The following is a 266,802-nucleotide window of genomic DNA, read 5'->3' on the forward strand; positions in this document are numbered from 1 at the left end:
TCCAGTTGCTCTTTCCTGTATTGGAACATCTTCCTGTGTAGGTACAACTTAGGAATTAGCCAGTAATATAAAGAGAATTTATAATACAAATTTGAGATCTTTCTCTGTGGTTCCCTCATCACTTGAATTTTGACCATCAAATTCTATGCACTTTGGTAGCCCCAAACTCTGACCAGTGTCTCCTTAATGCAGTACAACTGCCTCTTTCCACATGAGGTCCATTCCACAATGGTGCAATACAGAACACACCTTTGGGAGAAAAGCACCTTCGAATGTGCAAACTCATATCATGTGCTTCCCTTCTTTCAAGGATTGTAGTTTGTCAAGGCTTGCCTGGGTTGACAGCTCATCAGTGCCTTCAAACAGTTGCTTTAAGTTGGGCGTGGTGGCCCACACCTGCAATCCCAGTACTTTGGGAGGCCGAGGCGGGTGGATCACGAGGTCAGGAGTTCAAGACCAGCCTGGCCAACATGGTGAAACCCTGTCTCTACTCAAAAGATGCGCCTGTAATCCCAGCCACTCGGGAGGCTGAGCCTCCCAACTTGAACCTGGTAGGCGGAGGTTGTGGTGAGCCAAGATTGCGCCATTGCTTTCTAGCCTGGGCAACAGCAGCCTGGGTGACAGAGCAAGACTCTGTCTCAAAGAAAAAAAAAAAAACCAGAAACAAACAAAAAAACTAGTTGCTTTATAGATCTCATCAACAATGAATAATTTTTCTTCTAGATTAAAAAAGAAGTAATAGATTAAAAAGGCAGTAACAGAGACAAATGAGATTCAATGTTAGGTGAAAAGGATAGGGCATCAATCACTCTACTGTGCAACAGTGTTAATAAAAAAAAAGAATCTATTGGCTGAAAGTGCTGCACAATGATATTAACTTTTAAATTTGATGGCCAAAATTTCGTGACAAAATGTTAATAATTATTGTTCTTTTTTTTTTTTTTTTTTTTTTTTTGAGACAGAGTCTCGCTCTGTCACCTAGGCTGGAGTGCAATGCTGCGATCTTGGCTCACTGCAACCTCCGCCTCCCGGGTTCAAGTGATTCTCCTGCCTCAGCTTCCGAGTAGCTGGGATTACAGGTGCCTACCACCACGCCCAGTTAATTTTTGTATTTTTAGTAGAGACGGAGTTTCACCAGGTTGGCCAGGCTGGTCTCGAACTCCTGACCTCAGGTGATCCACCTGCCTCAGCCTCCCAAAGTGCTTGGATTACAGGCATGAGCCACTGCGCCCGGCCAATAATTATTTTTAAAACAAAATCAGATATACTGTTATATGCTGGAAGAGTATTCCTTCATTAAAGAAGCAATGCTGTTGGCTTTGACTATGGCTCACGAAAATATTGCTTTTCATATTCATCCATTCACCACTGGTCGAGGGTATATACTGGGTACACTTCTAATTCCTACCTTATTATAAGGGAGCTTAATACCTTTCCATCTTATATTGTTCTTGCTGTTTTGAATTTTAGTACTGTTTGTTTTCATATTCCAAAATGTAATAATTACGAAACAATGTCGTTTTAGGCATTCACTCTTTATTTAGCTTTTGTCACATGTTATGAATTTCCTTTTTCACTTATAACATTTTGAATCCCACTCCTTCATCAGTTCTAAATTCCTATTCATTAATATAGTCATCACTCTGTCATATGTATTGTTCAAAATTGTATATTTGACCTTTTAAATCTTAATTAGTATATTTTAATTTATAGTTTTGTTAGGTTTTTCTCCTTTTAACTTTCCATTCTGAAATTATTTTAGACTGACAGACACAGTACATGAATGACACAGAGGATTCCTGAGCACCCTTCACCCCAATCCCCTCAATGTTAGCACATTAAGCATATTCCTATATTTTATTTTCCTTCTCTCTCACATATATATACAAACATGTATATTTCTGAACTATTTGACAGTCAGTTTGAAGACACATACCTCCCCTTACCCTTAAATATGTATTTTGTAAATAGGTATGAATTTTCTTAAAACAAAGACATTTGTTCTATAACCATAGAACAATTAATACAATCAGGAATTAACATTCATAAAATAATATCATAAAATCTATTGACTTTATTCAGATTTCACAAGTTATTTCAATAATGTCCTTTAATAGCAAGAAAAAAATTCCAGATCATATATTGCTATTATATCTTTAAGATCTTCTATAATGTGGACTATTTAGTCAGCCTTTCTTTGTGTTCAGTAAGTTTATTTTATTTATTTATTTATTTATTTATTTTTCCTCCCTGCTTGCCTGTTACTAGGTTGATGTAAAAGTAATTGCAGTTTTTGAGGCGTACAAGTCAGTTATTTTGTGAAAATCTCCCTCAATCTGGGTTTGTCTGATGTTTTCTGATTCAGATTACATATTTTTGACAATACCACCACAAAAGTGATGTTGTGCTCTAATGAGCACATCCTATAAAGGAGGTACATAATGTAGATTCGTCCCAATACTGATTTAATCACTCGGTTAAGATGGTATCCACCCGGTTTCTCCACTGTGGTGGAGATTACAGTGGAGAGTGGAGATTTTCTTGCTATTACAGAACTTCATGACTTCTACAGCTTACGGTTTTTGCGATCAGTATTTCGTTGGTTTGAAGGAACTCTGATAAAGACAGAGGGAACCCAACACTTACCCAGAAGACTAGAGACTGTGTTTACCAGAAGTGTCCAAAAGTGTGCTTTTGTAAAAACTGAAGCCTCCTCCCCGTCGGGGAATCGAACCCCGGTCTCCCGCGTGACAGGCGGGGATACTTACCACTATACTAACGAGGAACTGACGTGAAAAACGTTCTTAGGAAATCCATGTGAAGTTACTCACTATTCTCTCTTATTTCTTTGCTCTGTAGTCACACGTTCCCCCTACCAAGTATACGCAAGGCACTTCAGCGAACATGTCTGCGCCCAACCGCCAGTTCTCTCCAGTTCCTCCTTCATTCCTCGGACGCTTTGTGAGGCCCTTTTTAAAAAGAACTCTCGCTAGCCTCCTTTGTGGCGCACTGGTTTCCGTCTATGTTCAACCATGGTTTGAGCCCTAGCGAACACAGGAGTTGCAAATTCTGAAAGGTGCGTCCGTTGGTTTCAAAGACAGGAAAAGCGGAGGTGGGACCAATACCTGCGCTCCGCTGAGGTAAAATAGATTAAGAATCTGCAGATGTATTTTTAAAGTTCAGGATGCGTTAAGTGGCACGCAGAAGCTTTATCACGAGTTCCCTCGCCCAGACTCAAAGCAAATATGACATCGTATTTCCTCACTGAGCCGCTCTGAGTAAAACATCCCATAGTCGGCAAAAGTTCAGGCGGCCTTAAGAGGAACGCAGAAGCTTTACCATGAGTTCCCTCACTCCCAAACTGAAAGCAAACGTAAGATCTTATTTCTTCGCTGCACTGTTCTCAGTAAAACATCCGTAGTCGGCAGGATTCGAACCTGCGCGGGGAGACCCCAATGGATTTCTAGTCCATCGCCTTAACCACTCGGCCACGACTACACGAATGGAGAACGTTCCCTCCAAGTCTTTAAACAGAAATTACATCAGCTAACTAACAAGAAAGGGCCAAAAGAACAAAATACGGTAAAAATGGTTTCCGGCGCAAGAAACTAGAGTCTGCGAGTACATTAGAAACTCTGAGGTGACGTGCAAGTTGGATAAGGCAAGCCAGCCGCAGGGAGTCCTTGCCCTATCAGCAGTACCGTTTCCAGAAAACTAGAGACCACTGTACCTCTCTCACCTAGACCCAAACCGACCCTGCAAGGAAGTGGAATCAGACCCTCACCCTAAATCTAGGCCTGACACATTTAGTTTTTGTTTGAAACTTCCTCGCATTGAGGCTCCTTGATGAATGCTAATGCCTTTCAAGAAGGGACTAACTTCTGATTTGTGTCTGAACTGGAGGGCCAGAAAATGATGCAGAAAACCCTACTTGCACTTTCTTGCTCTGATGAGGTCCCTAAGTCTCTAGGCTCACACCAACCCAAGGAAGTATCTACCCAGTCGCGTTTGCACGGCATTTTGCATTTCACAATGCGCTTCCGCGCTCCAGTTGGGTTAAGAAAGAAATTTATAGACGATTCATGAGTTCCCATGGAACCGGGTTACCTATCAAAAAGGAAGATCCTACTTTGATTTTTGGCCAAGGCAGACGCTCCTTCTCTCAAAATCTAACCCACGCAGTATATTTTCTTTTTCTCTTGTGCTTCGGTATTGAAGTCTAAAGCAGCCGGTCCTGGAGTTTTCCTGAGCCCTTCGGGTGCACAGATTACTGTAACTGGCTTTCGTCTACTTCTTGGAACCATATACTAATCTAAGAAAAGAGGGAAACAATCGCAAGCTAAGAAACCATGTCGACTAAGTAGATAAATGAGGAAGAGGGACAAGGAGGAAGAGGGAGAGAAGAAAGTGACCAGAAGGGAGAAGAAAGGAAGGAGGGACAGGAGGTAGAAATAAGAGGACGAAGGAGAAAGAAGAGGAGAAAGAGGAAGAGAAGAAAGGAAGAGCGGGATGGAAAAGACAGAGATTTTCTGAGGAGCCTTGTTAGCGCTCAGAAAACGATACCCCAAAGTATGGCTCTTGGAAGTGCTGAGTACTTTGAACAACCTAAGAACCTCAGAACCAAAGTCTCTCTGACCTTCCGCAGCCCCACTGCCTCCTGATCCTCTTTCATTCCGGAATGGCAGGGAGGGGCTTTCACTGAAGTTTCCCTTATTTGACTCAGGGAAGTTCCTCCAGAAGGAAAGAGATTGTCATGAACCCTCTCCTGGAATCTGTACTAAACCAGAGAAGATTAACTCAGATCCCAGGAGAGAAAACTAAAGGTCTCCACGCCTGGGACATCTCGCCAAGCCAGACTTCAATTCTTTTCTTCACCACCTTTCTGAGGGCTGCTACTTGAGAGACTTTATCTGTGTAATAAGACAAGCTTTTTTACCAGAGTAGTTCCTGCCCTAACCCTCACATTACTTCTCGCCACCACCTTCCAGGAGCCTTCAAGCCCCTATTTCTTTATGTAGCTCCAAGACCTATTTAAGCTTCAACCATCTGCCCCTTCTTTGAGTCTCACTTACACTTTCTGGGACCCCTGTGCATATGTGCATAATAAATGTGTATGCCTTTGCTTCTGTTAATCTGTCTACTGGCAACTTTATTTCTCAGACTCAGATAACCAAACTCCAGAGCGGAGAAAAAAGATTCTCTCACCCCTACAGGGTCAAAAGAAGACTAAAAGAAATTCACTAGATTTATATGGAAGACTATAATTTGAGGGGATAGACATGAAGCAGTTTGATGGGTTAGCGAGGTGTCCATACAGATATAAATTGTGTTATAGATTGTTGTTCATAGTTCATGCATATCACATCCTTTTTATTTGGTGGACATATTTTTGTTAAGCATTTCTTTATATATATTTTTTTGCTGAAATCATTTGCAACTCCAGCTTTGAATACAGTTAGATACCACAGAAATATCAAAAATCTGTTTTAAAAAATAAAAAAAAATTAGAATCAGGGTCTTACTCTGTCACACAGACTGGAGTGCAGTGGCACCATCATAGCTGACTGTAACCTGAACTCTTGGGCACAAGCCATCCTTCTGCCTCAGCCTCCAGAGTAGCTAGGAATAGAAGCATGCACCACCATGCCTAGCTAATTTTTTTTTCTTTGTAGAAAATAATTTATTTTCTTTGGTATTCCTTGTATTTGAAGAAAAATTGACAATTTGCCTTTTTAAGTATAGAAGGACATTTGATTTGTTTCCAATTTAGGGCTAAAGTAGAAACTGGACTAGTTTTTGTTTCCTGCAACTAAGTCCTGACTCTCTACCTTTACTGAGATCCATTCTACCATGTTTTTGTTTTCAGCCCAGTAAAACAAATAAGATTGCAGCTGTGGCCAGTCCCTAGTCATGGTTACAGTAAAACAAACAAGCCAACAGTTGATTAGTAATTTTAGTTCAAATATATCACTAGTTGCTTTGTATTTTGCTGAGGTGTTTTTTTAAGCACAAAAGGTTTCTGAGGGCTGGGTTCAGTGGCTTATGGATTGTAACCCCATCATTTAGGGAGGCCGAGGTGGGAGGATTGCTTGAGGTCAGGAGTTGGAGGCCACTTTGAGCAACATAGAGATAGAGAAGTTGCTGAAGACAGAAATTATATCGTTCTGTGTCCTCAATATGTATTGAAAGTCTCATTTGTATAAGGTATGGCTAAAAGTTTTCCAAATCATGAGTGCTGGTTCCTTTTGCTGAATAGTTCCTCCCTCAGTTTATTTCTTTCCTCATGCATTTCACCATAAGCAGCAATAACTAACCAGGTTGCACATTCCACATTTTACTTGGAAGTATTCTCAGCTAAATATTCAAGTTCATCATGTACAAATTCTGTTTTCCACCCAACTGTAGAATACAATTCAGCCAAGTCTCTCCCTCTTTATAACAAGATCACCATTCCTTCAGTTTCTAACTGCATGTCATTAATTTCCTTCTGAGACCTTACCATAAGCATATTTAACATTCTTATATTTTAAATGTAATAGAAAACTTTTGGAACAGTTTTAGGTTTATAGAAAAATTGAGTGGAAAGTAGAGTTTCAGTATACTCCTTCCTTCCCCCTTTCTCTCCCAGTCTCTTTATTATTAACATCTTGCATTAGTGTGGTATATTTATTACAATTGATGAGCCAATGTTCATAAATTATTATTAACTAAAGACCATAGTTTATATTACGGGTCACTTTTGTGCTGTATAGTCTATGGGTTTTAACAAATGTATAACAACATGTATCCACCATTACTATATCATACAGAATAGTTTCGCTGCCTTAAAAATCCACTGAACGTCACTTATTCTTCCCTCTTAAAATCCACTGAACATCACTTATTCTTCCCTTTTTCCCTCCCCCTAAGCCCCTGGCAACCACTAATCTTTGCTGTTTCCATAGATTAGCATTTTCAGGGATGTTATATAGATGGAATTATACAGTATGTAGCCTTTTCCAGATTGACTTCTTTCACTTACCAATATGCACTTAATGGTCTTCTGTTCTTCTTCCTTTTTGGTAGCTTGATAGCTCATTTATTTTCCTTACTGAATATTTCATTGTCCGAATGTACCATAGTTTATGTATTCATTCATGTACTGAAGGACATCTTGGCTGCTTCCAAGTTTTGCCTATCATGAACAACGCTGCTATAAACATTCTTAGGCACGTTTTGTGTGGACATACATTTTCAACTCCTTTGCATAAATACCAAGGAACACAATTACTAGATCGTATGGTAAGAGCATGTTTAGTTTTGTAAGAAATTGTCAAACTGTCCTCCAGCATGGCTCTAACGTTTTGCATTCCCACCAGCAATGAATTAAAGTTCCTGTTGCTCCACATCCTTGTCAGCATTTGGTATTGTCAGGGTCCTGGATTTTGGCCATTTTGATAGGTGTATAGTGGCACCCCATTGTTTTAATTTGCATTTCCCTGAGGACATATGATGTGCAGCATCTTTTCATATGCTTATTTGCCATCTGTATATCTTCTTTGGTGACATCTGTTAGGGTCTTTGGCCTGTTTTTTTAATCGGTTTGTTTCCTTATTGTTGAGTTTTAAGAGTTCTTATATATTTTGGATATCAGTCCTTTATCAGATATGTATTTTGCAAATATTTTCTCCCAGTCTGTGCCTTGTCTTTTCATTCTCTTAAACATTTGTTTTATTTTTTTAAACCAATGTTCTCTTCATGACAATATATGCATTCTCTAAGATGATCGAAGCTTTCTCTATCATGTTCCCTTGACTGTAATTGTTTTTCATATACTCAGTGTTAGGATTTCCAGGTTTAATGTTTGTCAGCCAACAGTCTGAGAGACTTGACCTCGGCCCCTTATCCAAATGCTGGGAATGCACACCAGCACAGTAAAATGCAAGTGCCACGTCTTAAATATAAAAATCTACCGATTTGTTGGATTCTTTTTTTCTGCCAAGGACACAGTGACGGACAGACTGGCCTTGGGCTATATGCAGCTATGTGCTGGCTGACACAGGCATATAAGATGCTTTACTGAGGGGCAAAACATGCTAATATCATCTCCGGGTTTCCTTAAGCATTAGAAAAACATGTTGGGGCCGGGCGCAGTGGCTCACGCCCGCAATCCCAGCACTTTGGGAGGCCGAGGCGGGCGGATCATTTGAAGTCAGGAGTTTGAGACCAGCCTGGCCAATATGGTGAAACCCCGTCTCTACTGAAAATACAAAAATTAGCCGGGGATGGTGGTGCATGCCTGTAATCCCAGCTACTCGGGAGGCTCAGGCAGGAGAATCGCTTGAACCCGAGAGGTGGAGGTTGCACTGAGCCGAGATCGTGCCATTGCACTCCAGCCTGAGCAACAGAGCTAGACTCCGTCTCAAAATAAATAAATAAATAAAGTTGGTCGCCACTCAATTGAGAGTCGTGAAAACAATTTTAATGGGTAACTACCAGTATTTTCAAAATGACAAAGGAGTAGAACAGAAAATATAAGGTAGAACATGTAATAAAGGTAACGATTGTTTGCGTTTTAAAACTGTGTGCAGACGTGTATTTCTTTTTTTTTTTTCTTTTCTTTTTTGTTTCTTTGAGACGGAGTCTCGCTGTGCCGCCCAGGCTGGAGTGCAGTGGCGCGATCTCGACTGACTGCAACCTCTGCCTCCCGGATTCACGCGGTTCTCCTGCTTCAGCCTCCCGAGTAGCTGGGACTACAGGCGCGCGCCACCACCATAATTCTGGTATTTTTAGTAGAGACGGGGGTGTCACCATATTGGCCAGGCTGAGTCTCGAACTCCTGACCTAGTGATCCACCCAGCTCGGCCTCCCAAAGTGCTGAGATAACAGACGTGAGCCACTGCGCCCGGTCAGTAGACGTGTATTTCTTAAAATCAGTTCAGTCAGACAAGTTTACAATGCACACGCATACCTGAAACAGGAACAAATGACTGGCGGCGAAAATGTGCGGCACTGCGCAGGGCGAACGCGAAACGTTAGCTAAAGCCTCTGGGAAATGAAGTTCAGCAACCTCGTCGCGGAGTGTTCTGGGAACGCTGGTCCAGTGTGCCCGCCCGGCGCCGGCGTGCGGGGCGGAGCGGGGCTCTCTCGTAAGGACCGGAAGTGACCGTTGAAGCCGGTTGTAGGCGTGGAAAGAGGTTGGCGCTCTGGAAGTCCAGCTGCTTCGGCTCCCTGCGTTAGGTCTGGTGGCGGTCAGTGCGCTTCCGGACCCGGGATCAGAGTGTGTGGATCGCTATAAAGGGAGGGGAGCTCAGGTATCACCATGGCAACAGCCAGCCCTCCGGACCCGTGACGTCACCCTTCTGGTTTCGCGCTTAGAGGCCTCTGCGGGAGAAAGCTGGGGAGTCCTCAAAGGGGGCGCACCTCGCCTCCGTCTGTGCGGGGCGGTCCCGCCCTGATCCCTTGGAGGGCTTTGTTCTTTTGTTCTAGCCTAAGGGGAAGTCGGGTGCCGGGCCCCGCCCTGCTTATCCACCTTCCAGCTTTAACGCTCTGCAACAGGTGTGTCTTCGTGTTATCCGACCTCGCAGGGGTGTGAGTCACAAATGTGCACAGAGGGAAGAGACCAGGTCTGTGGATGCCCCGGCCAGATTCTAGGGTGGGCACCAAGGGTTTTTTGGATCTGAGGCAGAACCCGCTTACCCGATCTCCACTCTGTTTTTGTTCATCGGAGTGCCACACGCCTCTCTAGTGCTCTCTTAGGGCACTTCTCTCGTGTAAGACCTCTTGGTCACTTTGCAAGACTCTGATGTGTGATTGTGTGACGTATGCTGCTGACGCCATCCTGTGTTTTTTAGGATAGACAACCTCAGCGTGTTGCAGACTCGCTGCAAGGGGAGCTAGACATCTGAGTCCCAGACTGAGGTATCAGCTGAAGGAACGCTGCCTGGCGAACCCTGGTATTCAAGTTCCAGAGGAACGGGATGAGCTTCTGAGATGGAAGGTAGTGGGGTCGACTTGGGGGAGAGTGGGTTGATGGAGGCTTGAGAACAGTCATGACTGGAGGATCAAATACTTGAGATCAGAGCAGGAGAGCTGGAAGGAAGGAACGGTATGCTTAGGGATTAGCAAAGAAACCGAATTACATTGTAGGGAGAGATTCTTTTTTATAGAGAGATACTTGGGGGAGGAGTTTATTTTTTCTTTCATTCCATTGGGGAATGAAAAGACAATCATTCAGAGTATATGTGATCCCCACATGACTTCTGAATATTAAATATTAAAATTATAATGTTGAAGTCAGAAGGCATCTTGGTAATCATCCCTTCAATGAAAGAGTTAGTTTTGAAATCTCCTTGGCAGATGGCAGTCTGTCAACCCTAGGCCAGAACTAGTGTGGCATTAAACTCGCCATTTTGGGTGCAGACTATTCCCTTGTTGGCTTTCTTTTTTAGTTTGTTATATTAAACAGATGTACTTGTTCCTGTAACTTTTGTGTTGATCTTATTTCTGAGTCCTCCAGAGAAAAAGAAACTGTTCTTAATTTCACACTGCTGCCCTTAAGATACGTGAATTCAGCTGTTACAACTCCGCCTCATAAATTCTAAGCAATATAGCCTCACTTCTTTTAATTGGTCTGTGTGATGTTATCTAGACCTCTTCTCTGAAAACTCTCCTGCTTGTCAGCATTTTTCGTAAAATGCAGTGCCTAATGGTAAACATAGTTCTTTGGATGTGCTTTGAAAAGTACCTGAAAGAATAATGTACTACTTCGTTTGACTGGGATTATACTTCTGCTGTTTGGCATCAGATCACATTTGCTTTAAAAACTATCAGTGATGTACTGTAAACTTTAGATTTTTTTTACATAAACTGCAGTGATCTAGATTTATACCATTTTTGTGTAATGGAATTATTATTATCCTTAATGTCAGGACTTACAGTTATGATTGTCCAATTTTTTGGTCACATGTTTTAGGCTTTCAGAATGATTATGAATCCTAATTTAGTTATTCAGTGTCTTAACTGTCCTTTCCAACTTAATGCCACTAGCAGATTTAATGAATATTCCTTCTATTTCTTCCTACATGTCATTGAACAGGTCAGGGTAAGGACAGAGGCTTATGACGTGTCCCTATAGACTTCCCTCTGCATTGGTGTTGTCTTTACATTCTTTAGGTATGGCTGTGCAATCAAGTTTGGTTTAACCTAACTATTATCATGCAGTCCTTTTTTTGCATTTGTTAAAAATAATATTATTAGAAATCTTAACATTATTCATATTATTCATGTGAATAATGTAGGTTTGGTCCATACTACTCTTCAATTTTTTGTCCTTCAAGTCTTTTTTACAGTAGATTTTTAAAATATATATTTTAAGTTTATCAGAATTAAATCAGTCAAAGTAGTTTCATTAAAAGCCTTTGTTTTTTCTTTATTTTGGGGATTTCTCACAATTTTATCATTAGGATTAACTTTACTGAGCCTCTGTTCCTTGTAATAATTTTTGCAGCACATACTGAGCATTTACTATGCGCCAGGCACACAGTTGGTTTCTGTAACTGTTGCTGTTTTTGGTTCCGTTGGTTGCTGTTACTTGGAATAAAAAGCATCTTACCTGAGACATTTCTCTTGATTCTGTTTTCCTAAAGTCTTAGGTACCTGTCTGTGCATGTAGAACATTTTCTTTCACTGTTAAGAACTTCCAAGATAACATCTTCATTTTTTTTCTTAAGACTTCTGTTACAAAACAGTTTTTCTTTACTGGGCAAAATCAAGTTGAGCATAATAGTTCCCTTTATTGCTTCCTCTGCTTTCTGAGGCATGACAGCATTAAGAATTTCTTGATTAATACATTTTTTACAAAATGAAACTTAACATAGCCAAACAGTTGAAACTGCTTTTCTCCATATTATTCATCACCCCTACTTGCCTAAGCTGTCTATGTCATACTCTTGCCAGCATGGTGCTGCTTTTGTTTTTTTTTCTTTCTTTTGGTTTATCTACAGTTTCCATCAGGTTTCACACTCACGATTATTGCATCACATACAATAATCCATCTCTTAGTCTGTCTCTTTATATCAGATCATTTTGCGTAAATTTTACCCAGCTCTCTTTTAAACAAGGATTGGTCATGAAACCCACACTAGGCCAGTTGGCTCTCTCTGGAATTTGAATCTTGGAACTAAAATCCGATGACACTGACCTATCCTAATGGTTGTATCCCAAAGAGATTGTCCTTGCACCTTAGTGGTACAATTTAGATTCCCTGAAATTACTTGGGTTCTCTCCATTTGATTGTTTAGCTTTTCTTTTTATTCTTCATGTTCCCCACTGTCTTTATATTTAGTCCCTTAGTTGATTTTTTTTTCTTTTAAGTTATATAGTTTTAAGGTCTTATGTCTTCCAGCCCAGCAAGCCTTGGTTAATGCCTAAAATATTGGGTTTCCCTTCTTTTTTTCAGGTGCAAATTCACTTGGCTTATTGCCACTATCTCATGCATCTGTGTGTAGTCATAAATATCCATCTTGACCCTTACCTGTTTTGATTGTTTTTTCTTAGTTTTTACCAAGCATCTCTTACAGCATTGCTAGTCTTTCTACTTCATACCTCATGTCTCATTCAAAGTTTTTTTTTTTTTTGAGACTGAGTCTCACTCTTATCGCCCAGGCTGGAGTGCAGTGGCGTAATTTCAGCTCACTGCAACCTCTGCCTCCCGGGTTCAAGCAGTTCTCCTGCCTCAGGCTCCTGAGTAGCTGGGATTACAGGTGCGTGCCACCATGCCCAGTTAATTTTTGTATTTTTAATAGAGACGGGGTTTCACCATGTTGGTCAGACTGGTCTCAAACTCCTGACCTCAGGTGATCCGCCCACTTCGGCCTCCCAAAGTGCTGGGATTACAGGCGTAGCCACTGTGCCCAGCCAATCTCATTCAAATTTTTATATCCAGAGACATCTTCCCTCGCTAGTATTTCTGCATACATTAAATTTCTAAGAGGAGAAAATTTTTCTTGTTTTACTTCTTTGTGGAAACAGGTGTACCTAGTTTGGTTTTCCTCACCACTATCTCCTCTTCAAGAGGATTTTGAAAGGTATGTTTGTCAGACATTTGCCTCTAGTCTTTTAAAGATGAGAAAATTGAAGCCTAAAGAAGACAAGGGACTTGCATAATTTTACATAATTAATTACCAGGCGAGTCATTTTGAGAATCAGGCTTTCCTGTCAACCAGTACTCTGAATGGATTCCCCCAAGAGCAAAGTTTTTTTTTGTTTTGTTTTGTTTATTAAGGTATAAGTTATATACAGTAAAGCACACAAATACTGTACAGTATATCCCTTTTCAAATTTTTATGTATGTGTAAACTAGTATAACCAAGATATGGAATGTTTCTAATGCCCCAGAAGTATCTTGTGCCTCTGCCCAGTCAGTTATCCCTCCAGAAGTACTATTCTAACTTTCATTACTATAGATCAATTTGGTTGGTTTCTAAACTTAATATAAATATAGTCATACAGTATGCATTATTTTCTGTCTGGCTTATTTTGCTCAACATTATGTTTATGAGATGCATCCATGTTGTTAATTATGTTAGTAGCTCTTTCTTATATTTTGGAGTAATCCATTGTATGAAAATACCATGGTTGTTTATGCTGTGTTCTGTTGAAAGGCATTTGGGTTGTTTCCAGTTCTGAGATATTATGAATAAATCTGCAGTGAAGATCCTTGTACAAGTCTTTGATGGACATAAGCATTTTTATGGATGTAAGGACAGGAGTGGAATTGCTGAGTCATAGGATAGTCATATGTTTAGCTTAGTATAAACTACCAGTTTTCATAAGTGGTTGATACATTTATTCCATATGCCAATCTAAAAAGTTCTAATTGCTTTAAATTCTTGCCAGCAATTAGTATTGACCATGTCTATTTAATTTAAGACATTCTGTTGGGTGGGTAGAGTAAGTAGCATATGTCATTGTGATATTTAATTTGCCTTAATAGCAAAGTTTTCAAAGGGCCTATAAAGACTTTTGGAAAGTAATCGGATTATTTCTTCATATTTTATATGTAGCAGAGAAAAGGCAGCAGAAATAGTTTGCCTCACTTAATAAGGAACATAGATGAGTCATATAATACATATGACTTCTAAGTGTCTAGGTACAAAACTAAATCATAAAGCAATGGTTTACCTCCTGAGCCTACTGAGGAGGGTACCAGGGCCCCAGTTACCTTGTAACTTTTTTTTGCATTCTAAAATGTAAAGGAAATGGCATAGTTTCTGTTATTTTCAAATAGAAGAATAAACGGAATTTATGGATTGCTGGGGATAGCTATATTGAACAGAAGTCATATGGCTCCTGCTTCTTTCCCTAGATCTGTCCTCTCCAGACTCCACCCTTCACCAAGGGGGACATAATCTACTCTCATCAGCCAGTTTTCAGGTAAGATGTGGTTTCTTGAAATGCCATTTTATTCTTTAGAGGGTGATTGTGGTTTTTTTGTTTTGTTTTTTTCTGTTTATCCAAAAATCAATGTTGGCCGTTCATTCTGGGCTCTTATCTGTCTAGTAACCGCATTCCTAACTCTGCCTCTCCAGCTTTAACTAATACATTCACCACTTACCTCTTGCTTAGTATCTTGCTATGCTCCAGGGATGGGAGAGCAAAATAAGTACAAAACTTGATCCTTTTTTTTTTTTTTTTTTTTTGAGTTGGAGTCTCCCTCTGTCACCCAGGCTGGAGTGCAATGGTGGTGATCTCCGCTCACTGCAACTTCCACCTGCCGGGTTCAAGCAATTCTCCTGCCTCAGCCTCCCGAGTAGCTGGGATTACAGGCCTGTACCACCACACCTAGCTAATTTTTTGTATTTTTAGTATAGACAGGGTTTCATCATGCTGGCCATGCTGAGTCTCGAACTCCTGACCTCATGATCCACCCACCTTGGCCTCCCAAAGTGCTGGGATTGCAGGTGTGAGCCACCACGCCCAGCCCCAAAACTTGTTCCTTTAATAGGCCAAAATGACTACTAGAAAATAAAACAGGTAAATATAAGAAAGGTGAAATGAGTAATGTGGATATTAGAGAATGGAAAAATGTATGTGCTCTGGAAGGATTAGGAGAGTTTCATGGAGAATGGCTGATTTGTGATGCCTCTAAAACAATAGGTGACATTTGGATATTTGAACAAGTAAGGTGGTAGGGATGGAGGTATGGATTCTAGGTAGAGAGAAGATTATAAGCACAAGTTCGTAAGTAAGAATTAACAGATGTTACACAGGATTCAGAAAAATATGGAAGAGATGGTTTATGGCAAGTGGTACACAAATGATTGAATGAAGTCAGAATACGAAAGCCTTGAATACCTGGATGAGAAGTTGAAGGCTTTATCGTGTAAGCCATTTATGAACCATTAATGATTTTTAATGGAAGAAAAGTGACCTGGACTGATGGAGAACTTAGACAAAAAAGGTAACAATTGCTCACCAGCCATAATCAACCTCAAGCCCTCCTCCTTCTTAAAATTTTCCCCCTGCTTAATTCCTGTCCCATAACTGAATTTTCTTAACAAAGAAATGGTACCAGTTCTTCCTACTTTCAGCCCAAGTACTTTTGGTATTTTCTATTTAATTGGGGAGTATATTGTGACAGTAAAGTGCACATATTTAAAAATGTATAATTTGATAAGTTTTGACATATATACATTCATGAAACCATTACCACAATCAAGACAGTGAAAATATCCGTAATCAGAGAACATACCTTGTATGACTTGAATCCTTTCAAATTTATGGAGACTTGGTTTTTTGTCCAGAGTGTGGTACATCTTGGTAAACTATCAGTGAGCGCTTGAAAAGAATGTATATTGTGCTATTGTTTTATAGAATGTTCTATAGATGTATTCATTTTCTATTGCTGCTATAATTAATTGCCATAAGCTTAGATGGCATTAAAATAACATTTACTCACAGTTTTAGAAGTCAAAAGTCCAAAATAGATTGTCAGGACAGCATTCTTCTGAAGGTTCTAGGGGAAGAATCTATTCCTTGCCTTTTCCAGCTTCTAGAGGCTGCTGTGTTCTTTGGATTGTGTCTACTTATTGTATCTTCAAAACTAGCACTGTGGCATCTTCAAATTTATCTCTCTGTCTGTCTCTCTCTGACTCTGACTTGTCTTCTATCTTTGTATCTCCTACTCTGATCCGCTTACCTCCCTCTTATAAAGACCCTTGTGATTACCCTAAGCTCACCCATGTAATACAGAATAATTTCCCCACTCAAGGTCCTTAACCTGATCACATTTGTAAAGTCTCTTTTGCCATGTTAGGTAACAAATTCACAGGTTTCAGGGGTTAGGACATGGACATTTTTGGGAGGGCCTTGTTCTGTATACCACAGATATCAGTTTGGTCAACTTGGTTGATAGTGTTGTTCAAGTCTTTTATATCCTCACTGATTTCCCTTCTGCTTGTTTTATCAGTTATTGTGAAAGGGGTATTGAAATCTCAGACTGTTGTAGGTTGATCTGTTTCTCCTTGCTGTTTTACCAATTTTCGCACCATATATTTTGAAGCTCTGTTATTAGGTGCATAAACGTTTAGGATTGTTATGTTCTCTTAATCAGTTGACTCCTTTATTGTTGAGAAATGGTGTTTTTAATGCCTGGTAATATCTTTTGCCTTGAAATTTACTTTGACATATGGTATATATTTTTATATATTTTTGCTTTTAACTTATTCGTATCTTTATATTTAAAGTGAGTTACTTACAAGCAACATGTAGTTGGGTTTTGCCTTTTTTTTTTTGTCTTTGAGATGGAGTCTCGCTTTGTTGCCTAGCCTGGAGTGCAGTGGCGTGATCTCGGCTTACTGCAAACTCCACCTCCCTGATTCACGCCATTCTCCTGTCTCAGCCTCCCCAGTAGCTGGGACTACAGGCGCCCACCACCGTGCCTGGCTAGTTTTTTGTATTTTTAGTAGAGACGGGGTTTCACCATGTTAGCCAGGATGGTTTTGATCTCCTGACCTCATGATCCACCTGCCTTGGCCTCCCAAAGTGCTGGGATTACAGGCGTGAGCCACCCCACCCGGGTTGTGCTTTTTTTTTTTAATCAGATCTGGAAATCTCTGCTTCTTGGGGTGTTTAGACCATTTGTATTCAATATTATCTTACATGTAATGTGTTACATTTAAATATAATGTGACTTTTGATATGGATAAGTCTTTTACCTTGCTGTTTGTTTTCTATTTGTATTGTCTTTTTTCTTTTTTTCCTTCTATTCTTACCTTCTTTTGGATTGAATATGCTTATGATTCTATTTTATCTCCTTCATTAGCTTATTAGCCATAACTCTTTGCTATTTTACTTGTTGCTTTAGGGATTCATATTTGTTTTAATCATCATTTACTTTCAAGTGATAGTCCATTTTACTTAGAATAGTGTATTTACATTCCCCCCCCACCACAATTTTAATGCTATTGTTGCCATATATTTTACTTGTTACATATATTATAAATCCCATAATACTTTGTTATTTCCTTTAAGCAGCCAATTATCTTTGAAAGGTATTTAAATAATAAGAAAATAATTGTGTATAATTATTACAATGCTCATTGTGTAATGACCATTTTTGGTATTCTTTTTTCGTTTTTATAAATCAGTGGTTCACAATTGTGAGTGATTTTGCTCCCCAAGGAGCAATATTTGGGAGTGTTAGGGGACTTTTTTGATTGTCAAGACTTGGTAGGGAGTGCTATTAGCATCCAGTGGGGTAAGGCCAGTGATGTCTCCATACACAGGACAGGCCCCTACACTTATCTAAGAGAATCATCTGGTCCAAAATATCAATAGCGCCAAGGTTGAAAAACCTTGGTGTCGAACCATATTTTCATCTGGTATCTTTTTTTTTTTTCCTGGTTGAAGGACTTCCTTTAACATTTCTTATAGTGTAAGTCTACATGAATAATACTTTCAGGTTTCTATGTCTAAAGAAGTCTTTATTTTGCCTTTGTCTATTAATTCTAGTGTGACAGATTTCTTCTTTTCAGTATTTGATGTTGCTCCAGTGTCTATTATTTCTAACAAAAAAGTTACTGTTGTTTTTATCTTTGTTTTTTATATTTGTGTATCTTTTTTCCTCAGATTACTTGTAAGATTTTTTTCTATCACTGAGTTTGAGCTATTTGATTATGACATATTTTGGTGCAATTTTTTTGTGTGTTATCATCAAGTTTGGAAAATAATCAGCTATTATTTCCTCAAAAATGTTTTTTGGTCCCCTTTCATCTTTCCCCTGCCCCCGACCTGGTACTCCAATTACACATAAAGCAGGCCACTTAAAAGTTCTCCTAGAGCTCCCCAAGACTCTTTTTTTTAAACTTTTTAAAATTTTATTTTGAATAGCTTTGATTTCTGTGTCTTTGAAGTTACTAATCTCTCTCTTCAAAGCTTACTCTTCTGTTAACACTACCTGGTGAATTTTTTTAAATCTCAAAACATTCTCATTTTCAGCTCTAGAAGTTCCATTTAGGTTTTTTTTTTTTTTTTTTTAATGTCTTTCATATCTCTTCCTGATGTTTTGAACATATGGAATACAGTCATAAAAACTTTTGATGTTCTTATCTGTTAACTCTAACATCTCTTCTGGGTTGGTTTCAATTGATTGACTTTTCTCCTTATTATGCATTGTATTTTCCTGCTTCTCTGCATTGCCTGATAATTTTTTGTTTGTTTGTTTGTTTTTGAGACAGAGTCTCACTCTGTCACCCAGGCTGGAGTGCAGTGGCACAATCTCAGCTCACTGCAACCTTTGCCTCCTAGGTTCAAGCAATTCTCCTGCCTCAGCCTCCTGAGTAGCTGGGATTACAGGTGTGTACCACCACGCCTGGCTAATTTTTTTGTATTTTTAGTAGAGATGGCGTTTCGCCATGTTGGTCAGGCTGGCCTCAAACTCCTGACCTTGTGATCCACCCACCTCGGCCTCCCAAAGTGCTGGGATTACAGGTGTGAGCCACCGTGCCCAGCCGCCTGATAATCTTTGATTGGATGCCACACACTGAATTTTACCTTATGGGTTCTGAATTTTTTACATTCATATAAAATATTCTTGGCCGGGCACGGTGGCTCACGCCTGTAATCCCAGCACTTTGGGAGGCCGAGGTGGGCGGATCACGAGGTCAGGAGATCGAGACCATCCTGGCTAACACAGTGAAACCCCGTCTCTACTAAAAATGCAAAAAAATTAGCCGGGTGTGGTGGTGGGTGCCTGTGGTCCCAGCTACTCGGGAGGCTGAGACAGGAAAATGGCGTGAACCCAGCAGGCGGAGCTTGCAGTGAGCCGAGATCATGCCACTGCACTCTAGCCTGGGCAACAGAGGGAAACTCCATCTCAAAAAAAAAAAAAAAAAAAATTTATTGAACCTTATTCTGGGATGCAGTTAAGTTACTGGAAACAGTGTGTTCCTTTCGAGCCTTTTAAGATTTGTTAGGTGGGCTCGGAACAGCATTTAGTCTCAGGCTATTTATTCCCGACTATAGAGGCAGGACCATTCTGAGTATTCTACCCAATGCCTCATGAATTATGAAGTTTTCCATTTTGGCTGAAGTATTTCCAGTCCTTTTTGAGCACTGGTACTGGTCCCATGACTCCTTTTAGATGATTCTTTCACTGGCCTCAGATAGTTTCATCACACCCATGCACAGATTGGTACTTTTCTGAATACTCAAGAGGGAACCTCTGCAGTTTTCCTTGCTTCTCTCTTTGTGTAGCTCTCTCCTCTCCAGTACTGTGTCCTGTGAACTCTAGTCATCTTGATTTTCCAAACTCTCAGCTCTATCTCTTCAGTTCCAGAAATCTGCTGGGCTACTCCTAGGTTCCACCTCCCTACACCAGTGTTTAGAAACTCTCAAGGCAGTAAACTAGAGCTATTATAGGGCTCACATCATTTGTTTCCTGATTCTCAGGGATCACTTTTCTTTGTTACCTGAGGTTCAGTGTGTTGGAAACTTTTGTTTCATTTTGTCTGGAATGTATTATTTCATGTAGGAGAGTAAATCCAATTATTGTTAATTCCATCTTGGCCACAGCTTGATCCTGTTGACATCTGTATTTTGAACTGTAAGCAATGTTAGGGCTGATCTAGTGTAGCATTACTCTAGGGCTGTGTTTCAGGGACCCATGACCATGCTTTAGTTCAGTGATTTGTTGGAATGATTCATATGACTCAGTAGCATAAATCATGGCTAAAGAATATTACAGCAAAGCATACAAAAGAGGATCAGAAGGAAAAGGGTATTCATAAGCAGAGTCCAGAGAAATCAGGTACAGGCTTCCGAGCCCTCCCTCTGTGATGATCATACAGATGCACTTTCTCTGTTATTGTGAGCCACAGAAACAAGAAAAATGTCTACCCAGAGAATCCTGCTTGAGTCTTAGAGTCCAAATTCATAAAGGTTGCTGATCACGTTGGCCTTTACCTGCCATATGACCAGCTATAGTATAGACCCCACACTCGGCACCTGGTACACGTCATAAATTTCCATGTTTCTTTAAACGATGTTGACAGTTTGGTACAACTTGTCCCAGTGCACTGGGCACACAGAATAACATCATTAATCAGTGACTAGGCACACAGAATTATGTCAGTAATTAGTGACCATGGAAGTGTTCAAAGGTTTAGTTTTCGGAGCTTGTTCAAGGGTCAGAACCAAGGATCTAGGCGTCCCTGGAATTTAGCAAGGAATGAGCCAACCAGACCTGCTGCTTATGCCCTTTCCTCACAGTCTGGACTTGTCCTGCTCCTAAAGTGTCCTGGAACTGTTTGTGGGAGCCGGCTGTGCACATAACTTCTCAGTTATGTCATGTTGGTAACTTTGCATTGCCCATGGAGATTGTATTTACACCAGATTTGTGATATTCCTTTTCTCTGTAGCTCCCTCCTCTCCAGTATCTATCCTGCAGATTCCCTGCTTCAGTAGTTCTGAACTTTCAACTTGGTCTCCTCAGCTCAGTAAGACCACTGCTTTGGTAGAGCTCTGCCTCTCTGCTCTGCAGTCTGGAGAGTTCCTCAGGCAAAAAGTTAAGGGGATTTTGGGACTCATGTTAGTGTTTCCCTTCTCTCCGTATCACTTCTGTCCTGCCTGCTGTTCAACATATGAAAACACTTGTTTCAGATATATTGTTCAGTTTTATTTATATTGGAAGAACTAGTCCAGTTGCTTTGTCATGGTTAGAGGGAAAAGTCCTAATGATTTAATATATTTATATGTTTTAAACAAAGTTAATGCTCTCTCACTTAGTTTTAAATACATAGCAATAAAAAAAAGCAGGAAGTTCCCTGCATTGCCTGTAGGTCCCACTACCCAGTCCCACCAATAGTATTTGGTTGAGTATTCTTTCAGATTTTTTTCTGTTCATTTACATATAAACTTTCTTCCTATTCATAAAAAGAAAAGTAGGATCATACCCTAGAGTGCAGTGGTATGATCATAGGTCACTGCAACCTCGAACTTCTGGGCAGAAGCAATCCTCCCACCTCAGCTTCCTGAGAAGCCGAGACTACAGGTGCGTGCCACCACACCCAGCTTATTTCTATTTTTATCTTTAGTGCCAATGAGGTCTCACTATGTTGCGCAGGCTGGTCTTGAACTCTTGGGCTCAAGCAGTCCTCCCAGCTCGGCCTCCCAAAGTGTGGAGATTGCAGGTGTGAGCCACAATGCCTGTCCTCCTGTGTACATATTTTCTAATGAGTACATATTATACCTCATTTGATAACTATCTATATAAAGTGTCTTAGTATGGGTGTACCATATATTTTTTAACCACTATCCTATTAATGGACATGTAAGTTTGATTTTTTTTTCCTTCCACACAAATGATGTTGAAATGGCAATTGTACATATGTCTTTGTACCTAGAAGAGTTTTCTGAAGAATAAATTCCTAGAAGTAGGATGACTGGATCGAATGGTATATCCGTTAAAGTTTTGATAGATCTTGTCAGATTGCCCCCTAGATAGATTGCATTTGGGTTCTCTTTCCACTATAGTATACATGAGCACTTCAGCAGTGTTACCCAGTCTGATATTTTACTGTTTAACTGTATTTTTAGGGGAGGGGAGCATCTTTTCATGGTTTCACATTTTCCACGGTGACTTGCTTATTTGGGTTGTTGGCCTTTATTGTTGCTATTTTTGTGGGTAGTTGATCCCTTCTTTTCCCCTTTTCCCCTTTAATTTTTAGTTGACATGTAATAATTGTACATATCCATGGGATACAGAGTGATATTTTGGTATGTGAATACAATGTGTAATGATAAAATCAGGATAATTAACATATCCACCACCTTGAACATTTATCACTTCTTTGTGTTGTGAATATTCCAAATCCTTACTTCTATTTTCTTGTAATTATACACAAAATTATTGTTAACCATATTCACCCTATAGTGCTATAGACACTGGAACTTATTCCTTCCATCTACCTGTAACTTTGTAACTGTTAGCCAGTCTTTCCCTAACCTTCCCTCCTCACTACCCTTCCCAGCCTCTAGTAAGCACAGTTCTACTCTCTATGAACTCATTTTGTTTTTGTTCCTACATGTGAATGATAACATGCAATATTTATCTTTCTATGTCTGGCTTATTTCACTTAACATAATGTCCTGCAGGTTCATCCATGTTACCACTAATGACAAGATTTTATTCTTTTTTTTAATGGCTGAATGGTATTCCATTGTGTATATACACCACATTTTCTGTATCCATTCATCTGTTGATGGACATTTAGGTTGATTCTATATCTTAGCTTTTGTCAATAAAGCCGTAGCAAACATGGGGATGCATGTGTCTCTTTGGTATACTGATTTCCTTTACTTCGGATAAATACCCATTAGTAGGATTGCTGGGTCATATGGTAGTTCCATATTTAGTTTTTTTGAGACAGTGCCAAACTGTTTTCCATAATGGTTGTACTAATTTACCTTCCTACCAGTGGTGTATCCTTGCCAGCATTTGTTATTTTTTTTTTTTTTTTTTTGTCTTTTTGACTAACTGGGGTGAGATATCTCATTATGATTTTGATTTGCCTTTAGTGATGTTGAGCATTTTTTCATATATTTGGGCGTTTATATGTCTTCTTTTGAGAAATGCTTATTCAGATACTTCATCCACTTTTTAATGGTACTATTTATTTATTTGCTGTTGATTTGAGTATATTCTGGATATTAGTCCCTTGTGAGATGAATAGTTTGCAAATATTTTTGCCCCTTCTACAGGTTGTCTTGAACTCTGTAGGTTTTTTTTTTATTGTGCAGAAGGTTTTTTTAGTTAAATTGCCTTTTGTTTATGATGTCTGATAGATGTTTTACATTGTTATGTGGTTGTATCTATCAGTCTGTCTCTCCATCATGTAAATTTTGCTTTCCAGATTTCAAGCTTATACAAATATTTTCCTGCTTTTTATTCTATATTATTTTGACTTTTTCTTTAAAATTTCATCTTTAGGTTGGCAGGAATTTTTGTGTGTGTTGTGAAGTAAGGATCTCACCTTAATCTTTTTTTCATAGACAGTTGTTTGTTATGGCATGATTTAGTGGCTAATCCATCTTAACTAATTTAACTTTTAGCTTTTAACTTACTTTTAAATTAAATAATTAACTTTTAACCAATTTGAAAACAGCTTAATGCCTTTCAACTCTTATAAATATGAGTCTATTTCTGGATTTTCTATTTTATTTCATTTTGTTTTATTCCAAACTAGGCCATTTTTTAATTACTTTATCTTTTGAAATGTATTAGGGCAAGTCTTTCCACCTCTCTTTTTCAAAAAACCTTTGGGTGCTCTTGCACATTGTAGGTAGTAAAAAATATTATTGATGATAATAGTTAAACCATTAATACTTAACATATGTTGGAACACAGGGATGATGATGGTAATGATGATGATGAAGGACAACAATGGCCATATTGACTGAGCACTTATTATATGCCAGATGTTAAATTAAGCATTTCACCTGGAATGTTTTATTTAATTCTTACAATAACCCAATGGATGAGGCACTGTTTTTACATTTATTTTATAAAGGAGAAAATGTCAAGATTATTTTGCAGACATCCTATAGACTGCCTAACTTCTGTCAGTATTGCTAACTTTACCCCTTTCCTAAGTAAAGGCTTATGGCTAAGCAGAAATATGTTTGGTATTTCAGGAATCAGTGACTTTTAAGGATGTGATAGTGGACTTTACCCAGGAAGAATGGAAACAGCTGGACCCTGGCCAGAGAGATTTGTTCAGAGATGTGACATTGGAAAATTATACACACCTGGTCTCTATAGGTAAGGATAACTTCTCCGAGTTAATATCAAGGGGTGTTCAGGAGGAGGGCTCTCTCGTGCTCAGGGGAGTTTGCCTTTAAGTTTAGTAACCAACAATTTCTAAATTTCTAAAGTTTTTGAAAAGGTTTCTAGCATCCTAGCAAGCAGAGGACAAAATAATAATTTTCCTGAACCCAGATCAGTTCCCAAATTATACTCCCACCATGTCTGGGAACTGGTAACATAACACTGAAGGTTGATATGTTATCCACTTCTATCAGGTTTTTACTACATGTCATTTCTTCTAAAGACAAAGCGGTGATTGAATTCTGATATGTTACTTTTCCCTTACTGCAGGTTTCTTTCTTTTTTTCCCTAATGAACAGGACTCCAAGATTCTAAACCTGATGTGATTTCCCAGTTAGAGCAAGGGACAGAGCCATGGATCATGGAGCCAAGCATTCCAGTAGGTACCTGTGCAGGTAAGTCATGGATGCCAGCAGATGAATATCATTAACTCTGACTGTCAGCCTGATAAGAGAGGATTTTATGTCTGAAGTGTAGATGTATTTTCTTCCCTTTAAAGTATTTCCTATGGAGAAATGGGAAAGCATCTGTTTTCTGGACTTTCTTATGCTTTGTTATGTCACTAATTGTTGCAATATATATTCTATGTTATAGAACATAGATTCTATGTTATAAATGTCCCTTTTTGAGATGTCCTTCCTACCGTTTTACGAAATCCACCTCTCATACTGGACTCTGCATTACATCTCTTTCTACTTCCTTTAGGACCATGATCTCATAATTATCACCATACTTTTCAGTCCTTACAATTTTTTATTTTGGGTCTACAGGCTCCATTCCTAGTACTTTTACCTAGAAATACCTAACCTGTATTTCCAAATACATTTACTCCACAATATGAATCTTTATGGTCACTGTTCAGTTTCTCTTTTCTTTCCCAACCAAACTCAACAAAAATGAATTGCATACCTGCAGGCTTTATTTCTTTATCACCTAATTCTTTCCTAGTAACATGTATAGCTTCTGATTTTTTTTTTCTTTTTTTGAGACAAAGCCTTACTCTGTTGCCCGGGTTGTAGTGCAATGGCGTAATCTTGGCTCACTACAGCTTCTGCCTCCCAGGCTCAAGCCATCCTCCCACCTCAGCTTCCCGAGTAGCTGGAACTACAGGTGCATGCCACCATGCCTGGCTAATTTTTGTATTTTTAGTGGAGACAGGGTTTCACCTTGTTGCCCAGGCTGGTCTTGAACTCCTGGGCTCAAGTGATCTACTCCCCTCAGCCTCCCTAAGTGCTGCAATTACAGGTGGGAGCCACTGCACCTAGCTAGCTTCTGATTTTATCACTTTATCATACAGTTTTTGAAATTATGAATAACTTTCTTCTAAATCATCAGTTTTCAAACTGCGTGAAGTAACCTAAGGATCTGACCCTAGAAAAATAAACAAACCTAGTCATTCTAGGTAAGGGATACATCTCTAGAGTTAATGGGATGTAGGTGAGGTTCTTCTTTATGGGGGAAAATTGTGTGCCATGTTCAAACTTTAGCAAGTTTCTAACTGGAGTACCACTCAGAGATTTTTTTTTTTAAATAGGCAGTTAGGTGTTATGAATGTTCAACAGGATTACATAGAATGTAACATCTCCCCAACCCCCACCCTGCCTCCAACCATGAATACTTTTTATTCATATCACATCTGTAAAATCTTTCTCTTAGAATGGTTTCATGGGACATACTTTAAAAAGCTTAATTTTTTAAAAAAGAAGAACTTTAATAACTGGGGCTTATGGTTAGTTAACTTTTGGAAAAAGCAAGTTGTCAAGTTTTATCACAAACTAAAAATGAAGTTTTACTTGACCAGATAGAAAACCGTTTTAAACCATTTAAATGTGTATTGAAAAACTTATGCTTTTCAAAAAATACTTTTTACCAAAAAGATTTATTTAGGCAAAAATAATAACCCCCACACCCCATGTTGCATAGATAATTTATATAGTTCCAGTTACCTGGTCAGTGAACAGAAGGCAAGCACTTGAGATACTTAGCTCCATTCTATTGGTTACTTTTTATTGCTGGAATTTGACCTGATGATGATTGTCTTGGTAAATCAGCCCTCAATCCTATCTTTATCAGCATCTAGAATAGATTTATTCTTAGCTGGTGAGTTGGCTACTTTTGTCTTTATAAAAATGATGTATACTTTTGTAGACATCTCTACAGGTAGTGATATTGTGACAGTACCTACATTGAGGTGGCCACTAACCCTGGGCCTAGTCTACATAATTTCCCTTATCCTCTTTATTGCCATCTTCTCGGAGCTGTCTTGATGATCTTCACCCTCAGAATCATGATCTATAACCCTGATATGTATCTGTCTCACTGGTCTACCTTGTTTTCTTGTCCCCTGGTTGTCAACACCCTCGATTACTTTTCCACACATGGGATGTCAGAATACTATGGTCAATGTCTGTAGACTTTGCATGTAGTAAAGGGAGAATTGCTTTCTGCAATAGGGATGGTATTTTTCAATCTGATCTTTGGGAACTTTCTCCATCCCTTCATTTTTTGCCCTGCCCCTTGTATTCTAGTACTTCTGTTGGTTATTGAGTAGAGGAGATGATGACATAGATAATATTGGCCATGGTCTGTTTCATGTTGCCTTTGAGTGGAACTCCAACCAGGGTTGGAGATCTGCCACTTCCATGCACTCTTCTTTAGCAGCATCAGACTCCATGGTCTCCATATCTTTCATTGTGAAGTACTTCCAGAGGTGTTCTTTATGGCTACCTGCTGTGCAAACATACCTTCCTTGGTGTCATTTCTGTTGATGAAAACATATTTATTTCTTGAACAATCGGCTGTTTCCAAAGCCTGTATTGTTTTGATCTTGTCCCTCCTGTAGAAATTCTACTGCTGTGAGGCTGCCTACACTAATACATGCTTTGCTATTACCCGTAGTGCCAGGTGTGGAGGGGATGCTAGGCAGCTCTGGGGTCTGCCCCACTGCTCATGCTTGCAGTGATAGTAGTAGTGGTAGTAATAGTGACTGGGCTTGCAATATGGGAAAGATTCAGGATCCTCTGGGGTCTGCTGTAAACTTCTGATACCACTGAAACTGAAGAAATGCTGTTTTAAACGCAGCCTTTGTTCTTTAAGGATATTGCCAGCATTGACTACCCTGCTGCTTTTAGTTGTCATCTCTCTTGTTTTGGGCAACATTTTACTTCCTGATTATGTACTGTCCTGGTTGCATTTCTTCTGTTGTTTTGTGTGTTTGCTGATAAACTGCTTTCTTTCATTAGTATTTTTGTTAATTCTGTTACCCTGACTATTCTCAAGGATCTTCCCTCTGCCTCTGCTCTTTGTCACATATTTTTCTAAGGCTTTAGCTATTGTTGTCCTTCCTTTTTTGAGCTGATACTTTCCATCCTACATTTGAACATCCTTGTTATTCTGATGTTGGCATCTTTCACTTCTACAAACACTACTATAGTCCAGCTCTCCATTACTTTTCTTAATTCTCAAAATGCCTAGACTTGAACTTGTTAGTTTCTCCCTGCTGAAGTATTTCCTCTACTATTTACAATTCTTCCCATATCTAGCAATGATGTGATTATTTCTTCAGTGTTCCAGGCTAAAACACATGGGGTCTTAGCTAATAAATCTTTCCTGTTTGTTCTGTCTTTAAATCATGGTTCTTGGATTTTTTGTTTTGTTGTTTATTAGCAAGGAATCCCAATTCAAACTGCCCCCTTCAGATTCAGTTCATCTCTGTCTACTCTTAGCCATCTCTGTTGTCACCTTTTTAATCAACTATTATCTTAAATGTATTTCCTAACTGGTTCTTAGAGATTATCTACGAAATTGAATTAGACATTCTTTTGCCACTTTCGTATTTTATTTATAATTCTCCTTAGCTCTTTCCAACTTTCTCCCCAAATAATATGGCTATATATTTGAAAACCATTAGAATTTTCAAGGGATTTATTTTTTAGTATCATTATATTAATTCCCACAATAGCAGTTTATTTTTTCTCTATTCAGAGAACACTGGAATTTTCTTTTTCTTTTAGACTGGGAGACAAGACTTGAAAATAGTGTGTCAGCCCCAGAGCCTGACATTTCTGAAGAAGAGCTATCTCCAGAGGTAATAGTGGAAAAACACAAAAGAGATGATTCTTGGAGTTCCAACTTGCTAGAAAGTTGGGAATGTGAAGGCAGTTTAGAGAGGCAGCAAGCAAACCAACAGACACTGCCAAAGGAAATAAAGGTAACTGAAAAGACAATACCCAGTTGGGAAAAAGGCCTTGTAAATAATGAATTTGGGAAAAGTGTCAATGTGAGTTCAAACCTTGTAATACAAGAACCATCTCCAGAAGAGACCTCTACGAAAAGAAGCATCAAACAGAATTCAAACCCAGTTAAAAAAGAGAAATCTTGTAAGTGCAATGAATGTGGGAAAGCTTTTAGTTATTGTTCAGCTCTTATTCGCCATCAGAGAACACATACTGGAGAAAAACCCTACAAATGTAATGAATGTGAAAAAGCTTTCAGCCGGAGTGAAAACCTTATAAACCATCAAAGAATTCATACTGGAGATAAACCATATAAATGTGATCAGTGTGGAAAAGGCTTCATTGAGGGTCCATCTCTTACTCAACATCAAAGAATTCATACTGGAGAAAAACCATATAAATGTGATGAATGTGGGAAAGCCTTTAGTCAGAGGACCCATCTTGTTCAGCATCAGAGAATTCATACTGGCGAGAAGCCATATACTTGTAATGAGTGTGGAAAAGCCTTTAGCCAGAGAGGCCATTTTATGGAACATCAGAAAATTCATACAGGAGAAAAACCTTTTAAATGTGATGAATGTGATAAAACCTTCACCAGGAGCACACACCTTACTCAACATCAAAAAATTCATACCGGAGAAAAAACCTATAAATGTAATGAATGTGGAAAGGCCTTCAATGGGCCCTCAACTTTTATCCGTCATCATATGATTCATACTGGTGAAAAACCGTACGAATGCAATGAATGTGGGAAAGCCTTCAGCCAGCACTCAAACCTCACTCAGCATCAAAAAACACATACTGGGGAGAAACCCTATGATTGTGCAGAATGTGGAAAATCTTTTAGTTACTGGTCATCCCTTGCTCAACACCTGAAAATTCATACTGGAGAAAAACCTTACAAATGCAATGAATGTGGAAAGGCCTTCAGTTACTGCTCATCCCTTACTCAACATCGGAGAATTCACACGAGAGAAAAGCCCTTTGAATGCAGTGAATGTGGAAAGGCTTTCAGTTATCTCTCAAACCTTAATCAGCATCAGAAAACTCATACTCAAGAGAAAGCTTATGAATGTAAAGAATGTGGGAAAGCTTTTATTCGGAGTTCATCTCTTGCTAAGCATGAAAGAATTCATACTGGAGAGAAACCCTATCAATGTCATGAATGTGGGAAAACCTTCAGTTATGGTTCATCCCTTATTCAGCATAGGAAAATCCATACTGGAGAACGACCTTACAAGTGTAATGAGTGTGGGAGAGCATTCAACCAGAACATACACCTTACACAACATAAGAGAATTCATACAGGAGCCAAGCCTTATGAGTGTGCTGAGTGTGGTAAAGCCTTTCGACATTGTTCATCTCTTGCTCAACATCAAAAAACTCACACAGAAGAAAAACCCTACCAGTGTAATAAATGTGAAAAGACCTTTAGCCAGAGCTCCCATCTAACTCAGCATCAACGAATTCACACTGGGGAGAAGCCCTATAAGTGCAATGAATGTGACAAAGCCTTTAGCCGGAGTACTCATCTGACTGAACATCAGAATACTCATACTGGAGAGAAACCTTATAACTGTAATGAATGCAGAAAGACTTTTAGCCAGAGCACATATCTCATTCAGCACCAGAGAATTCATTCAGGAGAGAAGCCTTTTGGATGTAATGATTGTGGAAAATCCTTCAGATATCGCTCTGCTCTCAACAAACATCAGAGACTGCATCCTGGCATATGACAATTCCAGGAACATCATAAATTTAGGGGATATATTTAGTTTGTCCTTTTGTTAAGTACTGAAGAATCAGAGTGGATTTAGAAACTGCTTGAAATCTTTTAAATTTTCACTATCATGTTATGGAATGGAAAGTACATTGGGCTGAACTAATCCAATTGTTATTAAGCCACTTTGTGGCATTAGAAAACTCTACTGTTTTAAGCTTTAGTTTCCTTTATGGAATGAAGGATTTGGAGTAGATTATTTCAAAAGTAGTTTGGAGTTTTATAATCAGTTTTGAATATTTGCAATATTTTCTTGAATGGGTTTACTATACATCAGCATTTTGCTGTGTTGCATCTAGAATGTGTACGTTTATGCATGTTTTGCCAATAGAATTTGTGCTTCAGTAACTAGATTGGAGATCTAGTATGCTCCTGCTCTAATGCGTTTACATTGTTTAGGTAACTGGTTCCTAATAAAAAATTGTAAAATACCCTCAAATTAACAATTCAGTTGCATATAATAGCCTAACTCAGTAAGAATATTAAAACTTACTATTCTTCTTCTTCTAGTCTGTTTTTAATATTTTAGGAGTTTACCACAACAGAGGTCCGCTTCTACAACTTAAACTGGTGTTATTTTACCCTGGTTGCATATTGGAGTCCCCTGGTGTCTTAATTTGTGCTGTTGTGTTAAATTACAATAGACTAGGTATCTTAAACAATAGAAATTTGTTTAAAGCTGGAAGAGGCTAGGAAGTCCAAGATCAAGGTCCTAGCAGATCCAGTGTCAGACAAAGGCCCATTTCCGTTTGCAAACACCTGTCTTCTTCTTGTGTTCCTCCATGGTGCTAAGCAGAGACAGAGCAACCTCTCATATCTCTTTATAAGACTACTAATCCCATTGGTGAGGGCTCTACCCTTATGACCTAATCACCTCCCAAGGCCCCCCTCCTAATACCATCACATTGCCAATTAGGCTTTCAACATAGAAATTTGGAGAGAACCTATTAAGTCCATAACACCTGGAGAACTCTACAAAATTATCTTGCCAACGCCCTACAACTCCAGAGACTAATTTAATTGCCTTAGGAGATAGGACCCAGGCATCAGTATTTTTTCGTAAATTTCTAATGTATATACTAGAAAGAAAAATTGGCTTGTATTTGTATTGACAGTCAGTGAGATTACAGAAGTTCACATGATCCTGGTTTTTGTATCTCCTTTTTGTGTTTCTCAAAAACATCTCTGCTAGCTATTCCAGACCACATTCCTGTTTTCCCAAAGCAGATGGATTTACAGTTGCTCCTTTTGCTTAGACATGTTTATCTAACTACACTTTGGTGAACTAAATCACATATTTACCATTTTTTTTCTCCTTACCTCTATTTTAAGAGCAGAGGGAGGAAGTTATTTTAAACTATTTCTTAATCTTTTTTTCTTGATTGTTATATACACATCATATATGCCATAAACATCTAGTATAATACCAACATTAGCTTCTTAATATTTACCATACTGAGAGAGTAGAGCAAAGTTAAAATCTTTTTTTTTTTTTTTAATTTAAGAGACAGAGTCTTTCTCTGTCACCCAGGCTGGAGTGCAGTAGCATAATTATAGCTTACTGCAGCCTCAAACTGGGCTTAAAGCATGCTCCTGCCTCAGCCTCCCAAGCAGCTGGAACCGTAGGTGCATGTCACCATGCCTAATATTTTAAAATTTCTGTAGATATGGGGTCTGGCTCTGTTGCCCAGGCTAGTCTCCAACTCCTGGCCTCAATCCTCCTGCCTTGACCTCCCAAAGTGTTGGTATTACAGGTGTAGCCGCCACCCTTAGCCCCAAATTAAAATAAAAAAGGGAGAATTGGCAGAAGTTATAACTTTTTCCTTGAAGTTGTAATTAATTCAGAAAAATAACAGAGGGATTCCATTTACCTTACAGATTTAACATTTGCTAACAAACTGCCCAGAAATAAAAAGACATCGGAAGTTACCAGTAAAGCCAGCCACTTCTTTATGAGGCAAGGAATTGTCTACTAGTAACAAAAAGTTCTAATACCTTCATGTGTAATTTATTTGGATGTTTCAGTGTCCAAGATTGGGCATATTAGAGACTAAGCATTTTCTTTTAGGTCCTAGATTGGCACTTTCCATGTCTGCCAGATTATAGATATTAAACCACTTGAGTAGTTTTTGCTAAATGACTGTGAGGGAAGCAGAAAAGAGAGAAAATGTCACATAACTTAGTCACTCATCCTTAAACATTTGAGTTTTCATTAAAAATCATTCAACCACAGCCAGTGCTTATGAGGTGGCTGAATGTATTATAGTTGCAGGGGTTCAGAAATAGACAAAGCAAAATATTCTGTTGTAGAGCTCACATCCTATTATAAAGAAAGTTGTAAAATGCCAAGGGTGATAAACAGAAAATAAAGCAGGGTGAAGGGCTTGGGCAAGACTTCCATCATGGGTTGTGGTGGTGCTATTGTAGATAGAATGGTTAGGAAATGCCTTTCTTGGGTTCATATGCTTGATGGGGGGGGGGGGGGGGAAAGGAAATTTATTTCTAATGACTTGTCATTGGAGCACACACTTGGAGGTAGTGAAGGAATAAACTAGGTAGATATCTGAGAGGATAACATTCCAGGCAGAGGGACTAGGAGCCACAAGTGTCCTGAGATAGGAGCATTTGGCAGTTTCAGAAACACTGGCTGGATTGTAATGAGTGAGGGTAGGAGATAAGGTCACAGAGAGAGCTGGGGTTGCAGTTCCTCGGGACTTTCTTGGCTATGGTAAGGATTTAGTATTTTATTCAGAATGAGATGGCAAGTCATGGGAGAGTGTTGGGCACAGATTTGAATTGTTTAAAAAGGGTCACTTGCTATAATGTAGGGAATAAATTATAAAGGGTTAAGAGTACAGGCAGGGAATTTAGTTGGAATGCTAGTAGTCCAGGTAAGATCTAATGGTGGCTTAAACAAAGATATTGTTGACAAAACGATGGGAAGTAGTTGGACTGAGGCTCTCTTTTGAATATATAGCAGATAAAGTTTGCCTATGGTTTAGCTATAAAGGTGAGAGAGAAGTTAGGGTGGCTTAAAGGACTTCGGCCTGAGCAACTTGAAAGGATTTGCCATGTACTGAGATAGAGAATACCAAGTACACAGTAGGTTCACAGAGGGGATGAGGAATCAGAATTCAGTTTGGCAACTTTTTAACTCAATAAAAGAAACAAAATAACACAAAATATAATTGTGCAAAGTGAATATATCTTGAAAATTATCATCTAGGTCAAGAAATGGAGCACTACTGGCATTCCAGTAGTGCTATTTCACCCCTCAAATCACAGCCTTTTTCTTCTTCCCCAAAGGTAACAATTATCCTGAGTATTAATTCCAACAATTAGATATGGTGAGGGCCTTTGTGCTACGTTATCTGATGGCAGAAGGCATCACATGATGAGAAAGGGTAAAAGTGTGTGAGACAGAAAAACGGGCCAGACACCCATGATAACTAAGTCACTCCTGTGATAATGGTATTAATCCCTTCATGAGGGCAAAGCCCTTATGACCTAATCAGCTTTTGTTTGCTTGTTTTTTTGAGACAGGGTTTCACTCTTGTCACCCACGCTGGAGTGCAATGGCATGATCTTGGCTCACTGCAGCCTCTGCTTCCTGGGTTCAAGCGATTCTCCTGCCTCAGCCTCCCGAGTAGCTGGGATTACAGGCGCCTGCTGCCATGCCCAGCTAATTTTTGTATTTATAGTAGAGAAGGGGTTTCACCATGTTGGCCAGGCTGGTCTTGAACTCCTGACCTCAGGTGATCCACCCCCTCAGTCTCCCGAAGTGCTGGGATTACAGGCGTGAGCCACCGCGCCCGGCCGACCTAATCACCTTTTAAAGGTCCAACCTCTTAAAACCATCACAATGGCAATTAAATTTCAACGTGAATTTTGGAGGAGACACTCAAACCATAGCATTTTGCCCCTGACCCTCAAAACTCATGTTCTTCTCACATAGAAAATACATTCATTCTATCCCAGTAGTCCCCAAATTCTTAACTCATTCCAGCACCAACTCAAAAGTCCAGAGTCTCATCTGAATCAGATGTGGGTTGTACTCAAGGCATGATTTATCCTGAGGTAAATTCTCTCCATTCATGAGCCTGTGAAATCAAACAAGTTACCTATTTTCCAAAACCCAATGGGGAAAACATTAAGCCTTTTTTATTTATTTATTTATTTATTTATTTATTTTTGAGATGGAGTCTCACTCTATCACTTAAGAGGGAGTGCAGTGGCGTAATCTCCTGCCTCAGCCTCCTGAGTAGCTGGGATTACAGGCACTTGCCACCACGCCCAGCTAATTTTTGTGTTTTTAGTAGAGACAGGTTTCACCATGTTGGCCAGGCTGGTCTCAAACTCCTGACCTCAAATAATGCACCTGCCTCGGCCTCCCAAAATGCTGGGATTACAGGCATGAGCCACTGTGCCTGGCCAACATTAAGTCCTAAAGTGGGAGAATAATCTCCTTTGACTCTTTGTCCTACATCTAGGGGTTGGGGTTGGGCAGCCAAGCCCTCAGGCAGTCCTGCTCCAATGGTTCAGTCCATGCAGTAACTGTCATGGGTCGGAGTCTCATATATGTAGTTCTCCCAGGTTGGTGTTGCATGCTGTTACCTCCACAGTTCTGGAGTCCTGAGAGTGGCCCTACTTCCATGCTCTACTAGGCAGCCCTAGTGGAGACTCTGTGTCAACTCTGACCCCACATTTCCATTTGTCGTTGTCCTAGTAGGGGCTCTCTGCAGTGGCTGTGTCCCTGCACAATTCTCTGCCTGGGCCCCCAGACTGTCAGCAACATCCTTTGAAATCTAGGTGGAGGAAGCCAGGTCTTCACAGCTATTGCACTGTGCATGCCTGCTGCATCAGCACCACATGGACACTGCCAAGCTCTACAGCTTGCAGTTTCCGGATCAAGCCATACCTGGGCCTACCTGAGCCATGGCTAGGGTGGCCACAGAGTGCTGCTCTGGACCCTGGGAGCAGACCTGAGGCAGCTCTGAGCTGAGTCCATAGAGGGTGCCTTGGGCCTTTCCCCTGTAATCATTTTACCCTTTTAGAGTTCTGGGCCTGTGATTGTAAGGGCAGACTTGAAGATATTTGAAATGCTTTATGGTCTGTCTCCCATTGTCTTAATGAATAGCACCTTCCTTTTATCCATGCTTATCTCCTTAGTAAAAAGTCACTTAGCCACACACTTAGTATTCTCTCCTGAACATACTTTTCTATTTTTATATGGCCAGGCTATACATTTTCCAAATATTTTTGCCCTGATTCTCTTTCAATTATAAATTCCATCTTTATTTCTTTCCTCTCACATCTCATTGTAGGTAATTAAAAACAGCCACACAGCAGTCTGAATGCTTTGCTGCTTAGATATTTCTTCCACCAGATATCCCAGTTCATCACTCTTAAGTCCTGCAGTTTATAAGTCCCTAGAACACAGACACAATTCCCCCAAGTTCTTTGCAACTGTATACAAGGATTTCCATCTAGGACCTCATTAAAATAGCCTTTACCAATTTTCTGCTTTAGTCTGTTTTTTGTTGCTATAACAGAATACCACAGACTACGTAATTTATAAAGAAGTTTATTTGGCTCATTGTCCTGGAGGCTGAGAAGTCAATGCATGGCACCAACATATGGTGAGGGCCTCCATGCTGCATCATCCCCTGGCAGAAGGCATCATGTGGCAAGGGAGGGCAAGAGCACTTGAGACGGAAAAAGTGGGTAGAACTCCAGTGCTAACTAACCCACTTTCTCAATAATGGCATTAATCCATTCATGAGGGCAGATCCCTAATAACCTAATCACCCTGTAAAGGTCCCATGTCTTATTACTGTCACAATGGCAATTACATTTTAACATGAGTTTTGGAGGAGACATTCAAACCACAACAATCATACCCTATACATTTGTGTCTAGCATTTTTTACCTACTGTTTGTGAGATTTATTCACATTATTGCAAATAGCTGTGGTTCATTTATTTTTGTGGGTGTTGTAATATTCCATTATATGAATGTTTCACTATTTACCCATTTTATTGCAGACAGGCATTTGGATTGTTTCCAGTTGGAGACAATTATGAATAATGCCATTGAGAACATTCTTATACATGTCTTTTGATGTAATGTGTACTCATTTCTGTTGGGTATAAACCTAGGAGTAAAATTGTTGTGTCACCGGGGTATACATATGTTCAGCTTTAGTTGACATTGACAAATATTTTGCCAAAGAATCGCACCAATTTACACTCCCACCACCCATGTTCGAGAGTTTCCATTGCTCCAGATCTTTGCCAACGTTTTCATTATGATTTAGCTATCTAAGCAAAGTGTTTTATATGTCTATTAGACCTTCAAGCTGAGATATCAAGACTGTGGGATATGCAAGCCTGGAGTATGAGGGAGAGGTCTAAAAAAAAGAAAAAAAAAAGAAATCAGAAAGATGAGGATTCATATGTGAGGTAGGCAGCATGTGAGGTAGTAAGATAATCAGCAGAATGTAGTACCCCAGAAGCTGAATGAAAAAAGTGATTCAGGTAAAACACTTCTGAGAGGTTGAATAAGATGAAGACAGAATTGACACTGGATTTGGCAGTGAAAAGGTCAATGGTGATCTTAAGAGCAGTTGTGGTAGAGTGGTGGAACTAAAACTGATGGGAGGGCTTAATATGAGAATAGGAAATAAGACACTGGAGAACACAAATTTGAACACTTGAGTTTTCCATAAAGGGAAAAGAAAATTGGGGTAGTTGCTAGAAGGGGACATGGAGTTGAGGATTTTTAAAATATTCAATGTTATAGTATGTTTGAATGTTGGAATCTTATTGGGATTGAATGAATAGAAAAAAAACTGATAATTCAGAAAGGAGAGAGGATAAACAGGTTGGAGTTTCTGAAGAAGCAAGATAAGATGACCTTCAGGCCACAAGCGGAAGGGTTGAAAATAGGAGCATAAATGATATGGTGGTTAAAATAGGAGGAAACAAAGAGTATTTGGCTATGGTTGCAATGGGTTGGTGGAGGATGGATGTGGAAGTTCTGTCCTGATTGCTTCTATTTTTTTTCCATAGAAATTAGATCATAAGCTGAGAATGAGAAGTAGGTATAAATAGATGTTAGAAGTTTAAGAAGAGGGGATCAGGTCACCTCCTGTAGAATGAGAAAGTGAATTGACTAAAGAAATGTAGGATTGGAGGGTAGTACCAAATTATTTCAAAGGGTATCTCCTTTCAGATAATTGGGTCATGAGTTCAAAATGAGACAAATCATCATCACTGAGTTTTTTTTTATTATTATTATACTTTAAGTTCTAGGGTACATGTGCATAATGTGCACGTTTGTTACATATGTATACTTGTGCCATGTTGCTGTGCTGCACCCATCTTTAGCTATGTTCAGGTGTAGGAGAGCAGGAGTGGAATAAGCTGAAAATTGGATTTAGCCAGAATTTTTCCAGAAGAGTGTGACCCAAGAGAGAGGGGTAAGAGAGCAAGGGTGCTTATGAGAAATAAATTATAGCGATGTCCTGTGGAATTCAAAGTAAGAAGAAGTGAAAGTAAGGGCTAAAGTGGGGGTGCAGGGAGGTGGGAAAGGAGTTAGAAAAGCAAAAATAAATCCATAATTTTATTATTTTAGGTTTTGTTGGGCTGAAAAAATTATAGTTGAAGTATTAAAGGGAGGGGAGTAAGTTGAAAAGATAGGGCCTGGTAGTTTGGAAGTGGAATGCTTTGAGGAGTGTGCTTATTGGTAATGCCACGAGGTCTAGGTTGTGCTATTGGTGTGGATGTCTGAAGTGGAAGGAAAAAGAAGATAATTGGAAGAGAGGAAGGCAAAGGCCTGAGAGCCTAAGATATTGAATGGATTGGCTTGACATACATACCGAAATCACCAAGTATAATGGTCTGAGCAGTCATGGGAAGTGTGAGGAAGGTGTTGTCATCTCCCACAAATGAAGAAGTGACCAGGTATTAGTAGATTACTTCAGCAAGGGGTAGTAAGTGGTTTAGTTTTACAGCAGGTATCATAGAGGAGCTAGGGGACTCTAGAGAGAGAAACAATGGCCTGAATGTGGCAATGAGGAGCAAAAAGGGCACCTACCTCACCCTCCAGGCCCAGTTAAGTCAGGTGTGGAATACAAAGCAGCCACTGCTTACATAAGAGAGATGCAAGAGAAGAAGAACCCGAAGGTGAAGGAAATGTTCCAGAAGAGGTGCCAAAATTATTTGTAGAATTGTTTTCAGAGTCTGTAATATATTTTCTTGTGAATTCCATCATTGTGACAAATGCAAATGAGAAAGTGGCTTTGATAAATTGGGAACATTTTGAATCAAAAATAGTGAGCACAGAGTCTGGGCTCTCAAATGTTACAGTAAAAAGGCAGAAGAAAGGCAGTGGAAGAGGGCCAAGCCCCTGGAACCCACTACCTCATATGATGGGCTCTTTCTTTCTTTCCTTTCTTTCCTTCCTTTCCTTCCTTTCCTTCCTTTCCTTCTTTTCCTTCCTTCCTTTCCTTTCTTCCTTTTCTTCCTTCCTTTCTCTCTCTCTCTTTCTCTCTCTCTCTCTTTCTTTCTCTCTCTCTCTTGCTTGCTTTCTTTCTTGCTTGCTTGCTTACTTGCTTACTTGCTTTCTTGCTTTCAACAGGGTCTTGCTCTGTTGCCCAGGCTGGAGTGTAGCCTCGAACTCTGGGCTCAAGCAATCCTTTCACCTCAGCCTCCTGAGTAGCAGGGACTACAGGTGTGTGCCACCATGCCTGGCTAATTTTTTTTTATTTTTTGTAGAGACAGGGTCTCCTTTTGTTTCCCAGGCTGGTCTCAAACTCTTGGCTTCAAGTAATCCTCCCGCCGTGGCCTCCCAAAATACTGGGATTACAGGCATGAATTACCATGCTTGGCTGACACCCATTATTATTTAAAAGTGCATAACTGGTTGAAAGGTAAGTAGGGCAAATACATTATTGGGGGAAACGACTTCAATTTTCATCATGATGATCCTGTTGTTTTAGGAGAAAGTAATCACGGCCCATGTCCCTAGGTAATATACAGAATCCAGGCTGTAGAGAATAGGAAATGAAACCAAGAAGAGGCTGAGAAAATAGAAGGGCACAGGGCCCGTGAAGGAACAGTGCCTAGATTAATTAGGAGGCTTAAAAAATTAGAACACATATGACAATGTTAGTATGATCTCTATCAGGTTATTTTAGCATGATCAAAATAATTTGAATCACACATCTAACTTCCCTTGCACGAATTTCACATTTTTCTAGGCTGATTTTCTCCTATACACCCTTCTTTTCTGATAACAAGTTGGTTTACCCTATAGGTATGACTACAAAAAGAGAATGCAGTGTTTGTGTTCACTAAGTATTTCAGTCTTCATCATAGTTGCAGTTCTCATTGTTAATTAATAAATAAGCATTCTGTTTTATACATCAGTTTCAAATGAGTTTGGTTAATGTGAATCAGCCTATCAATTATTTTCTGACAACATCTAGTTTCAAATATTTAGGACCAGGCCCTGGATTATAATTATAGCAATAATAATTACCATTTATTAAATAACAGCATGTCAGTGCACTTAACATGCTTTATCTCATTTTAAAAATAAGAATCCTAGGAGATTTGTATTGCCATACCTATTCTTGTAAGTGACAAAGTTGAAATTAAAATGGTAAGTAACTTTCTTAAGGTCAATCATGTAGAAAGTGGTAGAGTCAGCATTCAGATTCTGTTCTGGCCAGGTACAGTAGCTCATATCTATTATCCCTGCACTTTGGGAGGCCAAGGCAGACGGATTGCTTGGGCCCAGGAGTTCCAGACCAGCCTGGGCAACATAATGAAACCCCGTTTCTAGAAAAATTACAGATAATTAGCCAGGCGTGGTGATGTAGGGCTGTAGTCCCAGATACTCGTGAGGCAGAGGCGGGCGGATTGCTTGAACCTGAGAGGTGAAGGTTGCAGCCAACGGAGATTGTGTCATTCACTCCAGCTCCAGAGCAAGATCCTGTCTGAAAAGAAAAACAAACAAACAAACGAAAAACCCACATTCTGTTCTGACTTGCTTCAGAGTTCATGCTTTTCCACCTCATCACAATGCCTATCAGTAAATCACCAAAGGTAATGCTACATCCTGAGTGGTCAGCCAACTGGGTTTCTTTTAGTAACAAGGATACATAGCAAAGTGCCTCTTTTAAACTGCATGATAGTTTGCACCTTCTCTTTTTCTATTTATTTATTTATTTATTTATTTATTTATTTATTTATTTGGAGATGGAGTCTCCCTCTGTTGCCCAGGCTGGAGTGCAGTGGCAGCGATCTCGGCTCACTGCAAGCTCTACCTCCCGGGTTCACGCCATTCTCCTGCCTCAGCCTCCTGAGTAGCTGGGACTACAGGTGCCCGCCACTATGCCCGGCTAATTTTTCTGTATTTTTAAATTAGAGACGGGGTTTCACCGTGTTTGCCAGGATGGTCTCAATCTCCTGACCTCGTGATCCGCCCGCCTTGGCCTCCCGAGGTGTTGGGATTACAGGCGTGAGCCACGGTGCCTGGCCTGCACCTTCTCTTTTATACACCCAGTGTTCTATCCTCACGGAACTTCCCTCGTTACAAAGTTCCCCCAAACCCAATGTAAGTCGTTTTCTTAAGAAAATAATAACTTTGGTGAAGTTCCTTGTCAACACTTTTACAAATCTAAACAGATCACATTATCATGATCAAGGTAAAATTTCTTCATTGTGTCAGTGTACCAGAGGATTGCCAGTGTACCCTCAATTAATTTAAAAAAGCAAATGATCACTGCTTATTTAATGAGTGTCTGTAATGTAGTGATCATGGTGAAATGAACAGAGTAGCATTGCCGTTTACATCCAGGATCAAATCTCAGGACTACCACTTACCATAAGTGAAACTTTAGGTTTTTAACTTCTCTATACATCAGAGAGCTACAGAATTATAAAATGAATATTGTTAGACTCTCCAAAACTGACTTTCTTGGGTGCTTGAGCAACTTTACACTACCTCTCAATAGAGCTTCGCTTTTGTGGAATCAGTAAAATCCATAAATCAATTAGACAAAAATCAATGAATGAACAATTAGCTAAAAATCAGTTCATCCACTTTATCAGTTTACCAAAAACATGTTTCTTTAACTGCAAAGTATGGACAAAAGGAGAAAATAGTCCATGATAAGAGTGAAAATATTAGATACACGAGTTTTGATAGTTTTAAACATTTCTTTAAAATTTCAGCTGCCCAATTTTTTTTAGCATATAAAGAAATGTTCAATTTCGAGAAAGTTAAGGATAACAAGGCAGTTTCATCTCCTAATATATTATGCAAAAAGTAAAATTCATACTCAGTAACAAAAAATTTTTCATACAAGATTAGTATTACAGTGGTCCCCTCTTATTCACAGAGGATACATTCCAAGACCCTCAGTGGATGCCTAAAACTGTGGATTATACTGAACCCTATACATACTGTACTGCTTTTCCCTACACATATATACCTATGATAAAGTCTAATTGTTATAAACTAGGCACAGAAGGAGATTAACAATAATAATAAAACAACTATAATGATATACTGTAGTAAAAGTTATGTGAGTGTGGTCTCTCAAAATATCTTGTATGTGCTCATACTTCTTGTGATGATGTGAGATGATAAGATACCTATGTGATGAGATGAACTGAGGTGAATGATGTAGGTATTGTGACACAGTGCTAGGCTACTCTTGACCTTCTGACAATACCTCAGGAGTTTCATCTGCTTCAGGTGATTCTGGATCATGAAGCCATGGCAATGTCCATGTTTGGATGTCAGGAGCAGACAATGTCGTGGATGTGCTGGACCAAGACATGATTCATGTCCCAGGTAGGATAAAACAGGATGGCATGAGATTTTGTCATACTACTCATAATGAAGCATAATTTTAAATTTACAAATTGTTTATTTCTGGAATTTTTCTTTTAATATTTTTGAACAGTAGTTGACATCAGGTAACTGAAACTTTGGAAAGGGAAACTACAGATATTGCAGGGGCTACTGTACAAATCTGGTATACATGGACCATAAATTTGCTAAGAAACATTCTAGCAATTTTGCTTCTCAAAATTTAAAGTGCTTTTGAATCATTCAGGATCTTGTTTAGAAGGTCTGAAAAGAGGTCTAGGAGTCAGCATTTCTAAAAGGCCCTTAGTGATGCTGCTGATCTGCATACTACACTCAAATACTAGTTACTACAGTGACTTCTTCAATATGAAATAACGAAGTTTTGGCTATGAATTTTGAGAAATAAAAAATTAAAGTGAATGTGCCATTTAGGACATTGATAAAATAATGGTGAAGCTTTTAGAGATTGGCAAAATGAAAAATAACATTGTAAAAAAACTCAAAAGTGGACAGAGAAATCCCATCACACATAGAATGTTAAAATTTATAATTTTGGCTGCTAGAAATACAAAATTTGAGGAATTGAGAAGTACTAAAAATGACTAACATTATATTTAAAAGGTGATATTTAAAAGCATCTAAAACAGAAAAGAAATGGCCCCCAAATTCTTAATTATAAAGCTCTATAATTTTCATTTTAATTTGCTAATATTGGGATATTTCAAGTTACTTGGTTTGCAGAAAGATCTGACATGGAAGAATAAAATTACTGAAAGCAGTGTAAACAAAGTCATGATGCCTAGAAGAGATTACTTTAAAGAACAATATGATCTGTACTGCTTCATTTGTGAGCTGCCATCCTGTACTCCTAGCTGCCTACTAGACATTTCTACTCAGATGGCATGTCCAATTAAAAAAAGCATGTCCAATGCTCCACTGGCATGTCCAATTAAGTACTCCTGTACTGGAATTTATCACTTCCTCCTCTCCTCAGAGAACAAATCCAGTATTTCTTTTTCCTGTAGTTTTTCTTATTTATTTAACAAATGTTTATTGAGCATTCATATTTCTTAGGAATTATAGATACAAATATAATACAATTAGTTCTCAAGAGTTCACAATCTATTCATGCATATAGATGGAACAATTAAAATTATATAATGAAATGTCACATGTACTAAAGATGTAAACAAAGTGATGTACTTGGCCAAGAAACGGCAAGCCATTTTACTCCATGGTAAACTTCCCAGTAAAGGTGACATTTTAATATGGGCCCTGATGAAACTATCCAAGCAAAGAAAGGAAGAAAGAAGTGCATTCTGGGAATAGAAATCAACATGATAGAAAGTTTGAAAGTTTATGAATTCCCAAAGAGTTTATAGTCTTATAATTGCTATTGTGTGGGATACATGATATAGAGTGATATAAGATGAAGTTGTGTAAGTAGATTTGACCTAAATGACCTAGGAATAAAATGGACATTGATACCAGCAGATAATTATTCCTACAGAGAATAAAAATTACCCTTTTGATCTCCTTGTTCAAAATGTCCAGGATAAGTAGAAGCCCAAGGCCACTGCAAGACACAGCCTCTGATTCTGATTTCTCTCAACTTTGAAGATTGCTTCATATTTTTTAAGAGGTTAAAGAGGCTGATTTAGTTGCAAAGACACCAAAGCTGGAAATAATGTAAGTCAAGACAGTTCAGGTGACAGCTGTATTAGCTTTCTATTGCTGTGTAACAAATTCCTACAAACTTTGTGGCTTAAAACAATACATATTTACAGTTCACAGTTCTGTAGGTCAGAAGTCTGGGTAGGTCCAATTGGTTTCTCTTTGTGGGCTCTTACAAGGCTTAAATCAAGGTGTTGATCAAGTTGCATTCTCATCTAAAGGATCTGTAGAAGAATCTACTTCCAAGCTCATTCAGATCATCGACAGGATACACTTCCTTGTAATTGAAGGACTGAGATCCCCATTTTCTTGCTGGTTATTGACTAGAGATTGGTCTCAGCTCCTAAAGGCCCCTTTCAGGTCCTTTCCATGGAGTCCTCCTCATCTTCAAAGCTACGAACCACAGTCAAATCCTTCTCATGCTACCAGCTGGAGAAAGCTCTCTGCTTTTAAAAGGCTCATGTGACCAGGTTAGGCCCAGCAGGATAATCTATTTTAAAGTCAACTGATGAGTAACCTTAACTACATCTACAAAATTTATTTTGCCACGTAACCTAGCATAATTATGTAAGTAATACTAGAAACGGAAGGGTCCATGGAATCATCTTACAATTCTTCCTACCATAATAGTTGACTATGAGTATTGACATATACTTGTATAATGTATTTTATCAGGCCACAAAAACCTGAAGGTTAACACAGAATGTTTATATAGTTCTGTCTCTACCTACTTTGTGAAAACTATGATCTTCTCAAATTCCTCCTACCTCTGAGATTCCTTAGGGAGAATTTTATTTGTGCCTCCAAAAGTACCCTTAAGTGCCTTTTCCTTGCCTTTCTTTTTCAGATGTTTCATTGCCAAATTGCCATTTCTTGGCAGTCAAGAAAAATGTACTGAGCTGGGCATGATCCTAGTTGTAATAAACAAAGCAGCGTTCCTTTTCTGCAAGGAGCTTACATTCTCAAGTGACACATACATATATATAAGATAATGCAAATACTGATAAAAATTATGAAGATCAACAAGATACTAAATTAGCAAACCAAATTCAGCAACATATTAAAAGAATTATACACCATGAATGAGCGAAATTTATTCCTGGAATATGAATGGTTTAACAACTGAAAGTTAATTAATGCGATACACCCCATTAATAGAATGCAGGGACAAAATTACATGATCACTTTAATACAGGAAAAAGCAGTTGACAAAATTCAATATACTTTCATAATAAAAATCACTCATAAGGCCGGGCACAGTGGCTCATGCCTGTAATCCCAGGACTTTGGGAGGCCCAGGCAGGCAGATCACCTGAGATCAGGAGTTCGAGACCAGCCTGGCCAATATGGTGAAACCCCTTCTCTACTAAAAATACAAAAATTAGGTGGGAGTGGTGGCATGTGCCTGTAGTCCCAGCTACTCAGGAGGCTGAAGCACAAGAATTGCTTGAACCTGGGAGGCGGAGGTTGCAGTGAGCCAAGATAGCGCCACCTCGGTGACAGAGTGAGACTCAGTCTCAAAAAAAAAAAAAAAAAACCCCTCATACACTAGGAATGGATGAAAACTCCCTTAACATGATAAAAACCATATATAAAAAACCCACAGTTAATGTCATACTCAGTGGTGAAAGACCAAAACCCTTTCCCTTAAGGACAGGAACAAGGTAAGAATGCTTACTTGGGCCCACTATCTATTTAACATATTCTTTAATTTGGGATCATTAAGCTGGAGAGCACCCCTTCAATAATCAAGAGAGACACAAGATGGAAATAAAGATTTTACCTCTTGCAGGTCGTGACAGGTACATGGTATGACTGAAGGCCATACATATGAAGGTCAGAGAATGCAGGTAGCGGGAGAGGAAGAGGGACCCTTGGGCTAATACCTTTACTGGGTCTAGAGCATTATCCAAACAGATTTCTCTCAGGGAGTTTTAATTGATGGGTTTAAAACAAGCAGGTAAGAGTTCCGAGGTCATGCAACATAAAATCATCAGAATTTACAACATAGTATTGGAAGTTCTAGCCAGAGTAATTAGTTAAGAAAAAGAAAGATACGTTATACAAATTGAAAAGGTTTGAAGATGGCATGATTTGAAGATGGCATGATTTTATGTGTAGAAAACTCTGAAGATTCCACAAAAATACCCAGAGCTAATAAAGGAATTCAGGAAAGTTGCAGAATATAAAATCAATACACAAAAATTAGTTGCATTGCTATACACTAACAATGAACAATCCAAAAGGGAAATTAAGAAAACAATTGTACTTAATAATTGCATAAAAATAAAATACTTAAGAATAAATTTAACCAAGGAAGTGAACGATTTGTACACTGAAAACTACAAAACACTACCAAAAGAAATTAAGATATAAATGAATGGTAAGACATTGCATTGGATTGGAAGACTTAATACTGCTAACAGAATAATGTCATCCAAAGTGATCAACAGCTTCAATGTAATCCCTATAAAAATCCTAATAGTGTTTTTTCTAGATAATAAGAAAAACTCATCCTAAAATTCACGTGGTATCTCAAAGGATCCCAAATAGCAAATAAATAAATAAATAAATAAATAAATAAATAGACCAAAGTTGTAATACTTTCTGATTTTAAAAGTTACTACAAGTCTACAGTAATCAAAAGAATGTTATACTGACATAAAAACAGATATATAGACCAATGGAAGAGAATAGACAGCAAAGAAATAATATGACCAATTGATATTCAACAAGAGCAAGCACCAAGACCATTCACTGGGCAAAGGACAGTCTTTTCAACAAATGGCTCTGGGAAAACTGCATGTCCATATGCAAAAGAATGAAGATGAACCCTTACCTACACCACACTAAAAAATTCACTCAAAATGGATCAAAGACCTAAACGCAAAAGCTAAAAATATACAATCATTAGAAGAAAACATAACACCTACAAGAAAATCTTCATGACATTGCATTTGGCAGTGATTTCTTGGATATGATACTGAAAGCATAGGAAACAAAAAAATAGATAAATTGGACTTCATCAAAGTTCCTAACTTTTGTGCATCAAAGGACACTATTAAGAAAGTGAAAAGACAACCCACAGAAAGGGAGAAAATATTTGCAAATCATATATCTGATAAGGGATTAATATTCAGAATATATAAAGAACACCTACAACTCAACAACAAAAACCCAATTCAAAAATGGGCAAAGTATTTGAATAGAAAATTTTCCAAAGAAGATGTACTGTATAAACACATAATAAAATGCTCAATATAAGTAGCCATTAGGGAAATGCAAATAAAAACCACAATGTGGTACCACTTTACACCCATTAGGATAGTTATTATTAAAGCAAAGGAAAATAGCAAGTGTTAGCTAGTATGCAGGCAAATTGCAACCCATGCTTTGTTGGTGGGAATGTAAAATGGTGCAGATTATGTGGAAAACTGTTCGGTAGTTCCTCAAAAAGTTAAACATAGGATTACCACATGATCCAGCAACTTTATGTCTTGGTATATACCCAAAAGAATTGACAGCAAATGTAGTCCTAGCTACTCAGGAGGCTGAGGTGGGAGGATCACTTAAGCCCAGGAGACTGAGGCTGCAGTGAGCTACGGTTGCACCACTGCACTGCAGCCTGGGTGACAAAGCAAGACCCTGTCTCAAAAAAAGGTGAAAGAAAGAAAAGAGAGGGAGAAAGAAAGAAAAGAGAGGAAGAAAGGAAGAAAAAGAAAGAAAGAAAGAAAGAAAGAAAGAAAGAAAGAAAGAAAGAAAGAAAGAAAGAGAAAGAAAGAAAGAGAGAAAGAAAGAGAGAAAGAAAGAAAGAAAGAGAAAGAAAGAAAGAAAGAAAGAAAGAAAGAAAGAAAGAAAGAAAGAAAGAGAAAGAAAGAAAGAAAGAAAGAAGGGAGGGAGGGAGGGAGGGAGGGAGGGAGGCAGGGAGGGAGGGAGGGAGGGAGGGAGGGAGGGAGGGAAGGAAGGAAGGAAGGAAGGAAGGAAGGAAGGAAGGAAGGAAGGAAGGAAGGAAGGAAGGAAGGAAAAAAAATGGAAAGCAAGATCTTGAAGAGATATTTGTGCATCCATGTTCATAACAGCATTATTTACAATAGCCAAAAGGTGGAAGCAACCCAATTGTCCATTAATAATTGAATGGGTAACAAAATGTGGTATACACATACCATAGAATATTATTCAAGCTGAAAAAGGAAGGAAATTCTGATACATGTTACAACATGAATGAACCTTGAAAACATTATGCTAAGTGAAATAAGCCAGACACAAAAGGGCAAATATGGTATGATTCCACTTAGGTGAGGTATCTAGAATAAGCAAACTTACAGATACATAAAGTAGATTACAGGTTCCAGCAGTTGGGAGGAGAGGGGAATGGGGAATTATTTAATGGACACAATTTCTGTTTGGAATGATGAACAGTGGTGATTGTTCAATATTGTGAATATACTTAATGCCACTGAATTGTACACTTGAGAATGGTTAAAATGGGAAAGTTTATGTTATGTATATTTTACCACAGTAAAAAATATAAAGAAAATGAAATAGGGTAATGTGATGGAGAATGATTGGTGCATGTGATTTTGGTGAGCAATGTCAAGAAAGGCTCTGAGGTGACATCTTAACTGAGTTTCACTTATTACAGCTCTATAACAAATTATCCCAAAACATAGTGGCATAAAATAATCAGTTTTTGTGGTCATGGATTTGTGGGTCAGGAATTTGGACAGGGCACAGAGGGCATAGTTGTCTATGATGTCTGCCTGGTGCTCAGTTGGAAGGCTTGAAGGCTGGGGTTGAAGTCACCTATAGGCTCACTCAATTACAGATCTGGCAGTTGACCCTGGCTATCTGCTGAGTCCCTAGTTTTGCTATAGGCCAAAACATCCACAGGTTGTCTCCCCAGATGGCCTGGGCTTTCTCACGGTATGGTGGCTGGGTTCCAAAGGTGAGCATCCTGAGAGAGAGTCAGGTATCAAGTGACATCCCACTTCTTATAACCTAGCCATTGAAGTCACTCACTGGCACTCTGTCAAATACTATTCATGGATGCAGTAAAAATGTCCCAACCAGATTGGGAGGTCGAATGGGAGAATAGCCTTCACCTCCTACCAGAGACTAGCAAGGTTCTGGAAGAACATTTGGGACTGGAAATATTGCTGTGGCCATTTTTGGAAAATAGAATCTCCCACAGTTCTGAAGGATGAGAAGAGGCAACCATAGAAAGATCTGGGAGAAAGAGCATTCCAAGAAGAAGCCACAAAAAAGACCCCTCTCCTGCAGCCTCTCCTGTCTCAGAAAAGGCCTGTCATCAACTCTTGAGATCTTTTGTTACTTGTGTTACAAAGCAGGGATGTTCCCTTTGCCTTAAAGGACTGATAGAGATTTTTTTAAAGAAACAGCTCTTTGAGAAATTTTCCTCGGTCTTTATTACTGTTCCTTCTTTCTGTAGTTCAGGCAGCTGAGAAAGAGGATTGTATAAATATCAAACAGGATGTGGATATTCAAAATCATGCTTTACTTCAGCTATTGGCCCTCTGCCCTTCACATTTGCTACAAATCCACTTTCACGTCTTTTCTACAAGTTATTGACCCGTCATGCAGAAACCACCCATAACTGCCTGTTTCCTTTTTTGATAGTTGACTGCTGACAGCTTTCAAGCCACCCCTACTTCCTTTCTATACTACATCTGGACAGCTGATAAGAAAACTTGGATGCTCTCTCCCTTGGTGTCCTAGCAAGGTGGGGGTGGGAGTTGTTCAAACTATATAACCTCTACCTTGCATGGGAAACCCTTATCCCAGTTCAGTCCCCTAACCACCATAAAACTCTAAGCTAGAAACCCCTCCCTGCTTTCTCTCAATACATTTTCGGACTAGTTTGGGAACCTGCCATACTTTACCTATGAGTCTCATTGTGTGAATAATAAACCTTCTTACTCTTTTGGTGTGTGTGGAGTCATCAGTCTTGACATCTAAACCCAATTTTGGGTGATTGTGGGGCATCCATCCTGCCTTTGTGAGGTGCCATCCCACCACCCCAATGTGAGTCCTTGATTAAGCACAGCTCATGATTTCAACCGGAAATCTTCACACACAGATGTTAGGAATCAAATTGTTTCCTTATAGAAATTCTGGCTCTACTACGAAAGCACAGTGTAAAATTAAAACCATGCCTACTTGCTGGATTGGAACAAGACATACTGTTAAACCATGCATAATTACTTTGCTTCCTGTTCTTTTATTCTGTGGTCTATCAGTACTAGAAAGTGTTGGCAGTTGCTAAAGGTTTAAGAAATATGGCAGAATAAGTTAATGCTGAGAAAAAAAATAAATCCACTAACATTTCCTCCTGTCAACTATAATTATTAAATTTTTATTTCTGTCCAGCTGATGGTAGAGAGTTGTTCCCAGGAAAAATAGTTTGATACAACAAGAGAAAGGTCAGAGACATGTATCTATCTCTGGATTTATTGCTGTGAAGATAATGTGGTGAGGGGATGGAATGGGGGACCAACATGAAAGACCTCACAGTGGGATGGGACCTATATCTATATCCTGTCTTGAACACATCCTGTGCCTCAGATAGGCCCCTCCAGGCCATGGATGAACCCACCCCTGAATAGAGGTGAGGGGATTCATCTTGATTGTGGCCTCTGAGAAATGTAGTTCTGAGGAGAATAAACAGGGCCAAGGGAAATCTGGAACGACAGTTCTGAGGAGCTGATGGCCCCAGCACTGCCCAAGAAGACTGAAAATTAAAGGATGGGTCTATTGGTGAAATAAGGTATTTTCAGGGACCTCTTGTTGTTTGTGTCATTATTTTCTTCACTGCGTCTCTTGGCAGAGTCCCAGCAAGAGAGTGGTACTATATTAATTGAAGAAAGTATAAACAAAGGTCAGTGGGACGTGAGCATTTAGCAATTATAGAAAAACATGAATACTCCTGACCCTGAAAGAGCAAGGGCAAAAGAAAAGTATATTTGTTTCCTATGAACACCGCAGTAAATTGCCACAAATATGGTTGGTTAAAACAACAGAGATTTATTCTCATTAGTTTAATGCAGAAGTCTGAATTCAGTTTCACTGGGCCAAAATCAAGGTGTTGGCAAGTTCCAGGGAAGACACTATTCCTTGCCTCTTCCAGCTTGTGGTAGTTGCCAGCTTTCCTTGGCTTGTGGCTGCATCACTCCAATCTCTGCCTCCATTGTACCCTCCTCTTCTGTGTCTATCAGCAAATCTCTCTCTGCCTTCCCTCTTACAAGAATACATGTGCTTGCTTTTAGAGTCCACCCTGCTAACCAGGATAACCTCCTTATCTCAAGATCCTTAATCATACCTGCAAAGTCCTTTTTTTGACAAATAATATTCACAGTTTCCAGGGGTTAGTGTAACCAGACCCGGGGGGACGGGGAATAATACTGTGACTTGTCTCTTGTCCCACCCTATGCAGTTAAAAGGGTTCAAAACATGCCATCCCAAAATATGCTACTCTGGGATATTGACTATTTTGAATTAAAGGCACTTGAAATACAGCAGGTGTAAGAAGATCACTCTGACCTTAAATGCAGAAGATAAAATCCCCATGTGAAAGATGTCCTCCCTATACAAGAAGGAAAATTTAATTCTTGTCATCAAGAATGAGAAGTTGAGGCTGAGGGAAATCTATACAAACCCTGTTAAATTAATCATTATCTTCCTAGTCACTTCTCCACCCAATTAACTTCTCTAGCCCAACCCCCTTTGCCTTGTCACATTTTCACAAGTTACTACTCTTTGTCCAATTCAGTATATAAGTGTTCAACTTTAACTGTTTCCTTTGGTCTTTATTTCCTTATGAAGGCTCTGTGCCACAAAAAAACTTGTATTAAATAAACGTGCATGTTTTTCTCCATTGATCTGACTTATGTCAATTTAATTCTTAGGCCCAGCCAAACAAACAAACAAACAAGTACCCTAAGAGGATAGAGGTAAAGTTTGCCCCCCTGCCCACAGAGTCCATAGAGATCAGCCTTTTGCTGGGGCTCAGAGGAGAGTAAAGAATGCACGTGGAGGGGCAAAAAGAAAGAACAGTGCAAAGCTGTAACTAGGTGTGTAAGGAAATGAGGCACAATGGGAGTGTCACTGAGGCAATCTATCATCCATCAACCATTCACTCATTTACTTAACAATATTTATTAGCCGGGCGCGGTGGCTCAAGCCTGTAATCCCAGCACTTTGGGAGGCCGAGGCGGGTGGATCACGAGGTCAGGAGATCGAGACTATCCTGGCTAACATGGTGAAACCCCGTCTCTACTAAAAATACAAAAAACTAGCCGGGCGTGGTGGCGCGCGCCTGTAGTTCCAGCTACTTGGGAGGCTGAGGCGGGAGAATGGCGTGAACCCGGGAGGCGGAGCTTGCAGTGAGCCGAGATCAGGCCACTGCACTCCAGCCTAGGAGACACAGCGAGACTACGTCTCAAAAAAAAAAAAAAAAAAAAAAAAAAAAACACAAAAAACAATATTTATTAAACCTTCGAGTTGGGGGCACCAGGCACCAGAGCACTACTGACTGATGAGAGCTCAGCCCACAAGAAGCTAACAACACAATCTGAAAAAGATAAGCACAAACACAGGGCACCCAAAGATAGAGGATAGTAAGCATCCAGAGAGGAACTTAGGTTAATGTTGCTGAGTGCAGAAAAGAGGGGAAGAACTTGCAGTGAAGCTGAGAAAGACTGCTTTAACCAGGCTGCTTCTCTAATGACTGCCAGGCTCTGCCAATATAATGAATACAGGAAAGTAGAAGCAAGTTTGTTGCAAAAGGAAGAGAGGCAAAGAATGCGATCTCTAATATGTAATTGTGGAGACAGAGGTCCTAACCCTATTACGTCTGTAGGTTCATGTACATATGTGTGTGCATTCATGTACATATGTGTGTGCATTCATAACCACAATAATCAATGGATGGGGTATTCTGTGTAAGTGACCCAAGAAAGAAAGCAAGGAGGAAACCACAACACCTTTTATGACTTAGTTTCTGAGGTCACACACTGCCACATCCACTTTTTTCTATTCATTAGAAAGGGATCACTAAGTCCAGGCTACACTCCAGAGAAGGGAAGTTAAGCTCCACCCTTTGAAGAAAGTATCAGAGAATTTGTAAACATCTTCCAAACCACTACTGTACCTACCTGTTGCGAGGATTAGATAAGACAAAACTTAGAACAGTGCTGGGTCCACGGTAAGTACTACCTGTATAAGCTAATTTAGCTAATATTATTCTCCCAGTGTCCAGTCCAGGCTTTCCTGACAAGTTCTCCCTTCTGTGCAGAAGTTCCTGAAATTTGAGAAGAGACCCTTTGTGTCTGCTGCTGAGGTGGGAAGGAGTACACAGCCTGCTCACTCACCAACATTTAGCCAGATTTCATGATTTAAATGAAAGTTGGGGGAGTATTTGCCTTATCAGTATATCATAACTTTATTCATTTTCTAATATTCCCACAGGAAGACTTGGAGTATTATCTCCAATTCTGGAGATGAGAAAAACCGAGGCTCAGGTCTTATTATGTAATATCATATAACTAGTTATAACTGGCTAGTAGTACCACAGAAACTAGAAACATGGTTTTCCTGAGCCCGCGGCCTTTTCCCAGACCATGCCACTTGGTGAAACTAATATTTTAGTTTCACATACCTAATCAGTAAGTTACTTAGCATTTCGTTTCCTCAAATGTCTCTTGAGGCAGGGAGGTTTCAGGAAAGAGTTTCTTCCATTTACCAATGGAGTTTAGGTCAGATGGGAATAGATACAGAGATTCAGCAGACACGTCTTGTGTCCCAGACTTGACCTTTATTCACTGACACTAGATGCTATGTCCTTGGTCCATCTTTAAGTCCCAGAAGGAGGTGAACCTTGATCTTTGTAGGGAAGGAAGGGAGATTCCAATAAACAGGTGGATGGTCATTTTTAACATGGGAATCCTAGGAGTACCGGAGTAGGACCAGTTATTTCTTAGGACTTCATCCTTTTCCAAAAGAGAGTAAAGAGGCAATGGAAATAACTGCTTTGCCCACACAGATTAGAAGTGGAGAAAAAGATGAAAAAACTGGGCTTTCACGCTAGAGCTTGGGTTATATTGTTTATTGAAGGGGGTCATGATCAGATGTTTTGGGGCAAGAGAACTCTGACAGCAATGTGAAAGTAGGAAAAGGAAGATTCAAGGCAGAGGCCAGTTTAGAAAGTTTTGGCAAAGTTGTGGCTGAGAGCTCATATTTGAATTAAGTCAGTGACAGGAGCAAAGGGGAGGAGATATTTCAGAGACGAATCTATAGGACTTGGTGACCAACTACATGTGTGGGTAAGAAAAAGAGAAGAGTTGTAAATAACACCAGATTTTGAGCCAAAAGGTTGGTATAGATGGTGAGGTAATTACCCTATTGGCATTTGGGACAGTTCCTGCCGTGCCAGACTGTACCAGACCTTTTAGGATGTTTATCATCATTGACTTCTGCTCACTAAATTTGAGTAGCACTCCCCAGCTATTGTGACCACCAAAATGCCCTCTTTTGGCTAGGTGACACCACCAAACATGGTAGCCAATAGAAACAGCTGGATTGAAGATGATTAGCTCCTTTTTGGACACATTAGTTTGTAGTGCCAACAGAATGTTGATATGGATCTGGAGATAACTAGGAAGTAGCTGAAAATGTGGGTCTTGAGCTCAGGAGAAAGGCCCTGTGCAGAGATGTAGGCCTAGTACACAGAAGTAATGGTTTAAGTTGCAGCAGAAAGAGACTAGAGAGAGACAGAGAAAAGATGCTAAAGACAGAACTTTGGAAAATGTCTGTACTCAAGAAACACAAAGAAGAGTCAAATAATGAGAAGTAAGTAAGGTAAGTCAGAGAACTAGGAGGGTAAAGCCCTCAAAAGCTAGATGAGAAAATTCCAAGGAAGGATTGGTGAGTGGTATACCATGCTACTGAGTTAGAATTTGTACCAGGAAGAATAACTTTACCAATTAGGGGTTAGTGGAGTCCTCAGAAAAGTTAAGTTTTGGAATAAATATGAACAGTCATGTGGTTCAAAAATCCTAAAGTATAAAAATGAAAAACTTGTCACTCCTACCCCTGTTCTCCATCTGTCTAAGAACCCCAAGTAACCACTTTAATTATTTTGTTCATCCTTCCAGAGCTTTGGTAAAGACATAAGCAAATATAAATACACATTCTTGTTTTAATTCTGTTTTTGTTTTTTTTTTTTTTTAACATAGAGTGCTATATACCTGCTCTTTTTCACTCAATAACATGTTCTAGAAATCTTTTCATATAGAGAGTTCCTTCATTCTTTTTCATTAGCTGTTTGTCATTTAGGGTTCTCTAGAGAAATTTGTAAGTTTGCCAGATATTCATGGAGTTACTACCCCTACCATTAACATATGAAATTGATTCTTTCTCCACAGTCTTGACAAAGACTATGTTGTCATATTTAGGAATTTTTGCCTATCTGATTGCTGAAATGTTATCAGTGTAGTTTTAATTTTCCTTTCCCTAAGATAGGATATAATTAAGTTTCAGAGAGATAGGTCAAATTTAAGAGGCTATGGAATAAGTGGATGGCAAGGAAGAGAATGAAGGAAATAGTAATAGTCCAAAGAAACTGAAATCTGACTGTATTAAAAGGAATTAGCTTGCTGGCTAAGGTAGCATGTAGGTTTAATGAAGATGTTTTTAAATAGTAGAGACTTATCTAGACCTGTTTAAAATGATAATGAAATAAGTCACTAGAAAAGGAGAGACTGAAAATTGTAGAGTTTGAGGGCAAAGTCACACAGGAGGCAGAAAGAAATGGTATCTCTGGCAGTTGGGATGGATAGGAGCTAAGTTGTGGGTGTGAACACTGTGAAGGACAGAAGGTTGTGGGTGGGGAGCAGATGGCAGGCACCTTCTAAAGGCAGAGGAGGAGGAGGACTTTTGGAACAAGAATTAAAAAGAGAAGGATTAGATTCACCAGTGGGAGGAGAAAAGCACAGGCTGCAGATGCTACATCACTCACAGGCGTGGGGATTCCTGCCTGTCAGATCCCAGGGATGCAGATAAAAAGCGAATGTTTGCTGGATGATTCATACACGTGGATATTGATTGATTCAATAAATATTTACTGGGCATCTACTCTTTCAGGCACATTGATGTCACTCAGGATTAACTGAGACATGAGATAGAGTGGAAGGCTACAAGCCAGATAACAGATGTATGCCAGATGTATGTATGAGAGATTAGGAGTTGTATAGGTGATGGTGACAAAGGGTAATAAGGGGTACAAGAGCCAGAGAGTTTGCTCCTTATTGTGCCTTGTACCTCAAGGGAGATGTGGTTTTAGAAACCTGTAGTAGAAATACACCAGTGTGCTTGAAATTGGTGGAGGCAATCTATGGGATACTACCACAGTCTTTGGACTCAGGAGAATAAGAACTCTGACCTTGATAAGGAAGCAGTATCTGAAGAGAGTGAGATCTGGGAGACAGCCTGAAGACAGAAAGGGTGTTCTGGGAAGAGATGAGATTTATTTAGTTTCAGAGGTACTGTGGAAACACTAGGAAGAGGACGGGTCCCAGGGAAAAGAATCACTGAGCAGTAGGATGATAACAGCGGAGGTGAAAATTCTTCATTTGAGCAGTGACCAAAAATGACCTGAACGTGAGGCAGGAAAGAATTAGCTGGTTTCATTTGTTCTAAGAGGAATGCTGGTATACTTTTTAAAAAAAGTTTATTGCAGAAAATTTCAAATAGACACAAAATAGAACAGTATGGTGAACTCTTGTGTATCCTTCACTAACATTCATTCAAAAATGATCAATACTTTGCCAATCTTGTTCAGCAATCCCTGCCCCTACTTCCCACTTTTATTTATTCCTGAAGTATTTTAAAGTTCCAGACATTTTACTATTTGACTTGTTTGCATGTAAGAACTTTTTCTTCCTTTAAACATAACCATGATGTCATTGTCACAACTAATAAAATAATTATATATATATTTTATAATATTGTTTCAATAATAGCAGACTCAAGCATTTGCTAGAGATTCCAGATAAACAGGAAACCTGCAAAGAAATGCAGATACATGGTACAAGATTAGTTAGTTCTTAGATAATAGCATTAAAAATTGTATTGTAAAAGAATATTAATATAGGAAAAATTTTAAGATCAATATGTAAACATTTTGTTAAATACAAATTATAACATTTTTGTTAAGCATAAACATAATACACATAACCTTTCTCTGTATATATCATATATAGATATAAACATATAAATATCTACATTGTAAAAGGGCTGAAAGAGCATATACTAACATGACCAGCGATGATCTGAGCGGTGTTTATTTTTTGCTTTTCATCCCTTTATGCTTTTCAGGGTGTGTATTTGTGCGTATTGCTAAGGACAGAGAAGGGGAGGGGTTAGCAGGGAAAATGTTGGGGGAAGGATCGAGCCTTCTTTGATGAGCTGAATTATTATGATAGTGACAACCTTTATCCAGTGGCTCATCTTTCTTCAATAGTAGCAGGACAAGCTGCACACAAAACCTCTCAGACACCGAGCTGTAGAAGGAAGGGCTTTATTCAGCTGGGAGCATTGGCAAGCTACTGCCTTAAAATCCGAGTTCTCCGAGTGCACAATTTCTGTCCCTTTTAAGGGCTCACAACACTAAAGATTTCACATGAAAGGGTCGTGATTGATTTGAGCAAGCAGGGGGTACGTGACAGGGGCTGCATGCACCGGTGGTCAGAGTGAAACAGAACAGGGCAGGGAGTTTCACAATGTTCTTCTATACAATGTCTGGAATCTAGGAATAACATCGGTTTCTAAGTTATGAGTTGATTTTTAACTACTGGGTTTAGGCCAGGCAGGCCCAGGGCTGGTTTCAGGTCTGGCGCCAGGCCGCCTGTCTTTGGTTTTACTTTCTTGTTTTTTCTTAAAACAGGTACTGAGTACAAAACAATATAAAACAATATGAGAGGGTCTCTGTCCTCACAGTCCCACAGCCCACAAATCAGAAATCTAGACGAATGTAATAGGCTTGGAAAATACATGTTAAGTGAATAAAATCTAACAAAAAAAGGACAAAGGCTGCATTCTTAATTATCACTTTGTTAGAAAAAGAAGTGAAAAGAAGCCATTCCTGTTGGACAATCCCCGCAAAACGAGACCCACTACACAGACAGCACTTTACCCACCCAGCTAGCCTTTAGATTCTTAGGGCGAAAGCCCATGACCGCTCACGGGGTTTCTGAAGCGCGTGGAAATCCTCCCTAAGACTTCTGGGAAATGGAGTCTAAGGCACTGTGACGATAAGCGCCTCGGATATTTCTGGGAATTGTAGTTCGCAGACTGAGGCTGCGAGCCCGACTAGCATCCAAGAGGCATGGCAAAGAGGAGGGCGTGGTTGCTGGGCCTCCTTCCGAGGCCACTTCCGAGGTTCAGCCTCCCTTCAAGGCCATTTCTGCTTTGGGAGAAGGGACCTGAGTCTCTGCGCACCCATGCCTGCTAATAAAGGGGATGAGGGACCTAGGATCTCGATTATGAACCTCATAACGGCAGAGACTGAATCCAGGAAGAGGGAGAAAGCTGTGTAAAACCGGGTGCTGTATATGAAAGAAATTCCTGGTATACGAAGGTTCCTGTGTGTCAGACTCAGAAACTAGGTTTGGATCCCTTGTTTGACAATGGGGAAAAGTGCAGCCCAGTGTATCAGGTTTGGGCGATACTGCAGGGAACAGATAGTAACTGTATGGCGTTAATAGTACTGGTTTGCCTCTGGGAAACAGGAATCTTTTCCAGCAAAAACAGACCTGACCCAGGGCTTTTCCGGCTTGAGATTTTGGGAAACAGGAAAATCACATGAGGAACATATCCAAAAACTGCTGGTATTGAAGCCATTTCTGATTGCTTTACTAGGGAAGATTAGGATTAAGGTAAAACAGCAAAATCCTCCATAATTATCAAAGAGGTGGTGAGTGGTAGATTTTTTTATTTTTTATTTATTTATTTTTTTGTCATTTTGTTTCCAAGGCTCACAGAAGGATGTGGATTACAGAAAGATAAGGTTAAAGGGGAGAAGAAAGCGAAAAACAGACATCTCAGAACCCTTAAAAAGAGCATCGAAAAGGAACATCTCCTCTTGCTTCAGGCTGGGGTTTAGTGGAATGTGTGGAATCTATACAGTCACCCCCAACATCAGGTCATCCAGACCACTTGTCGTTAGACTCCGCTGTACATGCCAGAGTGGTCTCTGAATTTCTTTTTTTTCCTTTTTTTTTTTTTTTTTTTTGAGGCAGGGCCTCGTCTTGTTGCCCAGGCTGGGGTGTAGCCATGGCTCACTGCAGCCTCAACCTCCTAGGCTCAAGCGATCCTCCCACCTCAACTTTCCCAGTAGCTGGGACCACAGGCATGTGCCACCAAGCTCCTGGGCTCAAGCGATCCTCCCACCTCAGCTTCCTGAGTAGCTGGGACCACAGGCATGTGCCACCAAGCCTGGCTAAGTTTATAAATATTTTGTAGAGACAGGTTCTCCCTGTGTTGCCCATGCTGGTCTCAAATTCTTGGGCTCAAGCGATCCTCCCACCTCATCTTCCTGAGTAGCTGGGACCACAGGCATGTGTCACCAAGCCTGGCTAAGTTTATAAATATTTTGTAGAGACAGGTTCTCCCTGTGTTGCCCATGCTGGTCTCAAATTCCTGGGCTCAAGCGATCCCTTCCCTGCTAAGCCTTCCAAAGTGCCAAGATTTACAGGCGTGAGCCACCACGTCAGGCCTGCTCTCTGAATTTCTAGAGAAAATGCATAGTTGCCTCGGATGGTTCAAGGGGACTACACAATCACCAAACTCCATCTTTCAGTTTTTTGTTGAATTAGCTGGGTTGTCATATAGAGTTTCCCATAGTTGTACTGTACTTTGTTAGTTATATTCCTCCAGTGTCATTTAACATATATCTTTTGTTCATGTTTCCTATAAATCAATAAATTCAAGGAGTTCGATTAGCATCATATATATGTACATGGACAGATACTTCATAGGTTGTGTCATATACTAATATTGGGAGGTATGTAATGGTTATGCTATCAGCCCTTGATGATCATTGCCTTGATTAATTAATTCATCTCCTATTTATTTTTGGTCCTAGGATTGGATAAATATAGACTTTATTTTTTTATAGCAGTTTTAGGTTCATGACAAAACTGTGGAAGGTATAGATATTTGCCATATACCATGCTCCCACAAAGGCATAGCCTCTCCCATTTTCAACATTCTTCAATGGTACTTTTGTTACAATTCATGAACTTATATTGACACATATTACTACTCACAGTCCACAGTTGAGATTAGGATTTATTTTTGATGTACATTCTGTAGATTTGAACAAATGTATAGTGACATGTATCCACCATTAGAGTATGGACAGAGTAGTTTCACTGACTTAAAAATCCTCTGTGCTTCACCAGTTCCCTCCCTCCTCATTAACTCCTAGTAACCACTGATCTTTTTCTGTCTATTTTTGCCTTTTCTAGAATGTCATATAGTTAGAGCTGTATAGTATGCAGTCTTTTCAGATTAGCTTCTTTCACATATTAATATGCATTTAAGTTTTCTCCATGTTTTTTCATTGTTTGATAGCTCATTTCTTTTTAGCACTGAATAATCTTCCATTGTCTGGATGTACTGCTGTTTATACATTCACCTACTGAAGGAAATACTGGTTACTTCCATGTTTTTGTAATTGTGAATAAAGCTGCTCCTTTGTATTGATGCCAGTGAGTGCGATTGCTGAATTGTACAGTAAGAGTATGTTTAGTTTTGTAAGAAACCACCGAACTGTCTTCCAAAGTGGCTGTACCATGTTGCATCTCTACCGGCAATGAATGACAGCTCCCATTCGTCCACATCCTTCATCAGCATTTGGTGATGTCAGTGTTCAGGATTTAGGCCATTCTCATAGATGTATAATGGTATCTCATTATTATTTTAATTTATATTCCCCTGAGGACATGTGGTGTAGTGGGACATTCTTCACAAACACCAGCAACTATTAATGATGTGCCTTTCAACCAGAGTAGCTAACATTGGGCATGGAGAGATAGTAGGCAGAGGAGGGATTAAGAAGCAGGGATTGGTTCTCACAGATTGCACAGTTGTGGCCAGAGAAGACTGTCATGGTGAGAGTAAGGGGGAGCTGAAAGAAACTGACTCTTAGCCATCTAGCATGGAGGAATAGACAGTTTTGGGAGAAAACTAATGAATTTTGAACAGGATGAATGTGAAATGCCTGAGGGATAAAAGGAAGTATTTAGTAGGCTGTTCCTTCATTCATTAAACAGATGTTTGTTGGGTACCTGGGAATATTACAATCCATAGAAACATTTATTGGATACTTAGTAATTTAGAGGGCAATGAATGCTATAGAAAATATGTAGAGTATCAAGATTGGTTGTGGAGAGTAACCAGGGTTGTAACTGGAGTGTAGGTTTCATGAGAAAATGCTATTTGAGCAGACTGACAGGCAATAAAGCATTTGGCCATGCAGATGTGAAAGGGAAAAGGATTCTAGACAAAGGGAATAGTGGCTTCAGGACCCAAGGAGTGAGCATAGCCAAGTGAGATGTGGAGCCAGTGCAGGCTTTGGGACAAAGAAGTGACAGAATCAGACTGTTTTAGCAGGATTTTTGTGGCTGCTAGCTGAGATGAGACTGTGGAGGGGCATGAGGGGAAGTGAGAAGACTGGGAGAAATGCAATGCAGGAATCCAGGTGAGAGATAACAGTGGCCCAGACAGGGGTAGTCACAGTTGAAGTGGTGAGAAGTGGTCAGATTTTACATATATTTTAGTGGATTTGCTGTAAGATTGTTGTGGAGCATGAGAAGAGATGAATCACTGATAAATCAAGGATTTTGGTTTTAGCTGTTGAAGGTATGGAAATATTGACCTGGGCTTAAGAAAGCTTTAGACATCATCTATCTATCTATCTATCTATCTATCTATCTATCTATCTATCTATCTATCTATCTATCTACCTACCTACCTACCTATCTATCAATCATCTATCTATTTGAATATTGAAATCAGATATGTACCCCGCAGGGAAAGTGTACAGAATCACAAAACAAAGTCTGAGTTAGGATCTTCAAATCTTTGGAAGATAACGAACATCTCTAAAAAAGTGGTAGGCGACTGGGTGTGGTGGCTCATGCCTGTAATCCCAGCACTTTGGGAGTCCAAGGATCACTTAAGGTCAGGAGTTTGAGACCAGCCTGGCCAATATGGCGAAACCCTGTCTCTACTAAAAAAATAAAAAGAAATTCGCCAAGGTGATGATGCAGGCCTGTAATCCCAGGTACTTGGGAGGCTGAGACAGGAGAATAGCTTGAACCTCTGGGAGGCAGAGGTTGCAGTGAGCCGAGATTGTGCCAGTGCACTACAGCCTGGGCAACAGAGCAGAGTGAGACTGTCTCAAAATAAATAATAAATAAATACTAAAATTAAAATTTAAAAAGTGCTTGGAAAAATTAGCTATGAATATAGAAAAACACAATTAGTTTATCACCTTACTCAATTAACAAGATTAATATCAGATGGATTAAAGATTCTAAGTGTGAAGCAACAAACTTAAAATATATTTTAAAATATAGGACACTAGATTTACATTTTTGGGGTAGGGAAGACACCATGAGACAAAAAAATAAAAATAAAAATACTCATGAATTAAAAATTGAAAACACTCATGACTACATTAAAATTTAGCACCTTTGTATTTAAAATGACAGAAGCCAAATTAAAGCATATGTTACAGACTGGGAAGAGAATGTGGAACAAATAAAGGCATAATACCTAGAATATATAAGTAATGTTTATAAATCAATTTTTAAAAGACACATAACCAAATAGCAGAAAGAATACAAAATATAAATTAAAATTCAGAAAGAAAAAAATCTGCAGTGAATTTATACCATGATGTGCAACTGCCTAGGGTCAGAAAAATGCAAGTTAAAATTACAATGAAATACCATTTTTCCTGTTAGGCAGAAAAAATTAAAATTATTGTCAAAATCAAACGTGAACAAGTATGGAGGAAAACAGGCACAAATATATACTGTAAGTAGAATACAAATTTACCTAATCAATGAATTGAAATAAAAATGAAAAGCTGAATGTGCCAATCTCAGGACAAAATATATTAACCAAATGGAGATGGTCATCATAGAGCCAAAAACCCTGGAACTCAAGGACTGAGGTCTGCCAGGTCCTATCCAGGGCTGGAGAGATGTAGAGTCCACCCAGGAGCATATTAGTCACTAGCAACATGTACTCTGTCATGGCATGAGGACACATAAACATACCCCTGTGGCCTGAATAGGCTCTCCCTCATGACTACCTTTTCTGTTGCCTCTGACTCAAGGATCAACAAGCAGTCTTCTCTCTGACACCTTAAAACATGGAACCCATGAATTATTTCACTGGAAATATACAGCCTCCATTAGCATTCAGTAAAATATATTTAGGAACTGTCTTTTGTGAGGTTTGCTATTGTGAGTTGTCCCCAAGAGACTCTGTAACATCAGTGCCCTGAAAAATACCCAGTTTCTGGACCTATGGGGCTGAGGTTCACAGCCCACGAAACTTGGTCTAGCTGGTCAGTCCCTGTCCATATGACACTTGTGAGGCATCTCCTATAGTGTCAAATGAAGCAAAATGAAAAAGTTGTAGACTGTGGAGTGCTCAGTACATATAAGTTAAATTAGTAAATTATTTTGTTTTACATAGCTGAAATTATACTACATACGTAGTTTAGTATTCAGGTTTTCTATTTAACAATATTCTTATGAGCATTTTCTCACTTCATCATTAAAGCCCTGCTTGTCTGGAGGAAGTTGTCCTGCATAGAGTCTCAGAACCAGAATCGGCCTCAAGCAATGAAGTTCATCCAATCTCTTTATTTACACATGGGCAAATTGAGGACCAGAAAATAAAGGATGTGTGCATGATTATATAGAGTTTGGCAAGCAGAGGCTGTCCTGGACTCTTCTCCAGGATTTCTCAAAGTTCTGAGCCAAGGTCAGAAAAAGAACTGGAAAGCCAGTCTCCCTCCTCTGTCTAACACCAGTTTGGGAGGCAGTCTCATGGAACATGGGAATTCAGAAAATGGGGGATAAAAGTCCAACATCCCTAGAAGTCTGAAAGGATTGAGGGGAAAAAAAACAGAATTGTCTAGAGAGAAAGAGAACAGGCAAGAAAATGAAAAATTAGGCTGGAATAGGGATTTGATAAAGAGTTTAGGAAGGAGATAGGAAAAATGGGGATCAAAATCAGAAAGAGGAGTGAAAATATATATTTTTTGACATTTTTGCTTTGCAATGTGCAGTAATTTCCTCTTAGAGCCACTTTGAAACTAGAAAATACTTATTTTTCAAAGCATTTTGGAAGTTTTTTTTTTCATACTGTCTTGAGTCTCTCATGACCCCCAGAATTGAGATAGGCATGGACTAAATGCCTGGGGGATTGGTTTTCCCATTCCAACAAGGGGATGTTCCACTAGTTCAGTTTAGGCAAATGAGAAGACAAAGTATCCCTCAGACACAGCAGGACAATGCAAAAAGCACTGTACTCAAGAGTCAAGGGACTAGATTTTGATAATTTGGGATTTTTCTATCTGTGTCATCTTGTTCAACTAAATCATCTTTCTAAACCTCAATATTATTATAAAATGGAATGATAATAACCCTACTGCAATAGGATATTGTAAGACTTAAATAAGACAAATTCATAACAAAATTACTTTGAAAATTCCAAAGTGCTATGTAAACATGAATAATGAAACTCTTATAGCAGGGGTCAGTGAGATCGAGATAAGAGAAAGAGTTGTCTAGGGTCACACACCCTGGGAATGACTGGCAAGGCCTGACACTCAGCTCTCCTAAAATACCACATGATATTTGAAGGACCTGATGCCTTTTGAACATTGTCCCATGATTGGGAAAAATAAGGGGAGGAGGGATTCAAACAGAGACATATACAAACTAAAGGCAAGTCCTTCTCAGTTGTTAGGGTATTGTCATGATACCAGAGAAATGGGTGGTAGGCTTGTTCCACAGAAGATAGGGAGAAAGGACTAGGAAGCATGATGAGCCAAATCTGCCCTGGTAACAGATATCCGTGGTAGATGATCTGCCTTTCAATTCCAGTTTATTCATTTTCTCAAGTCTACATAAGTAAATCTTACCCTCTATCCTTTTGGGTAATTGTTATAGACTAGAAATTATTCTAAACATATGCCATCTCTTAACTCAAAATTCCCTTACAATAGTCCTATCAGGTAGCTAATCACCATTCTCCTTTTATAGAAAAGGAAACTAAGACACTGTTATAGGTTTAATTGTGTCTTCCCCAAAAGATGGTGAAAATAGACTTTGCAGATAATCAGGTTAAGATAAGGTCATTAGGATGGGCCCTAATCCAGTATGACTCATCCTTAAAAACAGAAAATTTGGACACAGAGAGAGACAAGTAAAGAAGCAAGATAATGTGAAGATACAGGGAGAATGCCATCTACAAGCAAAATAATGACTGACACTACCAGAAACTAGGAGAGAGGTCTGGAACAGATTCTTCCTCAGAACCATCAGCAGGAAGCATCCCTAATGGCACCTTCATTAGGGACTTCTAGTCTCCAGAACTGTGAGACAACACATTTTTGTTGTTTAAGCCACTCAGTTTGTGGTACTTTGTTATGGCAGCCCTAGCAAACTAGTACAGACACAGAAAGATTAAATAACTTGCCTGAGGTCACACTGCCAATATATGACAGAACCAGGATTCAAACTTAAGAGCCCACTTTTTCAACCACTATAATGTCTTGACTCATTTTACATGATAAAAGAGGCCTGGAACAGCTTTTTAGTCCTTATGTTTAAAAGGAAGTAATGGGATTTTTGAGGTTAGAAATGTTCCAAAACATAAAGTATATGGTAGACCTTGGCAACCTGAGACTAACTCCATGTTACAGTCAGTCTCTTTAATTCCTTATTGCATCCAAGAAAAACTTCCTCTCCTCATATACCAAACTCTTATACCAATAATTCTCAAACTCATGTCCTTAGAACACTGAAGTTCCTAAAGTTAGAGAAAAGCATTTTTTCTTGAAAATTCTAACACTGTCAGTCTTTTCCAGTAACAGAAATATAATTACAGAGGGTTTTCTACATTAAAATTTTTCTTTGATAATTTTTTTTTTTTACTAAAATGTGGCTAGCTGAAAATCAAGATAGAGAAAAATAGAGTATCGTATAACCTTTCTAAGCAACCATTACTCATTAGAAGCATAAAGCTGATGTCTGACTCAGGACTTATATAAGAGGCCTTTTCTCTGTGGGCTTCTCGAACCAACTGTAGAGTAGTTCAGCCCGCCAACAGACCTACTGAGTTACAGCCAGCTCATCAATAGCCTGAGATTACAACCAGCCCATTGTATACTCATTGCAGATGGTTACTGCTCATTACAGACTTTTCTTGTCATTTCATATTCCTCTCAAAATATCCCTGTAAGGTAGGAAGGGAAGATACTTTTAATAACATTTTACATTTTAGGAAACAGCCTCAAAGAGATTAAATGATTTGCCCAGGGTCACATACTGTCATGAGGTATGAGCCCATGGGTATTTTAGGTAATTTTCCTGTACCCTACTCACTTCCAAAGGGTAAAGGCCAGGAGAGATCGCTTAAAGTTGCATTTAGATAACAGCATTGTTTGCTAACCTCCCTTCCTGCTTATGGGGAACTCTCACTTGTGTCTCACTAAAGGGGGAGATAATAATATTTTTTAAAAGTATAGAGTATATACTATGAAGAAAAATAAAGCAAGATAGGATACAAAATACCGATGGGATATGTATCATAATTTTAAATAGGGTAACAAGAAACAGCTTATTAAATAGGTGTCATAGAAGGTGAGAGAAAGAAAGAGCCGGCCGGGCGCAGTGGCTCAAGCCTGTAATCCCAGCATTTTGGGAGGCCGAGACGGGCGGATCACAAGGTCAGGAGATCGAGACCATCCTGGTTAACCCGGTGAAACCCCGTCTCTACTAAAAAATACAAAAAACTAGCCGGGAGAGGTGGCGGGCACCTGTAGTCCCAGCTACTCGGGAGGCTGAGGCAGGAGAATGGCATGAACTCAAAAGGTGGAGCTTGCAGTGAGCTGAGATCCGGCCACTGCACTCCAGTTTGGGCGACAGAGCGAGACTCCGTCTCAAAAAAAAAAAAAAAAAAAGAAAGAAAGAAAGGAAGAGCCACATCTGGATATCTGAGCAAAAGCCTGCAAGCAGAAGGAATAGCAAATGTGAAAGTTCTGTGGCAAGAGTGGCCTGGTATGTTTAAGAATAACGAAGAGGCCAGCGTGGCTACAGTAAAGTGAAAGAGAATAGAGCAATAGGAGATTAGACTCAAGAGGTCATGAAGGACCACACTATGTCGGGCCTTGTAGGTCACTGTAAGGACTTTGACTTTTACTATGAGTGAGATGAAAAGCTACTGGAAGATTCTGAGTAGGAGCAGTTTTAATTTTAAACAATTAAAAAGGATTCTTCTGGCTAATGTGTTGAAAATAGGTTGTATGAGCGATGGGGGTGGTTGAGAGGGACAAGGATGAAAACAAAGAGATAAGTTAGGCAATAGTCTAGCAGAGATATGGTGGCAGCTTGGTTCAGGGTGAAAATGGTGGCAAATGGTTTGATTCTAGAACAATTTTGAAGTAAAGCCAACAGGATTTGCTGATGGTTTAGATATTTTTAATTTTGGTTTCCATATGTTCATTGTTCAATGAGTAATTTTAGACTATGAAGTTGTAAGGAAATGATCAATGATGGGACCAGGCTTATCAGAAAAGATGGATAGTGAACAAGAATATTAGAAAGTAGTTCTTGAGATCTCAAATCTCCAGCTCCCCAGCAGGAAGCCAATGCTCTGAAGGATCCATTGTGTTCAGCTAATGCAGTTCTACTCCAGGATCTAAATAGAAAAGGTGAGAGTCACATGGAAGAAAGATCCAGTTTCAACCCCTAAATTTAGCATGGATCCACATCCAGACCCAGGGCTACCTTTTTTTCTTCCAAATTTCCCAAACAGAAGATGTAAGTCAAGTTATGTTTTATTTACAAAATGAAGGGTATACCAGGAATTACTGTTAACTTTATTAAGTATGATAGTAGCATTTGCTTAGGTAAGAAATTGTCCATGGTTTTTAGAAATGTGTAATGAAATATGTAGGAAGGAAACTACATGATGTCTCAGTTTTATTTAAAATATCAAAATAATAAAATGAAGAAAAAAGGAACAAATAAAGCAAATGTGGCAAAATGTTGATAGTTGTTAAACCTGAACAATGAGCATAGAGGAGTCCATTTTACTAGTCTCTCTAATTTTGTATATGTTTTAAATTTGTCATAATTAAAAATGAGCGAACATTATGTTTTATCAAGTTAAATACTTCTGAGAGAATATTAAAATGAATTTAACTGGTTTTATGATCTGAGATAAAAATTAAAACTCTTCCCCAAACCATAAAAGGTATGGATTTAAGTGTCTTGACTTCCCTCAAACTCATTTTCTTAAATCTTTTTTTTTTCTTTCTTTCTTTGAGATGGAGTTTCACTCTTGTTGCCCAGGCTGGAGTGCAATGGCACAATTTCCTGCTCATTGCAACCTCTGCCTCCCAGGTTCAAGTGATTCTCCTGCCTAAGCCTCCCGAGTAGCTGGGATTACAGGCATGTGCCACCACACCTGGCTAATTTTGTATTTTTAGTAGAGATGGGGTTTCTCCATGTTGGTCAGGGTGGTCTCGAACTCCCAACCTCAGGTGATCCGCCCACCTCCGCCTCCCAAAGTGCTGGGATTACAGGCATGAGCCACCATGCCTGGCCTCTTAAATCTTATTATCCTATGATTATCCTATCTCCTTCATATCCTTTGCCATACAATTTTTATTTATTTACTTTTAGAGACAGGGTCTTGCTCTGTCACTCAGACTGGAGTACAGTGGCATAATCATAGCTCACTGAAGCCTCAAACTTGTGGGCTCAAGTGAGCCTCTCACCACATATGACCTGGAAGCCCCTGCCTTTCCCAACCAAACCAATGTACATCTTTCATGTATTGATTGATGTCTTATGTCTTTCTAAAATGTATAAAGCCAAGCTACAGGCACATGTTCTTAGGATGTCCTGGGGCTGTGTCACAGGCCATGGTCACATATTTGGCTTAGGATAAATCTCTTCAAATATTTCAGAGTTTGACTCTTTTCGTCAATATTTACAATATTGACCGAGTTGTGGAGTGGCTTATGCCTGTGTGCCCACAGCTCTGCCTACAGAGTAAAAGGGAAGTACTAAGGAGAATTGCCTCCTTGGGAACTGCATGTAGCTCATGGCTTTTGTGACTGGAATAGCATTAGTAAAAGCCTGACATTGTGGAAAGACACACATGCGTGGACCTGGTTGTTTCTAACCCTACACTGCTCCTGACAGTAGGGAAGGCGTGCTGACCCAACAGGCCCAGCTCTCTGCTTTGAGCACTTGCTTTACCTCGCTGATGGTAGCCTGGGGCAACTCCTACCTACTGTGGAACCATGTGGCCCTGAGCATGCAACCCCGCAGAGTATGTTTCCTAGGAGACGCTGGCCCGTTCTAGGACACCAAGCTCTTCTTGCTCTTGGTTGATCTTGTTTTAAATACCGCCCCACCCAACCCCCACGGCTCCACCCAAAAGCAGTCAAATGGAGTTTGTGGCAGTTGCCTGCCCTTATCTTCTAGGAGTGCCCACTGCCACCATGTTGTGGTGGTCCCAGCCAGCCTACTGGGGGCGTGACGGGACAGGAGCATGTCCAGAGAGTAGCGCCCAGAGGCTCCTCATCCACACCGCAGTATTAGCTCTCATGCCCCTCCTCACATACTGCAATTCCCACCGAGGGATGGGCTAGGGGACCTGGGCAAGTGAGGAGGGAGGGCGACTGGCCTCCACAGGGGCCTTTCTCTCCCTCCACCTGCTGGCTGACAGAAAAGTAAGGGCCCATGCCAAGCACCTAGATATAGGCTCCTTGTAAAATAGGAGATTATTTTGAAGATGTTCTACTTAAATGTGAGAGCCAAGTCACAGTAATTCGGGTCACGTCAGAAGACCCTTAATTTCTTCTTAAAATAGGTCTGCCTTCTCTGGATCACTCTTACCCTCAGGCCTTCTATCTGAACCTCCTCACTGCAAACCCCAAAGTTTCTGGTTCTACTTATTGACTTCATAATAAAAAAGATATAGGCTATTTTCATCAGACATTCAACCTACATTGTGCTTTGTATTCATGACTGCTGAGTATATGTCAGAAATCCCCCTCTGCACACCCTAGTAGCTTACATGTAAGTTAAGTAACAATACCACTTTAAGGAATGTAGCCACTGGTCCCTTGCTTCCTTGCCCATATCTAGTCACCAATTTCACTGGATCTTTCCTTTTCTGTTTGCTTTCAGAATGTCCCCAAAATTCAAATATTGAAACTTAATCCCCATTGTGGTGGTAAAGGAGGTGGGGTCTTTTGGGAAGTGATTAAATCATGAGAACTCATTCCTCTTGAATGGATTAGTGCCTCATAAAAGGCCTGGAGTTTTAAGCTTCTTTTGCCCTTCCGTCACTTCCGCTATGTGAAGCCATATAGCATTTGTCCCCCCTGGAGGTTGTGCAACAAGGCACCATCTTGAAAGCACACAGAAGCCCTCACCAAATACCAAATGGGTAGTGCCTTGACATTGGACTTCTAGCCCCCAGAACTGTGAGAAAAAAAAAATTCTTTATAAATTACCCCACCACAAGTTTTTGTTGTAGTAGCACAAAGACACCAGTTTCTTCATCTGTCCACTGCTGTTTCCCAATACTGTTATTTTAAGAACCCCAGCTTCCCACCTAGTTTCTGTCTACCATCTCTCATTTCTAAACCATCCAGTCTCTTCCACCAGATTAATCTTCACCCTCAAGCCAAACTTTACCATGATCAAAAACCTCCCATAGCTGGGCGCAGTGGCTCATCCCTGCAATCCCGACAATTTGGGAGGCCAAGGCAGGTGGATCACCCGAGGTCAGGAGTTTGAGACCAGCCTGGCCAACATGGTGAAACCCCATCTCTACTAAAAATACAAAAATTAGCCGGGCATGGTGGTGCGTGCCTGTGGTCCCAGCTACTCAGGAAGCTGAGGTGGGAGAGTTGCTTGAACCTGGGAAGTGGAGGTTGCAGTGAGCTGAGATCACACCACTGCACTCCAGCCTGGGTGACAGAGCAAGGCTCTGTCTAAAAAAAAGAACCTCCCATAATTCCTTTATTGCTTAAAAGATGAAATCCAAATGCAACCTGATACTAAAGGCTGCCATCATGTAGCTATGAAATTCCAAATCACCAATTTCTTTTCAACTTCTTTGAACCCCCTGCCATAAGCAAGTGAGTTCAACTACTTAAACAAACTGAGAACATTTTCCCACCTCTGACTTTCCTTACACAGATCTTAGGAAAGATCTGCTAGGATCCAGCTTAAGAGATCCAGTACTGAAGTTGGCAGAACTGGAGTAAAATACTGGCCCTTGTGTAAGTTATTCAACATCTGTATATTTTAATTTCATCTTCCCATAATGTAGTGAATTAAATTACAGTCATGTCACTTAAGGATAGCAGTATGTTCTGAAAAGTGCATCATTAGGTAATTTTGTCCTTGTAACATCATAGAGTATACTTTCACAAACCTACATAGTATAGCCAACTACACACCTAGACTATATGGCATAGTCTATTTCTTCTAGGCTATAAACCTGTACATCATGTTACTGTACTGAATACTAGAGGCAATTGTAATACAATGGTAAATATTTATGTATCAAAATATATCTAAACATAGAAAAGGTATAGTAAAAATACAGTGTAAAACATTTTAAAATGTCACACATATATGGGGCACTTGCTGTGACTACAGCTTACAGGACTGGAAGTTGCTCTAGGTATCAGTGAGTGAGTAGTGAGTGAATATGAAGGTCTAGGACATTATAGTTCATCTAATGAAGACTATGCTACTGTAGACTTTATAAACACTGTACATTAGGCTGTACTAAATTTATTTTTAAAATATTTTTTCTTCTATAATAAACTAACCTTAACTTACTATAACTTTTTTGTTTGTTTCATCATTTTTATTGGTCATATATCTAGAATTCATTACATAATCTTTCAAAATAATGAGATATTACAAGAATAGTTTACAAGTCAGCTCTGACTGCACAAATATTTGACACAGGAGATCATTTTTACAAATACGTATGCTTTTTTGTTTGTTTGTTTTTTGTGGTTTTTTGTTTGTTTGTTTTGGGGTTTTTTTGAAACGGAGTATCGCTTTCTCCCCCAGTCTGGAGTGCAGTGGCAGGATCTCATCTCACTGCAAGGTCCGCCTCCCAGGTTCACGCCATTCTCCTACCTCAGCCTCCCAAGTAGCTGGGTCTACAGGCACCTGCTACCACACCCAGCTAATTTCTTGTATTTTTAGTGAGATGGGGTTTCACCATGTTAGCCAGGATGGTCTCCATCTCCTGACCTTGTGATCCACCCACCTCGGCCTCCCAAAGTGCTGGGATTACAGACCTGAGCCACAGTGCCTGGCCATGTTTTCTTATAAGAATACTTTAAGAAAGAAAATAAGTCTCTATCTATCTTACAGCAAATTTTATACAGTCTCTTTTTCTCATTCAATCATCCTTTCAGCATGTCCATCACATCCAATAAACCAAATTAAAATCTGTTACTTCTCATTTTCAAATACTATTAAGATTCACACTGTTAAGGGATTTTTAGGGTTCCTTTTCTAATCTTTCCTGATTTGAAAAGAATCCATGTATTCAGGCTAAAAGAGGTAATTTAAACAATATTCCTCCTGAATAGAACTTCTATCAGGTTAATCATTGTTTGGTGAATTATCTTTTCACTTCCTACTTAGGCTAGGCTAGTTGGTAGTTTTACCCCTGCTGATAAAGTCCTGACATTCCTAATAGTTCCTAAACTGCAAAAAAAAAAAAAAAAAAAAAGAAATCCTAGAAACAAGAGTGAAATAGAAATATTAAGAAAGCTAAAACACTATTGATTAGAAAACATTTAAATTCAAGGTCTCCCCCAGGTTGAAGAAGACAGAAAAGTAATAAAGTATAAGGATGTGGCAGTAAGTTGTATAAAATGCTGAAAATCTGAAAAAGATTAATCACTCAAGCCAGTGGTGTACCATTTCCAAAATGCTAGAGGGCTAGAGGATACAGAATCTTAGATTCTGTGGCTAGGCTGAACTCAATATTTGATATTCTTCTTATGCTGTGGCTTTGAAATAGTCTAATAAATATCCACTTGCCCAGAGCAAGTAGTCTTTCAGGCCAGGGGAACTTTAGAGAATATTGACCAGGTTTACCTGAAGAGATAGGAACCACCAGGGCAAACATTTGGCATTCACTCCACTCCTTCACTGTTACTGAAAAACGTCCACTTGTCAAAGTCTGTTGTTTTACTTTTCAGGTAACATGAATTAAAATTAAGAAACTAGCAGTTTTCTACTACAGTGAAGCTCCTGAGTACTCAGCTCCAATTATTCAATATTCTTGAAAAGATGCTTTAAAAAGCAAGCCCTTGTCCAATAAGGTATTTAATAGCGCTTAGGGACTATTAGATGTCCCATTTCTCTTCTCTTTCATTTCTCTTGATCTCTTCTCACCCCAGTGTAACAAATTGCTATAGGTTTTTACCAAAACGCTGCAGCAGTAGTTGGAAATGAGTTATTTTGCATTATCAAAGTGTTCAATCACATCATCACAGATCACATTTGCATATAACCAAGAGATGGACAAATAACATCTACTGCAGTGATTTTGCAAATTCAGCATAGTCAATGTATCCATCATTGTTCTTGTCATCATCTCTCAAAACACCATCTCTTATGTTAATCAGTTCATCTTCACTCATTAGTGGTGCCTGTTCACTCCCTTTCTCCTTATGGACATGAGTAATGGCTATGGAGAGTTCTAAGCCATCAAGCAAATCATTGCCATCATAATCGTGCATTTTGAAGTAATGGAGCTGCAGTTCTTGTGGTGACATCTCCACCTCTGGTTTGTTGATGACACCTTCTGTAAGGTACATGGATGTGTTTTGGTCAAGGAATAGGCCAAGGTGGACATCCAGGCCTGAATGACTCAGCGAGTTTGGTGTGCAGGCACACACTTCCACTTGTTATATAACCTGTTCGTGAAAGTTCATACTTGGCTCTGAGCCACTATTGTCTGTAAAAGGTATAATTGTCCTGCTGACACTGTGCGCAGGGCTAAGCTCAGCATGGCTCTTGTGCAGGTGCTGCTGCCCAGACAGAGAGTGAAGCTACTGCCCCTGTAAGGGAGAATGACCAACTAGCAGATGGGCAGGGGGAGCCAGGAACCAGCTCGTGCCCACAGAGAGAAAGAGTTAAGCTGCTGACCCTGAAGGCAAGGGAGAGCCAGCCCTTCAGCTGTGTGTGGGAACCGCTGGCTCAAGCAGTCGAGACAGGGTGGACAGTGTGAGAGACTTGGTGTAAGTGAGCTAATGTAAGTAAGCTGCTGATGAGAGCTTTTGCTGAATAAAATCATCTTTCACCTGCCTACTTCCCCTGCCAAGTGTTCTGTTAGCTATTTGCCCAGGGACCCACTCCCTTGGACCTCAGCATGGGCTGGACCCGAATCCTAAACCTAACAATTGGTAATGAGGATGGGATGAGGTGAGTAGGTCTTCAGTCCCTGAGGGCTCCTGGGTTGGCTATGTGGCTACAGCACGGGCTGTGGTACCAGGTGGCAACGTGCTGCGAGGATGGGCTTCAGTGGAAACATGGGAGGCAATGGATGGGTCCCCCCCAAGTGTGGAGAAGGCGCTGAAGCACCTGGAAGTGCACAGCACTGAGATGCAGCATGCTTTTTCCGCCAGAGTCAGATGGATGTTTGTGACTTTGCTGCAGGAAGTCCCTGCCCAGTCCTTGTGGGACACACACAGGGAGGAAGAACTTCTGTTACAGGTTCGCCCAACGGACTGCCAGAAAATAGAGCAGGAGCAGCTGTTGGGCCCCAAGGGTGGGCCAGAGACCCTCTACTGTGGTGGAGCACACTTCCTATGGTGTCTGTGCCCCAACTAAGTTGCAGGAGTTAAGCAAGTGATGTTGGTAGTCGTGTACATACTTGGTGCAAGTCATTCGGGAGAAGGATGTTGCTACACAACCTGGTCCTGCCTGAGTGTTCCAGTTCAAAGAGTACCTGCTGCAGTTGGTGGAAGTGTAAAGCCTTTTCTGTTTGATAAGAGAACTGGCCAAGGTGCCCGGCTTGGTAGGGGACACCAGACAACCAAAGGCCATATATGGACTTGGCAATCCACTGGTCCCTGGGCCCGGATAAGTTTCCAGACAAGGCTGCATAGACAGCTATGAAAGCTGGTCAGTGAAAGTGAAACCTGTGTCTTTGCACCTTGGCATCAGCTGCTTGACTCTCCACTTACGCACAGCATATATCTCTTGCATGCCTGAGGACATTCTTGGGGGTGGATGTTTTGCATGATATGGCAGCTGTGCCACCTGTCATGGACTTGATGGACCGTTTGACAACTGAACTAGGATGGTGCCATTGTGTGGTGGACTTGACCAATGCATTCCTCTCAATCAACATTGCTCCAGAGAGCCAGGAACGGTTTGCCTTCATGGGAGGGCAACAATGGACTTTCATAGTGTTGCTGCAGGGCTGTATGTATAACCCCATTGTATATCATTTTCTTATTAATGATGTTATGTTAACCTCTAGTTTTCTTGCAGGTTTGGAAGTGGCAACACCCCTCTTGCCTGGGATTGGGATGAGGCTGAAACAGCCCTTCTGATGACATAAGCCCTGTAGGTAGTTAACCAGGGGTGCCCATTTAAACTAGATGTCCATGTAACCACAAATAGTGTTGGCTAGGGCCTATAGCAGTATATGGAGTGCTTGGAAGTACCAGTAAGCTTTTAGTCCCAACTATGGAAGGCAGCTGAGCCCCAGTGTTCATTAATAAAGCAGTTAGTAACCATATATGCTGCCCTTCAGGCTCACAAGAGTGTGGCTGGACGGGTTACAGTCATGCGGAGGGCTTACCCAATAGCAGGATGGGTGTGTTCATGAGTAACGACCCCCCCAGACTGGGACAGCACAGACATCCACTTTAGCGAAGCAGGGCACCTACTTAGAGCAGTGGAGTACACTAAGTACAAATCCCTTAGCAGCAGAGTTGCAAGAGGTCTTGGGACCTATAGTCCTAATGCAAGATAAGGCCATGAGGCCTGAGGCACCCCTAGACCCTGAGCCTTCACTGTTAAAAAGGGTGTTCTCCTATTCCTCATAGGACATGGTACACAGCTATGTCTAGCTGGGGTGCCAGTGCTGCCTGGACTGCTGGTGCAGTCCAGCCTAGCACTGACACCATATGGTTTGAAAACAGGTGTAGATAGAGGAGCAGAGTCAGGCTTATCAATATCACTGTTTTACAGCTCCACATCTTAGCTGACTGGAAAGTCTTCCAGGAGCAGTAATATGCATGGAGCTGTCATCTCCTATGATAACAATGCCTTCTTCTGGAATACCTTCTGTAGGACCTGCCTGAGGCTGTTTCACAGTTAACTTTTTTTTTAGTAAGTAGAAGTACACGCTAAAATATTAAATTGGTGCAAAAGTAATTGCGGGTTTTGCCATTGCAATTACTTTTGCACCAACCTACTAATAATAAAAAGTATGGTAAATACACAAACCAGTGACATAGTGCTTTCCTATCAAGTATTATGTAGTGCTTTTTTTTTTTTGGTGACTGAGTCTCGCTCTGTTGCCCAGGATGCCGTGTGGTGGCATGATCTCAGCTCACGGCAACCTCTGCCTCCCAGATTCAAGCGATTCTCGTGCCTCAGCCTCCCAAGTAGCTGTGACTATAAGCGAGAGCCACCACACCCAGCTAATTTTTGTATTTTTAGTATAGACGGGGTTTCACCATGTTGGCCAGGCTGGTCTTGAACTCCTGACCTCAGGTGATCCACCTGCCTTGGCCTCCCAAAGTGCTGGGATTACAAGCATGAGCCACCACACTAGGCCTTTAGTGCTATACTTTTATATGATGGCAGTGCAGTAAGTTTGTTTACACCAGTATCACCACAGACATATAATTGTGCTATGATGTCACTAGGTAATAGGCATTTTCCAGCTCCATGATAATCTTACGTGATCACTGTCATATCTGCAGTCCATCATTGACCAAAATGTCCTTGTGTGGTGCATAACTGTACTCAAATATGTACAAAGAGCATTTCTTCTGGTACCCAGCAAATATTTCATTACTTAATATACACTATACACTACCCCCTGCTCCTGAGAACCTCACTCCATCCCAAGAACAATCTTCACATCTGCCTTTCTGGACCTTCTACTATGAACTAAATATTTATTCACCAGAGAACCTATTGTATACTAGGTGTTATGAAATATAAATTTTTTTATATCAAAGACATTGTATAATTACATGAAGACCAATGGAGGAATTCATCTTAATTCTACGTATTAGAAAAGCTTTGTTTTCCTTGACGAATAGACATATTTTTTTCCTTCTAAAACAATGTAAGCAAATGACCTTCTCATTTTGGTTGCCAGAATGCTCAGTTTGTATCCCTAACTGAATACCTGTGTAGGTTATCATAACTTGTCCTGATCTCCTAGTGCTCATTTGTATGTGTTTTTTGTTTTCTATTTTATTGTATCTTGTTTGCCATCTTGAGTCATTTTTTACACACAATGGAGTGTGTAAAATAGCTATGGCCTATTATGATAAAAGAAATACCTTCTAGCTTATTTGATTGTGATCCTAGTTTTCCATTTCTAGTAATGAAGTTAAAGGCTCTGCAGGGAATAAAATAAAAAGCTACAGGAAGATGTGAATCAGTAGAATCATAACAATTAGAATTTATTGAGTATTTACTATATGTCAGGCACTGTTTTACTACTTTACATAAATGAACTCACTTATTCTTTACAATAGTCTCATGAACTGGAAAGCCAAGAGGTCAGCATCCCAGGAGATCTAAAGGAGTCAGTCTAAATAGTCAGTTATATATGTAAATTCAAGGAAAAACAAAGTGGGCCAAAACACCTATGAGGTTACCTCATCATTCAAAAGACTAAAAACATTATGCTGGTAAATTAAACCCTATGCATTTAGATTAAAACTAGAGTCCAGGCTGGCATTGTACTATGTATTATATGAGGCTTATAAAAGATTTAGGATGATTTACAACTTCAAAACAGCTTATGTAAAAAAGTACTTGTGAAAGAACCAGAAAACTAAAGAAGGTGTCTAACACAGGAGAATAATGCAAATCATCACTACAAAGGATTTCTAAGAAGGTAGGGGACTGAAAGTATCACAGAGTCAGGATATGAGTGTGGCATTTAGAAAAGGGTAGAAAGGGTTTCTGGAATACAAAGAAGAAAGCAGGACATGTAAAAGTGCCAAGGAATGGTTTGAAAAGAAGCAAAGTGTGAGAAGAGGGTATAGTAGGGACAAAAAACAGACCTGCCCGCATGCATTACCTTTGAGAAGAGAAAGGAAGTAAATTAAGTAGATCAAACTATGAAAGGTCTTTAGGTTAAAGAAGTTTCCATTTGGGGCAGAGGTCACTGGGAAACTGTAGACTATTTTTTAACAAAATAGTAGTTTAGTAAGGAGCTAGATAATGGTAGTGAGTCAACAGTGATCAATTTAGTAATCTAGGCACAAGGTACCAAGAATTTGGAAGCAGCAGTAGAAAGAAAGAAATCAATTATTAATCTATATCAAATAAAGTCAAGTTGATTGATTACAGAGGATAAAGAGGAATCAGTGAGCAATAATTACAGGGCATTCAGTGTCTACTCAACACTTTGTGATGTTTTATATCAATCAATAACAAGATTTCTGGCAGGTGTGGTGGCTCATACCTGTAATGTCAGTGTTTTGGGAAGCCGAGGTGGGAGAATTGTTGGAGTTCAGGAGATGGAGGCCAGCCTTGCCAACATAGTGAGATCCTGTCTCCACAAACAAATTTTAAAATTTTGGGTGTGGTGGTACACACCTGCAGCCCTAGCTACTCAGGAAGCTGTGGCAGGAGCCCAGGAGTTCAAGGCTACGGTGAGCTATGATTGTGCCATTGCACTCCAGCCTGGGCAACAGAGTAAGACCTTCTCTCAAAAATAAAACAACAAACAAACCAAGATTTCTGTCTTCAAGAAGTGTGTAATCTAGTTGCACTACCTCAAGTTTTATAACTTGATGAAATGAGATTATTCTGGCCTAACCCTGGTCCTAAATCACAGAGCTGATCATTGACAATCAAAGAAATGCTGGGAGGTAGGAAAAGTGTAGATCAGCACAGAATCATAGATCCTGAAAGAAGCTCAAGCTTTAAGGTATAACAGTGGCCAAAAGTGCCAGTTCTGCAAATGTCAAGTAGAAAAAGGACTGAGAAATAGGCACTGGGTTTGTCCTTGAGAGATCAATCTTCCAAGATTGGTGAGGGTCAAAGCCACAGAATATAAGTTTCATGAAGTCTGTAAATGAAAGAAAATTTAAAAAACAAAACAAAAAACAGCACAGCATTTGGCAACTTTTTTTCCCGAGATCATGGAGGAACGTCTCCAAGGTTTTTGGAACATTCTTGGTAAAAATGTGATAAAATAACACTAGGATTAGTTAGGCACTAGTAAAAAAATGAGTTATACTTTGAGGAAAAATGCTACTACAAAAAAGGTAAGAGAAGGAGGAAGATGAGAAAAATCTGTCTTTGCAAGTCAAGAGAATGAATTTGCCTCAACACTATTATCCCCAGATGGTAAGAAGTTTTTGGTCCTGCTCTGAAGCCAGATCCCTCTCTTCCGGTACTAGAGCCAGCAAGTATGAAGACACACACACAGGATTTTCTCTTCATGTGAAGGGGCGGATGTGGCTAGAAAACAGAGGATTACCTCGTGGTTCAGGGACCCACGCTTGATGGACTAGATTAGCAGAGAAACTACAAGGTGTCAGGTAGCTTTATACTCTAAAGTTGGAGCCCTTCAGAATATTAGATTGCATATGTTAGGTTTTTTGAGTCATCCTTTTGTTTTATTGCAAACTTATTTGAGATGGATGAAAAGAATGAATGAAAGCTTAAAACGGGTATAGGTATCTAATCAGAACAAGTATATATATACTTGAAATTTATATATTTCAGTGGTGGGAGGTTAGGTATATATGTTCTTGTGCTAACATTAATAAAAGCTCAGATATTACTCTTTAGTATGAAGGTGCTGATGTCTGATGAGAGTTGAACTCTGACTGAAGGCTTTTCCACAGTCATTACATTTGTACGGCTTCTCCCCGGTATGAATTCTCTGATGAATAATAAGGGATGAGCTTCGACTGAAGCCCTTTCCACACACTCTACACTCGTGGGGCTTTTCTCCAGTGTGGATTCTCTGATGTTCTGTAAGAGATGAGCTTCGACTGAACATTTTCCCACAGTCATCGCACTCATAGGGGTTCTCCCCAGTGTGTGTTCTCTGATGTTCAATAAGCGATGAGATCCAACTGAAAGCTTTTCCACATTTACTGCATTCATAGGGATTCTCTCCAGTGTGTATTCGTTGATGCTGAATTATGGTTGAACGGTCACCGAAGGCTTTCCCACATTCATTACATTTGTAAGGCCTTTCTTGAGTATGAGTTCGCTGATGTTGACTAAGGTTAGTGCTTCGGCTAAATGCTTTTCCACATTCACTACATTCATATGGTTTTTCTCCAGTATGGATTCTCTGATGTAGACTAAGATGTGTGCTCCGGCTAAAAGCTTTTCCACATTCATTGCATTCATAAGGTTTCTCTCCAGTGTGAGTTCTTTGATGTTCAGTAAGATGTGTACTTCGGCTGAAAGATTTCCCACATTTGTTGCATTCAAAAGGCTTTCCTCCACTATGAATTCTACTGTGTACAAGAAGGTCTGATTGGTAACTAAAGGCTTTTTCACATTTATTGCATTTACAAGGTTTTCTTTGTGAGAAAAGTCTTTGGTGTTTAATTAAATCTGAATTATCTTTGGAGTTTTTCCTAGATATTGGGGATCCATCTCCCTTTGGAATTTTCTGTTGTGTGTCAAGGTTTGGGCTTAGACTAAATTCACTGGATTCAGGGCCTCCCTCCCCCATGAAAATTTCTTCAAGTGTCACTGACACTTTTCTGACCACTATGTTCTCAAAAGAGGATTTCTTCTGTGCAGGACATTTTGTCTGCCTTGATAATTGGCCTTCATTTTTAGAGGCTTCTTCATTTGTAGGAACCTGAGCAGTATTCCCTCTGAGGCTTTCCATTGCTGACCCTGAAAACTCTAGTTTTTTGGAAAAAGTCTGATTGGTGTTGATGCTTTGGTTCAGTTCAAATCCCTCTATCTGAAAGACATTTAAAGTGTAAATGTCACCTGTGTCTACTGTGGAGAGCAAAGAAAATAAACCAGCAGAGAAAAGACAACTAATTTGAATTCATGCATACTAGCAACTTTATGTGAGGAGAAAACAAAAAAGGGTAGTGGAGGAGAACAAAGCCAGAAGAGATAAGAGGCAGAATTTTTGCAGTGGGCATGGTGAACACAGAGACATCAAGAAATATCGAAAGAGTTATTGGGTAATATGCTAACCCAAACAAATGGAAATGAGCAGGTGTACCAGCTGATGACAGAGAGTTGGGGATTAAAAGGTAGCTTTTATGGTAGCTGATTAGTCATGGAAAATGAGAGCAAGGAGAAGGATGAGAAGAATCGAGACTCTCAAACGTAGAAAAAAGAAATGGAAAAAAGAAAGATGACTTGATCAAGCCTGAATGCAATCATTTTCCTGGGATTGAAAGAGAATAAAAATTTCAGAAATAATAACTACCACACTGCTCTTCCCATTTGCCTCTCAACCCTTCTTCCAATTATTATACTTCAGGTATTCTTCTAAAGAAGTCTACAGTCCTAGACTATCAGAGATTTAGCAGAACTTAGACATCATCTAGGCCAACCCACTCATCTGACAGATAGAAAACAGATTGAGTCACTTGCCTACATGACCCAACAAATTGCAAGGGCTTGGACTAGAACTCATCTTCTCAACATCAAATTGGTGGTCTTCTTATGACACTACTTACCTAGACAGTAGAGGCACTGCCCTCTTCAGCTTTCCTGAAGATCCAACATCTACTGTTATTCTTCCTCCAACTGGGTGATAAAGTCCAATTCACATGCTGGGGTTCCTGCAAATTAGAAATGATTTAACACAAGGCTGCTGGTGCTGAAGACACAGAGCTATCCAGAGCTCAATCTCAGTGTTTTTATCTATAGAAAAGGTAGAGTGAGCTTTCACAGGGTCTATGGCAGGAGGGGCTGGAGAAAATGAGTCTCTGAAAGGGACTAAAATTAGATGCCAAAAGACGGGTTACATACACACACACGGGTTACATACACAAACACATACACATCAGAATTACTTATGACACTTGTTACTCCAGATATCTGAACCTTGCTTTGGATCTAGCAAGTCTGATGGGACCCAGGCATTTGTATTTTAATAAGTTCACGTGACTTGACAAGTTGAATGTCCTTAGAAATACAGTCTAGGTTGCTTGAACAAAGTGCTAACTTGGACTATCATCTGCCCCCTAACATTCTTCTCACAGCAGGCGGGTATAAAACAGAAACTCAGCTTCCCATAGGACAGGAGGCCCCTTCTCTCTACAAAGGGGTTGAAACTTCCCAAAGATCTCAAGTTTCCCAGGTACTAGACAGTTAGCTTTCCCAGATAACTCTTGTTTAAAAAGCAAACACCTCACATTCATATTGCCTGGCACCAAGTAGTATGTTCATCTGAACACTGACAATGTTGTTTTCCACTTGTATTATAAGAAGTGAGAGCAACAGGGCAGCAAGGACCTCTCCTGGAACACCAACCTATCAGAGTGTCCAGCAGAATATCCTGGCTCCAGCAGCCTTTGTCAGGAAAATAAGAAGATCTGGGAACCTGTGCTTTTTCTTCTTGCCCATCCCTGGACTCTAAATTTCCTCATTAAAGCTTGTTTAACCCCTTCTCTTAATTAACTTGGAGCCCTTGTGTATTAAAGGAGGCAATGAACTGTATAACAGTTCCCCCAAATATTTCTGCTCACAGCATAATTTGAGATCCATGAGATTAGAGAGTTAATCTGGCTTCATAAAAATCTTTCCTTTCTCATAGACTGGGACCTCTCAGATGTGGAGGTTAGCCTTGGAGGATATGTGCCAAGAAGCCATGCATGGAGAACCTCAAGTAACATGATGATGCCGTCTGTGTTCAGCTTTGCCAAGAACATGCCTTTCAACTGAAAACAGGGAAGATAAAAAGCACTACTACTGGGTTGATGCAGAAGTCAGAATTTCTTATTATAGAATCTAACATTAAGATCCAATTGCTGTGGGGCGCAGTGGCTCATGCCTGTAATCTCAACTCTCTGGGATGCCGAGGCGGACAGATCACTTGAGGTCAGGAGTTCGAGACCAGCCTAGCCAACATGATGAAACCCCGTCTCTACAAAAATTAGTTGGGTATGGTGGTGCATGCCTGTAATCCCAGCTACTCGGGAGGCTGAGGCTGGAGAATTGCTTGAACCTGGGAGGCAGAGGTTGCAGTGAGCTGAGATCGCAGCACTGCACTCCAGCCAGGGTGACAGAGTGAGACTCTGTCTCACACACACACAAAAAAGATCCAATTGCATACTTTATGATGCCAACATTCCTAAATAGGAATTTGCCTTACTGCTACCTTGGCTAACTTCCATTCTTGCAGCTCAGATCCTTAAGCTCCTCCATTGTTATCTGATATGGTTTAGATGTTTGTTCCCTCCAAATCTCATGCTGAAATGTGATTCCTCCCCACCCTCCCCTGAAAAAAAGAAAAAAATGTGATTCCCAATGTTGGAAGTGGGGCCTGGTGGGAGATGATGGGATCATGGAGGCAGATTCCTCCTGACTGGTTTAGCAGCATCCCCTTGGTGATAAGCGAGTTCTTGCTCAGTTAGTTCATGTGAGATTTAGTTGCTTAAAAGTTTGGGACCTCCCCACCCTTGCAGTCTCTTGCCCCTGCTCTTACCATGTGACATGCTTGCTCCTCTTTTACCTTTCACCATAATTGGAAACTTCCTGAGGCCCTCTCCAGAAGCAGATGCTGGAGCAATGCTTGCACAGCCTGCAGAACTGTGAGCCAATTAAATCTCTTTTCTGTATAAATTACCCAACCTCAGGTATTTCATTTCCATAGCAATGCAAGAATGGCCTAACACATTATTTTATTGTCAGTTCACTACTACCTTTCTCTTTTATTATAGTGATCCTCAAGATGGCATCCTAGGGAGACTTTGGGGGAATTTGTGAGGGTGTTTTGGGTTGTCACGATTGGATAGTACTATTAGAATTTAATGGGGGCCAGGGATGATAGACATTCCTGCAGAACAAAGAACTGTCATTTATCCTACCTGACTTTCAAAAAAGTTGTTAATAGTTACCTGAAACTAAAACCTAATAACGCTTTATGCATACATACACTATTTTGCATAGCTTTAATATGTATTGGAAAATCAAGGAAATATACATTTTTTTTCTTTCTTTTTTTGAGACAGGGTCTCACTCTATCACCCAGGTTGGAGTGCCGTGGTACAATTACAATTCACTGCAGCCTTGACCTCCCCAGGTTCAGGTGATCCTCTGACTTCAGCCTCCTAAGTAGCGAGACTACAGGCACACACCACCATGTATGGCGAATTTTTATCTTATTTTGTAGAGATGGGGTTTCACCATGTTGCCCAGGCTGGCATCAAACTCCTGGGCTCAAGTGATCTGTCCACCTCAGCCTCCCAAAATACTGGGATTACAGGCATGAGCCACCGAGTCCAGCCAAAATATACATTTTTAGTTTCAATGTTATTAGGAATTTTTCACCATTTCAGGGAAGTAAAGCCACTTATAGTATTAGATTAACAAATATAATTCATAAATCAGGCTGCATTTGTAGTTGAATTCACAGTGGTTCTAATAGGTGTAAGCATCTATTTCATCCAGTCATTTACCTGCTGAAATGCATATTATTTGATTATAAATAATTTTCCTTTTCCTTCTCCTTCATATTCTAGTTAAGGTAACATATTGATACTTTTGAAATTATTTCATAGGTAGGTAGTATAATCTATGAATTTTATTTCAGAATAGTAAAGGGAATGGTAGGTCTGAAGGGTAGAGAAATAATTCTCTAGTGCAATGGAACTAAAATATTGACAATTACATGATAGATGAATACTGCATCTCCCAGTAGGTAAATTACAAAGCCTCTAAAGCTACTAAAGCAAAAGTTCTTGTCCCCAACAGAAGTCTCTGAAGATTTGAGAACACCCATACTGCCATAAGGTAATATGAGAACTAATGGGAATGTTGTACTTAGTGGAATATTACTACATTATTAAATATCATATCCCATTCTGGAGAAGAGAGATTGTTAGGAAATATTTAATTTTTGGAGGCAATATGAAAGCAGGGAGATCCAAAATTTGAAGATTTTTGCAAACTGTCTCACTAGAAGAACTCTGAAATATAGGATATCTAAAAGTAGGCCGAATATCCTGACAAGAGAAAGAACTATGACAGAGTTCTTGGATATGGCCAAGTTGAAGTTCACTCTCATGCTTATTAATATTTTAATTACTGTCAAACTGTGCCAATTTGATATGAGACTATCTATAATCAACTAATGTATATATACTATGTATTAGGCTGTTCTTGCATTGCTGTAAAGAAATACCTGAGGCAGGCCGGGCGCGGTGGCTCAAGCCTGTAATCCCAGCACTTTGGGAGGCCGAGACGGGCGGATCACGAGGTCAGGAGATCGAGACCATCCTGGCGAACACGGTGAAACCCCGTGTCTACTAAAGAAATACAAAAAACTAGGCGGGCGAGGTGGCGGGCGCCTGTAGTCCCAGCTACTCTGGAGGCTGAGGCCGGAGAATGGCGTGAACCCGGGAGGCGGAGCTTGCAGTGAGCTGAGATCCGGCCACTGCACTCCAGCCTGGGCTACAGAACGAGACTCCGTCTCAAAAAAAAAAAAAAAAAAAAAAAAAGAAATACCTGAGGCTGGGTAATTTATAAAGGAAAGAGGTTTAATTGGCTCATGGTTCTGCAGGCTGTAAAAGCATGGTGTTGGCATCTTCTCAGCTTCTGGTGAGCCTTCAGGGAGCTTTTACTCATGACATAAGGTGAAAGGGGAGCAGGTATATCACATGGTGAAAGCAGGAGCAAGGCAGGAGGGAGGGGCCACAGACTTTTACACACCAGATCTCACAAGAACTCACTCATTATTGCAAGGACAGCACCAAGCCATGAGGGATCTACCTCCATGATCCAATCACCTCCCATAAGGCTTCACCTCCAACACTGGGGATTACAATTCAACATGAGATTTGATGGGGACATATATTCAAACCATATCATTCTGCTTTTGGCCCCCAAGTCTCATGTCCTCACATTGCAAAATATAATCAGTATTTTTAGGGGACTGCTCAACAGTACCCTAAAGTCTTAAGTCACTCTGGCATTAACTCAAAAGTCCCAAGTCCAAGTCCAAAGTCTCATCTGGAGATGAATTTCTTCCACCTATGAACCTGTACATTACAATTTATTTACTTCCAAGATACAATGGAGGTGCAGGCACTGGGTAAACACTCCCATTGTAAAAGGGAGAAATCAGCCAAAAGAAAGGGCTACAAGCTCCATTCAAGCTCGAAATGCAGCAAGGCAGTCATTAAATCTTAAAGCTCCAAAATAATCTCCTATATGTCCTACATGTAGGGCACAATGGTGGAAGGGGTGGGTTCCCAAAGTCTTGGACAGTTCCACTTCTGTGGTTTTGCAGAATTCAGCCCCACATTGCTCTCCCAGGTTGTTGAGTGCCTGTGGCTTTTCCAAGCACAGGGTCTAAGCACAGGATCTACCATTCTGGGGTCTGGATGGTGGCTCCCTTCCCACAGCTCCACTAGGCAGTGCAGTGGGGACCCTGTGTGGGGCCTCCAACCTCACATTTCCCCTCTGGACTGCCCTAGTAGAGGTTCTCTAAAGGGGCTCTGCCCCTTACAGCAGGCTTCTGCCTGGACACCCAGGCCTTTTCATACATCCACTTAAATCTAGGCAGAGGCTGCCAAGCCTTCTTTACTCTTGCACTGTGCATATCCACAGGCTTAACACCACATGGAAGCCACCAAGGCTTACAGTTTCTACCCTCCAGAGCAGCAGCCTGAGCTGTACCTGGGCCCATTGGAACCATGGCTGGAGCCCAAGCAACCAGGATTTAGGAGCAGCCTCCTGGAGTGGTGCAGGGCAGTGGGACCCAGGATCTGGCCCTGAAATCCTTAAGTCCTCCTGGGTCTCTGAGCCTGTGAAGGGAGGCATCGCCTCTTAGATCTCTGAAATGCCTTTCAGGCCTTTTTCCTGTTTTCTTGACTATTAGCACTTGGCTCCTTTTTAGTTTGCAAATCTCTCTAGTAAGTGGTTGCTCCATGGCCTGCTTGAATTTCTCTCCTGAAAAAGCTTTTTTTTTTTTTCTTTTTCTCTGCAAATTTTCCAAACTTTTATGCTCTGCTTTCCCTTTAAATATAACTTCAAACTTTAAGTCACTTCTTTCCTCCTACATCTGTGGACAGACAGACTGTTAGAAAGAGCCAGGCTACATCTTCCTAAGGCATAACACATATGACCTTTGCTTTAGTTCCCAATAAGTTCTTCATTGCCATCTGAGACCTTGTCAGCCTGGACTTCACTTCCATATCACTATCAGCATTTTTGTCACAAACATTTAACCAGTCTCTAAGAAATTCCAAACTTTCCCTCATCTTCCCATCTTCTGAGCCCTCCAAACTCTTCCATCCTCTGCCTGTTACCCACTTCCAAAGTTCCTTTCACATTTTTAAGTAACTTTATAGCCAAGCATGCTCCTCAGTACCAATTTGCTGTATTAGGCCATTCCTGCATTGCTATAAAGAAATACTTGAGGCTGGGTAATTTATAAAGAAAATAGGTTTAATTGGCTCACAGTTCTTCAGGCTGTACAACCATGGTGCTGGCATCTGCTCAGCTTCTGGGGAGACCTCAGGGAGCTTTTACTCATGGTGGAAGGCAAAGGGGCATCAGGCACATCACACGGCAAAAGCAGGAGAAAAGAGAGGTGGAGAGGTACCACACACTTTTACACAACCAGATCTCATGAGAACTTATGCATTATCGCAAGGACTGCACCAAGCCCTGAGGTATCGACCTGTAAGATCCAATCACCTCCTGTCAGGTCCCATCTCCAACATTTGGGATTACAATTCAACTTGAGATTTGGTGGAGACACGTATCTAAGCCATATCATACTGTACAGTGCAAGCGTCTCAAAGAGTAGTTATTTTTTTCATTTCAAATAAGCTCATTATATATACAACTGTATTATGCATTAGATGTGTTAGTGTATGTGACACATATGATAGATAGATACAAACTCCACTAGAGAAACTTTCTACCTAGAAAAAATAAAAAAAGAACTTGTGAAAGGAATCTAACTTGGAAGTAGTCTCCAGAAACGGCCTTTCTTTGGGCCTGTCTATTCTAAGAATTTTATGAATATTGACTCATTTTAACTCTGTGAGAGGGGAATTATTATTATTCCCGCAATACAAATAAACAGTGTAAGTACAGAGAAGTTAAGTAATTTGGCACAAGGCCAAGTAATAAATCCTAGATTCAAACTCATTATACCATACAGTATGTGTTGCTTCTCAACAGACAGGGAAAGAATGCCTGAGTCACACTTTCTGTTTAGGGGCCTGTAAATGGCCAAGAAACTAAACTCCACTGATGTCAGAAGGATATCAGCATGACCTTGACTTCAGAGTGGCGTAGGGGTGTAGAGAGTGATGACCTCCCAGAGCCAGTCCCTGAAACGCTGCAGTAAATCTCAGCCACACTAACAGCCCTATCTGTGTAACCTATGGAGTAAAGTCTCTGGCCTTGGCCGGGCATGGTGGCTTATGCCTGTAATCCCAGCATTTTGGGAGGCCGTGGTGGGCAGATCACCTGAGGTCAGGAGTTTGAGACCAGCCCAACATGGTGAAACCCAGTACTACTACAAATATAAAAATTAGCCAGTCGTGGTGGCACGCACCTGTAGTGCCAGCTACTCAGGAGGCTGAGGCAGGAGAATCACTTGAACCCAGGAGGTAGAGGCTGCAGTGAGCCAAGACTGTACCACTGCACTCCAGCCTGGGTGACAGAGTAAGACTCCATCATCTAAAAAAAAAAAAAAAAAAAAAAAAAGTCTCTGGCCTCCACTGAAGTGCAAGTGGCATCCTTAGCACAATTCAGGGAAACATCAGATAGAGGCCCAGAGCTACAGGCACTGACTAGGTAAGCTGGATTTTGGTTATAGCTCCATTGGTAGCTATATAGAAATCAGGGGAAAATAAACAATCTGGTTTTGTGTCTCCTCACCTGAAAAATGAAGATGCTGGACTTGATTTGTCCAAAGCTATCTGATACCCAGTAGTTTAACTTTAGATCCCAAATTTTGAGGCACATAGCCATCTGCCTAGACTAAGGGGAGAGAACTACAATGAATCTACTCTTTTTCAAATCCTCACAGACATGTAAGATCTCAAGGTCCATGTTTCAGATAAAACCATTCAAGAAATAGGCCAAAAAAAGCCTGTGTTCATTAATTAATCTAATGACAAATTAGAGTGAGGGAGTGTTGAAGATATTAAGAACAGTCAACAGCCAAATAAAGAATAGTCCCCTTGGCGAAATTTGGCAGACTCATCTAAGAAGGGACAAATGTGTCTCTGCTTGCCAAGATGGAACACACTTTCAGAAAAGAGAGAAGAATACTTAATTCATGTGGAATATGGATCTTATGGAGAGGTAGACAGTTGCCTTTCCATCATCTGCCTCCACTTGGTTTTATTTTTAATGAAAGGCAGAAATGGGCAAAGGTCATAGTCTAAGGCATCCAGAACCTCTGTCTAGTAATGTCCACATCCAGCCCTGTTGAATGCAACCCTAAGGATTAAGAAGTAAAACGATTGGGAGGCCGAGGCAGGTGATCACCTGAGGTCAGGAGTTCAAGACCAGCCTGGCCAATATGGTGAAACCCCATCTCAACTAAAAATACAAAAAAATTAGCTGGGCGTGGTGGCGGGCCCTGTAATCACAGCTACTTTGGGAGGCTGAGGCAGGAAAATCGCTTGAACCCAGGAGGTGGAGGTTGCAGTGAGCCGAGATAGTACCACGGCACTCCAGCCTAAGCCACAAGAGTGAAACTCTGTCTCAAAAAAAAAAAAAAAAGTAAAATGAATGCCCAAAGTAATCCCATCTCCTCTCAGATATAAAGAAAATGACAATGGACACTTATGTCTGGGTTTCAAGTTCATCTTTTATGATAAAAGACAGATCTGAGCCAAATCCAAACTTTCTCTAAATTCTTTAAGTGATCCAACCTCTTTGACATTCTCTTCATATGGTGTATGAGTTCAAAGACACTATGGCACTAGTCCCCTTACTTCTTCCTGAGGGTCAAAATAGAATACAGATGACACTGCTTACAGCTGTGCTTCCTTGGTCAAGTCACCTTTCTGAAAAATCTTGTCCCACATTATAAAACACTATTACTAGCATGGGCTTGTCTTTTCTCACAAAGCTTTCATGAATACTGCAAGTTAAACTATGGCAAAACATTTACAATAAAGAATGATATATAGTATAAGGGAGATGATGCTATTGCTGTGCTCATCTCACATCAATGAATTTGAAAACTGTGATGGTATATGTTTAAGGAAAGATGCTGTCAGAGGATTTATGAGGCTCCCTTCAGCAGCTGCTGCTCTAGAGCATGGAGAGATGCATTCTTTTTCCCGGCTTTGGAGGATGTATATAAGATGGGAAAGGGAAGACTAGCGGATGTGACAAAAGTTTCAGTGATAGCCCCCAAACATATTTCAGAGAGGCCAGGAGGTTAAGGCCTGTCTCCACAATGTTAGGCCCATACCTTTTTCCAGAGTCCATCCAAGGGATTCCTCTACCTTGATGTGGAAAGTTGCCGCTCCTTTTATCCTTTCTTCCTCATCCTTTCATTATTTGAGTCACCTTACTGCTCTGTGGATACTGTATTCCCACAAAATCATTATTCTCTTAAGTGGTCACAACATGCTGCTGCCCTAGCCAACCTGGTGGTTTGCCATTCCTTTATATGACTAACTTTCTAGCACTAACAGCGCTGGCCACCACTGTTACCCTAATTATCTAAAATTCTTTTGACATTGCCAGTCTCTCCTATAATCAATTCTTGATCCAGGGATAATTCTCCTTTATTTTCCACCCCCTTCAGAAGGAAGAAGGTTTTGAAGAGTCTGGAATAGGGTTTCTCCGGGTGCTTTGTTTTGTGGCACTAGGTTGATTGCTTCCTGGAGTCTTTGCCAATCCACAAAGCAATCAGCAGAAGTGCCTAGGCAGCCTCAGTTTAACCACAGAATAGAGAAAATCTTGTCCTACCAAAGGTGATCTTCAGGTAACAATGTTCACAGAAATTGGCTCAAAGCACAAACTCACACATAAAGCACAAACACACACACAAAGATCCACAGTAACTGTCAATACACCTACAACAAATAATTAACAACTACTTTATTCAAGTACCAATCTTCATCACCAGAACCAAAACCTAAGGACTGGCACTCACTAGCCTCTACAACTTAAGCAAGTAATTCTTTTTTTTTTTTTTTTTTTTTTTTTTTGGTGCAGGGGAATGGAGTTTCACTCTTGTTGCCCAGGCTGGAGTGCAATGGCGTGGTCTCGGCTCACTCCAACTTCCGCCTCCTGGGTACAAGTGATTCCCCTGCCTCAGCCTCCCGAGTAGCAGGGATTACAGGCGCGCACCACCACTCCCACCCAATTTTTGTATTTTTAGTAGAGAAGGGGTTTCACCATATTGCCCAGGCTGGTCTTGAACTGCTGACCTCAGATAATTCGCCCGCCTTGGCCTCCCAAAGTGCTGGGATTACAGGCGTGAGCCACTGACCCCGGCCGAGCAAATACTTCATCTCTGTGTGCCTCAATTTCCTTATCTGTAACATGGGGATAATAATAGTACACTATTTCATAGGGTTGATGCGAGGATTAAATGAATTAATGCAGGTAAAAACTCTTGGAGCAGTGCCTGCACTCAGTAAGCACCAGGGAAACACCCCAGTACCGAAGCCCTCCCTCGCCCAGCTAGAGGGGAAGCATCTTTCTCATCTCCCAGGGACACACCCGGGGAAAACCACTGGCTGTCACTGCCGCAGAGGAACTAGGCTGGCCCGCCCGTGAGACGAGTGCTGGGGGCCCTCTCGACCCCTCGCCACTCAGCTTCCCAACCGTGGAGGTACCTCCTGACCCGACCTGCAGCCAAACCACCCGCGACCCTTTCGCCCGCTTCCTTCGAAGAAACCGTGTTTCCACTTTCCAGAACCTCCAAGAGCACCCACCTCGGTCCCGGGGCCCTGTAAGCCCCACACACCGGCCGCCTCCGGCCGAGTACCCCCAACACACCCCGGGCAGGTCCCGCACTTGGAGCGGAACCTGAGTGCGCGGGGCTTGGGGAAGTCGGAAGGATTAAAGAGAAACCCACGCGTCGAATCGCTGCTCCAGCGCCCATCAGGTTTCCTAGGATCACAGGCACTCTTCCACTTAGGCTGCTGCTGATCATGCTCTGCTCGGTATGCGGGGCCAGGCATTGTCTGAGCAGTCGCTTGGACCTCAGTCTCCTGACGCCGACGACCAGTTGCAAAACAGAGACCACAGAGAGTGGGCAACATATCAGCGGCGGTCGCAGCTCTGCGCCTGCGCCCGAGAGCCAGCGAGAGCAGGGCTGTGCTGGGATTCACTTTCCTGAAAGTTTTTGCAAAGCCCCTCCCCTGGTATGTGAGAGGCTGAGAGGTTGGTGCTAGAGGCAAGAGGAAGGGGGTCTGCGAGAGGTACCGAAGACCACCTTAATGCACTACAAAGTATAGCCTACACCGGTGGTTCATAGAGTTTTAAATAGCGTACATAAATAAATCACCAAGCGAGCTTGTTAAAATACAGCTTCACAAGATTTACACTCCGAGATTGAGTCATTGGCCTGGGACATTGCATTTTCAACGGGCATCCCAGATAATTTTGATGCAGGTGGTCTCTCCAAACTGGCTCCGTTGCACAATCTAGATGCTTAAATACGGTTAAATGCAAGACACGTCTCAAATTTCACCAAAAGAAAAAGATAAATAAAATCAGGACACTACCATAATCTAGTAGATTTTTTTAAATTCCAGATAATTTTAATATAAGGTAATGAAGTTGCATAATGTGCCCTGGGAGTTCAGAGTAGGGGAAACTTATGGAACGAGGGACATTGGAGTGGTTTAAGCAATGGAAGATTTAACGGAAAACATAGAGGAGGGCAACCTTACAAATGGTTGAGGAACTAGAAGAGTGGAACGCATGTGCAAAACTGCAGATCTGATATATGACAGCTGTGCACAAGTACCATAGAAACATCAAGTAAGTATAAAGCATGAGCCTTGACGTACAAAGGAGCAAGATCCAAATTATAAAGCTGGAAAGAATTAGATAAAATCTAATTTTATCATTTTCTATTTTTAAAAATTAAAAATACTTTCAAACTGTGGTAAACTACGCATAACATTAAAGTTACCATTTTAAAGTCATACAATAAAGTTTTTAGTGTATTCACAACAGCACCATCACTATCTAATTCTAGAACATTTTCATCATCCCTAAAGATGCCCATTGAGCATTCTCTATTCCCTGCTCCCCACAGTCCCTGGTAACCTTTATTTTATATTATGTTTCTATGAATTTGCCTGTTCTAGATATGCTGTATAAGTAAAATAATACAATATTTGTCCATTTATTTCTGGATTATTTTAATTAGCATAATATTTTCAAGGTTCATTAATATTGCAGCATGTATCCTTCATGCCTTTTAATAGCTAAATAATATTCCATTGTGTATATGTGTGTGTTTATACATAAACAGTGTATAAATATACATACATAATATTTTGTTTATCCATTCATCTCTTGTTGAACACTTGGGTGGTTCCCGCCTTTTGGCCATTGTGAATAATGCTGCTATGAACATTGGTGTACAAGTATCTGAGTCACTGTTCTCAATTCTTTGGGTATACACCTAGGCATTGAATTGCTAAATCATGTGGTAATTCTGTGAACAGCTTTTTTGAGGAACCATCAAACTGTTTTCCCTAACAGCTGCATCGTTTTACATTCCCATCGGCAGTGCAGGAGGGTTCTAGTTTCTCCACATCTTTGCCAACATTTGTTAACTTCTGTTTTGTTGTAGTTGTTGTATTATAGCCATCCTAATGGGTATGAAGCTTTATCTCATTGTGGCTTTGATTTGCATTTCCCTAATGGCTAGTGATGTTGAGCATCTTGTCATGTGCTTATTTGTATGTCTTCTTTGGAGAAATGTCTGTTCAAATCCTTTGCCTATTTTGAAGTAGGTTTTGTTGTGTTGCATAAGTTTTTATATATTCCACATATTAATTCTTCTTCAGATATATGATTTGCAAATATTTTCTCCCGTTCTGTGAAGTTTTTCTCTCTTTTGATAGTGTCCTTTGATGCATAAAACTTTTTGATTTTGATCAAGCTCAATTTATTTTTATCACCTGTGCCATACTTGAAAATTACATTCTCTAATAAAGATTTTTATGTTTTCTGCTAAGAGTTTTATAGTTTTACTTCTTAAATTTAAGTCCTTGATCCATTTTGGGTTAATTTTTATAGATGGTGTAAATACTACAACTTTATTATTTTGCATTTGGATATCCAGTTTTTCCAGCACCATTTGTTGAAAATACTGTCCATTTCCGATTGAATGGTCTTGGCACTTGTTGAAAATCAATCAACCATATATGTGAGGTTTATTTCTGGGCTCTCTTATCTGTTTTATGGGTCTATATACCTATTCTCCAGCACCACACTCTTTACGTTACTGTAGGCTTGTGTAAAGTTTTGAAATTATGAAGTGTGTGTCTTTAAACTTTATTCTTTTCTTCAAGGGTTTCATTGGTTATGTAATGTGATTTTCCATATGAATTTTAGGGTGGGATTTTCTATTTCTGCAAACAAAGGTTGAAATTTTTATAAGGAATACATTGAATCTGTATATCAAATAGTATTATCATCTTATCAATAGTTAGCCTTCCAACCCATGAACATGGGATGTCTTTCCAATTATTTAGGTCTTCTTTAATTTCTTTAAGCAATGTCTTGCAGTATTCAGTGTACAGATCTTTCACTTCCTTGGTTAAATTTATTCCTAGGTATTTTTATGCTATTTCTAGTATGTATATATTCATTGCCATAAATTCCCCCTAAGCACTGCTTTCACAGCATTCCATAAATTTTGCTAAGTTGTGTTTTCATTTTCATGTAGTTCAAAGTATCTTTTAATTGCTCTTGGCATTTTTTCTTTGACCCATGTATTATTTGGAAGTGTATTGCTTAATCTCCAAGTATTTGGGAGATTTTCCAATGAGCTTTCTGTTATTGATTTCTAGTTAAATCTATTGTCATCTGAGATAAGTCACTGTATAATTTCTATTCTTTTAAATTTATTAAGGTATGTTTTACAGCCCAGAACATGGTCTATATTGATTAATGTTCCATGTGAGTTTGAGAAGAAGGAGTATTCTGCTGTTCTTGGATGAAGTCTAAGATGGCTATTATATCCAGTTGATTGATGATGTTGTTGATTTCAACTATATCCTTACTGATTTTCTGCTTCCCGGATCTGCACATTTCTGATAAAGAATATTTAGGATTTCTGTGACAGTAGATTCATCTCTTCCTTCTTGTAGTTCTATCAGTTTCTGCCTCATGTATTTTGAAAGTCTGTTTTTAGGTGCATACACATTAAGGATTATACCTTCTTAGAGAATTAACCCCTTTCTCATTACATAATTCCCCTTTTTATTCCTGATAGCTCTCCTTGCTTTGAAGTCTGCTCTGTCTGAAATTAATATAGCTACTTCTGCTCTCTTTTGATTAGTGTTAGTATGGTATAACTTTATTGATTTACTTTTAATCTATATGTGTCTTTATCTTTAAAGTGAGTTTCCTGTAGATAGCATATATTATTTCTTCACAATCTCTGCCTTAAAATGGTGCATTTAGACCACTGATGTTGAAAGTATTATTGATATAGTTGGATTAATATCTACTATGCTTGTTAACTGTTTTCTATTTGTTGCCTTTGTTCTTGTTATTTTTGTCTACTGCTTTTTTCTGACTTTTTTGTTTTAATTAAACCCTTTATATGATTTTATTTTTCTTCTTTATTAGCATATTAGTTATACTTCTTTTTTCTAAGTGGTTAATCTAGAATTTGCCATGTATATTTATAACTAATCTGAGTCCACTGTCAAATAACACTATAAAGCTTCATGGGTAGTATGGCAAGTACCTTATAATAAAAAAAAATTCTTTTTTTTTTTTTTTGAAATGGAGTCTTACTCTTGTTGCCCAACCTGGAGTGCAGTGACACGATCTTGGCTCACTGCAACCTCCACCTCCCATGTTCAGGCTTCTCCTGCCTCAGCCCCCTAAGTAGCTGGGATTGCAGGTGCCCGCCACCATGCCCAGCTGTTGTGGGAAGTCAGGGACCCCAAACAGAGGGACTGGCTGAAGCCATGGCAGAAGCCATGGCAGAAGAATATAAATTGTGAAGATTTCATGGACATTTATTAGTTCCCCAAATTCATACTTTTATAATTTCTTACGCCCATCTTTACTGCAATCTCTGGACATAAATTGTAAAGATTTCATGGACACTTATCACTTCTCCAATCAATACCCTTGTGATTTCCTATGCCTGTCCTTAATCTCTTAATCCTGTTATCTTCATAAGCTGAGGAAGATGTATGTCGCCTCAGCATGCTGTGATGATTGCATTAACTGCACAAATTGTTTGTAGAGCATGTGTGTTTGAACAATATGAAATCTGGGCACCTTGAAAAAAGAACAAGATGCCAGCAATGTTCAGGGAACAAGGGAGATAACTTTAAACTCTGACTGCCAGTGAGCCGGGTGGAACAGAGCCATATTTCTCTTCTTTCAAAAGCAAATAGGAGAACTATTACTGAATTCTTTTTCTCAGCAAGGAACATCCCTGAGAAAGAGAATGTGTCCCTGAGGGGAGGCCTCTAAAATGGCCACTTTGGGAACAGCTGTCTTTTACGGTCGTAGACAAAGGGATGAAATAAGCCCCGGTCTCCTGTAGCGCTCCCAGGCTTATGAGGACGAGGAAATTCCCGCCTAATAAATTTTGGTCATACCGGTTGTCTGCTCTCAAACCCTGTCTCCTGATAAGATGTTATCAATGACAATGCGTGCCTGAAACTTCATTAGCAATTTTAATTTTGCCCTATCCTGTGGTCCTGTGATCTCACCCTGCCTCCATTTGCTTTGTGATATTTTATTACCTTGTGAAGCATGTGATCGCTGTGACCCACACCCTATTCGTATACTCCCTCCCCTTTTGAAAATTGCTAATAAAAACTTGCTGGTTTTAAGGCTCAGGGAGCATCACGGAACCTGCCGAAATGTGATGTCTCCCCCGGACACCCAGCTTTATAATTTTTCTCTTTTGTACTCTTTCCCTTTATTTTTCAGACCAGCCGACACTTAGGGAAAATAGAAAAGGACCCGCGTTGAATATCGGAGGTGGGGTTCCCCTGATACCCAGCTAATTTTTGTACTTTTAGTAGAGATGGGGTTTCGCCATGTTGGCCAGGCTGGTCTCGAACTCCTGACCTCAGGTGATCTGCCTGCCTTGGCCTCCCAAAGTGCTGGGATTACAGGCGTGAGCCACAGCGCCTGGCCAATAACAAAATAATTCTAATTTCTTCTTTCTGTTCCTTGGTTCATTGCTGTCACTCATTTTGCATATACAGAAGTATACATAAGAGTGTGTGTATATTTAATTGAATATACACAATATATCATTGAATAAATACATTGTTGTTATTATTTTGAACAAACTTTTAGGTCAATTAAAAATTGGCTGTATTACATCAACTAAGAATAAGAAAAATGTTTTTATTTTACCTTTACTTATTCATTATCTTTTTTTTTTTTTTTTTTTGAGATAGAGTCTCACTCTGTCACCCAGGCTTGAGTGCAGTGGTGTGATCTTGGCTTACTGCAACCTTCGCTTCCCAGGTTCAAGCAATTCTTGTGCCTCAGCCTCCTGAGTAACTGGGATAACAGGCATGCACCAACAAACCAGGCTAATTTTTGTATTTTTAGTAGAGACAGGGTTTCACCATGTTGGCCAGGCTGGTCTCGAACTCATGCAAGACAGGTCTACTGACAACAAATCCTTTAACTTTTGTTTCTCTGAGAAAGTCTTTATTTTTCCTCAACTTTTGAAGGATAATTTTTTCAGAGTACAGAATAGGTGGTTTTTAATCTCTAAACACTTAAATATTTCACTCCACTCTCTTCTTCCTTGCATGGTTTCTGAGAAGTCAAATGTAAATCTTATCTTTACTCCTCTATATATAAGTTGTTTTTTCCCCTCTATGGCTTCTTCGAGGATTTTTCTTTAATTTTGATTTTCTGTAGCTTAAAAATATTATCCCTAGGTGTTCTAGACTAAATGTTTGTGTTTCCCCAAAATTTATAAGTTGAAACCCTACCCCTCAATGTGGTATTATTAAGAGATGGGGCCTTTAAGAAGTAACTAGGATTAGATGAGGCCGTGTGGGTGGGGCCCTCATTAATAGGATTAGTGCCCTTATAAGAGTCATGAAAGAGCTTATTTCCTTTCTCTGCTCTCCACCATGTGAAGATACAAGAGCTTAGCAGTCTGCAACCCAGAAAAGGGCCCTCACCCAAATCCAATTATGTTGTCACCCTGATCTCAGATTTTCAGAACCCAGAGGTGTAAGAAATAAATTTCTTTTGTTAATAAGGCACCTTGTCTACGATAATTTGTTATAGTGACTCAAACTGACCAAGCTACTAGGTGTAGTTTTTTTAGGCATTTATTTTGCTCAGTGTTCTCTAAGCCAATTTGATCTGTGGTTTGATATCTGACATTAATTTGGGAGAATTCTCAGTCATTATTGTTTCAAATATTTTTTCTCTTTCTTTATTCCTTCCTTCCCCACCCCCTGTCTTTGTGTCTCTCTCTCTCGGTGTCTTTCTTCTTTTTTTGGTATTCCTATTATACCTATGTTATACCCTTTTGTAGTTGTCCCGGTCCTTAAATATTCTGTTTTTTTCAGAATTTGTTCTCTTTGCTTTTCAGTTTTGTGTTTGGTTTTTTATGAGACAGGGTCTGACTCTGTTGCCCAGGCTGGAGTACAGTGGCACAGTCTCAGCTCACTGCAACCTCTGCTTCCTGTGTTCAAGCCATTCTCCAGTCTCAGCCTCCTGAGTAGCTGGGACTACAGGCATGCGCCACCACTCCCAGCTAATGTTTGTATTTTTGGTAGAGATGGGGTTTTACTATGTTGGCCAGGCTGGTCTTAACCTCCTGACCCCAAGTGATCTGCCCACCTTGGCCTCCCAAAGTGCTGGGATTACAAGTGTGAGCCACTGTGCTCAGCCTGCTTTTCAATTTTGATGCTTTCTATTAGGATAAACATCAAAATCAGAGATTCTTTTTTTCTGCTATGTCTGGTCTACCAATAAGGCCATCAAAATCATTTTCATTTCTGTTACAGTGCTTTTAATCTCTAGCATTTCTTTCTGGTTCTTAGAATTTATATCTCTATGCTTATATTACCTATCTATTCTTGTATGGTGTCTACTTTACCCATCAGAGACTTTAGCATCTTAATCTTCTTAATCATGGTTGTTTCAAATTTCTGGTATGAGAATTCTAACATCCCTACCATATGTGAGTCTGGATCTGATGCTTGCTCTTCCTCTTCAAACTGTCTGTATTTGTTTTTGTTTTGTTTTATTTTTTGCCTTTTTCACACGCCTTGTATTTTCTTGATATCTGCAAATGCTGTGCTGAGTAAAAGAACTGCTGCAAATAGGCCAATTTTTTTTGCTTTTTTTTTTTTTTTGGTTTTTTTTTTTTTTTTTTTTGAGACAGAATTTCCCTCTTGTTGCCCAGGCTGGAGTGCCATGGCGCAGTCTCAGCTCACTGCAACCTCTGCCTCCCGGGTTCAAATGATTCTCCCGTCTGAGCCTCCTATAATGATAAATCAGTCTCCTGAGTAGCTGGGATTACTGGCGTCTATCACTATGCCTGGCTAATTTTTGGTATTTTTAGTAGAGATGGGGTTTCATCATGTTGGCCAGGCTGCTTTTGAACTCCTGATCTCAGGTGATCTGCCTGCCTCAGCCTCCCAAAGTGCTGGGATTATAGGCATGGGCCACTGCCCCCAGCCTTTTTTTTTTTTTTTTTTTTTTTTTTTGAGATGGAGTCTTGCTCTGTCACCCAGGCTGTAGTGGCCCAATCTCGGCTCACTGCAACCTCCACCTTCCGGATTCAAGCAATTCTCCTACCTCAGCCTCCTGAGTAGCTGGGATTACAGGTGCATGCCACCACGGCCCAGCTAATTTTTGTATTTTTAGTAGAGACAAGGTTTCACCTTGTTGGCCAGGCTGGTCTCACTGACCTCAGGTGATCTGCCTGTCTTGGCCTCCTAAAGTGATGGGACTACAGGTGTGAGCCACCACACTCAGCCTAAAACTTTTTTTGAGACAGAGTTTTGCTCTGTCACCTAGGCTGGAGTGCAGTGGCATGGTCATGACTCACTGCACCCTCCACCTCCTGGGTCAAGCACTCCTCCCACGTCAGCCTCCTAAGTAGCTAGGACTACAGGCACATACCACCATGCCTGACTAGTTTTTCTGTATAGACAAGATCTTACTATGTTGCCCAGACTGGTCTTGAACTCCTGGGCTCAAGCAACCATCCCTAGGCCTTTAGAAATGTGGTATCAAGGTATGGGGGAAGGGGAAGCATTCTATAGTTCTTTGAGTAGGTCTCAGTCTTTTGGTCAGTCTATATCTCTGGATTGGAAACTTCACACCTTTCTCAGTTTCCCCTACCCCCCTTTGGTGGGACAGGATGACTAGAGTGGGCTAGAGTTGGGTATTTCCCTTCTTCCATGTGGGAGGCTAGAGATGACTGGAGTTGGGTATTTCCATTTCCCAAGGTCTGTTAGGTCCTGATAAAAGCCCAGCAGGTTAGGCTCTGGTTAAATAGTTTTGTTTTTGTTGTTGTTGTTGTTTTCTAGATACTTAATTCTCACTTCCATCTGACTCAGTTGTTCACAATTCCCTTTAGATCCTCCTTATGTCACTTGCCAGGTTGTGTTCTCAGAACCATTACATTACATTATTAACTCATTTAATCTTCATGACAATGGGTGGAAGGAGCCACTTAGGAATAATATCAAGGGACAGCAGCGGCCGGGCGCGGTGGCTCAAGCCTGTAATCCCAGCACTTTGGGAGGCCGAGACGGGCGGATCACGAGGTCAGGAGATCGAGACCATCCTGGCTAACACAGTGAAACCCCGTCTCTACTAAAAAATACAAAAAACTAGCCGGGCGAGGTGGCGGGCGCCTGTAGTCCCAGCTACTCGGGAGGCTGAGGCAGGAGAATGGCGTAGACCCGGGAGGCGGAGCTTGCAGTGAGCTGAGATCCGGCCACTGCACTCCAGCCTGGGCGACAGAGCGAGACTCCGTCTCCAAAAAAAAAAAAAAAAAAAAAAAAAAGGGACAGCAGGAGGCACCTAAATACCTAGTTTTACAAACTTCAAACTTCAGAAGAATGTTCCCTCCCTCCCTCCCTCCCTCCCCTCCTCCCCTCCTCCCCCCCTCCCCCCTCCCTCCCTCCCCTCCTCCCCTCCTCCCCCCCTCCCCCCTCCCCCCTCCCCCCCTCCCCTCCTCCCCTCCTCCCCCCCTCCCCCCTCCCCCCTCCCCCCCTCCCTCCCTCCCTCCCTCCCTCCCTCCCTCCCTCCCTTCCTTCCTTCCTTCCTTCCTTCCTTCCTTCCTTCCTTCCTTCCTTCCTTCCTTCCTTCCTTCCTTCCTTCCTTCCTTCCTTCCTTCCTTCCTTCCTTCCTTCCCAGAGTCTTGCTCTGCCGCCCAGGCTGGAGTGCAGTGGCACCATCTCGGCTCACTGCAACCTCTGCCTCCTGGGTTTGAGCGATTCTCCTGCCTCAGCCTCAAGCCCTTACTATTACACCCAGCTGATTTTTTTGTATTTTTAGTAGAGATGGGGTTTCACCATGTTGGCCAGGCTGGTCTTGATAAGGTTATACCTTATCAATGGATGGAAACTGATTTAGTTTCTATTTTAAGTATGAAGAGACTGGATCCCAGAGATGTTGTCATTTGTAATACGGAGATGTATACAAGATCAGGCAGAGGAGCTAGAGAGCACATACACACATATGCCCCAATCCAAAAAATACCACAGTGAGATAGTATAGGAAAAAGACTGAACTGAGAATAGAAAGGGATTCTAATCCTAGTTTTGCCATTTGCTAGTTGTGAAACTTTAATAACATCTTGGGCCTGTTTCTACAGCAATTAAGAATATGTGCTCCTGTAGTTAAATCAAGTGAATGACCTTGGGTGAGTTACTTAACCTCTCTGTGACTATTTACTCTTCTGTAATGTGTTAATAATAATTCGTTCATTTCAAATAGCAAAATTCTTGACAATCTCATGATTTCAGCAAACAAGATAATCTTTTTTTTAGTGAGAGTAGCAAGACAAAGCTGGGCATGCCATTTTTAAGGAAACAATAAACATTTAAAAAGAGTGATTATTGAGGCAGGAAAATAGGGCCTGGAGGCAGGGAATATACAGCTGGTGCACACTTCAGGTATAACAGGAAATATCCTCTCCATATGGCTTACACCATAAATGACTTTGTAACTTTACTTCATCCTCTCCATTTACATAGGGCTTACGGAAGTAACCAATTGAATCCTCTAGGGGGTATTTAAACGCCCAAAACTTCTGTACCGGTATCTTTGAGTTCCTATGCTTGGTACCCTGTGGAGTGTACTTTCACTTTCAATAAATCCCTTTGTCTCTTCCTTGCTTTGTTTGTGCGATTTGTTCAATTCTTTGTTCAAGATGCTGAGAACCTGGACTCCCTCCACCTTTAACAATTATGACACTTTACAGCTGCTACAGTATCATTTTGGTAGAAATATTGCTTGACGTTAAGTTTGCAGCAGCCTGTCAGTGTCATTGAGTCTGGTTAATAGCAGGGCTGATTTTTGCCTTCTCAAATGCGATAAAACATGTAAAGTACTTAGAAGACAGCCTGACATACAGTGTGTGTTTAATTGGCTATTTTTATTGTAAAATAAAGGTGTCTGATTTTTCTGGGGCCCTGTGATTTTTAATTAGTGGTTTAATGTTTGTGTGTTATAAAAAGAGATAATGAGAACCTGTTTTTGTCCTTTGCTTACTAGAGAGCTGTCAATGATGTAATGCAGAGGAACTTTACTGCATACAAATTATTCAAGTTATACCCTAGTCACAGTGAAAGTGTCACATAGATCAGACTCTCCAGCCGCCATGCCTACACCTCCCAATTAGGATCTCAGGCCTGTGCTAGCCACGTCCCAAACCCTAAATCTCTCCAGCCGCAGACAGCACTGGGAAATGTATTCTGCGTGCAAGAGCCAGCCAGCCCACAGCCAGTCAAGCGTACTTCAATTCGGACAGGTAAACCCTTTGTCAGCGCGCTCCTCTGCGTACTGAGTGTCAGTTGCACCTCTTACCTGATAGGTGGGTGGGCACTCGCCTGTGGAGGAGCCTGAAGCTTCCAGGGGTGCCTTGCTATTTCAGAAGAAAGCGGCCAGAAGGAGCGGGTGGGGAGCACTGTAGAGGTGGGAGTGGAGGCTCACTTTTATACCTGCGCTTGTCGCTTATTCCAAAAGGCGTAGGGGAGCCCGGGACGCGCCCTCCAGGGCACTGGGCGTGCAGTGTATCCTGCGGGAACCCGGGCCAGCTCTGGGCCATGTGGGGTTGAGGGTCGTGGAAGGTTTCTAGGCGCAGGAACGGCGGCGACTGTGGCTACTGACACTAAGAAGGGTCCCCGGGAGTTTTGCGAGGAATTATTCAGAGGGTGACGACGGCCAGCGGGCGCTGGTTATAAAATTCCAGGCTCAGCCCGGCCTCCAGAGGTCAGAAATAGGTGGTTGCCTGAGACGGAGGGACGAGGCGAACTCCCGGAGAGCCACAAACTGGAGAAGCCGCTCCCGCTGACTGGGACCAGGGACTCTCCCAGAAGAGGCCGAGGGTCACTAAGGAAATATAACCAGTGGTAGTGCAAGGAACGGAACCTGCGTGATGTCACAGTGGCTGGAGCAGGTAAGGTGGAGGCTACGACTTTGCCTGAAGAGAAGTAAGAAATAGCTCAAGAGCGAGTGTGTTCTGGGAACTGATTTGAGGAAAGAGAGCTTTCCCTTTCCCCACGTGAAGGCTGAGGAAAACACACACACACACACACACACACACACACGAGTTTTCGTGTGAGAAATTGGGAAGAAAGCGAAATTTCACGCTTGTGTAGTAGGGGCTGTATGAAGACGACCAAAACCCCTCTCCGGGTCACTTCAAATGTACGCACCCCTTTCCCCACGCCAGCCTTTTATCTATCAAAGTACAATGGAAACTGCCTGGTTTGGTTAATTAATTTTAAAATTATCATACAATAAAATTGACATGGGGGAGGCATACTGTTCTGGAACATGTTTAGATTCGGGTAACTACCACCAGAGGATACAGAGCTGTTTCATTCACTCCAGAAAACTTCCTTGTGCTACCCCTTTATATTTTCACCCTTTCCCCACCCTTAGTCCCCGCAGCCACTGATTGTTCTCCATCTCTATAGTTTTGTGTTTTCCAGAGTGCCATATAAGTGGAATAATACGGTGTGTAACATTTTCACACTGGCTTCTGTCCCTCAGTATGAAGCCTTTAAGGTGGCCATATTATTGTGTCACTTTCTTATTTTTTGCTGAACATTGTTATTGCTAAATAATATTGTATATAGATGTATCAGTTTTTAAAAAAAAAAATCTCACCTTTTGAAGGACATTTGTATCATTTCCAGATTTTAATAATTATAAATGATGCTGCTGTAAATGTTCACCTACAGGTTTTTGTGTGAACATACATTTTTCTTGAGCCTGGATTTTGAATCCAAACAGGTCCGAATTTGAATTCTCGCTTTGAAACTTATTGGCTCTGTGGTAACCTTAGGCAAGTTATTTAACCTTTTGGGGGGATTTAACTTTCATAGTTAAATTGTTGTGAGGCTAAATTACCCAATATATCTCAATAGTTTTCAACTCTTTCAGACCAAGCAGGCTCTTTGTATAACAAGTATTTTGTAATGCCCCCATTTCTATCCAGAAATAAAAATTCATTACCTTGGCAATAAGCCTAACCTACATATTTTAAAGCTATATGATGCCCTAACTCTAACAATAAAGGAGAAATGAAAGAGAACACACTGCAACTCAGGTTGATAAAATGATCGAATCTCAGTAAAATTCAGAACAAAGTACCTTGATTTAGACCATAGTTGTCCTTATAGAAGATCATCATATATTAGCACTGGAAAAAAAAAAAAAAAAAGAAGAAGAAGAAATGAAAAAGACTCTGTGGTTGTACGTGAAAAAAGAGTTAGGTTCTAGGCTCCGATAATTATCAATAGAATTTTTATCCATCTGAATGTCCTGCAAAACTTTAAAAAATTGTTTGGGGTTGTCCTGTGCTGAAGGACATCTGGGATCCCTGACTCCTACAAATTAAATGCCAGTAGTTATTTCCTCCACTCAATGTAAGGACCAGGTCCTGTCTGTTGAGTTCCTCTGGTTTATGTGAAACATTCAGTATAACTAGCTCATGGCCGGGCGCGATGGCTCACGCCTGTAATTCCAGCACTTTGGGAGGCCAAGGCGGGCGGATCACGATTTCAGGAGATCGAGACCGTCCTGGCTAACACGGTGAAACCCTGTCTCTACTAAAAATACATACAAAAAAATTAGCCAGACGTGGTGGTGGGCACCTGTAGTCCCAGCTACTGGGGAGGCTGAAGCAGGAGAATGGCGTGAACCCGGGAGGCAGAGCTTGCAGTGAGCGGAAGATGGCGCCATTGCACTCCATCCTGGGCGACACAGCGAGACTCCATCTCAAAAAATTAATAAATAAAAATAAAAAATAAAATAACTAGCTCATGGCAGCTGCAAGCAATAAGATTCTGAACCTCCAAGAGGACATTCTCCATTGCTTGGGTCTTTCAGGGGCTGGTTTTAACAATTTCATTTTCTTATAAACTCGTGCTTCTTAGCTCGCATCAGAGTCACCTGGAGGATTTGTTAAACACATCGCTAAACTCACCACCAGAGTTTCTGATTCAGTAGGTCTGGGGTTGGGCCTACCAATTTGCATTTCTGGCAAGTTCCCAGGTGATGCTGTTGCTGCTGATCCACGGACGATAGTTTGAGAAGCAGTGTCCTAAACCTCTTCTTTCAAATGTTTAAATTCAGAGGGTCTTTTTCAAATCTTACATCTTGCTTATTCCCTACAAAGTTCTATAAAACAAGAGGAACAGATACTCTTATCCCTATTGTTTTGTTACCAAACAAAGAGTCGAGGAAATTAGTGACTTGCTTAATGCTGTACAGCATTTTACTAACTCAGATATTAGAATCTAGGGTTCTTCAATCCCAGTGGAGTGTTTATTCCATTAACCAACACTGCCTCTGATAATAAGGGCACTATGCTTTATGTTGAGAGGACTTGCCAACCAATTTCTCCTATATACTTGAAAAAGAAAGGGCGACAGCATTATTTTATAACATTTAAAGATAAATTCCTCATTTTTACGCTCTATTAGCTTACACTGGCCTCCTTGTTCTTAGGTCATGACAAGGATATTCTAACCTCAAGATTTTGTTTGCAGACTTTGCACTTGCTGTTTTCTCAGTCTGCCCACAGATATCTTTATGGCTTACTCTTTTTTCACAAGTCCAATAAAAATGTTTCCTTCTCAGAAAAGTTTTCCCTGGCCATGTCATCTAAAATAAAGGCCTTGTTTATCCTTTTATTCTACTTTTTGGGGAATATGTTCATTACTACTTGAGTTTATACATGCTTATATAGTTTGGTTTAGTTTTGCTTTTTTTTTTTTTTTTTTTTTTTTTTTTGGCTGCCCCTCTCATCGGGGATTATTCTATCTCATATTTGTTGCATCCCCAGTGCCTATAAGAGTCCTTATTACAGAGCTGAATGAATGTGATAATTCAATATGTTAAAAATCTAAATTATGAATTTGACACAAATTTTAGCCTATTCATTTCACCAAACATATCAAGACTTACCATATATATGCCAGGCACAGTTTTGTTATTAGGAATATAAATATGGGAAAATCTTGATTCATGTGTAGTGGTGGGGATGGCAAAAGATACTCCAAAAGATAATTTCAAAACAGGTAGTAAATGCTATGATAGCATCTAGGTAACTGCTCTTGTTATCTGGAACCTACTTAAACCATGGATGGTGTCTTAGACTGCTTCTACTGCTGTAAAGGAATACCCAAGTTGGTTAATTTAGAAAGAAAAGAGGCTTATTTGGGTCATAGTTCTGTAGATTATATAAAAAGAATGGCTCCAGCATCTACTTCTGGTGACAGCTTCAAGTTGCTTCCATTCATGGTGGAGGGTGAAAGAGAGCTGGCATGTGCAGAGACTACATGGCAAGAGAAGAAGAAAGAGAGAGTGGGGAGAGGGACCAGCCTCTTTTTAACAACTGGCTCTAGCCTGGCGCAGTGACTCATGCCTGTAATCCCAGCACTTTGGGAGGCCAAGGTGGACAGATCATGAGGTCAAGAGATTGAGACTATCCTGGCCAACATAGTGAAACCCATCTCTACTAAAAATACAAAAATTAGCAGGGAGTGGTGGTGGGCACCTGTAGTCCCACCTACTCCAGAGGCTGAGGCAGGAGAATCACTTGATCCCGGGAGACGGAGGTTGTAGTGAGCCAAGATTGTGCTACTGTACTCTAACCTGATGACACAGCGAGACTCCATCTCAAAAAAAAAAAAAAAAAAAAAAAAAAAAAATCAGCTCTTGCAGGAACGAATAGAGTGAGAACCCATTTCTTGTTATGGGGATAGCACCAAGCTGTTCATGAGGGATTCACTCGTTGCCATGATCCAAACCTTCCCATTAGGCCCCACCTCCAACACTGGGAATTGAATTTCAACAAGAAGTTTGGGAAGACAAACATTCAAACTATTAAGAATGCAATGCCTGTGGCCTTTCTGTGGTCATGAGGTGGCAAGGAATGTCTGGTTTTCTTTACTTCCTGGAGCTGAAGATTCAGTTAGTATGACTTCAAAAACATACACATATGTGGATATCTAGACCAGTGCTATGCAGTGGAACTTTTGTGGATATTTTTGATGTATACATTGCTCAGTACAGTAGCCACTAACCACATTAGCTATTGAGCACTGAAATGTGACTATTGCAATTGAATAATTAAGTCTTTTATTTAATTTTAAACAGCTGCATGTGGGGAATGGCTACCATATTGGAGAGTGTAGTTCTAGAATATCAAGTGGTAGCTGTAGACACAAGCTGACTTCTTCATAGCTCCTCTCTCTTTCCTCAGAGCCACTGTCTCAAGACTCTGCCCTTCTTCAAGAGAAGAGCCCAGAAGAGAGAATGACTGCTAGGCCCTTGATGGCTGGATTCAGGGTGAGTTATATTTTCATTTCCTGAAGTATCTTACATTTTCTACTTTCATTCTGGTGGTTTGGGGCCCAAAAAACTTCAATTCAGTGACTTGAATGCCAGATATTTTATTTTCTAGGAAGCAAGGCCTATTCTCTTTGATCATGAATTTTAAAAGATTGGTTGTCTATTGCCACCTGCCTTCCCATAATGTTTTGGTTTTTGTTTGTTTGTTTGTTTCTGGTAACTAGCATAGTATTTAGTAACTAGCATTTGGTAACTAGCATAGCAGGTAGGTTCTCAATTAGGCATTGCCTGTGGTATTCAGTTCTTCAGCAGCCTTGTCTAACCAAGGAGTTAAGGAAGAATTCAAGGAAACACACACATCCATTTTAAGTGGTAAAGAGAAAACATCCCGTAGGAATTCAGAGAAGGAGAGTGTGATTTGGAGGATTTTATGAAGGGGTGGGATTTTGGTGTGCACTGAAATATAGTTGCAATTTGCTCAAAGGAGAACTGAGGGATTTTAAGGGGAGAAAATATAAGACAAGGCTCAGAGGTAGAAGAGACTGTGTTTTCTATGGGGCAATGGGTAGTAGCCTTATGTTAAAAATGTTAAGGGTGAAATTTGCTGTGCTAAATAGGACTAAGGGTTTGACTTTGTCATAGAGTTGATTGTGAATTATTAGAAACTTTTGGAAAAAAAAAATGCCATGACACAGCTTGTTTTGGCAAGGAACAGTAATGTTTTAGTTTAGATTTAGGGGATGAAAGAGAAAGGAATTGAAAGTAACTCCAGTTAAGAGAATCTAGAATATCTAAGAGGAATAAGGTACTTTGGAAGAGCCACCAGCGTGCTGTGGAGAGGACATGGGTGGGAAACTAATTGGGGTGAGTTAGCATTGTAAATAGATTATGTTAAGGCATATAAGGCAAGTTGAAAATGTCATGGGATCCTTGGGATGTTGCTTTGCCAGCCAGAAACCTCTGTGGCCGGCAGCTCCTTCTGCCTGAGTGAGTATTGGTCTTACCACTGGGCTTGTTCCACCTACTCAGCCTGGCAGGCTGTGCTCAGCTCACACTACTGTCTCAGATCCCACACCTGCCAAGGGTGAGCCACACAACCAGGGGTATGTGGGCAAGTGAGCACGGGGTCTGGCCAGTGAGCACGACCACACACGCTGGCTGCTGCGGTGGGGCAGGCAGCTCCGTGCAAGGCTGCAGCTGGAACAGATGTACCGCATGCAGTGGAAGTACCTCCACTGTGGGCACCCATGTCTGGACAAGGGGAACGCAATGACTTCTGGAAGCTTGGAGATGCCAGGAGCCACAGAGCCTCAAAGAGGGTGTCATAGTGCTGGCTCAGGGAGCCTCTAGATTTAGGCTCACTTAAGGTCTGCAGCTCTTCTTCTCATTGCCCACAACATGGCAAGCAGGGAGGCATGTTTCAACCCTGTTTGTGTTACAGCTTTTTCAGTCCTTCCATTTGGCAGGTCCCAAGTTTTTGGCCCATGCTTGGTCCGTATTCAGGAAGAATAAGGTATCTGGACAACTGGAGGGTGAAGAAGTGGGAGAGGAGCTTCATTGAGTGACAGAACAGCTCTCAGGAGACCCAAAGTGGGTGGCTTCTTTCCGCAGACAGGTTGTCTCAATGAGTGTCCAGCTGTCAGCAGAGAGGAGACCTGCAGTGGGTAACTCTTTTCCGCAGGCAGGTCCTCCCAATGTCTGTTTGAATCTGACTGAGTCTGAGGTTTATATGAGCTCAGAAGGGAGGAAGTGCATGCCAGTTGGTCCATGGGTGATCACAGGTGGGTGGAAAAAGCACCAAAAGTTCTCACTCCCTGCCAGGCTGTGGACTGCACCCAGAACTGACAGCCCAGCCCCCATGCTTTAGGCCATCCCTGACTTGAAAGTGGGGCTTCACTGGGGACCCACCCCTTTCCACCCAGGAGCCTGTCTGCCTCCTGCCACCACCAATCATGTCCTCCATGGTGCCCAGGCTGTTCATGCTGGGCCTGAAGGCCCACACTGAGCCACTGTCAACCCGGCTTCAGCCTCCTTCCCATGCTTTTCAGTGCTCAAAGTCTGGAGGGGGGCAAGGTGGCAGGGGCTGGCATGTCAGCGCTGCTCTGAGCATGTGCACACCTGGTCAGGTTGTGACTGCGTCCAGGCTCAGCCTCAACTTTGCTGTAAAATCAGAGTGGATGCCACGACCAGGGAGATGCTAAGCAGCAGGAGCAGGCACTTTGGAGCTTGTCGGGGACAGGGCTTCCAGGACCCACAAGAGCACAGGGATGCCCAGGTCCGCAGCCACAGCTGGGCAGCTGCAGCTGTTCCTGGGAGGGTAGAGTTCCCGCCCCGCCAACTTTCATGTTGAATTATAATCCCCAGTGTTGGAGGAGAGGCCTGATGGGAGGTGCTGGATCATGGGGGCAGACATCCCCCTTGCTGTTCTTCTGATAGTAAGTGGGTTATCACGAGATCTGGTTGTTTAAAAGTGTGTGGCACCTCCCCTCTCTCTCTCTTTTCCTCCTTTTCCAGCCATGTAAGGCGCGCCTGCTTCCCCTTCACCTGCCATCATGATTGTAAGTTTCCTGAGGCCTCCCCAGGTGTGCTTCCTGTGCAGCCTGTGAAATGGTGAGTCAATTAAACTTATTTTCTTTATACATTACCTGGTCTCGGGTAGTTCTTTATAGCAATGCAGCAACAGACTAATACATAATATACAATGTATTTATGTAGCAAGTCTATTGTTTGTCTTTCTTACTATGGAGTATGCTCTATGTAGGCAGAATTTTTCTTTTCTTTCTGTTTTGTTTTGTTTTTTAGTCTCTTTCACGTTAAATCACCTGTGCCTAGAGTATTTAGCATATAGTACTCATTAAACTTATGTTGAATAAGTATTGAATGATTTAAAACAATTAAAAGTTTTGATCTCTAACTTCACAATGCCCCCTCGATAATCTTGGCAGTCCCTAACACTTCTGTGGAAAACTTAATTTGCTATATTAATTTTAATCTTCATCTGGCTGAATTTTAAGGTTTTCTCTTAAAAATCTTGAATTTTCTTACAGACTTTTAAACTATGTTTTTAGTAGTTGCTCTAGGGATTACAATATATATCGTTACTTCTTCACAATCTTTCTACATTTAATGTGTCACTTCACAAAAAACGTGGAAGCCGTACAACGATATGTGTTCAATTATGACGCCTTGTTCTTTTTGTTCTGCTTGTTGTTCTTTGTGTTACATCTACATATGTTATAAGTTGTTCAAGAAAATGTTATTTTTTTTTCTTTAAGTAGTTATATATATTATAAAGAAATAAAGACAAAAGCAGCCAGGTGTGGTGGCTCACGTCTGTAATCCCAGGACTTTGGGAGACCAAGGCAGGTGGATGGCTTGAATTCAGGAATTCAAGACCAGCCTAGCCAACATGATGAAACCCTGTCTCTACTAAAACTTAAAAAAAAAATACCTAGGCCTAGTGGTGCATGCCTGTGTTCCCAGCTACTTGGGTGGCTGAGGTGGGAGGATCACTTGAACCCAGGGTCAGAGGTTGCAGTGAGCCAAGATTGTGCCACTGCACTCCAGCCAGGATGACAGAGAAAACCCTGTCTCAAAAGAGAAAAAGAGAGAAAAAAAAGAGATAAAAGCAAACTTTTAAAAACAAATTTTAATTTGCCCAATTATTTCTAAATGCTCTGTATTTCTTTTTGGGAATCAGAATTTCTATCTGGTATGATTTCCCTTCATCCAGAACTTTCTTAATTATTTCTGCATTAATCAGACAAAATCCACAGTGGCACTCCATCCATTTAGCCACTCTAGCCAGAATCCAGAAATTCACCTTTATAATCCCTTTCTCTTCATCTGCGTTTTCAGTTTGCCATCAAACCTTGTCAAATTTATTTCCTAAATATATTTCAAATCTATCACTTCTTTCTGTCTTTACTCACTTTATTTTTAATCCGTGTCCTCATCATTTCTTGGCTAGATTCCACACAAATATTTTTTCATGTCCATTTTGGTCGTTCTACTTCTACTTATTCCACCTACTGCCGAAAGTGTCTTTTGCAGCTCTCAAATTTGAATTTGTCACCTTTTTGCTTACGACTCTTAAATGGCTTCCTAATGCTGTCAGGATAAAGATGCCACACTTTTTGCACGGCCTGTGAGCCTCATGTGACTGGACTCTAATTTTCAGTCTCAGTTCTTCCCCCATTCTTCATGTATACCTTCTTTGCTCTATTCACAGTGGCCTTCTTTCAATCTCTCTTCCTCCCCATTCCCCCTGTCATGATGGTGACTTCACACTTGCTATTTCCTCTGCTTGGTGTGGTTTTCTTTAAAGATTTGATATGTTGATATTGTGAGTCAGCCTAGCATAAACTCAATTAATATTAGCTATAAACCAAAAACTTCATCAAAGTTCTTTCCCTTTTTTCTAAGACGTGAAATAACTCTGAAGACAACATGTGCAGACAGGAGAAAATAGATAAACAATGTGCAGCACTGCTATTAAGTGCTAAAATTACAAGTTAAAATAGTAAGTTGTAGGAAATCAGGGAAACTGGAGAGTAAGGAATGTTGTGGAACTAGTGTCATTTGAGTGACACTCCAAAGTAGTGTAAAGAATTAGATGGGCTAAAGAAGGAAGAAAGGGCTTTTTGCACAGGAGAAGCAATAATAAAGTATTGTTTGTTGTTATTATTTTTGTTTTTGCTTTTTTATTTCTTTTTATGATAATAAATAAATTAGAGTTAAAACGAGAAATGAGTGTTGGATATTAGGAGTGCAGCTAATAAAATCATTAATTTTTATGTGTAATATATGCCAGAATCTAGGGGACACATTGAAAACAGGTGGTTTAGTAAAAATCTACATATTGAATGGAGAGACTCTCACCTCAATTTTTCCTTCTACTTGATTTCTATATCCTACCCCGTTTCAGGTAGAAGGTTAAAGTGATCCATTCTGGGGAAATTAACCAACCTAAGATAAAAGAACTGTAGGTGCCACTATTTGGGCATCCTCTAATAAATCAGCCAGGTCCCTTCTCAGTCAATCCTGCAATGGAACCCATTATAAATCATGACCTTACAAACAATTTTCAGTCATCATATTAGTATATTAACTCTCTCTGAAGTATGAATCCAGACTGAAGGACCACTTTTTAATATGCTGATGTATAAAAAGAAGAGTTATCCTTTTTTCCCTATGCTTTATGTTACTTGCCTCTTTATCCATGACTGAAAGTGAAAAATAATGTAGATTTGTCATTAGAAAGACCTAATAATTATTTTTTCATTTCAAAAGAGTAAATTTCCCCCTTTTCATCCTTTCCTTTGTCCTTAAACCTAGAGTTTACGCTCTTTTTATACCAAGTATAAAGCAATAACATTAGCATTTACTTGACGAAGAATAATTAGCTAAAAGTATTACTTTGTACAAGTACTAAAAAATCTAATATAAAAGCTTATTGAAAATAAAAAGCTGTTAGTATTTTTTAAGATAATAGTTTCAATGCTGAGTAAGTAGTTTTCTCATAGGATAATTTCTGAAAGACCATTTCTCTCTGATAACAGTTTTCATTTCTTAATCCCTGATAATTGTTTCTCTTTTCTAATATTCACCATTTAGTTTTTTCCCTAATCATTCTTCTCACCTGACAGAATGTTTGCTTCATTCCCTGTATCAGACACTTTCACACCACTAGTATTTCCTTCTCACTCCTCCCTTGATTACTATCTTATAGTCCCAGTATTTATAGTCCCAGTATTTTATGTTCTCAGTATCTGCAATTTCATTATTCCATTCCTAATATAGCAGCTTCTTTTCTCCCAACATTTGGCACATAGTAGAGTCATATTTTTATGTCTTTTAGATGGGAAGCTTGAACCTGGGGCCAAGACATCAAGAGTAGAGCAGCAGGACATTTCAAAAGAAGATTAATCTCAAGGATTAGAGATGGAAGAACTTGCAAAGAGAAAGTCTATACCAGAAGAAATCTGGAAATCTAGAGGCCAGTTTAAGAATCAGCAGCTAAACAAGGGGAATAATCTAGGGTAGGAGATAGCTACCTGCACAAAAATTCCTACCAGAGAAAGAGATGTAGAATCTAATGAATTTGTGAGAATTTTTACTGTAAGATCAATACTTGTTACAGAGCAGAGAGATCCTATAGAATTGTCATAAATATGGTACGTGTTGAAAGACACACAAACAAAACTCAGATTTAATTATACAAAGAAAGTATGATGGAAAAAAACCCTTGTAAATATAGTGAATGTGGGAGAACCTTCAGAGGCCGTGTCTTGTTCAGCATCAAAGAACTCATTGTGGAGAGAGAGACCCTATAAATCTACTGAATGTGGAAAGGGATTTAATCAGAGTTCCCACTTAAGAAATCTTCAGAAAACTCATATAGGAGAAAAGCCCTACAAATGCAGGAAGTGTGGGAAGGCCTTCATTTATTGCTCAGTTCTTAATTCAACATCAGAAAATTCACAGTGGAGAGAGACCTTATGAGTGTACTGAATGTGGCAAGACATTCAGTAGTAGTACACACCTTACTCAGCATCAAAGAATTCACACCAGTGAGAAGCCCTGTAAATGTCTTGAATGTGGCAAAGCTTTTAATCAGAACACACATCTTACTCTACATCAGAGAATCCATACTGGAGAGAAACCTTATGAATGCAATGAATGTGGTAGGTCCTTTAGTCAGAGTGCACATCTTACTCAGCATCAAAGAATGCATACAGGAGAAAAACCCTATGAATGTAATGAATGTGAGAAAGCCTTCCATGATCACTCAGCTCTTATTCAACATCATATTGTCCATACTGCAGAGAAACCCTATGAATGTCATGACTGTGGGAAAGCTTTCAGTTACTGTTCGGACCTCTTTCAACATCAGAGAATGCACACTGGAGAGAAACCATGCCAATGCAATGAATGTGGGAATGCCTTTAGTGATTATTCAGCCCTTATTCAGCATCATAGAACTCACACTGGAGAAAAGCCCTATGACTGTAATGAATGTGAGAAAGCCTTTGGTAACTATTCAGCTGTTATTCGACATCAAAGAACACATACAGGAGAAAAGCCTTATGAATGTAAGCAATGTGGAAAAGCCTTTAGCAGAAGCACATACCTTACTCAACATCGGAGAAGTCATACAAGAGAGAAACCATATAAATGCAATGAATGTGAGAAAACTTTCAGCCAGAGTTCATTCCTTACACAGCATACGAGGGTTCATACTGGAGAAAAACCCTACAAATGCAATGAATGTGGAAAAGCTTTTAGTGACCGCTCAGGACATATTCAGAGAACTCACACTGGAGAGAAGCCCTGTGAATGTAATGACTGTGGGAAACCTTTCAGTTTCTGTTCACCCCTAATTCAACATAAGAGAAATCATACCAGAAAGAAGCCCTATAAATGCACTGACTGTGGAAAAGCCTTCAGTGATTGGTTAGCACTTGTTCAACATCAGATAAATCACACTGGAGAAAATACCTATAAATGTACTGAATGTGGAAAAGCATTCAGTCAGAGTACACACCTCAAAAATCACCAGAAAACTCATACTAGTGAAAAATCCTATAAATGTAATGAATGTAGAAAGGCATTCAGTTACTGCTCTGGTCTTATTCAACATCAGGTCATTCATACTGTAGAAAAACCTTATGAATGCAGTAAATGTGGCAAAGCCTTTAGGCAGAGGACAGACCTTAAAAAACATCAGAAAATGCATACTGAAGAGAAACCCTATGAATGTAATGAATGTGGGAAAGCCTTTAGCCAGAGCACATATCTTACAAAACACCAAAAAATTCATAATGAAGAGAAATCAAATATACATACTGAGTGTGGGGAAACCGTTAGACAAAACTCTTCTTTTTTACAACAATAAAAACTTCACGCTGGAGAGAAATTCTCTGAATGCCTTAAGAATTTGGTTAATATGGAGACCCTTCCCAGGGAAACAGAAGGAGGATCATAAAAACTGTTGACTGCTTAGAATGATCACATGGTTTAGTGGAGAGAGCATGTTTCTGGGTTTTAGAAGTCATGGATCTCAATCTCAGCTCTATTACTAACTAGATCTTTTACTTCGGGGTAAGTCACTTCATATCTTCAGGCCTTAATTTCCTCATCTGAAAAATTGGAAGGCCTGATTTGTTGAGCTTTAAGATCCTCAATTATTATATTTACTAGGAATTCAAGTTTCTATAAATGTGGTTCAGAATTGTGACTTATTTAATGTACATCAGGTATGACTCACAAGTGAGCTTGTAGTAGCTATTAAGGAGTCAATAAAGATATAAAGCACATGTCATGTAGCTGTTTATTACCCTTGTATTACTTTTCTAAAATACATGTCACAAATATTGAAGAAAACTAAGAGAGAAAGTGGTATAAGTTCTATGAATTATTACATTAGGGGTTTGAGATCTTTTCTTGATTAAGAATATGGTGTTAGATAAAAACTGAGAAAAAAAGAATCAGATTGTTGATAGATAAAGGCTAAGTTACCTGGATTTCATTCAAGCCCAATCTTGCAATATAAATCCTACTAAGTTGAACATGGCAATCATCATGTTCCAGCTGAGAAGGGGCTAGAAAACATGACTTAATCAGGTATCTAGAAAGGATGAAATTGGAAAGTGCATTTGTTATTTCCACACCTAAATACGTAAAGGCCATGTAAATGAGAGTAAATTCTGAGATCTAATATGTCTAGAAAAGTCTGTTGTCTTTTTCCTATGGTTACAGAGACAATGGCCTGAAAATATGAAGATTTACCTCAGAAGACTGTAATTTAAAACTGATCTAGGGACAGGAAAAAGCCACTTGTTATGGAACTTATCCAGTGTGTGGCTTTGGAGACTTAGTGCAGACTTACTGAGTTTGGAGTTGGTTTTGGTGTCCAGGACAACTGCTTACACATAAGGATAAATAATGGTGAACCTGCTAGACAGTCATTGAGAAAACTTACACTTAAAGCAGCAGTGTTTAAGCTTTTGTGAATGTATATGTCTGTCTGAGAACCTATTACTTTCATAGACTTTCTCACTGGAATAATGCATGGCACATTCATATGATTTTGTGAACAGTTACAAAATGAATATGTATAAAATTGGTAGTACTACATACACATAAGTACTAATAATTAATTTGAAAGCATAATAGAAAAAGTATTCACAATAGCTGTAGAAATATGAAATATAGGAATGAGTTTAATAACAAATATACAAGACAACAAAAATGATTTAGAAATTTTTATGAGAAAAAGCTGATTCTTACATGAGGAATTATGTACCTTTATGGGATGAGTGAATAAAATTGTCAGTTAAAACCGTATTTGTAAGTTGAATTTAAGATGATTCTAATTTTAGTATGAAAGAAAAAAAGGGAGATGAGTGGGCAAAATATTTCCAAAATGTGATAATTCTGAGTTAGCATGGCAGGGGAACTGCAAAACAATTGATAGATCAATAAAGCACAAGAGAAAACACTGTAATTTTTTCAGTACATGAAAAAATTTAGCATATGAAATTCTAAATGAGGAGTGGTTCGATAATTCAGTAAGTTTTCAAAAAAGTAGCTAGTTGTTATAGAAAATACAGTTCCAAGATGGTTAAACATTAAATATAAAATTGAAATTATAAGAGAAGTAAATATATATACACAAATACTTAAACACTCGGGATTGTGGGAGCTTTCTGAAATATTCACAAAAAATAATTGATAGCTATCTCTACCAAAAGACACTAAAATTTATGTTTCCAAATACCTTAAAATCTGAAAAATCACGCCGGGCGCAGTGGCTCACGTCTGTAATCCCAGCACTTTGGGAAGCCGAGGCGGGCGGATCACGAGGTCAAGAAATGGAGACCGTCCTGGCTAACACGGTGAAACCCCGTCTCTACTAAAAATACAGAAAATTACGGGGCGTGGTGGCGGGCGCCTGTAGTCCCAGCTACTCCAGAGGCTGAGGCAGGACAATGGCGTGAACCCAGGAGGTGGAGCTTGCAGTGAGCAGAGATCGCGCCACTGCCCTCCTGCCTGGGCGACAGAGGGAGACTCCGTCTCAAAAAAAAAACCCAACTGAAAAATCAAATGACAGTTTGAAAAAAGAACTTTTCTGTGATATATATGATAGAAAAGAGATGTAATGAAATAAAACTCAAAAGGAAGAAGTTAAGGATCTGATACTGAAGAAATACAACGTGACCAATAAAACGTGAAAAAATATTTGGCCTAATTTGTTTTCAGAAAATTGTGGTTTAGAACAACTATTAGATACACTTTTTGTTTTAACAAATTCACAGAGTATTAAAAACAAATGCTACTCAGTTGTGGGGTTTGAGTATATTAATATACTGTTATGAATCCCATATTTATTGGTACAATATTTCTGGAGGCAGTTTGACTATATGCAACATAGGACTTAGAAATATTTACACTGGCTAATGTAGCATATTCATTTCTGGAAATGTATTTTAAGGAGATATATACATAAGGATATACAGTCTTGGATATACATACAGACTTATCAACAAGGATTTGTTTAGATTAATTTTTATTGATACATAATTATATGTATTTATGAGGTACATGTGATATTTTGATGCATACAATATGTAATGATCAAATCAGGGTATTGAGGATATTCACTTCAAACACATTATTTCTTCGTATTAGGAACATTTTGAATTTTCTAGTTATTTTGAAATATAGTCAGGTGTTACTTAATGACATGATGTTTTCTGAGAAATGCATCATTGATACATATATTTTGATGTGCAAACATGATAGGATGTACTTACACAAACCTAGACGAAATAGTCTACCGTACACCTGAGCTAAGCTATATGATATTATTGTTCCTAGACTACAAACCTGTACAGCATGTTACTGTACTGAATGCTGCAGGCAATTGTAACACAGTGGTATTTGTGTATATAAACATTAAAAAGGTACAGTTAAAGTACAGTATAAAATATTTAAAAATGGTACACCTATATAGGGTACTAACCATGAATGGAACTGGCAGGCCTGGAAGTTGCTGTGTGTGGGTCAGTGAGTGAGTGGTGAGTGAATGTGAAGGCCTAGAACATTACTGTATACTACTGTAAACTTTTATAAACCCTGTACACTTAGGCTACACTAAATTTACTTTATAATTCTTCAATAATAAATTGATCTTACTATAAACTAAACTTAGTTTATAAACTTAAAAACTTTTAATTTTTTAACTTTTAACTCATTTTAACTTTTTGACTCTGTAATAACACTTAGTTTAAAACACAAACACATGGTATAACTGTACAAATATATTCTTATTCTGTAAACTATTTCCTATTTTTAGCTTTATAAAAAAAATCCTTTAAAACTTTTTTTTAAAAAACTGAGTCACAAACACATACATTAGCCTAGGCCTACACAAACTTGGTATCATCAAGATGTCGCTAGACAGGTATTTTTCAGGTCCAGCATAATCTTATGGGACCATCACGTATGTGGTCCATCATTCACAGAAAAGTTATTATGTGGTGCATGACTATATACAATAAGTTATTGCTAACTATAGTCACCCTATTGTGCTATCACACACTAGAACTTAAGCCTTCTATCTGTGTGTAGCCACTGACCAACCTCTCTTCATTGCCTCACCACTTCCCAACCTCTGGTAACTATCACTCTACTCTCTACGTCTATGAGATCAGCCTTTTGAGCTCCCATGTATGAATGAGAACATGCAATATTTGTCTTTCACTGCCTGGGTTACTTCACTTAACATGATGACCTCCAGTTCTATTCACATTGCTGCAAATGTCAGAATTTCACTCTTTTTATGGCTGAATAGTATTCTATTATGTATATATATCACATTTTCTTTATTTATCCATTCAAGAACACTTGTTGATTCCATATCTTCACTATTGTGAATAGTACTGCAATAAACATAGGGTGCAGATATCCCTTTGATATACTGATTTATTTTCCTTTCGATAAATGCACAGTAGTGGGATTGCTGGATCATATGGTAGTTCTGTTTTTAGTTTTCTAAGAAACCTCCATTCTATTGTCCATAATGACTGTACTAATTAATATTCCCACCAACAGTGTATAAGAGTTCCCTTTGGTCTGCATCCTCACCAGCATTTATTTTTTTTTAATAGCCATTCTGAGGTGAGATGATACCACATCATGGTTTTGATTTGCATTTCCCTGATAATGAATGTTGTTGAGCATTGTTTCATATACCTATTGCTCATTTGTACGTCTTCTTTTGAGACATGTCTACTCAGATACTTTGTCTACTTTTTAATAGGATTATTGTTTTGTGGTTTTTCTTTTGCTCTTATATGAGTTCCTTGTATATTCTGGATGCTAATCCTTTGTTGGACAAATAGTTTGCAAATATTTTCTTCCATTCTACAGGTTGTCCCTTTGCTCTGTTGGTTGAATTTTTTGCTGTGCAGAAGCTTTGAGTTTAATGTAGTTTCATTTGTCTGTTTTTGGTTTTGTTGTCTGTGCTTTGGAAGTGTTGGCTATAAAATATTTGCCTAGACTAAAGCCCTGAAGCATTTCCACTGTGATTTATTTTAGTAGATTTATAGTTTGGGGTCTTATGTTTAAGTCCTTAATCCATTTTGAGTTGATTTTTGTATATGGCAAGAGATAGGAGTCTAGTTTCATTCTTTTGCATAAGAATATCCAGTTTTCCTAGCATCATTTCTTGAAGAGGTTGTTCTTTCCCAATGTATGTTCTTGTCATCTTTGTTGAAAATCAGTTGTCTGTAAATATATGGGTTCATTTGGGGATTCTCTGTTCTGTTGCATTGGCCTATGTGTCTGCTTTTATACCAGTACCATGCTGTTTTGGTTACTATAGCTTTATAGTATATTTTCAAGTCAAGTAGTGTGATGCCTTCCAGCTTTGTTCTTTTTGCTTAGTATTGCCTTGGCTATTTGAGTTTTTTGTGGTTCTATATGGATTTTAGGATTTTTTTTCTATTTATTTGAAGAATGTAATTGGTTTAGGGTTTGCATTGAATTTGTAGTTTGCTTTGGGTGGTATGGTCATTCTAATAATATTAATTTTTCCAATTTATGAGCAAGTGATGTCTATATTTGTTTGCCCTCTTCAATTGTTTTTCATCAGCGTTTCATAGTTTTCCTTGTAGAGGTCTTTCAACTCCTTGGCTAAATTTATTCCTAGGTATTTTATGTTTACATTTTATGTTGTAGTTGTCATAAATGGGATTTTGTTCTTGATTTATTTTTCAGCTAGTTCATTGTTGATGTGTTGAAATGCAACTAACATTTGTATGTTAATTTTTATATCCTGCAATTTTGCTAAATTCATTTATCAGTTCTACAAGTTTTCTGGTGGAGTCTTTAGGCTTTTCTAGATATAAAATCATGATGTCTGCAGAGAGGTGCAATTTGACTTCCTCTTTTCCAATTTGGATGACTTTTCTTTCTTTTGTCTAGCTACTCTACCTAGTACTTTCAGTACTAGGTTGAGTAGGAGTGGTGAATGTGGACATCTTTTTTTATTGGGGTGCTCAGACCCAACACCAGGTCTTGGGGGCTACAAAGTCTGGCAGAGTCAAAGGAATGACACAAGACAAGTTAAGAATACATAGGGTGGGTCCAGGGCACCAACACCAGTATGGAGGCCGTGAAGGCCCCGAGCTCTAGGAGCCCACACTGTTTATTGGTAATCAAACAAAGAAGCAGGTGGTGAGGATGTGCGGACGTGGGGGTAGACAGGTGAGGACGTGAAGACGTGGGGGTAGAAAGATAGCAGTGCATTAAATGTAGATATGACAGTTTAGCATATGCTCTGCTACTTGAGATAAGGGAGAAGAGGTCCTTCTAATTCAAGATACAATGAATTTACAATCTTGGGAGAGCAAGGAACAAGGGGCCAGTGAGTCTGGACACATTCCAGAGGCTAGGAGGGGCCCTGAGCCCTGGGTTCTCTCCAAGCCACAAGGGGTTTTATGCCCTGGGCTTAGATTGTAGTGCGGCAGGGCACCCTTCCACGCTTTGGCACAGAGTTTGGTGTTCCATAGGCCATGAGGGGTTTTAGACCTTGGACCCAGGACATGCTCCAACACTCTTACATTATGTCAGACAAGTGGGCCTTGCCTCAGCCCTTCCACCAGCACTTTTCTTGTGTCAGTTCTTAAAAGAAAGGCTTTCAGTTTTTCCCCATTCAGTATAAGGTTACCTGTGGATTTGTCATATATGGCCTTTATTATGTTAAATTATGTTCTTTCTATGCCTAATTGGTTGAGAGTTTTTAATCATGAAGTGATGTTGAATTTTATCAATGCATTTTCTGCATCTGTTGAGATGATCATATGATTTTTGCCCTTCATTCTCTTGATGTAATATATCACATTTATTGATTTGTGTACACTAAGCCGTGTCTGCATCCCTGGGATAAATCCCACTTAACTATGATATATTCTCTTTTTGACGTGTTGTTGGATTTGGTTTGCTAGTATTTTGTTGAGAATTTTTGTATCTATGTTTATGTGGGATATTGGCCTGTAGTTTTGTTGTTGCTGTGTCCTTGTCTGATTTTGGTATCAGGGTAATGCTAGTCTTGTAAAATGACTTAGGAAGAATTCTCTCCTTCAGATTTTTGGAATAACTTTAGAAGAATTGGTATTAGTTCTTATTTACGAATTTGGTAGAATTCAGCAGTAAAGCCATTTTCTCATAGGCTGTTCTTTGTTGGGAGACTTTTTCTTACTGATTTAATCTTGTTACTCATTGTTGGTCTGTTTAGGTTGTCTGTTTCAATCTTGATAGGATGTATGTGTCCAGAAATTTATCTGTTTCTAGGCTTTCTACTTCATTAGCATATAATTGTTCATAGTAGTCTCTAATGATCCTTTGTATTTCTTTAGTATCAGTTGTAATGTTTTCTTCTTAGTTTCTGATTGTATTTATCTGGATCTTCTCTTGCTCTTGGTTAGCCTAGCTAGTGGTTTATTAATTTTGTTAATCTTTAAAAACTTTTTGTTTCATTGATCCCTGTGATTTTTTCAGTCTTTATTTCATTTAGTTCTGCTTGGATCTTTATCATTTATATTAATTTGAGATTTGGTTTGTTCTTGATTTTTCTATCCTTGAGGTGCATCACTAGTTTGTTTATTTAAAATCTTTCCAGTTATGTAGGCATTTAGTGCTACAAACTTGCCTCTTAATACTGTTTTTGCTGTGTCCCATAGGATTTGGCCAGTTGTGTTTCTATTTTCATTTATTTCAATAAGTCTTTTTTCTTCTTAATTTCTTCACTGGCCCAGTGGTCATCCAGGAGCATGTTTAATTTCCATGTATTTTTAGTTTTCAAAATTCCCCTTGTTATTGATTTCTAGTTTTATTGCATTGTGGTCTGAAAAGATACTTGATATTTTGACTTTTAAAAATGTGTTGAGATTTGTTTTGTGGCCTAACATATGGTCTATCCTGGAGACCATACGTTCCAGATGCTGATGAGAAGGACGTGTGTTCTGCAGCTGTTGGATGAGATGTTCTGTAAATGTTGTGTTAGGTCCATTTGGTCTGTAGTGCAGATTAAGTCCAATGTTTATTGATTTTCTGTCTAGATGATCTGTCCAGTGATGAAAGTGAGATGCTGAAGCCCCAAACTATTATTTTATTGAGATCTCGCTCTTTAGCTCTAATGATATTGGCTTTATACATCAGGGTGCTCCAGTGTTGGGTGCATATATATTTGCAATTGTTATATCATTTTGCTGAATTTATCCCTTCATCATTATATAATTATATAAACTATGTACATTCAAGGTTATTATTGATAGATGAGGACTTATTCCTGCCATTTTGTTTATTGTGTCCTGATTGTTTTGTATATTCCTTGTTCCTTTCTCTTTTATTCTTTACCTTTACAATTTTTTTTTTTTTTTGGTAGTGGTAACTTCGACTCCCTTCTCATTTGTCTATCCATTCTACCAGTGAGTTTTATACTTCTCTGTGTTTTCATGATGGTAGATAGTGTCCTTTTATTTTCAGATGTAGGATTCCCTTAAGCATTTCTTGTAGGACTGATGAGTTTCCTCAGTTTTTGCTTGTCTGGGAAACACTTTCTTTATTCTACATTTTTAAGGATAGCTTTGCTGGGTATGGTAGACTTGGCTGACAGTTTTGGATTTTCTTTTCCCTTTCAGCACTTTGAATTTCTCATCCCATTCTCTCCTGAATTTCTGCACAGAAAAATTCCCTGTCAGTTTGATGGTGATTCCCTTTTATGTGACTCGATGCTTTTCTTTTGCTGTTCTTAGAATTCTTTGTCTTTAACTTTTGACAGTTTGACTATAACCTGCCTTGGAGAAGACCTTTTTGGGTTCAGTCTATTCAGGGATCTTTGATCTTTTTGTATGTAGTTGTCTACATGTCTTTCAAGCCTTAGGAATTTTTCAGATATTATTTTATTAAATAAGTTTTCTATGCCTCTTTCCATGTGTTCTCCTCTTAGAATTCCCAGAATTCCAATATTTGGTCACTTTATGGAGTCCCATATGTTATATAGACTTTTATCATTCTTTTTTATTTTTATTTATTTATTTTTTTCGTGTGACTGGGTTATTTCAAAGGACCTGTCTTCAAGTTTGGAAATTATTTTTTCTGCTTGACTTGATCTATTGTTGAAGCCCTTGATTGTATTTTCAATTTTACTCATTGAATTCCAGGATTTCTGTTTGGTTCCTTTTTATGATATCTCTTTATTGAATTCCTCATTCAGGTCATTAACTGTTATTCTGATTCCTTTGTATTGTTCATCTTATTTTTTGGTTTGTTTTTGAGATGGAGTCTTGCTCTGTTGCCCAGGCCGGAGTGCAGTAGTGTGATCTCAGCTCACTGCAACCTCCACCTCCCGGATTCAAGCGATTCTCCTGCCTCAGCCTCCTGAGTAGCTGGGATTACAGGCACGTGCCACCACGCCTGGCTAATTTTTGTATTTTTAGTAGAGACAGGGTTTCACCGTGTTAGCCAGGATAGTCTTGATCTCCTGACCTCGTGATCCACCTGCCTTAGCCTCCCAAAGTGCTGGGATTATAGGCATGAGCCACCGTGTCCAGCCTCACTGAGTTTCTTTAATATCATTATTTTAATTTTTTTAGGCATTTCATAGATTTTTCATTGGTAACTATTACTGAATAATTACTGTTTTCTTTTGGAGATGTCATGTTTCTTGCTTTTTTTATGTTTCTCATGCCCACGTTGATATCTATACATCTGGAGTAACAGTCACTTCTTCCAATTTTGTGGATTGCCTTTTGTAGGGAAAAAAAATTTTTCCTTTAAAGGTATCCATATTGTTGGCTGGGTATCATGCTTTGGTGTTGATTCTAGATGGGCACAGTAGTATAGTTTCTATGGCTGTAATCAGTGTCAGTAATGTCTATGATTTTCTCAGTGGCTTATGTTTCAGTTGTTAATGAAGGCTGTGGTGAGGCTTTGCTAGGGATGGAAATGCCAGGTGGGCTGGTCCTTAAGCACCAGTGTTGGTGGTAGTGGGCTGGATGTGCCAGTCCATGGGCCCTTGAGTGGGCCAGTGTTTGGGCCTCCAGCTGGCTTGCTTGGGTGCTAGCAGTGACAGCAATGGACCAGGTGGGCAGGTCCTTGGGCCCTCACATGGTGTGTGCGGGGTCACTGGTGGCAATGATGGTAGACCAATCTTTGGGACCCCAAGCAATGCACATGGCACCAGCAGTGGCAACAGCAGACCAGGTGAGCTAGTCTCCAGGGCCCTGGGTGGCACATGTGGGTGACTGCCAGTGGCTATGGTAGTGGCAGGCTGGGTGGGCTAGTCCCTGGGTCCCTGGGAGGCATATGTGGACACTGGCAGAAGATGAAATGTGCTTGTCTTACACCTCTGAATGGCACACATGTATGCCAGTAGTGGTGGGCAAGGTAGGCCTATCTCCAGGCCTCCAGACAGCATGCATGGACAGCAGTGACAGACAGGGTGGGTCAATCTCCAGATCCTTAGATAACATTCTTGGGCACCAGTGGTGGTGGTGGTCAGCTGGGCAGACCTGCCCTCTGGCCCCTGGATGGCACACATCACCACCAGTTGCAGTAGGCAGGGCAGTTCAATACACAGGCCTGTAGATGGTGCACTCAGGCACTGTTGGCAACCGGTGGAGTTGGCCTGTCCTCAGGCCCCAAAACAGTATGTGAGTGGACCAGTCCTCAGGGTCCTTGAAGGTACATGCAGGTGTGTGGTGCCCCAGCCCTGAAAGAGGTAGGGTTGCTGTCAGTGGCAGTAGCCCTAAGCAGATGGCTTTCATGATCTGGGGAATACATGGTTCAGCTCCTTTTATTCTGGGGACACTCTCTCTAGTGTGTGCACTGCTCACTTCCCAGGGTGTAAGACACTGTGAACAACAGTCCTGGGGACCTGGCTGCACTGCTGGATCCATCCAGCATAATGACACTGAAGCCCTCTGGGTGGGCATGAGTATGTAAGCAGGGTTTTAGGGATGTGGAGATGCAGAGGCTGTGGAGTTCCAGGGTAGGATGTAGTCTAGTGGGGGCTGGGCTCTCAATATAGTACCATGCTGCAGCTGCTTGGGTCTCAGGTTTGTGGGACCCAGCACAAATTCCCTCTGTGGAGCAATGCCATTCTGTGAACTCCAGGCAGCTCCCTATACAAGTCTCAGGGCCTGTGAGGGCCAAGGGACTCTCTTGTGGCTGGCTAGGATTCCAGGAGTCCATTGTGGGAATCTGGACTGTTGGCATTCTCTCCCTTACTTTCCCCTACTCCTCCTGCAATGAGGACTTCCTCCCAGCTCTGAGCTGATCCAGCTTGGCCAGCTGCTTTCCTTTCTTCTTCTTTCATGCCTCAGAGGTTCCCTGTCACTTCCCTGCTGAATTCCCTTTTAGAAGCTGTTATTTTACATGTTGTTATTTACTCACTGTTTTAATCCTTCTGTGTAAAGAGGCTAGTGCTGGGTGCCTCTAGTCAGGGATCTTCAAGCCCCCTCTCAATGAGGATTTTTTTTTTTTTTTTTTTTTTGAGATGGAGTCTCAGTCTGTCTCATAGGCTGGAGTGCAATGGTGCAATCCCAGCTCACGCAGTCTTGACCTCCCTGGGCTCAGGTGATCCTCCCACCTCAGTCTCCCAGGGAAGCTGGGACTATAGCTGAGACTATAGGCATGCGCCACCATGCCCAGTTAATTTTTTTATTTTTGGTAGAGACAGGGTTTTTCCAAGTTGCCCAGACTGGTCTCAAACTCCTGGACTTAAGCAATCCACCTGCCTTAGCCTCCTAAAGTGCTAGGATTATAGACGTGAGCCGTTGCCCCTGACCACAACAAGGATTTTTAATTTAACTTTGCTACATGGATGAAAAGCTAGAAACAACCAATTGGTGTTTCACAGTGGGAAACTGGTTAAATGAGCTGGAATATTGTAGAATCTTTAAAAATAATAGTATAGAATATTCAGCAAAAATTAATATAAAGCAATAAAACAGGTTAAAACTAAGTATAGTGTGTGTATATATATATATAAATAATGTATATAATCACTGGAATTATATGCAACAAAATGTGGAACTTTATTGGTTATCATTTTATTTTCCAATCTTTCCTTAATTTACATGTATTATTTTATATGCAGAGAAACTTTTTTTTTTTTTTAAAGGAACTTGGTAACTAAGCAAATTTGATGGTCTTGGAATATAAGAATACTTTAGGGAATTATTATACAATGAATTTTTAAAGTATTAATATTAATTAAATGTAAGATTGTCATGCACCTATAATCGTATGGCTTTTTTGTTGTTGCTGTTTCAACCTAAGAAAATTCATTTACTTAATTCCCCATACAGCAAATACCATCCTACTCACTGAAACACATTTCAGTGACTTTCACTTCTACTTCCCAACACTTTTACCATGTGGCAACTGCAACTGGAATATCCTCATTTATTTTTCTTTTTTTTTTAATTTTTTTTTATAGCCGGGCGCGGTGGCTCACGCCTGTAATCCCAGCACTTTGGGAGGCCGAGGCGGGCGGATCACAAGGTCAGGAGATCGAGACCACGGTGAAACCCCGTCTCTACTAAAAATACAAAAAATTAGCCGGGCGCGGTTGTGGGCGCCTGTAGTCCCAGCTACTCGGGAGGCTGAGGCAGGAGAATGGCGTGAACCCGGGAGGCGGAGCTTGCAGTGAGCTGAGATCCGGCCACTGCACTCCAGCCTGGGCGGCAGAGCAAGACTCCGTCTCAAAAAAAAAAAAAAATTTTTTTTTATTATTATACTTTAAGTTCTAGGGTACATGTGCACAACGTGCAGGTTTGTTACATATGTATACATGTGCCATGTTGGTGTGCTGTACCCATTAACGCATCATTTACATTAGGTATATCTCCTAATGTTATCCCTCCCTCCGTCCCCTCCCTACAATAGGCCCCAGTGTGTGATGTTCCCCTTCCTGTGTCCAAGTGATCTCATTGTTCAATTCCCACTTATGAGTGAGAACTGTGGTGTTTGGTTTTCTGTTCTTGTGATAGTTTGCTGAGAATGATGGTTTCCAGCTGCATCCATGTCTCTACGAAGGACACAAACTCATCCTTTTTTATGGCTGCATAGTATTCCATGGTGTATATGTGCCACATTTTCTTAATCCAGTCTGTCACTGATGGACATCTGGGTTGATTCCAAGTCTTTGCTATTGTGAATAATGCTGCAATAAACATACATGTGCATGTGTCTTTATAGCAGCATGATTTATAATCCTCTGGGTATATCCCCAGTAATGGGATGGCTGGGTCAAATGGTATTTCTAGTTCTAGATCCTTGAGGAATCGCCACACTGTTTTCCACAATGGTTGAACTAGTTTACAGTCCCACCAACAGTGTAAAAGTGTTCCTATTTCTCCACATCCTCTCCAGCACCTGTTGTTTCCTGACTTTTTAATGATTGCCATTCTAAGTGGTGTGAGATGGTATCTCATCGTGGTTTTGATTTGCATTTCTCTGACGACAAGTGATGATGAGCATTTCTTTATGTGTCTGTTGGCTGCATAAATGTCTTCTTTTGAGAAGTGTCTGTTCATATCTTTCACCCACTTTTTGATGGAGTCATTTGTTTTGTTTTGTTTTGTTTTTTTCTTGTAAATTTGTTTGAGTTCTTTGTAGGTTCTGGATATTAGCCCTTTGTCAGATGAGTAGATTGCAAAAATTTTCTCCCATTCTGTAGGTTGCCTGTTCACTCTGATGGTAGTTTCTTTTGCTGTGCAGAAACTCTTTAGTTTAGTTAGATCCCATTTGTCAATTTTGGCTTTTGTTGCCATTGCTTTTGGTGTTTTAGACATTAAGTCCTTGCCCATGTCTATGTCCTGAATGGTATTACCTAGGTTTTCTTCTAGGGTTTTTATGGTTTTAGGTCTAAATTTAAGTCTCTAATCCATCTTGAATTAATTTTCGTATAAGGAGTAAGGAAAGGATCCAGTTTCAGCTTTCCACTTATGGCTAGCCAATTTTCCCAGTGTCATTTATTAAATAGGGAATCCTTTCCCCATTTCTTGTTTTTCTCAGGTTTGTCACAGATCAGATGGCTGTAGATGTGTGGTATTATTTCTGAGGGCTCTGTTCTGTTCCATTGGTCTATATATCGGTTTTGGTACCAGTACCATGCTGTTTTGGTTACTGTAGCCTTGTAGTATACTTTGAAGTCAGGTAGCATGATGCCTCCAGCTTTGTTCTTTTAGCTTACAATTGTCTCGGCAATGTGGGGTCTTTTTCGGTTCCATATGAACTTTAAAGCAGTTTTTTCCAATTCTGTGAAGAAAGTCATTGGTAGCTTAATGGGGATGGCATTGAATCTATAAATTACCTTGGGCAGTATGGTCATTTTCACAATATTGATTCTTCCTATCCATGAGCATGGTATGTTCTTCCATTTGTTTATGTCCTCTTTTATTTCACTGAGCAGTGGTTTGTAGTTCTCCTTGAAGAGGTCCTTTACATCCCTTGTAAGTTGGATTCCTAGGCGTTGTATTCTCTTTGAAGCTATTGTGAATGGGAGTTCATTCATGATTTGGGTCTCTGTTTATCTGTTAGTGGTGTATAAGAATGCTTGTGATTTTTGCACATTGATTTTGTATCCTGAGACTTTGCTGAAGTTTCTTATCAGCTTAAGGAGATTTTGGGCTGAGACAATGGGGTTTTCTAAATATACAATCATGTCATCTGCAAACAGGGACAATTTGACTTCTTCTTTCCTAGCTGAATACCCTTTATTTCTTTCTCTTGCCTGATTGCCCTGGCCAGAACTTCCAATACTATGTTGAATAGGAGTGGTGAGAGAGGGCATCTCTGTCTTGTGCCAGTTTTCAGAGGGAATGCTTCCAGTTTTTGCCCATTCAGTATGATATTGGCTGTGGGTTTGTCATAAATAGCTCTTATTATTTTGAGATATGTTCCATCAATACTGAATTTATTGAGAGTTTTTAGCATGAAGGGTTGTTGAATTTTGTCAAAGGCCTTTTCTCCATCTATTGAGATAATCATGTGGTTTTTGTCTTTGGTTGTGTTTATATGCTGGATTACATTTATTGATTTTTGTATGTTGAACCAGCCTTGCATCCCAGGGATGAAACCCACTTGATCATGGTGGATAAGCTTTTTGATATGCTGCTGGATTTGGTTTGCCAGTATTTTCTTGAGGATTTTTGCATCGATGTTCATCAGGGATATTGGTCTAAAATTCTCTTTTTTTGTTGTGTCTCTGCCAGGCTTTGGTATCAGGATGATGTTGGCCTCATAAAATGAGTTAGGGAGGATTCCCTCTTTTTCTATTGATTGAAATAGTCTCAGAAGGAATGGTACCAGCTCCTCCTTGTACCTCTGGTAGAATTCAGCTGTGAATTCTTCTGGTCCTGGACTTTTTTTGGTTGGTAGGCTATTAATTATTGCCTTAATTTCAGAGCCTGCTATTGGTCTATTCAGGGATTCAACTTCTTCCTGGTTTAGTCTTGGGAGAGTGTAAGTGTCCAGGAAATTATCCATTTCTTCTAGGTTTTCTAGTTTATTTGCACAGAGGTGTTTATAGTATTCTCTGATGGTAGTTTGTATTTCTTGGGGTTGGTGGTGATATCCCCTTTATCATTTTTTATTGTGTCTATTTGATTCTTCTCTCTTTTCTTCTTTATTACTCTTGCTAGTGGTCTATCAATTTTGTTGATCTTTTCAAAAAGTCAGCTCCTGGATGCATTGATTTTTTGGAGGGTTCTTTGTGTCTCTATCTCCTTCAGTTCTGCTCTGACCTTTGTTATTTCTTGCCTTCTGCTAGCTTTTGAATGTGTTTGCTCTTGCTTCTCTAGTTCTTTTAATTGTGATGTTAGGGTGTCAATTTTAGATCTTTCCTACTCTCTCATGGGCATTTAGTGCTATAAATTTCCCTCTACACACTGCTTTAAATGTGTCCCAGAGATTCTGGTATGTTGTATCTTTGTTCTCATTGGTTTCAAAGAACATCTTTATGTCTGCCTTCATTTTTTATATACCCAGTAGTCATTTGGGAGCAGGTTGTTCAGTTTCCATGTAGTTGAGCAGTTTTGATTGAGTTTCTTAGTCCTGAGTTCTAGTTTGATTGCACTGTGGTCTGAGAGATAGTTTGTTATAATTTCTGTTCTTTCAATTTGCTGAGGAGTGCTTTACTTCCAACTATGTGGTCAATTGTGGAATAAGTGTGATGTGGTGCTGAGAAGAATGTATATTCTGTTGATTTGGTGTGGAGAGTTCTGTAGATGTCTATTAGGTCTGCTTGGTGCAGAGTTGAGTTCAGTTCCTGGATATCCTTGTTAACTTTCTGTCTCGTTGATCTGTCTAATGTTGACAGTGGGGTGTTAAAGTCTCCCATTATTATTGTATGGGAGTCTAAGTCTCTTTGTAAGTCTCTAAAGACTTGCCTTATGAATCTGGATGCTCCCGTATTGGGTGCATATATATTTAGGATAGTTAGCTCTTCCTGATGAATTGATCCCTTTACCATTATGTAATGGCCTTCTTTGTCTCTTTTGATCTTTGATGGTTTAAAGTCTGTTTTATCAGAGACTAGGATTGCAACCCCTGCTTTTTTTTGTTTTCCATGTGCTTGGTAAATCTTCCTCCATCCCTTTATTTTAAGCCTATGTGTGTCTCTGCATATGAGATGGGTCTCCTGAATACAGCAAACTGATGGGTCTTGACTCTTTATCCAATGTGCCAGTCTGTGTCTTTTAATTGGACCATTTAGTCCATTTACATTTAAGGTTAATATTGTTATGTGTGAACTTGATCCTGTCATTATGATATTAGCTGGTTATTTTGCTCGTTAGTTGATGCAGTTTCTTCCTAGCATCGATGGACTTTACATTTTAGCATGTTTTTGCAATGGCTGGTATCAGTTGTTCCTTTCCATGTTTAGTGCTTCCTTCAGGATCTCTTGTAGGGCAGGCCTGGTGGTGACAAAATCTCTAAGCATTTGCTTGTCTGTAAAGGATTTTATTTCTCCTTCACTTATGAAACTTAGTTTGACTGGATATGAAATTCTGGGTTGAAAATTCTTTTCTTTAAGAATGTTGAATATTGGCCCCCACTGTCTTCTGGCTTGGAGAGTTTCTGCTGAGAGATCTGCTGTTAGTCTGATGGGCTTCCCTTTGTGGGTAACCCGACCTTTCTCTCTGGCTGCCCTTAACATTTTTTCCTCTTTTCAACTTTGGTGAATATGACAATTATGTGTCTTGGAGTTGCTCTTCTTGAGGAGTATCTTTGTGGCATTCTCTGTATTTCCTGAATTTGAATGTTGGCCTGCCTTACTAGGTTGGGGAAGTTCTCCTGGGTAATATCCTGCAGAGTGTTTTCCAACTTGGTTCCATTTTCCCCGTCAGTTTCAGACACACCAATCAGACGTAGATTTGGTCTTTTCACATAATCCCACATTTCTTGGAGGCTTTGTTCATTTCTTTTCACTCTTTTTTCTCTAAATTTCTCTTCTCGCTTCATTTCATTCATTTGATCTTCAATCACTGATAATCTTTCTTCCAGTTGATCGAGTCGGTTACTGAAGCTTGTGCATTTGTCACGTAGTTCTCGTGTCATGGTTTTCATCTCTATCAGTTCTTTTAAGGTCTTCTCTGCATTGATTATTCTACTTATCGATTCATCCATTCTTTTTTCAAGGTTTTTAGTTTCTTTGCGCTGGTTACATAATTCCTCCTTTAGCTCTGAGAAGTTTGATCAACTGAAACCTTCTTCTCTCAACCCATCAAAGTCATTCTCCATCTAGCTTTGTTCCGTTGCTGGCGATGAGCTGCATTCCTTTGGAGGGGGAGATGTGCTCTGATTTTTTGAATTTCTGGCTTTTCTGCACTGCTTTTTCACCATCTTTGTGGTTTTGTCTGCCTTTGGTCTTTGATGATGGTGATGTACTGATGGGGTTTTGGTGTGGGTGTCCTTTCTGTTTGTCAGTTTTCCTTCTAACAGTCAGGACCCTCAGCTGCAGGTCTGTTGGAGTTTGCTTGAGGTCCACTCCAGACCCTGTTTTCCTGGGTATCAGCAGTGGAGGCTGCAGAAGATAGAATATTGCTGAACAGTGAGTGTTGCTGTCTGATTATTGTGCTGGGAGCTTCGTCTCAGGGTGTACCCAGCCTTGTGAGGTGTGATGTGTCCATCTGCACCTAGTGGGGGATATCTCCCAGTTAGTCTACTCAGGGGTCAGGGACCCACTTGAGCAGGCAGTCTGTCCGTTCTCAGATCTGAACATCTGTGCTGGGAGAACCACTGCTCTCTTCAAAGCTGTCAGACAGGGACTTTTACATCTGCAGAGGTTTCTGCTGCTTTTTGTTTAGCTATGCCCTGTTCCCAGAGGTGGAGTCTACAGAGGCAGGCAGGCCTCCTTGAGCTGCGGTGGGCTCCACCCAATTCGAGCTTCCAGGCGGCTTTGTTTATCTACTTAAGCCTTAGCAATGGTGGGCGCCCCTCCCCCAGCCTCACTGCCACCTTGCAGTTAGATCTCCAACTGCTGTGCCAGCAATGAGGGAGGCTCCATGGGCATGGGACCCTCTGGGCCAGGTGTGGGATATAATCTTCTGGTGTGCCATTTGCTAAGACCTTTGGTAAAGCACAGTATTAGGGTGGGAGTTACCCGATTTTCCAGGTGTTGTGTGTCTCAATTTCCCTTGGCTAGGGAAAGGAATTCCTTTCCCCATTGTACTTCCCAGGTGAGGCGATGCCTCACCCTGCTTCAGCTCTCGCTGGTCGGGTTGCACCCGCGGACCAGCATCAACTGTCCGACACACCCCAGTGAGATGAACCCGGTACCTCAGTTGAAAATGCAGAAATCACCCATCTTCTGTGTCGCCCACGCTGGGAGCTGGAGGCTGGAACTGTTCCTATGCGGCCATCTTGGGTGCCACCCCTCATTTGTTTTTCTTACTCCTGCCTCTTTCAAACTTCTCATGGCCGGCCTATCACATACATAGTTTTAGTTTATTATTATTTGCCTTCATCAGCTCCTTTCAACATTCATCTCTTCTTTTTTTGAATTTCTGTAGTGTATATTCTCATGGTGTTTAGTGCTTATTGGTACTGTGATGTTCAGTAACAAGTTCTTTGAGGGTAGGGTCCATACATTAGAGTTTTAGAACTTCACAGAAGCTAAGGAGAAGTAGAGATTTACAAGATGCTCGGTGAATTTTCACTGACCCAGGAAGAGTGTTGTAATATTGACTGCATAAGGGAGGATGTTTTAGTAACATTGACTGAAAGTGAGTTCTGTGATAACAAGACCATAAGGAAGGCAGGCACTTTATTTGATTTGCAAGATGAGTCTTAGAACTGTTTGGTTCAACTCACAAATATATAACCACATCTATCTTTCACTATGTATTTATATATTTAAATATATATACTTATATGTATATATTTAAAATGAATTAAATCAAAATTTACAGTGATTACTCAAATCAAAGTTGAAGCTACCCAGCAATCTTTTATTTCTTTAAATAGACAACTAAGGTACAGAAATGGTATGGTCCGAATGTTTGCATCCATACAAAATTCATATGTTGAAACCTAATCCCCAATGTGGTGATATTGAGAGCTGTATCCTTTGAGAGATTATCAGTTAATGAAGGCTACCCTCATGAATAAAATTATTCCTTTTATAAAAGAAGCCTGGGGGAGCTTGTTTACCATTTGGGCCATGCAAGGACACATAGAAGACATCATCTATCAAGCAGAGAGCAAGCCCTCATCAGACACCAAATCTGCTGGCACCTTGATCTTGAACTTTCCAGCCCTCAAAACTGTGAACAATACATTTCTGTTGTTTATGAATTACTTAGTCTAAGGTATTTTTAAATAGCATTCTGAATAAATTAAGACAATAGATGTAGGTCTCCATAATAATTTCTAACTTCTATACTTAACACAACTGTCTTGGAATTTTTTACTTGATATGCTCAATTATCTCTAGCAACTGACCACCAAACTCCAGCTATAGACACTGAACCTTCATGCCTAATTTATTCTGGTATGTTCTTCCATAGCTTATTCAAAAATAACTTTGGAAATAACTCTTCCATTGAAATAGTGAATCACTTAGTTGGTTTGGTCTTCATGAAGTATCCATTTGCTTTTTCCTGTTTATGAGAGGAGCCTGTTAATCTTTATTAATGTAAAATAACTTCTTCCATTTCTCTTTACGTGCATGTTTTAACATACTAAGGTTATTTGTTATACCTAGTTGATTTCCATTCAGGTTTGGCTCTGTATTCAGAAGTTGTTAGTATATAGGAATATATCTTATAACAGACTCAAAATATCAGTGGTTACACAAAGTTTAAGGACAAAAGCCACCCAGAATTCACAGATATAAGAAGTCCATAATAGCAAGAACATAGGATCTTGCAATCTCATTGCTCCATCGTCTTCAACCTATGCTTACATTTTGAGGTTAAGGCATCTTGCCTGTTTTCAAGCTGGCAGGAATTGAAAGATGACACTTTCCCATTAGAGGCATGACCTATGGGTTTTGTGCAATATTTTAATATATATTCCATTGACCATAAATGAGTCATATTACCTCATGTACCTGTGATGAGAATAAGGAAAGTTTCAAATGACTTTAAAGGGAAACATGATAATAAGCAGTCAGCAGAGGTCTTAAAGTGGTTGTATCTCTTATCAGTTACATTTCAATAGAAAATGACCTGGTTTCAGCTGGGTGCATTGGTTCATGCATATAATCCTAGCACTTTGGGAGGCTGAGGATGGTGGATAACTTGAGCTCAAGAGTTTGAGACCAGCTTGGGCAACATGGCAAAACCCTGTCTCTACAAAAATATATAAAAATTAGCTGGGTGTGGTGGTGTGTGAAAAGAAAATGATCTGGTTTCATCATAAAGTCATTGACCATGAATTCAGGCAGGAGGGTAGGTTGGTAGGTTACATGTCCCAGTAGGGTAGCTCAATCCTTGGAGAAGTGAAAAGGTTAAGAGAAAGTGCCTCTATGGGGCAGGTACATGCTCAGAAGGTACAGACATAGTCAAGATGTAGGAGGTTGTCCTTTTCCCAAAAACGTGGTTTTGAGCTTAATCTTAAATTATTAACTTTTAATAGACCTTTCTTCCCAAGTGATGTGCCCAAATCTGGGCAGCAAGCTGAATACGAGCACCTGCAAAGCAAACACATTACAAAGGAAATCTAAATCATTTTTCAAGAAAGGTGAAGGTTTGTTGCTTTCTTAAATAACCGTGTACTCTCCACCCAAATCTGTCAGGGAAGTTGGAGCATTTGTTTTACTCTAACTTACCTGGAAATCAAAGTCATTTCCCTTCAGTCTAGTACAGACATGAAACTTGTTAACCAGACTCAATCTGGTGAACGCCCCCGACAGGATAATGTTGAAGAGTTCTCTTAAATGGAATGCACATTTGCGAGAAGCAGTATAGGAAATGGTGAAGGGCAGGCCGGGTACGATGGCTCACACCTGTAACCCAGCACTTTGGGAGGCCGAGATGGGCAGATCACGAGGTCAGGAGTTCAAGACCAGCCTGGCCAACATGGTGAAACCCCGTCTCTACCAAAAATACAAAAATTAGCTGGACGTGGTGGTGGGCGCAGCTACTCGGGAGGCTGAGGCAGGAGAATTGCTTGAACCCATGAGGCAGAGTTGCAGTGAGCCAAGACCGGGCCATTGAACTCCAGCCTGGGCAACAGAGTGAGGCTCCATCTTAAAAAAAAAAAAAAAGAAAATGGTTAAGGGCACCAGTTTCCCCACTTGACAACTGAGTAACTTTTGGTCAGTTAATATAACCTCTCAGAGGTATTTCCTTCATCTGTAAAATATGCACGATTACCTACACAGAATTACATTAGGGGTTAAATGAGATGATATAAAGTGCCAGATACTTTGTGGGTATTTTATTATTATTGTAATTATGCAATACAATAATGAGGCCCAGGCGTGATGGCTCATGCCTGGAATCCCAGCACTCTGGGAGGCCGAGGTGGGTGGATCACCTAAGTTCAGGCATTAGAGACCAGCCTGGCCAACACGGTGAAACCCTGTCTCTACTAAAAAAATAGCAAAAGTTAGCCAGGCATAGTGGTGGGCACCTGTAATCCCAGCTACTCATGAGGCTGAAACAGGAGAATCGCTTGAGCCAGGGAGGCAGAGGTAGCAGGGAGCCAAGATCACGCCATTGCACTCCAGCCTGGGCACAAGAGCAAAACTCCATCTCAAAAAGAAAAAAAAAAAAAAAAAAAAAGACTTAAAGAAACAAAAGTATATATTCATGAGTTGTAAAATCCTACAATGTTGTTAAATATCTATTCATCTAAAATTGATTAATAGATTAATGTAACTCCAACTAAAATCTCAACATTTTATTGAGTTTAATAAGCTTTTCTAAATATTTTTAGGAAAATGTAAAGAGCCAAGAATAGCTAAAACATTCTCGATGAAGAAGGAACTAAGAAAACTTGCTCAACCCTATGTGAAAACTTCATTTAAAGCCTTGTAAACTGACAATGTGGTTATTGGTACAATGATGGACAAATGCGCCAATGGACCAATGGACAAAAAAAAAAACAAAACAAAAACCACACATTTGGTATATAATAATAGGATAATGTAGAAGTGTAAAGAAAGAAAGAACTATTCAGTAAATCATGCTGACACAATTAGATATTCTTATGGAAAATATATCACACATTAAAATTTCAGGTGCAGTAATGCTGAAATGTAAAAAGCAAAGTATAAAGCATTTAGAAGAGAATATAGAAAATATCCACAGGACTTTTGGGTAGGAGAGGATTTCTTAAAGAAGGAATAACACGTAATAATACTAAATATAAGGGGAAAATGATAAATTTAATGACATTAAATTTGTAAGTTAAGAATAAATGAAATAAGCGGGGCACGGTGGCTCATATCTGTAATCCCAGCACTTTGGGAGGCTGAGGCAGGCAGATCACGAGGTTAAGAGATCGAGACCATCCTAGCCAACATGGTAAAACCTCGTCTCTACTAAAAATACAAAAATTAGCCGGGTGTGATGGCAGTCGCCTGTAGTCCCAGCTACTGGGGAGGCTGAAGCAGGAGAATCACTTGAACCTGGGAGGCGGAGGTTGCAGTGAGCCGAGATCATGCCACTGCACTCCAGCCTGGCAACAGAGTGAGACTCCATCTCAAAATAAGTAAGTAAGTAAGTAAGTAAATAAATAAATAAATAAATAAAATGAAGAACTATGTTCATCAAAAGACACCATAAAATTATGAAACTGAAAGTCACAGGTCAGAGAAGTTATTTGCAATATAAATAACTTACCCAGGATTATCATGAAAATACAGAATATATAAAGAACTTCTATCAGTCCATGAGAAAAATATAGACAATTCAATAGAAAAACGGAGAAAATTGGGAAAAATAGAGACTTCCCAAAAGATGAGATCCAAAATGGTCACATTAAAAGTTAATAGTTCTATTTATATATTGGTTATGAAACAAACCACTCTAAAAGTCACTGGCTTAAAATAACATTTATTTTGTTCACAAACTTGCAATTAGATCTGAGTGCCATGGGGTCAGCTTGTATTTGATTCACTGGGCGTGAGTTGTGGCTGCTTGAAGTTGGGCTCAAATCATCTGAAGATTCTAGCAATTAAAAGTCTGAAGGCTGATTCTGGCTGTTGGCTGTAACCTGAATTTGGACTCTGATAGGATCAGCTACATGTAGGCTCTCCACACTGCTGCTTGGCTTCTTTGCAACATGGTGGCCAGATCTCAAGGACAAGCTGAGAGAGAGAGATTGGTAATGAATGAATATATGAATGCATCAGACAGAAGGTATTTTGCCTTTTATCATTTAGTCTGAGATTTCAGGAATGGTGTCTCTTCTGCTTCATTCTTTTTGTTAAAAGCAAGACATTAATTCCACCCCACAATCAAAGAGAGGGAAATTAGACTCCACCTTTTGATGGGCAGAATGCCAAATAATTGGTGGACGTATTTTAAAACAACTACAGCAATCACCCTTATTAGAAATTAGGAAATTGCAAATTAACCCTGTAATTAGATACTACTGATCTTCTACCAGAATTGCTAAAATTAAAAAAACAAAAAGTAATCATTATTGGTAAGGATATAAAGTAGTAAGAACTTTCTTTTTTGTTGTTTTGTTTTGTTTTGTTTTGAGACGGAGTCTCGCTCTGTCTCCCAGGCTGGAGTGCAGTGGCGTGATCTCGGCTCACTGCAAGCTCCGCCTCCCGGGTTGACGCCATTCTCCTGCCTCAGCCTCCCGAGTAGCTGGGACTACAGGCGCCCGCCACCACGCCCGTTAGCCAGGATGATCTCTATCTCCTAACCTCGTGATCCACCCGCCTCGGCCTCCCGAAGTGCTGGGATTACAGGCATCAGCCACCACGCCTGGCCCAAGTAGTAAGAACTTTCATCACTACTACTGAGAATCTAAATTGATAAAACCACTTTAGAAAACAGTTGGATATTATTCAGTAAGTTAAGGATATACATATCTTCTTATCCTAGATACATATCCAAGAGAAATGTTTGCACGTGTGCAAATATGTACGAGAATGTTCATAGTAGTAGTGTTTGTATAACCAAGAACTAGAAACAACCTGAGTGCACATTTACAAAAATTGGATAGTGTTGAATGCAAGTCAACAATGACAATGGATAGGTCAGAGATATGTACAATATGAATGAATCTTATAAAAATAATTTTGTGAAAAGACGACACAAAAAGAAAGTATGATTATACTTATATAAATTTCAAACCAAACAAAATTATGTTATATTGTTCAGGGATATATGTATAGGTGGTAAAATGTATTAAAAATGTAAATAAATGGACTGGGCACAGTGGCTCATCCTTGTAATCCCAGAACTTTGAGAGGCCAAGGTGGGCAGATCACCTGAGGTCAGGAGTTTGAGACCAGGCTGGCCAACATGGCGAACACCCCTCTACTAAAAATACAAAAATTAGCCAGGTGTGGTGGTGGGTGCCCATAATCCCAGCTACTCGGGAAGCTGAGGCATGAGAATCACTTGAACCAGGGAGGTGGAGGTTGCAGTGAGCTTAGATCACCCCAATGCACTCCAGGCTGGGTGACAGAGAGAGGCTCTGTCTCAAAAAAAAAAAAAAAAAAAAAAAGTGAATAAATGATTACCATAAGTCAGGATTGTGGTTTTCTGTGGGAGTGAAGAGAGTGTGCAAGGCAGAGGTTGTGAATTGAAGAGGCATGACAGCAGTGTTCTATTTATCCTGAATTATGGTTAAACATGTATACACTGTAAAACTACTTTTCAAAGCTCTACATGTAGGTCTTATTTAGTTCTCTGCATATTTTACAATAGGAAGACATAAACACGGAAGCTTTTTATATATCAATGTGGAAAGATTTCCAAAATATATTGTGAAGTATCAAAAGCAAGGTCCAGAACATGTGAATCTATATTTGTATTTACATGCAAGTAGATAAAGAAGAATAGACAAGAAATTAACAATAGTAGAAACCTCTGGAGGATGAAGGAAAGGGTAGAAACCAAGTAGGTAGGTGACAGGGATGAGAGAAAACTTTTCACTGTAACTATTTGTCTTTTAAACTCTGTGAGTGTATTACCTTTTCAAAATACAAGCCAAATTAACAAACAAAATCTCTTAAAGCCCTAAAAGAGACCTCAGAGAAAAGTATGTCTTCTTAGAACAGATTCCCACTCCCTCAAGGCTTCATGTGTTATCTTCATTCTTAGGAGCCAGGAGCTCAAGAGTCAGTGTTTGTTTCTGGACAGAGAAAAGGTTTGGAAAGAATTAGTGATTACGCAGATCAACACCTGCAGCTCCCCAGATGGGACTATAAGTCTCAGATGCTTAGTCCTACTGCAGGGTCAAGCTTTAACTTCTCATACAAGCACTGACCAGTGTGGTGGATCAATGTGATTAAACAGCCCTGTGATTAGTAAGTTGGTCAGATTTACACACATAATCACAACAGGGAGCTATACAGAGTTCAGAACATTTAGCAATGAACAGACCATTCCTGTCCCCTTTCAGGAAAAAACTTATGTATTGAGCACTTCCTGTGTACTCTGGTGGACCATTTATTTAACAAATTATTAATGAGTAGCTGCTACATCACAAGTACTCTGCTGGGCACTGGGACTATGGCTGTGAACAAAATGGGCAAAACTTCCTCTCCTCATGGATTTTGTATTCTAATGTGAAATGCAAAGAAATGAAATGAATAAATAAAATATGTAGTATACTAGATAGTGATAAGCAATTACTTAGAAAAATAAAGCAGGAAAGATAATAGCAATGGCTTTTTTTTTTTTTTTTTAATGTTTTGCATTTTTAAAGATGTCGAACAGGTAAGTCCCCACTGAGAAAGTGACATTTAAGAAAAGACCTGAAGGGAATAAGGAAAGGAACAGGGCACATATGTGGGAAAAGAAGTTTCCAGGCAAACAGTAAGTGCAAAGGCCTGAGGCAGGAGTTTGCCTGACGTTTGAGGAAGAACAAGGGGGTCTTGTGGCTAGAGGGGAAGAAAAGGGAGAAGAGCCCTCACAGGCCACTAGAAGCACTTTGGCTATTAAACTGAATGAGAAGGGAACCCTGGGAGAGTCTTGAACAGAGGCACTGCTGCTGCATTTAGAATACATAGTAAGAGGGCAGTGATAAATAGAAGCAGGGAGACCAGTGAAGAGCCTGTTGTGAAAATCTGGGTGAGATGTGATGATAGATTTTCTAGTATGGTAGCAATGGAAGTGGTAAAAAATGGTTAGGTTATGGATATATTTTGAAGGTAGAGCTGATGGGATGTAGGATCTGAAGGAAAGAGCAATCACAGATGATAGCACAGATATACTGGCTGTTTATTGAGATGGGGAAGATTCTTGAGGAGCAAGCCTGAAAGAATAATCAGGAGTTCATTCTTTTGAAAGGTAAAAAATGCTTGTCAAGAAAGCAGTTACAGACAGGGCGCCGTGGCTCATACCTGTAATCTCAGCACTTTAGGAGGCTGAGGTGGGTGGATCACCTGAGTTCAGGAGTTTGAGACCAGCCTGGCCAATATAGTGAAACTCCATCTCTACTAAAAACACAAAAATTAGTTGAGTGTGATGTCGCGTGCCTGTAATCCCAGCTATTCGGGATGCTGAGGCAGTAGAAACACTGGAACCTAGGAGGCAGGGGAAGTTGCAGTGAGCTGAGATCGCGCCAGTGCACTCCAGCCTGGGCCACAGAGCAAGGCTCCGTCTCAAAAAAAAAAAAAAAAAAAAAAAGGTAGTGAGTCTAGTGTTTGAAGCAGCAGTCCAAGATGGAAAAAGGCATTTGTATGTCTATGGTATTTAAGGACTGAGCCCTGAGTATGCTAATATTTAGGGAAGGATCATGCAAGCGATCGTTTAATTTATACATGTAATAATAAGTACTATTAACATAACTAAAATAATCTCAGGAATCCTATGTATATTCCAGGAGCTTCTAAAATCTCTCTTGGGGAGTCAGCAAGAGCTTTCAGAAAGAGGTAATGGGTTATGTTTAAACTGAGATCTGAAGGACAAGTAGGAACTGGAGAATAAGAAAAGGGGAGGACCCTCCAGAGAAAATGCAACTGCAAAGTCCACAAGCAAGAGAGGACATGAAACAATCAGGAATTTCACTGTCCCTTCCACGTCAATGTCTCTGTCACACTTGTTCTGTCGGAGGAATGACTATAGGAGTTTTGGGAATGTTAAATTGTAGAGATTTTAAATTGGGGTTTGGTGGGCAATATTTGCGTGGCTTCTAGTCACTTCTGTGTAGAAGAAAATTATTTGGCATATAGTCATGTAACTCCTAGAACATACCAACTCAGAGGCAGCCTCAACAAAAGCCCAGTTCCCTGAAATAAGCTCCGGTTTTCAAACACAGGAACTCCTGGTTCCTGTCAAAACGCATCCAAACATTATCCAGTCGGAAGTGAAATTCTGAAAGTCTGGCTCCCTCGTATGCAAAGAAAACCCTTTGAGATTTTTGATAGTAGGTGGTTAAGACACTTGTCCCTGAGGCGGAGGTGTTAACTCCAGAGCTCCCCAGTTCTTCTCAAGCAGGGTTTCCCGAGGGCTTTGCTTGCTGGGCTCCTCCTGGATTCTCTCTGTAGTTCCTCCTCAGAGCTCAAGGAAGCTTTTGAAGAAAGGATTTCAAAGGTTAAATATTTGACAGATTGGGACTGCATAGAGATGGAGGGACTGAAGACTCCTGCTTCTTGAGGGGGCCAATTGTCAAGAGGCAGAAAAAAGGAGGAACGAGTAGGGAGGAAGGAAAGAAAAAGACTCAGGAAAACAATGAAACCATCTTCATGTTGCAAAAACTGTAAAAATTGAATGGAATATTAGCAGTGCTACCTATTCGTAAGCAGTGTGATGCCGTAGAAGCCTGCTGGGCTCATGACCTCAGAGGTTGAAAGATCAAAACCATCCTGGCCTACAGGCAACTTGGAGTTTAAATCTACTTCTGTATCTTCCCTAAAAGTCTGAGAATCAAATCAGTGATGGCACTCCATGGAAAGATATCACTTGATAAATTTCTGGTAGTTGTTTGCCTCTGACACATTGCCCCAGCCTAAAAATTCTCTCCTCTCGAGCTCCCAACATGGAAACAATTGGGAATACTAAGTTAGAACCTCCATCTATCGAGGTGGACTTGCATATTGCGTACAATTTCGTGGAGAAAGGGGGATGACAAATTCCGCAGTGACTTCCATTACATCTTCCAGTAAAGGGGCTTTAAAATTGTTATTTACCTATTAAGTTTTGATTATGTACTAGCAGTAGATGCAAATATAACACAATCCAGAAAAACTATCTTTAACACACATTTCAGGTAACAGGAAATAACATTAGACTTCAATATTTATATCTATATTTGGTCCAAAGAAGTGTCAGAGAAGGATCAAAAAAAAAACTACAAAATGACATTGTACTAGGATAAAAATTCTATAAGAGACATGGAATGGCACTATGAATGCAGAAAAATAAAGGATCAATGTAAAATCTTCCACAATTAAAGAGAGGGCACTGTTCACCTCCCTCTTTTAAAAGGTTGTTGGTAAGTATTAAATTACTATGGTGTTTAGATTCCTATGATACAAGTCACTATATCCTTCAGAAAAACTTAAACTTAATGAAAAATGTTAGATGTCCACTGAAAACATGTGGTAGGTATCACGTTAGTCAAAATTCTTTTAGACAGGCAAGAACACCCCAGAGCAGTGAAAAGTATAAATAATGGGACATTTTATGAGATTTGTCAGGCTCTTACCATTGCTTTCAACTGGTTGCTTCCCACTTCTTTTTTTTTTTTTTTTTTTTTTTTGAGACGGAGTAGCACTCTGTCCCTCAGGCTGCAGTGCAGTGGAGCGATCTCGGCTCACTGCAACCTCCGCCCCCCGGGTTCAAGCGATTCTCCTGCCTCAGCCTCCTGAGTAGCTGGGATTACAGGCATGCGCCACCACGTCTGGCTACTTTCTTTTTGTATTTTTGGTAGAGGCGGAGTTTCGGCATATTGGCCAAGCTGGTCTCGAACTCCCGACCTCAGGTGATCCGCCCGTTTCGACCTCCCAAAGTGCTGGGATTACAGGCGTTAGCCACTGCTCCCGGCCAACTTCCCACTTCTCTTGTTTTTGTTTTTTAATTGTTTCTTTGTTCCTCTTTGTGTGTTTTTTGGTTATTTCTTGTTACCCAGTAAATATGACAGTGCTGACAGATTTAACTAAACTTTACATAAATATTTATTAGGAGCAATCAGATGTTTTCTTGTTTATTTTTCTTTCTACGAACTACACAAATAAGAATTTTTTTTATGTTACTTACATTTCTTTTCTATGAACCTGCAGAAAACATAAACGAATGGTGGTTGAATTGATTCTGTGGAAGTTAAAGTTCTACTGAGTTACTCTTTTTCACATGTAAGAAGCAGTGTATACGTCACTGAACTGTGATAATCATTGATCCTATTTGTAGAACTGTAAGGAAATATTTGCTAGCGAGCCTGGGTAGCTCAGTCGGTAGAGCATCAGACTTTTAATCTGAGGGTCCAGGGTTCAAGTCCCTGTCCAGGCGCTAACAGAGGTGTTTTTACTTGCTTAGAATGAGGACACATCAAGAAATCCGTTAAATTTTACCTAGCCAGTAGCAAAGATTTGAGGACAGAGGGCTAGGTGAGGACAGAGGGCTATGTTTGTTTGAGACGGAGTCTCACTCTGTAGCCCAAGCTGGAGTGCAGTGGAGCCATCTCGGCTCACTGCAACCTTAGCCTCTGGGGCTCAAGCGATTCCCCTGCCTCAGCCTCCCAAGCTGCTGGGACTACAGGCGCGCGCCACCATACCCGGTTAATTTTTTTGTATTTTTAGTAGAGACGGGGTTACACCATGTTGCAATAGGTGGTCTCCAATTCCTGAGCTCCGGCGATCCACCCGCCTCGGCCTCCCTAAGTGCTGGGATTACAGGCGTGAGACATCACTCCCGGCCTAAAGAGTTCTTAGACATGACATCAAAGATAATTCGTGAAAGAAAAGTTGGTTAATTGTGTATGTGACCAGCAATTGGATGACAGTCCTTGGGCTCCCCTTGGTAAACTGCTCGCCACTTTACCAAGGAAAATGAAAGAGGGCAGTCCTTCAGTCTTAGCGTGGACAGGGAGATAGAGTAAATGAGAGAAAAAAAAAATACGAGCATGCTAGCCTTAGCCCATGTTCCATCATCATCCAAAAGCTTACATTACTAATGATAAAAGATTTGCAATATTCCAGAATGACCCTGTCTAGTGTCATTATAAAGGAAGCTGCAAATGAGAGCTGGTGTTCAGGGACTTCCTAAAAGCTCTCTTCCCTGATTGATATAAGCCACAAGAAGAGGAAGATCTTATCTTTATTAGTTTATTATTTTTTTCGTGTTTTTGTCAAAATGGCCCCAAAAGTGATCCAATCGAAACTGTAGCTGTCATGTAATAATTTGAGCTATACATCAAATTTATCCTCTTTATTTCAGGGGCACCGTTTTTGTTTTGTTTAAAATCTTGTGACTTTGCAAGCAAATGAAGAAACTATCATTTGATAATTACATATTTATACATGTATCGAAATATCACTCTATACCCCATATATATGTACAATACTTACTGTCAACTAAAAATCTTAAAATTACACTGCTATCACTAACAATTTCATAAAAGTCAGAAGTTGGAAGTTGTCAGGCTCATGATAACGGATACAAGTTTTGCAACATTCAAATTTTTGCTAGAAAGCCCCACTCTTATCATTGGTCACAAATACTGTCAGTTGTTTTCCTTGAAGTGGCAGGCTCACTTGGTTAATTAAAAAATAAAAAAAAAATCATGTCTGTCAAATACCGAGTCTTAATAACCATAGTTTGTTAATCATTCTTTCAAATAAAAATAGTGTTTTCTGAAAAAGCCACTAGCTATGCTTGTAACGGAATCAGCTGGAGGAGTGCTTTTTCGGGAGATAACATTGTGCTGAGGTATGCAACGGAAGTCTTTTATGTATACTTTCCATTTCGTCACACAGAACACACACAAGTCGAGTTGAACTTTAATAACATTGATCATTTTTACTGCATCAAGGGAAAAAATCTCTTCTACGATCGTCTATGAAATTTTTTTATAGAAACAAACAAGACGGTTAACACGATTCCTCTCCGGTGACAGCTGCGTTCGCTCCACGACTGCCTAGATTCTACTCGAGAAGACTACACCTAGTGTTTTGCTTGGCGCCCTCCTCCTAGGCTCGCTGTGATAAACGAGTGTCTGCTAAGAGGCTCAGACCATCTTTGGCAGGTTGGAAAACACAGATCCGGAGGTTATGGCCTGAGGCCATCTAGTTATCGAGTAGCGAATCTTCAACTTCCTTGGCAGAGATAGGGACAGTGTAAACGATCAGATGCAAAATGAAATAATTAGAAAATGAAAATTTTGTTGGTACTGAAAGGTGCTTTTGATGATTGAAACTAAGATCAGCGGGTTTCGCAATCCGGTCAGCAGAGTGGCGCAGCGGAAGCGTGCTGGGCCCATAACCCAGAGGTCGATGGATCGAAACCATCCTCTGCTACGAGTTTTAGCACGCGCCACTCCCCAAGAAAAGCCAAGTCCCTGGAGCCAAGTCCCTGGATTTTATGCTTTCAACCATTCCTGAAAACCGCCATTTCTGCTCTGAGTTATGAGTTTCTTTCCTATGAAATCTCACCATTCACCCAAAAGTCGCGTACCTCACTGAGCCATACGGTCCTACATTGGAAAAACAAAAGTGTATGCTCAGCTGAGATGCATTTTTATTACTACTTTGTATGCAATTCCACCGTGGAAATGACAAAACCCACATTAACTTCTGCTAATTGCTGGGATATTCTCTTCCTTATTAATTATTTGCTTTAATAAGTATTTGACAATGTATAACTTTATTGTTTTAAGCTAGTTGCTCTCCACCTCTCTGCCTTTGTCATTACTTTTGTTGTTTTTCTTGGTCACCAGAAAAGTCCTTTTTTGGGTGCCAATGTTAAGTTCAATAACTAGCTGCTGAAGGGAATCAGTTGGTTCCACTTCTTCAGTCTTCCCTTTTACAAATCGTAGGTAAATGAATAAGGACTGTTGTATTGATCCTATTTGCATTCATCCTATATAGACCAGTTTGATTTCTTAGAGTTAGTGCAAAAAAAAACAAAAAACAAAAAACAAAAAAAAAAACAAAAAACAAGTAATAGCGAATACAAGCAATGTTCAGAGTACATGAATACACTTCTGTCCAATGAATTGACTCCATGGAATTCAAACCACCTCCTTAGTTGTCTTTTCTGAGTCTAATAATTCATTTATAACACCAGTCAACATTAGTGATATGTGCTAAAATCATTTCTCAATATGAATAAGAATCTCTTCTTAGGACCTATGTGGCTTGGTTGGTACAATACCAGACTTTTACTTTGAAAGTAAAGGGGTCAAACTCTTGTCCAGATGTAGTGGCAGGCCGAGTGCAGTGGCTCACACCTGTAATCCCAGCACTTTGGGAGGTGGAGGCAGGTGGATCACTTGAGATCAGGAGTTAGAGACCAGTCTGGCCAACATGGTGAAACCCTGTCTCTACTAAAAATATAAAATTCGCCAGGTATGGTGGCACATGCCTGTAGTCCCTGCCACTCACGAGGCTGAGGCACGAGAATCGCTAAAACGAGGGAGGCACAGGTTGCAGCGAGCCGAGATCATGCCACCACACTCCAGCCTGGGTGACAAAAGCAAAATTCCATCTCAAAAAACAAAACAAAACAGATGTAGTGGTGTTTTCTGGTTTGTACAGCCAGGTTTCTATGTATTTGCGTGGGCATACTTAAGAAATCATACCCGAAGTGTCTCATACGTACTTGGATATGATTTAAATACTAAATTCTGGAACCCTTAGGCCCTTTTGGAAGGTGGTGAGTGTATTTGGTGAGAGAGACTGGGGTCATAGGCGGACAGAGGGCCTATCTGGTAGGCAGCCTCTAAGATGATCCCCAATAATCTCTACCTTCTGATATTCTTGCCCTGGTGTAGTTCCCTATGTACCAGGGGTGGTCTTTGTGTCTAATGTAAGTGATAGATCTAGCTCTAGAGGGAAGCCAGTTACTATGTCACCAGCAGTCCTGTGTAGTAGCCCATTTGGGGAGGGAGTGAGCCTTCCTGCCAACACCTACTAGGGAGATTGGAAGAAGATCCTCCAGACCCAGTCAAGCCTTATGACGACTAGAGCCCTAGCCTGGCATCTTGATTGCAACCCCATGAGGATCCCTGAGCTGGAACTACCCAAATACAACACTTTGATTTTCTGAGTTACAGACACAGTAAGATAATAAATGTGTTGTTTTAAACCACTACATTTGGAATTATTTGTTACAGCAATTGATAAGCAATACAAATCTCAAATAAATTAAGTTTATAACTTAAGGCTCCCTGGACTATTCAAGAAATGCACTTCCAGGATGCCGATCTACTGTAGGTCACCTCGTGTCTTTGATTTAACAAGATGAAGATATTTTCTAATTTCTTTACTTGGTGAATTCCTAAGTGACACGACTACTTTTCGGGCATTCACTAGGGATGATAGTTGAGTTTTTCTCTCTAGATTATTATTAATCTGCATGTATGACACTGAGGACGTGTGGAGTGGTTCTCCATTTTTAGCGGGTCCTAGTGACTTCAGTTTTCCTCAATTTAGAAGCGCTAAAGCATAAGCCCAAATTTGCCTCCATGAGCAAGAGCTGTAAAAGCATAAGCAACTGGGTGTTGTGGTGCTCTGCTTATCTGTGTTCTCATTTCCTTTTACATTTGTTTTACATGTCTCTTAGGTTTCTTTAATATTATATAAATTCATTGTCTAAAACAAACTTTTAAATAATTGATTTAGAACATATTTTAATAAAAGTACAAATCATATGGGTATAGGTAAATGAATTTTCACACAGGAAGCCTATGAGTAACCTCCATATAGATCAAGAAATAGAGTATTACCAGCACCTCAGAGACTCCCTTTATGCTGCCTTTCAGTTACTTTTCCCTTCTTCCTGTAAGGTAACAACCATCCCAACTTCTAACAGCAGAGTTCACTTCTTCCTATCCTTTCAATTTGTGTAAATAGAGTCGTATAGTTTCCCCTCTTTTGTATTTGTTTTCTTTTACTCAATTATGCCTGTAAACTAATAATTGTTACTAAATGTAGCAGTAATTTCATTTTCATGGCAGTGGAATGTTCCATTGTATTTTTATTATCCAATTTATTCTACCGTTGATGAACACTTACGCTGTTTCTATTTTGGGGCTATTATAAATAAACATCAAAAAACAGGAACTTTTTTTATATGTCACAGTGCACATATATATTCATTTTGTTAGATTTATACACAGGAGTGAAATACTTTCACCTTTCACATTTACATCTAAAATCCATCGATATTAATTTTTTGTTTATGTAATTTATAGGTCAAAACTTATTTTTCCTCATTAGATATCCAAAGAATGTAGTATGACATATTAAAAAGACCACCGGGGCCGGGCGCGGTGGCTCAAGCCTGTAATCCCAGCACTTTGGGAGGCCGAGACGGGCGGATCACGAGGTCAGGAGATCGAGACCATCCTGGCTAACATGGTGAAACCCCGTCTCTACTAAAAAAATACAAAAAACTAGCCGGGCGAGGTGGCGGGCGCCTGTAGTCCCGGCTACTCGGGAGGCTGAGGCAGGAGAATGGCGTAAAAACCCGGGAGGCGGAGCTTGCAGTGAGCTGAGATCCGGCCACTGCACTCCAGCCTGGGCGACACAGCGAGACTCCGTCTCAAAAAAAAAAAAAAAAATAAAAAAATAAAATAAAAAAAAGACCACCGATTCCCTCACTACTATACATTGTTATCTTTTTCATAAATTGTGTGTACAAATATTTGGTTCTGTTTCTAGATGCTGTATTTGGTTACACTGTTCTATTTTTATATCATTATGAAAATTGCCTACTATCTTAATTATCGTAACATTGTAATAAGCTTTGATATCTATCTATGTACATCCTCTCATTCTGTGCTTTTCAAGGTAGTCTTGGCTATTCTTGGATCTTTGCCTAGTTATAGAATGTTCAGAATGAGCTTGTCAATTTTAACGACAGTAGTGTCTTTTAATTTAGTTGCATAGACTTTATAATTTATTTTAAGGAGAATTGTAATCTTTTATTCTTCCATTCAATTAATGCAGTATATTGTTAGAATGATTTAGGTATTCTTTACATTTTTTTTTTTTTGAGACGGAGTATCGCTCTGTCGCCCAGGCTGGAGTGCAGTGGCGCGATCTCGGCTCACTGCAAGCTCCGCCTCCCGGGTGCCCGCCATTCTCCTGCCTCAGCCTCCCGAGTAGCTGGGACTACAGGCGCCCACAACCGCGCCCGGCTGATTTTTTGTATTTTTAGTAGAGACGGGGTTTCACCGTGGTCTCGATCTCCTGACCTTGTGATCCGCCCGCCTCGGCCTCCCAAAGTGCTGGGATTACAGGCGTGAGCCACCGCGCCCGGCTTCTTTACATTCTTTTGGCAATGTTTTATTGTTTTCTGAATAGAGGTCCTGCACAGGTTTGTAAGAGTTATTTCTAGGTTGAAAATGTTTTTTGGAGCTATTGCGAATAATATCATCTTAAACATGTTATCGAGGCATAACATACATCTGTAAAACTCCACCTATAAGTGTAAACCTTGATGAAGTTTCACAGACTGAACACACTCATGTAAACAGCATCCACTGAATCAAATTATAATGTATTATTAATGTATTAAGGAGTGCAGTGTTAGGAAAGTCTACTTAGGGGAAGAAAGTGGGTAAACTTTATTGGTCACGGCCAGACATGGTGGCTCATACCTGTAATCCCAGCACTTTAGGAGGCCGAAGCGGGAGGATCAGTTGAGCTCAGGAGTTCAAGACCAACATGGCCAAAACAGTGATACCCATCTCTACTAAAAATACAAAAATTAGCTGGGTGTAGCGGTGCACACCTGTAATCCTGGCTACTTGGGAGGCTGAGGCAGGAGAATCACTTGAACCAAGTAGGCAGAGCTTACAGTGAACCAAGATTGCACCACTGCATTCCAGCCTGGGTAACAGAGCAAGACACGTCTCAAAAAAAAAAAAAAAATTGGTCAGCCACTGTATCCAACTGATCAAAGTTTTGCTCCATAGAGCATTAATAGCCCTACATATAGAAGTTGTGCATGTGCAGATATCAAAGATCTCTCAGCAGCTCATGTTTCAACAGCAACAGAGAAGCCTTATAGTAGAAGATGAGAAGTTCAACAGAGGTGAACAGTGAAGTCCTGTTGTTTTCTGCACACAGAGGAAATTGGTTGCCATGACTATTGGGGTAAAACAAGTTGCAAGGTAAGATGGCAAGAGAATCGGAGGTGGCACAAAAGATATGTCTGATACCCAAGAGTATGCTTGTCTTACAACATATTTTAGGAAGTGTTCCTTTCTCTCTATTGCTTGAGAGTTTATGCAAGATTCATGTTATTTGTTTCATAAATATTTGGAAGAATTCACCTTTGAAGCAGCATAGGCCTGGAGTTTTCTCTGTAAGGTTTTAAATTACCGATTCATTTGTTTAATAGGTATAGGACTATTTAAATTTTCTATTACTTCCTGTATCAGTTTTTGTAACCTGTATCTTCCTAGGAATTTTTTCATTTCATCTACGTTTTTAAATGCATTGCCATGTTATTATTTATAATATTCTCTCATACACTTTTTACTGTGTGCAGGGATGTATAGTGATGTCCTTTTTTATTTATTTATTTTTAAATTTTTATTTATTTATTTATTTTTTGAGATGGAGTTTCACTCTTGTTGCCCAGGCTGGAGTGCAATGGCATGATCTCGGCTCACCACAACCTTGCCTCCCGGGTTCAAGCAATTCTCCTGCCTCAGCTTCCCAAGTAAGTGGGATTACAGGTGTGAGCCTCCATGCCAGGCTAATTTTGTATTTTTAGTAGAAACGGGGTTTTGCCACGTTGGCCAGGCTGGTTTCAAACCCCTGACCTCAGGTGATCCGCCTGCCTCAGCCTCCCAAAGTGCTGGGATTATAGGCATGAGCCACCACGCCCAGCCTTTTTATAATATTCTCTTATATACTTTTTGCTGTGTGCAGGGATGTATAGTGATGTCCTTTTTTCATTTCTGATATTAGTAATTTATGTGAACTCTTATATATAAGAATATATCTTATCAGACTTGCTAGGTAGTTATCAATTTTATTAATATGTTCAAGTAACCAGTCCTTGGCTTTGTTTATTTTCTTTATATGTTTATTTTCCATTTCATTTTTCTGCTTTTAACTCTCTTGTTTTCTTCTTTTATGACCTATAACATGATTTCCTGTTCTTCTAAAAGTCCTTAAAAGTTTATTTTTTTTAAGCTTTTTAAAATAATGTATTAAAGACTATACCTTTGTCAACTGAAAAATCATGAGATGTATAAATTTGGAAAGAATACTTTACTTTTTAAAAATAGTTACAGCCGGCCGGGCGCGGTGGCTCAAGCCTGTAATCCCAGCACTTTGGGAGGCCGAGACGGGCGGATCACAAGGTCAGGAGATCGAGACCATCCTGGCTAACACGGCGAAACCCCGTCTCTACTAAAAACACAAAAAATTAGCCGGGCGAGGTGGCGGCGCCTGTGGTCCCAGCTACTCGGGAGGCTGAGGCAGGAGAATGGCGGGCACCCGGGAGGCGGAGCTTGCAGTGAGCTGAGATCTGGCCACTGCACTCCAGCCTGGGCGACAGAGCAAGACTCCGTCTCAAAAAAAAAAAAAAAAAAAAAAAAAAAAAGTTACAGCCTGTAAGCTGGCTATACTGACAGGTTGGAAAGTGTAGCTTCCAGCCAAAGCCAGAAGGAGACACTTCAAGGGAGGAGGGATTGGGCAGGAGTTTTACGCTGAACAGGTTTGCTACACACACATATTTAACAGGTTATAGGAGGAGTTATGAATATTTTCAAAGGGGGAATGTGCATATACATGATAAGTAAACATGTAAGTTAAATGTCACTTATGTTTATTATGTTACTATGGGGTTGAGACTTAATATTTAAAAATATTACAATTAGCCCCTATACATCAAAAGGTGAAGCAGGGACACGAAGGTAAAGCAGAGACATGAAGCAGCGTCTGTAAACTGGCCAGAACCGGTCTGTGGTTGGTGGTCTTTTTATTAGAAGTTACTGAAACTAGTCTGTTGTCTCATCAAAGCTGTAGTTATGGCTTGTGAAATGGAGGGATCAGTTAGTCAGTGTTTGATGGGTGGTAAGCTGTAACTTTTTAAAAAATATCGTTTATCTTTAAGCCGGTGTTTGTTTAGCTGTTAGAGAAAAAGGAGAAAAATTAACCTTGTGGCAATTAGAATAGAGTTTATTTTTTAAGTGTATGGGTGTGTGACTTAACCCTTGTCTGGTGTGGCCTTAGGTCTTGTTTATAATTTCCTACCTTATTGCCACAAAGAGTTTCTTTCTTTCTTTCTCCTTCCTTCCTTCCTTCCTTCCTTCCTTCCTTCCTTCCTTCCTTCCTTCCTTCCTTCCTTCCTTCCTTCCTTTCTCTTTCTTCTTTCTCTTTCGCTCTCTCTTTTCCTTCCTTCCTTCCTCCCTTCCTCCCTTTCTCTCTTTCTCTCTTTCTCCCTTTCTCCCTTTCTTTCTCCCTTTCTCCCTTTCTCCCTTTCTCCCTTTCTCCCTTTCTCTCTTTCTCTCTTTCTTTCTTTCTCTTCTCTCTCTCTCTCTTTTTTATTTTTATTTTTTTTAAGACAGAGTCTTGCTCTGTCGCCCAGGCTGCAGTAGCACATTCTCGGCTCACTGCAACCTCCACCTCCTGGGTTCAAGTGATTCTCCTGCTTCAGCCTCCTGAGTAGCTGGGATTACAGGCGCCCATCACCATGCCCGGCTAATACAAAGAGTTCATTTCATCAGTCTTATGAACTCTATTTTAACATTAATGCTGGTCAGTTATTGTGTCTAAACTACAAAATGGCGGAAGTATGACAAAGTGTATCTAACTTCCCATCCTGTAACCGCCCTATGAAATTTGCATAATCATATGTCAATGTGTCTATTTGGAAACAGAAATAGTGTTCCATGCCAAGCATCTTTTGGGAATCCATGTATCTAATCAACTTTATAAACTTAATGCAAAATTCGTGCAAATAAATGGTTTACAAATTTGAGAAATATACAAGAAACTATAGAAATAAGAGCAAATATTGTTTATTTTAAACTTATTTACAGGGCATTTTGGACATATACAGATATGAAGTACTAATAAACATATAAGCCAATTCAAGAAATAAAAAATTACAAATGAAGGTGAAGTCATCTATATTCCCAACTCTTTTCACATCTTCTTCCAAACCTCTTAAAGATAACCACTACTTTGAATTCGATTTTTACCATGTCCTTACATTTCTTTATTTTTACTACATTAGAGTTTTTATTGATATAACTTTTCATGTTTTTAGAACCTGTATATATTTTACACTTTACATACTCATCTGCAATGTGCACATTTATGCTTGAAGAAACTTTCATAGATTGAATCGCAATGGATTTTTGTTTTCAAATTTTTACCTAGGTGCAATCAGGACTAAATTTATTTTTTATTTTATCATATATTGTTTCTCTTCAAGGATGACAACCAAATGAATAAATTTCTTTTTTCTTCTTCTTCTTTTTCTTTTCTTTTCTTTTTTTTTTTCTTTTGTTTGTTTGTTTGTTAGTTTGTTTTGAGACGGAGTCTTGCTCTGTCGCCCAGGCTGGAGTGCAGTGGCGCGATCTCGGCTCAATGCAAACTCCACCTCCCAGGTTCACGCCTTTCTCCTGCCTCAGCCTCCTGAGTAGCTGGGCCCGGCTAATTTTTTGTGTATTTAGTAGAGACGGGTTTCACCGTGTTAGCCAGGTTGGTCTCGATCTCCTGACTTTGTGATCCGCCCGCCTCGGCCTCCCAAAGTGCTGGGATTACAGGCGTGAGCCACCACGCCCAGCCTTCTTTCCTTTCCTTTTCTTTTTTTTTTTTTTTTTTCAGACAGGGTCTTGCTGTCTCCCAGGCTGGAGTTCAGTGGCGTGGTCTTGGCTCATTGCAGCCTGGAGCTCCCAGGCCAAAGGACTAAATTTCTAAACTCAGAAAAATTTAAAAATGCATTCTCTTGTAGTTAAAATAATTTTTATCAGGATTCCTTTGATGCAATAGAAAGCTGTGTGGTAAGCAGGGGGAAGTAATCATATTTAAAATGGCACAGGTTAATCTGGAAACTCTATTATCATAATTAATCAACATCAAAGTGCAGATAATTGGGTAGGAAGATGAAACAAAGCTAGTACTGTTCTCCAGGATTAGGCTGTTCTCATATGTAGAGCTAATATAAGTGGAAAGACACATGTTAGTCCCATAAAAGAAAACAAAGCAGCTCACCAGCAAGAAGACAACACGAGTGGCTTCTGTTTCAGGAAAAGATTGTGGAGAGAGACTGATACTGTGAATATGAAAGACCGTCTTTTGATGCCTTAAGAAAATAGTCACCATGTAGAAACTACTCTAAATCATGAGGAACAAAAAGAGGAAACCTTGAGTAAACATGGCACTTTGAAATATCGTTGCATGGTAGTATATAAAATGTTTGTTTTACAGTATATCAGAGAATATCCAAGTCCAACATTAGTGGATTTGCTGGTGGCTATGGTGCTTATAATGACCCACATATTGATTAGCATGTTGTTTATTTAGGAATAAATCAATAAGGGAAAAAAATATGAGGAGATTTGAGGTTTGAGCCATGCCCACTTGGAATGACAAGGACTGATAATAACAGCCTGAAATATACTCAGGAGAGAAGAAGTACATACACAAATGTCCCGTGTCATTTTATAAATGTATAGCCCTGTTTTACAACAAGTATCAACAAAAGTACTTCTAATTCCGAAGGATGACATTATATATGGAACACCCTGATGATAACTGTTATAACGTTAGCCAAAGTTAGGTGCATAAGAATCACATCTAAGGGGTTCTTCTGATGGGGCCGAAATAAGATGATGTACATACATATAATGAATAGCAATGAGTTCCCCATGAGCCCAATGCCAGTTTGAAAGACAGGTAAGATTCCCAGTGTTGTGTCACTTGAATACAAAATATTCACGATTTTCTTGGATCTTTTGATTGAAGCCAGCGCAGCCTAAACAGCAGCATAAATATATTCCACATATGAAAGTTTAGCAATCACTGAATTCTTAGAAAGAAATTTCAATTTTGACATGGAAATTATCATGAACGAGGGACAAATCTATCATGAAAGAGGGACAAATACTCAACTATACATGAATTCATTACATTTTTGTGGGATTTCCAGAGGCTGGATGCCATGTATTGTTCAAGTATCTAGAGAGCAGATTAAGTTTACGTGGCAGTTGGGCTTTGCATACACATTTTTACCATTTGTTCTAGCCCATTTTTCAGGATTAGTCTGTTCTATTTTAAAGACAGTTTCCCATGTAATAAAAAACAATCTTATTTCAAATTCTAATATTGTATTTTAATTGTAAACTTATAACTTGAAATATTTTGTACTTTTTATACACAGGTAATATTTATAACCTATAAATAGCAATATATAAATATGAATCCACTTTTCAGAGCACTAATTGTACAACACTGTTATTTTATGAATAATAAAATGTATTTATAGAATATGGTTAACTACTGAGTAATTTATGTCATTAAATGCTAAATTTGCTTGTTCTGAAAAACTTTCTTTGCTTAGGAAGCATATTTAATATTTTTACAAATGTAGTAAAGGTTTAATTGAAGTTGACAAAGTGATGAAATGTAATAAGGTATTAAATAAATTTACTTTCCAGTTAGCCAACAGGGTTGATGAAGTCCTTTTCATTTAATGGATAAACAGCCCTTCTCCTGACACTGAATTACCATCTAGTTATTACATAACTTTCTATGTTTCCTTACAGCTTGGTCTCCAGCTTGCCCTGCAGTATTCAGAATACTGTACACATGCACACACATCCTATTGATTCTGTTTCTCTGGAGACCTCAGACTTAGGAAGCAGAAATGCAACCTGCATGCCCAGGGCCAGATGCAAGCTCCAAAAAGTCCTAAGAGAACCTTTGGCTTGTACCTCTGATTGATCTTTGGAGTCCGTGCAAGCAGAAGATGATAGCTAAGGCAGAGTTGCAGGTGGCTTGGCTTAGAGATAAGGAGTACGCCAGCTCAGAGCCCATCTGCAAAGACCAGAGTGTTGGTTTTTTTCTCCCTCCAGATATTTATGAAAATCTTTGTCAAGTCACTGGCTGACTGCTAAGGTAACATAACTTCAGTGACAACACATGACAAGCAATATAGTCTTTGCAAAAATAGTTTGGGAAACTCACTAAAGAAACAGATGACTGAAATCCTCAAACATCAAAAATCAACTATAGCAAACCCTGTGGAGGCGAAAACATCTGATATCCAGAGTTTCCAGATTATAATATTCAAAATGTCCACTTTCAACAAAAAACTACAGGACATAAAGAAACAGAAATATGTGGCTCATTCACAGGGAAAAAAAGAAATGGACAGAAACTATCCCTGAGGAAGCCCAGACATTGGGTTTGCTAGATAAAGACTTTAAATCAACTGTCTTAAAGAGCTAAAGGAAACCATGAACAAAGAACTGAATGAAACCAAAAGAATGGTGTATAAACAAGTAAAGAGAATATAAACATATAAAGAGAACAAAAAGATAGAATGATAAAATGGAACCAAATAGAAATTATAGAGTTGAAAAGTGTAATAGTTTAAAAATTTACTAGAGGTGCTCAACAGCAGATTTGAGGATGTGAAAGAAGGAACCACTGAGCTTGAAGATAGGACAATTGAAAATATCCAGTCTGCTCATGCCTGCAATCCCAGAACTTTGGGAGACCGAGGAAGGCAGATCGCTTGAGCCCAGGAGTTCGAGACCAGCCTGGCCAACATGGTGAAACCCCGTCTCTACTAAAAATACAAAAATTAGCCAGGCGTGGTGGCACATGCCTGTAGTCCCAGCTACTTGGGTGGCTGAGGCAGGAGAATCGTCTGAACTAGGGAGATGGAAGTTGCAGTGTGCCAAGATCATGCCTCTGCACTCCAGCCTGGGCGACAGTGAGACTCCATCTCACAAAAAAAAAAAAAAAAAAAAAATCTTCACAATCTTGTGGTAAGAAAAATTTACTTAGGATATAGAAAACACTAACAACAAAAAATTTTAAATACAATTTCACTAAAATTAAAATCTGCTCTTCAAAAAACACCATTAATAAGATGAAAAAGGATAGCCAAAAATTGTTAGAAAATATCTGTAATACATATATCTGACAATGAACCTGTATCTAGGCTATATAATTTACCTCACAACCTCACAACAACATAATACCTATTAAATAAGGAGCAGCTGAGCACGGTGGCTCACATCTGTAATCCCAGCACTTTGGGAGGCCAAGGCAGGTGGATTACAAGGTCAAGAAATCAAGATCATCCTGGCCAACATGGTGAAACTCCGTCTCTACTAAAAATACAAAAATTAGCTGCCCATGGTGGCGTGTGCCTATAGTTCCAGCTACTTGGGAGGCTGAGGCAGGAGAATCGCTTGAACCTGGGAGGCAGATGTTGCAGTGAGCTGTGATTGTGCCACTGCACTCCAGCCTGGTGAAAGAGGAAGACTCAGTCAAGAAGAAGAAGAGGAAGAGGAAGAGGAGGAGCAAAAGGTTTCAATAAATACTTCATAAAATAAGATTAATGAATGGCCAATAAAGCATTCAATGATGAATGCTCAACATCTTTATTCACTAGGCTAATGTAAATGAAAACCATTGTGAGATTCCACTACACACCCACTAGACTGGCTAAAGTTATTAAAGTTAACATACTGAAAATACCAAGTGTTGGCAAGGATGTGTAGCAACTAAAACTTTTAAGTTCCTGGTGAGAATGTAAAGTTGTTCAAATAGTTTGGAAATCATTGGACAGTTTTTATCTATTTAAAGACATGCCCAAAGAACTGTATCCTAATTTTCGTAGCAGCTTTTTATGAAATAGTTGAAAACTGGAAAAAACCTAAATGTCCATTAATATGTGAATGAACAAACAAACAATTATATATTCATATAATGGACTATTACTCAGCAATAAAATGAAATGCACCACTGATACATACAACAATGTGGATGAATCTGAAGAACATTACTCTGAATAAAAGAAGCCAGGCAGAACCAGTTCAGCGGCTGATGCCTGTAATCCCAGCACTTTGGGAGGCTGAGGTGGGGGAATCACTTGAGGTCAGGAGTTCGAGACCAGGCTGGCCAACATAGTGAAACACCCATCTCTACTGAAAATTAAAAAATTAGCCAGGCATGGTGGTGCGCACCTGTAATCCCAGCTACTTAGGAGGCTAAGGCAGGAGAATCACTTGAACTCAGGAGGCAGAGGTTGCTGTGAGCTGAGATCATGCCACTGCACTCCAGCCTTGGTGACAGAGTGAGACTCTGTCTCAAAAAGAAAAGAAGCCAGACAGTAAAGAAGAGATACTCTATTACTCCATTTGTAATAAATCTTATGAGTCACAACTAATGTAATAGAAATTAGAGCCGTTGGTTGACTGAGCCCAGGTTGAGGGTGCACTGATTGCAAAAGAACATGTGGGAAATTTGGGGAGAAGAAAATGTTCTGATTGAGGTGGTTGTGACATTGTGTGTGTGTGTGTGTCAAAATGATGAAACTGTACAACTTAAAATGACTCTTCTGTACATAAGTCATACCTCAATAAAGTTTATGCACACACAAAACAAGAAAAACAGGATTAGTAAGGTAGAAAATTCAGAGTATATTGAATTAAATAGAAAGAAGATTAAAAATATATTAGATGCAATAAACAACAAAAAGGGAAGAGAGAAAAAGTAGGTAAAGAAGGAATAAAATGAAGAATTAGTATCAATAAAAAGAAAATCAGAAAGAGGAAATATTAAAAAGAAACATAATTAAATTACCAAAAGATAAAAAAAGTATTGGTGATGGCTAAAATATAGAAAAGTTGCGAACACACTTTTAGAATAAACAGCAACCAATAAGTGAGTCAGAGAAAGTGCTTGAAAAGGAGACAAAGGTTATAAATTAATATCCAGATATGCAGGGAAAGAGGAAAGAGAACAAAAATATATAATTATTATGGCATTTTATTTACAGCATGTTATGTAAAATCCTACAAAGGAAAGTTTGGGAAGAAGAAAGTAAAGTAATAAACCAATATGAAAATAGCAATGTTTACAAAAGGAAAATGATTTTACTTTAAGACAATCTGAAATATCAAAGAGTTAAAAAAAAAAACGAAAAATTAAGCAAAGATGTCAAGGAGGGAAAATATATTTTAAAATAATACCTGAATTGTTAAATATATTTCTAAATTATCGATACTAAAAATTAAAAGAATAATTAAAAGCAGTGTTAAAATAAAATCAGAAATATTGTTTAACAGAAGATGATTTAAAAAGAATACAAACCTGAGGTCAGGAGTTCAAGACCAGCCTGGCCAACATGATGAAACTCCGTCTTTACTAAAAACACAAAAATTAGCCAGGCGTGGTGGCACATGCCTGTAATTCCAGCTACTCCAGAGGCTAAGGCAGGAGAATCGTTTGAACCCAGGAGGCAGAGGTTGCAGTGAGCCAAGATCGCACCACTGCACTCCAACCTGGGCAACAAGAGCAAGACTCCATCTCAAAAAATAAAATAAAATAAAATATAAAAAGAATATAAAACATTTTCAACTTAAATATAAAGATGATTTGTAAAAGAATAGAAAACATTTAATAAAATAAGACAGTATGAATAGAGAGGGAATAGAAATTGAGGGGGAACAGTATAAAGATAAAAAGAATGAAGAGAGAGAAAAAAGAAAAATAAGATATGAAAATCAGTGAAAAGAAAGTGGACGATAAGAAATAGACACTGTAGTAATGAAAGAAACAATACTAAAAGAAGATACAGAATGAGAAAAAATGAATGCGACCGGGCGCGGTGGCTCATGCCTGTAATCCCAGCACTTTGGGAGGCCAAGGCAGGCGGATCACGAGGTCAGGAAATCGAGACCACCCTGGCTAACACGGTGAAACCCCATCTCTACTAAAAATACAAAAACAAAAAACAAAACAAAAAAAAACTTAGCCGGGCCTGGCAGCCGGGGCCTGTAGTCGCAGCAGCTGGGGAGGCTGAGGCAGGAGAATCCGGGAGGCAGAGCTTGCAGTGAGCCGAGATCGCGCCACTGCATTCCAGCCTGGGCGACAGAGCGAGACTCGGTCTCAAAAAAAAAAAAAAGAAAGAAAGAAAGAAAGAAAAAAAAAAAAAGAATGCTAGAATTTGGAGAGTTTTGTGTAAAAAATTGTAAAAGGACAGCAAAAGAATAAAAGTTATACAAATCCACTTCTGAAGTCAGAGAAAAGCAAAACCATCTGAGGAATGTTGTGAGCTTTAATCATTGAAAGAGAAGAGCTTTATAGAGAAGTGGTTGTAAGAAAAAAATATAAAATATCTGGAAACGATGCAAAGCATTTCAAATGTGAAAACATGGACCAAAACAATATAGAGAAAAATAAGGGAAGTTACAACAGTACAGAAGAAGAGGTTATCCAGAAAGGAGCAGTAAAAAGAAATCCATAATTGGATTTTTAAAAAATTACTTAAGGTATAAAGTATAGGAAGAATAAAAATACTGAGGAGATATAATACATGAAATTAACTAAAGCTTGATTAAATAATATCAAAATAGTATATAAAGTATGGGGAGAATTTTAAAAATAAAGAATATCAAAGTAGAAAATGAAATATATAGAGAAAGAATATAAAGATAAGGTTACTTATTTAATAAATACTTGCTGAGCACTTATGTGTAAGCAATGTTCTAACACTTTGCAGATACTTAACATAACTAACCCTCACAAAATCCTGTAAGGTAGATAAAATTATTATTCCAAATTTACAGATGAGGACAAGAAGAGATTGAGTAACTTGCCCAGGTTCTCACAGCTCATATGTTGCAAAATTGTACTTGACCCAGGCAGTGGAGCCCATTCTGTTAACCACTACTGAGAAAATAAGTAGCAGAGAAGAAAAAGAGAAATGAAGGAAGAGAGAGAAAATTTTAAAAAAGAACAAAAATGTAAAGAGTCAGAACTTGGTAACCAAAATTAATGAAGTAAGACTGAAATAGAGGAAGGAAAATAGAAAGCTTGAATTACATTAATTTTGGAAGAGAAAGAATAAGAGTTGTACTGGCTGTTAAATTTGGGGGAACCAAAGCAAAACGAAAACACAAGGGGCCTCTTGTTAATAAATTACTAAGAATTTCAAGACAATGACAGCAGAACATTAAATCACGTATGGGGCCCTTCTATACATGGAGAATAAGACAAGGAAAAGCTTTCAAGAATCCTTAAACTGCCTTTGAATTCTCAGAGCAGGGGCCTTTGAAGAATATTTACCACAGGAGATTGCTGCTGCCCACAACTGCAGGCAGATACTCTCGCGCTGTGCAGAGAGGCCAAGGTTGGCTCCTTCCCTTTTAGGGAGGGCTCATCTGCATTTTGACTTGTCATCCTTAGTGCACATGCCTTTTGTGGAGGGTGGATTGCTCTGATGCATCCAGAGAAGCTGCAAATAGCTCTTCCAGACGCCAAGTATCATCATGGTGAATTTATTAGAATTATTAACTGAAGGTGCAAAGCCACCACCTGGAAACACACACTTTTTCCTGCCTGAACAATGCAATAGAATATTCTGCTGCATTCCCCAAGGCTCTAGGACTGTGATGGGAGAAATTAATCGGTTTAATTTCACTCAGCCAATAAAATTACCACGAGTTTTACTATTGCTTGGGCCTTGTTGCATCTTCCCAGAGAATGTTTTTTCCCTTAAGATGCTGCTATGACTTTTTTCATTTGGAGCAGGTTTATATTTCTGAAGTTTCCTTAAAAAGCAAACTTAATACTGTTTTGTTTAATGAGTCAATTCAATTTTTAATTGAATTCTCAGTACCTATATTAATTGGTATGTACAAAGTGATTTTCCTAAGATTTTAAAATTTTTACTGTATTTTAATTGCTTCTAACAACTTAAGTGTTAAATATTATAAAGTATATTTTACTGTGAAAATTTGAATGTACATTCATATTGACATACACACAAAAATGCAATATATAAAAGTTAAAATACTTTTTGCAAATACAAATTTACCCAATAAAACTGAAGAAATAAAATATTGCCAATACTTTGAAGCCCTAAATCTGCCCTTCTCGATCTCATCTTCCTTTCTTCCTCTGCAGAATAATTATTTTATATTTATTATTCTTTTTACTGTTCTCAATTGATTTGCCACATATATATGCATTATGAGAGAATATGTTAAGTTTGCATGTTTCTGAACTTTATATTAATGTTGTTCACACTTCTACATTCTGCTTTGTGAAGCTGGGGCTGGGACTGCAAACCTCACCCTATACCCTCTCTCAGAATCTAGCAGTGGAGGACTCTAGAAGGACAATGGAAAGCTGGAAAAGAGAGAATAAACTCTCAATTCTGTTGTTTTCTTCCTGTTAGCATCATCCCAGCAGCACTTCACTCTGTAGCAGCAGTAAGTTCCAGCAGCAATTAGTTCACGTTTTCAGTGTTGTTTTCCACACTCCCAGAACCAACCTCATCATATCCTCTCGGAGATCACAGCACCAGCTGGCCAGTGACCCCTCCTCAGAGATCTGGCTTCAGCACTGAGTCCCTTTCTCCAAGCTTCGAGCTTCTAATAACCCCACCTCTTGCACATGTATTTCCTCAGCTCTTGGGGTGGTAGCTGTTTCATGATGTTACTACTGTTCCTTTTTGCCTTTTTAGTCTTCCAATACCCATTTTACCAATTCCACCTAATACATCCTGTTAAAATAATCAGTGTGCTCTCTGTTTTCCTTACTTGATACTAATACACCTCATGTGTATGAATCAAAAGACAAAATTTATTTTCCAGTTTTTGAACTTTGTATCTATATTGTCTTTTTATTCTTTGCCTTCTTTTCCACAACTTTTGGTTTGTGATATTCATCCATATTATTGAATGTACCTGGAGACCATTCACTTTACATTGTGGTATTGTATTCCCCTGCACAGGTATATCACAATTAATTTATTTATTTTCTGGTGTTTGTTTTTGTGAATACACATTCAGATACCTTCCAGATTTTTTATATTCTAAATAATACTGCTATAAACATTCCTGTATTTGCCTTGTACAGGAATGTACAAATGTATAAGCTTTCTATAAGGCAGTGGTTTCCCAAATATTGGGTTTTATAATTTTAGCTCTTGCATTTAGCTCTTTAATCCATTGAGTCAATTTTTGTATATGGTGTGAGGTAAGTGTCAAACTTTATTCTTTTGCACATATCTATCAATTTGTCCCGGCACCATTTGTTGGAAAGACTGTTCTTTTCCCATTGAATAGTCTTGGACTCTTGGAAAAAGTCAGTTGACCATAGACATAAGGGTTTATTTCTGACTTCTCAACTGCAGATTCCATTCGTCTATATGTTTATTCTTATGGCAGTGCAACATTGTTTTAATTACTGTTGCTCTATAGTAAATTTTGAAATCAGGAAGTGTGAGTCTTTCAACTTCGTTCTAGTTTTTCAAGGGTTCCATGCAATTGTAGATGCATTTTTGGGGTTGAAGAAATTCCCTTCTATTTCTAGTTTGTTGAGACTTTTTATCATGAAAGAGTGTTTAATTTTTGTCAGATGCGTTTCTTCATCTTTTGAGATGATCATGTGGTTTTTGGGTTTTATTCTGTTGACATGGTGTATCACATTACCTAATTTTCAGAATTTAAAACTATCTTGCACTTCTGGGATAAATCCCACTTGGTGATGATATCTAATTCTTTTTACATGTTGTTGGATTCATATTGCTGGTGTTTTGTTGAGTATTTTTATGTCTGTATTCATAAGAAATATTGGTCTGTAGTTTTCTTGTGATGGCTTTGCCTGGTTTTGGTATAAGGATACTGGTACTGGCCTCGTAGAATGAGTTGAGAAGTGTTCCCTCCTTTTCTGTTTTTTGGAAGAGTTTGTGAAGAGTTGGTATTAATTCTTTTAAGTGTTTGGTAGAATTCAACACTGAAGCCATCTAGGTCTGGACATTTATTTGTATATAGTTTTTTATTACTAATTTATCTCTTTATTTATTATAGATCTATTCAGATTGTCTATTTCTTCTGGAGTCAGTTTCAGTAGTTTGCATTATTACAGGGATTTGTCTGTTCCATCTAAGTTATCTAATGTCTTGGCATACAGTTTTTCACAGCATTCCTTTATAGTCTTTTTGTTTCTATATGGTTAGTAGTAATGTTCACTCTTTCATTTTTGGGTTCCAATAATTTTGGTTCTCTTTTTTTCTTGGACAGTCTAGCTAAAGGTTTGCTAATTTTGTTGATCTTTTTGAAGAGCTAGTTTTTCATTTCATTGATTTTCTTTACATTTTTCTATTACTAATTCCATTAATTTCACTGTTATCCTGAATTTTGCTTCTGTTTAGTTTGGTCTTTTTCCAGTGTCTTAAGGTGAAAACTTAGTTTACTCATTTGATATCTTTCTTCTTTTTTAATATGGGCATTTATAGCTATAAATTTTCCTCTAAACCCTAATTTACCTGAATCCCATAAGTTTTGGTATGTTGTTTCTTTATTTTCATTTATCTGAAGTATTTTCTAATTTACCTTAATATTTCTTCTTTAACCCACTGGCTATTTAGAAATTTAATTTCCACATATTTGTGGATTTTTAAATTTCTCTGTGTTTGATTTCTGATTTCATTCCATCATGATCAGACAACATAATTTGCATTTTTTCTATCCGTTTCAATTTATTTGGATTTGTTTTATGACCTAGCATAGGATCTATCTCAGAGAATGTTCCATATGCTTTTGAGAAGAATGTACATTCTGCTGCTGTTTAATGGAGATTCTATAAATATTTGTTAGGTCTAGTTGGGTTTATAGCATTCTTCAGGTCTTGTGTTTCCCTACTGATCTATTTTGTAGTTGTTCTATTCATTATTGAAAGTGGGGCTGAGGATTCCAACTATTATTTTTGCATTGTCTATTTTTTTCTTCATTTCTGTCACTTTTGTCTTATGTATTTTGGTGTTCTTATTAATTGCATAGATGTTTATAATTATATCTTCCTGATGGATTAGCCCTTTTTGTCCTTACTTGTCCCTAGTAGCATTATTTGTTTTAAAGTCTACTTTTTCTATTAGTATAACCATTACAGCTTTTTTTGGATGAAGTTGCATGACATATGTTTTACATCCTTTTACTTTCAATTTACTTGTATCTTTAAATGTAAATGGTGTCTTCTCTAGACAAAAGATAGTTGAATACTGTTTCTTTATCCACCCTGACAATCTCTGCCTTTTGATTGAATTGCTTAATATATGCACATGTAATATTATTATTACAATTATATTACTGCTATATTTGGATTTGTCTGGTATTTACTTTTTATTTTCTGTATGTCTCATGCTTTTTGGTTCTTCTATTCCTCCTATATTCCATTTTTGAATTAAGTAAATATTTTATACTGTAGCATTTAATCTCTTTGATGATTTTTCCACTATAAATTTTGAATTATTTCTTCAGATTTATACTAACTTAATTTCAGTGAGATATAAAAATCTCACTCCCATATAGCTCTTTCTCCTATTTCTCCCTTTTAATCATATTATTGTTATACATATTACAACTATAAATATTACAAACCTAACATTATTACAATTATTACTTTATGTAATTTTATGTGTTTTAAATAAGCTGAGAGAAACAAGAGGAGAAAAAATATGTGTGTGTGTGTATATATATATATAAAGAGAGAGCTTATTCTATATTAATCTTCTTGTTTATCATTTCTGGTTTCTTTGTTTATTCCTATAAATTTGTCTTAAGTTATTTCCTTAGCCCAGTGCAGCTTTCTTCTCACCCACCTCCTTTTGCATAAAACAAATCCAAATAAATTAGCATATATATTACATTTCTATATGCTATAGGCTCCCAGATGCATAATATGCATATTGTTTTGTACAATTACTTTTTGAATCAGTTAAGTACACATTTATACTGTCTTTTATAATTACGTGATTACCTTTACCAGTGCTCTTGTTTTAAATGTGTATTTGAATTACCATATAGTGTCACCTTCAGTCTGAAGAATTTCATTTAGTATTTCTAAGACAGATCTTCTAACAACAAATTCAGTTTTTGTTTATGTGGGAATGTCTATTTTGCTTTCGTTTTTGAAAGGTAGCTTTGCTAGATATAGAACTTTGGGCTGACAGTATTTTTTGTTGAACACTTTGAATATCTTATCCTGCCGGGCGCGGTGGCTCACGCCTGTAATCCCAGCACTTTTGGAGGCTGAGGTGGGTGGATCACGAGGTCAGGAGATCGAGACCATCGTGGCTAACACAGTGAAACCCCATCTCTACTAAAAATACAAAAAAATTAGCCAGGCGTGGTGGCAGGTGCCTGTAGTCCCAGCTACTCTCGGGAGGCTGAGGCAGGAGAATGGTGTGAACCTGGGAGGCAGAGTTTGCAGTGAGCCAAGATTGCGCCACTGCACTCCAGTCTGGACAACAGAGCGAGACTCCATCTCAAAAAAAAAAAAAAAAAAAAAAAAGGAATAAGAATATCTTATCCCACTGCCTCTGGCCTCCATTGTTTCACATGAGAAGTCAGTCATTAATTTGTTTAGGGTTCTTCTGTAAGTGATGAGTCATTTTTCTCTTACTACTTTCAAGATTTTCTCTTCGTCTTTGTCTTTCAGTGCTTTTACGTGACATGTCTCTTTGTGGAACTCTTTGTATAATCCTATGTAGAATTTGTTGAGCTTTCTGGATGTGTAGATTAATGTTTTTCAATTAGATTGGGAAGTTTTCAGCCACTCTCTTTGACAATTTTTTCTACTTCTTTCTCTGTCTCCTTTCCTAGTGCTTTCATTTTGTGTATGTTGGTGTGCTTAATGGTATCCCACATTTCTTTACCTCCTCTCCTGAAACCACTGTTGCACTCTCTTTGCTATCTCTATTGTTTTGCCTTTTCCAGACTGTCATGTATTTGAAGTCATATGTAGCCTTTTCAGATGGTTCCATTCACTTAGCAATGTGGGTTTTAGGTTCCTCTATATCTTTTCATGACTTGACAGTGCATTTCTTTTTAATGTTGAATAATATTCCACTGTATGGTTATGCCATAGTTTATTCATTTACCTGTTGAAGGACTTCTTGGTTGCTTCCAATTTTTGCAATTATGAATAAAACTTCTATAAACATTCATGTGCAGGTCCTTATGTGGACACTCACTTTAAGCTCATTTGGATGAACATATGGATTGTGGTGGTTGAATTGTATTGTAGGACTGTGTTTTAGCTTTGTAAGAAATTGCCACAGTGTCCTCCAACGTGGATGTACCATTTTGCATTATCATCAGTAATGAATGAGAGTACCTGTTGCTCCACCTCCTCCTTAGCATGTGGTGTTTTGAATTTTAGCCAATTGAATAGGTGTGTAGTAATATCTTACTGATGTTCAATTTTTAATTATAGTATCTTACTGATGTTTAAATTGCAATCAGTAGTATTTACTGATGTTTAGTTATATATAGCTAAACATTGACATATAGCATATGTTTAGCATCCTTTTACACTGTTTACCATCTGTATATCTTCTTTGGCGGGGTTTCTGTTCAGATATTTTGCCCATTAATTTTCTACCTTGTTATGAGTTTTAACATTCTATGTATGTTTTGTATACCAGTGCTTCAGCAGATACATACGTATTATGCAAATATTTTCTCCAGTCTGTGGCGTGTCTTTTCACTCTCTTAACAGTGCCTTTCACAGAGCAGAAGAGAACAGGAGGTGGCCTGAGCAAGGGACTGAGCCGAGTGTTTGTGGAGGGCTCAGGTTCTGGGCCGTAAGACGCGATTTCCCGTTCGTTCACTCCGGATCTCTGAGGCCACTCCTGATGGCAATCGCCATGAGTTTTCCAAGTGCGAACAGGAAGGAAACCTGGATTCGGCCGCTGGGAGACACAGGTGGACCTCAAAGGTGGCTGTGCGGCAAATGACTGACATCTACTGGCAGCGTCAAGAGCTGCAGAAAGGGAGAAGCGCGGGGATCTTCAATCAGGGGCCTTCCCGACTGCTAGTGCCACAAATGCCATCCGGACAGCACAGGTACACCGGTCCAGACCTCCAGTCCTGCGCACCTGCGAAAGCCGCCCGCACTCACCCCGCGGGGCGCGGATAGTGCTCCCCACTCAGACTCAGGGGATCCCGCGGGCAGACAGATCTGCGCCGGGGCCCTGAGCCCCCTGAGCCTGTACCTTCGAGGCCCAGAATAGTCGCAGCCTGGAAACTGTGCACCCACTCGATTCCAGCTCCGCGCCACTTGGTGAATCCGGACCACAGGGTCCCAGACAGCCGCTGCCGACGCCAGGGGCGAGGGGCCGTGCGCTTCCTCTCGAGTTCCTCTCCCCGCGCCAAGTACTGTAACTCGCTGCAGAGAGAGCAAAACGTCTGACCGCCCCGCTGAGGTCTCAAAACAGCTAAGCAAGTTACTGGGACTGCTGAAGTCCCGCGCGTCCCCCGTTCCCGCGGGTGCCGGGTCTGGAGAGTGCCAAGCGCCCTGAGACTCGCGCTTTCCTCGCGCGTGAATCCCAACGGTCAACCGAACACTGCGCTCTTCGACTCGGTCCGATTGTGCAGATGTCCGAAACCTCGGAAGCCAAAACCTTGCTTGAAGCCACTGACCCCGCCTCATATCTCCTCATGGGCAGTTTCCTGAGCAAGCTGGGACTTTCGCCCTCGTCCCCAGCCCAGGTGCGCGCCGACTTGCCCGAGAGGCCCACGAAACGCCGGCCAACTCAGCCCCTTCACCAAGTTCATCGGGTTCAGTTCGTCCACCGCGCCCACCCTGCCCCACGGTATAGACCTGTGAGGAGGTCGCCAAACCTGGATCCTGCCAATCCAACCACGTGGCTGGCCAACGAGGCTTGGAGGCGCTTTCCCATGAAGAAGTCCCAGAATTCCACCCTGGGGCCTCTCCCTTCAGACTGGTGGGAAACTTACTTAAAGCGGACTATTTGGTCTCTTCGACATCCTAGGCCAATTTGGAGCCCAGTGACCATCAAGATCACTCCTCCTGACGAGAGGGTGTCCCCTTCCACTTCTCCTGAAGATGTAATTGCCCTTGCAGAACCCCCACCCTCTGAGGAGCCCTCAGATCCATGTTCAAAGGAGACAGTGTTGAGGGCCCTCAGAGAGTGCAGAAAAGGGAAAGGGAGGTTGGAAGAACCACTATTCCCTGAGGGCTTGGACAGTAAGAGAAGGAGTCCAGAGACCAGACCATCTGCATTTAAGCCTCTGATGAAAAATGGAACCCTCACTTCTTTTGTGCCCAGGCCTGGGCCGCTGAAGAGAAGTCTCCATTCCTGGAGCTCGGATCACAGCTTGACTAAGAGACCCAGTTGCTCCTCCATGAGCTCCTTGGCCAGCATATACAGAGGTGGTCCCCTCAGCTCCAAAAGGAATGCTATTTCCAGCTCTTACAGCTCTTCCAGAAATTTCTCAGACCCTTGGAAAAGAAGTATTCCCAGTGTAACATTCGAGACACCAGAGTGGCCAATAAAAAAGAAAAAAATTGATCATCGGCCTTACTCTTCAGTCCCACTGGTATCAGATTTTGAGTCCTCAGGAGCATCTGGAAGTTCTGGGCAGCAAAATCAAAAGATTCCACAGCTGCTGTCTAGCCCTGAGAACCTGCTGTCGGAGATCCCACTTCCCCAGCTTGGTTATGCAGTCTCTGATGAGGACTTGACCTTGGGGAAGAAAACTGAACTACAGCGGAGCAACAACGCGAGAGAAGATACAACTGAGGTCACCACAGACCCTGTCCCTGAGACTTGGCTTGCTATTCAGCCTTCCCTATCTCTCACTCTGCCTTCTTCGGAAACAGATCTAACCCAGGGGGCGAATCCTCAGTTGCAAAACTTAACAAAAATGCAGAAGTCTCTAGGTCCACTGACCTCCCCACAGTCCACGGGAGAGGTAACCAGTGTGGCCCATTCTCCTTTGAAGACACCCAGCCTACCAACCCCACCAGGGTGCTCACAGTCAGAGCTCCTTCCAGGCACCTCTCCAGACTCAAAGCCCACAGCTACTTTCATCGTGCTGACCCCCACCTCTCCCACATCACCAGTTACTGACACCATCTGGCTGCCTTCAACCTTTCAGGCTGACAGGTCTCCCATGCCCCCAGACCCACCTGCACCACCCACCATCCAAAGTACTTTGCTTGGAATGGTGAGTAGCCCAACTCCCCATCTTTCTGCATCTGCACCTCCTGATGCAACTTCTGCTCACCTCATGTTAAAACCGATTTTGGGGCCCCTGCACAATAGCGAGATTGGAGGTTCCTCATATTCCAAAATTTCAGTCACAGCTGCAGCGTCTTTAAGCTCTTCCCTCTCAACTCAGGGCACCTTAACTCCTACCTTCAAGCCTATCTTTGGCAGCATAGATCCACTTCAAACTATGCCCATGATAGCTCCTTTCTCCTCCAAGCAGACCCCTCCTCCATTTACTCATGCTTCTACCCATCATTTCCATGGCCTGGTCAAGGCCACCACTGTGGTCATGCCCACCACCCTAGCCAGCACATCTAAAGACTCTGTTTTTAAGCCACCTTTGGATTTTGGTGTAGTGAATGTTACAGGTGCCATAGGCAACACTTATTCTGTCCCTTCCACTTGCGACACTTTCCTGCTTAGGACTGCTCAGGCCTTCAGAGCCGACTTCACCCCAGCCACAGGATTCATTTTCCCACCACACCACCGTCCTACCATTCCTACTGTGCACACAGTCACCATCTTTACCCAGGTCCTTTCCAGTGCTGTCCAAATATCCCCTAGAAGCAGCACTGCTAATTTCAGGAGTGTGGGCAGCCCTCTGCCCGCCTCAGCCCTAGTATCCACGAACTGGCCTCCATCATCCCCCAGCATCTCCAGCCTGACTCCAGCAATCACAAGTCCCTTGGGATCAAGCTCAAGGCCACCTTTCCCACTATCCCAAGGAGCTAATCCCCAGCCTGCATTTGGTGCCACAGATGGACAGAAACAAGGGCCTTCCCAGCCAGCCCTTACTCCAAGTGTCAGTAGCTCTTTTCTTTTTGGGAGCTCAGCAGTGGCATTGCCAACCCCAGTGCCAACTCCAGCTCAGCCAGCCTTCATTAGTACCACACAGTCAGCCTTGGGGTGTTTGATACCCTCAGCCTCCACCTCTCAAACCCCTGCCAGCACCTGGCCAGGCATTGGCAGCATTCCAGCAGGTTTTCCCATTAGTCAAGCTAGTACAACTGGGTTTAGAATTGTAATTCAGACCCACCAAAGTGGGGCTTTTGGCTCAGTGTTTGGCAGCAGAGCCCCACGACCTTTCGCTTTTGGGGGATTCGTGACCCCTATGGACTGTGATGAGTCTGGGATTAGAATGACTGGCCCAGACATGAGCTCCACCTCCGGAGCTTTCAGCATTGGAGCATTGCCTAGTGGGACCACCAGTACCATGATCCCATATGGAAAAGGCTGGAGCCAGAACACTCAAGGCCTGCCCAGCCACAGCACAGCTTTTGCCTTGGGGAGAGCCAGCATTTCTGCAAGAAAGACTATGGCCCCCATTGCTCAAAGCACCCCAGTCCCTGGACAAGCTAAGGCAGGCAGCAGTGTTGACTTTGGGATGCCTTTTCCACCTGCCCAGGGCTCTGTTGGGAGAGGACCTTTTAGATCATCAGCCTCTTCATTTTCCATGGGCACAAAATCAAAAACCTCAAAGAATCGGGAACAAGGGCATTCCCGAAGGCATCATGCCTACAAGAAGTAGCCTGTGTTCCCTGTCACTTGCACCCTGATTTGGACCTCAGTATTGTTTTTGAAAAACCTCAGTGTCTTCCAATTTTCTAAAGTAAACATACTTCAGATCTAAAGCTGGAGCTTTAGATGTTCACACTGTGTGTACTAATCTACATCCTTGAAGAACGTGAAGGACTAAAGCATCTAGTGGTGATTGCAGATTGAGGCCAGGTGTTCCGTTGGACTTGAACAGAACCTCGCCTTCCCCTTCCTGTCCACTCCTCTCTGTGTCAGGTGTGCAGCATGCACATCAGCAGGATCTATAATATCCAGACTTTCCAAACAAGTTGAATGTCTATCAGTAAGAACATTTTTTCATACATCCCACCATCCCTACTGCTGGTAAACACTAACATGTTCTCTGTCAGTCACTATACATTGTCTTTTTGAGAGTGTCACTTAAATGGAATCAAACAGTATGCAACCTTTGGAGACTGGCTTCCTTCACTCAGCATAATTCCACTGAGATTTATCCGAGTTGTTACTTATATCAATCATTTATTTCTTTTATTGATGATTAAAAATCCATTTTTAATTGTATTCAATTGTATGAGTATACCACAGTTCATTTATCCATTTACCTGTTGAAGAACATTTATTTCCATTTTTTCTCGATAATAAGTAAAGTCACCATAAACATTCACGTTCAGGTTTTTGTGTGAACATGTTTTCATTTCTCTAGGAAAATTTCTGGGAGTGGTATTGCTGGGTCATATGATAAGTGTATATTTAACCTTATGAGAAACTGTCAAACTATTGAGTTAATGAGAATCCTATGAGTAGGCACTGTTTCAGTCATTATTTTGCAGATGGGGACAGAACAATGAGGAAGCCAAGTAGTTTGTCTAACGACACACAGTGAGAAAGTGACAAAGGCATGAATTGCGTCTGGGGTGTTGGCCAGGATGCAGAGAAAACATTGTACATTGGTGGTAGAAATGTAAATTAGTACAGCCATTATGGTAAATGGTATGAAAGTTCCTCAAAAAACTAAAAATAGAACTGCCATATGATGCCCCAATCTCACTTCTGGATGTATATTCAAGGAAATTGAAGTCAATGTGTTGAAGGGATATCTGCACTCCCATGTTTATTGCGGCATTATTCACAACAGCCAGGATATGGCATCAACCTAAATGTCTGTCCATCAATGACTGAATGGATAAAGAAAATGTGGCATAGATACACAATGAAATATTATTCAGCCTTAACAAGAAGGAAATTCTGTCATTTGCAAATGTGTAAGATGAACCTGGAGAACATCATGCTAAGTGAAATAAGACAAGCACAGAAAGCAAATACCACATGATCTCATTTATTTGTGGAATCTAATATCGTTGAACTCATAGAACTAAAGAGTAGAATGTGGTTACTGGGGTTGGGGGAGAGGAAGGGAATGAGCTATTGGTCAAAGGGTACAAAGTTTCAGATAGATAGGAGGAATACGTTTTGAAATATATTGCACAGCATGGTGACTATAAGTCAACAAAAATGAATTGCCTATTTCAAAATAAGAGAGTAAATTTCAAATGTCCCACCATAAAAAACGATAGGTAATTCAGCTCCTCTGGGTATGAAAAAATAAAAGATAGGCAAGGGAACATATCCAGCACCTGATTTAATTTAATTAACTAGCTTGATTTAATCATTCCACACTGTATACATATATGGAAACATCAAAACATCACACTGTACCTCATAAATGTAGACAATTATGATTTGTCGATGAAAAATAATTTTAAATTTTAAAAAATTGTTGCTAGGTAGTTTGGCTCCAAAGACTGTGCTCCTCACCCCTCATTATGGGACTTTCCTGGAGTAAAGGGTAGTGGTAAAATTATAATATAGTCCAAATCTAGGCTGACACGTGGCTCACCTCACATAGGAAAGTTTCTCAATCACTCTGTGCCTTTTACCTAATTAATAGAGAATAACTCAAAGGAAAATTAAGCATCTTAAGCCCTTAGACTAGTACTTGAATACAGGGAGGAAACAATGCCTCTTAGCTGATAGTACATTCCATAGTCCTCTTTCCGGACACCCAACACCTACGATGTCTTCAACTTTCCTCAGTGTAGAAAGTATGATATAAATGTGGGTTATTTTCAATCTACCCCTGGAAGGCAGTCATTTTCCTTAGTCAAGAGTTAATAATCTAGGAATGGTCCAATTGCTTCAGCTCTCTTTTCTGGATCGATAGCAGACACCATGCTGGTTAGTCTAAAGAATGTCAAAACTGTGTTTACAACTGTAAAATTAGTGATATATTAATCAATGGACATTGAAAAGAGGTCATGATAAAAATTTATGGTATACAAGATGTGGACTGGCTACATCAGCCATAGTCCAACAAAATATAACACAAGCCACAAATGTGAGCCAGGTATATAATTTTAAATAGTCTAGAAGCCACATTAAATGGGTGGTGATATGTATTATTTAATATACTCAAAATATTATTTTAACATTTAATTAATTTGAAAAAAATTAGAGTTTTTTCACATAAAGTGTACAAAATCTGTTGTGTATTTTACATTTACATCCATCTCAAGTTCAGTCACATTTCTTTCCTTCTTTTTTTTTTTTTTTTGTTAGAGACAAGGTCTCACTTTGTCATCCAGGCTGGAGTGCAGTGGTGTGATCTCGGCTCACTGCAGCCTCGACCTCCCGTGCTCAGGTGATCCTCCCACCTCAGCCTCCCAAGTAACTGGGATTACAGGCACGCTCCACCATGCACAACTAATTTTTTATGGAAACGAGGTTTCACCATGCTGCCCAGGCTAAGTCTAGCCACATTTCATGTGCTCAATAGCCACTGTAGATAACAAGTACATGAATAGAGCAGGTCTAAAACGTTTTAGAGTTGCTTCTTATCCTTCATCAACACAGCATAAGAATATGGTAAGACTTACAGCTTTCTCCCTTAAGGAGGGCACCCCAGGTTCAATCCCCAAAGACTCTGTATTCAACAATTATATTACAAGTCTTCTTACTGGCTAGTACTCTAGCTTAAGGAAACAGAATAACTCCTCTTGAATGTTGTTGTGTTTACTTCAAGTGAAACTTTCATGCAAGATATGACTGGATTCTCTAAAAGAGAGAATGCTGGAATTTAATGAAATTAAAGGACTGGTTAAAGAATAGCTATAAATTGTTTGGTGCCTTTGTATGTGTGTCTATATGTCTATCTATCTGTGGGTTTGTGTGTGAGCAGCTGCCCTGTATGTGTTGATTTCCCCACCAGTAGTTTTAACTGACTTCCCCACCATTGCCACAGAAATAGCCTGACTCTCTTTACTCATTTTCCAGGGACCTCAGGATATACCCTCTGCTCCACTCCTGGACTGGCATAGTTAGTACTGCACATGCCCAACCACTCACGACAATGCATAAAAGGAAGCCAAAAAGAAAACAATAGAAAAGCATATGGTCTTCATGTAGTAATTGCAGCCAGCCACAGAAGAGACCTGTCCCTACTCAGGAGATCTTTCTTTGCCTCTGAAGTCCAGATCCATGGTCCAAACAGACACGTTTTCCTGAATATTGAATGAATGAGCACCTCAGTTAAACAATAAGTATTTCTTAGTTTTCTGGAGCTCCATTTAATTTCTGTTTTGTTTTTTTTTTTTTTCTTTTGGAATTAATACATTAAAAGGAAACTTTCTTCCTATTTAGGAGAAGGCTTTCAAAATCTATCAGAGCCAGTACCCCTATTAGGTCCACCATTCTGTCATACATTAAGGCCTTTTATAAACAATCCTACCTTCCTGGGAGGAGAGCAAAGCTCAGCAAAATAGTTTTGCATTGAGAGGGTGTTATCTGTGGGAGGCACAGCTCAGGTACTTTTTCCAGATAGTGCTAGAAATTTCCTTCTGCTCCTACGGACCACTTCATGGCTCTACAACTCCATTTAGGAAGTTGTCCTCTGGTCAATTTTGCCTTAGCTCCCTGAAGTGTATATAGAACATACTTTCCTTTTTCGTCCCTTCTTTCTTTCCTTTCTTCATTTCTGCTTTCACTTTTTTCAGTACTTTATTGAAGTATACTTTACATACATACAATAAAATGTAAAAAAAAAAGTATACATAGACCTCAATGAATTTTATATATGTATAATTTCATGTAATTTTGAAATTACACCATCCAGATTAAGATTGAGAAAATATCCAAATTGCATTAGGTTCCCTTATCAAGTCAATAATGCATCCTGCAGGCGAAGTTGTATTCTGACTTCTATCACCAGATGTTAGTTTGCCTGTTCCGGAACTCGATAGAAGTGAAATTATAGAGTATATCCCATAGTGTGGCATTTTTGCACAACGTTATGGTTTTGAGATGTATTTATGTCATTTTAAGATTTATTTGAGTTGGGTGTGGTGACTCATGCCTGTAATCCCAGCACGTTTGGAGGCCGAGACAGGAGGATTGCTTGAGCTCAGGAGTTCAAGACCAGCATGGGCAACATAGAGAAAGCCCCTCTCTACAAAAAATACAAAACCTGAAAAAAAAAAAAATTAGCCGGGTGTGGTGGAGCGCGCCTGTAGCCCCAGCCACTGGGGAGGCTGAAGCGGGAGGATTGCTTGAACCTGGGAAGCAGAGGAGAGGTTGCAGTGAGCCTAGATCTCCTAGCTGCCCTCCAGCCTGGGTGAGAGAGGCCATGTCTCAAAAATAATAATAATAATAATAATAAATAAAAACATTTATGTGTATTTAAAGAGTACTTGTGTTGTCACAGAAATTCATTCTTAGAGCTAAATAGGATTCCATTTTATAAATAAACCAGAATTTGTTGGTATGAGTAAATATAAACTTACTGATTATCATCTTAGCAAAGGAAAGTAAAAGGTCTTTTCAGCCTGCTAGCAGAGTGGCGAAGCAGCAGCGTGCTGAGCCCATAACCTAGAGATCGACGGATCGTAAACCATTCTCTGCTAGGGTGTTTATGTTAATGATCACTATTTCCCAGGATCGTGGGTAGCTTGATATAATAAAGAAAATCAGATACTCAACGTCTCCTTACTTAACGTCTTAAAATTAATTATTACTCCATCGCCCAACTTTTATAAAGGCGTTAATCGTTTTCTTTTCTCATCTGTTCTTGCAATACCTTCCCTTATCAGTCATTTCAAAAGAGAGATGACAAATTTAACTTTAATTTCTAGCGGATTCGCGTTCTGTCTTCCAGTGAATATAATACACACCTATCTTTGGTATGTTATGGTTTTATAATTTTCGTACACGAGAAGGAAAAGCATTTTTTACTTCTGCTCAATAACTATACAGTCGTCCTTTGGTATCCGTGAAAGGTTGGTTTCAGGACCTCCCACGAATAGTAAAATCTACCAGTGCTCAAGCCCTTGATGTAAAATGACCGAGTATTTGCATATAACCTATGTACACCTTCCGGCATACTTTAAACCATTTCTAGATTATTTATCGCACTTTATATCAGGGGTCCCAAACCTCCTGGCCGCGAAGCGGTACCGGTCCGGTCCGTGGAAAAATTGTCTTCTACTAAATCGGTCCCTACTGCCAAAAAGGTTGTGGATCGCTGTCTTACATGATGCGAATGCTATGTAAATAGTTGTTATATCGCACTGCATAGGGAATAATGACAAGAAAATTTCTGTACATGTTCAGTATAGACGCAGGGTTTTTTCAAGTATTTTAGATCCGCGGTAGGTTGAATCCATTGCATGCAGAACCCATGGTTACGAAGGGCCAGCTGTTTCGCATTTTTACTTGGGTTAGACTCTCCTGCTCACTGTCACTCCTTTGTACGCTTTCACACATGATTTGTAAACTTCAGATAAAGTTAACGAGAATGCTTTGTGAATTCTTCTCTAAAGCAATATATGTTAATCACGAAGACACCTTTTTTTTTTTTTTTTTTTTGAGACGGAGTTTCGCTCTTGTTGCCTAGGCTGGAGTGCAATGGCACGAACTCGGCTCACCGCAACCTCCGCCTCCCAGATTCAAGCGATTCTCCTGACTCAGCCTCCCTAGTAGCTGGGATTACAGGCATGTACCACCACGCCCAGCTAATTTTGTATTTTTAGTAGAGACGGGGTTTCTCCATGTTGGTCAGGCTGGTCTGAAACTCCCGACTTCAGGTAATCCGCCCGCCTCGGCCTTCCAAAGTGCTGGGATTATAGGCGTGAGCTACCGCGACCGGCCCAAAAAGACACAATTTTTATCCCCACATACATAAACTAGAGTCATTTGGACTTTATGGGGAAAACAGAAACAAATAAGTTAAATCCGAAATGCTAGTGGGGGAAATGGAATGCATTAAATGTTTTTTAAGTTTATGCATCAGGATTCAATAGCAAAATCGGGGAGGGGAGTCTTAGTACGATATTTGCAATTTTTGTTGTTGTTGATGAGGAAATTTTTTTTTTTTTTTTTTTTTTTTTTTTTTTTTGACTACAGGCGCGCACTACCACGCCCACCTAACTTTTTTTTTTTTTTTTAGACGGAGTTTAGCTCTTGTTGCTTAGGCTGGAGTGCAATGGCGCGATCTCGGCTCACTGCAACCTCCGCCTCCCGGGTTTAAGCAATTCTCCTGCCTCAGCCTCCCGAGTAGATGGGATTACAGGCATGCGCCACCACTCCTGGCTAATTTTGTATTTTTGGTAGAGACGGAGTTTCACCATGTTGGTCAGGCTAGTCTCCAACTCCTGACCTTAGGTGATCCGCCTACCTCGGACTACCAAAGTGCTGGGATTATAGGCGTGAGCCACCACTCCCGGCCTATGTTTCGTGTTTTTAGTAGAGACAGGGCTTCGCTATATTGGTCTCGAACTCATGGACTCAAGCGATCCGCCCGCCTCCGTCTCTCAAAGTGCTGGCAATTACAAGAATAAACCCCCACACCCAGCCGTGAGGAAAAAAATTTAAATTAAAGCCCTCTTTAGTGAGTCGTTACATATGGGGAAAAAAAAAGTATATAAATTATTCTAAACAATGAGCACCCTAATTAATGAGAATTTACACACAAAAAAATGAATCGGACAAACGGAAATAAGATGATGAGGGGAGCACGTTTTGTTCCTTTAATCTTGCTGCTTTGAAGATGTTCTTGACCCCCTAGGCCTACAATCTTCAATTTATTTTTACCCACTGACTCCAAAAAGCATTTTGACTAAATGTCCAGTCATAGGAGACTAGTTTATACCTACAGTGCGTGTACACATTGGGATAGTGTGAAACAGAGTGAATAGGGACGATATCTATTAACTTCTATGGAACAATTTCTAGAAGACATTGTTAAGTGAAGAAAAAGCAAAATGCAAAGGACTATTTACAGTACTATATTACTTTCTGAAGTGCAAGAAGAAAGGAAAAATAAGACAGACATGCAGAAGGATAAATCAGGAAGCAATGAAGTCAATTATCAATTACCTAGAAGTGTAGTGGTTGCCAGACTGTGGCTCACACTTTTAATCCCAGCCCTGTGGGATGCCGGGGCGGGCGGGTCCTTGAGATCAAGAGATCAGGAGACCAGCCTGAGAGAAAGGGCAAAATCCTGTCTCTACAAAAACAAAAACAAAACAAAACAAAAAAAACACGAGCTATTCTGGAGAGGTGAGAGGGTGGTTTGAGCCTTCGGGAGGTGGAGGTTGCAGTGAGCTGAGATCACGGCCCTACATTCCAGCCTGGGCTGATATTCAAGAGGATACCAAACCACGGTGTAGGAAAAGAAAGAACCAGACCAAGTTACTTTTAACTTGGGGCAGGACGAGAATTACAAACAAATCTTGGACTCTTTTTAATTGATTTTGTTTTCTGTTGTAATGTGGACAAAGCAATTTTGAAGCAATTTTAGGTGTATTATAGGATAGGGCACGTGAGTAAATGTGTTGATTTACTCATTTGAGTAAATCATTTCAGCCACTATTCTAATTGCAGAAGAGGATCATACAAATAGATGGTGGGAAGGCAAACAAAAATTTAAAATTAAAAAAAAATTTTAAAAAGCCCCTCAGGAGATACATTAGAATTGTAAATATCTGGACGGGCACGGTGGCTCACGCAGGTGCCGGTAATTCCAGCACTTTGGGAGGACGAGGCCAGATGATCACCTGAGGTCGGCGGTTCAAGACCAGCCTGACCAATATGGAGAAACCCCATCTCTACTAAAAATACAAAATTAGCTGGGGGGGTAGTGGCACATGCCTGCAATCCTAGCTACTCGGGAGGCTGAATCAGGAGAATCGCTTGAACCCGGAAGGTGGAGGTTTCAGTGAGCCGATATCACGCCACTGCACTCCAGCCTGGGCAACAAGAGAAAAACTCTGGCTCAAAAAAAAAAAAAAAAAAAAAAAAAAACCTCTCGGCTTTCGGAGGGGGCAAAGGTGCAACTTTCTTCGGTCGTCCGGAATCCGGGTTCATCCGACACCAGCTGACGAAGTTCGACCCCAACCAGATCAAAGTCGTATACCTGAGGTGCACCTGAGGTGAAGTCGGTGCCACTTCTGTGCTGGCCCCCAAGATCGGCCCCCTGGGTCTGTCTCCGAAAAAGGTTGGTGATGACATTGCCAAGGCAACGGGTGACTGGAAGGGCCTAAGGATTACAGTGAAACGGACCATTCAGAACAGACAGGCCCAGATTGAGGTGGTGCCTTCTGCCTCTGCCCTGATCATCAAAGCCCTCAAGGAACCACCAAGAGACAGAAAGAAACAGAAAAACATTAAACACAGTGGGAATATCACTTTTGATGAGATCATCAACATTGCTCGACAGATGCGGCACCGATCCTTAGCCAGAGAACTCTCTGGAACCATTAAAGAGATCCTGGGGACTGCCCAGTCTGTGGGCTGTAATGTTGATGGCAGCCACCCTCATGACATCATAGATGACATCAACAGTGGTTCCGTGGAATGCCCAGCCAGTTAAGCACAAAGGAAAGTATTTCAATAAAGGATCATTTGACAACTGGTGAAAAAAAAAAGTAAATATCGTTGGGTACTCATAATTATTAAAATATTCATATGTATGTGCACACGCATGTATATGTGCACACGTACATAGGTGTGTGTCTATTTGCATATTTTGTATATGTGAGTATACACATGTATTTCCTAGATATTGTTGATAATCTAGAAGCAAAGGTATCTTAGAAACAGTAAGTACACCTAGACCCTGGATATTGGTCTCTAATACATTTCTCACTAAAAGATCACCTCTGAGAAATAGACTTCAGGACGGGGACAGGGTAAATGTAGTAGAGCCTAGAACAATTTGTCATGCCAGAAATTAAGAAAGTTTTAAGAAATATGGTGGAGGAATGTCACAAGGACAGAGTACTTAGCTTGAAGGGTCTGCCTCTGACAAAATCTGGGATACATGGACTACCAAAGTTATTAACAAGGCAATAATGGAATTGTAAACCACTGAGAAATAAGATTTTATGAGCCCATACTGATAATAAATACATAAATGGATGTTAAAGGGGGACTCTTTTTTTATTTTTTATTTTTTGAGACAGAGTCTCACTCTGTCACCCAGGCTGGAGTGCAGTGGCACAATCTCGGCTCACTGCAACCTCCGCCTCCCAGGTTCAAGCGATTCCCCTACATCAGCTTCCCAAGTAGCTGGGACAACAGGCGCCCGACACCATACCTGGCTTTTTTTTTTTTTTTTTTTTTTTAAAGTAGAGATGGGGTTTCACCATATTGGCCAAGCTGGTCTTGAACTCCTGACCTTGAGATCCGCCCTCCTCCACCTCCCAAAGTGTTGGGATTAGAGGCGTGATCCACAGCGCCCGGCCAAGGGGGATTCTTGATTACAATAGAATGCCAAAGTAAAAACTGGTAAATGTGAAGAAAATTCTGGAGTTAAAAAAAAACATCATTTTGCAACCATCATAGTAAATATGGTCCACGTAGGAATTATCAATAGACGCTAACTCTAGAGGAAAATTTTGATGGGGAGCAAGTTATTTGTATGATCTTTAAGCATCTCCCGCAGATTGCTTATTAGTTGCAAGGAGGAAACTATACATATATATCAACTTGACTATGTGATTGGAATTAACCTCAGTAATGAGGGGCAATGAACATTGCATGTCTCCAGATTTAATAGTCCTGAGAACGACATGTCACATACATTCTATTCTCTGGGATGCAAAACGTGAACCCAATTATAAGGGGAGAAAATCACGCAAAGCCCAAATAAGAAATGTTCTATGTTTTAAAAATGTGAGCAGTTACCATGTTCTTCAAAAAGTCAATGTCATAAAATACAAAGAAAGGTTGTGAAAATGTTCCAGGTTAAAGGAGACTAAAGGGGTACGGAAAACACCCAATTCTAGACTGACTCCTGAATCGGAGGGGGTAAATACTACAAAGGATATTATTGGTCAATTGAAAAAAATGGAATACAGGTTAGAAAATTCCTAAAAACTTTTATCAATGTTAAATATACTGAATTGGTAACTATATTATGGCTATAGCACAAGAAACTACTCCTTTAGGAAATACTCACTGAAATATTTAAGGGCAAAGGAACATAATATATATAATTTACTCTTAAATGTTCTGGGACACATACACACAAACATACACAGATATAAACATATACGGAGAGAGAGAGAATTAACGTTAATAGGTGAATCCTGATAAAAGGAATATGGGTGGTCTTTATACTATTCTTATTCTTAATTTCTTTCCTTAAGTTTAAAATTATTTCTGGATAAAAAGTTTTAAAAGGCCGAGCGCCATGGCTCACGCCTGTAATCCCAGCACTGTGGGAGGCCGAGGCAGGTGAATCACCTGAGGTCAGGAGTTCGAGACCAGTCTGGCCAAGAAGGTGAGACCCCCATCTCTACTAAAAATGCAAAAATTAGCTGGGCGTGGTGGCGGGCGCCTGTAGTCCCAGCTACTCGGAAGGCTGAGGCAGAAGAATCGCTTGAACCCGGGAGGCGGAGGTTGCAGTCAGCTGAGATCGTGCCGCTGCACTCCAGCCTGGTCGACAGAGTAAGACTCTGTCCAAAAAATAAAAAATAAAAAATAAATAAAAAACATTTTAATAAAAATTTGAGGAAGTGAAAATATTAGTATAACGAACATTCAACTTCCCATCAACCAGCTTAAACAATTAACAATATTTTGTCAATGTTTTCTCTATTGCTCCCCAACATCAGCTAGTATTTTGAAGAAAATCCAAGACTGGAGATTCCAAAGCACTTTACTTTGACAATAAGCAAAGGTACAGATTACTCGTTCATATGTAAACAGAGAGGAAGGTGACACACAAACTTCTGTTAATTGTTCGGAGGAGAGGGTAGTCAGGGTCTGACCAATGCCTTTGGTTCTTTGGCTTTGCAACATGAAGCACTATGTGAGTGGAGCAAGGGATCGGTTGCACCATGCGGACATCTTGGCTGAGAGCCCTTCAGGTGCGTGCTGGATGTAGTAAACTGTAATCTAAGAATGGAGAGTAATTCCACTCAGATCCGCAGGAATTCTGTGGAACCTCAGGAGGAAATAAAACTGATAGATGGTCGAGAGAAATAAGAGGAAGCAAAAGGAGGAAAACTGTAGATAATGTATATAACGTTTCTGAGAACAACTCAGACCTGCGACAGAAACCTGGTTACCCTCTTAAAGAAAAGAGTCGACGAAGGTGGGATTCGAACCCACGCGTGCAGAGCACAATGGATTAGCAGTCCATCGCCTTAACCACTCGGCCACCTCGTCCTTTGGGCCGCAGGCCGTTTTTGGGATACTCCTTTAAGGCTTGTTTTTGACGAAGCTTTGCAGCTTGATTTTGGTGATGTGTTGATATGGATTGTGATGTCCTTCAACTTGTGGTCTCCTTAAAGAATTCTTACACAAAACAAGTTCTTTCCACCTTCGTATGGAGAACCTTTTACAGTTTGATGATCCTGCCCAACGCCCGTGTGTCCAGTCTTGAGTGTCATCGTTCCTCCGTATCCATTCTCACTTTCCAACTACAGTGAATTTTTTTTCTCCCCAAGCTCCATGCTCTCCTTCTCATTTTCTAACCGCAGCACTCCTAACTCTTCTCTCTGCCCTCACTTCACCTGCCTTAGTTCATCACTCATTTCTCAGATCTCAAGTTAGGCCTTACAGCCCTTCTTACTGAAGGCTAAGCCGCTGAAAATTGGGGGTGGAGGGGGAGGATGGGGGGGACTCTTTTTCTGTTGCAAATGTATTTCTGTTCTGTTTCTGCCACAGAATTTTATCCCAATATTACGTATTTTTATGCGTAAAGACCCTGTCATAACGCGCAGCAACGGAAAATACTTAAATAAATTGAAACCTCTAATTTTTTTTATTTCCATTAATAATCCCCAAGAGTTTCACCGTTTTTCTTCTGGTTTGAATTACCTTTATATTCAATGGTGGCACACAATAACAAACACAAATCAACAATTTTGGTAAGTAATTTAGTATATATGAAAAGTAGAGTTGCATTGGAAATGCATCTTTTAGTGCAATGGCTGTTAACACGTTTTTTCTCCATCAATTCATGTGTCCGCGGATAAATACTTCTTATAGCTGGAATAAGAAAGGTTCGGTGGAATTAACAACTAAAAGATCAGTAGATTGTGGTTTTGAATAAGTCCGAGGCTTCCAAAAGGTGTTTTTATGATTATTTAAGGTGCATTATTTAAAGTGGAACCTTCAACACATTCCCATTACGTTTATCTAGTTTAATAAATAAATGGTAGTAGTAAATAAAAGTGAAACCTAGCAGGAAACTTGGGACCACGCAAAACATATAACTTTACGGATATTCATATTTGATAAAAGTAAAAGAATTTTCCTAGTAGTCTCAATAATTGTAAAAAAAATGAAAACACTAACTTTCCACGGCCCAATATGTACGTTCCGATTTGTTAAAAATGGAATGTTATTAGTCGGAAGTAAATGAGGAATTTGTCAGTTCCTTCATAAAATCATGTAAAATACGCAATTGAGACACGCAACCCTGTGTCTTGTTTACAGACGACTTTGGAGACACCAGCATTTCCAATTGTTCTGTCACATTAAGATGTTATCTAAAAGGCGAGAATGATTCGCAGGGGAAGACGGAAGTAGGGAGCATTCACATCCCACAGGGAGTTAATGCGCGGTAGGGGAGACACATTTGGGGAAATGTTTCTTTGTAGCCTCTAGGATCTCGTGGTCTCCGGTCCAGCAACCCTGTCGCTAAGCTTCTCTGCTGCACCGGGCGCTGGCTTCTCTGACATTCCTTTTTCAGAGAAGAAAAAGCGCAAGAACTTTTTCCTGATCACATTCCCTGCCTTCTCTCCTGGCTTACCGCTTTCTTCTTTCGTCCCCGCCTCTCTCCAAAACCGAACCGCCCCAGCAATTTCCGGGTGATCGAACTTCTCCAATCTGTCTAAGAGGGTCCGAGCTCTGAAATCCCTTCTTCAGGAGCTGGTCCATGCCCAGACGTGGAAATGCCAAGAAAGCCGAGTTGCTGCGCGCCCAGCAATGCGCTCAGGGAACCCTTACTAGGAAACGCTGAGGGACTTTGCGGGTTGGGGAGAGTGGGCGGGGAGGGGGCGTAGAGTAAACACTGTTATGCTGGGACAGGGAGTCTTTTCAGCTCATTTCCTCCTCTTCTCTGTCCAAGCAAAACTTGCTTGTGCAAACTCGAAGCAGCATCTATCTTTATTGACTATTGACTGTCGCCAGTTGTATCTTCCCGTCACCTGTTCTATCGGCCCAGCCCTCAGAAGTTGAGCTTGTATCCCCTTGTGGTCTTGTCTGAGGACAGTTTTCTCTCGGCTTCGGCGACTGTCAGCTCTTCCAGACCCATTACGTGGGTAAATCCTTTCCTTAGTTTCCATCCCAACTTTTCTCTGTCCGTGACTATCACCCAATTTCCTTTCCTCTTCTCATCAGCCTCAGTTTTAGCAGAGGACAAAATACTAAGGTTCCACCGAGACTTGAACTCGGATTACTGGATTCGGAGTCCAGAGTGCTAACCATTAAACCATGGAACCTACATCTGCGACAGTCTTTCCTAAAGTCATAGGTGACCTATTTCGCCACCTTAGGTTGCTTCCCTCTGCCCCGAAGTTTGGGTGATGGGTACATTCTGCTTTTCCTCTTGGAGGATTAAGTCAAAAAGACGCTTACCTGCCACATGCCTACATTCAACACTTTTTACACCAGAGTCTTAATGGAAAACGTTGACTTCCAAATGTCCGGAGTCCTCTCATCCTTGTATTTCCTTTCAAGTGGTTTAAGAGCTTGGCGCCCCGGCCTCGGGTCTCTCTATTTCATCAGTGGAAAACAAGTGAGATTGTTAAACAAGACTGTGTGCCAGGTGCCAGGCACACAGTATACCAGGTTACCGTGTGCCAGGTTTTGTGACAAGTGTTTTCTATTGTTACCTCACCTGTGAGGCTCACAACCACGCTGTGAGATGGGACCCATAATTTCTATTTTACAGGTGAGAAATTTGAGTCAGATACCTGAGATGCTTTACTCCTTTTCGTTATAGATCGAATTGTTTTCTCAAAAATCATTTTTACCAGGGTAACATGTAGCGTTTTTGAGGACACGTTATGGAAAGATTTTACCGAAGTCACAGGGGAGCCACGTTGCTGTTTACAGAAAACTGAAATAAATGCATTTGAACTACAGGGTTAGAGGACGATCCCAGCAACCCTAGGATAGCAACTCAGGGAAAGAAGGGGAAGAGTAGACAAAGGTCCCTCTGGAGTCTCCCAGGACAGTGCACAGCTCCCCTGGTCCTTCCACTGCCCTTCACCAATGGGAAATATGTACAGGGTAGACTTCCAAACGGACACAAAGAAAACTCCCTGCTTCTCCCTCGCATATCCTTTTGTGATACACACAGAAGACCATGTGAAAACACACACACACACACACACACACCCCACACACACACACACAATCGGTTTCTGTGAACAAAACAAAACAAAGTCTGTGTTCCTTGTTTAAAGTGATAGCTTCCTCACAGGGCAATTTTGTCTCAGTTAAATTCGAAAGGGTTTTCAGAGACACACATCCACAACATTCTAAGAATTTATTCTTTATCTTGTGTCTCGACAATTTGAGAAAGAAGGTAGGTTTCAGGACTAATTTGGAAGGAAAATGTGAAGTCAAATAAGCTTTATTTTTTTAAAAAAATGCCAGTTATCTTTCCACTCCTTGAACTCTTTCCGCGCCCCCCACCCCCACTTTCATTAAGCAGGCTCCCAATCTTGGAGGTCTCTGCTCTGAACAACTTTCTGTCCCCAGTCCTTATTCCTAGAGGAAACAGAAAGAACATTTAAAACAAAAAAAAGAAGAAGAACATTACCTGGGGAGATGTAGCATTTCAGATGATTCGTAAACAAACTTAGGTTCTAGGTTCATTAAGAAATGGGGACGGTGAATTTGAATCATCTTAGAGCATGAAAACCAAATTTCTCGGAGGAGGGGAAAAGAAAGCGAGTGGCCCGTACGGGGATCGAACCCGCGACCTTGGCGTTATTAGCACCACGCTCTAACCAACTGAGCTAACCGGCCGCTCCCGATTATCCCGCTTTGTTATTCTTCTCACCCGCAACCCCGCCACTGCTCCACTAAAGTATTAAATTCTTTAATGTAATTCTTGTTTGTCTTACAGGGAGGAACAATTTGTCAGTTGCTTTAGAGTCTTAATAGAAACGAGAAATTTACTCTCAATGCAAAAACAGAACAAAATAGCTGTATTCGTAGACTTGAAAGAGGACGCTTAAACCTTTCAAACTGTGGCTAATGGCCCAAGAATTTATGGAAATATTTGCTGCCTTCTGAATGTCTAGTCAATACATGCAGACAATGAATCAGATTCGGTGAAATATTAACGAATCTTTGCCTCGTAAAAGCCGTTCACTAAAACAACATACAATTTGGTACCTGAAGGATTTTCCCAACGAGTCTGATTCTCGATGGTCCCACAATCGAGATCGTCCCAGGTTTCTTATGTCCAGATCCTCAATTTGGGAGTCTTCCTATGTGTTCCCTTAGATTCCCAAAGTGACCTCAAATCAAAGGTCGCTTCGAAGACCTTGGTATTGGAAAATGCTAGAAATGTGGTTCTAGTCACCATTCCAGGGGCCGTTAAACCGAATCGTTGTCTACTCAGCCATTGTTTCCCAAAAGCATTACCATTGTTTTTAATATCTTGTTTATCGTTCCAGAGATTTTGAATACATAGACAATGTTACCCAAGTGTTTTCTTTTTTTCTCTTTACGAATAGTAGCATTTTATACACTTTTTAAATCCCTTGCCTTTTTAAATTTTTACTTACAATGTATTTTTGCAACCTTTCCATATCAGAATAGACAAGTGTTCTCCATTCTTTTAAAAATATGTATAGTATTATATATACTATACACGTGTATACCTATGTAACAAACCTGCACATTCTGCATATATACCCCAGAATTTAAAGTATAATAATTTAAAAAATATACGAGTAGTAGTTGGCCAGGAGCAGTGGCTCATGCCTGTAATCACCACACTTTGGGAGGCCGAGGTGGGCAGATCATCTGGGTCAGGAGTTGGAGACCAGCCTGGCCAACATGGTGAAACCCCATCTCTACTAAAAATACAAAAATTATCCAGGCATGGTGGCACACGCCTGTAATCTTAGCTACTCAGGAGGCTGAGACAGGAGAATCACTTGAACTTGGGAGGTGGAAATTGCAGTGAGTGGAGACTGTGCCACTGCACTCCAGCCTGGGTGACAGAGTGAGACTTCATCTCAAAAAAAAAAAAAAAAAGGTATAGTATTCAATTATGTTAGTATATATCATAGTTTAATGAGCAGTTAGTTTAGTTTTCCATCCTGCTATTGCAAACTATGTCTATGAACATACACCATCTCTGATAATCTGCCATGATACCACGCATTCATGTGGAAAAGCTGCATCAAAGAATACGTATATTGGCAATTTTGACGGCCATTGTCCCCCTGTGCTTTAGAGGGTTGATCCCAATATTCTTTTTCCTTGCTTGTTTGTTTTAACTATATTGAGCACAAATAGGACGCTGGGCACATTTCTACCCCTCTTTCTTCCTGAATTACAGTCAGTGAAAATGTAGAGAAATTCATACTGGGGAATGTTTGTTTCTGGAATATCACCTTCTCTCAGTTAGGCAAGACTTTGGGAATGTGACAGAATCAGGTGGGAGAAGGAAGGGGCTGAATGGAGAGCAAGGAGAAGGGCCAGCAGAGGCCTTCCTTTGTGCACCTCAGAGAGAATAACATGGCAAAAACACCTGATGGGAGAGGAGCTAAGACAGTGTCAGTGTGTCTGGTGATTAAGACTGAGTTGCAGAGTGATGTGCAAGCAGTAGGAGATGAGACCTGAGGAGGAGAGAACATGTGCATGCTGCAGGACCCTCTAGTAGATTATTATAAATAAATCAGGATACTTTACTTGATGGTGAAGAGGATGGGGCACTAAAATTAACAGGTGTTAATTGATCTATATTGAGTCTAAACTAAGAACTATGATTACTCTGTATAGGCCAAGTTAAGGATTTTTGAATTGGCCCTACCAACAATGGGAATCCATGGAAAGATTTTAGGCAGAGAAGTCTCATGAACAGATTTGCATTTTGAAAAGATCTTTTTAAGCTCCTGTAACAGACAAGCCCATTGTTACCGGGCCCATGCTTAGCTTCCATCACTGACATTAGGCTATTCAATTCATGTAATCAATCTGCCAGCACTGTAGAGGCTAATTATTAAGGCTAGCTGACAAAAACTGGTAGAATCATTCCAGTTAGTTGTTTAGTTCTGTGGTGGACGCACTCTGGTTAACTTAACTTGTGACACAAATATCTTCACGCTTTGTGTCCACACATCTCCCCACCTAGGTTCCTTTCGAAGACCCCAGTGTATGTACATGTAGGGAAACACCCTAACTTTACCCCATATCCACCTGGAGCGTCCTTAAGTGGAACTTTGCCATGCCCCGGTGGGAGCCAGGTTCCCAGCAGCGAGTGAGCAACCAGAGCCCAGCCTGGACCTGGAGAGGCATGTCCGGCCCAATGTTCCATGCAACGCTATCTTCCAGCAAAAGTGCTACTAGGCATTGATCCCGCAGTGGAAATGCTCCGAGCCAAAAGGCCCTTAAACAAGGCTCCTGCGAACGTAATCCCTGAGGTCTTTGTGGCGATCGGGAGATGGGACCATCAAGGGAAAGGATCGTGGAGAAACAGGCGACGCAGTAGCCTCTGCCCTAATTGAGCTCTCCCTGCAGAATCTTGTCTTATACGTATTCCCTCCCCATTCTCTCTTCTTTTCTTCCCTAAAAGTCATGTGATGTTTGAAAATATTGTCTGACAATAAATGAATTGCTGGAGACTGGTAATGTTCACTCAAGTGGTCAGGGACTCTTGGTCTAGAAGCAGAGACTTTTACTTATGGAAATCCCCAAGAGCCTCTCTTTGAATAAAGCCGGCAGGCAACAGTTCGCATTAGGAAGAGAGCAGAGACCCCTCCACCCCCAATCTCGCCCCCTTTAAAGGCAGGAACCTCCTCCTATTCAGAACACTGCTGACAACATGCAGAGAGAAATACCTAATAGAACAGTATTAAAGCTTTTTGAAAGCTGAGAGTGTTCCAGAGATCGTGCAATGGTGCCTTTGTAAGGACGTCCGCTGACAAGGTAAGCTAAGGGAATCTTGAAAAACAGAAACACCCCGAAAAATTACAAGCTGTTTCCGCTCGGTTTCGACCCGAGGACCTTTCGCGTGTAAGGCGAACGTGATAACCACTACACTACGGAAACCGATGTGCACCATCGGCTTCCTTCGTTAAGGGAGAAATAAATTTTTCTCTTTCAACTTTGGTAACGTCGAGTTGATTGGCCTTTCCTTTCAGTAAATTATCAAGGTTACTATGCTTTTCTTTACTACAAAGTCCTTCATTAAAACTTTTTTTTTTTTTTCAGACGTGACTGGAGAATTTAAGAAAATTTCCCCTGAGATGCGAGGCTCCTTACTGTAGACGTTGATTTTTTTTCTTTTTCTTTTTCTTTTTCTTTTTTCTTTTCACGGGGCAGAGGCAGGAATTCAGAAGAGTGTGATTTCGTTGTTGTTGATGTTTATGGAAAAAAATATAAGGAGATGTAATGTAGTAAACAAGATTCTACATAGTGTAAAAGGAAGGGATGTGGTGGCCAGAATATTGCCAACTTAAGTTGAGGCTCAAAGTGAATGTATCTCCTATCTTGATGACCAGATGTCTGCGTTTCCTGTCTGGAGATCTTCATATTGTTCTGCATATATCACGAAGGTAAGCATGTTTACAGAATTTGGTAAGGGCAGAGGACTATCAGGAAAGTGGAAAGGTTCTATTGTCTATCAAATACCTCTCTATACAGCATTCAATTTGTGTAGTTAATTAGTGTCTCACTGGGGTGATTGTGAAAATCCTGTTCAAATACACCAGTCTGCATTTTTCCTTAAAGATGCTGACCATGAAGGCCATTGTTATTATCTGTCTTTTTTAAAGAGAAGAATTCAACTCCTCTTTCCCTACTGATTACACAGTTTCTGCAATTGAGTCCCAAATCTGAGAAAAATAGGAAATTACTCTTTTACTAATTCTGCAATTTGGACAATTAACTATTAACCTCAGTTCCTTGTCTCAAGATTAACGTTTACTTTATAGAATGGTATGGGTTCACATATTATTCAAATCGTGTTTATTGTGTGCCCATTGCATATATGGGCATTGCAATGGACAGTAGGGTTTTATTAGTAAACGAAACCAGGCACTGCACCTGTCTTCTTGGAAATTATGTTCTTGTGAGAGACAGACAGTAATCAAGTTGTCATCCAAATTAATGCATCATGTCCAAGAAAAGAGGGACATATAGTGCTCTCATTTAATATATGAAGATTAATTTAGAAAGTTTAGGGGAAGATTTCTCTCAGAAAATAATGATTCTGCTCAAGTTTGAAGGTTGGGGAGATGTTAACTAGGTTTAAAAGAGTGTTAAAGGTAAAAGAAATCATATGTACCCAAACCCATGGTAAATAAGAGGGACTGATTTGCAAGTAGGACAGTGTGGTTGGAGAGAAAGGGGCAGTGGGGTATGAAATAAAGCTGAACACATGAGAGTCAGCCGTGGAGAGAATTTCAGGTCATAATATTAAGGATTACATTATTAAATAGCTATAAAATGTGTGATAATCGGCTCTTTTAAAATGCCAGTTTCTGCCCTTTATCCTTTCGTTCTCTCAAAGTACATAGGATGTGAGACCTAGTGTGACCTAATCTCTAAGTTAAAACCAGCTAAAATTTCCCCCAAATAATTTGGGAATACTCAGAGGAATTCAGATCATATGTATACCCTTAGCCAACTAAGAACAAAGGCGATGGTTTCAGTTGAGAGCCCAGCAAATTTGACTCCCCTGCCTAGAATTCCAGTTCTGTGTTCTCTCAGCCCCAATTCCCCTACCCCATCCGGTGCTGGGCTCTGCAGATGCACTAGGATTTAAGACATTGAAGTGTAGGTGGACTAGGGAGGTAGTAGCACTTATTTTCTAGTCTTGTACTCAATCAAGCAGAAATCCTGCACTCCATAGTTCTCTTTTTTTTTAAACCAAAATCTGTGACTGAAATACACTCCAGTAACTCAATACACCATTAAACCATTTCCTCCTCTCCTTTCTCATTTCAAATTCCCTCAAACATCCTGGCAAATCCAGAGCCCGCTGTGCACAGTTCTGATTCCGGGCGGAGTAGGGCTCCCTCCTTGCAACCAGGACGTCTTCATCCCCACCTTGAGCTGAGCTGGATGTCGAGTCCTTGGCAATATCCTGCACCAGCTGCTGCCAGTCTAGATACCCTGCCTGCGAGGGCCCCAGTGCCGGATTTCATGTCTGTCTGTTCCATAGACCTATTTCTAAATCACACACTCAAGTAAACTCATCCTAAGCCAACCTCAACCCAGGCAGGACTATTCCGTGCCTAAATTAAACTCGCTAGAGCGGTGACTCTAGTGACAGTTAGATAACTGACAACCTCTGGCAGAGTGGCCGCCGAACCCAGGGAAGCCTCTGCCTGGACTCCAGACCCCTGCGCGTCTCCCGGGATTCCTAGAAAGGTGAGGCTCGGAGTTGACCCTGTTGCGGAAACACCTTAGCAGAGAGACGCAGATCAAGTTGGGCTGCTGACCAAGTCCCTGAAGGAATTGCTGGTGGTAAGAGCAGGGTCGCGGCGGCAACCGCGGCGAAGGAAAGCAGAGTGAGGTTAAGTAGTCATCTCTATCCAAAGAGATCTGCCGCAGTTCCAAACAGGAAACTTTTCTTAGTAATCTTCTCTATTCCCTACTACTTTCCACCCCATCCCCTCCACGCACAAATCTCCTGCGGAAGGTTTCTGAAAATAATTCTGTAAAGGAAAAAACAACAATAAATGTTTGCCAGAGATGGATGACACCTGGTAGCGTCGTCTCTCATTTTTCGTTTGTTTACTTGTTTAGACCCTCTTCTCTCTCTCTCTCTCTTTTTTTTTTTTTTTTTTTTTTTGACTAATTGCAAATTGTTCAGTAGTCATTTGGCTGTCTTTGTGAAGCTCGTGTTCAAATTGTTTAACCATACACCTTAAAGTGCAAATGAAAACAAAGCCTATTAAAGAAAATTTAGAAAAATCCTTTTTGCCTTTGTGATAGTCAAATGTTTTGTAGATTTGACAAAACAAGTAAGCATTTTTAAAAAGATTGAAACTATGGACTTCATCCAAACTAAACGTTATTTTCATTAAAAGGCTATTGAGAGAGAAAACGCCAGCCTCAGACTGGAAGAAGGTATTCGTGAGACAAATTTTTTGGAAAAGCTGTTGTTTCCACTGGATTTAAAAACCAGAATCCTTTCACAGGCTAGGCGGACATGCTAATTATTACATTACAGAAATTCCCTGCTACAATCAGGGCTTTCACAGCAGAATGAGATGGTGATTCTTTGGATATACTGAAACCTAATAACTTTTAATGTTTCTCTTTTTTCTTTTTCTTACTTTCTTTCTTTCTTTTTTTTTTTTTTTTTTTTTTTTGAGACAGAGTTTCGCTCTTGTTGCCCAGGCTGAAGTGCAGTGCTGCGGCGATCTCAGCTCACTGCAACCTCTCTCTCCTGATTCAAGCAAGTCTCCTGCCTCAGTCTCCCGCCTCAGTCTCCCAAGTAGCTGGGATTACAGGCAGATGCTGACACACCTGGTTAATTTTGTATTTTTAGTAGAAACAGGGTTTCACCATGTTGGTAAGGCTGGTCTCGAATACCTGACCTCAGATGATCCACCCGTCTTGGCCTCACAAAGTGTTGGGATTACAGGCATGAGCCGCTGTGCCCAGCCACGTTTTTTCTTTATATTTTTACCCACGTGTGTTTCTTTCCTTCATGCTTTTTTTTTTTCTTTTTCTTCCCCCCACCCCCCGAGATGGGGTCTCACTCTCTCCCTGGCTGTAATGCAGTGGCACGATCTCAGCTCACTGCAACATCCACCTCCCAGGTTCAAGCAATTCTCATGCCTCAGCCTCCTGAGTACTGGGATTACAGGCGTGCGCCACCATGCCTGGCTAATTTTTGTATTTTTAGTAGAGACAAGGTTTCGCCATGTTGGCCAGGCTAGTCTCAAACTCCTGACCTTGTGATCCGCTGGCCTCGGCCTCCCAAAGTGCTAGGATTACGGGCGTGAGCTGCCGCACCTGGCCCTTTCCTTCATACTTTCTATTTGTTAAAATTAATGCTATAGAAACTCCATGATTCATAACCAAATACAGCTCATACCTGGAGTCTAAATTTATTCTGCCTAGCCAAAGCTAGGCAGAATAAACACAGGGATTTGATTTCAAGGAACTCTTCAATGTTTTCCTATGGCTTTGATTTCCAACTCTCTTCTTGACCTTGAGGAGCCAGGAGGATCCAACACACTAAGATCTGGAGACCACTTAAGCTTCTGCAAAGTCAATGCTTGTCTGGAGGACACTGCTGAGCAGGGGATGTGATGGGGGAGGGTTGGGCTGTGCCCAGTTGACTGTCAGAAGGTGATGAAAAAAGAGGTGGTATCTGCGAATTCATGTGACTGGGAGTTCATGTGTGGTGAGTGTGTCTAGGAGTCATCAGTCATTCTATTGTTTGTGTCACTCATACTGCTCTGGAAAGCATATGCTCAGTGATTATGTCAATCTGTTTAATGGACAGATGATGTACAACATTCGTCTATTCTTTATTTCTTTTCCTATTTCAACTGACATTTGTCACTGTCTTTTTTCCTTTTCCAGCATTTCCCGAGTATCTGGAAGATGCTCAACAGTGAGATGGTGCTCTTCCTCCAAATCTGTTGACATGACAGGACAGTGCCACTTATAAATCTCTGACAAATAGCAAAGTGGAAAACTCCTGCTCTTGGCAGCTAAAACTTGGATTGATCACAATGTTTCAGGAAACAGAGAAGAAAGACAGTATTTCCCAGTTAGCAAGATCTTGAGTCTTATGATTTTTTTCTGACATTAAATCTGAAGTATAAATGCCATGAGTTTATTATTTTCAACAATTTGATTAGACATTTATTTCAAAGAAATTAATGAGTAGCCTACAATATGCCCCATCCTGAGCCAGGCTCTAGAGGTAACAGATAACCTGAAAAAAATGGACGTGCCCGAGGTAACAAAGGGCTCAAGCCCTGATTTTCATTATAAAATTACCCAAAACAGGGTGGTTATATTTTAAATTGACAAATGAAACCTTGGAGATAAATACTCATGCACTATCACAGAAACATAGAGAAGGGGAAACTCTGTCACTCCAAATAATGAGGAAAAGCTTTCAGAAGAAGTGATAACTGATCCAAGACTTAATAGATGAAAAGTAAGAAATTGGCTGATGAGAGATGGAGGGGTTAGGGGAATCTGTCATTAGAGGCAGCATGGAGAAATAAGTCAGTGTTTGCGGAGACTCCAAGGAATTCTAAATTTGAGGCAGGGAGTAGGAGCAAATAAGACAAAATGAGAAAATAAGGGTTAGAGCAGGAAGAAAGAGGAGTATCTTTCACTTAACACTTTAGTGTGATGTGCTGTGGAGAGTTAGGAAAGTTTGAAGAAGAAAAGTTATATTTTCCTTTCAAGCTAAAGTCTCAATGGCTGCTATGCAAATGAGAAATTTAGGGGACCAAATATGGAGACAAAGGAGCAAGGAAAGCTTTTCTGCATACCTTAAGGTAAGGCCTCAGAAAATTTATACTTTAATTGGATTACCTGAAAGAAAGAAAAGAGTCAATAGAGTAGATGTAATCATTGAAACGATTATCCAAGGAAATTTCTATAAATAGAAGCCTAGTATCAGACTTCTGAACAGTAATATAAAAAATTAGATCAGCATTAAAAAATAGAAATAAAGTGTGAACCAAGAATTATATAACAAGCTAAGCTAATCTTCAAGAATCAAGATTATGGAAAATAAATCGGGAGGCTGAGTCTGGAGAATCGCTTGAACTCAGGAGGTGGAAGTTGCCGTGAGCCGAGTTGCGCTATTGCACTCCAGCCTGGGCAGTGAGAGAGACTCTGTCTCAAAAACAAACAAACGAACAAAATATATATATATGTATATATATGACGACAACTAAACGATATCGTTTCTTCAAATTAAGGTATTAAGTGTTACTTAATACCCCCTCTGGCAGGTGAAATTATCTTGATGACTGTGCTTGGATTCAGCAGTGACAATCTATAGTTTGTATTCAGACGTATTGGTTGCGTTCACAGCGTTCATAGATGATCGATATAAATGATGAAAAGCTAACACCCACTGTGGCCCGTTCGGGGATCCAGCCCGCAACCTTGGCATTATTAGCACAACGGTCGAACCAATTAAGTTAACCGGTCGTGACGCGAAGTTCACTTCCCTCTTAACAAGATACATATATGTTTAAAAAAAAAAAAAAAAAAAAAAAAAAAAAAAAAAGGCCGGGCGCAGTGGCTCACGCCTGTAATCCCAGCACTTTGGGAGGCCGAGGCGGGAGGATCACGAGGTCAGAATATCGAGACCACCCTGGCTAACACGGTGAAACCCCGTCTCTACTAAAAATACAAAAAATTAGCCGGGTGTGCTGGCGGGCGCCAGTAGTCCCAGCTACTCGGGAGGCTGTGGCAGGAGAATGGCGTGAACCCAGGAGGCGGAGCTTGCAGTGAGCCGAGATTGCGCCTCTGCACTCCAGTCTGGGTGACAGAGCGAGACTCCGTCCCCCCTCCCCCCCCAAAAAAAAAACCAAAAACAAAACAAACAAAACAAAAAACTATTTTTTTCTCTCTTCACCTTTTTTTTTTTTTTTTTTTTGAGACGGAATGTCGCTCTTATTGCCCAGGCTAGAGTGCAATGACGCGATCTCGGCTCACCGCAACCTCCGCCTCCCGTGTTCAAGCTATTCTCCTGCCTCAGCCTCCCGAGAAACTGAGATTACAGGCATGCACCACCACACCCGGCTAATTTTGTATTTTCAGTAGAGACGGAGTTTCTTCTTGTTGGTCAGGCCAGTCTAGGAACTCCCAACCTCGGGTGATCCGCTCGCCTCGGCCTCCCAAATTGCTGGGATTATAGGCGTGAGCCACCGCGCCCGGCCTCAAGCAATTTTCTTATTCGAGTTCAAAATGGGTCGTAAAGCAGCGGAGACAATTCGCAATATCAACAACGCATTTGGCCCAGGAACTGCTAATGAACGTACAATGCAGTGGTAGTTGAAGAAGTTTTGCGAAGGTGAGGAGAGCCTTGAAGATGAAGAGTGTAGTGGCAAGACAATTGAGAGCAATCAGCGAAGTTGATCCTCTTACAACTACCAGAGAAGTTGCCAAATGACTCAGCGTCGACCATTTTACCGTGCGGCGTTTGAAGCAAATTGGAAAGGTGAAAAAGCTTGGTAAATGGGTGGCTGATGAGCTGAGCAAAAGTTTTTTTTAAAAAATCGCCGTTCTGAAGTGTCATCTTCCTTTATTCCACGCAACAACGAACCATTTCTCCATCGGATTGTGACGTGCGATGAAAAGTGGATTTTATACGACAACTGGCGACGATTAGTTCAGGGATTGGACCGAGAAGAAGCTCCAAAGCACTTCCCAAAGCCAAACTTGTACCAAAAAAGGTCATATTCGCTTTTTGGTGATCTGCTGCTTGTCTGATTTACTATAGCTTTCTGAACACCCGTGAAACCATTACATCTGAGAAGTATGCTCAAATCAATGAGATACACCGAAAACTGCAACGCCTGCAGTCAGCATTGGTTAACAGGAAGGGCCCAATTATTCACGACAACACTCGACTGCACGTCGCACAAGTAACGCTTCTAAAGTTGAGCGAATTAGGCTACGAAGATTTTCCTAATCCATCATATTCATCTGACCTCTCACCAACCGACTACCACTTCTTCAAACATCTCCACAACTTTTTGCAGGTAAAACGCTTCCACAACCAGCGGGATGCAAGCATTTTCTAACTGTCCAATCCCGTAGCACAGGTTTTTACCCTCCAGGGATAAACAAACTTATTTCTTGTTGGCAAAAATGTGTTGATTTTAATGGTTCCTATTTTGACTAAAAAAGATGTGTTTGAGCCTAGTCATAATGATTTAAAAATTCACTGTCCGAAACTGCAATTACTTTTGCACCAACCTAAATATTAATTTTAACGAATTGAAAGTATGAAGGGGCTGGGCGCGGTGGCTCAAGCCTGTAATCCCAGCACTTTGGGAGGCCGAGACGGGCGGATCACGAGGTCAGGAGATCGAGACCATCCTGGCGAGCACGGTGAAACCCCTTCTCTACTAAAAAATACAAAAAACTAGCTGGGCGAGGTGGCGGGCGCCTGTAGTCCCACCTACTCGGGAGGCTGAGGCAGGAGAATGGCGTGAACCCGGGAGGCGGAGCTTGCAGTGAGCTAAGATCTGGCCACTGCACTCCAGCCTGGGCGACAGAGCAAGACTCCGTCTCAAAAAAAAAAAAAAAAAAAAAAAGACAGTATGAAGGAAGAAACACCCTGTGGATAAAAATATGCTAAAAAGGAAAACATATTAAAAGTTATTAGGTTTGCGTATATCCAAAGAATCCTCCTTTCATTCTGCTATGGATTGCTGCACAGAAGAGAAAGTTTTTTGGGGTGTACTGGTTAGCACATCTGCCTACAAGAAAGGGGTCTCAGATTTGAAACTGATGAAAACAATAGCTTTTCCAAAAAGATTTCTCACTTTATCGAGAAATACAAATAATCACATTCCCTAAATGCCAAAGTCTTCCCGTTCTCTCTGTTGTTCCAAACTTAAATATGAAAGGTTTTCCCAGTTCTTCTAGAAAAAGGACTCTGCCAGATTTGGTCTAGGCCATTTAGTCATTTAGGCAAAAAGGTGCTGTTAAGTCTACATATTACCATTATACACACACACACACACACACACACACACACACACTCTCTCTCTCTCTCTCTCTCTCTCTCTCTCTGATTCTTCTCTTAAAACACTTTTATGTTTTGAGGTGTTAATTTTGCCCACTTTGAAAACTAAAATAGGTAAACAATTTGTCAAAAGATAACATGTCTGTTTTAAATTTATGAGGTTAATAAATCAGTTCCTACATTCCAACATTTAATGTCAATTATGATTTATGGAGTAACTTTATTAAATTTGTGCCGCCTTTCATCTTTACTGTTTGTTTTTGCATACTTTTAACTGTTGCATGATTTATCACACATTTTGGCCAAGATTCTTCCCCTTAGTGAGTTATGCCTTTATTCATAGTAGGAGGAAATCATGTGATTATACAGAAAAATGTATTTTCATGTATTTTATGACATTTAATTAAAAATAATAGAGTACTCATTACTAATCCATGCACACATCGTCAGTACACATTATAAATATATAAGAAAATACAACAAAACTGAAACTATGGTAGATTAACAGACTGCAAAAATTAGTGATGAGCCAACAATAAAAAATAAAATTTACTGTGTGTACACCAATAAAAATGTACACACAGATGATAAATTGGAAATGATACTTCCAAGGCACAGGGAGGCTAAATGCATTTCTTTATCCATTCATCCAATGGTGAACACAAGAATTCCATATATTGGCTGGGCGCGGTTGTTCACGCCTGTAATCCCAGCACTTTGGGAGGCCGAGGCGAGCTCAGGAGTTCAAGACCAGCCTGGGCAACATGGTGAAAACCCGTCGCTACTAAAAATACAAAAAAAAAAAAAAGAAAGAAAGAAAGAAAGAAAGAAAGAAATCTGCGGGGTATACTGACGTAGGCTTGTAATCCCAGCTACTCGGGAGGCTGAGGCACAAGAATCGTTTGAACCCGGGAGGCAGAGGTTTCAGTGAGTCAAAATCACACCGCTGCACTACAGCCTGGGCGACAGAGGGAGACTCTGTGCCACCAAAAAAAAAAAAAAAAAAAAAAATTTCCATATCTTGGTAGTATGCAGATAATCTCTTGGACATACTGATTTCACTTCCTTTAGCTATATACCCACTAGAGGGTTTGCTGGATCATATGGTATCCCTATTTTTAATTTTTTGAGGAACCACCATACTGTTTTCCATAATAAATGGTATTAGTTCTTTAAATAGTTGATAGAATTCACCAGAGAAGCTACAGGTCCTGGGCTTTTCTTTGACGGGAGACGTTTTTATTACTGATTCAATTTCCTTATCTACTATTGGTCTGTTCAGATTTTCTATGTCTTCATGATTCAGGCTTGGTAGGTTGTGTATGTCTAGGAATTTTTTTTTCATTTTTCCCAGTCCTTATCCTGCCTGGCAGACAACTGGACACACTCGACTCCCGGGCCCTCAATTTCTTCCCTTGGAGCACTGCCCAACACAAAGAGTGGGCCGTTTCCAGGGTTCAATCCACTGGCTCCTGATAATTTTCTTGGGGTAATTTTCTGCCTCCCAAGAGATGGAGATCACAGAGCCTTCTATTGTTGGAGAAGGCCTAACAGAGGGAGCACTTAAACAGAAAAAAATGTACTCTACTGGGGGGCTAAGTAAAATTTCTGTGCTGTGTTTGAAAAGAAAATTTTTCACAAGTTGTAGTATTTTCTTTGTGTGACTCGTGAACTCCAATATTACTGATTTTAATAAATAGAAAAGCTTATCAACCTTGATAATTTCCTGAAAGAAAAGATCAATTCGATGTTACCAAATCTGGGATACCCAGAAAAATTTTCTTCTCCCCCTGGGAGAAAAATTGTCAAACATGAGGGTTTCTGTAGTGCAGTGGTTATCACGTTCACCTCACACACGAAAGGTCCCCAGTCCGAAACCGGGTAGAAACAACTTGCGTTTTTGAGGAATCCTTAGCTGAATTTCTCAGTGCACGTTTTTAGAATTGCACCCCCGCACCATCTTTAGCCGTTTAGGAGAGAAGGTTGTCCTTGTCACCTGTGGTGTGAATATAAACCAAAGTACCCCTGCCGCCTTTCTCCCACCAGAGCCCCTACCGTTTTCGACACGGAAAAAGTCCTCTTCAAAGCCAAGAGTCCATGTCTTCTCAGGTGGACACGAACAGTCCCAAGCAGTTTTTTGCCGAGCAAAGTATTATTATTATAATTGATGCTCTCATCGCCTGGTCCCCAAAAGACCTCAGGGACTCGGTTCGCAGGCAACTTGAACGATCTTTCATTTCAGGAACATTTTTCCTGCAGAGTCAATGCGAGGCCGAGATTTTGCTGAAAGCCACCGTTTCCGGGAGCACTGGGCCAGACTTGCCTCTCCAGGTGCAGGCTGGGCTCCAGTCGCTCACTCGCTGCTCCTAAGTTTCGCTCCATGGGATCATCACAAGGTTCCACTTAGACTCAGGATGCTCCAGGAAGATTAGGAGTGGGATTAGGGTGTTTTCCTATATGTACATGTACTGAGGTCCTCGAAAGGAACCTGGGCTGGCAGATGTTCTCGCTGAGTTTCCCTCCCCACCCAGACTCAAGAGTCCAGCTCGGAGATTACTGCACTCAGGCCAAGGCCAGCCCCTGTGGGTAAATGAAGCCTACTGGTTCTGGATATATGGACCCGTTTGTGGATTTCTTTTTTTTTTTTTTTAGGTATAGAAGGAGCCAAACAGCCACTCGCCTCTTTTCAGATTTATTCACGAAGAGATCAACTGGAATCCTAGAAAAGTTATTCCCAGGTGGGATGAATTCATTAATGAAGGAAGCGGCTCTGAGTAGGGCAAGTGGTAGACTGTAATGGATATGATGGTGTTCTACCTAGAACCCAGTGGTTTTCTACATTGCCCAATGTTTTGTGGGGCAAGGTACGCAGACATCCAACATCCTGGTGTGCTGTTTGCTGCTAACTCAAAGCTGAGCTCTTCCCAGGAATTGTTCTAAGCTAAAGAAAGCTACGCTGTTTAAGGTTATACCTTTTCTCTGGGATCAGCCTACATCTAAAGCCATGTCTATGAGTGGATACAATGACCCAGCTCCTTTTCCCCAATTCGGGACAATTCTAAAGGATCATTATAGCTCCAGAGCTCCCCATGGGAATGGTTGAGTCCTCTTTTGTATATCATTCTTGGATACACAATAGACTTCCTTCATGAAAACTATATCCTGGAGCCTGTTTCTCATGGAATACAAAAACCTAATGCACTCTGTTTTTTTTGGTTGAGACGGAGTCTAGCTCTGTCGCTCAGGCTGGAGTGCAATGGAGAGATCTCGGCTCACTGCAAGCTCCGCCTCCCGGGTTCAGGCCATTCTCCTGCCTCAGCCTCCCCAGTAGCTGGGACTACAGGCGCCCACCACCACGCCCGGCTAATTTTTTGTATTTTTAGTAGTGATGGGGTTTCACCATGTTAGCCAGGATGGTCTCAACTCCTGACCTCGTGATCCGCCCGCCTCAGCATCCCAAAGTGCTGGGAGTACAGGCGTGAGCCACCGCACCTGGCTAATGCAATCTTAATATAAAACCGAATACAATCTCCTAGAGTCTGTTTACAAAAGACCTACTAAAAACAGCATTTTAAAGCATATATCAGATTTGTCTCTCCTAAAATCAGAATTATACAATAGCTTCCCGTTTTACTTGAACTAAAGCCAAAGTCCTAAGACCTCCTACAAGATCCTACATACTCCGATCCTCTATCTCTCTCTGATCTCATCTCTATGACTCTCTTCCTCCCTTGTGCTCTGGCCACTGAACCCTTTTACTGTTCCTCAAACATTCCATGCGAGTATCCACCTTTAGACTTTTATAGTGGTTGTGCTCTGCTTCTAACACCTCACATGTCAGATGGCTTGATTGCTCATTTTCTTCCAGTCACAATCTTACTAAGGCTGCACTAACAGCTCTGTTTAGCATTCCAACCTATTCCCATCACTCCAATTCCTCCTACCTGCCTCTATTTACCAATCACATTTAACACCTTCTTACATATTTTATAATTTATGTTTTTATTATGTTTGTTATTTATCTCTGTTTCCATCCTCTATGAGGGCAGATATTTCATTGGCACAGTACTACTGATGCGTTGCTATAGTTCCCTGATGCCTGTCAAGTGTCTAGAACTGGACCTGTGTAGTTGTTACACAAAGTTAAAGAGATCTTTTTAAAACGTGAATCTGGCTGGGCACAGTGGCTCACACCTGTAATCCCAGCACTTTGGGAGGCCGAGGCGGGTGGATCATTTGAAGTCAGGAGTTCCAGACCAGTCTGGCCAACATGGCGAAACTCCGTCTCTACTAAAAATACAAAAAAAAAAAAAAAAATTAGCTGGGTGTGGTGGCACATGCCTGTAATCCCAGCTACTGGGTACCGTACTAGGGAGCCTGAGGCAGGAGACTCGCTTGAATCCGGGAGGTGGAACTTGCAGTGAGCCAAAATTGCGCCACTGTACTCCAGCCTCGGGGACAGAGCCAGACTCCGTCTCAAAAATAAATAATAAACAAAATTTTAAAATGTGACTCTGTCCATGTGACTTTTCTGCCTAAAATCCTTGCATAGATTCCCATTGTTGTTAGGACCAATTCAAAAATCCTTAACTTGGCCTATAGTGATCATAGTTCTTAGTTTAGACTTAATGTAGGTCAATTAACACCTGATAATTTATTTTTATTTTTATTTATTTATTTATTTTAGACGGAGTCTTGCTCTGTTGCCCAGGCTGGAGTGCAGTGGTGCTATCTTGGCTCACTACAAGCTCCACCTCCCAGGTTCACGCCATTCTCCTGCCTCAGCCTCCTGAGTAGCTGGGACTACAGGCCCCTGCCACCACGCCTGGCTAATTTTTGCGTTTTCAGTAGAGATGGCGTTTCACCGTGTTAGCCAGGCTGGTCTCAAACTCCTGACCTCAGGTGATCTGCCCACCTCAGTCTCCCAAAGTTCTGGGATTACAGGCGTGAGCCACTGCACCCTGCCAATTTATTTTTAGTGCCACATCCACTTTACCATCAAGTATTCTGATTAATTTATAGTAATCTACTAGAGGGTTTTGCATCATATATTAATACATGTTCTCTCCTCCTCAGACTTCATCTCCTACTAGTCGCCCTGTACCACTCTGCAGCTCAGTCTTAATCTCCAGACAGACTGAGGTGTCTTAGTTTCTCTCCCTCAGGTGTTTCTGCCCGTGTTGTTCTCTCTGAGGTTCACAAAATAAGGCCACTGTTGTCTCCTTCTCCCTGCTCTCCACTCAGCCCCTTCCTTCTCCCACCTGATTCTATCACAGTCCCTTTACATCATTACTTGTAACCCCAAAACAATATTCCAGAATATAATATGTCCCAACTAGACAGTCTACACACTGATTGCCTAGTTTCACTTCGAATTTGTAGCAGGGAATTCAGGAAGAAGGTGTAGAAATGTGTCCAGGATCCTATTTGTGCTCAGTATAGTTAAAACAAACAAGCAAGCAAAAAGAGTGTTGGGATCAACCCTCTAAAGCACAGGGGGACAATGGCCATCAAAATTGCCAATGTAAATTTTCTTTGATGCAGCCTTTCCACATGTGCAAAGTATCATGGCATACATCAGATACAGTGTATGCTCATAGATACGGACAATTTGCAATAGGAGGATGGAAGTCTAAGCTATGCCCGTTGAACTATGGTATAAACACATATAACTGAATCCTATGCATATTTAAAAGAGAATGAAGAACATTTTTCTGTTCTGATATGAAAGAATTGCAAAAATATATTCTGAGTTAAAAAAAAAGCAAAGGGTTTAAAAGTGGATTATTGGAGAAAACCCCCACCCCCAATATTCAACGTGGGTTCTTTTCTATTTCCCTAAGCGTTGGCTGGTCTGAGAAATAAAGGGAAAGAGTACAAAAGAGATAAATTTTAAAGCTGGGTGTCCGGGGAAGATGTCACATGTCGGCAGGTTCCATGATGCTCCCTGAGCAGTAAAACCAGCAAGTGGTTATTAGCGATTTTCAAAAGGGGAGGGAGTATACGAATAGGGCGTGGGTCACAGAGATCACATGCTTTAAGGGCGACAAAAGATCACAAGGCAGGATGTCAGGGCGAGATCACAAAGTCAGGGTGAAACTAGAATCACTAATGAACTTCCATGTCCACTTGTGCATGCATTGTCATTGATAAACAAGGTTCAAGAGCAGAGAACCGGTCTTACTATAATTTGCCAGGCTGGAATTTCCTAATCCTAGCAAGCCTGGGGGCGCTGCAGGAGACTAGGGCATGTTTCATTCCTATCTACTTCTGCATAAAGGCAGACACTCCCAGGGCGGCCATTTTAGAGGCCCCGCCCTGGGAATGCATTCTTTTCCCAGGGCTGTTAATTATTAATATTCCTTACTGGGGAAACAAGTCAGTGATATTTATCTCATCTGTTTTCAGTAATAAGAGGAATATGACTCTGTTCTGCCTGGCCCAGACAGTCAGACTTTAAAGTTATCTCCTTTGTTCCCTGAAAATCGCTGTTATCCTGTTCTTAAGGTGCCCAGATTTCATATTGTTCGAATACACATGCTCTACAAACAATTTGTGCAGTTAATGCAATCATCGCAGGGTCCTAAGAAGAGATTAAAGTAAAGACAGGCATAGGAAATCACAAGAGTACTGATTGGGGAAGTGATAAATGTCCATGAAATCTTCACAATTTATATTCTTCTGCCGCAGCTTCAGCCAGTCCCTCCATTCAGGGTCCCTGACTTCCCACAACAGTGGATAAAATGCCACTATTTGTGAAGAGAAAAAAGAAAACATTTGTTTAACTTTGTCTATGTGTTCAAAATCTCTGAAACAATAAAGAAGATACAAAAAACAATGATAATATTTTTGGGAGACAATGGCTGGGTAGAAAGATCGGTTTAACTGTCCCTGAGTGGTGTAGAGCCACACTTCTAGAATTCTCCAATACCAAGGTCTTCAAAGTGGGCTTTGATTTGAGATCACTCTGGAAGTCTGAGGCAACAGGTAGGGAAACTTACAAATGGAGGCTCCGGGCATAAGAAACCTAGGACGATCTCGACGGTGGGACCATCGAAAACAGACTCGTCGGGAATGTCCTTCAGATGCCAATTTCTAGGTTGTGTTAGTGAACGGCCCTTAAAAAACAAGGACTCACTAATATTTCATGGAGTCTGATTCACTGTCTGCACGTACTGATTACCAGACATTTAGAAAGCAACAAATGTTTCCATGGATTCCTGGACTATTCGCAGCAGTTTGGAATTTTTAAGCGTCCTTTTTCAACTCTAGGAACATGGCTTAAAAAATAAAATAATAAAAATAAATAAATGAAAAATGTTCTTTCCTTGTTTTGCTTTTGTTTTAAGAGAAAGTTTCTCATTTTTTTTAATTAAGAGTGTAAAGCAAGTAAGAAATTGTCTCTTCTTGTTAGACAAACGGGAATTATATTGCTAAATTTAATGCTTTCCCAAAAAAGGGATGAAGGTCGAGATTAAATGCAAGACAAAGAGGCCGGTATTAGCAAGGGCCGGTTAGCTCAGTTGGTTAGAGCGTGGTGCTAATAACGCCAAGGTCGCGGGTTCGATCCCCGTACGGGTCACATGTTTTCCTCAGCAGTTTTTCAGGGAGCAGTTCTAGAGAAACTCGTTGGTTTTCAGCCAGCTGAGGGCTACAGATAACTAACAAAGCAATGGGTTGGTTTTCAGCTAGCGAAGAACTGAGGATAATTAACAAGTGCTCTCAGACGGTCCAAATTCGCTGCAGCCATTTCTTAATCCATCTGAAACCTAACTCCATTCCCGAATCCCCAAAATTTCTACATCTTCTCAGGTAAAGTTCTTATTGTTTTCCACTAGGTGTAAGGGCTGGGGACAGAAAGCTGTTCACGGCAGACGACCCAAGACTGGGAGCACTGCCTAAGAAAGAAAAAAAATTAGAAGATTACTGGCTTTTAAAAAGTTATTTAAATGAAGCTCACTTGATCTCAAATTGTCCTTCCAAATTACTCCTGAAACCAACCTTCTTCCTCAAATTGTCAAAAGATACAAGATAAAGGGAAGACATTCTTAGGAGATTGTTATTATATGTCTCTGAAGACTCTTTCAGATTTAACTGACAGAAAAGATTGCCCTGAGAGGAAGCTATCGCTTTGAACATGGAGCACAGACTTGGTTTGGTTTATTTTGGTTTGGTTTCTTGTTTTGTTTTTAGGAAAGGATGAACTAGACAGGAGTGGAAGCTGGCCTCTTGTGATTAATAAACATGCATATTGCATACTGCTTCCAACTTGAAAGGGCAATTCAATATTTCTTCTCTGTTATCTCGTATCTCTTGTAAATTTGAGAAACAAGGTTGGTTTCAGTAGTAATTTGGAAGGACAGTTTGAAATCAACTAAGGTTTATTTAAATAATTTTTAAAAAGCCGGTAAAATTCTAATTTTTAATTTTTTTTTTCCTTCGGCAGGACTCCCGATTTTGGGCCCTTTGCCCTGAACAGCTTTCTGTCCCCAGCCCTTACACCTGGAGGAAAAGAATAAGAACTTTACCTGAGGAGATGTAGACATTTGGGGGATTCGGGAACGGAGTTAGGTTTCAGAGAGATTAAGAAATGATGGCAGGGAATTTGGACCGTCTGAGAGCACTGTTAATTACTCTCAGCTCTTCGCTGGCTAAAAACCGACGAGTTGCATTGCATTGTTAATTACCCTTAGCTCTTCGGTGGCTGAAAACCGACGAGTTTCTCTAGAATTACCCAGAAGTACTGAGGAAAACATGTGGCCCATACGGGGATAGAACCCGCGAGCTTTGTGTTATTAGCCCCACGCTCTAACCAGCTAAGCTAACCGGCCAACAGCCAAAGTTTTGGGTCTCTTCCTCCCCCTCCCACCCCATTCATCTAGACCCTTATCTTTTTTTGGTGAAAGCATTAAATTCAGCAATATAATTCCTGTTTGTCTCACAAGGAGAAACAATTTCTTAGTTACTTTAGACAATTCAATATCATATTACCTCTGATGATTCTGGGTAGTCTTTTCTGTCCTGTATAGTTTCCATACCTGCACATACTCATGAGTATTAAGCTGAACACTGCAGAAGTTTTTTCTGGAGTTATCTCTTATTACAGCTCTCTTCTTTCTGGTATGCTGTCATATTAACTGTAGCTGCCCTAGTCTCCCAGTCTATCAACTCCTCATCAACTCTGGGAGTCCACCGGCTCTGCTTGGGTTCTGTCTTCCTGCATTGGGGCCTGGAAACTCAAGGCCATAGTTAGGGGCTAATCCTGGTGTTCACCTCCCCCACTCTCCAATCATTCATTTTTTCCCCTGTGATTCCAGGGTTATTATTCTTCCTTACCAAATATTGTACGTCTTGAAAAGTGTCATTTCATCTTTTTTGTTAGGTTTTGGTTCTTTACAGCAGGAATGTAAATCTGATCCCTGTTATTCCAACTTGACTAGAATCATCTCCCAGTTATTTGGAGGATGAGGAGCTATCTGGAGGAGCTATTTTCTGCTAAGCGTTGCAGGCTTTTGGTACCAGAGAGGACCCTGTTATTATGTAAGTGCAGCGGCCTGTCTCCCAGGGCTGTCGGAGATCTTGCAGCCTCAGGATTCTTGGGGCAGGCAGATACTGAGCTGCGTCTCCAGGCTCTGACTGGGACAACATGTCTGAAGAGTTCAGGCTACAGGCCCCAGGGGGGCTAAATTGCCTGCTCTTCTTTTGGGTTTGCCCCGAAATGCTCTGTTTGACTGATTGGAGTGGGCACAGAGGTAGAGAGAGCGCTTGGGGGAGGGCAGGTTCTGGGACCAGGGGTCCAGAGGGTCAAATATAACTAAAATGGGCATTCGGATCTCTGCTGGACATCAACTGGTAGGTGGGATCCACGCACTTTTTCTTTATTTGTGCCCTGTAGCCACCAGTAGATATCCTTCACCTGAGGAAATTGGAACACCTTCGCCTCTGCACTCTATGGGCGTCTTCTGGTAAGGGAATCTGGGCGGTCCTCCCAGCGTCTGTACCTAGGAGGCCCCAAGGGTGGTTGCCATCTGGCACAGCCTAGGGGATTGTGAGTGGATGAATGCCACCCGCCCAGAACCTGAGTTCCCCACAGCGAGTCCGCTCAGTCCCTGTCCTTCCCCACAACAGAGGGTACGGAGACCAGAGATCTGTGTGAACTCGCTTGTGGACTAGATGATTTTTGGTAAGTTGTTAGCTGACGACCTTTAAATTACCTTTCTTGCAAAAGTTACATTTTACATCTATCCGTGGTGGTGTTAGAAAGAGTTGCTTCTGTACATCTTTAAAAGCTGCTTTCTTTGAAATTCTCAGGAGATCGAGTATCCTAGCTGCTTTTATTATGGCATAAATATTTAGCCACTAATTCAATTAGATCTTATGGTATTTATACTAAAATTATAAAATCCTAGTGACCCTACAATTGTATCGAGATAAGTAGGCTTTTTTCACCTTTTCAAATAGTTAACGTTCTAATTTTAAAGTGTATTTGGAGAAATAGAAGTTAGCATTTTTATTATATGCCCTGAGAACTACTTTAGTTTCATTGAGAATCATTTCATGTATCTGATTTTGTAAATCAGTTACCCTTTAAAAATAATAATAATTTTTCAGTGTTTTTGTCTTTTCCGTTTTCTCTATGAAGTAGCTAATATATCTTATTTATTGGAACTAATATAAAAGTTTCTTTTAGATACAAATCCATATTCCAAGCACACCTGCATTTTTTTCAGTGAAGATTTTAAAAAGAGAGAACAGAAATAAATCTATATGAGAGATATGTGGGCCGGTCGCGGTGGCTCACGCCTGTAATACTAGCACAATCGAGAGGCCGAGGCGGGCGGATCACAAGGTCAGAGTTCGAGGCCAGCCTGACCAACATGGTGAAACCCCACCTCTACTAAAAATACAAAAATTAGCCGGGTCATGGTGGTATGCGGCTGTAGTCCCAGCTACTCGGAAGGCTGAGGCAGGAGAATTGCTTGAACCCGGGAGGCGGAGGTTGCAGTGAGATAGGGCCACTCTACTCTGCACTTCACTATTCCGGCCTGGGCGACAGAGCGAGACTTCATCTCAAAAAGAAAGAAAGAAAGAAATATGTGAGAGGATTTAGAGAAATTATATTCTGTAAATCCGACAGTGGTCAACTTGCAAGTATTTTCCCGAGTGGTTGAGACAAAACCACTTAGATTCCACCTCTACCAAACAACTTGATAAATGCAAAAGAAGAGGAGAATGCTAACACAGGAACTCTGCCCAGAAACTAAATCAGCAGAGATGTCAGGTTAACAAACTGTTGACAGTTCCCCATCTCCAAAAAAGAACTTCTCATTGTTATAAAGGTGCTTAAAATCTAAACATGAACCCTGTGCCTAGCCTACAATTTTTTCAACAAACTGCAAAGAACCCTATACTAGTTATTAATATCAAGTTTCCACCCAAAATGGTCCAATAATTTGTTTGAAATACTTAACATGTGAACTGTTAACTTGGCAAACTACAATTATGATGAAGTTTTATAAGATTTCAATCAGCCTACTCCTAAAGTTTCACCATTGTAATTTCCCATGAGCCACTGTGCCCAGCCAGAATTTCCTTTCAAGGCTGAATATTCCATTGTATGTGTATACCACGTTTTGTTTATCCATAAATCTGTTGATGGATATTTGGATATTGTGAATAACACTGCTATGAATCTGTTTGAGCCCCTGTTTTCATTTCTTTTGGATATATACCCAAAAATGGAAGTGCTGGATCATATGGTAATTCTACACTTAACTGAGGATTGGCCGGGTGCTGTGGCTGACGCCTGTAATCCAAGCACTTTGGGAGGCCGAGATGGGCGGATTGCCTGAGCTCAGGAGTTCGCGACCAGCCTGGGCAACATGGTGAAACTTGGTCTCTACTAAAATACAAAAAAAAACTTAGCCAGGCATGGCAACGCGACCCTGTAGTCCCAGCTACTCGGGAGGCTGAGGCAGGAGAATTGCTTCAACTCAGGAGGCAGAGGCAAGGTGCAGTGAGCCGAGATCACACCACTGCACTCTAGCCTGGGAGTCAGAGCAAGACTCTGTCTAAAAAAAAAAAAAAAAGAGAGAATTTTGAGAAATCTTACTGTTTTCCAAGGTGGCTGCACCGCTTTTCATTTCCACCAGCAATACACAAGGGTTCCTTACCAATAAATCCTTACAAATTTATTTTCTGTTTTTTGATAATAGCCATCCTAATTGGCCCACAAATTACTCTAAAGTATACTTATGAGAGTCATATAGATTAATGGAATAAAATAGGGACTACAAAAATAGATGTACATGTATAATAAATTTGCTTTCAACATAGGTGCCTATGTGCTTTATAAGGAAAGGATAGTCTTTTAAAAAATGGTGCAGATACAAGGAGATAGTCATATGGAAAAAAAATTAACTTTGACCCTTATTTTAGAATACACAAAAAAATTAACTGAAAATAGATCATAGGCCTAAACGAAAGTGCTAATTTATAAATCTCTGAGAAGGAAATATAGGAGAAAATCATGATTATGAAATAGGCAAAGATGTCATAGGATATCTTTCACAAACATTAAGTCTGACAACAAATGCTGAGGAGGTTGTATAACCGGAACTCTCATACAATGCTTTTTGGAATGTAAAGCGCACCACCACTTTGGATAACACTGGTAGCTTCTTATACAGTTAAACACCCACTTACTAAATGACCAGTAATTCCACTTCTAGGTATTTCCTGGAAAAGAAGTGAAAACATATGCAATGGTTAATTTTTCATGTCAACATGGCTAGCTCATAGTACTCAGATATTTGATCGAACACTAGTTTAGACGTTGATGTGAAGGTACTTCTAGATGAGATTAACATTTAAATCAGTACACTTTGAGTAAAGCAGATTGCTTCCTACCAGTTGAAAACTACTTAAGAGAAAAAAGACTAACTTCTTTCCCCAGGAAGAGGGACTTTTGCCAGGAGACTGCCTTTGAGTTTTAGCTGCCACACTAACTTTTCCTGGATCTCCAGCCTACTGGCATACCGTGCAGAATCTGAATTGGCCAGATTCTACAATCATGTAAGTCCATTCCTTAAAATCACACACACACGCACGCGTGCACACACATACACACACAAACACATACTATTGGTTGTCTGTTTCTGAAGAACTCTGGCTTATATATGTCTACACAAAGACTTGTTACACAAATGTGCACAGCAGCCCTATTTATAATAGCTAGAACGTGAAAATAATAAAAATGTTCACCCACACATGAATGGAAAAACAAATGGTGGCATGTCTGTACAAATAGAATACATTTTACCAATAAAGTGCTAATAAATGGAATAAATTACTGATATGTGCAACAACATGAATGAATCTCAAAAATGTTCTGAGCAAAAACCAGAAACTAGAGTACATAGCATATAATTCCATTTAAATTCCAGAAAAGGCAAAACCATCATAATGGAAAGGGCCTATAGTTGACTGGAAATTGTGTGGTTGGAGTGTGACTGACTGGGAAAGGGCATGTGTTAGTTTCCTATTACTGCTGTGAAAAATTACCACAAACTTAATAGCTTAAAACAACACAAATTTTTTATCTCACAGCTCTGGATGTCAGCAGTCTAGAGTGAGTCAGCAGGGCTGTCTTTCTTCTGTAAGCTCTACAGAATCTGTTTCCTCACCTTCGCCAGCTAGAAGAGGCTGCTGGCATTACTTGGCTCATCGCCCTGCATCACTCCAACCTTTTTTTTTTTTTTTTTTTTTTTAAGATGGAGTCTCACTCTGTTCCCCAAGCTGGAGTGCAGTGGCGCAATCTCTGCTCACTGTGACCTCCGCCTCCCGGGTTCAAGCAATTCTCCTGCCTCAGCCTGCTGAGTAGGGAGGATTACAGGCGCATGCCACCATGCCTGGCTAATTTTTGTATTTTTAGTAGAGATGAGGTTTCACCATGTTGGCCGGGCTGGTTTCAAACTCCTGACCTCAGGTGATCTGCCACCTCAGCCTCCCAAAGTGCTGGGATTATAGGCGTGAGCCACTGTGCCCCGCCTCATCACTCCAACTTTTGCTTCCACTGTCACATCTCCTTCTCTGACAATGATCCCTCTTAAAAGGATCCTTGTGATTATAATGCCCAATCCAGGTAATTGAGGATAATCACCTCATTTCATAATCCTTAATTTAATCACAGCTGCAAAGTTCCTTTTGCTGTGAAAGATAACATTCACAGGTTTCAAGGATAAGAATGTGGACATTGTTGGGGGACCACTATTCTCACTATCACAGGCCACAAGGGAACGTTTTGGGATCATGGAAACGTGCTCTACTTTGATTGTGGTAGTTGTTACATATATGTATAAATATGCCAAAACATCAAATTGTATACTTTATCATATGTAAATCATCCCATAATAAAGTTTTTTTTAAATAAAAAAATCATAATCTTGCAAAACTGTTTTGGATTCTGTTTTTTCCACATAACAATATCTCAACAGCAACTACCAGACGCAGAATAACAACTAATTATTGCATTCTAAAGAGTGGAGAAATCAGTAAATATTTGCTAAATTAATACATATTCTTGTACTATTTTATGCTGTTAGGCAGAAAACGTGTTGTCCTCCTTTGTAGCAGAACATTATAGCTGTCATCATCTCTCCGACTTTCAAGTTTCTCAAAGTCTCCTTCTTGTGTACATTCCCTCCTTCAGTGATGCAAACAGAACATTTCAGGTTCAACTTCTGCTGAATATGCCAACTCTTGAAAATGAGCTCTGATTTTGCCAACTGCAAAGTGCTATTTGCTAGATCTTTAAATACTGATAAAATAGTGATTCCAAGTTACATTGTGAAGTGATGAAGGCAAATTGCAACATGATGTGTTCCTTTATAAAAAGAGACGGTCAGACATGGTGACTCAACACCTGTAATTCCAGCATTTTGGAGGCCGAGGTGCGTGGATCACTTGAGGCCAGGAGTTCAAGACCAGCTTGGCCAACATGGTGAAACCCTATCTCTACTAAAAATACAAAAAATTAGCTGGGCATGATGGCAGATACCTGTAGTCCCAGCTACTCGGGAGGCTGAGGCACAAGAATTGCTTGAACCTAGGAGGCAGAGGTTGCAGTGAGTCAAGACAGTGCCACTGCACACCAGTCTGGGCAACAGAGCCAGACTCTTTCTAAATAAATAAATAAATAACGAGAGAAAACCAGAATTTGTATAAATATTGGAAAGGATACATAAGCAACTATGCATAGAGTTTACCTATGGACATTGGAAATGATTTATGGGTGGATAAGCCATAAGAACAGAGTTTTCACTGTATCTTTTTATGCTTTTTAACTTTGAAATGTGAATATATTTCTTTTCTTTACTTTTTGAGACAGAATCTTGCTCTGTCACCCAGGCTGAAGTGCAGTGTTGCGATCTTGGTTCACTGCAACCTCTGCCTCCCGGTTCAAGCGATTCTCAAGCCCCAGCCTCCAGAGTAGTTGGGATTACAGGCGTGTGCCACCACACCCAGCTAATTTTTGTATCTTTACTAGAGATGGGGTTTCACCATGTTGGCTAGGGTGGTCTCGAACTCCTGACCTCAAGTGTTCCACTCGCCTCGGCCTCCCAAAGTGCTGGGATTACAGGCATGAGCCACTGCACCCACCATATTTCTTATCCCAAGATTAAACTTTAATTAGACGTTTAAACAACAATGTCTTTTATATGTCATTTCAGTTTAAAATGAAGCTTTTAGCTTTTTTTTTGTTTTCCTAGTGTGTTGATGTTAATGAAAATTGTTCACATATGTCATTTAAAAATCCTATTTCATGTGATCCGGTGAAAACCCAGATGTGGAAGTGATTGGAAGTGCAGATGACTTTACAATTTCTTCTCAGATGTAGACAATTCACACAGGCCAATTTTCTGTATATGAAGATGGAAATAAAAGCAAAGACTTAAATTGTGAGGGAACAGCCATCAGATTCTACAGATTTATTGGGGATCTTGTTAAACCTTGGAGAGGACTTGCAAGATCATGAAGTGTGCTTAGCCAGGGACAAATGGGAATCTATGACAGAATTCTAACTAGTTGAGCTAACCAGTCACAACAAATAGAATCTTTTTTCATCTTTCACAAGTTTAACGTGAAACGATGTTTCAAAAAGTTTTGTCTAAAACAAAGCTGGAAACTGTTTAATGCTATTTCCCCTTCCCTTAGCACACACGCCTTACCTTATTCAATTTTACTTAAAAACGAAAATGAAGGCCTCCATCTTAGCTCTCACATTACTTTCCCTCTTCTTTTCTTTTTTCTTTTCGTTTCTTTTTTTTTTTTTGAGATGGAGTTTCACTCTTATCAGCTAGGCTGGAATGCAATGGCGCAATGTTGGCTCTCTGCAACCTCTCCTTCCTGGGTTCAAGCGATTCTCCTGTCTCAGCTTCCCAAGTAGCTGGGATTACAGGCGCCTGCCCATGTCTGGCTAATTTTTGTATTTCTAGTAGAGACGGGGTTTTACCATGTTAGCTAGGCTGATCTCGAACTCCTGAACTGAAGTGATCTGCCCACCTCGACCTCCCAAAGGGCTGGGATTACAGGCGTGAGCCACCGCCCTTGGTCACATTATTCTTTTAAAAGACTGTGTTCCTAGTTCAGTAGTGGCGATATAGAGCTTATTTTCAGAGAAAGTGTAAGCAGAATTCACAGGAGATGTGATCAACAAAAGTGGTAAAGAACTAATTTCCCTCATGTGGCCCGTAAGGTGATCAAACCCACGACCTTTAGCATGATTAACACAACACTAACCAACCGAGCTAACCAGCCGGCAGGATGAGAATTGTGGCCCCTTTGCTATATGCAAAGGAAAACAAAACGAGTTTTTTCTTTATTCTCTTTAACTCTTCTTTTCCTTGCAGGGAAAAAAAATCCCCAAACGTGAAACAACCAAAAACAATTTTTAAAAATCTTCACATTCTTCCTATTGTATTCTCTTCATCAAGCAGATAGGAAAAAGGAAAGAGAAAAGCTCAACATTTGGCCCAAAGAACCCTACTTCTTATGTAGAAAAGTAGTCTTTCTTAAACAGCCGATTCTTGACTGGGTATGGTGGCTCACTTGGTCTCAAACAACCACTACCACTACCACTACCACTACCACTACCACCACCACTACCACTACCTGATTCTGACCTGAAAAACTTCAAGTTCCCACGCACGCTTCCTTCTCCCATCTGGGGAAGGCCCGGGAGCAAACGCCAAGCTGCTCCAACCCTGAGACTGTGGCGAGTGGATCAGGGAAGCAACCATGAAGCCACTGCAGGGTTCAAAGGACTCGGCTCCCTAGGGCAGGGTGCAGATTCCTTTTCGCTTTTGGAGACCCTTACCGGGCAGGTGGGCTCTTCCCTGAGGCCTCAGAACCAGGGAATTTGCAGCCTCTCGCTGCCTGGGCTCAGGGTGGTTCTCCAGGCACCGCGACCCTGAATGGTCCTGCATGGGTGGGTTTTGTTTTTATTTATGTGTTTATTTTTTGAGACGGATTTTTGCTCTTGTCGCCCAGGCTGGAGTGCAATGGTGCAATCTGGCTCACTGCAATCTCTGCTTCGCGGGTTCAAGCAATTCTCCCGTCTCAGACTCCCGAGTAGCTGGGATTACAGGTGTCCGCCACTGCGACCAGCTAATTTTTGTATTTTTAGTAGAGATGGGGTTTCACCATGTTGGCCAGGTTGGTCCTGAACTCCTGACCTCAGGCAATCCAGCAGGTGGGGTTTTAAAAACTGTGTGGGACGGCCTGTCTCCAGAACTCTGAGTTCTCCCCATCTTCGGGCACAACCTAGACTCCCAAATCAATGCCACGAAGAACTCGAGGCCAGGGTGCATCCAGAGTCGGGGCATTTCCCTTAAGAGAAACATCAAAATTTGGGAAAAGCTGTAGGCATTGAGACTCAAGTTGGGCAAATTCACAGGCAGCAGGCAGGAGACACCTTGGCCCTGCCAGGTGCGGAGCAGCCTGGCCTTTTTCACTGACTATGGAGATAATGTTTAAAACTGCCCCTGGGCCAGGCACGGTGGCTCACGCCTGTAATCCCAGCACTTTGGGAGGCCGAGGCAGGTGGATTACGAGGTCCAGGAGTTCAAGACCAGCCTGGTCAACAAGGTGAAACCCCGTCTCTACTAAAAAATGCAAAAATTACCTGGGCGTGGTGGCAGGCACCTGTAATCCCAGCTACTCGGGAGGCTGAGGCAGGAGAATTGCTTGAACCCGGGCGGCAGAGGTTGCAGTGACCTGAGATCCACTACTGCCCTCCAGCCTGGGTGACAGAGTGAGACTCCGTCTCAAAAAACAAAAACAAAACTGCCCCCCTGGGATGGTTGGAGGTGACTCCCAGTCACTGCAGAAAACTGTTTAATTCAGGAGGGACGTGTGTGTGTGTGTGTGGGTGTGTGTAATTTTAATTTTAATGAATTTGATGTTAACAAAGGCATGTACCACCAGGCAGGTTTTCCTCAGGAAAAATGATAGTCTTGAATTTGGTTGGCAGAAGCATTAGTAGGAATTTTAATTTTTAAGAGTGCTTGATCCAGTATCAAAAACTTCCTCCAACCTCTTTGGCCAACACACACACATATGCACACACATACATGCCATGTGTTCCAGGCCACATTATAGCCCTGGTAGTGAAATAAAAGCTTTGAACATAAATTTAGATGAGTAGGTTTAAGTATGAGTTTTATTGCCTTTGTTTCTGTGAGATGCTAGATCATCTCTTGAGATTTCATTGTTCTCATCTGCAAACTATAAGAGTCTAGTTTTGTATTTTTTTTTTTTTTTTTTTTTTTGAGAAGGAGTTTCACTCTTGGTGCCCAGGCTGGAATGCAGTGGTGTGGTCTCAGCTCACTGCAACCTCCACCTCCTGGGTTCAAGCAATTCTCCTGCCTCAGCTTCCCAAGTAGCTGGGATTACAGAGCCGGCCACTACACCTGGCTAATTTTCTATTTGTAGTAGAGAGGGGGTTTCACCATGTTGGCCAGGCTGGTCTTGAACTCCTGACGTCAGGTGGTCCACCCACCTTGGCCTCCCAAAGTGTTGGGATTACAGGCATGAGCTACCATGCCTGGCCGAGATCTTCTTGTTTTAACTGTGCTGTTTACTTAAAAATACACCAGACTCTATCTTAAGAGTAATTTCTCACATTCTACAAGTGCAGTACCTCACTTATCCCAGGTACAGGTAGGATTTTCATTTAAAGTCTCTGGAAATTGACCAAATTTCTACAGCATATTGAAAATCACTTACTGAGTATTGGTAGAGACCATGAAAGTCTGTGGCACTTAAGCCAGGGTTTGTGCTCATCTCTCCCCTTCCCAACATGTTGTAGAAGTCCCACTCTAGACATGAAGGGTTATCTGTGAGGACCAGTAACTCCCATTGCTCCTGTGAGCCCCACTCCTACTCCTTGGCAAGGAAGCTCCTATTCCCACTTCCCTAAAGCTTCAACTCTGTGTTAAAGAGGTTCTGCCCTAGTAGGTATGGCAAACTTTGATGACTGGCTGCTCAGGGCCCCTGTGTGAAGGGGTTGACTTTATTTGGAGTAGAACATGGAAAAATCCGGCCCAAGGGCAAGGTTGAAAACAATAGAGGTCACAGTGAAGAGTAATCAGGGAAAACTGACAGCTCAAGGATACTAACAGAAGCATGCAAGTTAATATATTCAATTTAGAAATCTACCAGAAATTTAAAAATGACATCTAGGGATGACCGAAGGGCACCCTACCCTTGTGCAAGTGCACAGTCATCCAGACCACCCACTCATCTCTGGTGGTCTGGAAGACTGTACACATGCACAAGGGTGGGCTTGCTCAGAAAAGACCAGAAAGGATACTGTCTCTGGCTGAATACACAGTAGACTTGTAAACTCCCTGAACTAGAGAGCAATCCCCAAGCCACATGAGATCCAAGATAAAAAGTTTGAGAGATTGAATATACAAACGGATAATGGCCAAACTAAAAGTAAAAATGGACCTCTGACCTACAACCTGCAGTAACCAGCACAGAAAGCCAACCTACTATTACAGTAACCAGTCCAGGAAGTCAAGCTACTATCTGTAGCAAACAGTAGGAGAAGACAAACAATCATACCCCTGTTCTGATTGGCTCCAAATGGCTAGCACTTAGTAAATATAATAACTCAGAATTCCCTAATTTTTTTCTTTTTTGAGACGGAGTCTCGCTCTGTCGCCCAGGCTGGAGTGCGGTGGCCCGATCTCAGCTCACTGCAAGCTCCGCCTCCCGGGTTCACGCCATTCTCCTGCCTCAGCCTCCAGAATAGCTGGGACTACAGGCGCCCGCCACCTCGCCCGGCTAGTTTTTTGTATTTTTTTTAGTAGAGACGGAGTTTCACCGGGTTAGCCAGGATGGTCTCAATCTCCTGACCTTGTGATCTGCCCATCTCGGCCTCCCAAAGTGCTGGGATTACAGGCTTGAGCCACCGCGCCCGGCCAGAATTCCCTAATTTTTGCCCTTGCTTTCAACTTAGGACCAATGAAGGAAAGCCATACATGTACTCCCAACCAATCACATATGATGCCCCTCTTCTAGTTAGCCTGCCCACAGCTTCCCCATGCCATAGCCTCTAGTTAAGGCATACCAAGAATCCTCTCTTTTTTCCACTATAGCGCTTTCCCACTCCTCTGCCTGTTGTGAATTGCTGCCAAACACAAATAATGGTGGTGGATTGTCTTGGTACAGCAAGTTCCGAATAAATAGCCTTCACTTGTTATCATTTCGGTGGCGTTATGGTTGAACTGTGTCCCACCTTCTCCCCAGTAAAGATACAATGAACTCCTCACCCCCAGTACCTCAGTCTGTGACCATATTTGGAATCAGGGTCTTCACAGAGGTAACCTTGGAATCAGGGTCTTCACAGAGGTAACCAACTTAAAATCAGATCAATAGGCTGGGTCTAGCCCAAGATAGCTGGTATTCTCATAAAAGGGGAAATTTGGACATATGGATAGGCACGTGCAGAAGGAAGGTGATGTGAAGGCACACAGGGAAAATGGCCATGTGACTGGAGTAATGCATCTACAGGCCAAGGAACACAGGAGTGCTGGCAAACACCAGAAGCCAGAAGAGGCACGGAAGCGGCACGGAAGCATTCTCTATTTGTCTTTCTAATCTCCTTCTGTTTCTCTGAATATCTTCATTTCTATCTCTGTGTTTTTGTCTCTTTCTCTGTTTGTCTTTCTGTTCTTCAATCTGTAATTTTGTTTTCGGCTCTCTGTCAGTGTCTTTGTCTCCCCTCTCTCTCTTGCTCTGCCCTGGCTATTTCCACTGCTCTATTTCTGCCTCTCATTTTTGGTCAAGGAAGGATTAGAAGGCAAGGAAGGATTCTCTCCTAGAGCTGTGAGAAAGAGAATGGCTCTGCTGACACCTTGATTTCAAACTTCTAGACACAAAAACATATAGTATATACTGCATGTTTCCATTTATATAAAGATCGAGAACAGGCAGAACTAATCTGTAGTGGAGATTGACTCTGGTATGATAGCATGAGGAGGTTGCCTCTTACCAACAAGGAAATATGAAACTGGGTAAAACTCTAAAACTACCATCTCTGTGCATACAAAGATGTACAAAAAGCTGAGAAGTATTTATTGTTAAAAACAATTGCTCTTTAGGAAAGAACAGTGCAAATCTATGGCAGGTTCTTGTCACAGTTAACATAGCCTAAGCAGGCACCCTTAGGATTAGCCCTGTCCTCCCAGGCCCTGGAAGAAGGAGTCTCCACCAGAATGATGAATCCCTAGGGTTGGAAGCTGGAAGTACCAGGGAGTGATATTTGATTGTGGGAAGAGATGGTGAGTGAAGGGTGTGGAAGGAAGACTAAATGAGAGAGATAGAGAAGGACAAAGATTAAGTGACAGGAAAATAAATAGAGACACAGAAGAGCATCAGAGACAGAAACAGAGCCTCAGGAAGACAAAGAGATTGAGGACACAGCAGAGGAGAGAGGGAAATATAGACAGAGATAGAGTGAGAGAGAAAGTGACTAGGAGACACACAGAGAACAAAAATGACAGTCAGAAATAGAAAAGTGGAAATAGCCAGGGCAGAGCAAGAGAGAGAGGTGAGACAAAGACACTGACAGAGAGCCAGAGACAAAAACACAGATTGAAGAACAGAAAGACAAACAGAGAAAGAGACAAAAACACAGAGATAGAAATGAAGATATTCAGAGAAACAGGAAACTAGAAAGACAAATAGTGACAGGGCAAAGAGAGAGGAAGAGACTGAGGGAAAGGGGTACAGTGAGAGAAACTGAGAAGCAAGGACAGGTTCAGGATCTAAAGTCCAGAAAGAGAAACTTACAGCAAAGCCCCTAACCCAGGAACTGGAGTGGCAGAATTTGAACCAGAATCCGATCAGCAGGGGGAGGGCACCAGCATGAGGAGTCACATTTGTTTGACATTTAACATTCAAAATACCAATATTTACAATGAGAATAATCATCTACTTATATTTCCATAACTCTCTGAGATAAAGCACTTGAAGTTGGGAATAAAGATGTTTGCAGACACATGCCGGTTACATGCAGAACAGGTGCTGAATCCCAATTCCTGGGAATTTCTTCTTTCAAAACAAGCTGCTTTCTTTTGTTCAGTGAATAAGTGTGTCCAGGACCGAGGTGACCATGCAGGGAGTGGAAAGGGTATGAGATTCAGACCTCACCCTTAACCTGGCTCTCCTTTGCCAGCTTGAGCCAGGTCTGTAGCTGCTGAAAGATGTTCTGTGGGGAGGTGGGAAGAATTTTGAAAGTCAGATTTCAGCACCAGCAGAAGGAAGGAACATGCAAGTGATTATTCAAATGAGAATGCAAATTATTCAGAGACGTTTTTCTCTTACCTGGCGCCCTAGGCGGAGGCTGGGGGAGTCTGAGGGCCTCTCAGGTGCCATGTCCAAGCAGTGGGAGCCAGTGCGGATAAGAAGAGCTGATTCTGAGGATCCTAAAGCCTGCGTTACACTTAGCACATGCCAGGGGTCTATGTCCCCTGGAAAGAAAGGAGAGGATGGGGCTAGGTAGATGGGGGCTGGGAGAGGATGGGGCTATGTTGAGCTGGGGCTAGGTGGAGGTTTAGGAGCCAGGTTTTGATAGCATGCTCACCATTAACAAACAGCACTTGGTTAGCCCCAGGGGTCTGGCCACCGTAGTAGGAGTTTGTTTGAGCCACAGCCTGGGCTACTGACAAGGCTGAGAGCCCGAACACCTTCTCACATAGGTCTAGCTGGGAGGGTAGTGCAGGGAGCTGGGAGAAAGGACATCTGGGATTCCCACAGGTGACATCTGTGTAGGGAGATACCTGTAAGTGTGGGTATACAGCCAGCCCACCACTCTCCTTTAATAATCATTTTCAGAGCTTTCCTCAGTGATGACCAGAACATTTGTAATACTCCCTTCAAGGAGCTCACAGTCCTGGCAGAGAGACTCACACAGTCCCCCAACAGTGACAGCCCAGAGTGATCAGGGCTATAATGGAAAAAGGCCAGAAGGCAGGGATCCCAGAGGAAACAAGATGGGCTCAGGGAAAGCATCCTGCAAAGGATAAGACCTTGAGAAATGAGTAGGACTGAGCCAAACAAAGATAGAGAGAGAAGGCATAAAAAATAGCATGTGCAAAGGTCTGGAATGCTCGGAGCTCAAATTGTATTATGTCTCCCCTGCTTAAAATCCGTAGCTCACTGTGCTTTCAGGGTAAAGCTAACCCATAACATCAGATTAATTCATCCCTTCCCTCCCTATTTGTTGACCACCTACCATGTGCTCAGATAAATGTTGTACACTATTGGACACACGGTGGCAATCAAGACAGCTCCAGGTTCTGCTGTCATAGGACTCAATCCAGGGGGGAAGACAGGCAATAAAAAATGTATGATGACAGGCTGTGTAAAATGCTAAAGAGAACACAGAGCTATCGAAGTCGGAGGTGGGAAGGCTGACTTATCTTGAGGGATCATGGCTTCCTGAGGGAGGACATCCTGTTGAGACTTGAAGATGAATAATCTAAGCAAAGTAAACAGCATGTACAAAGATGCTAAGGTGTTAGGAAGACTAATGTATTAAGAGGGTTAAAATATGTAAAGGCTTATAATAATAACAATAGCAAGGGTTTATGGAATACTTACTGTAGACCTGCATTATTCTTAGAATGTTACAAATATTACCTCTTTTAGTCCTGAAACAACCCTATGAGAGAAGTACTGTTTGTATTCCCACTTTACAGATGTGGAAACAGGCATAGAGAAGTCAGTCACTTGCCCAAGTTTGCCCAAGATCACGAGTAGAAAATGGAGCTGGAGCTGGAATTTGAACATTTAACTTTACCATATGTAGTATTTGGGAGATGCTTATACTAAAAAAAAATCTGTTGTATATCTGAAATTCAAATTTAACTGGGCATCCTGTATTGTATCTGGCAACCTTACCCTGGGGTCTTTGAGGAGCTGTGGTTTTGAGTAGAGGAGGGACAAGTTTATACTTACAAGGATCTCTGTGGATGCTATGAGAAAGTTGGATTGTAGAGATGAAGTGAAAACCATGAGACCAGAGAGGAGGCTGGGAAGGGATCCAGGCAAGAAAGGATGGAGGTTCCTAGCAGGACAGCAGAGGTAGGCACAGAAAGCAGAAGGGATGGACTACAGAGTTGTCCATGCAGAGTGAGGAGGACTCAGTAATTGACAGGCTAGCTAGAAAATGGGAAGGAAGCAACTAAAACAAGGCTCAAGTTTCTAGTCTGGTGGCTGGGGAAAGGGGGGCATCCCTGGAATGGGGACACAGAGAAAGAACAGGCTGAAGGGAAGATCACTCAAGTGGAGACCTCGGTGTGTGCGTGAGGAGGCATGTGAGGACCAAGCACATGCGCACACTAGTATGGCTTCCACCTTCTCCAGCCCAACATCTGCAGGTTACACAATGCCTGACCGCTGGGTCGAAATGAGTCCAGACCACCTGTAAGATGACTTCTCTGGGCACAGTAAAAAGGTTGTTTGAGGGGACAAAGTTAGGGTTAGGCCAGTCACTTACAGAAGCCGAACTCGGTACATGTCTGGTACAACCACTGCCGGTCACCCACACCGGACAGTTGAGGTTCTGTGCTCCTCAGCTGTGCCACTGTCTCTGCTCGGGAAAAGCTTAAACACTTCTGGCCCAGGCTGTGCAAGACAATCTAGGGAACAATGTACATACATAAGACATAAATTCCTCCTCTCTTCTCAGCAAGCCAGGGCCCAAGGGCCTATGTCCCCAGAGGTCAAAAGCCAGAAATACAAGGGTGAGTTCCTGAGTTCTCCTGGGAGTCAGTGGTCAGAGTGGGTGGACGCCTGGGTCCTTGTGCTCACCTGCACCGCCCGACGAAGACCGCAGTAGGGCGTGGAGTGGCTGCGGTTGCCCCCGCCCCCGAGGAGAAGTCCGCAGAGCTGTCGCACGCTTAGCGGCGCTCCCGCCTGCCCATCATACTGCACTGCACCTCCCACCAGTGCCTGCAGCGCCCCCAACAGCTCCGCCTGGTTTTCAGCGCTGCCCAGGGTACCGCACGCGCTCAGCTCACGCCGCAACGCTGCTTGAGCCGCCCCACCCAAGCGCAGCCGCCGCTCCACTTCCGCGAAGGCGGCGGACACCGCCGCCCGGCACTGTGGGAAGCAAGAGCCGGTGTCCGCCAATACTTAGGCTGGGCCTCGGCTTTCCCTGCCCAGGACCTGCGTCCTCCTTGGGTTCCCCACTTTCCTGCAGCGAGACTCAGAGGGTGCAGACCCAGCTCTTGGCCCAGGCCCCCGCCCACAGCCCCCCGCCCCCAGACCTTGGACCCGCAGCCCTCCTCCTCGGGTCTTCCCTGCAGGCCCCGCCCTCCGTTGTGGCCCCGCCCCACCTTGAGCCTTACCTCCGGATAGGATCGTCCCTGCCCAAACCCCGCCCTCCCTGGGGAGCGCTTCTTTTCTTGGTGCCCCGCCTCTTCGTCAGCTCCCGCCTTCTTCCAAAACCTGCCTATTCTCCCGAGCTCCGACCTTCCTTAGACCTCGCCACATTGCAGGTTTCGCCCTTCTGTGGCCTTCTGTTCCCTGGCATCCGAGGCCTCTTTTCCCTCCCAGTCCCCCTCGGTCTAGGCCCCACCTCCTACCTCCAGGGACCCGCCGATCGCCGTGCTCATTAGGCTTCTGGATACCACCTGTGGTCGGACCGCAGAGGAAGGTATCGGAAGTGTCGAGGGTCTCCGTCCACTGGGACCCCCCTACCCTCCGCACCTGCTGCCCGCCATCCTTACGTCATTATACTCGGAGAAATCCAGCACGGCCCGCACCGGGGCGGAGGAGGCAACGGACGCGAAAATGAGATGGGGGAACTAAGGAAGGAGACGCCGTCAGCCTGCGGGCTGAGGGACTGGAATCGCATATCTTCCTGCCTCTGTGTCACTCCCTCGCTGTGTGATCTCGGGCTCTTGTGAGGACAGCTTGTGCAAAATTCTTTGGGGGGCGGGAGGAAGGTAGTGGTGGGAGGGTATTTCTATTATCTGAGACTGGGGCCCTGGAGTTCCCTCCCCCCAGCCCACCCGCAGAAGTCACAGGACCTTCAGCCGGGCCCAGGCGGCCAAAGAGCCGGCATAGGAGCCTCCGAAGCAGATCCAGGGGCTGGAGGAGGAGACGTTAAAGAGGCGGGAAAGTGCCAGGCGGGCAGAGACCACATCAGCCAGCCTAGGGTCAGAGGGGGGACTCGGTCGGTCCTCATCTTTGGGAATCCCTGAAGATTTCCCCATTCTGGGGGAAACCGGGATCCAGATACATGAATGGGTGAATCTGGCCAGAAGCCAGGGCTGTTTTCTCATGATGTGTTTTCAAGGGTTCTCAAAGCCACATATACTTCCCAGAACATGTGTGCCTAGGCCAAGGGAGACCCTGTCCTCGTCCACTTTCTAGAACGCCTCCACCCTCTTTCCCTTCTCGTTTTAGGTAGGAGAGGAAAAATTTCCAAGTCAGTTTAGATGAAAACCTGACAAATGTAGGGAAGGGTTGAGGGCACTCAAGGAGGGCTACTCAGAGGAGAAGGAGGGATCCTAACCTAATGAGTCAGAAGGTATTGGGAGAGGGAACAGACACAAAGAAAAATGGAAAGTGAAGTTTGGATATGTCTAACATCCTCTTTCTCCTCCCAAAGGCTTTCTTTCTTCCCTAACGTTTCTGAAATGGCCTGCAGTTGGTGCCATCCTGCTGTAGTTAGAAAACCGTTTAGCTTGTAGAAAAGATTAAGATGCAGAGAGGGACAGAGATGGAGACAAAGAGGCACGTATGTAGATACAGAGATGGAGAAAATGAGACTGACAGGCAAAGAGACTATTACAGACAGAAACAGACAGAGACACCAATGAGGAAAGAAAAAGCTAAGTTCTGTAAGAATAAAGCAGATGAAAGAAACAAAAAGCAGGTGAAGTAAAGTTGGGGGAAAAATGGTGGGGGTTGTTAATAGGAGTGAGATGCACTGAAGGAGGCTGGGGTGGGAGCCATAGAAATATCTGGGGGAAGGTCACGCCATGCAGAGATGAGTTCAAAGGCTCAAGGCAGGAATGTGCCTGTAAGTCTGGAGGACAGTGAGGACTTCAGTGTAGCTGGAGCCCAGTGAATGTGAGAGAGTGGAGGTCAGAGTTAACTAGAGGCCAAAACCCATTGGACCCCATGGCCACTGTAAAAGCTTTGACCTTACTCTGAGCAATGCAGAAGACGTCTGAGGGACTTAAGCCAGGGAGGATCATGACCTGGTTTATGTACTAACAGAATTACTCTTATTTCCACCTGGAAGTCAAGGGCAGAGCAGGGAAAATGGTGAAAATGGTGAGAATGCTGTGGCTGTAATCCAGGTAAGTAATGCTGGTGGTCTGCACAGTGATACAGTGGCTTACTTCAGACAGAGACACAGAAACAGAAAGAATACAGGATAAGAGAAAGACAGATAGGGAGAGACAGAGACCCAGAAATGGAAAGAGAAAAAACAAGATACTGTGAAAGACAGAAGAAAACAGAGGGAACCAGAGACTCAGAGGTTGACTTCAGACAGTGGAGGAGAGAGACACAGATGCAGAGATGCCAAAGCACAGACATTCCTGTCCTTTGACCATAAACACTTTCCCTTCCTCCACTCACGCATGGCGGCTGGACAAGAAGCGGAGCTGGGCCATTTCCAGGCCTCCAGCAGGTATACTCAGGCCATAAAATCTGTGTTCCAGGCTTATCACCAAGGCACCCCAAGCTGGGGCCAGGGCTGCGGGATGGCCTGTGAAGAGTGTATGGGTGGGGGGGGGTGTGAGATGCAACTTGAGTTTAAGTCCTTGCACCCCTCAGGTCTCACAGTATTGCAATATGCAGCTCCCCTTCCTGGTCCCCACCAGCATCCCAACTCCTTCTTTTCCCCAACCTTGCCTCTTACCTCTCATCACTGAGCCAGGCCCAAGGCTGCCCTCACCCCCAAGATGCAGGAATATGGGTCCATCCTCACCAACCCAATGTTGCTCATTCACCCAGTAACGCTAAGAGGTGGGATGGGGAAGAAGAAATGGCATTGTGAGTGAGAGTCCTGACTTATTCTCGATTCCTCGTTTGTTCCAGTTTCTCTCCCTAATGGATCTTTCCTTATTTACTTAACAGTATCTGAAATGAGCTTGTTTATTTACTTGCTCACTTTTCTCCCGTTCTTCTCATCTAGAATGCAAAATCTACAACAGCAAATTTTTGGCCTGCTTTTTCACTCTTATATCCCCAGAACTGAGGGAGTGGCTCTCACATTGAAGGAACTTGCTGTTTCTTGAAGTAATAATTGTAGAATAAGACATAAATGCAGATGGATTTAGGAATAAGATCCAAGTGGGATGATCTTTGGAGACTAAATACAGAGGAAGCACTGAAAAATGGTGAATTTGTTCCTTCTTTTGGTAGGTATCTTTGAGTGCCTGTTGTGAGCTAGGTCTGATTCCAAAGCTGGTTCAAATTTCTGCTACCTACTGAGACCTCGTGGTAGGTTTTGTGTCCAGTCTGGACAGGGAGAAGGGGGTAGGGAGGAGCAGTGAAAGAATGAATGTGAATGACAGAGAGAAAGAAATGGTGAAAGGCAAAATCTGAGAGACAAAAAGAGTGGGACCTCGGGGAGAGGGGAGACTAAGGCCAAATCTAAAAAACAGGGAAGGAAAAGGGATACTGACAGAAGGCATAACATGAGATTCAAGCAGAGGGATGGGGAGAACTGAGGTGTGGAGAGGGAAAAAAGTGCAGACTGAGGAAGAGATGAGGGAGACTGAGGAGAGGGCAGAATGGGCAGTGGACTCCCCTTCTCCTGGCCTCACCTGCAGGAAGGATCGCCTGTTGGACACGTTGAAGGGGTCCAGCAGTTGCTCCAGCCACCCCACTTTTGGGAGGGCCGCAGCACCTGGCCCCAGGCTCAGGCCCAGGCCCTGGGCAGAGCTCTCCTGAAACTGCTGAATGTGCTCACCCAGGCGCCTAAGAAGGGAGGCTGTGGGACATGGAGGGGAGGAAGTCAGGCTGGCCCCCTTAGGATGCCCTGCTTGACCCCCAGCCTCCCCTTACCTGTAGCCGAGAGTCCCCAGAGGGAAACCAAGAGCAGAGGGCCCAGCCACCGGGCAAGCCAGACAGTCATGGTGTTTGGGACTCTGTTCTCCCCCAGGAGGACCTTTATCTTATCCTCAGCAGCTGGGCTTTAAATCCATCACCTTTCAGCAGAGGCTCAGGTTTCTTTCCTTTCCTGGCAGGTCAAGCGTCTGTAGGAACTGCTAAAGCGGGGCAGGGACGCTAGAGTCTGTACACAGAGGCTGCTGATGTGGCATCGGAACTCCCAGTTCCTTCTCTCTGGGCCTCTCAGTCTGTTCTTCCCTCAGCTCTCAGTAGCCCTCACTGTCTCAGTCTCCTTCTCTCCACCCTTCAGTCTACCCTTTCTTTATCTCAGATTCCTCCTTTGCATGCCTTACTGTCCTTCAACCTCTGTCTCTCCCCACCTCAGCACCTCCTCTGGAACCCCAGTTGCCCACTTATTCTCAGTCTTTTCTTTCTACCCCTCAGCATATCTTCAGTACCCCTCAGTTGTTCCCACACTCAGTCTCTCTCTCTCTTTGTCCTCAGCAACCCCATCTCTTTTTCAGTCTTTCTCTCCATCCTCCAGTCTCTCTGTCCCCCAATCTCACCTTGTCTATTTTCCAGCCCCCTCACTTTCTGCTCCTCTTCACTGCCCCGAACCTCTCTGACCCACAATCTCACACTGTTCATAGATTCCTTACAGTTCTTTGAACATACCAGGCTTTCTTCTGCCTTAGGGTTCTTATTCTTGTTGTTCCCACCCTGTGGATTGTGATTTCCCCATATATCCACATGACTTGCTCCCTCACTTCAATCAGATCTTTATTCAAAGGACATTTATTCAGAAAGGTCTTCCATGGTCATCTTTTTAAAAATTGCCAAACCTATGGCCCTCTTCTATTCCTTTTCAAATTTTATTCCTAATTCTTTTTCCCTTCCTTCCTTCCTTCCTCTCTCTCTTTCTTTCTTTCTTTCTTTCTTTCTTTCTTTCTTTCTTTCTTTCTTTCTTTCTTTCTTTCTTTCTTTCTTTCTTTCTTTCTTTCTTTCTTTCTTTCTTTCTTTCTTTCTTTCTCTTTCTGTCTGTCTGTCTGTCTGTCTGTCTTTTTTTGATGGAGTCTAGCTCTGTTGCCCAGGCTAGAGTGCAGTGGTGTGATCTTGGCTCACTGCAAACTCTGCCTCCCGAGTTCAAGCGAGTCTCCTGCCTCAGCCTCCCGAGTAGCTGGGACTACAGGCGCCCACCATTATGCCTGGCTATTTTTTTTTTTGTAGTTTTTAGTAGAAACGAGGTTTCACCATGTTAGCAAGGCTGGTCTCTATCTCCTGACCTCATGATCCGCCCACCTTGGCCTCCCAAAGTGCTGGGATTACAGGCGTGAGCCACTGCGCCCAGCCCCTAATTCTTTTTCATAGAACTTGTCAGTATGAGACATATTGTACATTTAAAAAATTATTCCCATAAATTTAAAAAATATATCCAGAATCTGATGACTTCTCACTACCTTCAGTGCTACCTCTGCTGAGCCACCATCATCTCTGACTTGGGATATCATGGAAGCCTTTTAGCTGGTCTACCTGTTTCTGCCTCATGATTTATTCTACACTCAGCAGACAGAGAGATATAATTAAATATTAGCCCAGTCATTCACAATCATTCACTCCCTGGTTCAGAACACTTCCCTGGTGCCTCATCTTACTCAAAGTAAATCTAAAGTTTTGAAAACAGTTTTTAAAACTCTGTATGACCTGGCCCCCTATTATATATACTGTCATGATTTCATCTCCTACCCCTCCTGGGTTCACTGCTCCAGCTGCATTGGGCTATTTTATATTTCACAAGACACACTCCTTCCTTAGAATTTTTGCTCTCATTGGATGCTTTTCCTCCAAATATCTGCAAGTCTTATTTATCACTTCCTGTAGTTCTCTATTCATATATTTTATCTTACCAAATAGGTTTTACCTGACCACCCTTATAAAATGGCACAACCCCTGACACCCTTCCCCTGATCCTTCTGTTGTCACTCCCTGATAGTGATGACATTTTATTGCATTTCTCTTCCAAACCATTCCCCAGGAAGTAAGCTTATTGTGGGAAGGAATTTTGTCTGTTTTGTTCACTGGTGTACTCATAACACCTAAACTACTTCAAAGCACTTGATAGGTTCTCAACGAATATGCAATGAGCAAAAGGCTATATGGATAAATTGGTTAATTAATCAATTAGTTTTCTGCTCAGGAAAGAATTCCCTAAGAATGTGACCTAAGAGCTGAGGCAAGGGAGTGAGTGGGGAGGAAGGAAGGCAGGAAAAAAAATATCTGAGGCAAGAATGAGGAGCTGTGGGGAGCATAAGGTTATCTGGAGTCAGAGGGTTTCTGGCCCAAGCAAAAGCAGGTGCAAAGACTCTGAGTCACAAACCCCCTTGGCACCTCCAAGGAACATCAACAGTTAGTGGGCTGGAAAGTCAATGAAGGAATTTGAATTAGATGGGAAGAGAGAAGTAATCAGAGATTCAACCCTGCTGGCAAGCCATAGAAAGGGCTTTGGTTTTTATTTAAAGACTGTATATAGCCAGGCGCAGTTGCTCATACTTATAATCCCAGCACTTTGGAAGGCCGAGGCAGGCGGATCACAAGGTCATGAGTTCGAGACCAGCCTGGCTGACATGGTGAAACCCTGTCTCTAGTAAAATTACAAACATTAGCTGGGCATGGTGGTGGGGGCGCCTGTAATCCCATCTACTCAGGAGGCTGAGGCATGAGAATCGCTTGAACCCGGGAGGCAGAGCTTGCAGTGAGCCGAGATCAGGCCACTGCACTCCAGCCTGGGCAACAGAGCTAGACAGCATCTCAAAAAAAAAAAAAAAAAAAAAAAAAAAAAGACTGATATGTTGCCATAAGGATCCCTTTAACAAATTAATACATAAGTAAATTTAAAGTTGGGTGTGGTGGTGCATGTCTGTATTCTCAGCTACTTGGGAGGCTGGGGCGGGAGGGCTGGGAGTTCAAAGCTGCAGTGCGCTGTGATCGAGCCTGTGAATAGCCACTGCACTCCATATTGGGCAACACAGTAAGAACCCATCTTTTAAAAAATGTATTAGTAAATTTCTAAATTTATTTTTTGATAAATACCAATTTACGTAGTTGTTTTAATTGCTAGACTGGAAAGACACGGATCTTTATCCCAACTCAATAATAAGACAAATAGCACAATTGGAAAGTGAGAAGGGGTTTGAATAGGTATTTCTCCAAAGAAAATATACCAGTGGCCAATAAGCACATGACAAGATGCTCAACATCATTAGCCATTATTAAAATGCAATTATTTATTTATTTATTTATTTTTTTTTTTTTTGAGACAGAGTCTCACTCTGTCACCCAGGCTGAAATGCAGTGGTGTGATCTTGGCTCACTACAACCTCCGCCTACTGGATTCAAGTGATTCTCCTGCCTCAGCCTCCGGAGCAGCTGGAATTACAGGTGCACACCACCACGCCTGGCTATTTTGCATTTTTAGTAGAGACGGGGTTTCACCATGTTGGCCAGGCTGGTCTCGAACTCCTGAACTCAAGAGATCCACCCACCTCGGCCTCCCAAAGTGCCGGGATTACAGGCGTGAGCCACTGCACTCAGCCACTAAAACACAAATGAAAACTATGAGATAATCCTTCATACTGACAAAAAATGGCTCTGATAAAGATAGGCAATACAAGCATTGGAAATGTAAAAGGAAACAGCCACTGTAGAAGACTCTTGAACTCATTTTTTTTTTAAAATCACTTTTGTTAGGTATAATTTACATACCATAAAACTCACCTGTTTTTAAGTGTACAATTTAATGTTTTTTAGTAGATTTACAGATTTGTGCATCTATTAGCAGAGTCCAGTTTTAGAACATTTTCAGTAACCCCCAAAAAGTCTCTTCATGCCTATTTGCAGTGAATTCCCATTTCTATCCTTGGCCTCAGACAACCGTTAAATTATTTTCTCTATGTATTTATTTGCCTTTTTTGAACATTCCATATAAAAGGAATTCTACGATATATGCTTTTTTATGTCTGGCTTCTTTCACTTAGCATAATGCTTTTGAGGTTCATCCATGTTGTAGCAGGTATCAGCATTTCATTTCCTTTTATGGCTGAATAATATTCTCTTTTATGGATATACTATATTTGAGTTATCTATTAATCAGTTAATGGGCATTTGGGTTATTTCCCTTCTTTGCTATTGTGACTAATGCCACTATGAACATTTGTGTACTGGTCTTTTTGTTGAGATACATTTTCATTTCTATTCGGTAGATACCTAGATGTGGAATTACCAGAGCATATATTAAAATAAAATTTAACTTTTAAAGAAATTGAACTGAACTGTTTTCCAAAGTGGCTGTACCATTTGTTCATGTAATTTCTTAGACTCCAGAAACCTGAACCAAACAGGTAGAAAGCCCCCAATTTCAAACATGAACACGCTGGAAAAGTGAGAACTGAAAGATGCCAGGAAAAATCATTGAATAGAGAGGACCAGAGGCTGCAGATTATCCCTTCAGGCATGAAACTGAATCTTTTTATTGTGGGCAGAGGTGCCTGCTGCTTGAAGTTCAGCGGGTCAGACCCCCTGGCGAGCATAGACATGATGTCCTTCAGGAGGGTCAGAAATTTCCGTAGATTCCCCAGTCAGAAGCTCCAGGTTTGAAAACGTCTGCATCCTTTGTCTACTCCATGAGTAGGATTTAAAAGCAAAGTTTGTTTGTTTTAATCAAAAACAGATTATTATTTTTATTGAGGCAGGGGTAGAAGGTGGGAAGGGACTTTTTTCCAGTCTCAGATTATCTACGAGAAGAATGTTGATGAAGTTAATGTTTTCAAAGCAAAGACAAGTCAGTGGAATGATTGGTAGCTTAGTTGGGCTCGAGTGTGGTCCTAGCACCCACAAAATTGTGGGTTTGCTTCCAATACCCGTACCTTCTCTATGGTTTTTGTTCCTCTGAACTGTTCTTACCAGAAGTCATCTCAATTTGAGCAGTAAAACAGGGGATAAATTATGATGCTCTAGGAAGCTTTAAATCCATCCCCTAGATTGCTTTGCCTTTTTAAACCATTCGCAGCCCAACAGATTCGTGATCATCGGCAGGCAGAACACTAGCACTCTCCAATCCCCCGCGCCCCATCCAGCACGCTTTCATGAACGTCAATCAACCGTCATAAACTATTTGCGAAATCCACCTGATAACTAAGGGCATCTTTTGATTTGTGTGAGCGACTTTCCATGTGATCTTGATTTCCTCTCAGCCCTTCACTCTGTCTCAAGCGCCTGGAGTTCCTGGCCCTACACAGAGAAAAGAGACCCATCTGTTTAAAGTGACACTGTCCAAAATGTATTTCACATATCTTCCCTCCACCCTCGCCTTTTCCTTTGGGAGTTTAACTTTTTTCAGAGATCTCCTGCCCTCTCCTTGGGGACACTTTCTTAGTTACTCCCTTTTGCTTTGAAGCCATTGCCTTCTTCTCCAGAACCTCAGGCACTAGTGGAAGGAATTTGAATTCAAGAAACTCCTAATTATCTTGCAATTTCTGGTCTGCATCTTTCTTGGTCCTACAAGTGACCTGAAAAGGAATCAAGACTCCCCAAAATGAACCTTGGAACTCTCATGATGTCTCTGCTATGTTGGCTTCTGTCTGGGAGAGACTGTGAGGTCGAGACAGGTCCAGGTGTGCAGGTGGTAATGACGGGTACTGGGGCCATGCAATGAATGCCCAGTGAGGATAGAAGAGGTCTTTAAATGCCTTTCTGTTCTGGGTCAGTCATATGTTTTTTTCAGGTCTATGCTGTATATATGAAAATTTCCTTTTTGATGAATTTTGAAAATTCATTATTGATTAATCTGGTTTTAAAATTTAAAAATATAGTTGACTCGCCAGGCATGGTGGCTCACGCCTGTGATCCCAGCACTTTGGGAGGCTGAGGTGGGTAGATCACGAGGTCAAGAGATCGAGACCATCCTGGCGAACATGGTGAAACTACTAAAATACATGTTTCTACTAAAAATACAAAAATTAGCTGGGCGTGGTGGTATGCGCCTGTAGTCCCAGCTACTCGGGAGGCTGAGGCAGAATTGCTTGAACCCAGGAGGCAGAGGTTACAGTGAGCCGAGATCACGCCACTGCACTCCAGCCTGGCGACAGAGTGAGACTCCATCTCAAAAAAAAGTTATAAATATAAAAATATATATATAATATGTAAATATTATATATATATAGAGTCCCAAATTAACTGACATGCATTACTGTCCTTTTTCTTCTAAAATGTTTAGCTAGAAGTGAGCTCCATTTTCTTGCTTCTAACTGAAACTTTTTTCATGGCAGGGCAGACGCTCACAAAAGTGCTCAGAAGTAAGACCTTTTTTTCCCCACAAATTAGAAATGATTTGGGATGTTACGAAAAGCCTTTTCACATGAACACCGTATATGTGCCGGGTCCAACCTGCAGACCCTGACCAAAGGTCGGATGAAAACATGCACTCAGACACAGATATCCAGTGAAAGAGTGGGCTAGGGGACCGGGCGTTCACAGAAGGAGTTGTTGCAGTCTGCTTGCACACACCAAGGAGGGTGTTCTAAAGAGTACGCAGCTGTGGCCCTGACAAGCTGGCACTGCGGGCATTTATTCAGTACAGATTTAATGGCAAAGGCTTTGAGTCAACACACCTGTGGATAATTAATATGGTCACCCTCCACAGAGAGAGCAGTCCTGCGGGTGACTAAAGGCCAGGGTCGGAGGCCTAAGTAAACTAACTTTTCTAGATCAGTTTCTTTACATCCCCTTGTTATTTGCTTTTTACTGTTAGCTCAAGGTAAGAGGATCAGGCTGCCTTCAGCCATAAGCCTTTCCTAAAGCTTTTACAAAACCTCCCAGCGTTCCAAGAAGGTTTGTGTTTTTCCTGTAATTTTCTCTTACAACTTCTCCCACCACCCTGACCGAAATCCTACATATATGTGGTTCATATAGCAAGTTTCCTTTACCCTGTTAATGCACATGCTTAATGTATTTCCTAGTGTTACTCGGAGTTTAGTTACATCTGTCCCACTCTCTCCACTGATTACAAAGGCACAAATTCAAACATGTTTCAATTCTGACTGCCAAAGGCAATAAAGCGATGACTTTCATATGCCTTGGCTACTTATTAACCAAGTGCCATGGTGAAATTATTGAAACACTCAATAATACCTATCCTTTAGGAGTATGGTACCACAAAGTAGTGGGACATGATAGATGGTGGAGATCTACTCTTTTCAGAGAATGAGGTTCAGTGGTCTACTGCAGCAGTTATCAAACTAGGGTAATTTTACCCTTGGGAACACAAGAGGACCTAATTTTAAAAAGTGCAAGATCCGGCCAGGCATGGTGGCTCACGCCTGTAATCCCAGCACTTTGGGAGGCCAAGACAGGTGGATCACAAGGCCAGGAGTTCGAGATCAGCCTGACGAACATGGTGAAACCCCATCTCTATGAAACACACACACACACATACACACACAAAATTAGCTGGGCGTGGTAGCACATGCCTGTAATCCCAGCTACTCAAGGAGCTGAGGCAGGAGAATTGCTTGAACCCGGGAGGCAGAGGTTGCATGAGCCAAGATCATACCACTGTGCTATCATCAACCACCATATAGATTTTTTTCTAAAATTGATCTGTCTGAGAACACTCCTGATATCAAAGTGTGCATTTTCTCAATGGCCTTTCTTATATTAAAAAACAAAACAAATAACAACAACAAAAACAAAACAAACAAAAAACCCATGTTTCTCTCACTCTTCTCAATATGACCAAGGTTCTTTAGCTCAAAGTGCGAAACACTCTGGGCTTCAACACAGGGACCATTGGAAAGACCTGGGTGGGAAGAGTCTTTCCCTGGTAACTGAATTGTTCTAATTGCTATATAACTATCCTTAGCAAGTCAGGAAGTTTCCAATTATTTGATTTAAGCAAATTAAGGGAAAATCTAGTCAAGTTCTCAACTAGAATAGAGTGTAAAATGTAATTATTTATTGTGGGTTACTATGTGATTTTTGGCAAATAACTTAGTGTTATATAATTCTGAGACATTTGTGTAACAAAATCTGATCTATTTTATTTGTATACTAAAATACATTTTCTCAGTAGTTTTAAGTTGGGCATAAAACTGATGTTGAAATGACTTATCATGGCAATGTGTATATTTATCAATAATCACATGAACTAATTATAAAAGCTCAATTGTGTCATTTAGATAAATATCTAATTAGTTTCACCTTTATACTTACTGATTAGTTTCCGAGTTCATATTTTTATTGTTATGCTTGATTGTATATAAGTAATAATTTTAGTGATAATTCAACTCAGAGGAACTCATAAAAATGAAAGCCGGCCGGGCACAGTGGCTCATGCCTGTAATCCCAACACTTTGGGAGGCTGAGGCAGGTGGATCACGAGGTCAGAAGTTCGAGACCAGCCTGACCAACATAGTGAAACCCCGTCTCCATTAAAAATACAAAAATTAGTTGGGTGTGGTAGCCACACCTGTAATCCTAACTACTCAGGAGGCTGAGGCAGGAGAATCGCTTGAACCCGGGAGGCAGAGGTTGCAGTGAGCTGAGATCATGTCATTGCACTCCAGTCTGGATGACAGAGTCAGACTCTGTCAAAAAAAAAAAAAAAAAAAAAAGAAAGAAAGCCTGTGCCATCCCCCAAATTGGCTGTAATGTACATATATATTTTTGTTGTTGTTGCAAGTAAGTAGGCTATGGAAAACTTAAAATAATTTTAAGCATAACATTATTACATTATTCAAAATTTATAATCTTCAACGTATTCAAGAATTATGCAGCACTTTAATTTTTTAAAATGTCAATAATTATAATACAAAGAAAAGCATCTGCTTAATCTTAAGATACATATTACTTTATCAAAAATGTGTGTAGGGATGTACATAGTTTTAAAAAATTGTGGAGGACGGTGGGTAACAATATTTTGAAGCCTAAGGGCCCAGCTTGGCTAACCACTAAGCTCTGTTAAATCTTCAGTTTTTATCTTGTGTCTATTGGAAACAGCCTCCAAATCCAAAGAGGCCCACTCAGACCAGATATTACAACACGGCCTTCCTCAAGTTCTTGAAGTTTTCCTAGATACTCAGCAGGGTCATGGAGGCTAGCGTTATCCTCTTTGTCCTCAAAATAGAAATCCAAGAAACCTGAAAGTGAACTGAAAATTTAGAGCGCTGGCTCGTGGATGCCATTGTCACTCCAGAAATGGTCTGAATTCCTCTTTCCACTCGAAATTTATTTGCTGGCCACCAAACTAGAGTTGGACTCCAAACTAGAGCTGAGCCACACTCTTAATTCCTGGGAAATTGTCCAGGAAAATGAGCTGCCTGTTCAGGATCTTTGCGAGGGCTCTAGGGCGCAGACTTGTCTATTTCAACACATGCTTACCTAAAGCAACTCAACCCTGTTTGCATCGCCAGTGTGTTCCCTGTCTGAAAAGAACTGGGTGTCGAGCTTGTTGAACTTGAGAACCCTTAGGCTGCCCGAGGCGCAGCGAATGTGTACCAGGAACAGTAGCTGCGCCCAGACAGGAAGAGGCGCGGAAGCCTAGCTGAGTGGAAGTCCTTAGTCTTCCAACAGCCATAGCGGCGGGAGTTGGGAAAGAAAAGGTACGTACAAAGTCCTTTGTCGGAGAAGACCTCCGAACTGTTATTAAAGGACAGCTTTCTCCACCATCTTCCCATTCCACCACCAATGAGGAGGTAAATTGATTTCTGTTGAAAGTATTTTTTGGAGGGGGGAAGACGTTGAGACTCCTAAAGACATTTGCCTGACGCCTAGAGGATCCTCGTGCTCCACTTCGAAGAATTGAAGTCTTGATAATCAGCAGAAATGACCTCTGCACACCTTTTCCCCATTCATTAAACTATTCGAGCAGCCTACCATGCCGTGCGGGCACCCGAGGTACCAGGAGAATGAAGAACAAGATAGCACAAAGAGTAACACAAGCAGTTAATTATAATAATGTATAGTGGAGCAACAGACATAATCACCGGGCATTTTGAGGGGGCCACAGAGAAGGGTTACCTCCCCAGTCCTTAAGAACCCGCGAGGCATATCTGCCGGAGATTTTCTTCCTTCCAGTATGGAGCGGATTCCTCATGCGGCGAACCAAATCCACCAGCCATTCCGCGGGGTGAGTCAATTTCATAATCAAACCATTTGGACGGAAAACTCAGAACGACCAACTTCTGCTTCTAGATCGTTCCCCGGGTCTCTGGACCCTTCCCAGGATCAGAAGGAAGGAAGCCCCTCTCGTGAATGGTTCTCTGTAGTATTTTCTCCGGGCAGAATAGGTGAGTTTGAGAAAATATTTCCCACAGGAGAGGCGAAGTTCCTTTCTGCTGGAGGTGGAGTTTTTGGTCTTGTCCTTGTTTTCGTTTTTGTTTTCCTTCTTCCCTGCGGGAGTACGGGAAGGGAAAACGTAAAACACCAACAGAAGTTTGAAGAAACAATATTACATAGTCGCAATTAAAATTATTTTAAAAGACATCTCTTTGAGGAGAGGAAAAGAATTTCCTTTAGTTTTAAAGAAACACAAGAACAACAAACTTTTTGCTCTTGTAAAATTAAAAAAAAAGATTGTTACTGGGATGGCTGGTTAGCTCAGTTGGTTAGAGTGTGGTGCTAATAACGCTAATGGTTGCGGGTTCGATTGCCGTACAGGCCGTAAGAATTGTCACCTTTTCAATTTCGCGGCAGTCACTTCACATCCAGCTACACGTTGAAAATAACAGCCTCTTCAACTTAAAGTCGGAATTAAATGTTGATGTCATTTCTTCTTCAGCAGTGACACCTACCCATTTGATTCCTGCCCTCCTCTAAAGGGGCTTGGGAAAGAAAAAAAATCTTATGGAACAAGAGACCTGACGCCCTAAGACATTTTAGTGAAGAAAATGAGGGTGTTAGAGAGGGATAGCACTGGGCTTGTATGTGTGTCTGATGCCCGCTGTCCATCTGAACTCCATGTATTTTTGGTCCCTTTCTCAGGATCCAGCCTATCGCGTCTGCTTGTGGCTGTCACATGCTTCCTCCACCTGATGGTCTCCTCACCCCTTACACTATCTTTTCAACACTGTTGAAATTGATATTCTGTATTAGATAACCACAATGGGAAACCATGCATACTTATTTTGCTTTCCTTTTTTTCATATTAAATTATCAGTCGGTTCTCATTAGAATTTTTGTCTTTGAGGACAGAATTTTTTCTTTTTTCTTCTAGATAACCAGGTCTCAGAATGGCTCTGAAGACAGAGTAAGCATTCGGTAAATATTTGTGGAGTGACACTTGAAGACTCGCCATTAGAGTGTGTTTTCAAACATTGGGATTTTGTTTGCCCAATCTGACTGATAAACATAGGTAAAGGAGCAAAAGTCTGCCAAGGTCTACATTTACAGCAAAACAATGTGGTTGTAAAGACCATATCATTTTATAGAATACACAGAATTACAGATGTGAAAAAGAAATGGTAAAAATAATCCCAGCAAGAAACGAAACTTAGACATTTCGGATTTGACAAAGGGGCATTTTCAAAGGATGATGAAACCACTGCTCAATACTTTAAAAAGACAAAATCAAAGCTCATTCAGACCGGGCGCGGTGGCTCAAGCCTGTAATCCCAGCACTTTGGGAGGCCGAGGCGGGCGGATCACAAGGTCAGGAGATCGAGACCACAGTGAAACCCCGTCTCTACTAAAAATACAAAAAGTTAGCCGGGCGCGGTGGCGGGCGCCTGTAGTCCTAGCTACTCCGGAGGCTGAGGCAGGAGAATGGCGTGCACCCAGGAGGCGGAGCTTGCAGTGAGCCGAGATCGCGCCACTGCACTCCAGCCTGGGCAACAGCGTGAGACTCCGTCTCAAAAAAAAAAAAAAAAAAAAAAAAAGCTCATTCAAGGGAGAGCTATACTGTAAACCACAGTACCTAAAAACAGAACAGATTGCTAATCTTTTTTTTGTTAGGTTGTTATAATCTATGGGAGCATGGTTACTTGTCAGAGACTGCCATTGTTTGGTCGGCACTCAGAGGTTTGTTTATTGGAGTGAGTCCATCCCTGATCAGCTGACTTTCAGAAGCCAGAAGCAGACACTGATTAGTTTTCAAAAGTGTGCTCACAGAAGTGATTGTTACTGACAGATTGAGCTGATTGAAAACCGGTTCTGGGCCGGGCGCCGTGGCTCACACCTGTAATCCCAGCACTTTGGGAGGCTGAGGCGGGTAGAGGTCAGGAGTTGAAGACCAGCCTGACCAACACGGAGAAACTCCATCTCAACTAAAAATACAAAATCAGCTGGGCATGGTGGCGCATGCCTGTAATCCCAGCTACTCCAGAGGCTGAGGCAGGAGAATCGCTTGAACCCGGGAAACGGAGGTTATGGTGAGCCGAGATGGCGCCACTGCACTCCCAACCTGGGCAACAAGAGCAAAACTCCGTCTCAAAACAAACAAACCCCAACCATGCTCCCTTCCCTTTTGTTGGGAGCAAGCCCCCCAAAATCTGGCGGTAAACTGGCCCCAAAACTAGCCATAAACAAAATCTCTGCAGCACTGTGACATGTTCATAATGGCCCTAACGCCCAAGCTGGAAGGTTGTGGGTTTACGGGAATGAGGGCAAGGAACACCTGGCCCGCCCAGGGCGGAAAGCCACTCAAAGGCATTTTTAAGCCACAAACAATAGAGTGAGCGATCTGTGCCTTAAGGGCATGTTAAGTAGCACAACATTCCTTTACTTCGGCCCATCCCTTCGTTTCCCATAAGGGATACTTTTAGTTAATTTCATATCTATAGAAACAATGCTAATGACTGGTTTGCTGTTAATAAATATGTGGGTAAATCTCTGTTCGAGGCTCTCAGCTCTGAAGGCTGTGAGACCCCTGATTTCCCACTTCACACGTGTATATTTCTGTGTCTGTGTCTTTAATTCCTCTAGTGCCCTTGGGTTAGGGTCTCCCCGACCAAGCTGGTCTCCGCACCTTTACCCATGCTGTTCTTCAGGTGACCTTGTAGTGCTCTTCCACTCTTTCTTTAAGCTAAGCATCATGACTTTGGGACGTTAGCAAATATGACAAAGAAGTTTTTTGTTTTTTTTTTTTGAGACGAAGTCTCGCTCTGTCGCCAGGCTGGAATGCAGTGGCGCTATCTCGGCTCACTGCAAGTTCTGCCTCCTGGGTTCACGTCATTCTCCTGCCTCAGCCTCCCGAGTAGCTGGGACTACAGGCGCCCGCCACCACGCCTGGCTAATTTTTTGTATTTTTAGTAGAGGCAGGATTTCACCGTGTTAGCCAAGATAGTCTGTTCTCCTGACCCCGTGATCCTGCCTCCTCGGCCTCCCAAAGTGCTGGGATTACATGCGTGAGCCACCGCGCACGGCCCCAACAAAGAAGACTCTTGAGTAAGCCCTTTGCTCTTTTTTTCTTGTTTTTAAATAGACTTTATTTTTTAGAGCAGTTTTAGGTTCACAGCAAAATTGGATGAAAGAGTACAGGGAGAGTTTTCATATATACTCTGGCTAATCCTCCTCCTCAACCTCCCCACTATCAACAAGCCACACTGGAGTGGCACATTTGTACATACGAATCTGCACAGACACATCATTATCCCCCAAAATCCATAGTTTACATTAGGGTTCACTCTTGGAATTGTACATTCTATGGGTTTGGAAAAATATATAATGCAATATGGAGATTGATTGATTATTGTGCCCCAGCTGGGACACAAACTGTCTGGTCAATCCCAACTTATCAGCTATGAACTAGTGAGCTAAATAGATCTACATTTTTTTTTAAGCTATTGAGGTGGTTTATTAAGAAGTATATTTGTAGCAATAGATAACTGATATGTACACTAAAATATCATTCATTCTACATCAGCAAAGTTAGCTTTTTTGCTACTATTCTAATACATAAGAGAAACACATCAAGGTCTTTGTGGGCATGATTTCCTATGTTTGGAATGACTTTACCTAGATATCCCCATGGCTAATTCATTTTCTTCATAGTTTTGCTCAAATATAACATTTACTCCATTTAGAAACTGAAAATAAAAACTCAACCCTAATGTCCATCCTTGATTAATTTTTCTCTTTAACATTTGTCATCACATCATGTATTTTATATATACTTTCTTTTTTTTTTTTTTTTTTTTTTTTTTTTTTTGAGATGGAGTCTCACTGTTCACTGTTGCCCAGGCTGGGGTGCATTGGCGGGATCTTGGCTCACTGCAACCTCTGCCGCCCGGGTTCAAGCGATTCTCCTGCCTCAGCCTCCTAAGTAGCTGGGATTATAGACGTCTGCCACCACACCTGGCTAATTTTTGTATTTTTAGTAGAGATGGGGTTTCACCATCTTGGCCAGACTGGCCTTGAACTCCTGACCTCGTGATCCACCTGCCTCAGCCTCCCAAAGTGTTGGGATTACAGGTGTGAGCCACCGCCCCTGGTCTATGCTTTACTTTTCTAAAAAAGCATGTTAATCCTGCCATTAGAAAGGAAAAATTTCTTTATATTTTGTTCATTGGTGTTACCCCAGTGCTTAGTACAGTATGTGACACATAGTATGCATTTAATAAATACTTATTGTGAATGAATGAGTGATCAAATTCTTCTTTGTCTAAAGAAAAGAGGACACATGCTTGAAGAGAGGTTGGGAGAGAGAAGCAAAGATTACCTTAGGTCTGGGACTTCAGATATGTTGTGTCATTAACACTGGAACAATCCATTTTCCTTTTCTGAAAGTTCATAGCAGGACCTACCTGGTGTAAGCTGTCTCCCTCCATTTCCTGTCTGGTGTGATTGGAGTTACCCACATTAGGTTTTAGCAATAAGATCATCTATATTCCAGCTCAAAGTATCTCTTAATTTATTAAGATCTATGGAAAGTCTAGATTATCTCAAACCCACTGAAGGGCAGTAATTCATTGATCTATATTCTATTAATTGGGGATGAATGTGAATCAATAAATCTTTCAGCGTCATCTTCTCTTTGAATCTATTATGTCTGTCTACTATCTGATTATCTTTAGTTTTTCCAGTTTCAATGTACCCTTTAAGAATCCATGTGGAGTACCTATCTAAATACTTGAATCCCTTTTGGGAAGGGCTTTTGTTTTTATTTATTTATTTGTTTTAACTGAAGGTCTCATAGATCTCCTCACAGATTACTTGATAGCCAATGGATTAACTGCCTTTACAAAAGGCAATTACATATGACCTGAGCTTAAGAGTCAGCATTACATGTTAGAAAATATGGACACTTCTGAAGAATATAGATCACTTTTGTGATAGGCTGGAGGTGGAGCAGTGTTCATTAAATGACACCAATGACATGGCAAACTAGTGGATTGCCAAGTCTGTTGCTCCATAGTTGACTTCTCATGATTCTTTCCACCACTTTAAATTTTAGCATAGCTATTCTAGAATAAGTCTCCATGTATCTTTGTCTTGAAAACAAAAAATAACAGAAGAGAAGCATGAAATCAAAATTTACTGGTGACCTGTTGCTGTTAGACAGCTTTGAAAAATTCCTTATTCTCCTGAAGGGAAAGTAATTTTCCCATACTCCCATCAGTGAATTACTAATGACATAAAGAGAATTTTATCTACATTGAACTCAGCAATTTTCTCCTAGCTTTTGGATTATTCCTGTGAACATTTAAATATGACATTTGACCCCAACCTTTTTTTTATTTATTTTTTTTTTTATTTTTTTTTTTTGAGGCGGAATTTTGCTCTTGTTATCCAGGCTGGAGTGCAGTGGCACAATCTCGGCTCACTGCAACCTCTGCCTCCCGGGTTCAAGCGATTCTCTGCCTCGGCCTCCTGAGTAGCTGGGATTACAGGCTTGTGCCACCATGCCCAGCTAATTTTTGTATTTTTAGTAGAGACGGAGTTTCATCACGTTGGCCAGGCTGTGGCTCACGCCTGTAATCCCAGTACTTTGGAAGGCCAAGACTGGCGGATTACCTGAGGTCAGGAGTTTGACCCCTATCATAAAAAAAGCTTCTCTTGGCTCAACATTTTTCTCTAGTTAGTGCCCCATTTCTCAGATGACTTTATTTAAAAATTTCCTATATTCAGTTATTCAGATTTACTATCTGCAGTTTCTCTCTTCCCTTTCTGTTGGAAACCCGCCACCTTTAGGTTTTTTGGTATCAGCACTTCATGGAAACTTCTGGTCAAAATCATGAATGACCTTTACATGTCTAAAATTAATGATCACTCCCAAGTCCTTATCTTTCTTGACTTCTCAGGGGCAATAGGCACATTATTCTTCTTAAAACATTTTATTTGATTTCCAAGACACTGCTCTCCTGATTTTCTGTCTTTCTCACTGGCTCTTCCTTGTCAACAGCCTTTGTTTCCCCTCTTCCCACCGGACTCCAAAAAAAAAAAAAAAAAGACTATAAGTCAAAAATGTGTTTAGTACCCTCCCCCCAAAAAAGAACATCACAAAGTTTAGAAAATTTAAGGCAAACTATGGTAAGTCAGTTACTGTATTAGAAATGAACAATTAGGGCCAGGCGCCATGACTCACGCCTGTAATCCCGGCTGGATCATCTGAGGCCAGGAGTTTGAGATCAGCCTGGCCAACATGGCAAACTCCGTCCTACTAAAAATGCAAAAAAATTAGACAGGCATGGTGGCAGGCGCCTGTAATCCCAGCTACTCAGGAGGATGAGGCAGGAGAATCGCTTGAACCTGGGAGGCGGAGGTTGCAGTGAGCTGAGATTGCGCCATTGCACTCCAGCCTGGGCGACAGAGCGAGACTCCATCTCAAAAACAAACAAACAAACAAACAAAACACATATCTGATTGTTGTGGTTTGTTCAGAAAATATAAGGAGCTCTCAGAACTCAAAAACAAGAAAACCAAATAATAACGAATATTTAAGCACACACTTTGCCAAAGATTATATATGGCCAACAGATAAACACATATACATTATGAAAACATACTTTAATATTTAGGGAAATGCAAATCAAAATCACAGTAAGATACTAATATATTTTTGCTAGAATGGCTACAAAATTAAAAAATAATTGAAAACAAGCATTGGTGAGAATGAGGGGGAACATAAACTCTAATATATATGGTTCCTGGGAATTTAAAACGGTATGAATTGTTGCCGGAAATTTAAGACGGTATGACTGCTTTGGAAAGCAAGCCAGCAGTTTCTCATGAAACTTGTAATACAAAAGAGATAAACATTACATGAAGGTCCAATATCACTGTAAAGAAGGACAGGAGAGAATTCTAAAAACAGCAGAACTCAAACAACAATTGGTTGCAGTCATCAGATGCAAGGATGTTCTCTCACTAAGTATATACAGCAGTCGGATTACACATATTTTTCTCTTATAAAACTATAACCACACTGAAGATCATTTCCTTTCATTTTCTTTTCAATATTGATTTAGGTTGGCCAATTATCTCTTGCTCGTTGAAGTAAATTTAAAAGTACATTATTTACTTATTGATGCTTTCCTATAATGTCTTAGCTGAACATTTCTAGTCTGAAAGACTATTTACATTCGACAATCTTGCTCGCATTTGGGATAATTTCTCCTACCTGAGTCTGATTTTTGTAAGGAATATTGAGAGCCTTAACCTTAGTGGAGTTGGGCTTCTCTGAGTCCTGCTCTCTGGCAACAAAAAGAAGCAGTGCATGTAGGATTCACTTTTGCCTGCCTCAGTGACAAAGAAAATATTTCACAATTTCCTTTCTTTTGGAACTGAATCGCCTGCAGAATTCAGGTCTCTTTAGGCAGAACATCCACTTAGGCTCTCCTCTTCCCACAATTCCTTTTTTTTTTTTTTTTTTTTTTGAGACAGAGTCTCACTCTCTTGCCCAGGCTGGAATGCAGTGCCGCGATCTCAGTCACTGCAACCTCCGCCTCCTCCCCGGTTCCGGCGATTCTCACGTCTCAGCCTCCGGAGTAGCTGGGCTTGCAGGAGCGCACCACCACACTGCGCTGATCTACCTTTCTTTCTTTCTTTCCTTCCTTCCTTCCTTCCTTCCTTCCTTCCTTCCTTCCTTCCTTCCTTCCTTCCTTCCTTCCTTCCTTTCTTTCTTTTTCTTTCTTTCTCTCTTTTCTTTCTCTTTCTTTCTCTCTTTTCTTTCTCTTTCTTTCTCTCCTTCCTTCCTTCCTTCCTTTCTTTCTCTCTCTCTCTTTCTTTCTTTTTCTTTCTTTTTGTTTCTTTCTCTCTTTTCTTTCTTTCTCTTTCTTTCTCTTTTCTTTCTCTTTCTTTCTTTCTTTCTCTCTCCTTCCTTCCTTTCTTTCTCTCTCTCTTTCTTTCTTTCTCTCTCTCCTTCCTTCCTTCCTTCCTTCCTTCCTTCCTTCCTTCCTTCCTTCCTTCCTTCCTTCCTTCCTTCCTTCCTTCCTTCCTTCCTTTTCTTTCTTTCTTTCTTTCTTTCTTTCTTTCTTTCTTTCTTTCTTTCTTTCTTTCTTTCTTTCTTTCTTTCTTTCTTTCTTTCTTTCTCTCTCTCCTTCCTTCCTTCCTTCCTTCCTTTCTTCTCTCTCTTTTTTTTTTTTTTTTTTTTGAGTGAGACGGAGTTTCGCTCTTGTCACTCGGGCTGGAGTGCAATGGTGCGATCTCGGCTCACTGCAACCTTCAACTCCCGGGTTTAAGCGATTCTCCTGCCTCAGCCTCCTGAGTAGCTGGGATTACAGGCGCCCGCCACTACCCTCGGCTAATTTTTGTATTATTAGTAGAGACAGGGTTTCGCTATGTTGGCCAGGCTGGTCTTGAGCTCCTGACCTCAAGTGATCCGCTTGCCTCAGCCTCCCAAAGTGCTAGGATTACAGACGTGTCAATGTACTTGGAATACATCCCACAGTGATAGAAATGTATTCAGGACTTGAATACACTGTGCCGTTAGGCTATAGGAATTGTGGGAAGAGGCGCCTCCTACTTAATACTGCTCAGGAAGCAATTTCTTTGAAGATTAAAAAAAAATGTTGTGTTGGGCAGAATATTGTTTAATAACCCTCGTTATGTTTTGAAGCATTTATTACACTTAAAGTGAGAAGGTTGTCATACTAGTTCTTTGTGTAAACATACCTAGCTTCCAACTTTGTGCCAGAAATCACAAACGTCAAAACATGCACCAACACCTACCGAGAGTGGGGCTCGAACCCACGCGGACATACGTCCATTGGATCTTAAGTCCAACGCCTTAACCACTCGGCCATCCCGGTGATAAGCCATACTGTCCTTGTCAACGTTTACTAGGCTAGAATTTGTAGTTTCTGGAAGACTATGAATAATGTTATATCCGTGAAAACTAGGACCATGTTTAAAAGAGTGTACAAAGTTAATAAATCTTTCTAATATTGCTTGGAAATAAACAAATGAAAAGATATATTTCCAAAAGTATGCTTAATCACTAATTTGTGACAGGCACTATACTAGGTGTTAGGGGAAAGACGAACCATCCCTGATTCCTTGGACTTCCATTAAAATGAGGCATGTTGAGGGAAATCCACACCTGTCAATGCTGGGATCAGAGCTGAATTCTAAAGATTCAGCAACCTCCGCCTCCCGGGTTCAGGCGATTGCTGGGTGCAGGAAAGAACATGTCGGAGAAAAGAGTCTCCCATACATTGACATACAGAAGAGTTTTTCATTATTCTATTGTTGTGATTTTTTTAAACATGCACTATACAGTATAATCATCTGTGGATTTTGTAAAATATACTTATCAAGATAGTTTAAATGCCTACATATGACTGATAAAAAATAATAGAAACATATGTAGAAAAATAGCATTATTATCTAGGGGACAGAAGAACATTAAACAAACGAAGAAACAAAACTAAAAACACAAACAATAAGCCGAGCATGGTGGCTCACGCCTGTAATTCCAGCACTTTGGGAGGCCGAGGCGGGCGGATCACCTGAGGTCAAGAGCTCGAGACCAGTCTGGTCAACATGGCGAAACCCCGTCTCTACTAAAAAATACAAAAATTAGCCGGGGGTGGTGGCATGTGCCTATAACCCCAGCTACTCGGGAGGCTGAGGCAGGAGAATCAAGAGAATCGCTTGAACCTGGGAGGCGGAGGTTGCAGTGAGCCGAGATCGTGCCACTGCTCTCCAGCCTGAGCAACAGAGCAAGACTCCGTCTCAAAACACACACTCACACACACACACACACACACACACACACACACACACAGAGTAAAGCAAAACACTGATATAGTCTGCTGCACCCAAATCAAAGAAAGCCACAATGGAAAAGTAAATAGACAAATACAACCAAAGTAGAAGATACTTGAAATGTTTACAAATGAAAATAACTTAATTTACATGATATAGTAAGAAGCCATTAAAATCAGCAAGATCAAACAGCAGACTCAATAGAAAATGTGTAAAGAAGCTAGGCGCGGTGGCTCACGCCTGTAATCCTAGCACTTTGGGAGACCGAGGCTGGGGGTCACAAGGTCAGGAATTCGAAACCAGCCTGGCCAATATGGGGAAACCCCGTCTCTACTAAAAATACAGAAATTAGCAGGGTGTGGTGGCAGGAGCCTGTAGTCTCAGCTACTCGGGAGGCTGAGGCAGCAGAATTGCTTGAATCCAAGAGGCAGAGGTTGCAGTGAGCAGAGATCTCACTACTGCACTCCAATCTGGGTGACAGAGTGAGACTCTGTCTCAAAAAAAGAAAGAAAAAAAAATGTGTAAAGAGTAGGGACAGGGTCCTCATCAAACCCATGATAAGAAGAACCCGAAAAGATTAACATTTTAAATACTTAATATTATTAATTTATAAAATGCAAGATAAAATAAGTTATTACTCAACCTACGTTAGACTGGAAGAATTAGAAAACTTAATGTGTCCATTATTGCAGAAATGGGGATGCGGAAGCCCTCATATCCTGCTGATGGACGTTTATATTAATGCAGCCATTTTGGAAAGCAGTCTAATACTTTTTACTCAAGTTAAGATTGTCTCACCCAATGACCTAGGTATTCGGCTCCTAGGTATATATTCCCCCTCATGTCACAAAGATACAGATTATATCATATGTGGATGTTAATTGTCTCACTATTTTTCCTCTTCCAGAATCAGATTCAGCCTTGAAGCCAACATTGAACAGTAGATAGGTGAAGTGTGGTAAACACATAATATTATGCAACTATGAGATGTGCTGGAGTATATGTACATGTACCAATCTTTCTTTTTTTTTTTTTTTTTTAGATGGAGTCTCGCTCTGTTGCCCAGGCTGGAATGCAATGGTGTGATCTTGGCTCACTGCAACCTCCACCTCCCTGGTTCAAGCAATTCCCCTGCCTCAGCCTCCTGAGTAGCTGGGATTACAGGCACACGCCACCATGCCCACATAATTCAGAAATGAGGTTTCACCATGTTGGCCAGGCTGGTCTCGAACTCCTAACCTTGTGATCTGCCTGCCTTGGCCTCCCAAAGTGCTGGGATTACAGGCGTGAGCCATAGCGCGTGGCCGCATGTACCAATCTTAAAAAGTAATTTTTTTAAAAAAGATACTTAACACCGAAAGATTTTCCCTTATATTAACACTAATCATTCTGCTCTCTGGCATTCAAAATCTTGCTACTTGCTACTGCTCTTCGTTTTCTCATCTTTTCGTCCCTGTGCATTTATGTCTTTAAACACCCTTAATGCTTTGTATAAATGTAGTTTGGAATAAAGAGAAAACAAAAGCTGTGCTTAATTTGCCATCATTATAACTAGGTCTATCTGTGACTTACTATGTTTTTTTATCACCATGGAATCCTAAGGATTGGTAAAATAGTGCATGGAGATAGAGAACCATCATTTTATTGGGGTCAAATACCAAAGAGTCTAGAAAATAAATCTTTACATCAAATTTTCTTTCTCTCATTTCACCACTTCAATCTATTGAGGTTAAGTTGAAAGAACAAATATCGTATCCAGGGCAGAACTTCATTTGCAAGCTACTTGCTATTTTTTTGACCACTCTTCCTACGTTCTGACAAATGCTGGCTCAGTTACTACTATTCTGCCTTCCTTACCGCTCCAACTTTTCAGAATATAGAGCTAAAAGCCAGACCCACATGAGCTCCCCTAGAAAGACACAAATGCCTTTCTATCCTGGGCATTTTCTATTCCTGGGGTTCTGGACTCAAGGCCTTCTCAGGCCATCTGAATCCCTGGCCTTCTCTTTGTTGGCTGAAGCTGGCATCTTTCTACATTTTCACAGCTTCCACAATAGTCTCAGAAATCAGCTGTTAATTCTGTATTCTGAATGTCTGGCAATTGTAAGCACTTGGGCTTTGTAGAAAATGCTTTTAGAGGGCCCTTTATGGAGGCGGGAAAAAAATGAGGCAATGTTAGCCAGCCCCCAGAACCCTGTAGTCTGCTGGAACAGGCAACCAGATGGTAACAACTGTAAAACAATTCTTTGGTCTCTCTATTAAGAAATGTAAAAAGCAGGATAAAGGGATCAGTCCTTGGTTTATTCTGCATCTCCTGCAGAGCAAAACCATGATCTTCTGCATATAACACATAGTGATAATCACTACACTAACACAAAATATCATAGCTGATGACAGGTACAAATGCTAGAAAAAAAAATGGCTACAGTAAAATCCAGGGATAGTCTCACTACAAGATAAAGTAAAGAGAGTGTTTTAAGTGCTAAACAATTCTATATGCATCTCAACTGGCACAAGTCTGAAAGACCCATCAATTAGAATACACTGAGAAAAGGTAAGTTTAGATATCCAAAACGGAACTATTGATTGTTACTTGTTCTCATTTATTCATTCATTCATTCACAAAAGGAATGTTAATTAATTCTCTACTAAAAGTCCTAAGCCAGAGACTGTTAAGTAGCTGTGAATAAAGCAGTGAACACAACAAACAAAATATCCTTTTCATCATGAAATTTGTTTTAATTCCTATCAAATAGCAGTGGATGATCAAATATGCTATCTTTTGATGAAAATTTTTACCATAATTAGCAGAACTCTTTATCACTTCTTTAGGATTTATAAAATCTGGCCTCCTAGATAATTTTCACTATGCTAAAGATGAGATAATTATGGATGAGGAAGCTTATCCTCATGTTCATATATATATATATATATATATATATAAAACAGCAAAAATACATAGTGTGAGAAACCTATATACATATATACATATGTGTAAATACATATATATTTATTACCAATTACCATGTATAATATATAGATATTTGCTCATTGGTAACTGGTTCTAATGAATACAGTTGTTCTGTCTTGATTTTAAACTTCCCCATACATACCCAAGCTATTTATTTCTTGTTATACGCCTTTTCATGAACACTGTCTCTGCCTTTCGTTTCAAACCTCAAGAAAGAGTCTCATTTAGGAGTAAGCGGGACTTTGAATGAATCTGACAGGCTGCTAGCATGAAGAAAAAAATACTCAAGGGCACTAATGTCCTGCCTAATTTTCAGTCATCGGGAGATGAACATTAGAGCGTCTTATGAGAGCAGAGAGCATAGAACATACCACAAAAAATGAATTGAAATAAAATTTCCCAAGGGACTGCCTATTTCCCTGCCCTGTGCTGCTGAAGGAATTGAAGCTTCGGGAGAAGCATTTGCTTGATTGCGAGTTGTCGGATTTTAAACTATGGATTCTAAGAATTAGAACGTATAGGGGAAAATATTATCCCTCTGCCAAAGATATACCCTGAAGGAACAGATAAATTTAAAGTTCATTATAACTAATTTGAAGGTGAAACACTCTCACACCAAGTAAGTTTCCGTGGTGTAGTGGTTATCACGTTCGCCTAACACGCGAAAAGTCCCTGAGTCGAAACCGGGCGGAAACAGTGTGCAGTTTTGTTCTTGAGACGGAGTCTCACTCTATCGCCAGGCTGGAGTGCAATGGCGCGATCTCGGTGCACTGCAACCTCCGACTCCCTCGTTCAAGCGATTCTCCTGCCTCAGCCTCCCGAGTAGCTGGGATTAGGGGTACGCGCCACGACGCCCAACTCATTTTTGTATTTTTAGTAGAGACGGAGTTTCACCATGTTGGCCAGGATGGTCTCAAACTCCTGACCTCGTGATTCACGCGCCTCGGCCTCCCAAAGTGCTGGGATTACAGGCGTGAGCCAGCGCGCCTGGCCTATAGTTGCTTTGTAAAATTCTGAATCTGTTTACTTATATGTGTGGGTCTATGTATACACACACATTTTATACATATATAAATATGTATATATAGTATATATATATTTTTTTGAGACGGAGTTTCACTCTTGTTGCCCAGCCTGTAGTGCAATGGCACGATCTCGGCTCACTACAACCTCCACCTCCCTGTTTCAAGCGATTCTCCTGCCTCAGCCTCCCTAGTAGCTGGGATTACAGGTATGAGCCACCATGCCCAGCTATTTTGTAGTTATAGTAGAGGTGGGGTTTCTCCATGTTGGTCAGGCTGGTCTTGAACTCCCTACCTCAGGTGATCCGCCCGCCTTGGCCTCCCAAAGTCCTGGGATTATGGCGTGAGCCACCGCGCCCTGTCAGTCAGAACTTTCAATTAAAATAATAGTAATATAACAAGAGCAGAGCTAAGACTGATTTTCTCACCCAGCCCTCTCACCCAGCCCTCTCACCCAGCCCTCAACAGATACTCGAGTTCACGTAGTACCTGTTCCATTAAAGATACTATGCCTCGGCCGGGCGTGGTGGCTCACGCACCTAATCCCAGCACTTGGGAGGCCTAGGCGGGTTAACCATCTCTAGTCAGATGTTCGAGACCAGCCCTGCCAACATGGTGAAATTCCATCTCTACTAAAAATATAAAAATTAGCTGTGCTTGTTGGTGCTGAAGCAGCAGAATCACTTGAACCCGAGAGGTGGAGGTGGCAGTGAGTCGAGATCCCACTGTACTCCAGCCTGGGCGACTGAGGGAGACTCTGTCTCAAAAAAATAAATAAAAATAAAGATAAAAATAAAAAAGAGATACTGCGCCCCGCTGGCGTTGGCCTTCTATAGGAAGAGATGCAGTACTCTTCTGTTGAGGGCAGGGAGAGTTAGTGCAGTAACTTAAGTTTTTAAAAGCTCTTTCGACAGTTTAGTGGAGAATATTTTGTAGAGAGAAAAGAATGGAATTAAGGAGATCTGTTAAGTTCCTTTCATCAGAGATGACTGTGACTTGAACAGTATGGTGGCAGTTGAGGTGGTGGGAAGTAGTCAGAGTCTGGTTATATTTTAAAGATGGAATCAAGAGGAATTTCAGAGAACATGGACTTGAAGAGTGGAATAATAGAATTGGTGATAACTCTGAAGGTTTTTTTGTTTTGTTTTGTTTTTTTTTTTTGGTCTGAAAAAATGAAAGGATGTAGTTGCCATTAACTGAAAAAGAGAAGACTGGGTGCAGCAGGATTATTACGAGAAAAAAATGAGGGTCCTGTTTTAGACATGCTAACTGGTATAGCATAAAACATTTAAGTGTAATGCTGAGGAATCACTTGAATACACAAATCTGGAGTTTAATGGAGTGGTCTAGATTGCAGATTCAAATTTATGAGTGGTAGTCATATAAACTTTATGTATGCCATGAAAATAGATGAGTGAGTGTATATAGGAAAGAAGTCCAAGGACCAAGCCCTGAGGTATCCCATCATAAAGCTGGCTTTATGCCCAGGCTTGAGTGCAGTGGTGCGATCTTGCCCGCCTCCCGGGTTCAAGCCATTCTCCTGTCTCAGCCTCACGAGTAGCTGGGACCACAGGCGCCCGAGACTACGCCCGGCTAATTCTTTTGTATTTTTAGTAGAGACGGGGTTTCACCGTGTTAGCCAGGATGGCCTCGATCTGCTGACCTCGTGATCCACGCGCCTCGGCCTCCCAAAGTGCTGGGATTACAGGCGTGAGCCACCGCGCCTGTAACTTGAAATAGGTTCGTTGGAATGTAACTCCACCATAAGTGGAGGTACCTCTGTACATAGAAATACAATAGATTTTTATTTATTTACCTTTTATCTCACACTCTTACTATATTCTTTTATTATTCTATTTTAGTTATTTTATTATTTTTAGGTTACATTTATTTATATTTATTTTGGGTTATATTTATTTTTTATTTTAGATTCTTTTGCATTTTCTCTATAGACAATCATGTTGCCTATGACTAGAAAGAGTTTTATTTATTCCTTTACAATCTAAACTGTGTGTTTTTATTTATTTGTCTTGTGTAATTACGTTAAATAGGACTTCTAGAACAATGTTGAATAAGAGTGGTAAGAGGCCAGGCGGGGTGGTTCCTGCCTGTAATGGCAGCACTTTGGAAGCCGAAAAGGGTGGATCACGAGGTCAGGAGATCGAGACCATCCTGGCTTAACACAGTGAAACCCCGTATCTACTAAAAATACAAAAAAATTAGCTGGGCGCTGTGGCGGGCGCCTGTGGTCCCAGCTACCCGAGGCAGGAGAATGGCGTGAACCGGGGAGGCGGAGTTTGCAGCGAGCCGAGATCATGCCACTGCACTCCAGCCTGGGCGACAGAGGGAGACTCCGTCTCAAAAGAAAAAAAAAAAAAAAAAAAAGAGTGGTAAGAGCAGATATTCTTGTCAGACATTTCCTATATTGAGAAGTCATTTAGTCTTTCACCATTAAGTATGATATTACTTTTTTTTTTTTGCAGATGCTTTTTATCAAGTTGAAGAAGCTCCTCTCTATTCCCAGTTTACTGAATTTTTAAAAAAATCATAAATAGTTGTTGAATGTTTTCCTACGTCTGTTGAGATGATCGTGTGGTTGAACCTTCTGGCCACCAGAATCATGAGCCAAATAAGCCTCTTTTCTTTATAAGTTACACAGGCTTAGGTATTCTGTTATAGCAACCCAAAACAGACTGAGACAGGCAGACTCCGTGATCAGGGTCTCTGAGGTTGGACTTTCTTAGTCATTCTGCCTGCTCCCAGAAGTTGACATTCTCTAATATTCTATACCTAATACTCCTTTAAAGTAGAAATTTTCATTCTTTTTTACTTTCTTCAGCTCCTGTGAATTTTCTGCTCTCTGGATATAACCATGTTTGCTGCTACTCCCTAAGTGTTTAAGTTTGCTTTCTTTTTTTTTTTTTTTTTTTTTTTTTTTTTGAGAGGGAGTCTCGCTCTGTCGCCCAGGCTGGAGTGCAGTGGCGCGATCTCGGCTCACTGCAAGCTCCGCCTCCCAGGTTCACGCCATTCTCCTGCCTCAGCCTCCCGAGTAGCTGGGACTACAGGCGCCCACAACCGCGCCCGGCTAATTTTTTGTATTTTTAGTAGAGACGGGGTTTCACCGTGGTCTCGATCTCCTGACCTTGTGATCCGCCCGCCTCGGCCTCCCAAAGTGCTGGGATTACAGGCGTGAGCCACCGCGCCCGGCAAGTTTGCTTTCTTTAGGGACAGGCTATTCTCTCTGTCAGCCCTGTTCCACTGAAAGGGGCTTTCTGCCGGGCGCGGTGGCTCACGCCTGTAATCCCAGCACTTTGGGAGGCCGAGACGGGCGGATCACAAGGTCAGGAGACCATCCTGCCTAACACGGTGAAACCCCGTCTCTACTAAAAAATACAAAAAAATAGCCGGGCGAGGTGGCGGGCGCCTGTAGTCCCAGCTACTCGGGAGGCTGAGGCAGGAGAATGGCGTGAACCCGGGAGGCGGAGCTTGCAGTGAGCTGAGATCCGGCCACTGCACTCCAGCCTGGGTGACGGAGGGAGACTCCGTCTCAAAAAAAAAAAAAAAAAAAAAAAAAAAAAAAAAAAAAAGAAAGGGGCTTTCTCTGATCCCTAGCCCTGCTCCATCATTTCTTATGAGCACGGGTTCTACATCTGTAGACTGAACCAACCAAGGATCAAAAATATTTGAAAAAAATAAAAACAACAATGCAACAGTAAAAAAACAAACAAACAAAAAGTATAGCAACTATTTACATAGAATTTACATTATATTTGGTATTATAAATAATCTAGAGATGATTTAAAGTATACAGGAAGATGTGCATAGGTTATTTTATATAAGGGGCTTGAGCATCAGTGGATTTTGGTATTCTTGGGGGTCCTGGAACCAATTCTCCTGGAACATGGAGGGCAGTAGTTCTTTGAGAATTGTGAAGAGAAGCCTGCAAAAGTGTGAAAACTCTTCTTGAGTACTTGATCCTAGAGGTTCTAGAATTTCCTTCTCAGACATAGACACTTAGACTAAATTTAGCAAGTCATAAAATACTGAATTTTTGCTGAATTTTTCTTAACCTCTTGCATGGAGGCCTCATCATCATCCTATTGCTATAAATGAGCCAGTATTCATTTCCCATTTCTACTTGGGAGCACCTATTTTTCCATAGATTTCAGGCTACGTGGTTGCTCTGAGACCTCAACTCTTTCATGGGTTCAAGGAAAATTATGCTTTTCTAGACTATCCGGACTTTTTCTTTCTTTTTTCTTTTCTTTTTCTTTCTTTCTTTCTTTTTTTTTTTTTTTTGAAATGGAGTTTCACTCTTATTGCCCAAGCTGGAGTGCAATGGCTCGATCTTGGCTCATTGCAACTTCCACCTCCCGAGTTCAAGCAATTCTCCTGCCTCAGCCTCCTGACTAGCTGGGATTACAGGGGTGCGCCACCATGCCTGGCTAGTTTTTTTGTATTTTTAGTAGAGACAGGGTTTCACCATGTTAGCCAAGCTGGTCTCAAACTCTTGACCTCAGGTGATAGGTGATCTGCCCACTTCAGCCTCCGAAAGTGCTGGATTACAGGCGTGAGCCACCATGCCTGGCCTATCTGGACTTTTTCATTGTTAGATTAGGAGCAATATTCTTTCCAACTTTCTACATTCTAGGTAGAGGCTGGAGTCCCTTTGGGATTTTAATCTGAGCATAAAGGATAGCATCCTCTTCATTGTCTACTGTATTATTTTGCTAATCCTCTGAATATCAAGCATTATGAAGAATCATAGTAAGTTAGTAATAGACTTGTTTACAATAATGGCATATTGAAGACAGGCATCTGATGTTTTTCTAGCCAAAAATTCAGAGACAGAGAGAGAAGAAAGAGAAGAAGGAAGAAAAGGAAGAAAGAAAAAAAGGAGAGAGAGCCGTTCATAAGTACAGAAGGACAATAATGGGAAAGGAGAAAGCAGTAGCAAAATTCTGAAAACTAAATAGCAGATGGTTAGTGTGATACACAAGGAAAGTTTCACTTTAAGCCAGAATTGGGAAAAGCCAAAGAAGAATATAACTTACCTTGTGAAAGCCAACCCCCAAAATTTCAGGAATTGGTGGTGTTTGTGTACATGTAGTGAACAGGAGATTGAAAATAGATCTCGTTTAATTTAATGAGGAAATTTAGAGTTATATAACCCCTTGCTCAGTTTCAGAATATGAAGGAAATTTATAGCAGAATATTTAGAAGACAATTCTATTAAGTGAGTAACATGGACACTCACTAGCCTGGAGGGGACTAACAAATTTGAAAGGTGTACAACATCCTACAAAGTAATGGAACTTTACCTTATTTTGTCTCCAATTCATTTTTAGGACTATGATCTCCCAGTTGACTGGAAGTTAATTTCTGGAAATCTGCTCAACCCTCTTACTGATCCTTACTGATTCCCTGACAGTGGAGGTTTCTCTCAACCACAGTGTTCCAGCCATGTAAATCAAAAGTTATTTTTCCTTTTAAGAACCACACTCAAGTGCTCTGAGCTTCTGATCAGGCCGGGGTTAGCAGGTGTGAAGGTGGACAGTGATACTACCAAATGAGGATAAAGATCTCAGTTCCACACTTGGCCTTCTCTGAAACCACCTCAGCTGCTGGTCAAAGGTGAGAGTTTGGGCTCCTGACTGGGCCTTTCAGGTGGGGAATGAGGGAGTAGGGGTATTGGAGTTCAGCGTTTTCTGTAGTGTTCTGTTGGAATAGAGAATTATTGTCTACAAGTTTTCTGTCTTGCTAGGCTGCTCTTTTCCTTGTCATTTGGTTAGAGAAAGCTGGCTTTCTTGTGGCTTTTTTGTCTGTATTAACGGGTTGTTGGCTTCTCCGCATTCAGTCCAGGATACATGAAATTAAAAAAAAAAAAATTAGAAAATTTACCACCGTCTCTTTCCTCTGGTTGAAAGGTCTCCCGCTAGTTTGCCTTCTCTCCATTTTTCGAAGTCTTCCTATGTTTGTTTTATACATGATGTCCAGGGTTTTTAACTGTGTTTGGTGGGAATGATAGGAACAATATGACTACATTGTCTTCTCAATCAGCATTTTATTTTAATTTTTTTGAGACAGAGTCTCACTCGCCCAGGCTGGAGTGCAGTGGCAGGATCTCAGCTCACTGCAACCTCCGTCTCCCAGTGTTCAAGCAATTCTCCTGCCTCAGCTTCCTGAGTACCTGGGATTACAGGCACGTGCCACCACAACCGGCTAATTTTTTTTTTTTTTGGTATTTTTAGTAGGGGCAGGATTTCTCCATGTTGGCCAGGCTGGTCTCAAACTCCTGGCCTCAAGTGATATCCCCACTTTGGCCTCCCAAGTGTTGGGATTGCAGGCGTGAGCCACCACGCCCAGCCTCAATCAGCATTTTAGTCTCCTATTCTTAAATATATGTATCAAAGATTAATTTGTGTCCTCCCCTCTCTACCAAATTCATATGTTGAAGTCCTAATACCTACTAATTGAGAATGTGACTATCTTTGGAGATAGGGCCTTTGAATGAGGTATTTAGAATTGGCCATAATCCAGTATGACATGTCTTTGCAAGAAAAGATTAGGACACAGACACACCCAGAAGGAAGACGATGTTAGGACATGGAGGAGATGGCTATCTGCAAACCAGGGAGAGAAGCATGAAACAAACAAACAAACAAACAAACAAATCTTGTTGACACCATAATCTCTGACCTCTAGCCTCCAGAAATGTAAGAAAATAAATGTCTGTTGTTTAAATCACATGATCTGTGGTACTTTGTTATGGCAGTGATAACTAATACAATGTGTATAGTGCAAGGATCACCAAAGATATATATAGAGAGAGGTGAGGGAGAGAGAGAGATGGAGGGAGGGAGGAAGAATACAAAAAGAGATTTTTAAAATACAATTTAAGGACACAGACTGCAGCAAAAACTTTACACCATATATCATATTATATCATATCTCACTAATATCTTCAGAAGGGAGAGAAACAATACTGTATCCAATAACAAGGACTAGGATCCAATGAAGAAAAACTTTCATAAAACCAAAAAAAAGCATGGGCGCGGTGGCTTACACCTGTAATCCCAGCACTTTGGGAGGCTGAGGCAGGCGGATCACCTGAGGTTAGGAGTTTGAGACCAGCCTGACCAACATGGAGAAACCCCGTCTCTACTAAAAATACAAAATTAGCCCAGCATGGTGGCACATGACTGTAATCCCAGCTACTCAGGAGGCCGAGGCAGGAGAATCGCTTGAATCGGGGATGCAGAGGTTGCAGTGGGCCGAGATCGCGCCATTGTACTCCAGCCTGGGCAACAAGAGCGAAACTCTGTCTCAGAAAAAAAAAAACAAAAAATACCAAAAAAACAAAAACCCAAAAAAGAGGTTTTGGAAATCAAAATTATGTTAATAGGAAATAATTTAAATAGAAGTAAATGTATTTGATGATAGAGTATACAAAAACTGCATGTGGTGTTTCAGGTTCAGTCAGATTGGCAACTTTAAAGGACATATATGTGGCTTAGCCCAAAAAAAAGAGAACTAGAGGAGGGGAGGATAAACCAATCATCCAGAAATACCTAAAGTTCATTGAAAAGAGGCTGGGTGCAGTGGCTCATGCCTGTAATCCCAGCACTTTGGGAGGCTGGGGCGGGCGGATCATTTGAGGTCAGTTCTACACCAGCCTGGCCAACAAAGTGAAACCCCATCTCTACTAAAAATACAAAAATTAGCCAGGCCTGGTGGCGGGCACCTGTAATCGCAGCTACTTGGGAGGCTGAGGCAGGAGAATTGCTTGAACCCAGGATGTGGAGGTTGCAGTGAGCCGAGACTGCGCCATTGCACTTCAGCCTGGAAGACAAGCAAAACTCTGTCTCAAAACAAACCAACAAACAACAACAACAAAAAAGACACAAAAGAACAAGTGGGGTGCAATGATTCACCCCTGTAATCCCAGCACTTTGGGAGGCCGAGGCAGGTCGATCACCTGAGGTCAGGAGTTCAAGACCAGCCTGGCTAACGTATAGTGAAATCCCGTCTCTACTAAAAAAAATACAAAAATTAGCTGGCCGTGGTGGCAGGTGCCTGTAATCCCAGCCACTTGGGAAGCTGAGGCAGGAGAATCACTTGAATCAGAAAGACGGAGATTGCAGTGAGGCGAGATCCTGCCACTGCACTCCAGCCTGGGGGACAGAGCAAGACTCCGTCTCTCAAAAACAAACAAACAAAAACCAAAAAAAACAAAAAGAACAGAAGAAAAAGACAAGAGCACATATGTGGATCACTCACTATTTAAATGTGCATAATTGATGGTATCTAGTTAGCAGTTTTCAGGTGTTATGAGTTGGAAGATACTGTTTGGGAGCACTGCTCTGGGACCCTACTCATTATGGAGCCATCTGTGCCAATGATTGCTTTTATTACGTCTCAACCTGCAATTCATCCTTTTAGACTGCTTTTTGAAATGGGATCTGGGCCCTTTAATTTTTTTTTTTCTTGTGCCAGCTGGCACTGAATTTTGTCAGTTGTGGGTGCTGGAGAGACTTTGTAGGAGGAAGAGAGTTTTGCTTTCTGGTTCCAGCAGCTCCTGCGGACCTCTCAACTTCTGCAGTGTCCAGCTCTATTCTATTGACTTCCATGAAAGTGGAGAAAAGAAAGTGGAGACGGGCGCGGTGGCTCACGCCTGTAATCCTAGCACTTTGGGTGACCGAGGTAGGTGGATCAGCCGAGGACAGGAGTTCCAGACTAGCCTGACTAACATGGCAAAACCCCATCTCTACTAAAAACAGAAAAAAAAAAATTAACTGGGTATGGTGGCGGGCACCTGTAATCCCAGCTACTTGGGAGGCTGAGACAGGAGAATCGCTTGAACCCGGGAGGTGGAGGTCGGGTGAGCCAAGTTTGTGCCATTGCATTCCAGGCTGGGCAACAAGAGTGAAACTCCGTCTCAAAAAAAAAAAAAAAGTTGTGGAGATCATACAAAATTGAAAATGTTGATTTCCAGTAACTACTGGAGTTCTTATTGCATGTTCTCAAATGGTAAAGTCATAAATAAAAGACAAAATATTCAATGATTGCAAAAGACATCATTGATAATCTTATTGTATTATTGTATAGACAAGGACATTGTCATCAGATGAAAACACTAATTTTTTTTTTTTTTTTTTTTTTGGAGACAGAGTCTTGCTCCCAGGCTGGAGTGCAGTGGCTGCCATCTCAGCTCACTGCAACCTCTGCCTCCCAGGTTCAAGTGATTCTCCTGCCTCAGCCTCCCGAGTAGCTTGGGATTACAGGCACCTGCCACCACGCCTGGCTAATTTTTGTATTTTTAGTAGAGACAGGGTTTCACCATTTTGGCCAGACTAGTCACGAACTCCTGACCTCAAGTGATCCACCCGCCTCGGCCTCCCAAAGTGCTGGGGTTACAGGCATGAGCCACCGCACCAGACCTGAAAATTCTAAAGTTTTTTTTGTTCCCAATAAATAATTGACAGTGCTTTAGTCACACCATGTAGGAAGTGATTGTTCACATGGCTTCCATCATGTAGCATATTCCATCCAGTCTTTCCTCCTGTTTTCCTTGAAGACTTCTTGCCACCCTCAAAAACTAAATTGATGAACTAGACCTCAGGCTTTTTAGTTTTCCACACCATATAACAAATGAATAACACAGATGTCATCAATAATAAATTCCTTAAACTGTATTCTACAAAGATAGAGCTACACTTGTAAAATTTACAAAGCCTATAGAAAGCCCTACCAAACTGAAATCCAGTATCTTCAGTTTACTAAGCAAGCTCTTTAACTAGCCAACCCATACAGCTCTCTTGAATGAAAAAAGAAAAGCAGGAAAAGAAATTTAGTATGAGGAGTTTACCGTTTTTACACACTAGAAATTGGTGTAAGAGAGGCCAGGCTCAGTGGCTCACTTCTGCAATCCCAGCACTTTGGGAAGCTGAGGCGAGTGGATCACATGAGGCCAGGAGTTCGAGACCAGCCTTATCAACATGGTGAAACCCCATCTCTACTAAAAAACACAAAAATTAACTGGGCATGGTGGTGGGCACCTGTAATCCCAGCTACTCAGGAGGCTGAGGCAGGAGAACCTCTTGAACCTGGGAGGCGGAGGTTGCAGTGAGCTAAGATTTCACCATGGAGTGCCTAGGCAACAGAGCAAGACTCCGTCTCTCTCTCTCTCTCTCTCTCTCTCTCTCTCTCTCTCTCTCTCTCACACACACACACACACACACACAAAGAAAAAAAAGAAATTGGTTTAAGAGAAGAAAATATGTATTTATTGATGAAAAACAAATGCAATACGACAGCATTATAGAGTCTGGAGTCTGCTCAAAGGGACTGTGCCCCTGGTAAATTGATAGCACTTTACTGATGTTACCACATCAATAACCACAA

At 40.9% G+C, this 266,802-nt stretch overlaps 5 protein-coding genes, 1 long non-coding RNA gene, 11 other non-coding genes and 3 pseudogenes across 31 annotated transcripts; 8 read left to right on the forward strand and 12 right to left on the reverse strand.

Moving 5' to 3' along the window:
- Nucleotides 1–2,713: 2,713 nt before the first annotated feature.
- Nucleotides 2,714–2,785, reverse strand: TRNAD-GUC (transfer RNA aspartic acid (anticodon GUC)). The gene has a single exon. It is a non-coding gene; the product is annotated as a tRNA-Asp (tRNA).
- A 631-nt stretch (nucleotides 2,786–3,416) lies between these two features.
- TRNAS-AGA (transfer RNA serine (anticodon AGA)) lies at nucleotides 3,417–3,498 on the reverse strand. Its single transcript has one exon. It is a non-coding gene; the product is annotated as a tRNA-Ser (tRNA).
- A 5,659-nt stretch (nucleotides 3,499–9,157) lies between these two features.
- On the forward strand, nucleotides 9,158–30,886 carry LOC105491657 (zinc finger protein 184). 9 transcript variants are annotated; one of them, XM_024796004.2, is made up of 7 exons: nucleotides 9,158–9,293; nucleotides 9,834–9,979; nucleotides 14,348–14,415; nucleotides 15,252–15,442; nucleotides 24,175–24,301; nucleotides 24,638–24,762; nucleotides 28,352–30,886. In XM_024796004.2, exons 6-7 carry the CDS (start codon nucleotides 24,722–24,724, stop codon nucleotides 30,336–30,338), a joined length of 2,028 nt encoding a protein of 675 aa, XP_024651772.2. In that variant the 5' UTR covers nucleotides 9,158–9,293; nucleotides 9,834–9,979; nucleotides 14,348–14,415; nucleotides 15,252–15,442; nucleotides 24,175–24,301; nucleotides 24,638–24,721; the 3' UTR covers nucleotides 30,339–30,886. The 9 variants fall into 9 exon arrangements, with proteins under 9 accessions (XP_024651772.2, XP_011756541.2, XP_011756539.2 ...); XM_011758239.3 differs by having other exon boundaries at nucleotides 9,159–9,293; nucleotides 24,667–24,762; XM_011758237.2 differs by lacking the exon at nucleotides 15,252–15,442 and having other exon boundaries at nucleotides 9,159–9,293; nucleotides 24,667–24,762.
- Nucleotides 30,887–56,884: 25,998 nt separating this feature from the next.
- LOC105491658 (zinc finger protein 391) lies at nucleotides 56,885–104,431 on the reverse strand. Of its 6 annotated transcripts, none has more exons than XR_011623923.1 (3): nucleotides 92,640–92,768; nucleotides 82,224–82,328; nucleotides 56,885–57,018 (listed from the first exon to the last, which is right to left on the reverse strand). XR_011623923.1 is itself a non-coding variant. In XM_011758245.3 (3 exons), the coding sequence occupies exon 3, from the start codon at nucleotides 81,407–81,409 to the stop codon at nucleotides 80,333–80,335; it is 1,077 nt and encodes a 358-aa protein (XP_011756547.2). In that variant the 5' UTR covers nucleotides 81,410–81,487; nucleotides 82,224–82,328; nucleotides 104,091–104,431; the 3' UTR covers nucleotides 78,012–80,332. The 6 variants fall into 6 exon arrangements, 4 of the variants coding, with proteins under 4 accessions (XP_011756547.2, XP_011756546.2, XP_070953555.1 ...); XR_011623922.1 differs by lacking the exon at nucleotides 56,885–57,018 and adding an exon at nucleotides 67,370–67,966 and having other exon boundaries at nucleotides 92,640–92,767; XM_011758245.3 differs by lacking the exons at nucleotides 56,885–57,018; nucleotides 92,640–92,768 and adding exons at nucleotides 78,012–81,487; nucleotides 104,091–104,431.
- Nucleotides 73,163–74,340, reverse strand: LOC105491659 (multiple coagulation factor deficiency protein 2 homolog pseudogene; annotated as a pseudogene).
- A 6,720-nt stretch (nucleotides 104,432–111,151) lies between the features above and the next one.
- On the forward strand, nucleotides 111,152–117,257 carry LOC105491660 (zinc finger protein 184-like). Its single transcript, XM_071096131.1, has 2 exons — nucleotides 111,152–111,274; nucleotides 115,361–117,257. Exons 1-2 carry the CDS (start codon nucleotides 111,152–111,154, stop codon nucleotides 116,852–116,854), a joined length of 1,617 nt encoding a protein of 538 aa, XP_070952232.1. The 3' UTR covers nucleotides 116,855–117,257.
- A 29,294-nt stretch (nucleotides 117,258–146,551) lies between these two features.
- Nucleotides 146,552–146,624, forward strand: TRNAK-UUU (transfer RNA lysine (anticodon UUU)). Its single transcript has one exon. It is a non-coding gene; the product is annotated as a tRNA-Lys (tRNA).
- A 1,934-nt stretch (nucleotides 146,625–148,558) lies between these two features.
- TRNAM-CAU (transfer RNA methionine (anticodon CAU)) lies at nucleotides 148,559–148,630 on the forward strand. Its single transcript has one exon. It is a non-coding gene; the product is annotated as a tRNA-Met (tRNA).
- A 7,718-nt stretch (nucleotides 148,631–156,348) lies between these two features.
- LOC105491686 (vomeronasal type-1 receptor 96-like) lies at nucleotides 156,349–157,945 on the reverse strand (annotated as a pseudogene).
- Nucleotides 157,946–171,892: 13,947 nt separating this feature from the next.
- On the forward strand, nucleotides 171,893–175,939 carry LOC105491661 (POM121 transmembrane nucleoporin like 2). Its single transcript, XM_011758248.2, has one exon. The coding sequence runs from the start codon at nucleotides 171,934–171,936 to the stop codon at nucleotides 175,099–175,101; it is 3,168 nt and encodes a 1,055-aa protein (XP_011756550.2). The 5' UTR covers nucleotides 171,893–171,933; the 3' UTR covers nucleotides 175,102–175,939.
- A 1,244-nt stretch (nucleotides 175,940–177,183) lies between these two features.
- On the forward strand, nucleotides 177,184–184,067 carry LOC105481653 (large ribosomal subunit protein uL11-like; annotated as a pseudogene).
- Nucleotides 184,068–186,751: 2,684 nt separating this feature from the next.
- On the reverse strand, nucleotides 186,752–186,833 carry TRNAS-GCU (transfer RNA serine (anticodon GCU)). Its single transcript has one exon. It is a non-coding gene; the product is annotated as a tRNA-Ser (tRNA).
- A 2,210-nt stretch (nucleotides 186,834–189,043) lies between these two features.
- On the reverse strand, nucleotides 189,044–189,115 carry TRNAR-CCG (transfer RNA arginine (anticodon CCG)). The gene has a single exon. It is a non-coding gene; the product is annotated as a tRNA-Arg (tRNA).
- A 1,463-nt stretch (nucleotides 189,116–190,578) lies between these two features.
- On the reverse strand, nucleotides 190,579–190,652 carry TRNAI-AAU (transfer RNA isoleucine (anticodon AAU)). The gene has a single exon. It is a non-coding gene; the product is annotated as a tRNA-Ile (tRNA).
- A 3,188-nt stretch (nucleotides 190,653–193,840) lies between these two features.
- TRNAV-UAC (transfer RNA valine (anticodon UAC)) lies at nucleotides 193,841–193,913 on the reverse strand. Its single transcript has one exon. It is a non-coding gene; the product is annotated as a tRNA-Val (tRNA).
- Nucleotides 193,914–197,922: 4,009 nt separating this feature from the next.
- On the reverse strand, nucleotides 197,923–202,585 carry LOC105491662 (uncharacterized). Its single transcript, XR_011623142.1, has 3 exons — nucleotides 200,846–202,585; nucleotides 199,340–199,382; nucleotides 197,923–198,547 (listed from the first exon to the last, which is right to left on the reverse strand). It is a non-coding gene; the product is annotated as an uncharacterized lncRNA (long non-coding RNA).
- Nucleotides 202,586–210,068: 7,483 nt separating this feature from the next.
- Nucleotides 210,069–210,142, forward strand: TRNAI-AAU (transfer RNA isoleucine (anticodon AAU)). The gene has a single exon. It is a non-coding gene; the product is annotated as a tRNA-Ile (tRNA).
- A 12,901-nt stretch (nucleotides 210,143–223,043) lies between these two features.
- Nucleotides 223,044–232,283, reverse strand: LOC105491663 (serine protease 16). Of its 2 annotated transcripts, XM_011758251.2 has the most exons (12): nucleotides 232,168–232,278; nucleotides 231,927–232,093; nucleotides 231,017–231,116; nucleotides 230,734–230,863; nucleotides 229,170–229,293; nucleotides 228,867–228,944; nucleotides 228,723–228,770; nucleotides 227,947–228,237; nucleotides 227,633–227,774; nucleotides 225,716–225,895; nucleotides 225,457–225,602; nucleotides 223,046–225,340 (listed from the first exon to the last, which is right to left on the reverse strand). In XM_011758251.2, the coding sequence occupies exons 1-12, from the start codon at nucleotides 232,235–232,237 to the stop codon at nucleotides 225,272–225,274; spliced, it is 1,545 nt and encodes a 514-aa protein (XP_011756553.2). In that variant the 5' UTR covers nucleotides 232,238–232,278; the 3' UTR covers nucleotides 223,046–225,271. The 2 variants fall into 2 exon arrangements, with proteins under 2 accessions (XP_024651774.2, XP_011756553.2); XM_024796006.2 differs by lacking the exon at nucleotides 225,716–225,895 and having other exon boundaries at nucleotides 223,044–225,340; nucleotides 232,168–232,283.
- A 19,081-nt stretch (nucleotides 232,284–251,364) lies between these two features.
- TRNAL-UAA (transfer RNA leucine (anticodon UAA)) lies at nucleotides 251,365–251,447 on the reverse strand. The gene has a single exon. It is a non-coding gene; the product is annotated as a tRNA-Leu (tRNA).
- A 4,552-nt stretch (nucleotides 251,448–255,999) lies between these two features.
- TRNAV-AAC (transfer RNA valine (anticodon AAC)) lies at nucleotides 256,000–256,072 on the forward strand. Its single transcript has one exon. It is a non-coding gene; the product is annotated as a tRNA-Val (tRNA).
- The last annotated feature ends 10,730 nt before the right edge of the window (nucleotides 256,073–266,802 follow it).

Source organism: Macaca nemestrina, chromosome 5 (assembly GCF_043159975.1).
Source record: "Macaca nemestrina isolate mMacNem1 chromosome 5, mMacNem.hap1, whole genome shotgun sequence".
Classification (NCBI taxonomy): domain Eukaryota; kingdom Metazoa; phylum Chordata; class Mammalia; order Primates; family Cercopithecidae; genus Macaca; species Macaca nemestrina.

What these genes read in the sequence shown, in the direction of transcription:
- LOC105491657 (XM_011758236.3), top strand. An exon ending in TCTCATCAGCCAGTTTTCAG is followed by an intron (nt 14,416 to 24,174) that starts GTAAGATGTGGT and finishes TTGGTATTTCAG; the next exon opens with GAATCAGTGACTTTTAAGGA. An exon ending in TACACACCTGGTCTCTATAG is followed by an intron (nt 24,302 to 24,666) that starts GTAAGGATAACT and finishes CCTAATGAACAG; the next exon opens with GACTCCAAGATTCTAAACCT.
- LOC105491658 (XM_011758245.3), bottom strand. Translation starts at nt 81,409, where the DNA reads ATGGAAAGCCTCAGAGGGAATACTGCTCAGGTTCCTACAAATGAAGAA.
- LOC105491660 (XM_071096131.1), top strand. Translation starts at nt 111,152, where the DNA reads ATGCTAAGCAGCAGGAGCAGGCACTTTGGAGCTTGTCGGGGACAGGGC. An exon ending in CTGCAGCTGTTCCTGGGAGG is followed by an intron (nt 111,275 to 115,360) that starts GTAGAGTTCCCG and finishes AAACTCATATAG; the next exon opens with GAGAAAAGCCCTACAAATGC.
- LOC105491661 (XM_011758248.2), top strand. Translation starts at nt 171,934, where the DNA reads ATGTCCGAAACCTCGGAAGCCAAAACCTTGCTTGAAGCCACTGACCCC.
- LOC105491663 (XM_011758251.2), bottom strand. Translation starts at nt 232,237, where the DNA reads ATGACTGTCTGGCTTGCCCGGTGGCTGGGCCCTCTGCTCTTGGTTTCC. An exon ending in ATGTACCGAGTTCGGCTTCT is followed by an intron (nt 225,896 to 227,632) that starts GTAAGTGACTGG and finishes CTCCCTACACAG; the next exon opens with ATGTCACCTGTGGGAATCCC. An exon ending in CCAAGTGCTGTTTGTTAATG is followed by an intron (nt 225,603 to 225,715) that starts GTGAGCATGCTA and finishes CTTTCTTTCCAG; the next exon opens with GGGACATAGACCCCTGGCAT.